Raw genomic sequence first — 288358 nt, 5'->3', positions numbered from 1 at the left:
GATACCATCCTCCTCTTCTTTAATAAAGTGGACAGTTACAAAATTGGTGAAATATTAGTTTTAATTAACATCAAATATTTACAATTGTAGATGAAATATTAGGATAAAGTAAAAGTCCCTTTATTACTCGTTACTTAATAGAACAGTATTATTCTTATCTTCGTGAAATGTTAATTAACAAAAGTTTCAGATTTCTGGTGTATCGTATAAATAAAAGTTAATAATAATAAAACTATTTCGTTTAGTGAACTCCTGTATACTGGATACAAATGTTAATTTCGACCTTACGGTATAAAATATTCAGTTTTTATTATTGGATTATTTAGTAAATAATCAAAAATGAAAAAGAAACAATCATACAGGGAAAAGAAAGATAACATGAAGAAATATATCTCAAAAAAACGACAAGAAGATGAATATGAAAATTTTAAAAACAAGGAAAGATTAATAATTAAGAGACGACGATAAATATAAAGAGTATGAAAACGTTAAGACCAATAAAAGATTAAAATGGTTTAAGGGATGAAGATGAATACAAAAAGAGAAAATTAAAAAACTAGAAAACGTGTACGCAAATTAAGATCAGAAGAATTATATCAAATCAAAGAGCGATTAAATTATTGGCAACAAAAAACAAATTAACGAATTTTTTTTGCAATTTATTGAAGAACGGGCATGTACATCAGTGTATATGTTCTTGTATGGGTATATTTTTCAATTACTCTGCAGTTAACTTTAATGTAGATAAAATTAAGCAGAAATTCCAAAATAATTAAATAAAATTAAACAGAAATTAAACTAAAAAATCCAAAAATAGTACGATTCTAAATTATAGTATTTTATTAATATTAAATAAACAGATGTTTCACCAAATCTATTACATATACACATATGTAATAATGCCTATTAAATTACATATACACATTTTTAAAAGTATATAAAATTTTATTTCACTAATAACTTTTGATTTTTTATTATTACTATTATTATTTTTGAATAATTATTATTTATTGTAAAAGTTTTTTACAATAACGGATTAATAATTATTAATAAATCAATATATTTAAATTACAAAAAAAGTTAAAAAAATACATGTATATGAAGTCGAATTCAAACCGATGTGCCTTCCTCTTGTAAGATCCAAATATTTCATAAATTAAAATTTTATTTGGCTATAACTCTGGAACCAATGAAAGAAAATAAGTATCACATGATATATCGTTAAAAGGCTCTTAATGAGGGGTTTTACTGCAATTAAGAAAAAATCCAAATTTTAGGGAATTTTGATCTTTTTTGGAGACGTCTGGTTCAGTCGATTGCAATCAAAAAGGGAGGTACAAAACTGCATGTTACAACAGTCCTAAATCCAAAATTTCCACATCCTACGGCTAATTGTTTTTGAGTTATGCGAGATACGTACGTACAGATGTCATACCGAAACTAGTCAAAATGGATTCAGGAATGATAAAAATATATATTTACGTTGAAATCTGAAAACCGAAATTTTTAGCGATCACAGTACTCCCTTTACTCCATACATGGAAGTAAAAATTTAATAGAATCTATTTACAAGAGGAAATTTTTAATTTGGGACACTTCTGATAATAAAGAGTTGCACTGAAGATAAATACTTAAAGGAAAGAATAAAATAAAATTATATTAAGGACGAAGAGATGGATGCAGCTAGTATATACTGTTAAAATTAATTATGAAAACAAAATAAAAATTATAAATGAACGATAAAAATAAATTAATTAAAAACGTGAAGAGGCAGAATACACAGAAATTTAATGAAACAGTATCGTTTTACTTGTGCAAATAATATTTGAGGTCATTACAATTCTGCAAATTAATTCGTAAATTTATATAACCAAACAAAATATCAATTTCAATGACTAGGACGTACGTAAAAAATTAATTGTGATATCTAATAAAGATAAAAATATTAAATTTATCTGATACTATGACAGTTAACAAATACTATACATATTATAAAAAGGAAAAAAGGGAGTGAGATGTTATAGGGTGAGTGTTTGATAAATAAGAAGGGTAAGTCCACTATCCACCCTCTTATCGTTCTCAATCTAACTCTCTCACTTTATCGCCTTCCTTTCTTTTTATCTTTATCTTTCTCTTCTCATCTCGCTCCCTCGCTTTTTACAATTCAGTCAGTCAATGATGGTTTACACAAGACTGAACCTTTTCACCGGTACTCACTATTATAGCCGACTTCAACAACCGTATCCCCGATATCATAGTGCGTACATACTCATATCTACCCTCTTTTACACTATTATAAACCCTATACACCAGAACATAGCTACCAACCCACCCCCTCATTGACTAGCATATGTTTTAATCCACCCCTAAATAATGTAATAGTAGTAACTCTAATGTTAATGCCCTGTACTCCCCCACCTATCGTTTTATATATTTTTGTAGAAATTATATTTTATCTTTAATAATTGTAATCATTCTTGTTTTTTTTTAATGTAATGATCTTTAAGATTTAAAACTTATACAAAAAATAATAATTTAATATATACACAAAAAACATCTTTAATATGGCTTGTATTTCATATTCGCTGCGGACATTCCGGCTCTGGATGATTGCATCGTCACCACGTTCGCCGATCACACTGCAATCCTGGCCGTTAACGAAGGCCTAGCCTTGCAGGACCTACAAATGGCGCTAGACCGTATCTACGCGTGGCAGAAAAAGTGGAGGATTAAGATTAATCAAGGTAAGTTGAGGCACGTCACATTTATTAACCAATATTTTTATATAATATTGGATAACCTATTCTATTCGCTTTGGATCAAAGGAGTTTAAATCTCTTCAATTTTTTTGTTAAATGAATGCTTCTTTAAAATCAATTATGATACGGAATGTGTTGGAATGCATTAAATTAGAAAAACCTTTGTCCAAACTTTTTCAGAAATTAAATGAAAACTTTTGCTCGTTTTTTACTGTCTGTTAGCATTTACAATCGGTTCTTGATTGGAAACCTTAAGTAAATTTGAATTATGAAAATCACGCGAAGAAAGGTCCTCAACAAAAGCCCTCATTAAAGCATACAAAGATTCATCACCTCGTATATAAGAAAAGCACTTGTACATGTGGTCCAAATAAAGTTCAATACTTAACATAGTACTAGAAATAAACTAAAAATAACTGGAAAAAAAATAAAAACAAAAACATCAACCACGATATATGAAAATAACGCTCTCGATAAAAAAAAATATTGGTCGTTAAATAGAAATAGCTGTAATTCCTAGATTATCAAAGTGATGTCCAAGTGAAAAATTAAATTACTTAATGCATATACTATGACGACCGTATGACAGTTTAGAAAGTCATTGGAATGTTATTCCGGTTGAAAAACCGTAACATTTATTTCGCAACATCTAAACAAAATTATAAATTATAATAAAACTCAGCAAAGAGGAATGATTTAAGAAATTGCGGTATACATTCTTGACCAAATATTATAATATATATTGAAACTAACTACTTTTTCACTGTAGGATGGATATCTGGATTTTAGTTACCAGCTAATATTTTTTTTTATTTCGATATTAAATATACATCAACGTTATTTATTTTTATATTATTTTTGTATGGAAAATCAAATGCGATTTGTGAATTGTAACAAAATAAAAAACAAGTTTCTTATCTATTTATTTATTTTTTATTAATTTTATACTTCATTAAATTAGATTAAAGTAATATTTACATTTAAGAAATTTCAATTATTCTTTTATTTAATAAAATAAATTCTCCGTTAGATGAATGAATATGCTCATTTATATCCTGAGGCTGAGGATAAATTTTGAAAAACATCATTTTTAAAATTGTAGATAGAGAAAATGTATCTATCTCTAAAAAAGTCGATTTAAAAAAATATATAACGTATTTATAATTTATAACATAAATCATGTATCTAAAGATTATAATAGTCTTTAATGACTTTCTAAAATACTCTAAGTAATAGTATTTTAGACACGAATATATTTCCTGATCTTTCATTTTGTTACCGGTAATAACAATTTTATTACTTTTCTATTCTAAAGATATAAAATAAGTTACAGGTAACTTGACTAAACGGAAAAAAGCCGGGAAGGGGGGAAACAATAAAACCGAGGAAAAGAGTATTACTCAGAACTATTTCACAACAGGTGGTATAATTTTTTCCCTCCCTAACTTTAACTCGTCTAGTGACCTCATCAAAATAGGCCACCTCCACCCTACTTATCTTACAACTCGATCTGACACATTTGTCATAACAATTCGTCACACTAGGTGGCAAAGGGCCGTGACCGATTACATCTAACTTAATTGAATATTACACTGATTATGACATATACAACATTATTTATTCCCTTCACCATTGTTACCCTTTTTAAACAACCCTTTTTATAAAGAATTAGATCCAATTAGGATATCAATTTTTTACCCTTTTCGTACTTACAATTCGTTCATTTTCCTCTTTTTACTGGAATTAAGTTATAAATTTTATTTTTTACCCTTGCATTCAATAAAAAAATATATTACATGTACATTTTTATGATTAATATCTCTTAATCAGTTCGTTACTAAAAGAAATAATATCTATGTATATATCTGTGTAGTCGAGTATACAATAGAATAAAAAAAAAACCTACTTACTTTGAAGCTGAATATACTTTGAAAAAAATTTAACAAATTGTTATTTTAAACGTTAAAATATCAATTTATTATTGTTTCATGAAATATAAAGGTAACTCACAGAAAAGATATTGTTTAAAATTTCAAAATTTACGCAAAATTTTGTAAGTCTTGATAATTTTTTAGCGTTGAAATAAATTGCGAGTAACGTTTTCATTCATAAAGTTTTTCTGAACACAATTAAAATTATTAAGGTACTAATTAAAAAGTAAAAAAAAAAAAAAAAAAAAAAAAATACATTAAGATTTATATTATTTTTGGAAGGATATGAAAACATGATATTCAATTTAAAAAATACATAAAATTCGCCTTAAATCCGCTTTAAATTTAAAATTTAAAGCTATAATTTTTTGCTAACTTACTTATTCATTCTATTTTTTTTTTTTATAGCTAAACGTAATAAACCAGTTTAGGAATAATAATTTTTATACGACCTTGATTTCTGATGGAAACTTGATATTCTGTGAGAAATGCATTAACTATATTTATACTTGACAAGGGAAGACTACGTCAAATTTTGATCCACTTTCATGTGTTTTGTAATATTAATAATTTCGAATTTAATAATAACTACGATTATTAGTCAACTTTACGTAAATATCTAAAAACTATAAGTAAATAAAGAGTATAAATAATATAAATAATGTGAAAAATATAAATAAGGTGATGGGAAATGGCAACCAATCATCCGTCTCTTAAAATATAATGCGTAACAGACCTAAGCTGATAAAAAATTTAAACTAAAACAAAAAATTAACATTTTCGCTATTTTTACAACGAAGATATTAAAAAAATTACATTCTACAAAAACTATTATGAATGTATACAAATTGCAATTTTAAAAACAAAATTACAGTATTTAAACTTTTTTTTGTTTATATCCATTTGACAATTTTCAACAGATAGACGTTGTATATCCATTAAATAATTTTTTTTTCACCACGTTCTAAAACATGAAGTCGCTTTTAAAAATATATAAATATATGGAGATTACATATATTTATTATATTATTAATTTATTTCTTATAGTAAGCACTCAATTTTTTTCGAGTTCAGTATTCGGTAGAGCAAATATGTAATCTATTTTGGGTATCTTTTCGTATTTAAATATTAATCCCTGGTGCTAACGTCGTAAATGAAAAAATATCATAATTAAGTTTAATTATATTTGTCTGCTAAAAGAACAAGTTTGTAACATTAATAATAACAGAGGCTATACACAATGCTTGTCGCATTAAGTTTTGCAACTGGCTAAACTTAGCTCGTAGTGTGTAAACGAGTTGTTAAAAGCTAAGGAGAATATGTTAAAAAAAAACCTTCTGTGAAAAACTCCGTGGTAATAAAGGATGATATACTAGGTATATCATCCTAGGTATATACTAGGTACTTCGATCAACATTCACATTTTAGTGGAGAAATTAAGGTGTAAAAGATGAAAGAAAGAGACTTTTGAAAACAAATATCAATATTGGAACTCTTGAAGATCGTTTTCCGCATAACAACTTGATTCCTAAGGGGTTGAAATAAAAAAAATGACAGCGGTTGTAGAGAACTAGTTAAAGATTTCTGTTCTGGTGTATGGCAGCGTAGCAGGCAGATTGATTTAAACCGTCTGGATAAAAACGAGACAGCGAGTCAGTTACTGCTCATTTTTCTATAGCCTGTGATACTGGCAGCATATCGAAAAATACAGACGGGCTGAAAACGACATATTTCAATGTTCGTCGGCATTTTTTCCTGAGGGGAAAGTTGCACTGCGAATACAAGTAAAAAGAATTGTGGTGAATAGAAAGATAAAGCATCGTGTAGAACACCTTTCGGTCGAAAACCGGCCTCCGTGGCGCGATTAATATCGTCTCGACCTTTCATCCGTAGGTCCCGTGTGTTATTTGACGCAGGGTTATTTGAATGAGATTATTTGAGTTATTTAATTTTTAAATGAAGGTTGGCAATCTTACCGAATTCTTACCTTTTTGTTACTCGTTAGCTCCGGTTGGTATCCCCGCCAAATGTTCACTTTTTTAATGAGGAACTTTAGATTCTTTTTAAAGAAATTTAAATTTTTAAAAAGTCCTTCAGACAGCCGTAATCGGTTCCGTACAACTTACACAGCTTCTGGCAACTCACTCGGCTCCGTACGGCTCACGCAGCTCCTGACAGTTTACTCGGCTTCATCCACCCTATAAAATCTTGCTCCGCACAAGAATAGTCTAGTCTAGTTCCATCATCCAAAGACTCAACTTGTGTTTATGAAAGTACAAGTAATTAATATAATAATGTTAAATATATAATATACAAGTTCAATATTACAATAACAACAATTTATATTATAAACGAAGTCAAGACTAATATTTATTTGTATGAAACAGAAAACGACAAATATTTAGAATAATTTAAACTCAAAGGAGGTATTAAACCAAGACGGCAAATTATTCGACACCAGGTTGAGTCCTGGTCAGGAATAGCATTTTCATACGCTTCAAAATTGATATTTCAACTCATCCTCTAAAGCAATACCTAACGGTGGTCCTGGAGGCTAAAAAAAGCTTCTGGTCGAAAGTCAGACGTACTCGTTGTCAGCAAATATGAATCTTAGACGCGGCAACGAAAACGCAGTTATTATTTTGAAGAAACATGCAACTTAGTTTCACTTCCCATAAAAACATTGTAAAGGAAGTTATTTCCCTTCTCTCCACGATAACTTTTCAGAAGTTGTTCACAACATTCCTTTAGTTTGTTTTTTTCTGCATGTAACTCACTGCGAACAGATTTTAAGGTAGCTCAATTATAACGCATCTTACTAATTTTTTTTGAAATGTCTGTTAGAAAATAGGCATTTCAAAAAAATGATTAAGACGCATTAGTTTTTTTAGATGGGTGGTTGTGTGATGAGACGGTCATTTTGAACCGATTCATCTTTCCCCTTTTGGTACTTTTCATCAGTCAAAGAAAGAAGTCGACTACTGTGAGATTTACCCTCCATATCCATATTTCCAATTTCTGATAAAATATTATTTTGTCTATTTGCTCGTAGCATTTCGATCAGTTTAATCACCATAAATAGCTTTTAGACGATATCATTAGCATTCATTTTTTCCCCTGTTAAAAATTTAATCAGCGCACGATATTTTAGATGCGTTAAAACAGAAGGCGTACTCGACTCCGCAACAATAACGACTGACCGATAACTAGAGGGCGTGGATCAAGTATTTGCATGTAGTAGTAGGAAATTGAAACTATAACATGGAAGGACCATCACTTTGTACAATAATTTTTCTTTCTTTAAGTACCAGTGCATTAAATTTCAGCCGCCCCTCGTACAATTCACTCAAGGCAGTACATATTTTAGTATTATATTGGTAATAGTTAGATTTTTGTAAATATCAATGTCTTGATAGCTTCATCGTTGTCCTTAAAACTTTGACGTCATTTGGAAGAATTGTGTCACATATTGACGGTAGTAAAGACATTACTTGAACCTTTATCACCAACTATTAATTTATAAGTGTTCTTCTGATGCGGAGTTAATTTGATCAGATATGAATTGTATTTTAATAGTACAATTCCAGTTCTGAACACCAAATTTTGTAGTAGTTTAGAGCAAAGATATGTGTATTATGAGAAGCATTTTTGATCAACTATTGTTTTATTATGTTTTTTACGGCTTTCAATTATTTTTTTTTTGTTTTATTAAAATAAAATAATGTAATCGCTAGTATTATTATTCAATTTTAAATGATAATAAAATATTTTACACCGATAATTATGTTTTTCAACCTTGAAAATCCCAGTTAATCTCATTTAATCGTAATGGTATTGTTATAATCCATTTGATTATTTAACGCTTTAAGAGCAGTTATTATTATCAAGCTGAAAGTTTTACGTTGCATCCTTTAACAAAAATATTATTTTCTAGGGTATTGTGCTAAATATATTATCGTGTCGGCTTGTTTCATTCATTCCGGCAAATAAATAGGATAAAAGACCTTAATTTAATTACCGTTCTAAAAATATGAAGATCCAAACCTTCAAAAATATGATTTTTCTATATACAATAACTCTGTTAAACTGTTACTCTATTTCCACAAACAGCTAAACAATTTTTTATTTCTACTGGTAAATTAACAAGCTTATTGATTTTATTGATTTACGTTTCTGTTATAACTTATTAAAAAATAAATTAGTACAACTTTTATTAAGATACAAATATTCTTAAGAAGTAAATAAAAACAAATAAGTAATATTAAATAGAACTTTTTATAATATTTAAAACAACCTTTGAAATACTGAAAAAGTAAATAAATTAAAAATTAAAGAAAAAATGAAAAGACAAAACGAATAACTTAGGCTGATAGAACCGGCATATTTTTCTAGTTACGAGTATATCTTTAAAAAAAACACACCAAAGTTAGATACATGTATTTGAATGAATAAATTGTTAGTGTAGAAGGAAACGAGATCGAGATGGTTAGATAAATGAAAAAGGAGAGAGTTTGATAAAGGGAGAGAAATCTATCGGTGCGTAATAATTTACTGCGGAAACATCGCATCAAAGAGGAAGTCAAGAGTGTGGGTGCTCGGGTTGAATCGAGCGGGTTTTGGTCGGTACAGTTAGAGTGGGTGGTTTAGTATAGAGCGTGTATTCAAGAGGGTTGAACAAGGGAGTAAGTCTCATTCAATTTGGTCAAGTTTTACTGATGAGGATGAGTGAACAGGAACAGTTATAATTGCCCTCTACATGTTGACCACATTTAAACCTCACTCACTCAGTCCTCCACCCCCTGTTCACCCCTCTTTCTCTTTCATTTAGTATCTCTACAAAAAAATCCCTTTTCTCGATGAAACTCAATGTTGTTGAGAGGATTTATTTGCCCTTAATTAATTTATTTTTCAAGTTTGTTTTACATAAAGTTATTTCGAAAATTTCTAAGAATTTTTAACTGCATTCATCGTAATTATATTATAAAAATAACTTAAGTTTATTACTGTATTACCAAGTTTAATTGTTTTAAAGTACCAGATTTTATTTGAATATACAAATACTGTTACGCAAATGATAAGTATAGATTATTGTACACTTATATCACGAGCTACTGTATATTTAGGACTGGATCGCATTCGTCTGTAAAACTTATGTAAATAAATTTTGTAAAAGGAAAAAATGGTAAGATAAAAACGACGTTACACAATTACGTGTTGGTACCTATGTTTTGTACGTTATCGAATAATTTTTCTAATCGATGGTAGTAATATTTTATGCAGATTATTTCAAACGTAGGTATTTTACTGTTACTAAAATTTTGAAAAAAATTGCCAATTAAAAGATATTGACCCGATTCAAAAGCTTCAACAAAAAATGTTATCGGAAAGTAGTTAGTCAACTTCTAAGATTTCAGGTTCAAGTCGCTGTCAGATGTGACATATTACACATGCTACAAATGTTTTGTTGAAAAATGAAGTACTTGTTAAAACTAGTAATTAGATATAATATTATTTAGTCGAATAGTAATAATTTTTAAACACTTTGATTCATAGTTAAAAGAAAAAAAGGCAAGATAATTTGATTATGTTTTTACAAGACTATAAGTGTTCGTTAAATGATACGTTTCATGGAGGATTGAATAAAAAATAAATAAACATAAAACAATGTACATATTTACTGTAGAAGTTGTACATACCTTAAAACAAGTAAAGAAAGAAGGCTGATGTACGTTTAAAGTAAAACAACATGAAATCTCTGAACGTAGAAAATAACTTATGTAGTGAAATATATTACAAAAGCTATTTAATATCATTTGTATGCAATGCAGGGTGAAAAGAATGGTGCAATAAACTATCAGTAAAAGAGGAATATATTGGAGGTGGAAAGTTGATATTTATTTACAGACATTGCGTTCAGTAGACATATGAAACAGAAAGGGTAATACGTACAAGATCGTTAATTAAAATATAAATGTGAGATTTTAGAGCAAGAAAATGAAAAGAGGAGTGGCAAGAATAAAACAGAGAACGAATTAAATATTATTTTTTTCAATTAATAAAAAAATTTTTTTCTTCTAATCCAAAAATACACAATATCTCTAGGTATTTTACTTTTTTTTTATCAGAGAATATTACGTCTATTTAAAAAAACAATAAAATGGTATTTCAATTCCCAGTTTTCAGCACCACTAAAAGATATACCAAAATATTTGTACATATTATAACATCATTTTTTTCCTCTCCCCAGACCGGATTCCACAACAAAGCACGACACAGCCCGGGGGTATCCATTTACTCCAACATACCTCCCCGTCGACCGGCAGTACGTCCGTCAGAACAAGTCGGCTCGCCGGTCAGATCCTACGTTATCGCCTACCTCTAACCCCAGGAGTAGTTATCAGGCCCGACTATGCTGTTCCTATTCCCCCACTCTAGAAGCCGGGACTCGGTCTTGATGCCTTCTTGCCTGTAACAGAAACACCCAAAAGGGAATCCTCGCCGGCACTACGGTATTTTCCATTCTCGCCGCAAGAGGAATGAGTTTCCGTGCCTCATAACTGCCATCCACCTGTGCAAGCACAAACGAATGACAGCTCAGCAGAGAGCTAACCCTCGTCCCCTCGTCGCTCCAGCAGCTCTCTCCTTCAGCCGAAGGATCCGAGAAGCAAGCAAGTAAAAAAACCCATTACCGGCTGTACAACTCTCCAGCGCGTGGACCTCCGAACCACAGACACCACACTTCCGCGAAGTAGGATTTTGAGTCCGCTGATGACCCTCCTGACCACACACAGTTGAAGCACAATTTGGTGCGGTCAGGATCCTCGCATCCAAACGATATATGCCCAAAGCTCCAGCAGCACCTAAATCACCGGTCCTCAGGGTCACGCATGCGTACCCTGGTCACAATGCACCCAGCCTACCTTCAGCCGCCGAGCAATCAACTGCTTGGCCACCCCAAACGTCGTAATGACAGTAGCGTTCTGCATGCTACCAAACGCCGAACTTAGTGAAAGCACGCGAAAATCGGCGTCGGGTCCAACCACCCGCATCACAGCCAACACCTCAGCTTCAGCCACCGTATCCTGAAGGTTGTCAATATGGACCAAAGCTCGCCGACCCTCCTTCGACTGCAGGTCCACCCGCAATTCCGCCGTATTACCATTAATAGCCGTCTTCAGTACCGCAGCCCTGTTGGCACCCCGCACTCGTATGCACAGTTCGCTCCCACCGTCCCGCCGCAAAGGCAGAATATTACCCACCTGCTGATTCCCCAGGGACTGTTTTAGCTGTTTTACGAGGTCAGCGTACGACCGGTCAGCAGACCGGACAACAACCGTACCATTCTCCTTCTTGGTTATCGTGGAAGGCCGTGGCGGGGGGGACCACAACTCTCTCTCCAGCAGCAGCTTGGTTCCCCACCATCTTGACGCCGGATCTCTCCTGGCGAAACAAATACAAGACCATCCGTTCGAGGCACTTCCCAAGCCGACCAGACGGAAGAAAGATCGGCTCAACCGACTCACAACCAATGCTCTTCAACGCATCCAAGATCGCCGGAAGAGTCATTATAATAATACAAATAATTATACAAACCACGCCCGATAAGAAAAAATCGGAAAACTCTGTGATAGTTAATAGAAAAGCGTCACTCTACTGGAGGGAATTTTTTATTCAAAATTTTCCTCCCATTAAATTTAACAGTCGGTAAACAAAACTAACAACGCCTGGCAACCGTAGCTTAGAATTAAAGTTTAATGAGCTTTTGAACTTTAATTATTGAAAAACGTCTAAGAACAATAAAACATGAAACAAAACGCCTAAAAAGGACATTTTGAAGCCTTATGCGTTCAACGAAACTAAAAATCGCTCAATCAAACTCGAACGTATGGTGACGTATAAAAACGGAATAAAAACACAAACCAGGAATAGAAATAACAAAAAACGAACTAATAACTAAATAAAAATAACACCATTGAATCAAACTAAAAAATAGCACATCTATCCACCTCAAGACCTCATAACCTCCTTCCAAATATTTATTATTTAAAAAAAAACTCATTTTGTTTGTAATTATCCCCACTGCAATATGTTTAAAGACGTATTTATGAATATACCCGCTCAAATTCAACAGCTACGTCAATAAATATTCAAAAATTAAATAATTAAGTTCAATCGAAAATAATTTTGAAACCGATACGAGCAATATTTTATAAAAAAAAGTAGACTTTCTTTTTTGCCATAACAATTACGTATCAATAATTAATTTTCATTCTTAATTACCATATTTTTTATATCAATATTTTTTTTATGTATTATCTGGTAGTAAGCAGTAGTGCGACTAGAATTGTTTTCTTTATTACGGTATTTAAAAGCTAATTGTAGTGATAAAACACTACCATAACTAAACACTTTGCTCAAAAGATCTTGATTCACGATTCGTCAACTTACCAATTAAAAATAAAAGATTAACGTTCCTCATCCATCTTATATATATTTGCTTACGCCATTCTTTGTTAAAAAAACAATCAATTACTCTTAAAAGAAAACAATATCCACCCCTCCTAAATCAGACAACGGAACTGTAAAACAACCACAATGCTTTAATACATTTTATGCTTCTTTTACCGATTTTAATAAATTATCGTTTGCAAATATTTTCACTAATTTACTTGAAATACGATTAAAAAGATTTTGTTTTACAGAAACAGTATACTTTCTCCAAAAGCAATCTAAGTTTTCTACTCGCCACTCAACAGGTAATTACAGTATATTGTTTAGATTTAATTTGCTAAATATTTGGCACCTTTGGTATTAATAAAATCGTATAAATTAAGTTTCCACTTACCAACAATTTAAAAATTATAAATCCCAGTACTTTTGAAGCTGTTACTCCATCTTCAGGGATTTTCTAAAAGATGTTAATTTAAATTCAAATCGATAATCGTTTTTAAATTAAACTGTTATGTTCATAATAGTCTAACCAACTATTTTAACTATTTTAAATTTAATAGTAAATGTTATTAACAAGAAAAGAGTCTAAGTATGGGATCTCCACTTTCAGCTATTTTAGCAGATATATTTATGAATGAACTAGAAAATGCCCTGATATCCAATACAATTAATAAACATAAATTATTTTATATAAAAGGTATGTGGATGACATCTTGATAATATACAACCAACAATTTAACAATGAAAAAATACAATAATTACAGAAATGAATTCTTTAAATAATAATATTAAATTCACTTTAAAGAGAGAAAATAATAACAGTATTAATTACCTGGACATAAAATTTAACAAAAATTTCATCCCTAATAAAATCGATATAGACATTTATAGAAAGCCAATAAAACAGAATACTATAATAGATTCTAAATCTTTTCATTAATTCATTAATTTATAGAACATTAAAATACTTAAAATATGATGACATAAAATTGAATAATGAAATTAATAATATTAGATATGTAGCTTTAAATAATGGATATAATACTCTAAATTTATAAATAAATTAGACACTAGAATAAAAAATAAAATAGAAGACAAAATAAAGCAAACGAACAATAATATAATAAATGAATGCGCTAAAATTGAATATAATATAAATTACAATAAAATATTTAAAATTTTAAATTAAAAGCAGCGTATACAACAAATAATAAAAACATAAATAATGAAGACTCTTCTATTACAATAAAACAAGATAATAATCATTTAGAAAAACAAGCAGTATATAGTCTTAGTTGCAAAAAATGTGATTTAAAATATACTGGAATGACAAATCGTTCATTCGCCATAAAAGTTAAATAAACATAGTTGTATTAATTAAAATAATAAAGAAAAATCTAATTTCGTTAAACACGTTTTAGAAACTGGATATAATTATAACCCCAACGAATATATTAAAATATTAGAATACAATAATAATTATTATAAAACCAGCATCTTAGAAAAAATTCACATATATTTAAATAATAATAAATTGATAAATGAACAGGTCCGATTGGATAATGATATCCTTTATAAACAAATTATAGATAATTAATTATTAGTAGGTCGGTAACATTTCATTTAATATTAAATCTATTTCATAATAGTCGCAAACATCTTACAATCACGATGTTACTGTCTTATTGACGTACGAATTAATTTTATTCTGGACGACCGACTATTATGAACATAACAATTAAATTTAAAAACGATTATCGATTTGAATTTAAATTAATATCTTTTGGAAAATCCCTGAAGATGAAGTAACAGCTTCGAAAGTACAGGGATTTACACTTTTTAATTTGTTGGTAAGTGGAAATTTAATTTATACAATTACAATATAAATTAGAAATTGATTTATATTAACAATCCTAATGAAAAAATTGTGGAATATCGTCAATAATGGTATCAACATTTAGAAAAGGGTTTATTTTAATAGATTGTCAAAAATTATTTTAGATTATTATCTACAGGATTGTTACAGAAATGACATACGTCCTATGAAATGGTGGGAACACGTCTGTTGAAGCCAGAACAGGTCGTGAGGCCTACTCCTTGAAGAATATTCTTCTTCTTCCATAGTAAATAGCATCTCTAAACAATCGTAAAACACTTTACTTAAAATTATAACGTTAAAAAGTAGCAAGATATTTAATTTTTAAACAACCTTCAGTAAGTTTTAGAGCGTGTAAAGTTAGCAAACGATTATACAATGTAATGTGTTATGTTAAGATGAGGTAAGTTTTCTGCATAAAGGCGGTGCTGGTGGTGACTTGGATACCGCCACTACAACAGCTGGTGGCGGCTCGTGCGCAAATTTATCAGGGAAGAATAATGCCAACACAACTGCTTACAGGGATTGGCAAGTCAGGTGGAATGCATCCACAAAAGGGAGGTGGACGCATCGTTTGATCGCGCACATTGAGCCGTGGGCCGAGAGTAAGTTTGGCGAACTGGGATTCTGACTGACACGATTCCTGACCGGCCATAGGGTCTTTCGTTCGTACCTGTGTGGACAAAGAAGAGCTGAAGACCCCTTCTGCCCCTATTGTCGGGTGTAAGACACGCTGGAACACATGATATTCCAGTGCCCGCGTTGGGATGAGGAACGCCACGATTGTACTGCCGTAACTGGGCATCTCGAAGTGGGGACCATCGTTGGAACGATGTTACGAAGTTCGGTGGACTTCGATACTGTGACGGGGTTAATGTCGGGAATACTGCAACTGAAATATTGGGAAGCGAGGTATTTAAAATACTAAAATATTTTAATAGTCAAAAATATTGAAATATATGAAATATAGTCAAAACTATTATACTATATTTAAAAAAATATATATATATATATAATCAAAATATATATTTTTTTAAATGGGTAGAGTATACATTAATTTAAAAACAAGAAATAAATATTAAAAATAAAAAAACACGTCTGACAAAAAAAACTATAGCTCTTTAATACAGAATAATTACTAATGTACGATAACTAAAGAGCGTGCGGTGACAATTTTGTATATAGTACAATTATTTTCAAATTTTAAAATTTATTTAAACATATACACACACACAGACATATTTATAAAGCCTATGATACCATTGGTAACGTAGGGATTCAAACGCGGGATCATACATTTAAATCGGTTTAGACGTGAGTTTCTGCGGTGGAATAAACATAAATACATACATACATTCACTCCCTTAGTACATTACACTCCTTTTTGGGTAGTCGTATAATAAGGTCCATTTCAGAGTACATCAGTTAATTTCTGTTCTGGTTTGGTTCCATCGTGATTTTATATTAGACTAAGAAATAAGTCTTTTTAATTTTGAAAATCGGAAGATTGGTTACTAAGATATAAGAAATTTCCAACTAAACATGGTCAGTTAGATCGAGATTGTACCTGATGCCTGTAAAAATTAGCCTTCAATCTACTAATAAATAAATGCATCATCATCATACATTGATGATACATTGAATTTTGAAAATCGGACGATTGTTTGTAGAGATATTATACGAACACCCCATTGCACATCCCAAAACAGCGAACGCCCCAGGGGCACCCCGTTTGTTACCAGTTAGTGGTGATGATTGGTCTCTAGCCTTGCACTTCGTACGCATCTCACCACCCGAGCCTCCAACGCAGTCCCTACGGGAAGCCCATTACTAAACAGAATTTGTTTTAAATTTATTAAATATTATTTTATTTTATTTAACGTAAATTTAATTCTATTATTTTTGTAATCAATTGTTTTGAATTATTCAGTTCAAACCCAGCTCACAAAGTAATACAGACCTACAATTCACAGTTCATTAATTCGATTCATTAACGTTTGTGTTTCAACCGGTAAATCTCCACTACTGTATATTATATATATATATATATGCACCCTATGACAATTCCGACGATCAATTCATTGCAACTTTTACAAAATTTTCCTCTAAAATCAAGAGAGTTAATTTTTCTCCAACTTGAATCTAATTTCTTTTTTCATAGACAGGCTGATTGAATTCCTTACAAATATATACGCATAGTTTATATAATTAAACCGAACAAATAAATTTAAAGTAGGATATTACATAATTTATTTGTATTATTTAAATATTTGATCTTCTCTAAGTTAACATGTTATAAAAGAGTTTACTTTTTATTTGTACCTTTTTGTAAGCCGATAGAGAACGGGTTAACCTTTTCAAATAAATGTACGTCTATTCTTTTGAGATATGCTAGGCGTTAGGAGTCGGTCGGTTGGTAGGAACTTTTATTGTCAATAGAGGCATGATAAAGGTATAAGCAATGAATCTAACAGAGATTTCTTGGACAAAAGCCTTAGGTGATGGATGAGGTTACGGGGCTACCGGATGATGTATGAGCTTTAAGAGTTGCAACATCACCGGGTAAGTATTAATCAGCGACTACAACGTAGGTATATAGTTGTGTATAATCTCACCTCAATGCAAATAGAGATATCAACCGAAAGTAATGAAGTCGGTCGAACAACCGGCAACGACCTACCATTTTACACTTTCACTCGTTTATTTCAAATCAACTTTTAGTATTCTATTCAGTGGGTTGTACTATAATCAGTAACTTATTTTCTTTTATTATTTAAATTTAGCATATAAATAATAATAATAATAAATAACTTCTTAGAAACCTTCCGATGAAATAGTACGCTATAATTCTGTTGCCGTTTAAAGACATTGACATTTAATAAAATATAATTATTATCCTCATGTACAAATTTATCTATTTAACAGACTACAATAAAACGAGGTTCTCAATTTAAACCGTACATATTTCCTTTACCTTTTACGTATGTCTATATTTAAAATTTTTCTGTCATCAAGTGAATGGACTTCAATGATTCCTTTTTATTTTGTACAGAAGTGTCTTCTGAAAGTCAGGTTGCAATCTTTTTTCATTGACCTAAACATCTGAAACCTCTTAAATATTATACGAATTTATTCAAAAAAATTAAATGTAAGACAAAGGGGATAACAAATACTGGAAAATTGAGAAAGAAGTGGTTGTTAAAAATATTTAATTCAGAAAAGGACGGAGAAGAACGATGATAAATAACTTACTGGTACTTTAACCTTTAAATTTCTTTACCATTTAGCCTGTTCACTTGTGCGATGACAAAAAAATAATTAACCTTAATAAATTTAATTTTTTTTTACCCTTTTATCTGGTTCTTTTTACAAAATAACTCGATCTGTTTTCTTTTCTAATTTACCTTTCATATAAATTTCTTATTTTATCGATTACTCGTATAATATGGATCAATCTGATATCACCGTTTGACAAAAAAAAAGCTTTTTATGTTTCTCTAAGTGTGATACCATTTCATGAATTGCTTTTTTGCGTACATTACAGATCTGTAAATACTATTTTTTTATCAACGTTAGTTTTAAAAAAATTACGCTTCAAAAAAGTTAAGGAAAACTATAATTAAAATCTGTAAAATATATAATTTTGCATGGCCATACCTTTGTTAGAATGATTTCGGTAATGCTTTTCTTTTATAAATAGCCTCAGGAACATCCCGAATTAATGTCCAACAGTAATCAACTAGCATGTTAGTATTCCATTTCCCTTTATAGCGGCCTTCCATCACCGAAATGTCTTGGTGGAATCGTTCACCGTGTTCCTCACTTACGTCTCCAAAGTTGTCCGGGAAAAAATCCAGATGTGAGTGGAGGAAATGTATTTTCAAAGACGTGTTACATCCTATAGCGCTGTATGAAGTAAGAAGTTGATTAACAATATGGATTTAATAGTCGGATTTTTTTTCGTCGAGAAAATGTTTGGAAACGTCTTTAAATGAAGCCCAAACTGCACCTTCTACGTTATTTAACATTGAGTTAATCATCTTGACCAACTCTCTTATTTGAGAAACGACAAATATTACTTCTTTTATTTTTCCTTCACTTACGTTCGGAAATTTCTGCCTGATGTACAAAAATCCGGGACTATCCTACTTCATTGCTTTTACAAAATTTTTCATTAGTGTTAGCATGATATGGTAAGGGGATAAAAACATTTTTTTGGGTTCAACTAAGGGCTCGTGAATAATATTTTTCCTGTTTGGAGTTAAGTTGCCTTGTTTCTTCCACTCTTTGATAACGTAATGTTTATCCCTAGCTTGGCTGTTCCATTCGCAAAGAAAACACATGTACTTAGTATAGCCAAACTACAAAATACCTATAACTTTCAAATTACCATATGTGTTCCACCTATGATTTTTATAATTTATTTTTTCAAGAACGCCTTTCATCACATCGTATGTCTCTTTCAAATTAATGACTGGTACCGAAGGATATTTGTTACCGTTGTGCAGTAGAACCACTTTTAAACTATACTTGGACGAATCTATGAAAAGGCGCCAGTCCTCAGATTTATGAACTAATTTCCATTAGTAAAGTACTGGGAAAGTTCTTTTTGTGGCTCCTTCGAAAGCCAGAAATTCTTGTATTTTTTGAGTTAATTTTCAACCTTGCAGTCTTGATCCTAACAGTTCAGCTTGATTTTTTTATAAATTTAAATCCCAAACCAAGTCATTTAATTTACCTTTTGATATCAGATGTGGCTTATTGGAAGATAATTCAAAATCAAAATCATTGTTGTCTTCTTCAGTATTGCCTGATTCTTCATCGCTGCTTCCGAAATATGCATTCACAGGTGGCTCAGGAACAGGAATAATTTCACTGTGAGGTACTGGTCTGATTGCAGATTGCAATGATGGATATTTTACGGTATGTTTTTTTTAGAAATTCCAGACACACTTGTTAGACAAAAGTAACAATCGGTTACATGATCCTTTGGTTCACGCCAAACCATAAAAACACCAAATGGCCTTCCGTGTACCTTTCAGCCAACCTCTTAAATATACAAAACAATTAGTGAATACTATATGAGGATCCCGCGTCTTATTCTGATCATCAATTTTACACTGAAAGTACAAATGATATACTTCTTTAATTAAAGGTATATGTTTTTCTATTTGATTTTACGGTAAACTCATCACATTCATAACAAAAGGCATCCATATCATTTTCACAATTTCAAGGCATTATGACACTGCACTGTTAACAAACTTAAGACAGCAATAAGGCTGAACAAAATCAATTCATTCTTAAATCCAGTGCTTAATATAATCAACACGCTTGTGTTTTCAGCTTCATATTTTTACCTGCACCATGATTAATCTTATTAATGAAGGCTCACTCTTCATTATTAGATATGATGTCATAATATGTCACATGATATGATTTAATCCTTTGTTTAGTATTGCTTATTTTGTTTAGTATTGCTTACAAATTATGTTAACAAAGTTAAACAATAAAAAATTAGCTAAAAAAATACAATATAGGAGCTTAAAATGCTAAATATACGTTGAAAAAAAATCCTTTAATTAAAATTTTTCGAAAATTTTGGGCGACAGAAAGATTGTAAGTTCATATTCGTTTTCAGCATCAAAAGCAGAATAACATCATGTATCGCATGTTAGGGAACAAATATTATGTTTATCAGTGTACTATTTTTAACGGTATACTACTTATAAAGTTCTTTTGTTTAAATCCTTGTGAAATTCTTTCGTTTAAATTTTTCCACCACAAAACGCTAAAAAGTATACAGATATATCTCTTAATATCAGAATTTAATTTTAATAATACAAGTTAATTTTTCTGCATGGAGGATTTCCTGAATTCTCTGTCTATTTCTCTCATTCATTATTAAATTTTATTGATCTAAAAATAACTAAGTCGAAAAACTTCCGATTTGTAATATTTTTTTTAATTTTCTCTTTCATTGTATAAATTAATGTTACAAATTAGAAATCATATAACACATTGACTGAGATCTAAACTTTGAATAACATGTAAAACCATGTATAAAACAGCGTATCATGTTTAGTATTACTACCTAGAGATTCCTTTATATAGTAGTACAGTACAGTACGGGTCAGGAGTTCCGTGACGGAGTGGTACCGTCTCGGCTTTTCATCCGGTGCCAAGTCCGGATGAAAAGTGCGTCGAATCCAGGTGAGGCATCGCGTTTATTTCGTATGTCATAAGATTATTTTTCCATATTCCCACGCTCGAAGCTTCAAAGCTTCTTGAATTAAATCATCAAAGAAAAAAAAAAAACACATGAAACCAACCGAAATCAGCTGATATTCTCCCTGATACTAATACTTTCATCTCTTTAATAATAAGACCTATCGGTTACGTGAACAACACTACTTTTAGAGAAAGCATATTTGACTAATACTACTAATACGGAAGATATTAGGCAACACAGCTGTAACAACCACTTCGACAGAGAGAAGAAAGTAAAAAGTTAACGTACCATGCCTAAGGGAAACAACGCATTATCTCCACTCCGCACAGCCACCAACCAGAAGCAGAATAAATGGCCTCAGCTTTTAAGTACTTATTGTAACACTATTAAAAAGTTATTTCTCATAAGATAATTTTAAAAATTACGTTATAAATGATAACATATTAAAAATGTTATTGGTCAAGTAAAATTTATCATAGCATAATTTTTTGTTATAAATAATAAATATTCCATTATTGTATTTAATGTAGTCGTTGAGTTGAAATTTTTTTTAAGAAGTATAATGTTTTTTAGTAGAATTACTAAGAAAATATATATATATATATATATATATATATATATTTCATATCGTTCATTGATTTTTTTTTCATTTTTTTCACTTTCCGTATATATAAAAAAAATATTTTCATAGTTTGTATTTTAAATTTAAATAAAAAATAAGGAATGGAAACGCACAATGGAATATTTATAGACTGGAATCCTAAGGCTAATATCGGGGTAAGCGTAATTTACTAATACAACTACCAAATTACACAAAATAATTTAAAAAAAAAAATTATTGTTCCCATAATCTTTTCACAGCCTAATACTCGTATTTCCTACTTTTTGAAACTTTTTATAATTTATCTTACTGTTGATTTTTATATAAGCTTTAGAATATCCGAAAAGTTTACTGAGAAAATAATTTTATCTTGAAAATAGGTTACAATATATATGCCTTCCATTTATTTGCAGCGCATCGTTTCCTGCATCAAACAAAGGTTTTCTTGCGTTAAAAAAAAATAAAAAATGGAGTAACAAATGAAAAGAGGGAGATGTAAATGAACGATTCAAAATGACTATTGATTGGTTAGTATTATTTCAAAAACATTACTCTAACAAAGGATAATTTTAAAACTTTTCAATTTGTCGATTGAAATTTATATCATATCATAATACTAGTGTCTTACATAAACAAAAATACAAAAAATAATATCTTTTATAATTCTATTTTCCTAATTTTGATTTTTTTATGAAAAATGACGTTACGTAAACATTTTAGGGAAAAGCCATTCATGGATAATAGGTTGAGATACATCGGTTCTAAAGTACCACGTTTTGTCACTTACATCAAAAATAAGGGTTTTTTGAAGAATTGGCATAGAAAAGAAAATTGAAATAAAGAGTGTAATCGCGATGTCTCTTTTCCTTTTTCCTGTTTAGCCTCCGGGAATTATCATTCAGATATTACTTCAGAGGATGAATGAGGACGATATGTATGAGTGTAAATTAAGGGTAGTCTTGTACAGTCTCAGTTCAACCATTCCTCAGATGTGTGGTTAATTGAAACCCAATCACCAAAGAACACCGGTATCTACGATCTATTATTCAAATCCGTATAAAAGTAATTGCCTTTAGAAGGACTTGAACGCTGGAACTCTCGACTTCCAAATCAACTGATTTAGGAGACGCGTTCACCACTAGACCAACCCGGTGGGTTATAAACGCGATATCTGTTTCAAGTTTCCGAACGCCTATTGTTTAGTTATTGTCATCGTATTTCACCACTTTATTTTTATAATGTGGGATACTATTATTGTTCAATTAAAATCTATCAAAGAATTTCATGTTTTAAAAATTGTTGGCATATATATCTCATATTTACATATAAACTGATAACACTGCTACGCGTACATTAATGGTGATTTGGAAGTTTGTACATCAAAATCTAGCTTTTTAAGTACTTTGTCTGAAAAAAATTACACCGTTTTATATATATATATATATATAATTCACAGTTTTGATGAATTCTATAATATTCCAACATATTTATGTTGATATCTAGCTTTTACATTGATTTGAAGTCAACATTAAAATGAAAAATAGAAATTAAAATCAAAGTACCTTGCTTCTTGATTACTAGCGGTTTTCTGATAACCGTAATCTTAGACCATTATTAAATTACACAGAACAAAGCCATAAAATGCTTTATTTCATTGATTATTATATGAGCCCGTTGTATTTTATAAATACAAAGCAATTTTATAAAACTTTTAAAATGGCTTGAGATACACAACTGTTTTAATAAACTGAGTGACCGATATTCGAGAAACGAATATTTTGATAAAACTTCAGTACCGAATTGAATAACGAAAAATTCCTCAAAACATGGATGAAAACATTTTCGTTTTAAGCACTAATTGTATGGTCCTATTTGTTGCTCATAAAATCAATTACTTCAGATAAATTAGAAATTGTGTTAAAAAATAAAAATAAAAAATATTAGGGTACCGAGGGTTTCAATTCTGAATCCTGTTTGTTTAATATAATCCTTCTAGATCGCAATAAAGAACAGTCATGTATTCAAATTCTATTAAACTATTCTAAATGCACAATTTAAATTTTCTATCGCGAATTATTTTTCAAACTTTTTTCTTAGATCGTGCGTTCTTTTTAAGTAATTACTAAACAAAAGTCAGCTTATTTAGCTACGAGATCAGTGTTTTGTATTTCCTTAACAAATTATTTTTTGATATTCATAGGATTTACTGAAATAATATTCCCAAAATACGTTATAAAGTTTTATAAATATAAGTTTTTGTAGAGACTTTTCAGTGAAAAAATAAAATTACGTAAGGTTTTCTAAATTGAGATACCTGTGGTCAGTATGACATCGCAAATAACCGATTAATGTTCTCACAGTACATCACGTTTGTGATCGTTGACTTGTTGAGTTTCTATTGGGCAAGTAAAATTTATTATAAAGAAATTTATGGAATAATTATTTAATTTTCGCAATATAAGTTAACGATATAATTCTTTTCAAAGTAATCGTGAATTTAGAATTTCGTTTAATTGAATTTAATATTTTACGATTTTTAACTAAATTACAATAAAGTAATTCAACATCTTCACTACGATACTTCTTTTCTCATCCAACCGTTTTCGTTGAAAAATATCGTTTTTATATTGATGTTAAATAAGAAGAAAATATAAAAACGAGAAATCTGCTGAACTCCATGATATCGTCTGGTTTTATCTGGAATGTCCTGAATTATAATCGCGATCATTTACTATACGTTAAATAATGTTCATTCCATACATTTATTCTTAAGCGTTGCGCTTATGTGGCGAATTAAGCATAAAAGTAGAAAAACGTCAAATCGGGATAACTAGTTACCCTATTCATAAGACAGGTTTGAGCGTAAACTGATGCTATGAATCAGTACTAAAGAATAATATTCTACGTTTCTACTGCTCGTAATTTTGATCATAGTCGTACAAATTCTATTAAATTTACGGGAAAAGATTATCCTATGAAATTAGTTGTATACATTGGTTGCATATCATATAAAGTGATCACCAATTTGTGAACGGCGAAACAAAATCTTTTATCGAATAAAATAACGTAACAGTTTCACATACGTTATTCCGTCTTTGGATTCTATCACCTTGTACATAAAATTATCTGTTTTAGGTTAAACTTTCAACAACAAAAAGAAGAAAATGGAAATTCATGCTGGGTATCTAGATCTTCGACTGTAGTTTTCTCGTCGTTATAACCTTGTAATATAACTTAGACAGAATAATTTTTGAAAATTATAATGTTTCATTAAATATTTTTGTAAATTATATTTACGTAAAAACTTTATTTAAAAAATGATTTTCTTGTTAAAGACTAATAAAGATTAATCGCTCAACCACACCATCAAATGTTTGTACTTATTATAAAAAGTTTCACATTGTTAACCGAATTTAGGGAAACATTTTAAATTCCTGCGTTGCGAGAAACAAAGCATCGAACAAGGATTACAACGTAAAATTTTTATTAATGAAAAAATGAATTAAAGAAGTGTAAATAACTCATCTTCTCATCTTGCTGCAATTTTTCGGCTGTTTAAGGGTATATCGTACAAAGTAACATTGTATGTGATAATTTGTTATGCTACTATTTGTTAAGTGAAATTTATCATAGCGCATCACCTTCCATAAATTAACTTAAATCCCACTACATAAACTTCAATATGTATTCAAGTCAAACGCCTTTCAGCAGATTGATCTCACAGATCAACTTTTTAAGTTAGTTTAATGAAATTTTACAAAGACAGAAAACGAGTAAATAAATACGACACAAAGATACACAATTTGAGACTCAATAATGTTATTAATCTTGTATTTTGGCATCAAATCTTTTTTACTGCTTTGGAGTTGTGTAGAACCTAGTGAAAGGAACAATTTTTTTTACAAAAATATAAGGTCCGAGAAACAGATCGGAATAAAGATTCTCCTACCTCATTATTCTAACATATAAAGTGATTATGGATTTTAGGATTAGCTATAAATTACAACAACTCAAATCTAACACATAGAATTACGCGTTACTTCAAAAATTCTTAAGAAAAAATTTTGAAATCTTTCCCGAAACAATTTTTTTTTTTAAGAAAGGTTAATTTTTCATATTGTGATGATTTTATAAAAACTTTTACTTTTAAATAAGGACGGCAAATTAAATCGGTATTTAAATAACGAAATATATTTTTACAGTATATTCCGCTAAAAAGGTATAATGAATGTTTAAAGATACATTATTTGAAAATAAAAATATACGTTTACCATAACAAAATATTACTTGTAGGTTATTTTTTTTAAAATGTAAAATAAAATAAAATTTTTCCAGTTGGCACTGTTGGTATATACCAACAGGTAGTTATATAAAAATAAAATGAAAATCAACCTTATCAACAATTTGTTTATATTTCGTACTTTCGGTCATTCGTCCATCTACTGGAGATAAGTTTTGTTTCAATTTAAGAACGTTTAAATTAAAATATGTGAATTAAAAAGTTATAAAATATTAAAATCATAACATCCGGTCGTCAATGTATAAAGGTAATTACGTCCGTTAGGTAAGTCGCAGTTGTTATGAATGTTAATGTTTGGAGGAAAATAATCAGGTTAAGTATCTTGTTAATTATTATTTGTTGAAATAAAATATCGTCTTTAAAATTGGTTTGTTAGTTGATTAATTTATTGTTATAATAATATATATTATAAAATTTTTCGAGAATGTTAATTTTATAAAAACGTTAGAAATATCTAATATTTTAATAAAATTGTCAGGATTGTAATTATGTGTATTTTGTAATATATGTTTACTTTAATTGAATTTGTCTAAATAGCCTTTTTTTATATAATTAATATGTTCCTTAGCTCTAATAGAAAAAGAACGGTTGGTCATATCTATATATTCTAGATGGCAGATTTCATAGACTCCTGTATCTAAGATATTTATATTGCTGGAATTTGTTATTTTAGTAGGATCGTTAGTTTATAAAATTTATTATTTTGTTGTTATTGATGTATGTTGTTTTCAGATTGTAAGTTTTATATATTTTATATAAATATCTATAAAATGGGTTAAATTCTATAAGATTTTGCTGAATCGTTATGTAATATTTTTATGTTGTCTTTTATATAAACTTTATTTTTGCATTTAAAATATAATTTATCGATGAGTTCTTCATTGTAGCCATACAATAATAATATATTCTTTACAATTGTTATTTCAGAGTTTAGTTTTAAATTGTTGTGTTTAAGATATTTAGCGACTGTAAATTAAAGAATTGAAAGCTACCATTTTTTAGTACCATGGATGAGATGATTTAGCATGTACTACAATGTTTTGTTAAGTCGGTTTTCTATATATTTCGATCTCTAAACTAATATTAAATTTTTTTCAATAGTCATGTCTAAATAGTTATTGCTATTATTATTAGTTTCATGATTTATCGTGGAATTAATGTTGCGATTTAGCGAGTTAATCTTATTAAAAATTATATTTGTGTCATTATCAATATTCTGATTATAAATAATTAAAATGTCATCAACCTTTAACCCTTTTACATAAAAGGGTTTGATAATTTTTAAGATATAAAATAAATGATTTTTATAATCGTAAAATTATAACTGATTTTTAAAAATAAAAGGATTTGGTGTACAATAAAACATTCGTAAATCAAAATTTAATGAATATAATTTTTAAAAATATATGTTTTTAACCGAATCGCATTTGAACAAATATAATTTCTAAGGAGTACAGAAAATAACTTGTTTTATTCTTCAGCTGGGAACATAATATATATCGTAATAGTAAGACTAATTGTGTTGGAAAATTTTATTGCGCGGTGTTTTAGTAAGTGTTAGTATCAAGGTTATATTGTAAGTGTCTGTTTATGGGTAGAGTAATATACCATATAGCCTGAGCAAAAGATAAAGTACATGATATACAACGCCATGAGACGAGTAACTCAATTTTCTATTATACTGGAGTTATACGGAGATATTTAATTATAGCTAACCTAACAGTTCTAGTTTTTTTTCTTAGCGCTACAGAATGTTACGTTTAAATTCTGAACAGTATTCTTCTGTCTTATGTAGTCTATATACTGATAGTTTTACTCGTAAAATAATCTTTAATTTCTTCTTTATGTAAATTAGAAAAAAAAATACATAGAACATATAAAACAAAAATCCATTGTATTGAAATAAAAATAACATATCTATAATATAACTAGTGTTTATTATGTGAATACGGCCAGTTTGTGCAACTGCTTTCACACGTTTCTGTACTTGAAAAGATTACATATATTATTGTAACTCTGGGAAATTTCGGAAGGGAGAGATCAGTAATGAAACACTATTAGATTATAAGAGGTATATTACAATTAACCGTTTTGAATGCTATTTAAAGAGCGAGTATGATATCATCAGGTTTTAATTAAGATTAAAAAAATTATAATTTTAATAAAATTAAAATAATAGCTGAGAAGAGTATTCGTTTGAAAAATGTTATTGATTTTAATTTTACAGATCCTGGCGGCTGTTGATATTTCTGGCTGAAAAGCAATCTAATTATCAGAACATTTCTTCAGCGATTTTTTTTTTATAAAAAAAAACCTTTGAGTTTTTTATCATTGATTTATACTCGTACTTAGATGAACTGTTTATATTTCAATCGGTAATTTTATTCATCACATGATTTTGAATTAGATCAAATGTCAAATTCACTTCTCCTATCCTGAGTAATATACTGAAATCTTCCAATAAATTATGGAAGGGAATGAATACTACTGCTTTAAAGGAATTCCTTTAAATTAGGTAGTTTTTCTCATTTCCCAATATTTCTTTGGTAAACTGTTCCTCTTAAATACCTATTCTTTCAACCGCTCTTCATTTTATTGTCATAAGTGATATTCTCATGATTTAGCTGTGCTAATGATGTAGGTAATTTACAATTAGTATTTTTATATACATTCTGAATCAGTGAGCAATTCTTCCCGTGAAACTAATCGTGGATGTACAGGCCGCTTCTTATCAATCAAACCGGCCTAATTTAATAGGCGTAAAAGGAAGGAATGTGGTGTTCCACATCAGATTTTTTTATTTTATGAAGATTACACAATTTAGAAAATTTGTTATTGACTATCTTACAACTTTTTGAATATACTGAAAGAAAAGACACTATAATAGATTAAGAAATCCAGAAACAAATGTGGTGAATTAATTTATTAACAGATGTTTGGAGAATCCTTAGTATAAATTATTAGAAAAAGGGTATTTAAAGTTTATTATACTGGCCAGACTTATAATAAATACTAGTAAATGAAACGCAATTACATCGGATACTTAAAAATGGTAATAAGGCTTTTTATATTTACTTTTTTTATTTATAAAGTTGGTGTCTTATTTATATTCATAAGACACTCAATTTTCTGAATTATATGTATTACTTAAGAAAGGAACTGATAATGGAGGTACTTCAAAAACGCGTTATTCATTTAAAAATAATGATTATAATAAATAAAAATTATCTTCCGTGTATTTTACTGTGTAAACTAGTCACGCTATATTTTACCGTTGAAATTAGAGCTCAACAACTTCTTTATAATAACGGTAAAAATTCAAATGCGATATTATTTTATATTACCCTAACCAATTTTCCGTTAACCTATCCCATTTCATTTGTTTCTTGCGTACAGATCTCCTAAGAAACATCAAATATTTTTTCTTTCAAATTTTTTTTCATTCTTTTCCTTAACTTTTCTCTCCATTCTCCATTCTTACTGTTTCTCTGGAAATTTAGATTCATCCATAAATTTTCACAAGGATTTTTTTTTTTTTTTTTTTTGTCTTCAGTCATTTGACTGGTTTGATGCAGCTCTCCAAGATTCCCTATCTAGTGCTAGTCGTTTCATTCACAAGGATTGTTTGTCAAAAATTATTTCATTGAAAATATTTAATAATTTTAGATCTTTTTCATTTTTTTAAACTATTTTATTTTGATTTTGACTTTTTTTACAAAGCAAAATATTTGTTTTGTTAATATACTTTCATCCAATCTACATAAGTGGCCATAACATTTCAGTGTTTTTTTTTCTTTATTGTACGATCTATATTTTTTCAAAATTTTAATAAATTTCTTTTGATTTTTCTACTTTATAATTTATCTTTGAATTCTGGGCCGTGAATTTTTCTAACCATCCAACTTTTTTATTAAATGTTTTCCTGAGAAATTCTGTAGGCCTTCCACACTTAAAACGCTTCCGGTAAAACTACTGTTTTATAGCGTTCTAACGTTCTTGGATCTTGGATTTTTTATTGTAAATTTTTATTGTAAGAGTAACCATTTTTAGTGTTCTGGCTTTTATTTCCTCTTTTTTTTTAAATATTCGGGGTATTACATTCACCTAAATGTTTACACTTTTCATCGTTTATCTTCTACATTTTATATTAGAAACACATTTTTTTTCGTATGACGTTTTTTCAACTATTCTTGTTTGTAGATTTTTCTAATTCTTCAATTTTTATTTTCATCTCTTTGATGTATTTTGCAAAAATTTCAGATTGTTAGAAAATACTTAAACGTTTACATTTTAAGAACATTTTCATTAATTTTTTTTTTTAATTTTTATTAAAAAACTGTTTAAAATAAAAGAAATGACTAATTGTTTGATTGCAATTTAGCTTGGCTTTACTTTAAATACAAAAAACAAGAGTGGAAAATGCACAAAAAAATCATTCCTGTCATTATTTTTGAGAACTAAAAATTTTTCATTCTATCAACCCAATTGGGTGAATTTAACCAATAATTTTCTGGTTATCAAAGAGTTTTTAAACAACATATATTTTTATCAGGATTCTTATATTTTAAAATCAAAATATATAGCTTCGGTTTCTTTTAATAAATTTAACAAATCGTTTCCAGTAATTAAAAAAAAACTGTTATTACCACAGGAATAAAATAGTATGTGAAGATTTTAAGTTTAAATGGTATTTGAAATCCAAAGTTTTTTACTAAAAAATGATAAAAGACGGTAACAATCGCGTAATGTATACCGCAATCTCAATCACTGCTTGAAACAAAATTGACCGGTTATCGCTACTTGCGTGTGGGTAGTACATCACATACTCACATCCTCAACATATTGTAATAAAATATTTATTTACTAAATAAAGTATATTCAAAATTTTATCAGACAAAATTCAATATAAATAAAAAAGGAGGAGAGAAATTTTTGAAAGAATTTCGTAAAGCGATCGAATGAATTAGTGAATTATTTGTTAGGACATTCAAATTTAGATAATCCGTTGTTGAGAACCGGTAAAAGGGAAAATTTATAAAAGAAAATAAATATTGGAATATATGAAACAGACAACTGAGTATGTAGAATTAAATAAATATGCTGAAGTTAAACGATTAACATTTTGACAGAAGAGAACGAAGTATAATATAAATCTGTTATCCGATCGATAACTCAGTAAAGAAAATGTAGTTGAAACAGGTGAATTCACGTTTTTATTTAAAAATTTTTTTAAATAATAAAGAATAGTACTTTTGACAAATAAATATTTAATCGTATCCAGTGATTAAGAAAATTCAATTAAATGTGTTGTTGTTAAAGCATTTTTGGACGTTCCGAGTAATACAAAAAGAAATTCTGACCTGTTTTGTAATTACTAAGAAATTCTTTAAATTAAAATTTCATCATTTTAGATTTTCATGAAGGGAAAACGAGTGAGCCCACATCAGTTTTCAATTATTTAATATCAAATACTGCTGCATTATTAGAAATTTACCAAACAATAATAATGTTTTACGTATAAAAAAGAAATCCATTCGGTTAAAAAATGTAATTTATTTATAATATTTTATTAAGCATTAATTTCTTAAGATCTTTGTATTTACTTATTACTGGCCTATTCTCCAATCGCTCGTTTTACAATATATATTTTGCAAAACTGAAAAAAAAACAACTCTCATATGCTAGTTAGTATTAAGTTGCCGGGTAATAAATGTGATATATATCACTCATTTTATGAACAAGTGAAAATAAATTCAACTAGTTAAGATGTTAGAAATCACATACCATCTGGGTGCAATGAAAAACGATACGCAATAAAGTTAGCTTGTTTTGTCGTGTTCTGATTTTTTTTATGAAGATTTAAAAACATCAAAGATACGCCTGGAAGAATTACAACGCAGACAGTTTCCTGTTTTATTTTGTTTTTTTCTTTGCAATATTTTTATTTTATATTTTTAATGTCTTGCTTGTAAAAGCGGAATAGTAAATTTTTATGCGGGCGGTTAGAAATAGCCTTACTTCATGATTCAGCGGTTCTTCATTCATCAAGAGCACTTCTGTTAAACAAAAACTTCTAGCCGGTTAACTGGTACAGCATATCGTATGGTAAAAGGTCGATTTTCGAAGCGCAGCTTTACAACGCGTCGGGTGAGGCGACAGTTCGCGGATTTACCGGCCTTTAGGCGCCCATCTCCACATAAATCAACTAGAAGCCTACATGCCAGACGGGGAGGTACAATCCATCGTCTGAAACGTTCTCCCTCTTGCTTTCTCGACTTATTTAAATGAAATCGCTGACTAAAAGTTAATAACAACTAAACTAGCTTTTAAAGTTTTACGTTCTACACAAGAAATCTTTAATAGTATGAAAAAAGTTATTAGATTCAGTTATAAAGAAATTTATGACTGCTTTTATTATTTTCTGGCGTCTTCATATCAATGTATACTAAGAATAATGAAAATAACAATTATTAGAATAACAGTTGTTATTTTTTATTATTATGCACCCGCACAAATTCAGGTGCATAGTATTTTTTATTAGAATAAAGTAATTTCTTTAAACTTCTTAATGTCAAGTTCTTATTTAGTTTATGATACCGAAGACTATATCTTATAACCCTCGAAGGTAAATTGCCCTAACATTAAAAAAAAAAAAATTGCCCGAACGTAAAAAGCACCTATTGGTGGCAATTAGAATTATTAATTTAAAGATATTTATTATTAAAGATAATTTTATAATTTATCTTTAAACCTATCTTTAGTTCTTACATATCCTTAATTATACTTTTTTCGTCATATACGGTGACAATCTGGTTCTTTTACTGAAGAATGAAAACGAATCAAATTATTGTTGTGCAAATTTAATAATAGTTTTTGAAAGATATGACTGAAGAGTTTCTGCTATTACATTAAAGACGATGAATTTTGCAATGAGAGATTTGTTAAAAAAAAATTAATCAGAAACAGAATTTTGAAGTCGTAGAACTCAATTTGGACTAAATTTTTTCTTATAAGATCGAAAAGAACATTAAAAATAAAATAAATAACTTCCATTACATATATAGAACTATAATTTATTTAAGAAATAACGTGTAGGTGCCTTCTGAATTAAATATTTTAGTAGCTGTTTCAATGTTACTATAGAACATTGAACAGTGAATAATGAATGTTAAAATAAATAATCAGATCCAGGTAGCAACAGAGATGCAGTTTTTAATAGTGTAAGGAATTATTAGAATGGATAAACTAAAAAGTGGAAATGAGAAATCAGTTGAATGCGGAATTTATCAGTAATAAGAAATCCGGTTATAAGAACGACTAGATGCAATAAATAAAAAGAATGAATGACACCACAGTGCCTAAGAGGGATCTGAATCATTCGCTCTCTAGAAATATTACCCTGAAATAGGTGGAATGCGTCGTTGGACTATTCCACATTATAATTATTCCATTAAGAATGAAAAAAAACTTAGTCTTTAAATATTTTAAAATCATAAAAACGGAATGTTTAGGTGATCTGCTGCTGTAGTACTGTTCGGAAATTTTTTTACGTGTTATAAGCTCGAGAAGCAGTTTTAATAGTTACCATTAATAAATTATGAAATAATTATCGGGTCAATTCATTTGAAGGATCCCAAGAAAACATAATAAGCTTAATAAGCTAGTTGCTTAACCAATTAAAAAAAAATTGAAACTTACCCTCTTGTTTCCTACATGTATCAGGACATTAAGACTATTTTTCTTAAATTTTTTATTAAGCAGCTTACCTATGGTGGCCACTTTTGTTACGGTGCGCACACCTATTTTTGTAATTGTAAGGGTTTACGGAAAAAATCATAACTAAAAAACTTTTAATCCTGGAAGGATGAAAAAAAAAACAGTTTAATAATATTTTCTCAAGGTAAAAGACTGGTTCAGTGGTTTATTTATCTATCTCTCCTTTTCCTATGAGAAAATTATCAATAAATTTAAACATGAAAAACGGTGAAATTTCACTTTAGGTAATTTTTTTCAAGAGGCAGGGATGGCATACACAGTTTGAATTATTTTTTTATATCTGGGTATATGTTAGTAGTTTTACCATAAATAATATTAATTGTGATATACTTACCCCTAAACTTTTATGAATTTTTGAAAAATAATTTTTTTTTAAATTAAAATTTTGGTTTCAAATAATTCTGATGGTACTGGTGATAAAATCCCAAATTTTAAACCTGCAATGTTTTTGTAAATTTTTATGGCAAATAAAAACGTTTCTTGTGTATTGTACTAATAAAAAAAAATGATAACCTCTCAAAGTTATGAAAAACCTGTAAAAAGCGACACCATTTTGACTCACTAAATAAGTGCTCCAAGGGAGTTTCTTGTCTTTTTGGCACTAATATTTTTATACTTATTACTACAGGTGAAACAGTTTGAAGCATTAAACTGCGTGTTCATGTTACAACAGGGGCTTGAAGGCATTTCCAGGGTTGAGGCATGTGTTGCCAGATAAAATAATGTACAAACGGTGGGTAACAGTTGATAGGCCAGAGCTGATTACTGTTCTTCAGATCAAAGATGTGTTTTTCGAATCGTTAGTGGAAAAATTGGAAAAGCTGAAAACTCACCATTTCGTATCAAAATCTCAAGTTCAGTTTTTCAAGAAGAAAAATCAGAATTCGGTGAAGAAGAATGTTTGGTGTTGGCAGACTTTACACATAACTTTTCATTTCTTGTTCAAGACGAAATACAAAGCTTCCATTGGGTCAACAGCCAAGCTACAGTTTGCTCTTTGGTGTTCTATTTCAAGGAAAATTATGCAAAAGTAAAAATTATTAAAAGTATCTGTTTTAACTTGAAACACGATACGGCAACATTTCATTGCTTTCAAAAACTTTTAACAGACCATAACAAGGAATTACGTCAGAAATATTAAAAATTTCATTTATTTTACTGATAGTGCTTCAACTCAGTATAGAGATAAAAAGAATTTTGCTAATATGTGCAGTCAAAAGAAAGGCTTAAACCTTGAAGCCGAATGGCATTTCTTTGGATCATCCCATAGGAAAAACGCCTGTGATGGTGTGGGAGGAACAACAAAACGAGTGGTGGCAAAGGCAAGCCTGCAAAGGCCATTGACACAGTAATTTTTTTTTCACTGGGAACACCAATAGAACTACACGCAAGAGGCAGTCACCAACACACAGGCAAGCAGATCATACAGACAAAACTCATTCAAACTTACAGCCAGAACTCACGATCAGTACCTAGCACACAGTATTTACCCACGGTAACCGTCCTCCGTAGCCACGAGAACGCCATCGGATACCAGGTGGTACGGAGTTCCCCACGGCTTCATCAGACCAAGGTGACCTCCAAATGCTCAGGAAGCCTCCTAGGCGCTCGGCCGCGAGCTTGTCCAACCCGGCACTCTCCGACGTCTCCTTCCCTTGCAAAACTACTCTATAGTATGTAGCCCTGTAGGTGCTCCGCTGGCGACAGGTGAAGGCGAAATTTGATATGTATATTACTGATGCAAATATCTGTCGAGGCATTTACATCGGTGACATCCCGACTGAGGCCTGGTTGATAAGTGTGAGATGTAGTCAGTTAGAAGGTCTAAAGACGACCTCTGATAAAGCCACTCAGGGCTCGGAATGGAGGGGTTGGTGTGGCGACCGGTAACGTCCAAGGTGTTCCCCCTCTGGGATTTGATGGCGACGAGTCCGCCGACCCCGAGCCCTCCCATTCCTTCAAGCTTCTTCCAAGGCTCGTAAATCCTCCATAACAGTCCTAGCAAATACTATATATACTGCCGCCCATTGCTCCTCTCCTTGCAACAATCTCCTCTACATCTACTCGAGAAAATAATAGAAAAAGTTTATAAAATCCATCTAGTTTAGAAAAGTATCCTAAAATCCTTCTTTTGCGAGTTACGGCAAGTGAAAAATTTCCTCGGATTTCAGGTACCACGGTGAAATGAGATCGTACTGAAATTTTTAAGAAGTTAATAAAAGGTCAAATGAATGATTTCTTACGTACTTTGACCTGTTAAAATGAAAAAATTGGGTCCCAGAACCACATTTGGAGTAGTTTTTGAAAAATTAAAGGTGAACACCAATAAATAGGGATAAAGTACCTTATTTTTTAAGTTTGACTACAATAATTTTGTTAAACGAGTAATAAACAAATAAAGCTTTTAAAGAATAGTTGTAGAAAATTTAATTTTTAACAAAATCGTGTAAGATAAGTTGAATAAAATAAAGAAAGTTAAAAAAAATTGAAAAGTTAGAAAAAAGTCGGATAAGTACTTATTCAATATAAACAAAAAACAAATTCCTTTTTGGTGATGTGAAAAATTTGTAATAACAAAATTTACTGTTAAAAATTGCTGTTAAAATATTAAAAAAAAACTGAAATCACACTACAGTAGAATTAAAATTACTTAGGTAATATTTTATTTATTAATAGAAGAAACACCATAAATTATTTAAAAAATGATTATTTCAAAGTCGGCAATAAAATAACGACAGCTGATCAATAATGCGTAATACTGTATTAGTGTTTAAATTATTCTGTAAGGTACATTAAGTATATCGGGTACCTGTGAACTTTGTTGTCGAGCGCAGGTTTTCTGTGAATTTTAGTTTGAACGTGAACGGTTTGTCATTGTTGTAATACCATACTTGTTTACAACAAAGGAATATGATGATGTGGTATTTATTTTGGGTGTGTGTAACATTAATGCTACCGCTGGCACAACAGAATATGAAATATATTTTTCCGAATCGCAGGATTCCAAATCCCAAAACAATTAGAGCGACTTTTCACAATCATCGGGGAAAAATTCACTACCGAGTATTCGTATCAGCTACCAATGATCCGTCCAACACGACGCTGTTGATGAAATTATTATCGAAGCAGTTCAGAATTAAATTCTCTACAAGTTTTGTTTAAAGGTTTTTCGAATCTATTACCCTTTAACAAAGTTATTGTACGACAAACTCGAAAAAAACACGGTTTTTTACCCCATTTATTGGATTTCATTCAGATTTCTCAAAATCTACTACAGATACGGGTTTCGGACATTTTTTCAATTTTTCAGGTCAACTCAATAAGAAATCACTAATTTTGACACTTACTTAACGTACTAAAAATTTCAGTTCGACTCATTTCACCGGGATAGCTGATATCCGAGCGAAATTATTCGCTAGCCGTAACTGCAAACGAAACATTTTAGGACATACGTTTATATGTAATTTTTCCATTTTTTCACGAGTAAAATAGATTATGAAAGTCCGGGGAGAACTTTAGGATACACCTAGTAACTATTGTCATGATGTGTGTGCCTGATATATATATATATATATATATATATATATATATATATATATATATCAGTTATCATGATATATTTATAGTATTTTTAATAAAAACTCAAAAAGAGTAATAAGAACTCTTACCCTTCACCTGTAAGACTTTTAAATCGTTCTTTTGAGATCGGCTTTGCTCAATGTAACCGGATATTAAATACAGACAATTTTTTGTGTAGTTAGGGAAAATCAAAAGAGCGAAGCCAGTTGATCAAAAAACTGATGTTGATCGGTAGACTACAACGAGTCCTACCGGGATACAAAATATTGGGGACTCATCTGATCTACTTCAATGATTAAGATCGAGGGATGCACCCTAGCGATATGATCTTGGTCCACGGAAGTGATAATAACTTTCTTGGATGGCTATCAGACGCTGCTGTATTTTAGACTACGAAGAAAGAATGGGTGACTTAATTTGAAGGCAAGTTTTTCAAACTGAATGCAATATTTTAGTGGTACTTGGTAACAACTGATATTATGAACAGACTAAAAATACTACATTAGAAAGTGAATCTAAGTCCACCATGTAACTTACTATGTCACGTACAGGTATTTTGAATTAAGTCATTTACTAGGTTGATTTACTTTTTGGCAAAACAGTTAATGTCCCTGGTAGTTGATGTCGACAGGCAAATAAAACTGTAAATAAATAAATAAAAAATAGCAAAAATGTAATTAACGATCTCAGTGGCACAGCGACAGCGTCTCTGCGTTTCATACGGAAGTTCAAATTTCCAGTTCCGGTCAAGGATTGCATTTTTTCACACGGTACAAAAAAATTCATTATCGTCAATCGCCAACTGTTATAGGATGCCTACTAAAATAAACGGAATATACGTAGATAAATTAATTTCTGTTGTGATTTCTCTCTTCAAGTTAGTTATGTAGACAAAATACATTTAACTTTTTGTTCCGAGAGAAAAAATTGTAGTTATATTAGTCAAAAAAAATAATTTTCATACATTTTTACGCTTGTAGCAGCCTTTTTATATCATTTCTCTGAATTATATTTCTTATTTTTACCAAGGTTTCCGGTCTTCTTTTTCTGGGGAACGGATTTTTTTATTACAAGCATGCTACATTTGAGTATTTAAATAAAAATAAATCCGACTTAAAAAGTACTTAAAATTAAAAAAAATAATAACTCTACTATTTTTCTTTAAATTTCAGTATTTTAAAATTAGTAATAAATTAACGGTAAATTACTAGTTTTTAAACTGGATGCTGACCTCTAACTGTAAGGAAATTTGAAGAAATATTACAAAAGTATTTTTATGTAATGTTTATTGGGGGGTCTTTAAAATAAGTCTTATTATTACATTTTTAAGCCAAATTTGTTATTGTTGCGTTATGTTTTAAGTAGAATTTATAAAGTAATTTAAATTAAATTAAAATATTTTTAATTAATTAATCACACGTAGCTAAAAATAATCTTTTATATCCATAAATAAAATGAATCGCTGAGAAAATTACGTATATGTTAATGCCTAAATGAGAAAAGTTTTATATTCGTTTAAATACAAAATATATCTGATCGTAACTACAATAAGAGCGATAAAGTCTGTAGAAAAATGCGTAATCTTTGCTTAATAACGATAAGAAAAGTAAAATAAAGAAGTCAATTAATTTAACGGTGACATAATAATTCGATACGGATTGTAAAACGTTCCTCAAATAACCAGACAACGGGATTAAGATAGAGAGGGGTGACCCTATTGCACTGTCACCCTCGTAGATCTGTCACTACCGATATTCACGGACCCTACCCTGTACTATTGCCGCCGCGTGTGTGGTGGTTTTGTCATTCGGCTAGCCTTGGTATTAGCCGAATGTGCTTCGAGGGATGATAATTTCTCCACCTCCTTCCTTTTACAACTCCACCTACTTCTCTTCTCTCCGGTAGAAGGAAACGGTGTTGTAAAAGTCTGGAAGTCATTACCAGCGGTATTAACGGAGTTGGTCTCCTCTCTTTCATATGATGAGGGTGGCGTAAAGTTAGTGGCGCCGACCCTGACGGGACATTTGCACCAGACCATGACGTCATCAATCAAGTCTCATAGCTTCCGCCGCCTGACCGATCTGTATCCTTTTCACCTTCCATTTTAGATTATTTAATTCTTAAATTTAAATTAGCAATAAAGATCCACTTCCGGTTAATGAATTTTATTATTCCAGTTACCGTTTGATTATACCGTTTCCAAAGAGTTTGTCTATTTTGCAAATTGCAATGATAATATAATTTCCCCTCTAATATAAAGAGTACATTAAATGATTAATAATAAAATAATTAAAAGACAAGTTTTTATTAATATAAAACTTTACATAAACACGCCGGTCTCTTAGATTTTTTCTTAAGTAAAATATTCATGCAATATTGTTCGTCCTATTTAACAATACACTTATATATGTTATTGTGTTTTAATTAATCTTTGGTTTTTTTTAGATTATTCTACAAATAAAACTTACATCTTATAAAAATCATTATTTCATTTAATTCTTAATTTTTAGTATTTCAGAACATAAAAAGTTACGATAGTTTTTCTTTAAAAATTTATCAGATATTTAAAAAAAAGTTTATTCATTAAATTAAATTATATCTATATGGAATTAATATTTTATGTAAAATTTTAATCTAAAACGAAATTAAGAAAACTGTTTTTAATTAAGCGAATTTTAGTCAAGATTACACTCAAGAAATACGACGATTTTGATCACTTTCTGGGAGTTATAAAAGGAAGAAAAACACTGAAAAAAACTGTTAATAAATGAATTTTAAGAAAACAACAAAAAGAATTGATCACGAATGTATAAAAAGCAAGACAAATACGGATCAAATCCGAAATAATATAATGAAAAATAAACATTTTAGGTGACTAAATAATTTAAGGATTATTACACGACTGCTCAATAAGGAATGTAATGTATTTAGGATGTATGTATGTGTTTGTTCTACCGTAGCAGCACAATGGCTGGACCGATTTAGATGTATGACCACGATGGAATCCTAACGTTTCCGGGAGTGTCATAGGCTATATAAATATGTATATATATATATATATATATATATATATATATATATATATATATATACCGGGTGTCCCATATAAAACGCAACCCAACCTTATATTGGTAGGTATTGAAATAATAAAAGGCATGTGTAAATGTAAATGTAATTTTTATTATTACCATCCATTACCTTACATTTAGAGTAAATGTTGGAAGTGGCCGCCATCTTCTTGAATACAAGCTTCATTTCTTTTTACAGCGTTTCTTACAACTTTTTTCAAAGTTTGTGGCCGGATATTTAATACAGCTTGTTCAATATTGACTTTCAATCGTTCAAGTGTTCGTGGTTTGTCGCTGTAGGCTTTTTCTTTGAGGTAACCCCGTAGAAAAAATCCGCCGCAGTCAAATCTGGAGATCTTGGTGGCCACAAGCCTCGACCGATAACACGATTACCAAAGAATTCCTCGACGAAATCAGAAGTTGAACCTGCGTAGTGCGATGTCGCACCGTCATGTTGTAGCCAGCAGTGTCTGCCTTCCTCTTCCAAGAGTGCGATGAACTGAAATAAAATATCCTGATATCGTTCTGCATTAATGGTGTACTCGAAAAAAATAGGACCGATTATTTTCTTCCGCGATATCGCGCACCACACGCCCAACTTCTGCGGGTGTAATTGTTTTTCGTGATAAACGTGGGGATTATCAGCGCTTCAAATTCTACTGTTTTGGCTGTTTACGTAGCCATCCAAATGAAACCGTGCTTCATCTGTGAAAAATAATGAATCCATAACGTTAATTCCCTCACGCAGAAATCGCCGGAATCATTGTAGCCGTTTTTCTTTGTCGGGCTCAAGAAGTCGATGAACCGTTTGAATGCGATAAGGTCTTAATTGTAATCGTTTGGTCGCCCGATGAACAGTTGATTTAGACAAATTAATTTCAGCAGACAAACGTCTGATCGATTTATTTGGCGAGGCGAGTAATCGGTCTTTGATTTCAGCGACTGTATCTGCATTCAACACTGACGCAGATCTTTTGTGTTCCTTGTTATTAACAGAACCGGTCTCTCTAAATTTTGCAACTAACCTTAATACTGATGTTTTGTTAGGAGCTGGTTTATCTGGGTACCAATGGCGAAACAAATCTTGCAACCGCTGATTTCGTACTGAAGTACGACTCAACAATGAAAACACGTACATCTAGCGAAAACACCATATTGTCTCTAGCAGTACACTGAACGTTATGATTGCATTGTTGTTACTATCGGTAGTGTTCTACTGCGTCGCCGTGATGTTCAGATGTTGAACGAGTCCATTTCAGTAACGAGTAGGGAAGTAAGCTTGACTTTTGAAATTTCATGGATGAGTGATTGATGGGTTGCGTTTTATATGGGACACCTGTATATAAACAATAAAAATATGTAAGTTGTGTACAACATACAGGTTTTTATTGTAACACCAATTTCCATTTTTCAATATAACTCCTTGGATCGATTTTGGTTACTATAGGCTACATAAATAACTTTACATGTTTGTATATATATATATATATATGTTTGTATTTTGACATTTTTTTGTTTAAATAATATTTATTTGTATGTATTTAACCAAGTAAACCAATAAATACGCTTAATTAAAACAATTATTGGTCAAATTTGTTAATACAAACTATAATTAAAATTAATACAATTTTGTTAAGTCAAATTGTAATGATGAAGTTTAACATTAATAATGTAATACGATGTAGTACTGATTCACTGCTAATGAAGAATTGTTAATTTTAAAATACAGTCAATAGTAATAAAAGAAAATGTAATTAATTTTTAAAAAACTATTAATTTTCAAACAATGTTTTGTATGTAATGTATCGCTTTGCAATAATAAAATATGAAAAGTAAAACTACAGGAAGAAAAAATATTAATTTAGATTTTATAATAAAATATAGAATCTAAAACAACTAGTAGTTGATAAAGTGAAAATATACAGTTATTGTCTGTACTGTAAATATAGAATTTGTTGGCGAAAAACATTGTCGACTAGATTTTATAGAATCCATAATTAATTATTTTGTACTTGAATGACTTTTAAAGGATTTTGTTTAAATTTTAACAGTAAGGTAAGAAGAAGATTATTATTGTAGATGAAACAGGATGCATATAAAATGTATTCAATGTGTCTAAAATTTAAAGAAGTCAGACTAGAAAGGACGTAGAATACGTTGATAACGATCAAGTAACTGATGGAAAAACATAAAAATAGTTAAATAAAGGATTTTTTAGCCGATAATAAAATTTAATCCGTTTTTGAAACATAAATCCATCGATCCCGGTTGGGATTTAATTCCAAATGAAGAGGTGAACAGAGGAAAATAAAACGGCAACTGACAACAAGCGAACGTAAACCGACTGAGAGGCTGATGATTGACTACGTAGATGAGGGAATTAAACCGACGATAGATTAACATTACCGACGCTGAGTGCTATCATCTAAAAGGGTCCTTCTGCTGTATAATCGTATTACTAGAGAACCGTCTTTAATTAGACGTACAAAAGTACTTCAAAAGTTGTAACACCCTTCTTATCACACAAAGGTAAATCCTTTTTATGTTATAATCCCGTACACAGTAGCCGACAAATAATATCACGTTTTAAATAGCAAAGATTATTTTCATAACTTTTATTTTTGTTTCATGAAATACGGATGAATTTTTTATAAATTTAGAGTACAAATTCAACGGGTGTTTATTATTATAGAATTTAATTTTTCAGGTGTTTTCTTTCTTTGAAGAGGGGCTTTGTTTCTTTGTAATTTAATTAAATTCGGGCTTTAAATCTACGATCAACAGTGTTTCTAATATTTCAAAGTACATAAAAAAGGAAAATCTCTGAATTTATAATTCGTTAAAAAACGTAATTTTATTTAATAATTTATTACCGAGCAGAAATTTTCTGGGGATGTAAGACTAACTTTATATGTAATTTTTGTTTCTTTATTATTTATTTTCACTGACAATTACAATCAATAACACAATTATATATTTTAATTTCAGTAATAATAATAATAAAAGAAAATTCAATAAAATAATTTCTGCAATATAACATAAAATGTGTAACTTGGAAGAAGATTTACTTAACCCCTATAGGTAAATCCATGTTGAGAATTACCGTCACAATAACATTATATAAAGTGAAACTGAAATTCTGAGATACATCGCCGCAACTTAAAATAGTAATAACAATTTATAAATATTGTAATTCTAAAATAGTAATTTCTTTTAACAGTTTCTTCAGTAATTATATTAGAATAATAATTTCTCAATTTCATGGATTTCTAGTAACCATACAAATAACAGATAATGTATCCTCTAAAATTTATTGATTTCTTTATATTATTAGGTAATAAATTTTACAACTTCGGAGCCACAAATAAATGAATAAAAACGTCTATGCAGTTCCAATTTTTTGTAAAGGTAACACAAATTTATCATTTCTACATAAATTATTCTTGACATATGTGTGCGTTACTCTATACATATTACATCTTTTATAAAAAAAATTAGGACTCTAAAAACATACAAATATCTTAAGGGCAGGATGCTAAGTTTTTAAAAAAGGAAACAATTCGCTTAATCTATTTTTATGGGAACTAATTCTTATTACAATTTTTTTGGGGCTACCAATAATGGTTTTATATTGGAAAAAAACATACTAAATACGTTGTACCGTATCTTAATTTCGATTCTATCAAGAAGTGATTCAGCATCTTTAGTAACTTTGATCTACAAAAATTCTTTAATAAATAAAATTGATATCTAGTTAATTCGATTTCTTTTTTTATCTTATTTATACGGGTATGTTTCTTCTAAGATAGAGTCAAATCTAAAATTACTCCTACATACTTAACCGTATTTACTTATGGCATAGTTCAATATGCACAATTTTATGTTTGTATTACAGTTTAAATTGCGATGTTTTATGCTGCATTATCATTTCTGGTAAAAATTTTAATTGTAAAATTATACATAATTCGTCAACATTACCCTTAAACTTAAGCCGTTTTTGATTAATTCTTATAAGATTTTCTTCAATATTTTTCCTTATTTCGTATGGATTTTCATCTTCAAATGCTTTGTCATCTGTAAATGTTGTCACGCTACAGTTAAATTCGCCACAACATAAATCGTTTATTTGTATAATAAATAAAATCATTCCAAGTACAGAATACTGTGGGATACCGTACCTTGAGAACTCATTTCTTTTCCTAATCTGACCTGTTGAATTCATCCCCTCAAAAACGTTTGAAACCATTTATTGTTACCTCTTGTTTCAGTTTTCCGTAGTTTTTCAGGCAAAATATTACGATCAGTAATATCAAAGGCTTTTTCAAAACCCAAAACAAACCCTCTTCTTGCCGACTTTTGTTTTTACCTTTTATTATGCTGGACAAAAAATTCAAACGGGCATCCTCAGAATTTTTTATTTTTGTTAATCAATTTATTAATTTTATGAATGATTAATTCGGTTGAATAATAACAGTGATCTAAATTAGTTTAGTGCTTGAACTCGTTTATACTGTAAATTTAAAAAATTAACTAGTTATGATGTATAAATTTCTCATTTCAAAACTCGGTTTAAATTTGAAAATACAGGTCTTTAACAAATTACCTCACATTTTTTATAAAAATTTTGAGACGTCGACAAATAGCTATTAATTACAGTTAGAAGTATTTCACTACTCTCATCAATAAATTTGGGGCATCCTCAGTGGTCAGACTAATAAACAATTATCACTAATTTAACAGGTTTACTACCACACTGAAAAGTGAAACATTTCTAAGGCATATTAATTTACAATACTATAATTAAAATAAATAAAAATAATTAATAATAATCGAATCAAATGTAAAGTGGAGAACATAAAAACAGTCACAAAATTACAACATCAATTTTCTGTCATAAGTCGGCTATTGTTAACCAATTTAAAAAAAATAAAATGTCATTTCAAAATAAAGTGCTTAATATTTTACCAAATAACATAAATTTTGATAAACTAATATTTACGGAGATATAACATATTGAGAAATAAACATGGCCGCCATTTTGTAATTAATTAAGGTATTTAATTTCTGATTTTTTGATAATTATAAAACGTTATTACCAAGACGCTTACCAAATATTAATGTAATTCCTCTGTCCGAACTTGAGATATAAATTTTTATATAAAAATAACAAAATGGCAGCGGGAGAACGAAGGAGAAATCGCCATTTTTCCTAAGCATATTTTTTGTTTAGTTATACAAGTAGAATCTGAAAAAGTATAGCCAGCCCGCCATTTTATAAACACTCTGTATAGACAGTTTTCGCGTGTAACTTGTCTTGCTTTTGTTGTTGCAATTTAGTACTAAATTCTTTATTATTATTAAAATTACCAACTCATCAAAAAAGACTGCATAAAGTTTGCAATGCAAATCTGATTATATGTATTTAATACATATGCTAAGCTTTTATCTTAACCGTATGAAGCTAAAACTGTTTTTACATGTGTATTATATTACCAGCCTCCGTGGCGCGAGTGGTAGTGTCTCGGCCTTTCATCCGGAGGTCCCGGGTTCGAATCCCGGCCAGGCATGACATTTTCACACACGCTACAAATCAATCATCTCATCCTCTCAAGCAACAACTAACGGTGGTTCGGGAGGTAAAGAAAAAAAAATATGCATAAAAGCTACAACTTAATTTAGTTCATTTAAATATAAATACATTTTACACAATTTTATCTACCAACCGTTGAAAATTTCCATACTAGCTTTAAATTTTACTAGAGGGTTAGCATTAGGAAGAACATCCGGTCGTAAAAATACTGATAAATCCGATTCTCTAGTACCAAAGAACTCAAAAAAGTAGACTTAAAAAGTTAAATAGATATAAAATTTATTATCTCGTGTTTAAACAAAATTATACATTAATAATAAAAGGTATACAGATTTTGCTTCAAAAATACGCACTAAATATTATTTAAAGAATAAAAAGAATAGTAATAATAAATAAATCCACACAACGATAACAAGTGAGATAGGTCGGTTTAAGTAAACGAGTAATCTTGAACATTTTGCGGCTCACAAAAATTTTATTGGAGTCACAGTTGTTAAGTTCATTCGTGGTTTACCAAAAGTAACGTATGGGTGCGCGTGTGGACGCGTGCGTGTATAAGCGAGATAAAAAGAGCGAGAGAAGAAAAGATCGAGGGAGTTAAAGAAAGAAAAGGTTTGTGGGTCCAGGCACCTATAAATCTAACAGGGGTGAAGGGGCATTCATCAGTAGACGAAAACCCGCCAGTTAGGTCCTTTGCTTCTAACCTCTCTACGGTTTATCGTTTTCTATAATGAAATCTCGAAACACGATTTAATAAACTTTCTTGTTTGCTCTTCTTTCTTTTGTTAATTCTGTTTTGTTTTTTTTTGTATTATTATTTTTATTTTTTTTTATTTTTAGAAGACAGTTTTAGCGATCCGAGAGAGATTCGAGTTCACATATGGAGAGTTAAAAGAAGTAGAAGTAAAAAGAAGGATCTGTAAGGATGGTAGTGTGGAAGAATATATTACATGGCTGTTTCAGCATGCAAATAGATAATAAATCTTTGTGATTTGTATGGTCATGCGCCCAATGACAGGTCCCCCCCTAAAAGAAGCGCCTCGCGTTTTGCTTCTCCCACTCCTATCTTTATTCCTTTATTCGTTCTATCTACCTATCCTTTATTTTCTCGCTACAAACAAAAACCACAACGACAAGACTCTCACGATTCCACGATAAGTACGATTTGGTTGTGGATTTTACCGTACCCGAACATACGAACAGAAAGGATGGCTGATTATGTTGTCCCCGGATTAGCTACCCCGACAATGCATACACATTCACTTGTTTATGTACTTTACTGGAAACGATACTATCTAACCACCTACCTACCACTCTATACCTCCCTCCTCTCGCCTCTTACCATTACCGATACGAAACCGACTTCTTGTAGCCTATCTTGTTAAACTATTTTGCGTACATAAACACAATATATTAAGTACATTTACTTTAGTTTATAGTTTTTTTTTTTTTTATATCTCCGTTCGACCTTTAACTACGTATTTCGTATTATCTTAAAAGAATTTAATTCTAAGTACACTAAATCTTTTTGCAGCTATAGTTATAAATTATTTTTATGTTACTGACATAACTTTTTTTTTATTATTACCTACAATAAATTATATATTTCATCTATAAAAAACTTTATGACTAGTTCATTTTATTTTGTAAATGAAATTTCGAAAAACCCCTATAAAAAGGAAAATTATTTTAAATTTACGTCATCTATATATATAAGCCATTACATCAGCGTTATAAAATTATTACAAATTTATAAAATTATTTGTTTTAAGTAAAGAAATTTATTGAAATTTTTTAGTAGATTTAACCACTTAAATTTACCTAAATAATTTCATGAGTACAGTTTAAATAAAAGCTTAACGTATTTTACAGCCCCATTATTTTTCAAGAAATATTTTGAGTCGCAAACAAAGAAGAATTTAAATAAATGTATTCCGAATTGAATTAAAAAAATACTGTTTTTATCTGGTTTTTTTTTTTTTTTTTTATTTTCATTAACTGTCAATAGGTTAAGATGTGATTTTTCTTAAAGAATAAAATTATTAAATTAAACTGTTCACATCTTACTTTTTTAACGTGTAGATATATCACATGCGATTTCCTCCGTGAAGGCACCCTCCAAAATCTACGGCCCGATCAGGTACATGACTACTAACCGAAAAACGCCTTCAGTAGACGGGTGGAAAGGATTCACGTTGGGAAAAGAATGCAAATATCTTGCTTATTCCCCAAGAAATAATTCAAACTAAACTAAAGCACGCAAAGAATGGAAACGCAATCTCAAATTCTGTCCATTTTAAAATTAACAAAAATGAATTATCGCCACTAAAAAGTAAATAACCGCCAGATAAGTAGAAAGACCCAGCAGCAAAATGACTGATGTCCAAACTCTGTGATGAATAGGGAGGTAAACCGTTGATATTCTTGCGCAATATTTCAGCATCAATACTTTTAAAATTTTATGATAAATAAAAATTGTATATATTACTTAGCAGAAATTACGGGATAAATTTATAAAAAAACTCTTTGTTGAACAGTAAATTCTGAATCATAAGGTTTTTGTATTTTACATTATTACATTTCTTTCTTTATTCTGTTAGAAATATTTCTAACAAATATTTATCAACTTCTGAAGGGAGAAGACAATACAGGCTTTTTTTACTTTTTCATGAATCAACCTCGATCAATTCATTCTGAAAAAAAACTGAATATAATGTATAATAATATTCATATTTATCAAGAATGAATAAGCGACACAGTTTTTCAAAGCCAGCCTTTATCTAAATTTGTTTTTTTTTTTAAATCTATTAATACTTTTAACATATAATGCGTGCATTTCATTCAAGATTAAGCTATTGTATTAATTTTTGGCTTTAGATTTTTTCGAAACAACACGGAAAATTGAGAAGTACAAAATTATTTTATTCCTATCATAGCGTAAAATGTATACTATTTTTTTGTTACAAGTAATTTTAAGATATTTTCTCAGTTTGTTTTTCAACGGGAGTTGTATTGATTTTCAGCAGAAATTAGAAATAAACAAATTATATATATATATTTAATATATATACATATATAAAATTATATATAGATTATATAAATAAGAATAAATTGCAATTGTAAAGATTTCTAACAAACATTTTTAGAGTTTAAAAAAATATAAATATATATCCTTATTCGAACTCCGAAAGTTTCAGGGTTAGAATGCCAGTCAGACTTGACATCATTTCATAAACAAAAAAATCTAATGTGGACACCGCATCATGCCTATTAAATTACATATACACATTTTTTTCTGCACTTCATTTAAAATTAATCAATTTGAAAGTGAGGTACGATCCTCTAGTTCTTTAATAAAGTGGACAGTAACATATTGCTAAAATATTAGTTTTTAACATTTAAAAAATTTATACAATTATTAATTTAACAATCTTACATGAAAAATTAGGATAGAGTGAAAGTCCCTTTATTACTCGTATTACTAGATCAGTATCATTCGTATCTTCGTGAGTTGCTGATTAACAAAGGCTTCAGATTTCTGGTATGTCGTATAAATAAATGTTAATAGTAATTAAACTATATCGTTTAGTGAACTCCTGTATTCTGGTTACAAATATTAATTTCAACCTTACGGTGTAAAATATCCAGTTTTTATTATTGCATTATTTGGTGAATGAACACGGTTTCGGGAGGTGCCTTTGCCTTTAGCTGCCAGGTGAGGGATACGCCAGGCCCGGCATGCCTTTACCGGCCTCCATCACCCAGCACACGGGATTCGGTTCTTTGTGTTTCGCCTCTAACGGGAACACCTTCGAAGGGACGGCCCCCGCCGAGACTCAGTCTTTTAAATCAGGGGCTCGGGAGGCCCCGCACTTCATTACCACCATTGAAAGACGAGGGAACGGCAGCTCCGTACGGAACTGTCCCTCAACCCCTCGCTTTCCGATATTTCATTTGAAGTATTCCCGACACAAAACCCGTCACAGTGTCGAAGTCCACCGGACTGCGTAACATCGTTCCAACGATGGCCCCTAGTTCGAGATGTCCAGTTACGGCAGAACACTCGCGGCGTTCATCGTTCCAGCGCGGGCACTAGAATATCACGTGCTCCGGCGTATCTATGTCCCGACAGCAGGAGCAGAAGGGGTCATCAGCTCTTCTTCGTCCACACAGGTATGAACGAAAGATCCCATGGCCGGTCAGGAATTGTGTCAACCAGAATCCCAGTTCGCCAAACTTCATCCCCACCCACCGCTCAATGTCCTTGGTCAAACGATGCGTCCCTCTCCCTTCCGTTGACGCATCCCACCTAGCTTGCCAATCCCTGTTGACAGTTGCGTTGGCATCGTCCTTAGACACCCTGATAACCTTTGCCTCCCGGTATTAAAAACACAAGATATTTCTGTTTTTGCGTAGTACTCGGTTACTGCAAAAAATTTAATATTGTCATAAACATTTTTTATACTAGAAGAGTTTTTGTTAATTTTTCCCTTATTATTCAATTTTGATTTTTTTGGTTCTATGTCCTTAATTTTAATATCGGAGTAGGGAGCCTTTTACACTCCCTATCGGAATTAGTTAAGTTTTATATAGTTTCCAGTTTCTATTATTTCAGCTTTTATATTTTAAAGACTCCGTCTGCGATATTACTTCTGAGTTTTATTTCACTTTTTTAACTTTTGTTTTAACTTAGTTTTAAATTTTTATTATATAATTTACATTAGTTTTACTATATTAGTGTTATTTTACCTTTTTATTAAAGAAAATTCCGGGCGATGATAACGCACAGGCGTTTTTAGCCCCCAAACAAAAAAAAAAGTAATAACACGGGAGCCGATGACTCTCTCCGATTATTCCGCAGAGACCGCAGAATAACCCTGAGCAAACCCTACTCCTCAGCCGCCGAATCGAAGTATAGGCAAAATGCCCGTCTCGGTGACTCGCCCTATCGCTATAGAATCCTCGACAACATCACCGGGCCGGATACCTGTCTGTAACAGCGACGGATCCTTGGAGGACCGTATACCCGACAAGTCAGTAAAATGGCAAGCCAATACAATTGACAGATCCGTTATGCGGCATACTTTGTTCATAACATCGGTCGGCCAGTTCACTGTCCCCGTCTCAACCAATTCATCCTATGTCAACTTCTGGCTTCAAGTCGTCGAGGCAGGCAGAGACGTCCACACAGACTTGGAGTAGAGGTCGCGACCTAAAATCGATATTTACAAGTAGTGCAGGGCGGCACGACTAATGCCACCCGTCCTCCTAAAATCTCTCGTGTGATTCCTAATCTCTCGTGTGATGTTTCGATTGCACGCCACCAGCGACTGTAACGTCGAAATCTGTGAAACCATAAGCTGGATCCAAAGTCCAAATCAGTCGCTAGTCCGGTACCGTCATCTCGGTGTATGGTGCCGTCAACATCGCTGATATCTGGTGTGTCCCCGTTTGAACCCTCTCTTAAAATCCGGGGATGCAAGCCACTCGTGCAGGATCTCTTCGTAGACTCCTGCTTCTGTGGTGATAAAGACTTCGGCCTCTTACGTTTGGGTCGATACGGTACTACCCTCCTTCTTCTATTTTAAAGTTTATTTATTTTTACTTTTTTTAAAAATAATTTATCTAAAATAGGTAACTAATTATGATTAATAATTTACGAAAAAATTATTATTAACATAATAAAGGGAAAATATTTGTAATTAATTTATTTTAACTCTGCAATACTAATAGTGTTCAAAATTAGAATTTGGTTTTAAGGTTTCAGCTTCAGGTAAATAATTAAGATTTTATTAATTTCTTTACTATTAAAACGATAAAGTTTTGTAAATTATAGATTTATAACTTAACTATCAGTTTATAAGATTAAGTTAAATCAACGCATCTTCTAAACCGTTTTTCTAGACGCCTTTTTTGTTTAAAATCTAGATTTCTAAAAAATAATTTCAGTGTTCTTTACGATCAACAGAAATGACTTTACTGTATGCTTTAACAGTTGTAAAACTGTACAGAAGTCATAAAATTCCATAGTGGAAGATGTAAGAAAAAATGCTTGTATTTCTAAAAAATAAAAAACTGATTTCTAACTTTACAAATAAAATTTGTGAGAATGGTAAAATTATGTTGTATTAACCATGTTAATACTTTTTACACGGCTGCCGAAGAAGGAGTGTAATAGATTTAGGATGTATGAGTGTATGATTATTCCACCATAGCGCAGCTACACTGCGGAACAATTAGATGTATGAATAGATGTATGATCCCGCGTTGGAATCCTATGTTACCGGGAGTGTCATTACATAAATAAATATATTTAAATAATTTAAACTATATTAAACTCCTATATTAAACAGCAATCATTTTTTTTTTCGGCAGTCCTGTTTTTAATTTTTACGTCTTGTTCTCCTTTTCTTTCTTTCTTTTTCCTGTTTAGCCTACGGTAACTACCGTTTAGATAATTCTTCAGAGGATGAATGAGGATGATATGTACGAGCGTAAATGAAGTTTAGTCTTGTACATTCTCAGTTCGACCATTCCTGAGATGTGTGGTTAATTGAAACCCAACCACCAAAGAACACCGGTATCCACGATCTAGTATTCAAATCCATGTAAAAATATCTGGCTTTACTAGGACTTGAACGCTGTAACTCTCGACTTCCAAATCAGCTGATTTGGGAAGACGCGTTAACCACTAGACCAACCCGGTGGGTTACGTCTTGTTCTCCTGTGTACTTAAAAATGTACGCAATAAGGTAAAACATTTAAAAAGTGTTTTTTTTAAATTCTTTATGATTTTTAAATGTATTTTTCTTTTATTATGGTCATATTAGTTGATCTTCATATAAGTATTTAATGTGCAACGTATGCTCTTTTATTCAGCTTTGATTGCAGATAGATACCTCCTTAATCGTTTGATGTGTGTGTCCGTAGTGTTTTACATCCATGAAAAATAAAAAAACTGCGAATTAAAACGTGAATTAAACGTATGTGCAAGTAAAACGTGAATTAAAAAGTTCAAACAATAATAAATAATTTATAAGAAAAATAAAATCACGTAAATTTAAAATATTTACAACAAAAAAAAAAATTACGATAAACTGTACATTATAAATAATACTGATTTATTAAAATGATCCACGGTTTCAGACATGTGTTTGTATGTGTTTATGAACGCGTATTATATGTTACATTGTAAACCATTAATGTTAAGACTGATATTAAATATGTAAATAAGCACACGAAGAATGGTAGATATATTTCAAACAAAGTTGTAAGTTATATATAAATAAGTTTTGGATTTAAGAGAGAATATATATATATATATATTAAAAGAAGTGAAGCGGAACTTTATTTCGGTTATAGACGATTGGTTTGGTCTGGCTGAACTGGACAACCCACTCCACTCCCTCGTCCAAATAGATTTATATAGTTTTTTCTTTTTTTCTTCTTTAACTTCATCTATTCTATTTGTTTGTTTAACAATATGTAAATTAGAAAGAATACCCTAAGGCGTGAAGCAGCACCCACTGGACCGGACGCTGTAAATAAAACATCGGGCACAAAGTTAAAATATATATGACTATACAATGCGTCGAACTGTATGAAACACGGCACGAATTTGCATTCATATCGCTTCTTATGATGACGACAGAGTTGTCGACTAGATAGTTGAATTATTTATCATTTTATATTTAATTATTATCCTAATGCAACACTGAAAGAAAAGTATTATTGGTTAAATTACCTTTTATTGAATATTATAATGCTTCAAAATTTTATTACGAAATGAAATAAACATTAAATAGTTTTGTTTTAATATACACAGAAAAAATATGGACGTTTTTTCTAAATTTTTCAATATAAGTAATGTCTATTAGATGCCACAATTGAATTGTGATATAAGTAGCTGACACAAGTTACTCCTTTAATGGTAAATTCATTTTCAAGAATAACGGATAATACTTAGGATTTTTTTAAAAAGAGACGAGTAAAACGATTTTTAGCTCGCAGATCACTTCTACCTAAAATTACTAAAATTCGTTCTTTCACTCTTCGTAAAAATTATTCACGTTAAACTTAGGAATAAAAATAATAAATAGAATAAATTTTAAAGCAGCGTGTTAATATACCCCTTTCAATTGTGAAACAATACAACCATTACATTATACGTACATTCTGCTCAATATAGGAATCCAAAAAATTTGTAATACCACTGGTAATTATATAAAAATGTAAAAATAACCTTATATTTGACTTTACTATTTCCAAGTATCGACAAGAATATAGAAACCAGTTTTAACAAAACTTCCTTGACGAGTCCTGGAAATCCTGGGTTTCTAATGTTGCAGTTCTTTTTAAAATGTTCACAGCCTATTCATACTTGTTCTGAATAAAAAAAAAGTATTAACTCGCTAAGGCTGAATTCTTCTAAAAATGTTCAGAGAAAAAAATAAAAAAATTCTTTAAAGATTTTCTTGGAAGTAATTTATAGTTAATTTTCAAACAAGCTTGTTTTATTTAAAAGAAGAAAAAGATTTCTTTCGACCAAAATGAAAGGAATTAACACATTAAATAACACTTTCCTTTTTTTCTGTTTGTATACTCGTACATTACAATCTGTTCAGTTTGTGAACAATAAGCAACCCCCATGCCCAATGAGATTTTTTCCACAATGTTTTATTTACTAAGATAAGTTCCACTGGGACCATAACTAAATTTGAATACAAAAAAAGTGACTTGCAGAGAGGGGCTTCCATTGAATTCTCTCAAAGAAATGTATGTGTATACATATCTAATAAAAAATATACAATAAACATTAATAAGTTTATACAAACTTGAGTCCAAAAAAATTGATAAAGTTCAGAACATAAAAAGCAAACAATAAACTAAAAAAATCGTCTTATTAATCAAAGAATAACTAATCAAACATAGAAACAGTGAAATAGTGAAATGAGCGTAACGAAATGAACAATTTTGACGATCCACAAACACTAGGGTAGCTGATTCACCTCAAATCTGGGAGAACTGACAGATCTAATATGTGCAGTAGCTTTCTGTGCTTTACGTCCTCGCTGTTATCTAGAAGGATAACCGCTAGCCAGTTTACATGTCTGTTCAGCCTCATTTTGTATCTTAGTTTTTGTTCGATTCACCATACCTCCTCTCGGAGCGGTTTTGCAATCCTAGATAATCGTGTAGTTATTAGTTTTTCGTAAATCATGGCGCTTCTGTAATACTTCTCAAGAGTTTGTTCTAGAATAACTAAAAGGCTTGAGATGTTACTCTCCAATACCCAATAGTCATACCCAATAGTCGGATCCCGTTGATTCATATTGGTTTCAGGACCGCTGAGTACGGCAACTGCTTGTTAGGTAATGATAGACGTGAACCTCTGCCTAAGAACCAGAACATTTCCCTGAACTTAATGTTAAGCTGCGATTTTTTCTCCTGACATGAATCCACGATGTCAGATGGCGATCCAGATGCAGTACTAGGGATGGCACGCTTTTTGCATGCGGGATGAAAATGCCATTAAGTTGAACTTGTTGTCAGTCACCCCTCCTCATCGCAAACGTAACATGTGTAAACTTAGCGTGATTAAACTTCATCTTTCATGTAGCTAGCCGTTCGTTAATTAAAACAATACTGTTTGCAGTTTAGCAGAAGCTAAGATAGGACAGCTAGGATCAGCGTATCACAGCTAGGATCACGTGGCTAGGATCAGCTAGGATCACAGCGTATCAGCGTATCACGATTCACAGCTAGGATCAGCGTATCATCCGCAACCGATGCAACTGTAATGTTCTCTGGGGTCGGTTGGTCCGCTATGAAGACTTTGTATAGAACTGAGCCCTGAGGAACACCCGATCCAGTATCAAAGAAATCAGACAAGTTTTGAATGCACCTCACTTTTCCAAGTGATGTGCAATTTAAAACTCGTCTGAATTCTTCCAGATAGCTACGCAGAATCAAGTAATATGGTTGAGGAAGGTTCCTGTTCAATCTATACAGTAGGCCAAGAAGCCAGTAGACCTTATCAAAGTACTGCTAGACATCCAAAAAAATAACCGTCATTCTCTTCTAGGCACATAACGTTTTCTATCTGTGTGTGTTTGTTCAATTGTTGAATGACAACGTCTGAACCCGAATTATGATCAGGAATAACATACCCTTCTTGCAAAATCGGCCATACCCTCAAAAGAAGTAATCTTTCAAATATCTTCGACAGAGTTAGTAACAGGCTTATCGGCCTGTATGAAGCTATACATGGACCGGCTTACTCTGTTTCGGGGCCATTAACATCTGCCATACCTTCCATTCCGACGGGAAGCTCGTATTATAAAGAATGCCATTAAAAAGATGTGTTATATATTAATTGGCCTTTAATGGAAGGTAAATAAAAAAAGGATTTTATTCGTTATCAAGTCGAACGTGGGAACTTTCTTGATTATTCGCAGAACATCTGCTGACGAATTTTCACAGGAAGACTGATAGGAATTGTATTATTCAGGAATTCGAGTATCCCAATCAAGATGATGATGATGATTTATATGACATACAGAGTGATTCACGAAGTATGTAACAAACATTCAGGACATATGCTATTGGTGAAATTAAAGAAGAAAATTTAAATAAATTTTGGCTCGAAAACGCTTCGTTAGTGAGTGCCGGGTGGCGAAAGACTTCGGCCTGATTTCTGCACCTTCGATGAGATTAAGCCAGATTGTAATCTTTGGGAAGCAAATTAAGAGGTAAATTTAGTAGTTGTATAAGAAATTTGACCTTAAAAAATTTAACAAAATGTTCCACAACTGTCTTTTAGTAGTTTTTGAGAAATCTGGGTTAAAAGACAAAGGATTGGAGTCGAAAACCCATTATATTTTGTCTGGCATAAAATAATTTTGTTAAATTGGCAATAAGCATATAAAAGTTATAATAAATCTAGTAGATAATTTAATAGAAGTAAAATGGCATGTATGAAATCTACAGAAACTAAAGATAACGTTACGAATTACGAAGTTTATTTAAAACGAAACATATCAAAACCAGTTACAAAACCTTTCTTTTCACTTTTTCATGTCAGATTTCATACAAGACTACAAACTTAATTTGAGTCCCAAGAATTTCGGTTAGGTCTAATTTTACCGAAGGTTTAAAGATGAGGGCAAAATTTTTCGCCGGCCGAAAACGTTTCCGAACGTTTATATAAAAATTTTCTTTATTTTCACCAATAGAACAACCATGTCCTGAAAGTTTGATACATTTTTCGTAAATCGCTCTCTATAAATAAGGAATATTCTTGAAGATATTTCGGGCGACCGATCCCGAAATGCGTGAACTGAACCTCAACCACCAAAGTACACCGGTATCTGCTCCCTAGTATTTATATATTTCCATTTAATTCACATTTGACTAAATAGATTAAGATCATAAATATGGTGGTAATAGGAGAAATTTTCTTTCATTAAGATATTTTAACATTCATGTCGGCAATTGATTGCATGTTAGGATGCAAATGGATGTATTGCTTGGCAGGTTAGTATATTCATTCATAATTGAAGTTTTTCTATAATCTTACACAAAAAACCGAGATCTCCTAAGAAATATTTTTATGGAATGAGCACCATCAACTTGCAGGAGCTTTGAATATCCTTGTGCGGTTTTAATTTTAGATGCCAGTTATAATTGATTTAATAACTTAATTTATTCTGATTTTTTTTTTAAATTTTATTTTATTTAACATTAGGAGTGGCCTATAAGAAACAGCGTGGTGATAAATGCGTAAAGTAATAACATAAAAATGTACGAAAATTAGATAAAAAGACTTTGTCACTTTTATTCACACTCGTTTAATAAATTACATATGTAGGATCAGTATTTGTATAGTTATCAACAATTACTTATAAGGAAAAGAAATACCTGATAAGATAAAAGTGTACCAATTTCTGATATTTTATTCTCCCATTCATAAGCAATTTCTTAAAAAAAAAAAAAAAAAAAAAAAAAAAAACATTCAAGAAAATTAATTAAGGATTTTTATTCACATCACCCGAAGAGTCAGAACTGATTACTCTAAAAATAATGTTTGCTACACAATTATTCAAGCTATTCAACACCGTGATTAGAGTAATCGTGTCACTTACAGGGCTTAATATTAATTCCATTTTGGTTGATTTTCAACGTTAAAATTTAACAGTAATTAAAATTAGCTCAGTAATAAATAACTGGGAATCATTTCATTCCTTACTTTCTGTAATAAGCCTGGTACTGGGAGATTTACTCTTGTTTGCGGTGGGGCCGTTTTAGGAAATGATTTATGACTCATGTTAAGTCATAAATAATTTTTACTATTTTTTTCTTAATAAACAAAAAAGTTGAAAATTAATCAAAACTTTAATCAAATGTGGAGTTTAATGAAATACAAACTATTTTTTTTTATTTATTTACTTTAGATACCGCTTAAATTTTTGGATTGAAAAACATAAAAATTATTTTAATTAGTCAGTCTATTCCTGACATACTTCTAAAATTTGAAAATCTTAAAGAAAATGTTTTTAGCGTGGATGAAAATTAAGAACGGGTGGTAATCTTTTCCTGAAAATAGATAGATACTTATAATTCATAATTTATGCATGCGTCTAAACGTCTTCAAAATTTATTTTTTAAATGAAATATTTATTTATTATAGCAAATTACCCTAACTATTCATGCTATTTAAATTTGTAAATTAATTTTCAGAGCTTCTTTTTTATTAATGATAATTTTATGAATCAATTTTTGAGTTTAATTTAGTTACGAAAATTCTTTATGAAAATAAAAAGAAAAATATGTCTTAATCGAATATTATTTTTCTGTTAGTTTTCTTTTTCTAATTTCTTTCCAATGAATTGTTATTCTGTTTGAATAAATAAATTATTTATTAATTTATTAAATTTATTATTAATTTACTAAATCAAACAGTTTATTTGTATTATACTAAATTTATTATCTTTTTAGGTTAGACGGTTAGATATTATTAACTTATTGGCAAATATTAAACGAATTTTTTAGTCTTATTATAATCTATATCTTTTATTTTTATTATTATTAATATTAAGAGATGATGATGATAATGATGATGAAGGGCAGTAAAATATCTTCAGTATAATTAAAGATCGTTTGCGGGCGTTGTTTACCATTTAAACTAAACGTATACCTTAACAACTCTTGGCTTTTAACTCTACTTACTTTTGTTTATGGACTGTAAAATCTGTGTTCATTTGGCGGTAAAAACGTTTAAAGCAAACAAAAATAAATACTAAAAGTTATAAAAGAAATTGACAAGAAAATCATCAGCAAGTTATAACGTAAGAGTAATTTACACGTTAATATTTTTTTTTTATTCTGTAAAAAGATTATAATGTTGTTGCTCTTATTAACGTGGACCATAATTATTCTTATATTTATGAAAAAAGGATAATTCTAAATATATTTTTAATATTAATTATAATTACTTAAAAGTATTTAAATTACGATGTTGAAATACAGGAAAGTGGAATTTAAATTTAACAAAAATCTAACGAAGTAAGACGTCTACGCGAAATTGGTTTTACTACATTATTTTTAAATAATGTAGTAAAAAAACTTTTACAATGTAGTAATTCAATAACAAAAAAAAAAAATGAAAATATATCAGAAGCTTTTAATGAAATAAAATTTTATGTACTTTTCATTTAAAAACAATGTTTTATATGTAATTTAATAGGCATAAAAGGAAGTCATGTGTTGTCTACATCAGATTTTTTGTAAAAGCTCTCAATGAGAGCTTATTATTTACTATATTTCAATGAGAACAGAACAAAAAGTTCAAAATCCAATATTTTTTTAAATTTGGGATTTTTTAAGCATTTTTGGTTTATTCGATTGCAATTAACAGGGGAGGTGCAAAAATATATATTACAACAATCCTAAATTAATAATTTTAACATTCTACAGCTAATCGTTTTTGAGTTATATGAGATACATACGTACGTACATACAGACTTCACGCCGAAACTAGTCAAAATGGATTCAGGGATGGTCAAAATGAATATTATCGTTGAAATCTAAAAACCGAAATTTTTCGTGATCACAGTACTTCCTTTACTTCGTAAAAATAAGTAAATATATAAATATATATATATATATATATATATATATATATATATATATATTAGTGGATCGTTTTTTACAATTATAATGAGATTAACTTTGAAAAAAGATTGAAACTAAATCAAATTATTTTATTAATATAAAGTTAAAAGGAAATTGTGAAACTGAACGTCCGTGAAACTGAACTCAACGTTAATCTTTTTCAAATTGAAGTATGTTGAACAATGTGTTATGTAATTAATAAAAATATAAGTTTCAAAAGTCGGAAGAATAAAATTACCTCATTATTCTTCCTCACAATCTGTAATGGCAGTAGCGTTGTTATCAACTCCATCATATAGTCAGGATACAGTGAAGACCATAAATGATGTACTCGGGTCTTGTAGTCCTTGTATTTTCTTTTGAAAAAGAACTCTGCGAGATGCCCGTGCAAGTGGTGCTTACAATTTCCTACCGAGGAACGTTTGAACGCACTTCTCGCCACGCACCCTCGATTGTCTGTGTATGATCTCCTGTGTCCGGTTGTATGAAATTATATTTGTGGTTCATCGCTAAATGTTGGTAGTCCTCGTGTTGCAAACAATTATATGTCTTCCAGCAATTGTTAACAATTATTGTACCGGGAAGAATATACTTTTGTATGATAGGCAATAAGGTGGCATGTGTGGTAGCTGGTGTAGCTAACTCTACAAGGAAATATTGTTAAAAGTAAAATTGTTAAAATTTATTTGGGGAAAAAAGATCTGAAACAATAATTTGGATTTACAGGGTGTACAAAAAAAAAAAAATATCGGTACTTATAGGTTATATAGGGGACCCCTACTGAAATCCAATTGTTTGGGTATATAAAAATGAAATCACCTATAAATATAACTTATTGTATATAATTTTTATTTTTAACGTTAATCAGACGAGGTTAACGAGCAAAGCGAGCTTAGTTTATGTTTGATTAGATTATGTTGATTCCATGTAATGACGTATCGCACACTGGATCAATATAACCTACGCTCGCTTCGCTCACTAACTTCGTTTAATTAACGTTAAATATACAAATTAAATAAATATTTTACCTATGTAGGTGGCCAGTAGAAAGCTTTCACTGTATCCTGGCGCTGCTGCCATTACAGATCCTCAGGAAGAATACTAAGGTAATTCCACTCTTCCGACTTTTCAAACTTTTTTTTTATTAATTATATAACATATCTTTCAACATACTTCAATTTAAAAAAGAATAAGGTTTAGGATGTTCAGGCTCATAATTACCAGTTAAAATAAATCCGTTAGATGCTTTCGTGATTTAAGTAAGGTAAAAATCTTTTTTTCTCATATTTAATCCTACCTTTTGATATTGTTCTTTGAATTTAAAAATTTTTAGATATCAGTAAAGATTTTTTTTTCATTTGTTACTTTCCATGATTGTCTGAAGAACTTTCAAAGTCACTCAAGACTGAGTGGCTTTGGAATTTGAATTTTTTAACGTTTCCAATACTTGGATACGGTATGTCCGAATCGGTTTGATTACTGATGTGCATGTTTTCTTTTTTAAGGGCTACTTAAGACTGTTCTGTCCAAGGAGCTAGCAAAATAGATTAAATTTTATGTCTGTATATTTACAATTTTTTTGAATTATTTATTTTTTTCTAGGTTAAAATCTGTCTAAATGTAATCCAACATGTTATAAGTGAATAAGCAGTACGTATAAGTGGAATTTTTATGTTAATAAAATCTATTAACTGATAAATTACTATGAAGTAATTTACATTACTTCAGTAATTTACTTAAATTACTTAATTTACTTAAATAGTAAATTTACTTAATTCTTTACCGAATCACCTCAATAATGTAAATATGATTTAAAAAAACTTCTCTCATTGAGTGGGCATTAACTATAACGTAATAGGTACTAACAGGATTCATGTTGGATTTATACTGGCAGTCCAGACAATTATAACATGATTATAGTTATTATTTTAATGTCGATAATTATTGTAAATCAATAAATAATGTATTGTTGAATGGTTAAAGCTTAGTTATTTATTTTCTTTATGTAATTGTTGCAACAAGATATTAATTGTGTAATACGTTGTTGTAATTAAGTATAGTTTTGTTTCTTGAATATAGTTTTAGTTACTAAATCTAATACGTTACAAATATTAAAGAAATAATTTGTTCATTAGTTTTTAAATATATAGTTTTTGTTAAGTTAATTTTTATAATTGTACTACTATTATAACTATTATAAAAACTAATAATATCTTTAGTTGTGACATAAAATTGGTTATTGCATTAACCACTTAATAATGTAATAATAATTCTTTAGTATATCTGTCGACAGACTTAGGTCTGACGGATGATCATGTAAGTTTTAAATTATAAATAAATATAAAATATGTACTTATTATTGTAATATGTAAAATATGTAATCTTATTTTATTCGTCACGTTACCTCTCCACCTTGAATAAGATTTAAATAGAAATGCAATAGATGAGAAGTAGTCGCAGGGTTCTTTTAATATAAAAGGATGGCGATATCGTCTGCTAAATTACAATGTTATAAGTTTAAGGAAGGTATTATTTTAAGAAGTTTTTATGATAAGTGAAATAACCAACACAAATCACAAGATATCCGTTAAATTGACATCCTTAACAATAATCAGCATTTAATCCCAAGCTTACTAATGAAAATAATGCGGTTTTATATTCCCTTATTCGCAAAACCAATTATTCTGTCGGATATCCGCATTCAAAATCCGAAGAAATTAAGGTAATTAATCAGCCTTTTTAGGAATACCATAGGGTCAACAGAACAATCAAAATCTGCTTAGTAAGCAGTATTACTCTCAAAGATAGAATCTCTAATATTAATATTAGATAAAATAAAAAAAACTTATTTATAAAATAAAAAATATTAAAAATCTGTATTACTAATTTTAAATTTACTTTTTAATTTTTTGTGTACATAGGTTTAGAAATTATAGAGAATCTTTTAAATCGACTGCAGTTTTTATTTTAACAAGGCGGTTATAAGATTTACCCGGATCTAAAAACAGACCTTTCTGAAATATACACTTTCAGTACCTTATAATTAAACCGGTGTTTGTGAATACAGTAAATAATATGATCTAAAGGGAATTTTTTTAAAGTTTATGTTGGTATATCTGCTCTACTGCTAATATCACTGACTGATGTGTCATATTACCAATCTGGCAAGGTGGCCGCTACTACAGTAGAGAAAGCTTTTTATGTGCTGGAATTAGCCAAAACAAATTCTGTTACTGTCGTGCACCGACGTTTTAGAACAAAATATGGTAATCACCACCATCAAGAAGTTCAATCTAGAACTGGAATAAATAGTTTCAAAACACAATATCTGTGTAAAAAGAAAAGTGCTGGAAGACTTCCTGTTTCAGAACAAATTGTTCGTGTTGGTAATGAGAAATCGACTAGATCAGCAAGTTTAGAGTTGCAAATTCCTCAACCGACTGTGTAGAAAATTCTGCGGAAACGTTTTAAAATGGCGCCTTGTAAATTATAGTTAGTACGTAGTTTAAATGTAGATGATAAACGTAAAAGTTTTTGTGTGGAGTAGCAGAAATGTATTGAAAATGATGATGGCTTTTTTCATCGCCTAATTTTCGATGATGAATGTACGTTTTACATTACCGGAAAAGATAATAGACATAATGTATGAATATGGGATACAGAAATCCGAAGAGAAAGTTTACAACATATACGCGATTCCCCTAAAGTGAACGTGTTTTTAGCTGTGTCTCGTGAAAGGGTGTACCGTTCTTTTTACACGAAGTGACAGTAACCGCAGTAATTTATCTGGTCATATTAAGCAAATGGCTAATGCCTCAACTCCAGGAAGATAGTGACAACTTCGTTTTTGTGTAAGGTGGAGCTCCGCCTCACTGGCCGTTACAGGTCGCAGATAATCTGGATGAACCTCAGACGATGGATTGACCGTGCAACTGAGGAAAACATGGGGTTTTTGGCCACTATGTAGTCCATAACACCTAGCGACTGCTTTTTATGAGGTTATGTAAAAGACAGAGTTTTTGTACCGCCCCTTCCTGTTAATATTAACGAATTAAAATAACGCTTCACAAATGATGTTGCTACTGTTAACCGGTGTTTATGACGAATTTGACTACCGCGTTGATATCTGTCGTGTTACAAACGTGAACATTTTTTTAATAAAAACTTAAAGAATTCTTCGATATAACCATGTAAGTAATCATCTCAACTCTTAAAAAATAAATTTTTAATAAGCTATCAAAAGTGTATATTTCATTTGTAATCGCCCTGCATTTTACATAAGTTTGGCTCGGCCTTAGAATGAAATATAAAGAGGTATTAAGTAGCATTACAGATTTAATCACTTTACTTAAGGATTACAGAACATGAAATCGTTTTAACGTTTGTTGTTTTAATTATGTTAACAAATTTTTGTTAACAATATGAGACTGTTGTCTTGTATTCTTTTTCAATATTTTTTAGAATTAAAACCGTACAGTTAATTTAAAAATTTAATTAATTTTAAATGAATTCCTTATATTAACATAATAGTATGTAATGACATAAAAGTTTTAAATAATATTTTTTAAATTTATTTTCATGATTCTTTACGATAAATTATACATTTTTTTTATTTATTTTCAATTGTGGAATTAATTGAAACTTGTCGTTTCAAATCAGTGCAAAAGCTGATCTTTGAAGTCGACAATTCTGAGGTTTAAATTTTAGTCAAATTTAACTGCTTTTTTGTACGGATTTGAATATTAGATTATGAATACCGGTGTACTTTGGTGGTTGGGGTTCAATTAACCACACGTCTCAGAAACGGACGGTCTAAGTCTGTACAAGACTACACCCCATTCTCACATCATCTTATCATCCTAATATCATTGGGCCGTGGGGGTGCTGCTTATTGTTCACTTGTTGAACAGAATGCAACGTACAAATAAGGAAAATAAATCGGGTGGAACTGTGTCGGTGCGCACGGCCGTTGGTTTAACGTGAAACGTTACAGACCTTGGATAAAGTTCCTCCAGGCTACAGACCGGCCAACTTATATGTAGAGTTAAATGGGGGAGCCACCATCGTATTTTTTTTTGAACAAAACTTAAGTCTCCAATGGAAAATTTTAGTTCCTTCATTTGGCCAACTCTACAGATAAATTGGTCGCTCTGTATGTCAGCGAGTAACTTTTAGTGTATTAGATTGAAATAAAAACGAGAAATTAACTGCTTACTAAATTTAATTTTAACATAAAACAGACACTAAATGGGTATATGATATTTATTTCGACTAATATTCGACGACAATTTTGTTTAACATCTATCTATGATATGAGAAGTAAGAGACATAAAGCGTAATAAACAGCGGTAGAGATGTTCGCGCCGTTGTCGTCGTTTACTGAGCGCGCTGTGCCAGGCTTTGCGACGCTCCCGAAATATTTTCGCTCGCTGGGTATCGGACATTGGGGTATCTGTGCGATAACCTCCATAACCTCCCCTTTCCAAAGATATGCGTAATTTATATTCCGGCTGGCTTTTGCGTGGGCTGAGGATGACATATTGAACTTTTGTAGTTTTTTACAAACTTTATTTTGTAACTTAACTTTGTTTACTTTAATTTATTGTCCAAAATACATTTATTATTACTTAAATCGATCTATCTTGACAAAGTCCAAACACAAACACACGAATCACCGCGCTATTAGGTCTATGTCTTGAACTACACTGCATGGAAAGGAGCGAGAGAGTTACTGATTTATAAAAATTTGTATGATTTTAATCACTTTTTTCTTAAAATTAATATATTTAAATATATATATATATTTTAAGCAAGTGGTAAAGTTATGGAAAACTTTTTCCGAGAGTCCATGATGTTGTATACCTACAATTAAACAGTATTTGTTAAAACTACATTAATTTTTCCCATATAAAAATTAATGTATTGATATTTGTTGATTGTTTTGTTAAAAAAAAAAATGTAGTTTCTATATTGATAATTTTTAGTTAATATAATAAATATATTATCTATTATTTAAATGTAATCTCTTCTTCTTTTTTCAATTAGTTACAAAGGTGCTACGAATAAACGAAAATTAATATAATTTACATTTTAAAAAATCAACAAATCTTAATCAAGTTTTATTATTATCGTAATAACTTTGTTTTGTTTTTGTTTTTTTGAAATTCTAAATCTTTAAAATTACTTTTGAAAAATTAGTCCATTTAGTCTGCGAAAATGCTTAAACGGTTACCTATCATTAGATGTATTTCGAATAATATCTTATACCTTCGAAATTGCTGTTTGTATTTTCTTCAAAATTATTTAAAAGCGATCAAATTAATTATTTATTTGCTGGATGATATTAATAAAAAATAAATAATAAATAGTAATAAATCATGTGTAAGCACTATACAACTATTATTCATAAATTAGCTACGCCTACTCAATCTACCGATGAATGAATTATTTCATTTGGCCTACACTAACAGTCAAGTAAAATGTTGTCCGATAATTTAGATGAAAATTTTACATACATAAGTATTGTCCTGATTAGGTAGTGTTGATAAAATCAATAACGCACTCTTTATAACACGAGTTAAATTATCGGTTTATTAATTACGTATTATTTAAAATAATTACGTAAAGATTTAACAGGTGGTAATTAACAGACAGCTACGGAATATTTAACGCTTTCTTATAGACGCTGGGTAAAAAAAAATGACAAGAGTATATTATATTGGTTGAACATCGACTATATAACATAAGAACTAGATAGCTACAAAAGGATTTTGATTTATACGTGGATTTTTTTTTAAGGCACGCCCCTGGGCGTGCAAGGCTGTTGTAATCAAGGCTTAAGACGGGAGTTGTTATCGAGTCTAACCCGTCATTAAACAGGAGTTACTAGTGATCTCTTCAATAAGAAAATGAAGATATTCTGCGCAACCCTAATTGATTGTTTCAGTAATTACACCGGAATGCCATTATCACCTTTATACTTTCAATTTATACCTAAACGTAATGAGAACGGAGGTTTTAACTCATTTTCTTTTATCGGATTTTTATTTATGTAGACTATACGTGTAGACAAACCTCTTATTTCAAGAACTCATTTCGTTCTTTAATTGCTTTCCAAACTAACGTTTTGTTTTTATTTTGATTTCATATTTATTATTTTTGTTTATAACTTGTAAAACAAACATGATTTATTTTCATTCCTTACAATATTACTTTATATTCTTCGAACCGAGTCGATTAGTAAACTATAATTGTTTTTCAATGCATAATAGGCGAACACAATTTTCTTATATACATATTTTTTCCGCAGTTAACATGTGGGTAATTATTATATATATCTAAGGAAGAAAGAAAGTGGTTTCTGCGATATAATTCCTGAATTGGTACGCTTCTCCAGCACCGCTGGAGAAGCGTACCTAAAAAGCGTTTCTAAAAATTTAGAAACTTGGTTTACGAAAAACTACATTTCGGTAAAATTATCCAATAATAAAATTAATAATATCTTTTATTATTTTTATATCAATAATAAGGCTGTACAGGGTAGATTATTTAAAATTATAATAGATATAATTAGGAATGTCAGGATTTAATGTGTAATACAAATTAATATATTTACAATTTATGAGACCAGAAAAATATAATTACATATCGAACAAACAATAGCAAGTAAACGTGAGAAGTGTAGCATTATCGATCTTATTTTCGGAAAATCTCTCCAACATAGTTTACAAATAAATATTAAAAATTAGAAAGAATAAAAACCAGCTCGGTTTCATTATGAAAAAAGAACTTGTGTTAATTTTACGGCTAAGAAAAACAAAGCTAACTTACTTGAGAGATGTCCGTAGGTTTTGGATAAAAATTAAATAACGCATTAATATATTTAAAATTTTATTGAAAACCGGGTTGAAATTTTAAGAAATATTCACGTAAAATACGTGTGGAGTACCACTAACTAAAGTCAGAAGATAAGAAAACACGGTATAATTAAAAAGGAATGAGAAAAGGATGTAGTTTATCCTTTTTGATTTATAACTTATAAACAGGAAAATTAATAAATAAAGATCTAAGAGAAGCTTCATATAACTAAGAAAAATATTAAAAATGTTGACTCTCAGAAGATATTTTTTTTAATGCAAACCAAAAATTAGTTAAAAAAAAATTAATTGTTTTTATTTTTGGAGATAAATTTTTATTGAAAATTTACAATATAAATATAAAATATTATATACTGGTTATTTACAATAATATTTATTAAAATATACTAGAAATATATGAGAAAAGATTTTCACCCTCGGTTATAAAATTAAAAACACACAAAGCACGGAAAACAAAAACAAAAAATAAGATTCACTCAAGCATTTTCTATAGAAAAAAAGTCTGAATATTAAATATGCTTAGGAATCGTTTCTTTAAAGATATTTCTGCCACATTTAACGCTCTAAAGTAGAAAAAAATTTAATGCAAAAGCTAAATACGCTTACTTATTAAATGCGTTATTAGTTAAATAGATAGTGACAGAAATAGTTGACTTGGCTTTCATGGTAGTTGACCTAGAATCTATATCAACCACTATCTTGACTCTGTACAATATTCGGAAAGGAAAAAATCCTTAAGACAGTGCACGGGTACATATGGGAACCGCTGTAAGCTCTAATAAAAGAGCGGATACCCTGCCGATTACCAGATGATGTAACCACGATCCACAAGTAAAACTGAGATGACTGACCTGATTTCCGTAAAACTAATGCAAGAAAAATGAAATGCAAAATAAGTACAATGGAACGTCTCACAGTAGTAGTGATAATCATGTCTGGAAAGAAATCCATGTAAACCAATTCATACAGTTGTATCAGTTTATTTTTGAGTCGACCGATCACATCAAATCTCTTTGAAAAATAGCTTGTTTGTATCAGCTTAAAGCCTTCTCTTCGATAAATAATCCTATCCGCGATTATTAATTCGGCTATTCCACTACATCTTTCTTTCTTTTTTCTTTCTTTTTCCTGTTTAGCCTCCGGTAACTACCGTTCAGATAATACTTCAGAGGATGAATGAGGATGATATGTATGAGTGTAAATGAAGTGTAAGTCTTGTACATTCTCAGTTCGACCATTCCTGAGATGTGTGGTTAATTGAAACCCAACCACCAAAGAACACCGGTATCCACGATCTAGTATTCAAATCCGTGTAAAAATAACTGTCTTTACTAGGACTTGAACGCTGGAACTCTCGACTTCCCAAATCAGATTTGGGAAGACGCGTTCACCACTAGACCAACCCAGTGGGTTATTCCACTACATCAGCACTTCAAAACATAACATTACTCGAATATGATTCGGAAGATTGATCATATTCGGTGAAATATTTTTAAATGTAAACCGATTGCAAAATGTTCTTTCGATTAAATAAAAAGTCACTAATTATTTAATTTTACTATTAATTTACACTTAAATATTATCAGCTACTACAAAATCCTACATATAACTGTTATATATAAATGTATATTACTCGGCAATAAATTGTCAGTTAAAAGGTAGCTTCGTTCCTTTCAGAATCATAAATTCTACCAACCGTTTATTATTTTTTTTAAATTCAAATACATCATATTTAAACAAAAAAAAAATAATTTTAATAGAGGTTCATGCCCAAAAAGAAACAGTGCAATTAAAAAAAATAATATTTAATTCAAAAACAAATTGAATAAAATTAAATTAATACAAAATAAATTATTTCAGTACTAAATAACTTTTTTTCTCTTTCTACACTTAGCATGTAAGATAAAAACTATAGTCTGATATATATTAACCTTTTTAACGACATAGATTATTGACATTATACTTTTCACTAAAAATATATAAAAAAAGAAGACGTTAATATAAAAGACATTTCCTATACGCATTCACAAATATACACATTAAAAAGAAGTGCATTAAGTAAACTGGATATTGTGTTTCCCTAATCTGATTTAGTAGCTAGTTTAATTGAAGAGGAATGTATCCTGTCGAAACGAACGATTATTAAAGGATGTTATACGGTCCAGTTATCCGGTAACACAAGAAGTTAGTAAAAATTGAAGAAGAAACTTGTTTCAGGGCTGAAATTCTTAATATATATATATAAGGAATAGGATATACACATTGGCGACTACAGCACACAGAAACAAACACACATAGGACCTCCCTTTTCCGGTAATATAAGACTTCTGATTAAAATGACCAGATTTCTTTTGACGAACCGAGCCTAACTAAGATTAACTACATTTCATTCGATCGTTGTCAGATTTGACATCTCGTAATACTATTAATAAATAGCAGTAAATGTAATGATATACGTAACACTTTTATTCGTATATATATATATATATATATATACAAACATAATATTAAAAATATTTTAAATAAATTTAAAAAAAGTAAGTCAATAAACAGATAAGAATGATTTTTAAAAAGAAGTCAGTGTATCATTTTTTAACATTAGTTAATTTTATCAGTATAAAATTAGTAAATAGTATCCGTGCCAGCGTTCATAGCACATTTAACTTGCTGGTTAAAATTAAAATTGACATTTATCACAAAAATACACGTACAATTAAAAAGTTAAATTACACGTAAATGTAAAATTACATGTTAAATTATAATGTAAAACTGTAGGAAGCAATTAAATTTTAAATAAAAATATTAATTGTAATTACGGAGACATCAGCAAATTTAAGAAGAAGAAAGCGTGCCCAATGATGCAGTTACATTAATAAAACGTTTATAAACGGTAAATAAATTTTTGAGTGAAGTTGGAAACGGACATACAAACAAATTCAGAGATGTATTTCATAAATATTAATAAAAAAATAAATTACATGTTTTGCTGAATGTGGGCATCGACAATCAGAAAAGGATAAAATCACCAGCAAAGTTGTCAGACGTAAAGGTGTATAAATCTTCAAATCTCTACGAATTCTTCCTGTATCAAAACTTTTCTTCCGATTCGTTTCCGGTGACACTGCTGGTTCTAAACGAGGGTGTTTACGTGAGCCCTGTGCCCAGATAAATTTTGCTATTTGCATGACGAATAATTAATCTCTTAAAAAATAGCAAGCCAGCCACCGGAAAGCAACCCCACTACAGGGCTACCGCCTCTGAAGGTCCGGTGAAACAGGCATAAAATATGTCCTGGCAGAGAGCGGATGCGCAATCTCTGCACTGACTCTGGGCTTCTATTCACCGAAGCTTTCATGGCTTCCATGCTCCGACATACAACGGCATCTTACTATGTTTGCATTCGCGAGAGGCATGCTGAACGGAATTTCCTCTCTTACACCTGCAATCATATCGATCCTGTCTGCGGCACATCGCGAGGTTCTCTGTCAATAGTCTCGAAAATTAAGTAACTAGAAGAGATTCTGGGAAACGGTTTGAAACAGAATCGTTTTCAACATGAAATTGCAACGGTACATGATGTGTAATTATCCTCCTTTCTACCGAAAATATTTATTTTGAATGTAGGCTGGGAGCCTAATAGTATACAAATCTTGAACGGATTTGAATACTAGATCGTGGATACCGATGTTCTTTGGCGGTTGGATTTCAATTAACCACATGTCCCAGGAACGGCTGAGACGAGACTGTACAAGACTACAGTTTATCTACCTTTGTTCGTATCATCCTCATTCATTCTGTGAATTAATACCTTACGGTGGTTCCGGAAGTTAACACAAAAAGAAAGAAAAGGTCGGGGATGGCCATTTTTACCCCGATCTGAACACTTTAATGATTACTATCTAAAACACGGATACGGGTTTTTCACTAAAGTTTTTCCCGTTCAAATCTATATTGAAATCATGTGAAATATCATGCCATCCGAAAAATTAAAGTTAAATTCAATATGTCTTATCTAAAATGGCTGACGTTCATTTCAAACAACTGAGAATAGTTTCTTCGATACAGTAATCAACTACACTTATTCTGCTAAAGTAGTCACTCTCGGTTTTCTATATTTAACCGTTTCCAGACTTTCCGAACACTGTATATTCAGTTGGTAAATTGATAAAAATTAGAAAATATTAAAAAATAAATATTTAATTTGATAAAATAACCTTGTTATAAAGCTAAATATAAACGAAAAGAACATTTCATTAAATAATATTTTTGAATAATTCAAAATCGAAAACAATTGTTTGTACTAATACTAACTAACATCGGCCAGATAGCATTTGCACGATAACCGAGCAGTTAAGTAATTTAACATAGTCTGGTTAAAAGGTAGATCAATAGTAGGATTGTACAAAGAAATGGCCATTACTAATTCTACTAGTTTTAAACAAATGAGCGTATGATGAAATGAAAAAAATTAAAAAATCAGCAGATGATAAGAAAGAAAATACAACAGATTTGTCACAAAAATTTAGTCAAATAATATATTTTATTACTGTTATTTTTATTCAGAATTTAAGCGGCTATGATTGTTATCTAATAATAAATGTCTAGAACTTTAAAAGTTTCTGCATGAAGCGTTTTTCTTTAAATCAGTTGGTCTACGGAAACTGGTTAATTTAACAAAAGGTTTATTTTTAATTCACAATTTTTTCCGCATTGCTACTTCCTGAACGAGTCCAGTTTTCTTAAAACCATTAGGTTTTTAAGCGCTTTCAATAAGATGCGATTGATATTGCTATTTGACAAGCAAATGTATGTTTGTTATTAAATGTATATACATATTTTTGTAGGAATCAAAATTTTCGGTTATTTTTCCACACATATTGCCAAGTTCTACAAATAAATAAAAATATATTGGAATGTTAAAATTCAACCAACAAACACACAAAATTAACTTAATACCTAAAATTAAAAATCGATAGTTTGCAATCACGTCAGAACAATAAATAATATTTTAATTATGTTAGCTCCTCGATATTGTAACCGAATAAAATTATACTGTTGAGTTCTAATTAACAAACTATACTTGTTTTGACGAACCAGTGATGAACCTGCGTACGAAGAACAGAATATGTAACTGTTTACGGTCTTGAGACACATCGCATGAGGTATCCGTAAACAACCGAAATCCGTTAAATAAAATATTCTACCTTAATTTATTTAGTTATTTAAGATAAAAAAAGACAAGAAAATAATTTAAAAAATCATATTATTGAATAAAAATAAAATTAAAAGTAATAAAATAGTTTTTTATATGCAGTTTAAAAAAAAAAAATTATATCTTATGATTATATAAGATAATCTTTATATGCATTTCATATAATTTATGGAGAGGAATAACTGAAATATTGATTATGCCATGACTAAGTGGTTTAGACAACCTCAAATAAGGAATTCACGAAGTAGTACAGCTGTTTAGAAAAATACACAGCTGTTTAGTACAACTGCAAGAATAATAAGCATCCCACGCGCCGGGCTTACTGGTGAGCATGCAGGTGTTTCCTATTGCCTCCTTCACTATTCGATAAACCTTTCTGTATCCGAATGCTAATACCGCTAAAAAAACAAACGGTATTCTTATTTTGTATATTCTCGAGTTTGGATATATAACTAACATCATTACCGTCAGAAAAAGCAACTACGATTAGAGCCGTTTATCAGATGGTTTATATATGTGTTACATCCATAAGAAATAGATAAGCTGTACATTGTCTTCATTTATAATGGAAATGTTTTGTTATAAAGGTACAATATTCTCATGTAATTATCATCCGTTCCTAAAAAAAATGTCTAACACATAATCATTATGCATATCACAAAAATATACGGAATAATTTAGTTTCTTTATATCCGAATACAAATGGTGTATAAATAATTTTAACTGTTGATTAAAAAAAAAACCAATTCAAATTTTTTATTTTAGTTTTGTAAAGCCATAAAATACCGGACGAAAACATTTCTCCTAAAACTTTATACATTCAAAAATTTCAAACCGTGATGTTCTTTCACAAACCAACAAAACTACAATGAAAAGAAAGAATTTCTCGGTTGATGACCTAAGAAAATTTGTATTTTAATGTTACGTTAATTTTTTTATATAAAAAACAAAAAAAAAACGAGCTTGTATAGTGTTAAGAATAAATTATATGGTATGTTAAATAAAAGTTAAGTACAATAAATTATGTCTCGAAATATTTTTTTTTTAATTACCTAAATTAATTTATTTTATGGTATTATAATACGATTTATTTATAAATTGTATAAAATAAAAAAACGCTTTATGTTAAGTTTGTTGTAAAAATGCTTGTTTGTCACAGTAATAATATTGAGTAACTTTTACCACATTTTATATGAGAAAAAAAATGAAACCTGTAAACATTTTTGAAAATTCTTTTCTATTTGTCACATATGAATATTTTTTTAAAAAAATTATCAAAAAAACTGTGTTCGCACCTGTATACTTGTTTAACTGTGATAATTACTAACTTGTATTCAGAATAACAGGAAAATCGTTAATTCAGTACAAAAGAATTTTAATTTACCTTAGACTTTTTACCGGAAGCACAGGTTTGGTTAGATTCTAAGGAAAAAATAATAAAATTTAAGTTGAAAGCAAAAATAAAATAAACATTTTATTTACTTTTAACGCATTCGTTCCTTGTATATTATTTCAGAAACCATTCCTTTTATTCGGTGTTAATTTTTTAACTTCAAAATATTACAAAATTTATTACTTCTTACTTCGTCGTCCATTAACTTTTGCAGATAATTTAATTTTTATTTAAAAATTTTTCAATTTTTTACTAATTTAATTAAAAACTTACTAAATAGAATCCTTAATATAAAGACAGCTCTGATGACCGATAATCAAAGAAATAAATTAATTAACTTTAGAGATATCTTAATTAATCTTTTTATTTTATTTTAAAAGACTGTGCCAAAGTCTCCTTGATTTGATTTAAAACTCTTCCTTTTGATTTATATTTTGAACCGGTTTGATTCAAAACAAAAATTTTATTAATCCTTGGTTTTTTTTAACATTAATAAAAAAATGGTAAAATTAAATTATAGATTTTAGATTTTAAGAAAAGTAAATTTCAGATATAGAGTATTTGTAGAAGAATCAGATTAATAAAAGAAGAAAATAAGGTAAGGCAAGTTAATTAAAAAAAAACAGTTGATGAATATAGCCTATTCCCTATCCTTAAATTAAATATGAAGGAAACAAAAAGAAAAGATTTATGTTAGCAAAACATGGACGTCAGAGAAGTCATAAAAATAGAGAAAAGAATATGACCGCGTATCATGACTTTCCCGGTTATTAATAACAAAAATTAAAACAGCTAGAGCCATAAATATATATATATATATATATATATATATATAAATTTTTAGAGGAGGAAAAAGAAAAGTTTTTCTAAAAATATTCATATGTAGGTTAAACTCCATGTACAGGAACCAAACAGCAACAGTAGCAATTGAAGAACATAAGAAAGAAGCCATAATAAGAAAGGGAGTCCGACAAGGATGTTCTCTATCTCCGTTACTTTTTAATCTTTACATGGAACTAGCAGTTAATGATGTTAAAGAACAATTTAGATTCGGAGTAACAGTACAAGGTGAAAAGATAAAGATGCTACGATTTGCTGATGATATAGTTATTCTAGCCGAGAGTAAAAAGGATTTAGAAGAAACAATGAACGGCATAGATGAAGTCCTACGCAAGAACTATCGCATGAAAATAAACAAGAACAAAACAAAAGTAATGAAATGTAGTAGAAATAACAAAGATGGACCGCTAAATGTGAAAATAGGAGGAGAAAAGATTATGGAGGTAGAAGAATTTTGTTATTTGGGAGGTAGAATTACTAAAGATGAACGAAGCAGGAGCGATATAAAATGCCGAATAGCACAAGCTAAACGAGCCTTCAGTAAGAAATATAAGTTGTTTACATCAAAAATTAATTTAAATGTCAGGAAAAGATTTTTGAAAATGTATGTTTGGAGTGTCGCTTTATATGGAAGTGAAACTTGGACAATCGGAGTATCTGAGAAGAAAAGGTTAGAAGCTTTTGAAATGTGGTGCTATAGGAGAATGTTAAAAATCAGATGGGGGGATAAAGTGACAAATGAGGAGGTATTGCGGCAAATAGATGAAGAAAGAAGCATTTGGAAAAATATAGTTAAAAGAAGAGACAGACTTATAGGCCACATACTAAGGCATCCTGGAATAGTCGCTTTCATTTTGGAAGGACAGGTAGAAGGGAAAAATTGTGTAGGCAGGCCACGTTTGGAATATGTAAAACAAATTGTTAGGGATGTAGGATGTAGAGGGTATACTGAAATGAAACGACTAGCACTAGACAGGGAATCTTGGAGAGCTGCATCAAACCAGTCAAATGACTGAAGACAAAAAAAAAAAGGTTAAACTCAGCAAATATGCTTAAGTAAAGTTTTCTCTAAATTTAACCCCCCTCCCCGTAAAATAAAGGCTAAAATAAAATTTTCAAAAAACCTTTTCTGTATTTTACGTCGGGGGGGGGGGCTATAATTTAATAGTAAACATTTTTTTATAGTTATATATGTATATACCGGGTGATCCATTTAAATTGATACACATTTATATCTCAAAAACTACACATTTTAGGAAAAAATATTTCCTATTAAAGTTTTTCCGTTTCAAGGGGGAAATACGTTCACAACCTATGATGTCCTTGATAAGATCAAATAAAGGTCATTTCATGGTCAACTTAATTTTTTCTTTAAACAAGAATCTATATTTTTTATTGAAGAATAGAATTTTTTGCGAAATAAAATTAAAAAAATTTCATTTCAGATTTTCCTTTCTAAAATTGATAGTTTTTTAGTTATTCATCTTCAAAAATGCAGTAGGCCTATAAACTGGTGCTTTTAGTTTCATTATTTCTGGGCCAGCTGTCGAGTTACATCCAACTGATGTTAAATTGTAAATTAAAGAAAATTAAATTTTAAACAAAAAAACAATCAATTAAAGGATTAACCTATATAAAATCCATTTCGTTTTAACGCATATTTTTAATCAAATAATACAAACCGGTGTGCTATACAGCACACCGGTTTGTAGGTATGTGTTGCATGCTTTGGTCAGTTAAGTTATGTCGCCTATGAAAATATTTGCTTTAATGAATTAATGATACTTAGAATTTTTGTTTAATATTATCTATCTAAAATATTTACAAAAACTTATTCTACATAAATTACAGAAATAAATGTTCAAAATGGTGTCCTACTTCTATGCATTTTTCGATACGTTTTAAAAACGACCCACGAACATTTAAAATAATTTTCCACCTGATATCTCTACAAAGGTTTGTTATACACTCATTCACGTTTTCCAGAATAGTTGGTACTTCTAGGTAAATCTTTCCTTTAAGGTAACCCCATAAAAAAAAGTCTACTGGAGTAATGACGAGGAACGAGCCGGCCAATGAACTGGACCAGCTCGACCAATCCAACGATTATTGTATTCGCGGTCCAAAATTACTCCGATAACAATTGAATAATGTGCAGGAGATTCATAATGATGAAACCATATCGTTCTTCTTTTCCCCAAGGATAGTTCATCAAGCAGTAAAGGCAAATGATTTTCTAAAAAATCTGCGTGTTTCTCTCCGATCAAAGTTCAATCAAAAAAATGCGGTGCGATTAATGTAGAGCTTATAATTCTGCACCAAACATTGATAGTCATTGGACATTGATGTTCTACTTCCCTTAGCCACCGTGGATTTTGCACTGCACAATAATGCATATCGTCTGTTTACTGCTCTATGATAAGTAAAACTTGATTCGTCGGAAAATAGAACAATAAGAAAAAAAAATTGAACAATTTGTACTTTTTTCCAGCGCCTATCGACAAAATACTACACAACAAAGTGAAATCTGCTACGGATGGAATTTCGTAGTTCGTTTTAATATTCTAAGAACACTGGTTTTTGATATCCCGGTGTCACACGAAATTCTTCTTGAACTAACATGAGGATCTACAATGACCACCACAGCCACCGCTATTTCATTGTTTCTGCCGTTACAGTATTTTGACGGTTCCTATTTTTTGGCTTCCGCACTTCTGGTATCACTAAACTGTTTTACAATTCTGTACACTGAAGAACAACTTGGAGTATTTCTACCGGGGAATCGTACAGCATACCATTTTGGTGACATTATCCGTAAAGCAAAATTACCTCAGTTTTTTCTCTAATTGTAAATCGTTCCATAATTTCCCATAAATAAAAACTAAATAATTTATTATTTATTAAGAGTTGACGAATAACAAAGTAGTAAAAAAATAAATTGAAGACACTGATAATACGTGCACTTTTACAAATGTCATTTGCAACTTGAACTTCACTTTTAGGCTATTTTAAAAAGTTCGCTGTAGTTTACATGCTTAACTTCTTTATCTTTATTTTTAATTATTGTTAGCATCATTATTGTTAACACTGATTTTTTTATTTATTTAAACCCTAATTTTTTTTTGTAATTACAAATCTAACATCAGCTGGATGTAACTCGTCAACTGGGCAAAACTTAATGAAACTAAAAACATCAATTTATTGGCCTACAACATTTTTAAAGATGAATAACTAAAAACTATCAATTTTAAAAAAAATTTAATTTCTTTTTTGCAAAGAATTCGAGTTTACAATAAAAAATATAGGTTCCAATTTAAAATAATTAAGTTGACGTTGAAATGACCTTTGTTTTACCTTATCAAGGATATCATAAGTTGTAAACATATTTCCCCCTTGAAATGGAAAAACTTTAATAGGGCACATTTTTTTCCTAAAATGTGTAGTTTTTGAGATATAGATGTGTCTCAATTTAAATGGACCACTCGGTATATATACAGTGTTTCTAAAATATTGGGCTGGCTATACGTTTTCGGACGGATTCTACTTGTAAAACTAAACAAAAAATATGCTTAGGAAAAAAAGCGATTTCTCCTTCGTTTTCCCGGAATTCAATTTGTTATTTTTATATAAAAATTTATATCTCAAGTTCAGATACGGGAATGATACTAATATTAGCTAAGCGTCTTAGTAATAAAGTTTTGAAATTAGCAAAAAATCAGGACTTAAGTACCTTTGCAAATTACAAAATAGTGGCCGTGTTTGTAAATATTAGTTTTATCAAAATTTATATTATAGGCTAAAATATTAAGCCTTGTATTTAGAATAAGATGACATTTTTCTTTTGAAAATCAGATAAAAATTAGCCGAGTTATGGCAGAAAATTGATGTTATTATGTGTTTGTTTTCATGTCCTCCAATTTACGTTCAGTTCGATTAAATATTAATTGTTTTTATTTATTGATAATTCTATTATTGTACATTAGTATCAAATTAAGTAATAATTTTTTCGCAATAATAGAACTAATAATTATGATAAAAAATTACATCCAATTTTCTCCCATAACTCGACTATTTATAAACCGATTTTCAAAAAAAAAAATCATTTTGTTCAAAATATTTTAGAAAATAACAAATTTTGATAAAATTGATTAATATGGCGATCAATGTGCCAAATATAGAAATATTTGAGCCAAATTTGAAGAAAATCAGTTTGGTCAATCCTGAGGTATAAGCCCAAAAGCAGTACGAAACACATACGCACATACATACACATATGTATGTTTTTTTTGGTCTAGATGAACTAGTTGAATTCTCAAACAAAGATTTGCCAAAAAAAAGTGCGATACCGTAATTTTGATACCATACCGTAATTAATAAAGTTGTACTGATGTAGCTTTAATAACACTGTAGCCTTGAAAGTAGTATTCGCCTTGAAAGCAAAAAGAATTTTGAGTTATAGTGTTAAATAAGAATTTCGGTATAGTAGGTTGATTTGATGTAGTAGAAATTGTAGTTAAAGCTTTGTTAAATAACAAGTTAAGTGAGCTTGGTTTTAAAAAGAGGTGAATAGGTAACAACAATAAAGGAAAACAGACATCAGAACATTTATGAAAATATTTAATGAGATACAATCAATGTTAAGCCCGGAATTTGTTACAGAGTAAATATAAAAACCACATAGAGAAGTGTGAATTAATCCAGTTAACTACTGATGAAAATACATCTTGTACTGACAAAAAATAATTGCTAATATTTTCATCCAATTGAATAAATTTAGTTGTGAGAATTTCACAAGTTATCCAAAATAGATAGATTTTTGATTTAAAATTTTTTTGTCAATTATTAATCTTTTAATATAATTTTTTTTTTCAATATAATAAATCACTTTATTTTTTCTTACATAAAGATAAATAACACTAAACAAAAATTGTTGTTGTCGGTAAATATCATCAGACAAAGTACATTATACCAATATGTGATGTGTAAATTTGACTGTGGAGATGGCACGTGACACGTCAAGAGATTTAATGCCTAGTGTTTCTTGTATAACATGGACCATGTCTCCTTCAGTTCCCGATAAAAGTACCGCTATGTAAATAAACAACCCTCTACTCAAAGCCATTGAGCGATACCCCAACTGGTATCGCCAGTATTCATCCCTCAAACAAAATATTTATTTATTGCACATGTGTAGGTTGCAGTTAAGGAATACCGTTTTAGAATTTCCGTTTTCAAGTACACAGGTAGTATACGAATATTCTTAACACAACAGGAAATAAGAATGAAATTGTTTTAAGTTTATTGTAAAAATTAAATTGTTATCTAATAAATAGTATTAAATAACATGTAAACAAAAACTCATTGTTTTTACATAACATAAATTTTCCCAAGTTTTTCCGACTTAAAAACGTCAGGACTACTAACTTAACAGAAGAGTTACAGAGTAACAAAATTAAAAATCAACCTAACTGTCGTTTGGAAATTCTCCTCAATCACGGGTTTTTTTGCCTCAGTGTTTAAATTGCAAACGGTTCTAACCTACTGGAACCAAAAGTAAACTTGAATAAAAAAAAAATGATATGCAGAAGATGGTTTAAGAAGGTTTCATTGAAAACCCTCAAATAACTGTTTGAATTACCCTAAATCACGGTTTGAATTTTTTAAAAAAATATCAAGGGATCATCCCAAAGTAGAATTACATTCATCGTAAGGGAAAAAACTGCATCTCTGTGGTTGCAAATATTTGCTTCGTATTGTTTCTTGAAATAACTATTACTTTACTAGTCGATTTATATTATTTTTCATAATCAATTTACGGTTGATTTCACACCAAAATTAATTGAAAATGGATAATCAGAGTTCCTTTCTGTAAGAGAAATGATATTATTAAACCACCAGTCCTTGTGGTTAACAGAAAAGGTGTCATTTGTAACTCTTACGGTACACTAGTAAATACACCAGTAAATTCGGCTCAGTGAAAAATTAACAGAAACTATTTTACTGTTTACTTCATCTAGTAAGCTTTCATGAAATGTTTGTTCTTGATAATTTCTATTCTGGTTTTTGAGCGGCTCTCGTGTTATGTTACCATTAATCATACATCCAAAACAAAGATAATTAAATTAATTCCTCTTAAACCTTTTGCCACAGATTCGATAACAAACGTAACAAAAAGTTATAAACTCAAATACTTTTCAGAATACTTTTCATTAATTCACTATTACATTAAGAAACTTCTTTTTCGGTTTTTCCCAATAATCGCGAAAACTACAGAACCGTATTACGAAATTATACCTTTTTTTACCCCCCGGAATGTTTCGATAGTTCAAATCTCACCAATTTCATCGCTATATAATAAAAAATAATAAAAAAAAAAACTTACCGATAAATAATCGAGAACTTCTTTTGCTAAATTAAATGTCTTTGCCTATTTCAATACCGATTTCTTTTTAAAATTATTATGTGTTTTACAAAATGTAATGTCATTGTCTAATTTGGGGACGTCCCGTGAGAACTCATCCTCACGCAGGCAATGTAATATTCCATAAAATATTTTGTACTGAACTAAGAAGTTTCATTAGAGTTAGCTATACATATAATTGTCGTAGATTCGACTTTAAAATTTGGTATTAATATTTTCAAAACGCCTAGATTGGCGAGTTTCCAAATACGAAAAACTCCTAGGAGCGTAGAATTTAAAATCGTATTCTACGTAAATCTACGCCAGCGCGTCCTCAAGACTTAAAGGGCAGCGAGTACGCTCGGCTCAAAATCGAGTTCAACGTTCGATAAATATGTTAGGTCTCTCTGCTTTTGATTATCAGCCTAAAATTCACTATCTGAATTTGAAAGATATTCAGATATAAATATGAAACTTCTGGAGTGCTGTTGTATGAATAAATTATTTCTTGAACAACTTCAATTCATTTCCTGTTTTCATTAAAAATTCATTTTTGGAACGTATCTTTTATCTAAATATTCGGTTTTATCCGGTAAGTTGTGAATAGCAATAACTGTGAGAACAACAGCTCGTACATAATTATTAAAAAACTATTTTATGTGGTATAATTAGACGGCTATAAATTTGAAAATTTACTGGCTATTCTGCACCGAATTTGTAGTTAAATAATAATTTTCATTAGTTTGGTTAATTATTAAAAATAAACGATGCGCTATTTTCAAAGATCTTGTCTCATGAAATAGTAAGGTTAATGCTTAAGAGGGAGAACACTTGACTTGTACAGAAAGGGTAGCAGAATCAATAAACAGTCATATCGATTATATACGCTGGAGACCCCGTTAGGGAAACGAAATGCTAGTTAGTCAGTTTACGAGGTGTTTTAGTAAGGGTTAAATCTGGGATCTAGGAAAAAGAAGATAAATTATATCAAAAGAAAAAAATATACTTCTGATATTCAATGGAGTTTTAAAGCCGTACGAGAATCAATTAATGAAAACCATACACCTTGTTATTTTTAAATTTTATAGAACATAAGAAATACAACTTTCAGCTTGTTTTGGATAAATAGAGGGAACAAGATCGTCTTTGAAAAGTTATATACGGTAGCTTATTAATCTGTGGCAGTAGGACAGTTTGATTCGATTGAACTGGCCTGTACTAACTGATAGTAATTACTACATAATGTACATAACTACATAAGGTAACAACAGAAATTTCCAGTGTAATTACAACGGACATAGTCCATTTATTAGAAAAAAGAATCTATAAATCGTGTTTAGATGGAAGAACAATAATCAAATAAGATTTTAGGCAAACAAACTACATAACTATAAAATTAGTTTACTTTGTCCGCAACAAACTACATAAATATAAATGATACACTTACTCAAACAGCCCCAATGTTCTCAATATAGAATACTGTCATTATATATTATGAACGTCTACGCAAAATCCACCGGATAAAATACTTTTTACTGGAAGACGTGGATCCAGCATAAAGGAAAAAGGACAACGATAACAGACAGACCACGAAACGAACGATCGGTACAAACAATCCCACTCAAAATAGCGGTAGACTTTCTCAAAATTTGTATTGTTAGCTAGAATGACAGTAGCAAATTATTGTATGATACACTATTGACCAAATCAAATATAAACTGCTAAAATGGATTTCCTCGAGATACTAAACAGAAAATTGAAATCAGAATTACGTTTTCTTAAGAAAAACCATAACCCATCACCAGAATTACGTATGTGCAACTCAATCATATTATTTAACATACTGATGTACCGGATATTTCTCAGCAAAGCTTGATCCTGAATCTTTAATAATTTCGAAATAACGTAACATAACATAACTTTAGCCTATATGTTAAATGTGCATAAGCTAATATATTTCTATTAGATTAAAAAATTATTTATTAATTAATTAATAATTAATTAGTTAGATTACTAATTAATTTCTATTAAATTAGATGAAAAATAAATTTCATTGTACTGCAGACCTCTATCAGAATTTTCCCAAACTCTCATAAATAAAATTAACAATCATCGCATCATTGAGCATATCGTGATTGATAGAGGCTGTAACCTAAACGGTTATAGGTGACCTGATATAGGAAATCGGCATAGGAATTCTAAAAAAAACAAGCATCTGATACCAATATTGTAAGGAAAATGGAGTAATTTTCCACTAAATTTTTTCGTCGATGCTGATGTATTGCTCTAAATTATCATACCCGATCCCCGAAATTAAAGTGGTATTCAATATCACAGAAGACATTTTTACTCTTTTAATAACAGAGCATGGCTGCATACTGAACATCATTACTTTCAGAGATAGTAAATTAGCTTTTGACTTAAAATTCAAATACTTTTCATACTTTTTAACTATTACAAAGGCTGGTATAAATATAGTAAAACAGTAAATTAATATTATTCTTTCAATAACGATCTGTTTCCGCTTAGTTAAAGGCTACCATAATTTAAAATATTAATTCATTCATAGATCTCATATTTGTTGTGTTGCATAATTTGAGATTGGTCGAAGCGCTTCATTATTATATGATAAATATATTGATTGAGTTTCTAAAAATTAATACCTAAAGCTACAAACATATAAAAACGTTTTCATAATACCATCTTCTTCTATAGGAAATGCACGGATGAATTTTTAATGTGGAATTTCCTGTAACTAAAATTTCAATATTATTTTTTAATTTCGGCGACGATATAAATAATAAATAAAAATATTACAACTATAAAGTACAAATTAACTGAGGTAAATATTTTAAAAATTAAATATTGAAACTGTGAAATATATTTAAGTTAAGATAAAAAATAAAATAATCTAAAAAGCATAAATCACAGTTTTAAAAAATGCGGCGCTGTATATTTTAAAATATATGAATTATCGATAGTATAAATAAAAAATAATAATAGCGCTACAGTCTGTATATAATTGTTATTTATTTAATGAATTATAAACTAAAAATATTAAAATTGGTATTTGACAGGAAATTTAATATTCTTTTAATGGAAAATACGGAGGGAATTTCTGTATACGTGTATATATATTTTTTAATTTATTTTTTTGAATGAGGGTTTTACTTTTTTATGTTTAAGATACCGGTATAAGTTAATGACCTAATCAACCCGCGGGAGAGTAAATTATTGCCTCATTCAAAAACCGCAGTTTTTTTTAGGGACTATCCTATATAAGAACCGAGTTCCACCGGCCGACACCCTTAAGAATGATGCCAAGGGCAAGGTCCACACCATGTATCACTTTGGCAACCAGACATCTAACCAGACTTCCTACGCCTACTAAACCAGTAACAAAGAACGTATGCTATTGATTTTTCTATTTTGTTTTTTACTAGCTTAAATGAAAATATATATATATATATATATATATATATACAATAATAATAAAGTAAAATTATAAGCACATATATTTTTTATTTATTTGTATTTGACTTTTGTATAAAATATATATCTATTAGGTGAATGAATGAATACGTTGAAACGTTTTTTTAAAACAAAAAAATTATTAATTTTTTACCAGTTATAAATAATAAAGTTAAAAATACTTTATTCATACTATTACAGTTTTACTTGTACTTTCTCTGCTGTAGCGATATATATACTGCTATAATTATAACGCGAAAGTATATAGATCGGTAAAAAAAATCTTAATTTTTTTAAAAGTTTTATGCCTTAGGAAACATTTTAAAAAAATTTACAAAAAATATATTTAACTAAACTGTAAACAATCTAAACATTTTTCTAAATGTAAACTGTATCAATCTAAACTGTAAACATTTTTAAAACATATTTTAAATTTAAATCGTTTTAAAAGTTACCCATTGTATATAAAAATATTAAAAATCTTAATTTCTTTTATAGTCCTTACTCTATTTCTTGAAAAACATTAGACAAAAATATTCAACCTCTTCCTACAAAATTACAGTTTTGTTTATTTAGAATTATCGTTTATCTTTTTATTTAAAAGATTTAAAAATTTTATTTTTTTATATTTATTATCAGGGTTTATTAAAAATTAATTTTTCAACGCTTAAGTATAGGAGCCCACAAAATGAAAAAAATATATATATACAAAATATTTGACGATGTGTTATGCAACTTGTTATGCTGTTACGCACCTGTGATACCTTCAATTCTTTGCGAACTTTTTTTCAGATATAAAAAAAATTCATCCGCTTGGATAGTTGGAAACTAATAGCGGTTGAATTTTTCATCAACCACTTTATTAGATATATAGCGTAGTCACGCAGTAACTAATCACGTATTCACGCGTCCTGCAGGCCATAATACGTGACTATTTGCCTAACTGTTCGGCTCTGTTTAAGGATGCGCACCTAGTTGTGGAAAAATCCGTCACAAAGGGAACCCTTGCTGTGGAATTTGGTATTCGACGGATTTCTGGGACTGACATTCTCAGAAGGGGTCATGGGCCAGGATTTTGCCGATGACTGTCTCCTGTTAGTTCGTTGTAATTCACGAACACAGCTAGAAGAACGGGCGCAGGCGGCTTTGTCAATCGCAGAAGGCTGCGATGGACATGCAAAATGTAAAGACTTCTGTGCCTAAGACGGAGTATATGCTTCTCAAGGGTGCAGACAAATTATCGTACAGTCGTAACCCCCATATTAAGTATAAAGGCTGTGTAATCAGCCGAGTTAGAGTTCATAAGTACCTAGGTGTTTTGTTTGATGAGAAGTTGCTATTTAGCAACCACATTAGGAAAGTAGTGGCGGACGCCGTCTCTGTGTTGCTTAGGAGGATTGTTCGGAAGGATTACGGGCTGTGGAGCCATCATTTGTACATGGTGTACCAAAGTGTCTTCGAAAGTATGACCTCTTTTATTGCGTCCGTTTGGATGTATAGGTTGAAAAGAAATCGAGCACTTATTCAAATAAGGGGCGCCCAGCGCAGAGCCTTAATCGTATGAACTGGTGTGTTAAAAGAAACTCCTACGAGGCTACCACCATATTGGGAAAGTCTCTCCCAATCGATTTAGTTGTGAAAGTTCGGGCAATTGCGAAGAGGTAGGGAGGCCGAAGTATTTGGGATGCGGTTTCGAGCCTGGCCTGTACCGGAGCGGAACGGCATCGAAATACACCGGTTCTAAATTTCGTACAGTTGCCCATCTCCCGCCAGCGGAAGAGACTTTACAGCCTCGCGATGGAAATATAGGAGCAAGAACGCCATGGCTAAGGGTAGGTCCTTGTATAGATTTATACAGGACTTGGAGGATGGTACGCCTCTAGTTCGTTTTTAAGGCGAACTGGAGCCCAAGTGCTCTCCAACCAAGTGAATTTGAACCAATGTTTGTTTCAGTTCCCTCTGACGGCTGATGAGCTGTGCGTCTGGGGGGAGGTCTAGACGAACGAACATATGATGTTCGACTGTCCAGCCTTTGGGTTGGGGGGGGGGGGGCAGACAAACCAATATTTAGATATAATGTACTATAAACCGCCTTTATATTTTCTTTGGATTAATATATTCTATGAAATCGAGGCAATATCTTCTATTTAAGATTTTCCATAGAATGGGGTATACTAATTAATTAAATATTTTCTTTGATTTTATTTATTCTAGTCTTTCTTTTGGCTGTAAAAGTAAATAAACAAGTACATTATAACATAACAAGTCCCTGAAGAGTACACAGTGAAGGCTGTTGGATCATCTGTACTTGTAAATACAGTTATATTTTTTTCGGGAAGAATTCAATCGATTGGCATCCAAGTACAATATAAACCTTAATGACCACGTAAACCATCTAGCTGTTTACCTCTTCGAAATCGTGAGAAGATTCAAGACGGTTAAGCGGCTACATGTAACAGACCAAGGATCTTAACAGTGATAATCAGGATGAGGTTTCTATTCTTGAGTTGTGCATCATCTATGTATTTATGTTAATGTTTATGTTTCTGCTGTTGTTTGTTCAAATGTAATTTTTTATTCCTCCTTGTAATTTTATTTTTATTACTAGACTTTCATGGATTCTAGTACCTACTTGTGTAGACTTAATCATTTCATACGTTATATTTGACTTAGTGTTGATTTTTATAGAATGTATTTAATTAAGGTGTTTCAAGGAAATTCCTTTGCACTAGGTTATTATGATAAAATGTATTTATGGTTTGTACCAATGAACTGATTTAAGATAATTTAAGACAAAAAAAAAAAAAATTTTACATATATATATAGTAGCATCCTCTCGGCGTCTTCATTCGCACTATTCGATTATTCTCGTTTCCTGTTGCGGTCAATTTATTTCAATTTTATGTTTTTTAGTCAAGTAACAGGAGGCAGGTGCAGGTAGTCGCATCGCACACAGTAACTGTAGTAGTGGTTACCTTGGTTGAGCGACCTTACCGTATACTGTCGCATCTCTTAAAAAATCGAAATTTATGAAACCCCGAAACAGTTTTTTAGATATTTATCTGAAAAGAATTAAAATTCTCTTCAAATGAATCTAGTGAATATCTCGTTTAACATAGTTGAAAATGGTGAAAATTTGCAATCATTATTCAAAATATTACCTTTCTTCACCCTTTTAAATTTCGAATTTCAAGAAATTTTGAAATTAGTTTTTAGATATTTACATGCTGATTACTCATACCAAAAATCAAGTATATAACTGAGAAATTAAGAAAATAATTGTAAATTTCATTGTTACCCCATTTTAATCCTGTAAACTCGGAATTTCAAAAAATCCTTTCTCAGTGAGAAGAACTTGAATACAAATTTTTATTCGATAAATCTTCAGTAGTTTTTTCTGGGTGTTGAGTATGAATCAGTGACGATAGTTTGATAGAAAGTTTGATTATGTATTTTTATTAAGAATGTACTTTCCTTTTTTTATGTATTATATAAATGTAAAAAATATTTTCAAGCGTATGAATAGATTAAATTTAATACACAACCGTGTTTACACGAAAAAACGGAAACAAAATACTGCTTATTTAAATTTATGCATAGTATTAAACACAGTTTAATTATTTAAATTTACATGTATTATTAATATATATAATGTAACGAAAATACTAACAAAAACTAAAACTTTTCTTATCAATATATGCGTGCTTTTTTATGTAGTTTTATAACTATAATTTTATTTTTACATCCTTTACTCTTACAGTTTAGGTTATTAAAAATTATACGTTTTACGAATTAATTACAGGTTACTTTAGGCGTCTTGTATATAAGTAGATACCTTAATATTTTCATAGAATATTATAACTTGTTATTAAAAATAGTAAAAAAAAAGACGAAAAAACTTTTATAAAGAGAAAAGACGTCCAGTAATTATTTTAAATTATAATAATTCATCGGCAATAACGATGAAAGTTAGTTGTAATTTAATCGGCTTCCGAATTATTCACCTGTTGTAATTTTAGGCTGTTTAATTCCACCAGAATTAATATATGCTATTATATTCCTTACATGTAGACTTGATATCAAAACAAATCTTGAACAATGTAATTATTACATTATAGTTTTTTTCTTTAATACTGTTTTATCATGCTTAAACAGAATGCATTTGCATTATATTATATCTTAAATAATTTTTTTTATCGAAATTACAAAAAAAATATGCCAAACTTTTTCGAAATGTTACATGTTTTATAAAAAATGTAGAGTTTTTTTAAGTCGCTAATTATCGATGACATCAAAATATGATAAAAATGTAATAATTTGGTCGTTGTAAAATTTCTTTTTACGGTTTAAGGTATTAATATTAGCTAAATGTAGGCTTCTGAGAGGGAAAGGAGCAAACTACTATTAAATTAACATTACGTTAAACTTTTCATTTAGTATTACATAAACTTTTTATAAAAACGAACGGTAACATTTAGCAAAAATTAAACTACTCTTCTTGCTGATAACAGTTATATATACATAAAGTTCCTCTACAAGCTACGTTTATGGAAGTATATAATTGTAACGAACTTGTTCGTTACATGATAAGTATCGTATAACGTTATCGTAGATACGTTATCTATAACGTAGTTGAATTAAATATTTTTAAGAAAATTCATGAAGCGCTTATTCGAAATGAAATAATAAAAGACATAATTATTATTGGATTGAAGCATACGTTTTTTTGAAAGTTGTGTCAATGTCAGAAACAATCTTAAATGATTAACCAAAATTCCACATAGTCATCACAATTAGTTCAACAGAAACATGAAAGTTAGTGCGTAGAACTCAGCACCCAGAAATTTATATTTCATTACTTTTGGAAGAGAAAAGTAATTAGTAACCGTTGTTTGCTGCTGATCTTAAAATTTCTTAACACGGAAATTATTTTCAGGAGGAAAATTTTACATTACATTAAAATCTTAGGGAATAATCATACCAGGAGTAATAAGTTTGTAGAGATTTTGGCCTTTCAGGTCACCAACCTGTCATTTTATAGAGACGATTGATTATTTGACAATGATCTCCATTTTGGTAAAATAACTAGTAAATATTCAATACTATACGGGGATAAACGTCTCGGGTAGACCCACTAATACTACGCAACAAAATTAGATAATCTGCGGACGATTTATATTTTCAATATTTGTTTCCGAGTGCTAATATTTCCCGGGCATAGGTTTCACGATTCGTTTTTTTATACTTTCAATTTTCTAAAAAAAAAAAAATTCCTTCAATACATATCGTTAAAAATAACCCGACTGAAATTAAAAGATAAACTGAGTGTATGGGAGACGTAAATTTTTCTGAATAGTTCTCTAAAAAAATTAAAATTCAAAAAATAAGTTATATGTTTTCCTAAAAATTTTATAAATCGACTAACTAAAATGCCGGTCTGAATGGTAGAGGGGTAGTGTCTCGAACTTTCACTCGGAGATCCCGGGTTCGAATCCTCATCAGGCATGGCATTTATCGTACGCTATAAATTTCCACAGCCCTACGTATAAGCTTCTTTGTAAGCTTCTGTGGTGAATTAATTCATCAGTAAAAAAAAAAAAAAAAAAATGGAAAAAATAGGCTTACTTATACTGATGAATTCAAACCGATAAAAATTAGGAAAACCTGTGTTTTTTTTTTTAAAAAATAAGAATGCATATCTTATAAAAAAAAGATATTAGAAGAAATTAAATGTGCACCAAACAAAATTAAATACACGAATACATTAGGTATCTAATTTTTATTTGATCGTATTCATAAACGAAAATATGCCCGTGTATTTGTATAATTTACGTGTGAGAATTATTAAATACGAGATGAATAGTGTTGAAAGCTTGCTTACCTTCTTCAACAGATCACAGGCAATGGACAACGGTTAAAGATGTAATATCGGTTATACGAGGGGGTGTAGGGGGAACCCCAATCTGGATGGTAATGAAGCGACTGTCTGTGTAATTTATTTATGGGCGTGGCTACCTAACATAAAGAAATTCATAACTTCTTTATATATTGGTTCACTAAATAAATAGTTGTTTTTTCGGTCGACATAAATATAAACATAATTTAAAAAAAAAAAAAAAACTTAAACATGAAAGATGCAAGAATGTGCTGTTTAAATTTTCCGACCATTTTATGTTCTCAATAAACTTAAATCGTAAAACAGACATAATTTCGCTTAAAATTACAAAAAGGTACTATTTATTATTATTTACTTTAATTAAAGATTTTGTTACCAGCATTTTATGTATTGTTTTATGTATTGTTACCACCATTTTAATTTTGTTTTCATATATTAATATCTAAAAAAAAAAAAATTGGTTTTCCAACCATATTTTGAAATGTTTCTTTTTATACTATATAAAAAAGTTATCGATTTGACAGTTATTTAAGTTAGGCAATGTCATCATTTTTAGCGTATTAATTAAAAATGCACTATAAAAGTAACTCCAATACTTAATGACTAAGTTGATTTTAAGTTTTTAAAATCAAATTCATGATTCCATCTCTTTAGAAGAAAAATTTAATATCTAAAAGACCATAATAATCGGGTTTTCAGAAAATTTTTTAATTATTTTTTTCTATATTTTCTAGTAAACCGTTAAAATAAAACAACATATTATTTATAACCTGTTCTTAGAGAACAATTAGTGTTATTATCGATCAGCTGTTATGACAGATTTTCTGTAATGTTTCAGGATATTAATTTCCGTTAAGTTACACCTGGTAGTAATCGTCAAGAAAGAAAATACTATCTTTGAAAAATTACACGTTAGATAATTTTTAATCGAAAAAAGGAGTTTCATTCCAGTTTCAAAACAAATTTATGATTTATCGAGTTTAAATTTAGTTATTCCTTTAAAGATTAACGACAAATTACGCAAAAATTTCTTTTACCAGATCTTTCAGCAGCACAATATCAATATTCTATAATTAAAAAAAAAATATATTATATTATTAAAAAAATATTTCAATATAGTGAATATTATTTAACATTACGTGAAGCGATTATACTCTTTTTAAAATAAGTTTTTCACGATTGATTTATTTCAGTATTGCTTTTTACTAAAATAAAAAGAATAGCTACACTGAGTATTAAAAAGACATAAACCAAGTGACGTATAAAATATTTTCTTAAATATATTTACCCATATTCTAAATTAAAAAAATATATATATTATATTAACGAAGGAATGGAACGGACCCCTAAAATTACACTATAAGAAAATCAGAAAAACGGGGTTATTTTTATGATATGTATCTAAATATATTCCTTCAAACAAATCGAAAATCTTAATAATAACGCAGGAAGTATTAATGTTTAATATGGAATAAATTTTCTATAATTTTCACTATCGGAAAATTTAAACAGCATCATTTTAAATAACACAATTATTTTTATGGACTCGTTAGTAAGATTTTGTTTCTTTAAAATAGAAAATTTATTTATTACCTTATTCTAAAGAACTTATACCTAAAGTGATATATAATAAATACTTAAAATTTTAAAATACCATATAAATTAGTGAAATTTATTATTACATTAATTGTGGTTTATAAAGATAAACAAAATATCTGTAAAACTACGACAAAATCACATAAAAGATTAAAATATAATGGATAGATTGTTTTACTAGTATTTCTGTTAACGTTACTTACATTGTAACGAGCTAAAGTTATCGTTGATTATAAACCATCAAGTAAGGTTTATTAAAATAAGAAATACATGTACAGTTATAGAAAAGATTGAAAAAATTATACCAGCTTTAACTGTATCAGACTTATTTCTTTATTGAGTTGCGCATTCGTTTTTTTTTTTTTTTTTTAATTTTACTTATTTGTTTTTTGTTTTTTTGTTACGTTTCTAGAAAATAATAAATTACATTTGAAAGGACACTAATATATCAACTTGAAAATTTAATTTACATGGGGGTTGAAAAGTAGGTAATCTAAACAAAAAGAAACGCCGCCAAAAAAAAGATCTAAGAGGGTGGTAAGTTAAGGGATAAGTTATTTTAAGGATCCATTGGTCAAAAAGAACCCGGCTGTATTATTAGTTTGTCGGTCACTTTGTTTATTATGTAATGGTAACAGTACACTTTGACCAAAGATGGCACGTGGTCAAAATATCCCCTAAAACAATTTACAGTTTATCTTGTAACTTCCTGTTTTAAATGTCATTAAATTTTGACGTATTTTAGATTTCTTTAAAGATTTATGTCAATTTTGCCCACAACATTTTTCTTTATTTTATTTCCCGGATTTTATACTTCAATTAATCTATTTTTATGTTATAAAGAATGGTAATTTAAACGCGATTTGAGTACAGACATTTCTAAATGTATTCTGCGCAGTTATAAGAAAAAACACGATAAAATTGTACGATTGGACGAATTAAAATAAAAACAGTTCGACTACAGAGATTTTCATAATATTGCCACTTCGATCAGTTTTGAAATTAAAAAAAAATTACTCTCTTAACAATACTGTTGACCTTTAGATAATATTAAGTAAGTAAGTATCCTTTCAAATCCCACCGAAAAAAAATTGTGATGAAGTTAGAATGTTTTCTAGAAATAAATAAGCGGTAGATATCTTTAGAAGTTTCTACGAATGTCGACAGAATTACAAAAATAATTTAAGCTACAATTTAAATCAGGGCACATCGTTTGTAGAAATCAATAATATAAATTTTATTAACCTGTTGTTCAGTCAGGATATTTATATACGGATTTTTTTATACGCGGGCTAAGGACTAAATTCTAAATTAAATAGCTTTATTTCTTCAACGAGTTTTTATTGCTTGCTGCATAACATTGAAGCTTGTCCATAGGATATGAAAGTGGAATTTTGCAGAGAATGAAAACTGCCATGCCTTATCGGGATATGAACCCGGGACCTCCACATGAAAGGAGTGCCAGTCCGCCACGGAGATCGACATTTCATAGCATACTTCAGTTTATGAAATTTTTTTTTTTATTAAGTTACGTAAGGAAAAACATAAAAGAATGAATCTATTTATCCAGATGATTCTATTTTCTTTTTAAATAAGTATAAAAATAGTTGCATACAAAGAACGGTTTGCTATTTTTTTATTTCAATATTTTTTTTTTTCTGAAAATAATGATATTCACCACGCAACCAATACGGTAAAGAGAGTTACTTCTCACAAATCTTAGTTTTAGGGATTACTATCACCTGATTTTCTTTGAAATGCTTGTAAGTTCAGTTCCATGTAAAATGCTACGGAAAACTACTGCATTTATTAGTTTGTTTATCTTGGGACGTTTGTCGCTTTTACTCAATGTTATTATATTTTTATAACTTCTTACATAACTTGTCCCTTAGATTTAGAAGAAACAATGAACGGCATAGATGAAGTCCTACGCAAAAACTATCGCATGAAAATAAACAAGAACAAAACAAAAGTAATGAAATGTAGTAGAAATAACAAAGATGGACCACTGAATGTGAAAATAGGAGGAGAAAAGATTATGGAGGTAGAAGAATTTTGTTATTTGGGAAGTAAAATTACTAAACATGGACGAAGCAGGAGCGATATAAAATGCCGAATAGCACAAGCGAAACGAGCCTTCAGTAAGAAATATAATTTGTTTACATCAAAAATTAATTTAAATGTCAGGAAAAGATTTTTGAAAGTATATGTTTGGAGTGTCGCTTTATATGGAAGTGAAACTTGGACGATCGGAGTATCTGAGAAGAAAAGATTAGAAGCTTTTGAAATGCGGTGCTATAGGAGAATGTTAAAAATCAGATGGGTGGATAAAGTGACAAATGAAGAGGTATTGCGGCAAATAGATGAAGAAAGTAGCATTTGGAAAAATATAGTTAAAAGAAGAGACAGACTTATAGGCCACATACTAAGGCATCCTGGAATAGTCGCTTTAATATTGGAAGGACAGGTAGAAGGGAAAAATTGTGTAGGCAGGCCACGTTTGGAGTATGTAAAACAAATTGTTGGGGATGTAGGATGTAGAGGGTATACTGAAATGAAACGACTAGCACTAGATAGGGAATCTTGGAGAGCTGCATCAAACCAGTCAAATGACTGAAGACAAAAAAAAAAAAACATAACTTGTGACTTCTAATTCATTAACTTACGACCTCTAATTCACAACTTATAGCAAGTTATGATCAACCTGTTGAGAATTTAGAAAATAAAAAGAACAACTAAAATTTACACCCCAAAACTCAATCTAGTCATCTACGTTTATAAAATGTATTTTTACTTAGAAGATAGATAAGCTCTTAAATGGAAGGAAATAATTACATTAAGCATGTTAGAATAGAAATTTCTTTACCGTAATAAGATAAATTTCTATTAATTTGCCCAATTTACAATTTAAAGCTAATGGTTTATGTAAATAACTTTTTTACGAACGATAGAAAGCAAAATAAGATATTATAGTAAGTAGAAGTTAAAAAAAAAGATACTAAAATAAAAGAACTAATTGAAAGAAAAAGAAAGTATATGTAAGAAATATAAAAAAGAGTCACATAGGTAATGCACAATACTCTCATCCGCGATAACTGTAAACACATTAAGATAATGTAGGGACGCTTAGGTCTAGAATGTCCAATCGGTTTCAACTTCTGTCATGCCCATTGCCTGGTAGGTTTATTGCCAAGTGATCTGTATGGTAGTTAAGCGAACCTTTGAGCTGAAAGGTTGTATCTTCTCCCGGACGACCGTATTCCAAAATAATTCTTGATCTCATTGTACCTTGTAAACTAAGGTGTCCTGTTGTAGAACTCAATAGCTTATTCTGAAACCTATGTAAGATGTCGACATTGCTTCTACTAACGGTACCCCGTAGTTCGATCCCACAGGTTCAGTTAGGTTTTAGAATTGTTGAATATAACAGCTGCTTCTTAGATAAGGACAAACGAGAACGACTATCCAATAACCAGAACATTTTCTTGAACTTTATCTTAAGTTGCCTTTTCTTCTCTGTTATATGAACTTTCCACGTTAGTCGATGTTCGAGGTGTAGACGACCTAGGTACCTCATATTTTCAGTTTGCAGAATTACAACGCCATGAAGCTTGACCCACGGGCAGTCACCTCATCGTGAAAATCACATGGTTCGATTTTGCTTGGTTAATGCGTACTTTCTTGTATTTTTAACGTGTCATTTTTATAGTTTGGCTGGAATCAACAGTGAGAACAGCCGTGTCATCCGTAAAGGAAGTGACAGTAACCTCATCTGAAGTCGAAAGGTCTGTAGAAAAGATGGAGCACAACAGGAGCCCCAAGATAGAGTCTGAGGAACACCCGATTTAATTTTAAAGAACGTGGACATCTGGTTATACTTCACTTGAAAGAAACGTCCTTCTAGGTAATGTTTTTATTTAACAACAGTTAAAAAAATGTCATTTCCCTTGGTCAAAGATTTTTAAGGTGCCAAAAATAAGTACAATCCTAGATTGCGGAATTTATCACATCTGCTGACAAAATTATTTCTGAAACGATGTAAGGAAATTATAACTGATAATTTCTTGATTTTTATGCAATCACCAGTTTTTCTGTAGAAATTATTATTCAATTATTGTACAGGTTCATAGGATAGTCAACGTAACAACAAAATACATAAAAAGAAAGAATGTTGCTCCGCGACGATAGGTCTTTTTAGGTACGTAACAGATATTGAACAAACTCAGTTGTGATGGCCCTCTGAAGAAACTAAAAATGTTTCCTCTTCCATTCTACTTTTATTTAAGTTTTATTTAAAAGTACATTTTTTCAGATTAAACTTTACGAGTACTTGTTAAAATTTTATTATATTCTCTGAAGTTCCTCAAGGTTCGGCCAAGGGCCCGAACATAACGCACTGAACTGCCATTCGTTCTGACATTACCAAAAATCTTATTGCTTAATGAAAACCAAATAATTATTCACAACATTTACAAAGGGACTTTATTAATATTGAGGAACGGTTTCATAAAAGTAAAATAAAATTAACCATTGGCTTATCTAAACATGCTACGTTTACCAGAAGTAAAAAGGATTCTATAAACTAAATTTGAATTATATGGCTCCCTATTTAAAAAAAGGAAAAATATATTTAATTTATCAGTACATTTATAATAATATTTACGTTATAAGGCAACTTAAGTGGGAAAAATCATATCAAGTCTAAACATAACTATTTGAACTTAAAATTTAGTAAACTGTCTTAAAATGTAGCTAAAAAAAAACCCTGTCTTACCTTGAAAAACAAGTCTGATATTGTCTGCTTCTATGTGGAGAGTATTTTTTAGATATTTTGAAATATTCAGAAAATCTTAAAATATTTTATATAGAATAACTAATCCGTAATTGATCTCAAAAAATTTTCATTTCAACCAGTATTTTAACATTTTTACGGTTATTTAAGAAATTTGATGAAATATTTACAAATTTTATTTTTCTGGCATGACTTTTTCCGATATCGAACGAATTGTTTAGCTCATCATTTTTTAAAACAAAAGCAATAAAACACTATCCTTGAGAAGTGTTGCATTAATTATGACATAAAAACTACAAACAAATAAAACCTTGAAATTGTTCGTAGTGTATATTGTTTTTTTTTTTTTATTTTTACTGATAAATATCTTATCACATGTTATTTATTTTAATTAATTAATTAATGCATTGTTTTGATTGTTTATAAATGAGAAATCACGATAAAATAAAATTAATAATATTAATTGTAAACTTATACAGAATAAATATTTACAATAAAAACTTCAGATAAATAATGCAAGAAATGAACGGAAATCATGATGTCTGCACGTATTTATAAGTTTTTTTTCTGTAGCTGTAAAATTATCTTATAGAAAGAATCACGTATAAAAAACCTACTTTCGCCTAGATTCTAATGTCGATGTGAAAGAAGAATAAAAAAACAGTTTCCATTTCTGACGACTGTACACTACCAAAGACAAAAGCAAAGGTTACATGTTGGCCAGTCCTACCAACCTTCTGAAGATAGAAATGGATCCCAGATTTCTATTGCGACTACCGTATTTGGTATATTAATCCCGATAAGGTTGACCAATTAATATTAATAATCACGTACATCACGTGGATACACGAGTAGCGACTCGATTTCTTATTGGTCGACTTTGTGAATTTACCTTTTAGGCGTACATATCCTACCGACCTTATCTTAACATGTACAAACAAAACTGTGCTTTATTTGTATTTTGTATAACAAGTTCGCGTCTGCTTTGCGTAACATTAATCTGCAACTATTCCATTTATCCTTATCTCGTCTTAGTAATCTAATACACATTATCTATATAAGAAATAACTACAAAATACCAACGTAATATATCGTATGAATAAATATAATTTATTTTAATTATTAGAAAAAAGATTGCATTTAATCATCATAATTTCCTTATATTTTTCCATTAACCGGGTTGCAACCTACATCTACAATCATTTTCTTCAGATTGTATTCTAATTTTTACTTGTTATAGCTTGTTCTAATACAAAATTAACTAGTCCTGAAAATCTTAAAGATATATATATGCCGGGTAATTAACTATTGTACTGCCAGACTCAAGTTATTAAAAAAAAATAGCCTTCCAAAGAAGACAATAAATCTAGTGCCAGGTTTTGAAGGTAAAGTGAGAATGAAGTTGTTTTCTCTAAATTCTTTAAAAAATCTCACATTTTTACTTATCAGCATACCAATCTCTTAAAAATATACCTAATATTCAACCGATAGTAGCGATACCTTCTCATCAAATGAAGTGGTCCAATAATGAACGTCATTAATCTCAAAGAAAGCACAATGACTACTGTCATTTATTCCCAAGGTGCTTTACGTGGTACATAGCGGTAAGAAAGAATGAAGTATTCTGCAAAATAACAGCTCTTTTGTGAAAAACAGAAAATTATATATAATTTCACCAATCTTTAGGGGGAGACCGTAGGTCTTACATATGATTCACTGAAATGTTTTCTTGAAATGTGAAGTCACCGTAAACTTTGCATCTTTTTTCACTCAAGTTAAATCTTTTTTTTTTAAATTTAAACTTCATAAACGCATATTTATTTTTCATCCTTTTCTTAAAGTATAATTTAGAAAACCTTAAAAAACCGCAGTAACTCAAAAAAATTCTAACAAGTGTATACAGATGTATCATCTGAACGAGATCTAAAAAAACAACTGGAAAGAAATCAAGGACGCGAGGAAGGATAAAAAGAGACCAAGATTGATAAAACAAAGAAAATATTTACGCAAATCGGGAAAAGAAATAAACTCACACACTCGAACGAATAATTTATGGTTTTCCCTCCCGCAAACCTTCTGAATATGTTTAACCAGGATATAAACAGCGCATCACTGATCACCTTATTTACTTACCATTATTTACTAAAGAAGTGTCCGAGATTAAACTTCCTTAAGAAAATCCTTGCTCCATACCCAGAACTTTGCAGCGTGAGAAAATATCAAACTACAAACCGATCGGTCGGATTTACAGCGGAAAATATTCTTGATCGATTCATAGTAATTAGTAATTTTCTTTAAAACAGCAAAAATCGGTATATATTGATTTCTATATTCTTGATTTTTGTGTCCTCTTTATACATCTAAACGTACATACATATAAACTATAGTGTGGTGATACCCCATCTTGTTAGAAATAAACTTCGGATTGCCGATGATCAATTTGTGGAAGTGCATACTCCTGTTGCATTTGTAGATAACTGATGCTTAGTAACCGTTAGTTCGGCGAAGAACAATGATCCGATCACTTCGTAAAAAATCGACTCACACGAAATGTTAATTTTCGTGCTATCAAGTTGTGCTTGTCGAACGGCATGAAAGTTCTCGCTTCTCCAAATCCCACAAATATGAATCTGTTAATGCGGTCAGAATCATGGAAGGTAACTTTGCCAGAAAAATTTTTTTTTTCTAAAAACGCATTTTCATACGGTTTATCAAGAACGTCAACGGCAAAATTGTAACGGCGTGGTTTATCGTCTTTTTCGTTTGCATGCACCGACTGAATTTTGTACACGTGAAACTTTAGGCGCTTGTGGAGAACCTTCATAATTGTCGATCGCGATACTCCAACTTCTAAACTCGAACGACGAATCGATTTACTCGGACTTCTCTGAAAGGTTTCTCTTATTTGATCCACAACGTCCTCGTAGAAGGGAGGTGTGCCGGCACCTTTTTTGTGTAGTACACTTTCTTCCTTAAACTGCTGATACCAACATTAATAGAGTCGATATTACGTGGATCACGGCCGTACTGTAAACGAATTCGTCTATGAACAGTAATAACAGATCCACATTCATGAAACCGTAGTACGCACATTGCTTTCTCCTGCACGGTAGCATCGTTTACCTGATGATCCCCCTGTCTTTACATCGTGCAGGGGTGTTCATTTTAGGTTATCGGTAACTCTCGCGCCTACACCGATGTTTCAAACGAATCAACGTGCGTTACATCGCTTTGTTAATTTTTTTCGAACTCTAAATTGCTCTGAATAATTTATGTTCACCATTTATTTATTTCGTATTTGTTCATTATAAATATCTGCCAACTTACAATACTTCACTTTCTCAATAAGTTTAATTTTAAATTAATTAATTCCAAAATAAAAGGCTGTGCATTGTTCAGTATTTCCTCTAAATTTTGTCCGATTTAAAATTACGATATTTTTATTAGATTCACTTCTGAGAACATTATTTTTTTGCTTTCCACTAAGTTTTCCAATTCTTCTAATTTTGGTGCAGCACACAAGAAGAACACCAGCAGGAGTCGCTTTCTCTAATGTTATGATTTCTATAGCTATGCAGCTGGTCTTTATACCACAAAGAGATTGAACGTGTACGTGATGTCATATGAATTTCCATCGTGTTTCTAAGCTGATGTGCTGGTTTATTATGTACAAGTGTGCACAAGACCCGACTTAGAATACTTGCTAATCTTAAGAACAGCTACTCTGTTTTAACGTGTAACTTGAGACTTATATCAGCTGTACAATTTTGTACAAGTGAATTATTTAGCTGGTCAATCTTTTAAGCACGTAGCTTTAATTACTAATTCTATCTTGGATTACAGTTCCAAGCTAAAATTTACCTCCACCTTATCACCTTTACATTCTAATCAATTTGATTGGTCTACAGAGGTCACAAGAAAAATTTTTCTTAATTTTATATATAATTTACTTAAGCGTAAATATTCTGTCTTTTTACGTTATAACATTTCTAATTCAAATAATGGTTAATAACGGAAGGATCCTTCAAAACTTTCGCGGGAAGTAAATAGTAAAGGTATCGGATTATTAGAGGAAGCTTAATTTTAAAATTTATTTTATTTAGATAAATACAACCACGTTACAAAAATACGCTTTTTAATTTCCTTTTACAACATTATATTTAAGATTTTCAAATAACATTGATCCCTTTTGGAAGAAGTAGATAATATGACTATATTTCAAGCTACTTTCAAATTAGTTATTGCCCAGCTGTAGCGCGTGCACACACACACACACATAAACACACAAATAAACACGTTTCTTCTAAATATATTTACTGATTATATAGACCCATAAATCAATCAGAAAATCGACATGTTAAATTTAAATTTAACAATTTAAATATTTTATACTAATTTAGGGGGCAAGTAAAAATAGAAAGGTAAAACTGGTTTGTAAAACAAGTTTCATTCGGGGCTATGCTGTACATATAATTCCTGAAATTTATTTATATCGGTAAAGGTTTAGTTTCATCGGTAAAACCTGGGGTACACTTTCAAAAATATTTTTATAATTTACTTATTTGTTCTAATTTAAGCGGCTTGAGGGAGAAAAAAACAATAGCAAATAACTTATAGAATTGTAATTAGCAGAGTAAAGTTTCACAAATTTTCAAAAGAAATAAAAAATCGCCTATGTCGATTAGTTTCAATAGGTTGCAATATTTTTTCTATAAGAACACTGTACTAATTAAAAATAGCGACTATCAACAATTTTGTTTGTCTACATGTAAAATAACACAGGTTTAACTATACTCTTTCAACAATAATAGTTTTTCGTGGCAGGATTTTCTTAATATCACGTGACTAGATATGTAATTTATCTTCAAATAACAACTTTTCAAGTAATCTCATTCACATAAAATCATTATAAGAAAATATTTATAAAAAAGCCTCACAAAAAATTTAATTATAAGAATCTCTAAATTTAAGATTATCTATCTAAGATTTTTATTAAAAATTGACGTATATTTATTATAAATTGTATTTTTTTATATATATTTGGGCACAAACGCCTGGCTAAAAATAAAAAACAGAAATGTATATTAGGAAAAATTGTTGAAAAAAGGGAACCGACTTCAAAAAGAAAAAAAATCACTGAAAAGGAAAAAAATAATTTAATCCACTAACAATCTTTAAAACTTATTTTTTGAAGCTGGAGCAAACTTTAAAATGAATTACGATTAAAAGAACGGATTACGAAATTTATTTGAACTATTTAATCTATCACAAACATATTACTATAATCATTTAATTTTTTTTTCACTGCGATGTTTTTTCATTTTTTTAAATTTAATAGTCGGTTTAATCTTTTTCAAAAAAAAATTTTATTTTTTATTTTTATAACTTCCTCAAAACTAAAATACGGCCAGGCCTACAAAAGAGATTGTTTGTATGAGTAATAAACGTACTCTTGAAATCAAACAGGCTGGTTTATAACGATTTAGTTATATTAATTATTATGATTAAGTTAATGGAAAAGATGCATGGGATGGAGTAAAGAGTCTGATATCGTACGTAAGCAGACATTTAAAATGCAATACTTGAAACATAAGCTGTCGAAAAAATGCAATCCCAAAGAGAAATGATTTTATCCACAAACCCCTTTCAGATAAAGAGTCAAGAATAAAATCACACCGATTTTAGTTGATTTATATACGTATTAGCAACTCCATCACGGCTTCGCCGGCGCAATACGCATATAGAACTCCAAAACTGGAAATACGTTTTTAGTAATTGTGTTGGCTGTTGTTTTCAAAAGTTATCACTATTTACAATTTATCGAATAAAATGAAATGTTAATGTAAAAGATGTAATCCCAAAGTCAAAGTCTTAATGAAATCAGGATGATATTGAACAGATTTCTCGAAAGTTGAGCTCAATTTTGATCCGGGCGTATATGTTGCTGTTTAAGCCTTTGAAAACGGTCTGGCGTTGATTCACATGATCTACGATCATAAATTCTAGTAACCCAAGAAGTTCTTTTTCCTACAATGACGTTAAAGTTAGTAAAACATATAAAAATCTTCTGAAGAAGTCGATATTGACATAGGCAACGATCAATATAGACGATATCTTATGATTTAAACAAAATACATAAAATTTACGAAAAGAAGTTCTAGGTTATTTATTTATACTTTTTTTTAACTATGATTTATATAGTTGTGAGATCGGTGTGGTAGGAACTGCGATAAACAATTCGGAGGTAAAGAATGCTATAATTGAAATGATCGGTTCATTAGCTTTCGCGGTTATTGGTATCAAATAAAAGAAACTTGTCTCTTCATATATTAGTGATATACTAATAGTAAAATTAATCTTTTTAGTACTCCTGTTACATCACAAATGAGAAAATGACGTAAAACTATACTGAAAAATTATTAAGAAAAAATATAATTCTTTACCTTATCACATAGTTAAAAGACAAAAGAAAAGAATCTTCCTTTTCACAAGATTTTAAAGAAAAGAATGTAATTAATTAAATTTTTCTACATTAAATAAAATAATCTCAAAAATATTCATCCCTCCAATAATTCTTACGAAATTTTATTCTTGGTAACCGATAAGTCTTCAAAAAACGTATTTATTTAAGTACAACTTTCTTCAGATTTTATTATATAAAAAGACAATCTTTTTAAATATAAAAATAGAGATATATTAAAACATATTTTACCGTTCGTATAATAAAAAAAAGAAAAATTTATTTGTTTGAAAAGTTCTGGAATTTCCAAATTACGATATATTCATTTAAAAAAAAATTAAATCTTAATAAACCAGTAAAATTGGATAGGTAACTACTGTAATCTGGAGAAAATGATTAATTAAGGAAAATATGTTTACCTAATACCTAAATTTGGTGAAATAGAAAAAGGAGTAAGTAACTGATAAATTAAAAAATCAGATGTAAACACCATATGACTTCCTTGTACGCCTATTAAATTACATATACACACTTATACTTTCTTGTAAAAAGTACAAGGAAGTATTGTAATCGCGAAAAATTTCGTTTTTCAGATTTCAACGGAAATATCATTTTGACCATCCCTGAATTCATTTTGACTAGTTTCGGCATGACGTCTGTACGTACCTACGTATGTATGTATCTCGCATAACTGAAAAACGATTAGTCGTAGGATGTTGAAATTTTTGATTTAGGACTGTTATAACATCTAGTTGTGCAGCACCCCCTCTTTTGATTGCAATCGACTGAACCAAAAGTGTCCAAAAACGCCTAAAATCAAAAACAAAATTGATTTTGGACCTTTTTCAACCGCAGTAATAAGCCCTCATTGAGAGCTTTCCAACGACATATCATAAGTGGTACTTATTTTCATTGGTTCCAGAGTTATAGGAAAATAAACGTTTAATGAATGAAATAACTGGTGCTTAGGGGAAGGCACATCGGTTCGAATCAGACTTCATATTTTTTTAACTTTTTTTTTTTAATTTAAATATATTCATTTATTAATAATTATTACCTTTGATTGTAAAAAAAAAATTTACGATGAATTATAATTCAATAGCAAAAAGAAAAAAAAATATCTAAGTTATTAATGAAATAATAATGTATGTACGTTTCATTTTAAGAAATGTGTATATGTAATTTAATAGACGTAGAACGAAGTCATGTGGTGTACACATCATGTTTTTTTAAATGAGAAATTTTTTATTTTAACGTCATAGCAACTTTACAATCTGTTCAGTAAGATAATTGAACAATAAGCGAATAAGATCTACTTGAGCCAACATTAAGTAGCCACAGACCCAGTGGTTTGTTACTTAATAACATAACAAAAGATCCAAATCTAGTTTCACATCATACAACCGGTTAGCATTCTAGATTGCTAGTCTGAAAATTGTTCATTTTCCTCAAGATGACTCAGGAAAAGTCCTACTCAGGAAATATCTCAGGAAATGGTCTACGATATGCATGAGCCCATGGAAATTCTAGTTATCAGTAGTTTGCTGACCATAGGAACCACTCATCTTAACTCGTTCAGCGTAGGTAGGACCGGAAGTATTCAGCCTACTTTTATATTCATTATCATTGTTATCAGAGGGTTCACACATTGTAACTTTCTCAGCGTAGGTAGGACCAGAAATATCCAGCCTATTAACAAAGTCAGTATTATTGTTATCATTAATATTATTACTATTTCAAACATGAGAATCATTGTCACTAGAGACAGTTACCTCCTCCTTTGGCACGCGTAGTTTGACAGTAGCATTAGTATTATTGCAATTAGAATTGCTAGTAGTGGTAACTCTGGAATTTAGGGCGGGTTTGGATGGATAAACCTTAGTCTTGTGTTGATAAATTTTACACCCTCTGTAACTCGCTGGTGTTGGTCGCCGCAATTAACGCAGGAAGCTGGAACCTGTGATGACCTAGAACAGTTTATAGTCGCATGATCTGCACCATATTTTACACAACGGTGTGGGCGATTGCATTGATTTTTGGTATGTAAGCGTTGGAAACGTTTTCATCGGACCACTTCCCTTTTGACATAAGGAGCCTCAAAGCGTAAAATTGTATAATTCAGAGATTTCACGTAAAAGATGTTCTTATTGTTAAAATTCGGCTCTAAATCTACGAAATAAAGGGGCAGGGTTTCCTTCGTTTGACGATGGAGAACGTTAGTAACATTTCTAACCTCGTGGCCTAATTTATTCAATTCATCAATGGTTACCGTTTTGTCTTCCGAGTGATGTACGCCACGCATGACCACTCTGTATGCCCTTTCGTATCTAAGCTTGTATGTATAAAGACTGACATTGTCCTCAAGCATTTTTGACATTATTTTTTATGTTTCAATGTCCACCGGTAGAACATTTACCGTGTGGCCCGACCTCATTGTTGTCAAAGTGTATTTCTTAACATCATTATTAAGAGATAAGCGTGCTAAGAAACCCTTCAATTCAGTTATGGAGTTAACGCCTGTTACAAAAATAGGCTCTGGCTTCAATTTTGTTGCTTGATAACTTTCATTTTCTACAATGGTTTCAAGAAGACTAAAGATTTTAGATGCAGGAACTGGAAAACTAGATTGATCGGCTGATTGAACGCGAGTAGTAGATCTTGTATAATGTATTGGTTGGCGTTTTTTCACCACTAGAAAATCGGTTCACCAACTGACCATTTCGGTTTGCATGCGAGGTATTGCGCGGCTGCCTCACTAAAGCCTGTAGTGCTACCTTCACTTTCTGTTCCTGATGCGTCACTCATGTTGTCGAGAATGAAATCTTTAATCAACTTACGCCGCGCCGGTTTTCTAGGGTCCGTGTCCAAACATTTCAGTCCGCGTATTCCGTTGCTTGATAGTATAGGTATCACATGAAGTAATATGTTGTTGCCTACATTCGATGGTTCGCCGTTGTTATGAGCAACAGCTTGCGGCTGGTCTATAGCAACGCGCTACTGAAATAAATGAAATTATTCTAAATGAAATACTTTTTTTTTTGTTTTAACCTCCGGTTCCACCGTCAGTTATTGCTTCAAAGGATGAGATGAATGATTTGTAGCGTGTGTAAAAATGCCATGCCTGACCGGGATTCAAACCCAGGAACCTCCGGATGAAAGGCCGAGATGCTACCACTCGCGCCATGAAGACCGGAAAAAATGAAATACTTAATAAACTATAAAGAAACTAAAAAAGAACACGAAATCTAAAACACAAAAAACGAAAACTTATTAAGAGCCAGAAGAAAAACACGTTTGCACTGTTACATAATAGCTGGCTGTTTTTAAAAAAATAAAAATAAGTTGGCATTTTTAAAAAAATGCCAGCTACTTTTGATTTAGACATTTTTAGAATTAAAATGAAAAGTACATAAAATTTTATTTCTCAGCTTCTGATATTTTTTCATATATATTTTTTTATTATTGAATTATTATTTATCGTAAATTTTTTTTTTATAGTCAACGATTAATAATTATTCATATATCAATATATTTAAATTTAAAAAAAAATGAGGTGAAGTCTGATTTGAACCGATGTGCTTTGTAAGATTCCAAATAGTTGATTTATTAACGTTTTTATTTAACTATAGCACTGAATCATTGAAAATAAGTACAAATTATGATATAACGTTGAAAATCATTCAATGAGGGCTTTTAGTCTTGTTAAGAAAAAGTAAAAATCCCCAAAAAGTTGGACTTTGGACATTTTATTGAACATTAGTCAAGTTGATTGCAATCAAAAGGGGAGGTGTACAACTAGATGTTACAACAGTCCTAAATCCAAAATTTCCACATCCTACGGCTAATCGCTTTTAAGTTATGCGAGATACACACGTACGTACATACCTCACGCCGAAACTAGTCAGAATGGATTCAGGGATGGTCAAAATGGATATTTCCATTGAAATCTGAAAACCGAAATATTTCGCGATCAGAATAGTTCCTTTACTTCGTAATAAAAATAGTTTTAAAAGACGCCAACGAAACCACAAGTAAATCGTATTACACAAAGCACATGATGAGGGGTTTCAACGAATACCCTCAATAAAACATATACATATATATATATATATATATATATATATACAAAATATTTTTTATATACAAAAAAATGATATCATTATGTACATATATAAAGTTCATGTATATAAACTTACTCGTACTGAATAAGACCATGTCATTACAAGAATTCACAAAGTTATAATGAAAAAACAAACAAAGAAAATTTATAACATCATTAAACAATAAGCAAACAGTAATATAACAAGCTCCACGGATATAAACTGAAAGAAACTAGGCTCATCATCAAGACGTAGAAAGATGCTCAGCACATATCTATCTGATATTGAACTAGATTAAGAGTCGCTCAGATTCCTCCAATTCCAGCACATGTAGGCGTTTCTGTCACCGAACATCCTCGCTGTTGTCTAGATTAACCGCTTCACATGATTGTCTAACCCCTCTCTATATTCTGAACCTAACCGTTTGACCTCTTCGCGAACACAAGATACTTTAAGATAGTCGTTTGTTTCTTCGTTCCTGCAAACGACCGTTTCATCCGCGATAGATCTCGCCAACTTATTCTGGAAACGTTTTTTAATCTCAAGGCTACTTTTGCTTGTCGTGTCAGCTTCTATATTAAAAATTTGATTGATAGCGACAAGTGAATCACTCAGCCTTCGTTTGAGTGTAACATTTTTTGCTACTTAGTAAGGGGTGCACTTAACTTTTTCTTTTTAAACGGGTGAAAAGATTTTACTCATTTTTCTTTAGAAGAAAACGTTCCTGTAATTTTCCGTAAAAGGATATATTTTAAACAAAAATATAAACGGTAGAAAATATACTTTGAATCTTAAGTAACATTTATTGAAAATTATTTTACATCTCAATCGCAGGTCATCCGTATTCTGCCAAATATGTTTTTTTTATGACTTATTATTAATAGAAAGAGAGTTAGTTATATTTTTAATTGATTAAAACAAAAACTTTTATTCTTTAAGAAGTTTGAATTGTTTGTGATAAAAATTAGTTATAAAAATATTTTATAGTCGTTATAAAATATTTTATAATGCAAACAGAAATGAATATTCTTAATATTAAGCGTGATTTATTAATTTTACCTAAGATAAAAATTACTTGGAACGTTTTTAATTCGTTTCAAATTATACTTTTCTTTGAATTAAGATACATCGCCTTTTAAATCGGTAAGACATTTTGTCTTACCGATTTATTGTGCAATTTGTCGGCAAAAGGTAAAATAAACCAAAACGAACAATCTACATTTAATTGGCAATTTAACTTCACGAATTTGGAATCGTCAACGTAGAATAAATTGTACATCCTATATTGTTTTACAAAAATAAATTATTAAACGTAGGTTATAGTGCGTTTATTTATTACTATTATAAATTTTGTCGGTTATTCAGTTTTATTTCAATACATATTTTTCAATAAAACAAAGGTAACTTTTTCTTTTTACCGTAGTCGTTGGTAAAAATTACTATATTTTTCTCCTTTAGCATTGTTTATACTTGTACAGTTTTTCAGGAATTACACCAATTTAAGTTAAAATAAAAAAAAATTGATTGTATACAGATAATTTGCATTACTATATAAATCAACGACTCCTGACAGAGTAGCAAGCTGATCAGTATGTAGGGACTGTACGACTCCCTCTTTGTGTCCAATCGATAAATCTTTACATTACAAACATTCTGAAATTCTAGTTCTTTATACCGATATAGAGTGAAAGCTGGTCCGGACCGCCATTTCATACATACGAGAGAGAACTGTGTACATTCATTTATGTGTATAAATAAAAAAAAAAAAAAATATATATATATATATAATGATACATCAGTACCTAATTCCTTTTATGAGAATAGATTTTAAAGAATTTTAATGTTGAAAATCTATTTTAAAAAATCCGATGTAGACACTACACGACTTCCTTGTACGCCAATTAAATTACATATACACATTTGTTTACAATCAAAGGTTAGTAATTTTTAATAAATCATTATATTTAAATTTAAAAAAAGTTTTAAAAAATTAGTTAAAAAAATTTTTTTACAATCAGAAGTTAATAATTACTAATAAGTCTGTATTTAAATTAAAAAAAGGTAAAAAAAAAGAAGGAAATTGAGTCGTTCTCGAACCGATGTGTCTTCCAAATATTTCATTAATTAAAATTTTATTTGGCTATAACTCTGGAAACAATCAAAATCAGTACCACTTATAATAAATTGTTTAAAAGCACTCGATGAGGGTTGATTACTGCAGTTAAGAAAAAACCCAAAATCCAAAAAAAAATTGGATTTTGGGCTTTTTTGGATACTTTTGGTCCAGTCGATTGCAGTCAAAAGGGTAGGCGCACAACTAGATGTTACAGCAGTCCTAACTCCAAAATTTCAACATTCTAGCGGTTATTGTTTTTTTAGTTATGCGACATACATACGTACGTACAGACGTCACGTCGAAACTAGCCAAAATGGATTCAGGGATGGTCAAAACGGATATTTCTGTTGAAATCTGAATACCGAAATTTTTCACGATCATAATACTTACTTTACTATGTACAAGGAAATAAAAATAATAATAAAAAAATAATGTGAATAACGTTTTTGAAGTTTTTACCTACTTGCACAGTGATAAAATTATATTTAGTTGAGCTTTCTAAAGACGAAAATGATTTTCTTCATTTTTTCCATTTATTGATTTACATAAGAGATCTTGGTATAAAATCAACTCGTGCCACACGTAAATTATAATTGCAAAAAAATATAATTTTTTATGTTGATTTTGCTTTTAGTTAAAAGAGTAAATTAACTTTTTCTTAGACAGCTGATCTCCTTTATACATTATTCCAATAAAATTTATATTTATTATTGTTTTAAAGTGATGAAAAAATACACATAATATAAATTTTATTTAAATAGAATGCATATTATCAAGCTAATTCATAACAAATAAATTATGGCCTTAAAAGTTTTTTTTTTTTTTAATTAGATATTAGTAAATCACAATATATTAAGGTTTATTTTAGGTTAGCAAGTTTGCGTTAAGGAGGGGTGACTATCCTTGGGTCCACCTAGTTGCCGTTTTCAACCCGCTCTCTGACCGTGAACGATATCTCCTGTTCCAACTTCATCGTCAATGACACGGAAGAACCACGTGAAAGAGAAGAGAAAACATCACGTTTAAAGAGCTTTATTGGCTACTAAGCAGGAATTAACATTTGTGGCTATCCAATCAACTTTTATTATACAAGGTCATTCTGATACCCATTTGAAGGTATGGTAACAGGTATTGGATACGACGAGCAGCAGCAACATTGAGGTAATACATCGTTCCCAGAATAAGTTAGCGAGAACCATTACAGACGCACCTTCGTTTGCTTGGAACGAAAAAATTCATAAATATCTGGAATTGCGTTATGACCGCGAAGAAATCAAACGGTTCGGTTCACATTACAAAAAACGGCTAGGTAACGATGTTAACTATCTAGCGCTGAGTATTCTAGATGACAGTGAGGATGTGCGGCGTCTTAAACGCTTTCACGTGCTGAACCTGAGGATGTCTGACTGACTTTTGGGCTGAGACGACATCCCTTAAATGGTGAGCATCTCTATGTGTTAATGAAGAATTTACTTTCTCAAGCTAATTATGTTACTCCTTCCTCTTGTAATATTGGTTGATTTTTTTTTTTTTTTTGTTAGTTTTACGGAATTTTGTGCTTTTTATGAAGTGAATCTGTCCAGTTGCATTAATACGTATTAGCAATTTTCTTGGTAGTATATGTTTTATTGAGGGGAATCATTGACCCTTCACCAAGTTCTTATTGTAATTCTATTTATTTATAGTTCCTTCTTGCAACTAATTGTTAATAAACGAAATATATAAAAAAAAGAAAATAATACTAAAAAAATAGATTGCAATGTGAACGTATTTGACAATCGGAATATCACATTTACTAAAGAGAAATTTATATTACTATTTTTGGTAAAGAAAAAACTATGCTTTTAGTTCAATTTATTTGATAATACAACAGTTAAAAAATTCATTTAGTTTTTTTTTTTAAATTTAAATGGATAACCGTCAAATTATACTATAAATAGGCGGTATATTTATATATCAGATGTTATAAATTAACGGTTATTAGTGGTCAAAAAAAGTCATTAGCGAAAGTACAGATATTTCAAAGAACAAATAAAATAACACAAGCAAACTTATTACGAAAAATGAAGATAAAGTGACTCCCCAATACGCTAAACCTCCAAAAATGAAAGATAAATTCATCTACGTCATAAGCAGAATTTTCATAATCTTCTCTCCAGGAACTAGATTTATATTTAACACAGATACTTTCAGAGAAAATTGATCAATTAATGATGCTAGTAGATGAGATATTTTACACATATTACAGCCATAATAAAGATTTTGAGGTAGCGTAAAGCAAAAATTGTATATTCTGGACTTTTGTCATATTACAATATGTTCCCTGTTTCAACTAAATAGAGAGAAAATCAAATTTTTTTTGTTTCAATAGAGGGAACCAATAATCAGCGACCTAAAGAATAACAGTATTTGCAAAAATTTAACTGTAAAATACGGTAAGTTGTCAATGTAATCTGTACGATTACCGCTTATTTAATTATGTTATTGTTATAAACATAAATTTACTCGTAATTTTCTCTCAAAATTCAGTAAATGTAGTCGCTTAGATTCATACAGATTGTCTAGGTTGTTTTGAGTTTTAAGTCTGTATACATACAAACTACAGATGAACATTCACATGTATTAATTTGCCTTTTGACAGTAAAGTTTTATTCAGTTTTTCCAACAAAAAATCATACTGCACAGTAAATTTTATTAAATTATACTAAAATACGTATTAAAAGATTCGATCAATTAACGATCTTTGTAATTTAAATAAATTTATATGTAAATTAAAATTAAAACGCTGAGTAAAGACAACACTAAACGTGGAAGAAAGTTGAAAAATTTAGAGAGTTCATTACTACTAAATTTTTGTTAAACAATACTCATTTATTATGAAAAAAAGACCATTGCATCAAACCACAAAACATACTCGTATCTCGTATTTTCGTGTTTCACAGCATAAAAATAATTTGGCCGACAAAAGACCTTATTATACTTCATTTTAAACATTTATAATTTTTTAATGATTTAAAAGATTTATCAACCAATTTACTAAAAAGTAAATTTAAATATTACCTTTTACAGAAAATATATTTTTTATACTGATCAGTTGTTAAGTAGGATTAATTAGATAACCTGAATTTAATGATACTGATTTTGCGTATATTTAAATACTCACTCAAATGTTTAACAATTAACGGATACAAAACTGCTAGTAGATTGTACGACCGTTTGATTTACAATCCGCACATAATTTCCATTAATATTACTTTCTTCAATAATTATTTATTATTTTTATGTATTAATATAATTACAACAGCTTATTATTTTTCTTTGTATTCTTTGATTTTTTTTCTTTTTAATGCAGCATTAAGGCCTTTACTCCGGTTTCCGAGAATGCTGCTCCGTTACGCTGTAGCAATTATTATTTTATCTTAAGAACAATTTTCTTATCGATCCTACCCCAATAATTTATTTATTTTTTTTCATTGAAACGTCATACTTCAGTTCAAGGTTTAATGCAGAAATATATAACCTATTATCACTATTTAATTTACACCTCTTTATTTATGAGATATTTACTATTTATGGTTTATACTACTTTTTGTATTATTTCGCGAGTCAAGAGTATAACGAATAAATAGGAAATATTACTGAAAAGGTTACATCATTTATTTAAAATTGTATCGATACTGTTAAAAACACATGGGAAATTCATGAAAATTTAAACTAATAATAATTTTAGCCATATTATTATAAGGTAAGGCAATTCCTAAATCTTATATAAATGAAGTTTTGAGTTAAGTTACTGTCTGGAATTACAAGAGAATAATTCGTTCTTTATTCCCCTACGGTATACGTAAACTAAGATGGATTCAGGAGGAAGGGGTATCCTAGTATATCGCACATAATGATAGAATAAAGGGCGTGACCAGCATCCCCTGGACCTAGCGCAAGCGCATTATTGAATAAATTCCACCCCCGAGCCGCCTCCGGGTATACGTCCGATTCTCACAAAACGTAAAGTTCGTTCTTCTCACACCAGGCCGCAGTCTGATACGAAACGTTTTTCATTATAGAAATATTTATACGTCGATCTAATATTACACATTAAATTAATTTTCGATTTAAAAAAAAACATACGTATTCATATAAGTTTTATATACATATATATTTACAATAATAACGTATGTTTGTATAGAAAAAATAATTTGTATATAGAAATTAATTATTAAATCTATGTAAATATATCAAATTATCGAAAAGTGTAATAAGTGCTATAGTGATAATATGTTACGAATAATAGTTATTGATAAGAATCAATATTTACTAGTTCGGTTAATTGTTTTACGTTTAAGTGAAATATTACTGAAACATTATAAAAATGTATTGTAAAACAATTACTACGAGTAAATTTATAAATAATCAAGATATAAAATTACAATCCAGCTGAATAGTTTTACACTTGATTGAAAATTTTGTTCTTGAAGGATTACAAAATTATTAGGTAAGAAATAACAAATTTTTTACTAATTTTTTTTTAATATGTTTAAAAAAAAATGTTTAAGTGCACCGAAGTGAAATTAATTAATTATTATAAAAAAATAATAACTAGTTTTCTCATATAGCAAAATCTCATTATTTTCCCGTAGTTTTCATTTAATATAATATATTGGTAATTTGACATCAGCAGAATTTGTTTTGCCATTTTTAATAAACGATTTAATATGTTAAAAGAACACCCAAATAATTACATTATTTACCAATCAACATTACTCTTTTTTATAAATTATTGAGTGATTACAATTAAAAAAAAAAACGTTAATTTTCTTTATCATCGTTGACGTATATATTAAATATATATACGAGCGGAAATTATCTTTCATTATCCCTTCATACTTAAACATTTTTATATACTTTAATATAAAATCATATAAAATTAAACGTTTTTTGGAATTAATACCGAATTGATATACTTTAAGCTATTTTTTTTTTTTTTTTTTTTTTAAACAAACTAAGTATTTCCTTCATATTTGCTGAGAGAATTACTTTTATTATCTTTCTAATAGTACACATAATCGTTCCTGATTATAATATATATAATATATAATTATTTACGTATTTGAATAGATTTATAATTTGTGATTTCCCGATAGATAATAACAATAGTTGTTATTAATTATATTATGAATATTAAAAAAATCTTGATGTGTATACACACACGATTTCCTTGTACGCCTATTAAATTACATTTTCACATTTTTTTAAATGAAAAGTATATAAAATTTTATTTCATGAAAAACTTTGTTATTTATTCATTTTTTTGTTGTTATTATTGAATTATTATTCATCGTAAAAATTTATTTACAATGAGAGGTTAATAATCATTAATAAATCAATATATTTAAATTAAAAAAAAAAGTTAAAATTATAAAAAGAAGATGAAGTTCTGATTCGCATCGATGTGCCTTCCCCTGAAATCCAGATATTTCATTAATTAAAATTTTATTTGGATAATTTTATTTGGCTTACCGATGAAAATAAGTACCACTTACGATATATCATTGAAAAGATCTCAATGAGGGTTTATTATTGCAGTTAAGAAAAAGTTCAAAATCCAAATTTTTGGGGGATTTTTGGACACGTTTAGTTCAGTCAATTGCAGTCAGAAGGGAAGGTGCACAACCTTTCCTTCTGACTGGATAGATTCGGACTGTCATAGATGTTATAACATCCAAATTTCAACATCCTACGGGTAATCGTTTAGATTTATGCGAGATACATATGTACATACATACATACATACATACGTACGTACAGACTTCACGCCGAAGCTAGTCAAAATGGATTCAGGGATGATCAAAATGGATATTTCCTTTGAAATCTGAAAACCGAAATTTTTCGCGATCACAGTACTCTCTTCAATTTGTTCAAGGAGGTAAAAATATATATAATATTATCCTAAAAACGTAAACGGAATTCTTTTATCGAAATCTTTATACTTATATAAACAAAATAACCGTATATTTATTTGTTTGTAACGTTGTTAAATTAAACCTAAGAAATAAGTGGTTAGTATATACGAATTTTTTTATTAATTAAAATATTGTTTTAACTTTGCAGAAGGTTTTCAGACACAATTGTTTTAGATAATTTCATCGTTGCATGAGCAATAAGGTTTAAGCCAAAGAAAACTATCCGTGATACAGCTAAACATTAAAACACTGTACTTTTTTATTATTTTATTTAGGAAATCAAACATTTTTGTAAATTTTCACTTTTTCTTGCATTTCATAAAAACTGACAAAAATATAGCATTCTTCATAAAAAAAAAAAAAAAAATAGCATATTTATGAAATTATTTTTTCAGATGGACTAATATCCTATAAGTGATAGTTCTATAAATCCTGAAAACGAAATTAAAAAAATGAATTAAATTTTAATCCGGTATTTAAATTATAAAAATCCAAGTTATTTAAGAAAACATTTTACTGTGCAAACGGTAATGTAAATTTTCATAACGATTTTATCGCAATTAGTTGTTAATAGAAATTGTAATATTTATAACGGAAACATTTTTAAGTACTATGTAAAATAATTTTTTTTAAGATTACTTTGAAAAACGATTTAGCCGTAATATTTTCAAGAAAACTTATTAACCTATTAAACTGTTTAGTTTATTTTATTGCGTCATTTATTTTAATTTTTTTATAGTGATATATTTAGCCGCCGGTTATATTACGTACTACGAGAATAACAGTTAAATCTGGGTGTAGTTTTTTTTTTAATTATAAATTATTATTACATTATTCACAAAAGTAAAACAAATTTAAATAGCGTGGATTTTCTTTTATTTTTTAATTTACAGTAATCTATTCTCTTGGTATCGGAGAATAAATAGAAAATTATATTTTCTTAAACTAGTATAGATAAGGAAATAAGGAATAACCATAAAATAAAATTAAAAAAATTGCTTGTAAATTACTAAGAATTCGTTTTACTTTCACGTTATCTTGCATTTCGTTCTAACCTGACACAACCCATTATATCGATTTGTTCCTTTTTTTGTCTGTACGAAGATACAGATGAACGATGAGATGTATGTTTTGTTAAAACTTAGAAAATGAATGTATTTCAACCAGACATATTTTAATTCACATGCCTGCAATATTCTGTGTATACTGGAAATATTTAACACATACTAATTTGTATACCGCAGAGTAGACCACCGTGTATCACAGTATACATCAGGAATTAACCGAGTAGATCCCTCTCACTCAACGAAATTTTTTTGTTGCATTTATTCTATAAGGAAGCTGCACAAGAAAAAAAATTAAAACAGTTTCCTTTCTGAGGAAAGTTTTTTTTATGCATATCAAGGTAATCTGTTCTCTTGGTATTAAGTAGATTAAAGAGAAAATTATATTTTCTTAAACTATTTTAGATACGGAAATAAGGAATCATCGTAAAATAAAATAAAAAAAATTGTCTGTTACAAATTAATAAGCAAAAGATTAACGGGATAAAAAAAATATAATTTGAATCGCTTCCTTACGCAGATGTATGACATTATACAGTATAAAGTTTTTAAACATTTTTTTCTTTAAAAAAAAAAATTTTTTGATACGAATCAGAAGTCTTTAATGATTATCGTTTAAACAAAGTTGAAAATTTCTTGAAAATATTTTTGGATAATTCTAAAATAACTTTAATAGGGTAATTTAAAAAGGATTGATGTGTGTGTCTGTATGTGTGTCGAATGTTACATAATCAATTGTACAGAATTTCTTTTAGATCGATTTTAATGAATGTTTTTAGGAACTCAAACAAATATTAATTAAACTCAAACATCCTTTTTGCAATTGCATTTTGATACTACAAGTTGCATAATTACAAAATTAATCAAAATAATAATAATACTAAATTATGAGACATCTTATTATTGCAAAATTTATTCTTTTTACCAGATTTCACTGAATTATAGTTTTCAAGTTATTTTGTAAAATTTACTTGCATAATCTAAAAATACGCGCATGAAATTGTCGTATAATTTTTTTTTTAAATCGCAGATTATTTACCACTAGACCACTAGAACCATTTTAGAAAAGGTTCGAACATATTTTCAACCGAGTTGTGTCTACGATCCAAATATATATGTAGTTTTTAAATTAGATTTAGAATTTTTTTAATGAAAAATATTTTTACGCGGTTTCGTAACAATACCAATACAATATTGGATTAAGTAGTTTTAATTACGTCGGTATAAAAAATGGTTTATGTTATTATTACTTTTTTTCGAAAAGGTATTAATTACATACTTTGTTAAAAAATTCTACTATTAATTGTATTATGTTGATTTTCAGAATTTCTTATTTCTTTATTAAAAACTGTAGGTTAAATTAATTAGGCTTAAAAGTTACTACGTTGTTCGCATGTTTTCCGGGTAGTGGATTTTATCATCCTGTAACTTCATAAAGAAATTATGAAGAAAAAATCGTGTTTAAGTATATTAAACTGTATCTACAGTCTAAGCATGTCTTATCGTCTTATCTATCGTTTTAAGCGTGTTTTGGATGGTCGGTTTAAACACGTTAGTCATTAAATGCAATCGCTTTACTTCACAACAGTTGAACAAACAATACAAAGTTTAGTAATTATTTTATGGAATGTTTTCATAAATAACTTCCTAATATACATCACTAAAGGACAAAAAAGAAAATATTTCCTTAACGCTGCAATAACTAGTAAAATTTAAGATAGTAACGTAATACACATAATAATTAATGTAAAAGTAATAAAAAATGTATTATAATGTAAAAATAACTACCTTTTGTTTTGTTTTTTTTTTTTTTAATTAACAACATTGTTTCAATATTTATTTTTTAATTAAACCAATAACGGAGACGTAAAGTTAAACGTAAACAAAGATTGGACATTTATTGAGATATTCGGATGTGGAGAAATTTTTATCTTCCGTATTTTTTTTGGCAGTTAAATATATTTTCATTAATAGCCCTTAGAAATTTTTGTTCATAAAAATAATAATAAGGCGATATAAATGTCTCTTTTTAATCTGCAAAACGACCTTAAAAGTAGTAATGTTATGAAGGAACGATTTAAAAATTAATTTAAATAAGAATTTTCCTTTCTTTTAAAACTACAAGTTCACTATGCAAGTTTAAGGATTGTGTGTGGGAATATAATACGAAATTTTTATAGAATATCAAATTTTGCAAAAAATAATCTGCATTATTTTAAATATCTGCAAGCTGTTTTGACAACGATATTAAAAAGTATTAATTTTTGTATGCATTTTTTTGATGCTAAATTACGCTAATTTTTCAAAAAAAAAAGTTCAACTGATTTACATAAAATTTTAACTTATTTAATACTACGTGAATAGTAACATTTTCACGTATTTTATTAAATGCTGGCAATTTTTAAAATTAACTTATAAAACAGAAATATTTATCTTATAGACTTCATATTAACACAAATTCAAATCGATTAACATCGGAGATGATAAAGAAAAACGGCTAAAAAACACACTTACTAAGGTATCTTACAAACAAAATCAATAAAGAGATTTTGTTTTAATTGACAGTTTACGAATATTCCTTTTTTGGAAATTCAAGGATTTGAATTTCCTTTTCCTTTCACTCCTTTTACTTACAAATAATGATCGTTTCTAAAATTACATTTATTAATGATCAATATATCTATAAACAACATAGTAAGAAAATATTTAAGAAAGATATAAATTGATGTTACACGTAAAAAAAGATTAAAAAATTAAACTTACATATTAAATTTAGTACGATCGAGGTCAATTATTTATACGTTGCACAAATGTAAATATTTTAATTCGACAACAATTATAATTACAGCTATTAATTTGTTTACTATTACTTAAATTTAATTCAAAAATAAATATATTATTCGGATCAGTGATAAATAATTACATAATATGATAACGTCAGACACGGGTAGGTGTACTATCCCACAGTTAAAAAAAGAATTTTCTCCCCCTTTTCCTGAAAGTATTATAAGTAACCGGGAAAAAATCTTAACCAAAACAGCACCAAAAAAAAAAAAATAGATAAAATATAAATTTGTTTACAGTTCATATATTTTTGTTACAAGATAGTGATATAAAGTCGGGAGATAATAAATAAATAAAATCGGTATGTAATAAAATAAAAATATTTTCAACCCGTTAATTGTCAAAATAATGTTAAATATACGTCTAAAGAAATATGTAAAATATTACATTTCAATTTATTAATGTTTAATAACTCATTAATAGAATCTAGGGGCATCGCTAGCGCCCCTCCTGACAAGTATGACAATTTGACAGAGAAGCGGCGACACTACCTCTATAATCTTTAAAATAGAGTTTTTCTAACCTTCCAGACATTCAAATTCATTTTATTAAATAAATAAGAACGATTTGTTTATAAATGTTTGCCTTTAAGAATCCCGAATAAAAATGTAATGTTACGCTCAAAACAGTTTTTCTATTAGCATTCTTGTTTTTTTTATTGGAGCGCAACAAAATCCCACCGTAATTACTCTAAAAACAGACTTCACAAGATATATAATAAAACAACTTTACATGTCCCAGCAGCCCAACTATTTCTAAATAAGAGTATAACTTACTCTGAATTCTCTTTCCACGGACCGGTCAATTATGGTCAAAGTATTGTGTATTTCTGATTGAAAATAAATCGAGTAACAATGTGGGTTACTCGGTCGATTCCATTTTTTCTACAGGGATCCTACTTTAATAAGAGACATATTATTTTAATCGTACAACGAATTCTACACGGTGAATTCAGTAAGATACGAAACACTATTAAGTTACTATTTAAAAATAAGTTGTGATCGGTTTTGTTCATCACATCTTTCGTTGAAATTTAGTATATAAATGTTTCGCAAAAACCATTTTAGTTCAACATAAATATGTTTAGGCGTAGAGTTGTATGTAGAAAAAATGTCTTATTTTGAAATATAAAAGAAGCTTCAGATAGTAGGAAAATGATCGAATGAAAGTTTACGCTTGACAGAATGTATTTTGATTTCATTTTTTGTTTATAGTTAAAGATAGGATTGTCCATTGAGTTCCACGTAGATGAAGTCTTAATTACTCCTAAAAAATCCTTTTTTGTAAAAAAAATGATCACTTATTTTGAAAATAAATTCTGAGACAAATTTTTGTTTTGAAAAAGCGTGGCTGTTACATTGTTTTAATAAAAGTTAATCGTTTAATTTAATTAAAAATAACTTTGAAAATGTTTTAACAGATCATTAGATAATTTGATAATATATTAACAGATGAACCCATTTTAATACTCTTTTCTCGTATCCAAAAGTATTATGCAATTTAACGTGAAATGGTTGTTTTCTAATTTGATGTATTTTCGATGATATTTTATGCGTATAAATATCAACTAAATACGATGAAATTTTTATTTATTTTATACACTGATATTATTTTAGAGTATAAGTGATTCAGTCGCTGCTGTTTATAAATTATAAATTAGTATTATTCTCAGAAATAATACAGACATATCTCAGATACATATTACTACAGTATAGCACTTTTCTTTATAAACTAAGGAAAAAGATGTTATTTAATACTTAAATGAACAGGAACAGGTGTCTTATAACAATTTTTTTACACGTTTACATTCTACATTCATTTACAAATAATATTCGAGAAAACTGAGATCAAATTACTGGAAATTTAGATTTGTCTAATCATCCTACGAAATTAAATTAATATTTTTAAGGAGTTATGTAATATTATAAGCGTAAACCGATCTCAAATAATTTCTACTTCCTTCAGATTAACACTTTCAAATATTAAATATTTAAAGCTGATTTTATAAAAGGATTTTTACATAATTCTGAAGAAATTTTAATACGAATACATTTCATATAAAACAAAAATTTTATATAAACTTTTTAAACCGGCAAGCTATTTTGTCAATGGTATTAAAAATATTAATTTTTGTCCGTACATATTTTTTTAGATTCTAAATTTCAAACGTTAATTTCTCAAAGAAAAAAACAGTCCAATTGATTTAAATAAAATTTTAACTATTTAATACTATGCGAGTAGTAACATTTTCATGTATTCTTATTAAATTCTGGCAATTTTAAAAATAATTTATAAAAGAGAAATACCGACTATTATTTTAGAAATACTTATCGTATACACTTCATAATAACACAAATTCAAATCAAAAAGTATATTTTAACGGTACTCTTCCGTCGTTTATCATGAATTTCTGCATTTAGTTGAACGCGTTACAAATAAAAATGGCGCCGTTTGTATTTTCATGAACATTGCATTCTACACAATCTGCGTAAAATGATTTTAAGAACGGGTAGGTGGGACCTTTTTTTTCTTTTTCCTGTTTAGCCTCCGGTAACTACCGTGTAGATAATACTTCAGAGGATGAATGAGGATGATATGTATGAGTGTAAATGAAGTGTAGTCTTGTACATTCTCAGTTCGACCATACCTGAGATGTGTGGTTAATTAAAAACCCAACCACCAAAGAACACCGGTATCCACGATCTAGTATTCAAGTCCGTGTAAAAATAGCTGACTATACCAGGACTTGAACGCTGGAACTCTCGACTTCCAAATCAGCTGATTTGGGAAGACGCGTTCACCACTAGACCAACCCGGTGGGTGGGTAGGCGGGACCTGGACATGCTCTAACGAAGGGTGAACAGGATTTAAACGATTACTCCAAAATACATCTCTGACCAGTCCAAATTTAAATTTCGGAAAAAAATTGTTTTACATTTACGCTTGAGTAAGATGGCTTTGCATCACTCAAGTTTTTTAAACACGAGTTAAAAATCACTACAAAACTTTTGTGGACTCACGATATCATTGAAGATCCGGTGGTAATCGGTGGACCTGATGTGACAGTTGAAATCGACTAGCGTTTGTTCACGAGACGAAAACACAATGTTGCTCGTATACTGCCTCAGTAGCGGTTCTACCGTAGTTATTGCTGAAAAAGTAAGTAATGTTTTTTGGTCACAATGCCAGATAGAAACGCGCAATCTTCTTCTTTGATAACAAACTATATAAAAGCGGGATCGAACATTATTTCGGACGAATGACAGGCATATCGGAAAACTCCAACTTACCGGAAAACTGTTATTCGTTCGCAAAATTTTCTAGACCCACAAACACGAGCCCGTACAAACTATAGAAAATATATGGAAATTAGCGAACCACCGTAACAAATGCGGTGTGGTACAGATAGAGAAATGATAGATTCGTATCTTGCAGTATTCAAGTGGTGTAACCCTCATAAAGATTGAGATTTATTTCAGAAAAACCTTGCTGATCCGCCTCCTTAATAAAAGGTAAAACAGTATTTAAAACTATACAGTTATTAAAAAAAGGAATCAGCCAAAACAAAACATAATTTAAAATATCTTAACACGTAACATGGTTTTAAATTAAAAAAAAATTTAATTCAAAAAATTCTTCAATTACATGCAGAACATTATTCTACGGGCTGTGATTTAGTGTAAACCAGTTGAGAACTGACTTTATTGTTTTTTGACAATAACGGAAGAGTGCCAAATTTGAAATTTTCCAATAAAAAATTCATAAAAATATCAGTTGATCGATTATTTTAAAGTCATAACTTATGTCTACTGCCACTTTATTTCTTCTGTAATTTTTTTAAAACCTCTCCATTTCAGTATTCATCTCTAACATCGCGTTTAAAAATGTCATATTTTTTACATTTTATATCTTTCCCACCGCTCACTTTTTTTGTTAGTATATACTATTAACATGACACGAATGTTAACTTTTTAAAAACAAATTCAAAAATAGATTTTTTTTAGCAAATCAAACAGATTTAGATATTAATTTTTTTTTAAATTTATTTATTAAATTTTTATTTACTTCTAATTTAGCATAAAACAGATGGGACAACCGTAACAACAATTTATAGTAATTGGAAAACCGGGTAAAAAATATCGAGTAATTTAAAATTATATATTTTACGCTTAATTACATTTTGGTGGTTGGATCTTTTCCATCAAGACTGATTATTTTTGAGACGGTGCAATTAATTTAATCCAAACAGTCAGATTAAATATATAACATCGGCACTGAATTCCAATTAAGAATTATAAATTTAATTGGATTTTAAACCGGGATCCTTCAGTATCAAAGAACTACAGATCAGAGTATTAATAATCGCTAACCTAAAACCGGTGGATATTTGTTATTACTAATTGCGCGATTAACTTATTAAAATTAATCTTTTAAATTAAATTTATTTCACGTTAAAAATTATTTAAAACTTTTAATAAAACTATTTTTGTTATATGAAGAAAAATATGCTTGTTTAGGAAAAAAAATTATACTGTAAATTATAAAATAGATTTTTCAAAGGATGGTGCATTCTTTAAAATTATTGGCTAATTATAACAAATAATTTAAAAAATTTACTATTATAGTAAACCTCCAGCGGAAAATAATATGTTAACGTAAACCAATTTCATTATTTTACTACTTAAAATTGGATTTAATTTTTTAGTTCGTTCTATGGCCATAATAATAATAATAATAATAATAATTCTACGTAACTAATTACAATTTATTCGCCTTTTTTTAAGAATAACTGGTTTGTTAGCAGTGTGAGATAAATTTATAATTGTTATTTATTTGTTGTAATTATATTTCATTCAAACATATAATTTTAACGTAATAAATAATTAATCGGTAAAAAAATTTGTAAGTAAAACAGATGAATGGATGTAATTAAAGCTACCCGCCCAATAATGAAAGAAAATTAGTAATACAACGTTTAACAATCGGTGGTGACATTTGTAATTTAATTAAGTGTTTAATTAATTACATAATCCATTAATTAAATAATAATTGATACTCGAAAACAAATGTAATATTGTCTTTATTACACTAGAAAGTTTACTCTAATCGCTTTATAATTAGTTAAGAGGATAATTTATTTTCAAAACAACTACATTCACATTTTTTTTTTTAGCTGAAGATAGGCGCACACAATACACACACATTCCGTTAACATCTCTTTTTTTCTCTTTGTCTTTCTTTCACCCTCTCTCACCAGTATATATATATATATATATATTAAACACAGTTCACCATATTTATCCAGTGGCGTGAGTGGTAGCGTCTCGGCCTTTCATTTGGCAGTCGGATTCGAATCCCGGTTAGACATGGCATCTCGCACGCTAAATAACCGCCATTTCATCTTATTCCCTGAAGAAATACCTAACGGTAGTCCCAGAGGTTAAAAAAATGGATTAGAAGTTACTGAAATCTTTTTTACATATAATTATTATTATTTTACGCTTACAATTTTCTTTGATATATTATTTTATTTCTTATGCGAAAAAAATCCGTAAAAAACGTTTTTTAAAGCATCTTTAAAACCATTAAATTTTCAATCGTAGTCAGAATTTAAAAATATTCTCACTAAGATAACACTTCAATATTAAAAAATGTTGTCAGTATTAGCCGAAAGATTGTTACACAAGTTGATTTTTTTTTTATGAAATATTTTACAAATATTCGCGATGATATGTTGTATAACCAACAATCACATTTAAGTAAAGTTTTTATCAAGTATTTGAAGTGCAGGATCGCTGAACATTATCCATGTTCTTCAATTTTTCATTCCTTTTTCTGAAAATTCGTAACAAATTAGTTTGTGTGACATGCGTAAACTACCACACTAAATTTAACAAAATTTTAGTTTAAATCGATATTTAAATATAAAAGGAAACAAGCCAAAACATTTACAAACCTTTAGTACAAGGTACAAAATTAGACTGAACCGACATTTGAAGCTCTCGGTTAACCTCCTGGATAATAGCGAGGATATTAACCGCCTAAAACGACTGCATACATTATATCTGTAAGTTCTCCTAGAGTGAGGTGAATCAGCTATCCTAGGGAGTTGCACATCTTCATAATTCTTCATTTCGTTTCCCAACTTACTTTTGTCAGTTTTTTTATTTGTACCACTGTTTCTTTGTTTGATAAATTATTCTTTGTGTGATTAATAAGACTATTTTTTGATGTTTTCTTTGTATTTTATGTTCTGAAATTAACTATATCAATGTTCCTTGGACTCATCTTTGTATCTACTTATTTATGTTTATTATATTAATTTATTCTGTATAAAATATATATATTCATATAGAATTCTTTAAGTGATTTCAATGGAAACTTCTTTTTCCATGTCATTTTTTTTTGTATACAAATTTCCTTATGTTCCGATAAAAAATTGGAACAGATTGTAGACTAAACACGGAGACAAAAAAAAACGAAAAAATAAACTTTTTTAGGTGTAATTTATTTCACAGCACAAAAAAGAATAGCATATTACATATTATTTTTTTTTTTTTCAGCTTATGTTTCACGTTCAATTTTTCTTTAGTGTCTAGAGAATTTCTTAGTCAATAAATAAAAATGTAAACAATTTGTAAAAAAATTGAAAATCTTTCAATAAATTATCAAGATAATCATTGTCATTCAGGATACGAATTGTAAAAACAAAAGTAGAAATGAAGGTACAGACAGCCTAATAACAAAATCATCCAGGAAATAATTGAGGTAGATTTTCAAAATAAATTGATCGCTTCCAATCCGTTTATTAATGTAAGACAAATTAACAAATTCGGTTAATAGGTTTACGGATGGAACAAAATACTTACCGACTGATTAAAAGGATTTTAAAAACATATAAATGAAAACGATGAGAAAATCAGAAACGAAAGTTAATTCGCAATATTTTTGCAGTTTGGTTAGGATATATAGTTAATAATTCATAAATTATGAAAATTTTATTGACCAAATTAATATAAACATTTAATTTACCGATGAAAATGATATTAAAATAGATTTTATTGGTTTCAGATTTAAAATTAATTCTTAGAAAAAATAAACTTTTTTTTTTCTATAAATGAAAAAACCATCTATTCACACTAATAGGTGTATCAAGAATAATTCTTTTCATTCAATGACGTAATATTACTTCCCTTTTAACACAATAATTTTTGGGAAAACCGTTTACCAATTTATCTAGAATCTTTCACAAAGAAATAAATTTTATGTAAGACAATTTTATTTTAATGGTTTTGTCAGCATACACAAAAAATTTGACAAAATAATAATTATTATATTTTTATTGTTTGATAAAAATAAAATTTACTATGAAATAATAGACCAGATAAAACATGGAAAAATACCGTACTGCCCTTCGTAAAAATTAATTGAATAAAAATAACTTTGACATTAACGTGGCAAGTCAAGAAAACGTGGTCTCTGCCCTTTTAATTATTACATATAAAGTGAGACCTGAACAAAGAGCGGATATCTATAAATTAAAATTTAAAGAAGACATCGATAATGTCGAATAACTTACATCAGGAAAATTGAGAATAACAACTGAAATTATAACAAATAGAAATTTACTGTAGTAGCTACAGAAGTGAGAGTGGAGTACTAGTATAACAAACAATTTACTGCTTTCCAAAACTTTTGCTTGAAATTTTAAAAGAAAAATTTGTCGGTTGTGATAAAATAATGTTAATAGAATTCAAAAATATTTTTTCAGCAATTTATTTTTACAATCGTTTGTAGAAACCATAGCGACCAAAGTAAAACTTTTGGCTATGAGTAACGCGTCGGAAGACCATCCGAAAATAGCCCACCTCAAATACAATTTTAATAATACGTGTATCACTTCTCGTGACGTAAACGAAGCGATTAGTTAACAAAAACAAAGATAACAGATAACAAATAGTAAAGTCAGATAAATAATAATAATAAAGTAACGTTAAAGTCATCCAAGTAAAGTCAAAAATATTGACGTCAAACAAAGGAAGATAAAAACAAGCGTCACAAATCATTCAAGAGCCGAATTATCAGCAGAGAATCAGACTGCCGAAAATGAAGAAAATTTATTTTTCTTCTTTATTCCGTAAAAATATAACGATTATAATGTTTAACAACTAACTCTATCGACCAAATTAAACTAATCGCTTGGATGCACATTGTCAGACGTTAATGGCTGTAGCCTTTGTTAAACCATTCATGATAATTTAACAACCAGTACAACCCAAATTGATGTATATATCGGTTCAATAATAACCTACTAATTAAGTTAAGGTGTAAGCTACCTAAGAATATTTAAAAAAAAATTAATATAGTTAAGTTTGTTAGGCAAATTCTTTGCTGTGAAAGAAGATTTATTTCAAAACGACGAATGATTATAAATAATTATTTTTATTTTATTTATTTCTTTCTGCAAGAGGACATGAAGGTTGTACGGCTTGTTACTTCAGACTAATTTTTTTAAATGTTTTTTTAAGATTTAACAAGATGATTACAACGAGCGGAAGTTTCACATGAGATACACAGTGTAATATATTAAAAAATATATATCGAAGAAAAAATTTGCTAGGGTTAAATTAAATATTTTTTTAACTTGTTTCATCGGAATGTCTTTTTTTAAAAAAAAGGACACCGAGAATATAAATTCCGTATTTATAAAGAAATAGAGAAAAAACAAATTTGGAAGGAAGGAATTAAAACGGAACACTGAATCGAAAGAAAGAAATAAAATAAGAAAAACTTGAATTAAGCAATTTACAAATATGGAAACAGGGATTTTGAAGATGTCAACAGTTAAAAAAACAAGTCCATAAATAAATAAATATATATATATATATATAGATTAATAAATATTTAATTAAACAAGTATAACATAATGCGTATGAAATTATTTTTTATTTAAAGGAACAACTAAAACATATTAAAATCAATTTATAAATTTAAGTTAAAATATGGAAGCCGTAATTTTTAAAACAATAAATTATTCCAGATTTAAAATGTATTTATATTCTAAAAGATGGAATTTCAATGTTATGAAATAAAGAATATTAAAATATAGCAATCAAGCTTTTATTTCCTACATATTTCCTTTTACATAAACAACTTTCATACGTTGTTAAAATTCTTAAACATATTTCATTAAAAAGAAACTTATAAAGAACCTATACAAAGTCTTCAAGATAACTGAATTCGTATAGTAACCAAGCCGATAACATACCAAAGGTCCTTGATCGGGCTTGACTCATTTAATCAATCTCTAGTCATCTACAAAATTCATTCGTAACATAAAGTATACGTATAAATTATTAAATCAAAATGAAAACCAAATAGTCAAATTATTTTTGAACAATTGATTTACGGGCAGATATTTAAAAACTAAAATATAATTAATAAATAGTAATAAAAAAAAAAATATTTTCTTCAATTCATCGATCTATGATATAATTTTATACGAGCGAAATTTTTGTGTTCGACAACCAGTATATTCACAATCAACTTCGTAAGTGGAACTATAAGTAAATCGTTTGATAAGAAGCACATGAATAAAGGGTTCTTAAGGAACTCCCATAATAAGTAATTCATAATAATGTTTATTAGTAAGCAGTAATCATAAAGTCCATTAGTAGAAGATATTTATTCCAACACTTCATAGTCCATAAAACCAAAAATCTTAATAAATAAAAAAAAACAAAAAAAAATAAATAGTCAAACTAAAGAAAAATAAAGAAATAAAGTGCACAAGAATAATATCACTAAATCTGGCGTTGTCATTTATCAAACTGTCACTCAGTAGCCCCTAAATCAAGCACGTGGAGACGTTTCAACCTTAAGACGTCCCTGCTGTTATCAATAAGATCAAGTCTCGCTCCCGCGAGGCTAAGCCCGGGTCTTTGTTAACGGCAAGGATAGCAGTGTCATCGGCAAATGTGGCGACGATGCAATCCTCCACCGCTGGAAGGTCTACTGTGAATATGGAATACAACATAGAATCTAGTACAGAGCCCTGAGGGATACTTGACCTAAAATCACAGAATTTCGATAACTATCATTACATCTTACTTGAGAGAAATGTCCCTCAAGATGCAGAATTTTCTTTCCTCCAGAGATCCGTTGATGACCTTGACGACCCTATGGGATTGTTCGATGGTGGAGTGGTCGTACCTGAAACCAAACTGGTGGTCCGGAAACTGGTGGTGAGGCCTAGCTGGCCTCAGCCTGCGAAGTAACAGATTTTCAAATAATTTAGATGCGGCCGGTAAGAGGCTAATAGGATTGTAAGAAGAGTAACCTCCAGTGCAGGCTTCCCTGGTTTCAAGATCATTACCATCTGTGATACTTCTTTTCGGTGGAAGAAAGATGTCCGCTGTACAGCGTTAAAGATATCCTTAAAATATGTGATGTCTTTAAGGGATAGATGACAAGCATTTTGTGCGTCATTAAGTCAAAATCCGGGGGCTTTCATTAGTCTCCTTCCCTGATCGATAAATTTCAGTAACTCCCTTGTTATGATCGGCCTAATCGGAAAGCTGACTGACGTTGGGTTCTCTAAGAAGTCATTAATATCGTTATCACTAGGACACTCTTTATCGTGGGGTTGGAATGTTTCGCCTAAGTGTGAAGCAAATTCTTTTCTTTGTCATTCTTCACCCATGATCCAGAACGTCCCTGTAGGGCAGGAAGCGTACTTGTGGATCGTTGCAGCCCCTTCGTAGCCTTCCATAAGGTGTATTCGTCTCTAATCAGGTTAGAAAGATTTCCGATGTATTCCTTGAATGTTCATTTCTGTTAGCCTTCGACAACCTCCTAAGCCTCCGTGCATCTCTGTTAAGAAGTGTTCTATCTTCTGGCCTCCTAAATCGTTGCAAATTTCGTTTGAGACGCCAATTAGATCTTTCAGTTTTCTCGGGTAGTTATTGTCCCTGGTCGAATGTAGATCTTCAGGTGTAGATCGCCATGTCGTTTCCAACGATATGGCGATTGTATAGTCAACATCCTCAGGGGTAGCGAGCGGAAGTTGGTCAATCAGTTTCTCTTCAATCCAGTCCTGATAAGATACCCAATCTGTTTGTTTCATATGCAAAATAGGCCTCCTTTTCTTTTTCAATACCGTCGTGCTCACTGTATGAGCATAAATTATATAAGCGAAATTGAGTTAAAAAGTTAAATCAGATATTTAGCTAAATGCTAAATACATTCTTTATAATTCATTTAATTAGTTGACTTTTCTTGAGTCATTTAATTACGACCAAGCCATCCTATTATGTAGGAATAGAACGTAGAACATATATACTCGTGTATATATATACATATATATATATATATATATATATGTAATGTGTGTGTGTGAAGGGTTCAGGGAAAAAGGGATTTAGTCAATTTTTTGTTTTTATTTTAATGTATCATGAGAATCTTAAAGCTGTTCATTTATTGTAATGAAAAATGAGCTAGTTTATAATTTTTTTCATACAAATAATCAATGGAATCATTCTGAAATTAGAAGGGGATAGAAAAGTAAGTCATCCAATCAAATTTCCCTCTTAATAGAATACTTTTAATATCAGTTCTGACTGATTCCTGGTAATGTATTTGGTGAAGGGAAATACGTCTTTTTTTTTTTTGAGTAGGAGCACCATGACAATTTTTGAGAATCATTACATTATTTAATGCGATTCAATGAGCAATCAAAGGATAGTTTTATGTGTTCTATTTCTTTGCTGAATTATGATTCGATTCTTTTAGATGTTGTTTTAAGAAACAGGGACAGGAATGTTATCGTGTACTCCTGGTCATTTGCGTAACTAAATGAAAGGACAGTCAGAAAAAATAATAAATGTTATACAAAATGTTAGCATTTTTTTTTCACTTTCAGTGATTAGAAAATTCACTGGACAGGTGAAATCTGATTCATAACAGACTTCTGCGCAATCAAGTATAAGTGAAAATAAACACGTATTCCTATAGGTGGAAATAAATTAAATATGGACCTGTTGTGATAACATTGATTTTATTTTCCGAATACTGTTGTGTTTATTTTTTGATTTTTGTATTTAACGCATTAAATGATGAAAATGGATTTTTCTCGTTCTACTTTCTTGTTATTTAAATTAATACGAGATCTTACGAATAATTCGTTTTTTTTTACCTAAATAATAAAATAAATTTTAGTCAAACGCAATTAACATTAATCTAAATATTTACCGTAAAATATAAAACAGAAAACGAAAAGATTTTAATTCAAATTATGATAAAATATAAAATGTGGATTTCAAACGTACTGATACATTTCTTATTTTTGTAATTTATTAATTATATTTGTTTAAAATAAAAATAAAAAAAAATAATGAGTTTAAAGAAAATAATTTATAGGAAATTAAAATGAATAATAATCTCTGGCTAAAGATATATTAACCTTTACATCTTATATAAATTATGTATATATATATATATATATATATATACTTGAACATAGTTGCTTCTGGATTCTTAACTGGAATTCTTCAGTTCTAAGAAAAATGGTTTGATATTTATTGGAATAAATAACGTATAGAGTGAAAGATTGAATGAATTAAGCTTGTGAAGGAATCTGAGATCTTGTGTTGAATGATATAAGTTGTAGATAGCGTTAGTGTGCAACGACTAATTAAATCTCCGATTAATCACACACAAGTTCTCAGGTGATTTGTGACATTACGGCTAGCAGCTAAATGTTCTATTTAACCATCCTTGTCCTTTCTATAGTTTCCTCTTTTTCATCCGTTTAACGCCATCTATTTTCTGACTTCCTTTTATTTCTAATTCGTATATTAAAAAAAAATAAATAAATAAAAAACAGATTAATTCTATTTTATTTATTATTTTCTAACTAGTGTAACATATAACTTTGTTGATCTTTATTTATGTTTTCCTTATTTGTATCTCAAATTAGTATGGAAAATTTGTTTTATATTGTTAACAGGTAGAACAAATAAAAAAATATATATATATTAGAATCTAATTCAATCAAATTTTTAAATAAACAGTTTTTTCACAATTAACCTCAAAATTAATATATATGTATACTTTATTCATTTAGTAATTTTATCACTAAGTCATTACTTATTCGGTAATTTTATTCACTACTTTTATCGAACTAAACTCAAATGTTAAAGAAAAAAATCAATAAATGGAATCGTTCACCTATCACATTACATTTTAAATTTAACTTATATTTTTCACTTAGAATGCATAAATTATTTCTATCTATCTCTAATTCAAACGAGAGAAATTTATTTTATTAGTAATACTTATAGAAATACTTAAAAATCCTACTTTTTAAACAGCCAAAGAAATATTTCCTTACAATTTTCTTCAAATAACTTTAAAATTTCTCCGTATTATTTTCCATAATAAAAATAAACCGAATAAAACTAATTCGTTCATTATGCATGATATTTTTAAATGTTCTTTTGAAGCTTTTGAAGAAGAAAACATCAACTGAAAACTTTTTTTTAACCACATATTACAAGGTGTACTCAAACAAGTTCAATAAAATTTTCTTATATTTGTCGTTACGGCTTATTATTGAATTGTTGTAATATGACATTTAACTTGATTTTATTATTATATTTAAATAATTATAGCTAAAAAAAAAAAGATAACTGGAAAACTTAATGTAAGAAAATAATAAATATTTTCACATTTCAAGGTATTCTGAGAAAAGCTAAGACATAATAAATTCGATATCAGTCTATTTTCGTTGTTTCTCTGAATTTTATTTATAAGAACACCACCCTGGATTCTCGCCCATTCGTATTTTTCAAACGGATTGTTTTCATATGGGAGGAAACATTTTGGTGTACCGATCAACATTTTTCACAAAAATAAAAACATGTAAAATAAATATTGATAAAATAAATGAATAATATTTTAAACATATCGCAAAAAACAAGCCTAGTTTTTTGTTCTTCTTTGAGATTAAATTTTTTACTAAATTCAGGATTCTCATTTTTTGCATGTCGTTGGATGTTAATATAATGCTGGCACATAAAAAATTCAAAATTTTAGGAAAAGTAGCACCGATTTTAATTTTTTTAATTCATTTTTCCTTCAAATCTTTTTTAATGATTTTTATTTTATATATTGACATATTTATATCCATTAAAAAAAAAAGAATAAACTTTTATAAAAATAGAAATAAGTAATAATTTCTTATTTATCTAATTACATGATAAAATGTAAGCTGTAATTATTCCTTTTTTACGTAATTATCAGTATCGATAACTCAAATGATGACAATTGAAGATATATATATAGTTCTTGATTTTTATAGAAAAATAAACAAAATATCAAAAATTGAATTTATTTTTTAGACATCAATTCGCTTTTTTATATAACAACCGGGGAATAAATAAAATGTGGGGAGTGTAAAAATTTAAATTTGCTAAATCATATTTTTTAAATTATTTAAGTTAAAAGAATTCGTGTCATGAAAACAATCATTTTTTATTCCTATAATTTTCATAACTTGTTAAAAATTATTTTTTTAAAAATAAAATTAAAAATAGCTACAATTCAAATATTTATACTTCTTATTCGTTTTAAGTTTATTTCAAAATTCAACAGTGGTAGTGGTCTATATTTTATCAAACAAAACGAACTAAAAGATATTTTTCAGATTGAAAGATAGATTTCAGAAAAATACTAAGAATAATCCTTTTTTCCTTTAAAGAAATATTGAATTTTTTAAACTTATTTTTTAGAAAAAAACTATGTCTCAAACTCTTTTAGGATTTTTATGCGTATAAATAACTTGAAATACGATTGTCGCTCTCTTTGAAAGTAATGATATTTTCTATACGTTAATCCTAGTTGAACAGAACTGAAGTGTCTCTTACAGTTCTATATTTATATTTATCATTGTTTTGACTGATATGTAATACCATATTCTTACGAGGGAAGATAACGGAAAACCATTGCACCGCTCCTTTTTTCTCGTAAGTACAATTATTTGTGAATGCATGTTATTTTTTTTAAGAGAGAGGCTTACGTTAAGCTGTCTACAACCCTTGGGGTTACGGCTCCGAGTAGATTAAGTACTTATTAAAGAAGAAGATTCGTTCACAAAATTTAAATTGGTCATTAAAAAGTTTTAAACTGAAAATTTAATAAATATTTTTCAGAATGAATACCAATTATATTTTTAATAGATTATATTAATCAACCTAAGTAAAAACACGAAAATTAAGCAATATTATACAGGCCTATTTATGTAGACTGAAATGATTTATAACCGACTATTTTGAAAGGATATAAAAAAAGAAGAATTCCATTTGGTTTTTCATTAAAAGGTAGTTTTATACCGACACGTATAACTATGACCGAAGTATTTAATCAAAATTACAAACCGAAAACTAATTATTATTCGTATCGTGATAAATGTTTAGCCTAAAAGGAATATGTCATTCATTGTTATATCTGTTTATTTAATTCCGGTTATTTTATTTTTTAATTTAATTTTTTCTTTATTCGCCGTATAAATCATATTAAGTGGCGAACTGATGACAGCCACTTAATCTTCTTTACCATTAATTTACAGTACATTCTGCCGGTGAATAAAATAACAATTTGTCCACCAAAAAGCTACGTATTTATTTTTAAAGAGATAATCACTTCCGGTTATTTTTTTTTGTAATAATAAAAATCTGATCGATAACAATTCAATTTAAAGGGCGGGGAGTTATTGTTTAGTATACGCGAAAAAAAAACTAATGCAACCTGCGTTTAGTAAAATATTAATGAACACAATAAAAAAAAAATCATAATCGTTATAGTTTAAAAATTATAATTTATCTAATTTATTTTTCGAGTGCGTAAACATTTTTAGCTTTTTTGTAGGCTTTTTCCCTGTCGAGGAATCAGTCCTGAACTACTTACCTAGATTCAAAGAAATTAACTTACCTAGAAATTTACTCAACTAGATTCAAAGAATTAATTGGTTTTTGGTCCTGGTTAGACGTACTCAAAGATTAACGTTAGTGCCGTAACTGTAATGTTGTAAACGAACAGAGTCACACTACTATTTTCAAAAATAAGGACATCGCATGCCTGGCTTAAAAAAATTTGTATCGAGTACGGGAAAAGTATCGGGTGTAGTTTCCCTTTGCCGTCTTCTCTAAACCGAATATATCAGTTAGCCTAGCACTCCAAAATTTAAATTTCGGAGATGCTTAAGATAAATCAGTATCTTAAGTAATCCTTTTACACGATTGACTGTACAGTGACATCATTACTTTCAGAAAAATAATGCTGAGTGGTTCCTCATGAACCTCGTGTACGTTACATGTTTACTGCGGTAAAATAAAAAAAATGGTTTGTGGAAAACGATGTAATATATATAAAGCAAAAATTAATTTAACTCTTATTTGAGAAATAATATATATTAATTGCACTCCATTTGATAAGAAAAAGTGTATCTAACATAAAAATTCATACGTTAATAATTTTTGGTTTTCTTATAGCATTAATATTATTTCAGTAAAAATATTAAAAAAAACTTCTTTTTTTTTGAGATTCCGAACATCAACTTATTATTAGTCCAATGGAAATTTTTAGCGTATGAAAAATACGCTATTCGAAAATTAACCAGGATTCGAAATCCGGGACCCGCGGTTGAACGGTAGCGACGCTATCCCTCCGGCACGGAGATCGGCATCGGAGAAAAATATTTCTCTCCATAAATTTTTAAATATTTGGGTCCAAGAAGTTTTTTTGGTATTTAAAAATTTATTCAGGTTATTATTATTCTACTTATATCAAAACAAAACGCTTGTAATCGCAGCATTCTTATTACCACATAACAAATTTTTATTAAAAAAATGTATTTCTTTTTTTTTAAGTTAATTATGTTAATAAACCATTCATTACTTTTTAAAATTAAATTAACTGTGAAATACACAAATTACTTTTAAAGGAGGTAGTTTCAAGCACCGCGCTATAACTTCAACAAAAAGTATGAAATATTTCATAATAGTTAATAAAATTCTATAACAAGTTGATAAAACAAAGAAAATAAACGCTTAGATGCGGTCACACTAAATTATCTTTAAAAAAAATTTAATTGTAATAACACAACATTAAAATATATTAAACGATTCATTAAATTACGGACAAAGATTAATATCTTGGAAGGTGACGAGTAAATTTAAGCGGCCGCCAATCTGTTTCCCGCCGCTGAAGATGGCTGGCTGATGGGTGGGCTTGACAACACTCAAAAGGCCGAGTTGTTCGCTGAGCACTTAGGGAACGTGTTTAGGCTTCATCAGATCCGCGTTGGTATCGAGGAGGAAGTTAGCGAGTTCTTAACTAGCCCGATTTTTTTGTGTCTCCCTTTTAAGTCATCTCGAAGGTGGAGGTAGAACAAGAGGTAAAGAGGATGGGGTGCGTATGGAAGGCTACAGGATTTGACTGCATAAAATACTATCCAAGATCTTTAAGAAGCTGTTCCTGCGTAGATTGTGGTCAATGTTAGAAATTGAAGGAGTGATACCCGACCATCAATTTGACTTTAGGGGTGTTCACTCGACTGTGGAACAAGACAATAGAATTACAAATGTCATCGTCAGATGTGTGGAAAAAAATATATTATTCGGCGGCCTTTTTGGACATAGAGCAAGCGTTTGACAAACTTTGGATACCGGGTTTTCTTTTCAAATTAAAATCGTGCCTACCACAACCGTTCATTTTAATTCCGCAGCTATCTACACGGTCGCTTCTCGCACGTTTATTACAATCAAGAGATGTTTGTGTTTATCGATAACAACTCGGGGGTTTTGCAGGGCTCAGCTCTGGGGCTGGTTCTGTTTCTGATCTACACTTCTGATCTGCCTTCTCCAGTCAATTTCACGGGTTGCGTCGAATGCGGATGACATGGCGATCTTGGCGGTTGATGATAGCCCTGATACTGCCTGGTGCCTACTGCCTATTTGACTATTTTTTCTACTTCCCTGCCTATTGCTTTATTGGGGAATTTCTCTGCCCCCAAAGAAATTACAATCTACAATGGATGCTTACATGGAAGGTAAAGGGTTAACAACGTTCACGATGAGAAGGGAAGATTGCCCTGCGTTTCGTTTAAACGATGTCAGGATATCTCAAGTCAGTACAATACGGTATCTGGGCTTTAACCTTGATCGCCGTTTGACGTGAAGGGATCATGTTTGGAAGAAGAAGAGGTTGCTTGACATTAAGGGTAAGAAGATGTGCTGGGTGCTGGTTAAGAGATCTCAACTTTCTTTGTCCGATAAGGTTCTGCTTTCTTGAAACCGATATGGACGTACGGGATTGAACTCTGGGGAACGGCCAGTATTAACAACATGGAGATCATTCAACGGTTTCAAAACACACTTCTACGCCGTGGTTCACGAGGAATGCTGACATCCACGATTACGTAGGCATTCCATACATTCGAGTGGAAGTTGATCGTCTACTTTCAAGGTATGTGTTCAGGTTGGATAAGCATATTAATCATCTCTATTTGAATCTGCTAGACAACACTGAGGATGTTAGAAGGCTAAAAAGGATCCATGTGCTTGACCTTGTTGATGGCCCGTTATGAGGATCCGGTTTAGCGACTTGGTGTTCACGTTTATTGTTTCTTGGCTGTTTCAAAGTTATCGTTTCATTTACTGTTCTACTTAAAGTTATTTATTTTGCTGCTTTAATATTAATGTTGGCTAGACATTCAAAGGGACTTTCAAGTGTTATATTATTTCTGTTAGACTACTGTTATTGTATTACTTGAGGATTATCATTGGGTGGTCCTCTTTCAAGGGATGATCAGTCATACGACTTGCTTATAGCTTCATTGTAGAAGGTTTCAGAATTTCGTGTTTCTTCAAAATAAAATATAAATATATTTAAGTTATATCGCTATGTTGAAAACTATAAAAATGAAATTAAAAAAAATATTAGTTTTTGGTATCGATTTTACAAAAAAAAATTAAATTATGATTTTTTTTTTAAAGTTCTTAATTTTACAGTGATTTCTGTAGTAAGAGAGAAAATAAAATAAAATAGGAAAAATTTAGACCGTAAATTAGAAGAAATGACACAAAAGAGAACAATGTTTATGTGTCAATATTATTAGTTTCTTTGTTTGATGACGAAAAATAACAGCACAATTATCTAATATAAACTGGCTGTTACCGGATATAGCTGTTATGTTTTCGCCTGCTGATTCGTGACATATATAATGACATATATTACATACTTTCAAGTACAAATGCATATATTTATTTATCGTTTTATATTAATTATCCCGGTTTTCCTTAAAATTGTAATGGATATAAAACATCCGAGGTAATATTAACACCAATCAGACTTCTGGTATTGATTTTCATTATTGGTTTGCATATGTAAAATTTAATAATTGCCCTTATTCTTTATTGCATTGGAATAATTTTTGAATTGTCTTTATTTTTTTAATAACTTGATTACCTAGCGTTATACTGCTCTAAGTACTAAACCAGACCGGTCTAATAATTTTAATCAAATTACCTTTTTTTAACCTTATCTTAATATAACGCAGATATGCAAACTAATTTGTTTATATCTCTAAATTTTGGTCCTCAAGGTTTTGCTATCTGAATGAGGTGGCTGTTAAAATAATATTGAAAATTTTTCTCAATCGGTTAATCGTAAGTACATATTCTTCTGGTATTTTACAAGGAATTTATCTTCAGCGTTTTTTCTGAGTCTGAGATTCCTGAAGATTCTAATATTTACCCACCTTTATTCAATATAATAATAAAACACACGTACGATCGATTTATTAGTGCATATGCTGATGATATCACGATTTTAAAAACGATTGAAAATAATTGCATCTCGACCTTTCATCCGATAGATCCGGATTCAAATCACGGTCAGGCGGGGTTTTTTTTTCATACGCTACAAAATTTTCATTCCGTATTCCCACGGAAAAGTTTCCAGCTCATATAGTGTGTTATTCATTAAGCAAAAAGAAAAAACCTTTGTTTTAGTAATATTTGAATATGGTAACGTAATACAGTATTGAAAATAAACTTAGTTTTAATACTGAAAATGGTTTTATTATGAGGTATTCAATAAATACTTTTCAAATTACATTTGACTCTTTCTCTCTGTGTGCGCCCGCGTGCGCGTGAGTTCGCACGCGTGTGTAGAGCTTGAAATATTGATTTTTAAAAAAATCTTTTGCAGTTATTAAACTGTACCTATGAGAAACGTTTTTGTAAATTATTACACACATTCTGAACTCCGTAATTTATTTTTGTTTTTGTATTCGAATAGCGGTTTTCTTTTATAATGTAATTTTTACGATGTTTATAAATATAAATTTTGTTATCTTTCATTTGTTTTCATTGCTATAATTATTTGTAAGAATTCAGTTTTGTCTTTGTTGCACGGCAATTGGGCGTGTGCTAGAAATGTTGCGTGTAAATAAACGATTCAATTATTTAGCTCTCGCTGGGGAGATAAGAGTGAAAGTGAGGTTTGTCACCTTTTTGTGCATCATTTCCATTTTGGTATGCTGATATAAAAATCTATGCTCTATTCTTCGAAAAAGGCAACGGAACATGATTTTACACCTAATCTTTCTCAATAAATGTGGTGTGAGATTTTTATTGTTTTTGTGAATGACCTTGCAATTTTGAGAGGAACTCGAGTCTTGTATTAGGTCATCGATACTAGTAAATACAGTTGTTTTGACCGAAACGTTTACCGAATTAGTAATCGAGTCGATACTCATTTAAATTTTCTTCAATACAACGAAATAGTTGGTGTCAAAATACATACAAGGTGAGAACCATGTAGCGGTTTTGTAACCGACTCGGTAGATAGAGAAGATGACTCCCGAATCGGCTACCAGCACTTAAAGTGATTCGTGGTTGTATTGTTTAAGGTTTTATCTGTCAGAACTATCAAAAATAGCAGTTTTTTTTTTTTTTTTGGTATATTTTTTACATTTTATTATTTTTCGTTAAATCTTTTATGTAAATTTTTTAACTGAAGTGGATGTATTTTTTTATATTCTTTGTTTTCTACAAGGACCTCATCATTTCTTGTCCGGTCTGAAATTCCTGAAGATTCTAATTTTTGCCCGTTTCCATTTAATCTAACGGTAGGTACTCGTGTATATGCTGATGATATCACAATTTTAAGAAAGTTGAAACTAATTGCGACTGAGACTTTCATCCGGAAATTTCGGGTTCAAATTCCGGTCACGCGAAGTATTTTGTATACACTATAAATTTTCATTTCGCAATCCCACACAAAAGATTTGAGTTCATATTTTGAATTATTAAACAAGCAAAAAAAAAAATACCTTTGATTTAAGAATATTTGAATATAATAGTGGAATACAGTATTGATAGATAATAAACTTAGTTTTAATAGTTAAAAGTGTTTTATTATGAGGTATTCAATAACCTATGTAAATTTCAGTAGCTAAATCGCATGCGGTTGTGTGTGTGTGCGCGTGTCTTTTATTAATAAACAGTAAATAAAATCATTAGAAGAATGTATAAAACTAATAATAGTGGTTTCAGAAGTATTTTTCTACTGTTTAGTCATGCATTTTTATATTTTTCTCAAACTTCAAGACGTTTCCTTCCTTCACCTCCAGACCAGTATTGTAACGCGACACGTTAAATTTAATTACACACGATAAATGTTTATCACCGAACGATTACATAAACGGTTCGATGAAAGTAGCTTGTATGACTACGGCCTTAGATCACCTAAAAGAGTTGCGTTATGACATTCAATATTAAAAAAAATTGTCACTTATTTAGATAAAAAGTTAAAAAATTTTCGAGGTATAATTAAGCCCACATTTATTTGTAACTTTATACGTATATCATTTAATGTGAAGTTCAGTATATTTTTGAGTAAAACGCACCACTTATTCGTGTTTTTCAATTAATTGATTAATTTAATGAAATTTATCGATCCACTCAGCTTTTCCCGCGTACTGATTTTCCGAGAACTAAACTGTGCAGCATATCTTTGATACGATATGATGTTATCTGATATAGCAATGTACCATATAGTACCATATAAAAAATAATAAATTATATTCTGGAATAATTGATAAATCATCATGAATCCTCTGGCCTACGGTGTATAAATCCCTCAGCAGAACCGGTATTCGCAGCAACAGAGTTAAGAATTAAAAGATATTAGATATTATTATTTTTACTATAATTTACTAATTTTTGTAGAAGGAATAACTGTGAAACGCGCGAAAAGTGACTATTTCTTAATGGAGTTACAACAGAGTTTCAATGAAATAATCACCGTTATTCTATTAAATTACGAAATAAAATTTTTAATATCACGGTTGTGTGCGTAAGTGTATGTTTATTAAGTGTTGGATCATTACCATTATAGCAGATTTGTTTCTAATGAATCCCATTGAGAATTTCAAACAGGCGTAATCATTATCGCTTTTAACCAATAAAACAGAAGCTAACTATCTATTAAAGAAAATAATATCCTATATAATTTTATAGACAACTAATTAGAAAAACAACTTATTTATTATAGATCTATTAGAGTAATAAAATTTGATTACTTTTAATATGTACACTACACTAATATATATACTTTACTAAAAATAAAAAATAATAATAATAATGTATACATAATTCATAAGTATTCTTATGTTTATGAAAATTTTATGTAAATATTTTATATATTTGTAAATAAAATTTTAAAATAAAACAGAAGTGTAATTTAGAAATAGTTAAATACACATATACATATAATTAAGCCTTTGCGCAGAGGTAATAACAGTATAAATAAAACTACACTATAAAATGGTTTTACGTATTTTTTTATATTTACTGTTTTTGTAAATAATTTTTTTCATATAACTAAAAAGCTTATTATAATGAAGCTCCTCCCAACAAACCTGTTTGCATTCAATCCAAAAGTCATACATATTACAAAAAATCACTTCATTTTAAAAAATCCTGTAATAATTTATATTCTTTTATATATATATATATATAAAATAAGAAAAAGCGAATTTTATACACAATTAGTTCTACTATGAAGAAATTCAAGTAGTATAAATACGTATTTCTTTGTAAAGAAATGAAATCAGGAAGTTCTTTTAATCCTGTTTTGAGCGTTCTTTTATTATTTAATGAGAATTAAAAAAAAAACGTGTTGGTCAATCCTAAACGGGGATCGATTGTAATATTTATTAAAAACGTAATGTTTATCGGTTAAAAAAACTCAATCAGATTTTATTTCTTAACCGACATTTATCGATAGCACGGTAAGTAAATGTGTTAAAACCGGTACAGTATTTACCAGTATTTTAGCAGCAGATATTTGAATTTTAGCAAAAACAAAAATGAAAATTAGATCCTTCAATTCAAAATGAACGTCCAGCAAGTATTCCATTAAAATTTGACAAATCTTTTAGCATTATGAGTACATTTGTTCACGCTTGTTGTGATGTACATATAACAATCTATTACTCATACAGAAGTGTGTAGAAGTGAAATAGACGTACTTTTAACACAGTCTACTAGTTACTACATTTTTTTTTGTAAGATACTGTACTTGGTTGGCATGCGTACTATTGGCCATCACAATATGCCGGTCATATTCAAGTTGAGCTATCTTAACTAATTTATTTTAAATTTTATTATAATTCTTAAAGTTTTAACCTATATCATTATCTAGGTGCTTTGTAAAGCCTAATTAGCAGTAGAGAGGTGTTTTCAGATTTCAATTAGCAGAATTATTACCTAAGTCTAAGTCTTTTTCTATTCCAAATGCAAATTAATTTTTGTTTTATTAACCGCATAAAAGTAATATAGTTTTACAATTTAATTCTATTAATCCGAATACAAAGACGATTTGGATTACTGAATAATTAAAATTAGTGAATATTACATTTTAAATAACTTTGTAATAAAAAAGAATTTAATAACATTAAATTAACAAATAAATTGTCTTTTCTTCATAGAAATAAGAATCTGTGGTTTCTTTGTAAAGTTTTTTCTTTCTTTTATAAAAATGCAGTTTTATAACTTGTTTTCGTAATTACTATTGTAGCAAAACCTTATAATGCGCTCTTTTTGTGTTTTGTTAATTTTTTTTTTACTTATATGCTCAATTATAAGATAATATTGTTTAAATAAAAACAATAAACTCCTAATACAAGTCAGCTAGATTTCTATGGAAGTATAATGGAACAGATTAAAGTGGATTAAATTAAGAACAATAATGAACGAGCGGAAAAAAGCATACGATACCGTCGACAGAGAAACATAACTACAAACAATGAAAGAATACGAGGTAGATAACAAAACAACCAAACTCACACGGCCAACCCTCACAAACACATTAAAAATTAAATTCAGACGACGTCTAAGCGTCCCCTTTGAAATTAAAATAGGATTAAAATGAGGAGGCGGACTGTCTCCCCTGCTTTTGAACCTCATCCTGGATAAAAGGACCTTCTGAGAAAAAATATTAAAGGTATAAGGAAGGATACGGACAAAAAACAGGAGAACTCAAGTCAGACATCTCGCTTTTTCGGATCACCTGGCTTGGCCAGGAAGAAGCGATTAAACAGACGGAGGATCTAAGCCGAGACAGCAAGCCTACAGATACCCTTTGATATCTGTCATCAAAAACTTCTCAAAAAAGAAAATTAGCACAGGATTTGGAAATCTTAAAGCGGTGTCTAGTTTCAAATTTCTAGGCGAAACGATAAAAAAAAACAGTACGGGTAGAGCAGAAGTAGAAGAGAGAAAAATACAAATCTGAAAAATTAAGTTTCCTGACCAAATATATCTACAGTGAAAGGAAGGGGTCTCTCAAAATCGATTAAACTCGAACATTACGTCACAGTGATGGGCCAGCGGTAATGGACGGAAGTGAAACGTCACATCTTACCGACCTGAACCGTTAAAGAGAATAGAGAGAACTATGAGAAAAACCCTATGCCCCAAGAAAACGATAGAATGATACAGATTGAAATCTAACCGAGTACTGTATGAAGAAATAGACAGTTTCGAAAAAACAACAGGAAGAAGACTGAGATCCTGGGCCATGTGTACACAGAATGGACGAATAGAGACTAAATAAAAATATGTTCAATAAACTTTGGGAACAAAAGAGCAGCTTCGGATACCTACAACAAACAAAGAAACAATTTCAAAACCTAGAAATCCAAAAAAAAGAAAATGAAAAACCGAAAGCCATTCGTTCAAAAAACACGCAAAGTTTTGAAACTCTGAGCAAGGAAAAAAAATCACACCGAAATAAAATGAGGAAAAGAGAGAAAGAGCAATCACACGAAAAGAATGAAAGAATATTGGAAGAAAAGAAACAAAAATAAATTCTATTTACGTGGTCCATAGTTACATGGTCCTAACCGCAAAAAAGTCGAGCGGAAAAAACACTCTCTAAAGATACTAAAAAAAAAAAACCAAGAAATAGAAACGAAAGAAAATATAATACTACAACCGCTTCAGCGGGAGTGACAAAGAAGACAACTATCTCAATACTGTTTTACCTTGAGTAAACTGGATCAAATTCGCGATAACATGATAAGAAGTTTCCAGCGATAATTCCCAAAACTTACTCACTAATATTACAATAGTACGTAGCGTAGTGGAAAGTAGTACATATACTAAGTAATTATAAAGAAACTTTAACACCTAATAGTAGAAAAAAAAGCGAAAATGAAATAAGTCAAAAATAGCAACAAAAAAAAACACGATGAAACAATGAGAAGAAAAGAAGAAAAGAAAATATTATGCAATAAATTTGAAAATAAAAATCGAAGAGATAATACGCAGAACTCACTCAAAATGTAAGTTGAGTTACATTTTAAACAATCAGTCACTAAGGTTCAGAACGTGTAGCCGTTCTTCTTACGTCATTCTCGTTGTCTAGGAGGTTCAAGTCTTAGTGTTGTCCTGGTTTTTAAGTCGCAGTTCGTACTTTGAACTGAAATGATGTATTTTCTTCCGGTCGTATCGTAAACCTGAATATTCATGTATTTTTTTTATAAATTGCACATTTTCTGCTCCTATTCTGATTAATGAAAGAATCAGATTATTAGAGGTTCATATTAACGAAGAAATTGCGCTGTACTTCTACGCGTTGTATTATCCACGTTTATAGTCGGAAGAATTTAATTTATTATTATTATTATTGTTATTATTATTACTGATGTGTTTTCCCATTTCAACATTGGCCATCCTTTGCTACAGTGTCTTTCAAATGTTTATTATAATTTTAAGTGTAGACTTATTGACATACATTACTGTTCCCATTTTCTGACCTTTCTTTTCTGAACATATTTCTAAAGAAAAAATTTCCGATTGTTTTATTTGTAATACTATCTAAGGAGAAAAAAACCATGCATATCTTTTAGATTTCCTTTTTATAAAATATAAATTATCAAGTATGTAAATTTAAAATAAAAATTGAAATAAAATTTTTATATATTTGTATTCTATTATCGTTTTATGATTTGTATTTTTTTTATGCAGAATGCTGAAAGAACATCAAGACGATTCTAGAAGTCCTGGCCCAACGCCTGGTGCAGGTATCGGTATAGGAGGTGTTCACGTAGTATGCGCTGCTTGCCATCAGAAAATTACAGATCGTTTTTACTTATTAGCGGTTGACAGACAATGGCATCTTGGTTGTTTGCAATGCTGCGAGTGCAAATTGCCGTTAGATACTGAATTGACTTGTTTTGCCCGACACGGTAACATTTATTGCAAGGAAGATTATTACAGGTATGTCGATATTTATTTTTAATTAAATTATAAATTCGTTCGTTCGTGCTTAAATTTTTCATTAATTTATTCAATCGTGATTAAAACTTCGTAATTAAATTTCATTAATTTATAATTATTTATATGCAATTCATCATACGCATTATGGTATGCTATTCCGCATTGTCGTATATTACGGCAAGTTGGTAAAAATATTAATGAAAAATAACTAATTGGTCGAACCGAGAAAAAATACTTTTTGATCGATACTGACCCATTAAAGTTAGAATCAGAATTGTTTAGAATGGTTAAAATATAAAATTATTTTTTTAAATTATATCTTTTTTATCTGCATAATTAAAATATTTACATAATATTTTTAATTTGTAAAAATGCTAATGCACTTTAAGATTTGTACAATTACTTTAAGAAGTACATCCTTTAAGGAAAATTGAGCCTATAACTTGTTATGTTCTCCTTTAATACCTACCAAGTTATAGGCTCAATCTTCCTTAAAGGATATCCTCACCGTTAAAACAATTGAAATGTCAATGATTCAAGCAAAATTTTGAAGGTTTCTTTCTCTAAAATATCATAAAACCTTCGCTAAACAACATGAAATGATAACATTTAAAAAATATTAATCGTGTTGTAATAGTAATTTAAAAAAATATTTATTTAAAATTCACTTTAAAAATTGCGTTAGAAATTTTAATTTTTTAATGATTTTTAGAAGCAAATTACGCTCGTAAATAATCTTATAGTCGTTAGAAGACCTTTACTTATCCCAACGAAGTGAATGTGATCGTCAGTTTGTATTTTTGTGAGGAATGTATGAATACACACGTTTTCTGATTTTTATAAAATTTCACAGTAAAATTTCTTATTAGTACGTGGAACGATAGATGTAAATAAATTTCACAATAAATAAATAGTCTAGCAGTAATGTAATATAAGATCAATAAAATTATATGGTACTGAAACGCTACACCTAACCGTCAAGAAAAATTACTTAAGATCGAAAGAACGTAACTTATGAAAATCCATTGTCCAAAGGTAACAGACTGAAATCTAACAAAATCAGGAAGACCTAGAAACAGCGATAAAGAAAAGAAGATTTAATAATTACTTGAAGCATATGATTTGAATGGACCAGGTCAGATTAAATAAATCTTCGACGAGCTGTGGAATGTGAAAATTCAATAAAATTACCCGAAACTGATAGAAGAGGACCCCCAAAGGATAGGTTTGAAAGATAACTTCCGAAGAATATTTACAATTTAAAAATTCTTGCGGCAGAAAAAGAAAGAACAGGAAGAAAATGGACAGATTAGCAAAAAAGCAGGTATGCCGAAATAAAATGAGAAACACGGAATAATAGAAAAGAAACTAAAAAGAAGTCATGTTTGCGGGGTCCTAATATGGTGTTTTCATATAAAAAAAAATTACTAGCTGATTAAATCCTAGAAGGAAAATACAGTTATTTATAAAAATTATGTTTTTCATTTACTGCTGTTATTCACCACTAATATTTTTCCAGCATCAATTAGAAAATATTTTGTGGTTGTTAGATTTTAAATAAAATTTAAAGATAGAATTAAAATTACAGAGGGTTTTTTTTACCCTCTCATTCGCTGATTTGACCGTTGACTGAGATGGTAATATCATAAAGAATGTTTTAAATTCATATTTTTAAAAACTAAGAATAAATATAATAATAATTAAATAAATATTTATAAATTCTAAATAAATAAAATAATAAAATAACACGACACAAAACATTTTGACACGAAAACCTATAGATTTATTATTTAGTATTATATTTTTTTTTTTTATTTTAAAACTCATCTGCTCAGAAAATTTCGATTTTAAATAAATTGGAGAAGAATTTTTAAATAGGTCGGTAATTATTAAAAACGGCAGTGGAAGCACACTAAACCTCTTTTCTTACTTCAAAGTATTGAGTAACATAAGAACAACTGTAATTTAGATTTCTACAGGAGGAATTAAAATTTTTAAGTGACTTTTTTAAAATAAAAAGTCACTTAATATTTGGCTAATAGCTTTGTTTTTACGTTAAGTTAAATCCTATTTTAAAGTTACGTTGAATTAAATGTAGAGGACAAGCGAGTTGGCAATGTGTTAAAAAGAAGCAAACATTTACTGCTTGACATATAGATCTAAATCACATTTGAATCAAAAATTAATTTTTTGAAGTTCTTTATTCCGCAATATTAGAAAGAAAGTCTTAATCAGTCACGTCAAATTAATTTTATTCCATAAAAAAAAATTCTTAAAAAGAAGTTGTAAAAAATTTGTAAAAAATACATACTTATACTTTTTATAACAGCATTACAATTAAACGAAAATACCTTGCCAAATAAAACAAAACAAAGCTACAACCTACGTGAAATTTTAAGCACGTTATCTTTCAGTTAAACTTTAAAGGATAGAAAATTTGGGATGATTGCCAGTTAAGATATATTTAGTATACTTTTCGGTTACAAAATACTTTACACGGGTGGACAACTTTAAACAATGCTATTTGTTTAACTTTAGAAGATTAACGATCGTGAACGGTACATACCGTGGATCGATGCACTGAAACGGATAAGATTACTCGTGACTACTCTTTTTTCCAGATACAACAACATATGAACAACATATTATTTGTCAAATAAAATTAATCGTTTCGTCCTCTTAAAATAAATATGCGTACACATACATAAATTTACAGGTACACAACGATACAAACAAAAAAACAAAGTCAATCTTTGTTACCAAAATCAACGAATGCCGTGAGTGTTAAGTTTTAACCTTTTCACAAAAAAAAAAAAAATGTATAAGTGACTTGTTTCCTAAGAAATATTATTTTTATCTAAAACAAATATAAATTTGTATTCATCGTACACAATTCTTTACCGCGTAGGATCTATTCGACTTTCTTTAAGTAGATTTTCTTACAAAAATATTGAACATTAATTTAATTATTTAAGCCTAAAATAGTACCCTAATTTTTGTTTTAATTTTTTTCAAAATATCATTATTAACGTAAAAATATTATAAATATATAGTTAATAGTCTTTGTTTTTTATTTTTATTTCTTATTAGGTCTTAGGGATACAAATAAACTGAAAAAAAAATGTTTAGAAGGGCATTCATTTACGATGGGATAGTAAAGTTTAAAAAAATATAAAAGTATTTAAAACTAAATAAATAATGAAAACAGTAATAATAAAATTTGCAATAGGAAACAAAAATTTGAACCTTTTCAGTTTAATTCTCCAACACGTAATTAACTTAAAGAGACGATCAGATACTGTACTTAAATATTTATGTAAGAAGGCAAAATGAGAAATGAATAACTTGAATTGTTGAAACGCAAATATACATTGCCTCGTTATAAAAAAACAGCTGAATTACTACTATAAATTTATAATACATTTTTTAAATTTCACAATCTATTATATTAAATAATTAAGGAACGAAAAGAGTGACTTCCGTATCCACCGTTAGGCGTTCTTCAGAGGATGAGATTAATGATTTGTAGCGTGTGTGAAAATGCCATGCCTGACCGGGAAATTAAATATTGTAATAATTAAAGTAAACGTTATAAGCTGACTTAACAGTTTAATTTTTATTAGGGTTGCAAATTATTATTAGTTATTGTGTATTATTATTATTATTATTATAATACTTATTAATAGTTATTTATTATTGTGAAAACTGTTATTGAACGATTAATAACAACACTAAGCGTTTAAAGATTGTTATTGGATGTAATTCCGAAGGCAATACGAAACAAAAAAAGTTAACCCCAGGGCATTGCTGCTATCACCAACGGGAGTGACTTCTATTGAGTTCAGGCTGTAAATTTCCTTACACTCCATTACCAGAGGGTTACACTTGGTCATTTTATCTGCTTCAGCCTAATTAATATTGTGATAAGACAAGCGAGTGACTTAAATGAGAAGAGCAGTATTTTCTCTAATGCTCTTGAGAACCATGTCTGGCCTACTCGCAGCAATAAACCCGTAGCATATACGGGGAGATCACAATTCAGTCTATAATGCTTATTTTCCAACACAGATCTGGCCTTATATTCACAATAAGGACACTGCTTCCTGTGATCTACGAGTTTTAATTTCAACGCCAACAATTTTCACTGATGAATAATTTTCACTGTAAGATCGTGACGATGCAGATATTCCGTGTTAGCCACACTGGAGCACCCAGATTTCAAATGATCAATTGTCTCTGACGATTGGTGGCACATCCTGCACTCATCATTGATGTCCAGATTTTCTATGAATTTCTTGTAATTCGTCGCAACGACCTGGTCGTGGATGGCATGGATAAACCCTTCAGTTTCTCCAAATAGAAACCCACCCCTCAGCCAACGCGTAGATGCGTCCTTATCAGCATTTTCGAGAAAATTGGGAACTCTACCGTGGAGTGCACTAGACTTCCATGCTTGGATCCTATCACTGGTTTTAATGACACTTGGGTAGTAATTGTCATCATTCAGCTTTAGAGGTGAGTAACCCTTGTCAGATTCAACTATTGCTTTGTGCAACGATGATGTTTCAGATCGGAGAAAAAATATCTCTTCACTAAAGCAATTTATCTGTTACAAAGTTACTTCAGGTCGAGGAGGCCTCTATCACCTTTTTTCCGAGAGATGAACCAACGTTCCACTGCGGATTTAGAGCGATGCATTTTGTATTTTGTCAATGTTGTGCGTACCAAGATGTTCAGGTCTTCAAAATTTGTTTGGTAACAACGAAAAACTCTAAACGAGTATGTGAGAACTGGCACACACCAATAGTTAATGGTTTGAATTTGTTTTTTTTTTGTTGAATTCTGTCTCCAAGTTTCTGCGGAGTCTGAATCATGGTTTCAAATTCCACAGAATCCTGAAGATTATTATTTTTTAATAATAATATTATCATTATTACACGTTATAACATTTCGTCTGCTCAGCAGTTAATACAAACTCGGGTAAAACTTGCATGTCAAGATTATATTTTCCAAAGAGCAAGTTATTTTATTACTGAAAAATTTATGATTACTTTTTGACGATAAAATGTATTTAAAATCCTCATTTAAATCAAAGAAAACCCATAAATTCGCGAACTGTTTTGCACTGCATATGTTTACTATTATACGCATCTGCATAGATTTCTTTAGCGCTCTTCCGGTAATTCCAGGATCATTAATCCTTCCAAAAGGTCTTTAGGTATGAATTTTGTGCTGTACATCAGTAGCGCTACATTCACGGATGACGTATTCCGTAAGCGTTATTATTATTATTATTATTATTATTATTATTATTATTATTATTCAATTAGTATTGGTTTTTGTACAATATATTAAGGTTTAAACTCTTCTGTGCACTTTCTCCCTGTTTAGATCATCCCAGCTTTCTAGAATTTTACTTTCAGTGATTGGTTATAAATACCTGTTAGAGAAGATTTTTTATGGCCTCTAAATAAAAACTTATTATTATTATTAGAGGCCGTAAAAAATTATTATTATATAATTATCGGAGAAATGATCCCAACCTGTTCTAGCAAATAACTGCAAACGAAAGTTTTACTTCGTGATTTGGTTCCGATTAGCACAAGTTGAAATCTATATTATTTTTTTCAGAACCATATTTTTTATTAATGCATAAAAAAATAATAGTAACTTCGAATCTTCTGAACTACTTAAAAATTCTAAACAGAATTTTTTTTTATCAAGTACAATCAGTTATAACGCTTTTATGACGCAATCTTGAAGCCTTATAAATACTTCCGTAATGGTAACAATATTATAAATATCTTTTAGTGAATATCATTTGACTTCATATTAATGATATGATATTATACCGTGTTAATGATTTTACCACCTAATATGGCAAATGATATTAATTATAACATTTGAGTACAAATGAATACGAATATATCATTTGTATCGACGAAAGCACGGTAAACTTAAAATAAATTTTTCTTTTTTTTGCAGTTACAGTTGGGTTGAGCTACCATTCAAATGTTTTTATGATCTATTGAAATACTGCCTTCTGTTAAAAGAAAAAATATTTTCAAAACAAAAAAGTCAATAAAAATATAAACGAATGAAAAAACAAAGATTTTCTTCCAATCTGTCATTAAAATAACAAACAGTTAGGTTTGTATACGGTATTTCTGCGTAACATAAGCTACATATGTATATAAACGCATAGGATTTACACGTTGTGTTCTTTTCGTAAAATATAAAACAAATATGCACCTGGGAGCGAATAATGTTTTTCAGTAAATGTTGTTTACTATTGTTGTCGAGGTATTATTATTTCAAAGGGGTGTCGAAGGAACGTAAAGAACGGCGGTAAAGGGAAAAAGAGGTACACAAAATGAATGTTTTATTATGTTTGTTGTGGGTTGTTCATTTAGTTACAGAGAGTGTGTACATATAATAATAACGTTAACGGTTTCGAACTAACCCGTGTTTGTTTGTTTCATATCATCCACTCTATAACAAATATTTACATTCGGTTTGGTCGCTACTGTACGTTTACTAAGGATATATACGGTTAGGGAAGAGAGAGACGAAGAGAAGGATAGGTAAACCGCTATGTATAACATAGTTCATGGATTTACCACCAAATAAAGGCTCCCTTTATAATAATCGACATCCATCTCTTCATAAACCGCACAGGTTAAATAAATAAATCAACAAACACTGTTACCTGCAAATTCGTACAATATATTTTAATGATTTCTTTTAATGAAATCGGTCGGCATATTCATATAACATTACGCTGTTGGATTACAAGGGTTACATATATATTTACGCCGATAAAAATCCGTAGGATGTTAAAATTAAATGTACTACAACAATTAATATAAGCTACATGTTATGTACATCGTGTTCGAAGTACGTTTTAAAATACAACTAAAAACACGTTTGATAATATGTAAATACAGGCTAAAATAAACCGGCTCCTATCCTTTATATTTTTATTAATTCGAACAAATTGCCAAACGTTTTATTTATTTTAAACGTTCTAATTATTTATTTATTTTTTTATAAATTTATATTTACGAATAAAATTATTTGAAATATTAAAGGTCTGTACGATTCGATTTTAAACATCTCCCGTAATTTTTTGTTGTAAAATCAGTATCCGCATAAGTTAATATAGATACACCTAAAACTTGAATTAAATAGCCTAAAACATATGAAACAATTTTCCTTGTAATAAGATTTTAATCTACGTAAAGAGACAAAAAATTAAAAAAACAGAAAAAATAAAAGTTATCTTTTATTTGTAAACACACTTGTAAAATTTTATAAATATAAAATGTAATAAAATAAAAATAATAATAAATACCTTATTTATCATTCCATTTTACATTTATATTTTGTAGTGTAGAAAGGGATGAGAGTCCTAATTTTACTTGATAAGGACTGTAAACCGTTAGGTTCACTATTCAGTTACTGAACAAGAAATGCAAGTCATTTAAAGTCTTTACATGAAACCCTCTCCTAACTACTAATTCCCTTTAAGCTCCCTTCTTCTCTATATAGATTAATTGGGAATAGATTACTGAATTACTGGATAGATTAACCGAAGAATAAAAAATTGGGAAGAAGAGAATAAGATTAATGAAAAAGAGTAGTCTTCTGTTTGAGTATCGCATTAGATTCAGCACAATACTAAAAAAATGATTTGAATTGACTAGCTTAAATGTATGTCACGATAGATATTGAATTTTTTTCAGAGACTAAGGGGCTTCCCAAAAAATTGAAGAAGTATTCTTTTAGACCTCGCCCGTCCCCTGAACTGTATGGCATGTGAAAGTAATCTATTAAATTAAAATCAGTCTACTTAACCCCCCTTTTAGGTACATTTTTTAAGGAGAAATTAAATTCTTGGTTTTACGAGTCAAAGGTTGACTTTAAGACAGACCTAAGTCTAAATTTAATTTGTAAAGATTAAGATAGATTTTTGATACCGAGACAACAGTTTGAAATTTAAACGATTCTAGCTCGTTATTTTATACGTTTGTCTTTAAATAATAAATAATCCTGTTCTATGAATCTTAGAGAAACACTGCTACTTAACTTTATCACTTCACGGACAAGAAATGCATGTAGTTATAGAATCAGATTAAATAAATTTATATCAAGCATCTAAATTATTTGCATATTATCCTACGACTTTTCCACATTTGTTTTATTCGGGATTTATTTAGAGAAGAATTCGAACCGCAATAATACAAAAAGTCATGCTGAGACATATAAAATAAAAACTGAAAAGTGCTGAATAATTTCATACCGTTATTAAAGAACTAAAATATGTACATCCAATTGTACAATTGTACCAATTTCCAATAAAATATAGTATCCGTTTAAAACATGTTTGAAGAATTTCAATTCTCTAAATTATTTTAGAATTCAAAAAAACAAAAATTTGGATGATAAATTTCGTAGAATTGTATACAAATACGTAAATTTATAAATGTATATTCCACCATACATTTGGGTAAGTAAAACAGAAGCAAAGTTTATTCTACAAAAACAGGCATCTTTCCGACTTATATAAAAAAAAGGAAATGAAAGGATTGCGGTAATAACAATAATCTAGCAATCGGTTATTATTTTTAATAAAAGTTAAAATATCGAATATTATTAAAACTATAAATATTGAAATTTAATAATATACTAGCTATTATATAATATACTAGTCTAGTAATTTCATACTCGATTTCACTTTCCATCCGATGCATCGTACATTAGCTAAATATTCTACTATTAAAGGTACGACCCACCAATCATCATTTAATATCAACAACAATAAAAAATTTCGGTAAAAAATTTTACTTTTGACCTTCCTTTATTTTACAGTCGATCGTAAACAGAAGTATAATCGGTTGCAAACTATTAGAACCGGTCATAAAACAGATTCCTTTTTATTATTTAACAGTGTAAAATAGAAAAAAATCGTAAGTTCACTAACAAGCAATAATTAACAGAGATATACATAAATAATTTCATATATAGTAATTCCCGGTATGATTTTCCGAAATTACTTTTACGTTGTTTCTAAAGAAACAAAAGATAAATTACAGCAACGACGAACAATCATTTAATAATCTCTAAATTTGTTCGTTTTTTGTTTTTTTTATTTAGAATATTTCCTTATTGGAATTTATTCGTTTATCTCTGAACGGGTTAAAAAGATTTAAATTAAAAAAAGGAAAGTGCATTTTTAATATTAACTGTTTATTTTTTACAATTATTTATTTATAGATAAACAAACAAATTAACTATAACTTTTAATCTTTTTATTATCTAGAACGAGAATTTTGAAATTGATGGTAGACGGACTTAACTATCGTTAACACTCATTAAGTACAGTCCAATTAGTTGAAATTATACAGCTCTACTTGCATTCTTTAGATACCCTAACGTAGGGTAACGTCTTTAGGTCGACGATAATTTTTCAAACAATATCGAAGTAATTCATATAACACTTGGGCTACCATTTTGTTCCAATTACACTTCATTATTATAATCGTTACTTCAAATTACAATATTTTATTGTAACGACTATTTTATTGTTACAGCCCTCTCTCATAAGTAACATGTTAAATAATGGTAGGAGGGGAGGTTTTTTAGCGTGTGAGAGCCCCGTACTGCCATCAGTGCGGGCCTGACGGCGGCTGGCATGGCAGAGCTTTTTCCTCTCCCTACGGAAAGAAAAAAAAACATGCTAAATAACAATATTATTAGTATTTTGATTAGGTATAATAAAAAAAAGTTTAATTATAGTGGGGTGCCGCCCCACTCTTTAGGCCATTCATCACGCATATGAAAAGATTTTGCAAAAACATCAAATTTCTAATTTGAAACTATGACTTTCACATATTCTTACATATAACCAACAAAGCTTGTTATCAAATCCATTCTGAAATGCCGACCTGAAATTATTTTTTACCTTTTAGTGCGTTTAATTTAACAGCGGTGTTTAACATTTTTTTTCATATACTTTTTATTTTCTAATTTTTAGTGCATTTAATATAAGAGTGGTTTTTAATTTTTTTTATATGTGTTTTATTCTACACTTTTTAGTCTTCTTAAGTTTATACAGCTGCGCTAGCTCACAGGTTTGAGCGTATTTAGCGAAAGATCGGATCGGTACGTTTTACGGTGGGTGAGTGCAATCAAAACATAACGCTGAACGATTTACTTCTAGGATAACCAAGATCCAGTCGATCTATAGTGTACCCGATGCGCTAAACAGTTAGCGCTCGACCTGCTGATACATACGCCGTTTATATCGTGAAAATCGGACGAGCGGTTCCCGAGATAACACGATAACACCACATCGTCCCCCTCCCCAATTTCCGAATGGTGCCTGAGGGCACTTGAAAATATTATCAACCGACGAGTACCAGTGTGAGCGGATGAAGTAGGGGGGGTTGAAAAAATGTTTCACAGTCCTAGGACCGATCGTTTTCGAAATATTTGCTTTGCGATTTTCGTCTGTTATTTTGTCGATTTTGTTGTTATTTTCGTCTGAAAATTCGAATCTGAAGTCTGAAATTTGTTAAAAAGTACTAAATTTTTCCAAACTAATATATACGGTACATCGGTGTATAATAATATAACAAGTATATACCTGACCACCACCAGACTGTATTAACGAATCGGGATTTTCCGCTAGTAATCGGCACATTTCGATTCTAAGCTAAGGGGGAGCAACACAGACATATACAAAACGTCTTTAAGTAGGGTAGTATTTTATACGCTTTTATCAAAAAAGACGAAATGAAAAAAGAGCAAGATGTAAAAAAAAGACAGGCTATGACATATAATGTCATTAAGTAAATGAATTTTATTTAGTTTTAATATGATTTTTATAAATGCTTTACGATTATTAGTTTTTGCACGATATTGTTAGCATACAAAAGTAAACTATATTTTCCTAGCGTTATTCCTTGACTAGGCCTTTCTGTAGCTAAGGGTGATATGGCTTAATTAAAGGGATATGTGTAGAGAGATATATCATTTTATTGAGTAAAAAATATTACCATCATGATAGACTGTTACTTTAATTTTCTTTCAGTGGCAATAATTCTGAATACAATAATATAGACTTAGATAAAATAATATACAAAATTTTTTCGAATCTCCTTTAAGTACTCTGGTTAATTCTCCACCGTAGTTTTCTTCTTTATATACACAAGGTACTCTTCCGCTTTTCCCCTCAAAATTTTTATATTTCTTTTAACGATATATGACGAATCGTACATATATAAACATAAGCCCGCTTCTCTCGCTAACCTCGTCTAATTAACGTTACAAATACAAATTATATTCATCGATGATGCAATATTTAACGATGAATAATAGAGTTTGTTGGATTCTTATTTATGTTAATTTCTACGGCGTCACCGACACAGTGATGAGGATGAGGATTTGTTCAGATTGATACTTCAACATATTACTGAGTGTCGTCCTGTTGTATAATTATCGTTTACTAAAATAAGTATTGTATTGTGTTTATAAAAGTAATTGTAATTATGATTTATAATAAATGTTATATTTAGAAATATAATTGATGAATGTTTAATTATACTCTCGTTTCTCCAAAATAATTTGATCTAATCGTTAAAATATATACATTTTTAATAAATTAGGATGTTGTACGATATTGCAAGTATATATCGTTAAAAAAAAAATCTGATGTGGACACCACATGACTTCCTTGTAACATGTAACCTGTTAACTTCTGATATTTTTTCATATATATACTTTATTTATTATTGAATTATTATTCGCGGTAAAACCTTTCTTACCGTGTATATACCATATATTAAATTAAAAAGGTTTGATTCGAACTATGTGCATTAACCCTTGTAAGATTCAAATATTTCATTAATTAAAATGCTATTTGGCTATAACTCTGGAACCGATGAAAATAAGTACCGCTTATGACATATCTTGAAAATCTTTCAATGAGGCCTTATTACTGCAGTTAAGAGAAATCTAAAATTCAAAATAAATTGGATTTTGGGCTTTTTTGGACACTTTTGGTTCAGTCGATTGCAATCAAAAGGGGAGGCGCACAACTAGATGTTACAACAGTTCTAAATCCAAAATATCGTACGGCTAATCGTTTTTGAGTTATGCTAGATACATACGTACATACTTCACGCCGAAACTAGTCAAAATAGAATCAGGGATGGTGAAAATGAATTATGTTGGATTTGGATTTATGGATATTTCCGTTGAAATCTGTAAACCGAAATTTTTCGCGATCACAATACTTCCTTTCACTTTTTAATTCCTTGTACTTCATGCAAGGAAGTGAAAAAGTGTTTAATAAAATAAACGATTAGCTTCTGCCTGTTTCACGAAGTAAAATGTTAATATAAACATAAAGAAACCTTTGCTAAAAAGATTAGTCATTTTTTCTAAAAAAAATAACAGTATTTACCTCTATTAAACGAGATAACTTTTCTTACAACTTAATAATTTTCTTCGGCTTACGAGTAAGGGTCTTATAATGCTTCCGTTGCAATCTTTTAATAAATTACTGAACCATTTATTAGAAAATCTTCTCTGAAATTTATTTAAAATAAAAGTAATTTTTAATTTTACACAAACAATATTACTATGTCAATTAATTTTTAAATAATATAAATTAATAAATTTTTTAAAAATTCTAAACTTCTGCATCACTTTCAATGTATGCGCGCGCGCGGGTTTGTCTGCCTCTCTCTCACACTCTCACTCTCTCTATCACTCTCTCTCTCTCACTCTCTCTCTGTGTGCGCGCGCGCGCATAAATGTTTCCCCAAATAATTTTTGTATTCCAATAATTCTTAATGAATTGTGAATAATTTTTTAAATTCATCACTTTCATGAATTTAAGGATTTTTCTATTTTTAAAACTTAAGCAATTTATTAATATGAAATAGAATAACATTTATAATTTTTTTATCCTATTAAATTAATTTTGTATTTTGTGATGCTACTTCGGTTTTACCGGATGTTTTACCACTGTTTACTGTGATCCATCCAGATGAATGAAGAAGCAGTTTCTTTTTTTATTCATGAAGTAATGTTCCTAAACATTCCTGACGCAATTTATATAATTTATTATTATTGTATGCCGATCAGAATAAAAGATTTGTTTTATTTATAAAGATGTTATTCTCGTTTAACCGTCATATTCGTTCATTTGTTAAGTTTCTGATACGAGTTGTACGACTATGCAATCGATCCTTATCTCTGGTTTAGCATTTTAATATACCGTGCGAATAAGTTGTCAGGATTTATGTAGAGTTAGTTTCTTTTTATAGTAATTATGGTATTTGTGTTAAGCTATAATCATTTTAGTGCGAAGCAAAAACTCTCCTTCGCAGTAACGTAAACTTAATTTAAATAAGACGTAAGGGAATTTAATAGGTCCAGAACTGATGTGGGATTATCCAGCTAAACGAGCTAAAATGTTGACACGGTTTATTACTGGTACTTGTATTTTTTCATTCACATCAATAACATTCTTGATTTGTGTGGCTCATGCAACTACTTTTACATGATTTTGCTATATAACACAATTAGTTATTATCTTCATATTATCGGAATTCATGTATTTCAAGAGTTTTTACCTATCTAAAATCTGCATATATTAATGCTGTTAATGTATAGGTAGGACTACAATATTGTAGCAGTTAAGAGAGAGTTTCACTTCATTTCAACAAAGATATCAAATTTATTGACAAAACAACTTAAAAAGTCCAAAGTACTGATATATCAAAATGCCGTTTATCTACATAATTTGAAAGTTTTTAAGTGGCTTCGATTGTAGTGTTTTTAATAAGGCCTCCTGCTTATATTCGTATGTTGAAATAAGTTAACTTTAGGACAATTCTGCGTGATCTTACTTTTAAAAAGTACGACCTCATTCTACCAAAAAAAAAATTAATGGATTGATTCGCGTTTCCAGAAGTTCTTTAATTTTTCAATCTAAAATAAAATTTATTAATTTTCAACGAGAAATCTAATCTAAATTGTTAAAGATAGTTTGTTTTTAAAACCCATTTCAAAATACTTTCAACAGTCTTTTTAACTATTTTTTGTACTTGGTGCTGCTTTAGATAACGTTACGTCAATTGATTTCTGATAATTTTTGTTAAATTATTAAAATAGTGTAATGCGTATGATCATAAGAAAACTATTGTTTTTTAAATTATAATATATTAAGATCTTTTTTATAATGTTTTAGTCTATTTTGTTACATATGTACAGAATAACTAGGTTATATTTTATTTTGGTAGATTTTTATTTTTATTTAAAAGATAATTGTCAAATATTTATTCTACATTGCTAAGTAGAAACTTAAAATATTCGCTGTACATTAATTTGAGTTTGTGTCCCGTATATCTAATATTAAAATCAAATTAACGGACTGGTTTAGTTTATACATTCCAGAGGTTGTTGAAATATGAAATGACGTTCTTTTGTTAGTACATCTTGTACCTAAATTTAAAAAAAAAATGTGAGCTTTATTCTCCGTGTTTTTGTTTGTACACTATAGGCTTATATAGAGTGATTCACGAAGAATGTAAAAAACTTTCAGGTTATGTTCTGCTGATGAAAATAATGATAAAAGATCATACAAACATAGATTCGGATACCCTTCGTTAGCTAGTGTCGGCCGGCAAAGGATTCCACCATGATTTCAGCGCCTTTGATAAAATTAAACCAGACTTTAATTCAAGTGAGTTTATGTGTACGTATCCGATATTGTCACGTTTCTTACTTTTTGATAATATAATTCTGTTGGGTTTTTTTTTTTTTTTTTTTTTTTGTTAATGAGGTAGATAATATAATAGTTTATTTTATTCGTATTTAGAAGTAAAATTTAACCGGAGTTGCGTTTTATTTACTTGTTATTAATACTGATTAATAATTATTTACTAGTTCACACAATTTTTTCATATCTCTTTAAAGATACTAAAATCCACGTACTATTAGTTATTTTTCGTACTTTTTTGTGGTTTGTTAATATACAGAGTGAGCCTAAAGTTACGCAACCCTAAACATATTACGGAGGGAAATTTAGGTTTTCGCCGGTGAGAATGTGTGTATTGGTACTGTATGGCATTCTGACTGAAGAAAACCCGAAAGCCAATCAATTTCCCTCCTTTTTGCTGACAGTGGTGAGTAGTAAGCTGCAAGCGGAGAATTATGCGTTTCTCCCAGGCTCAGCGTGGTTCATCGTTGAAAGTTACTTTAAATCGCAGTAATTTTCAAAATATCAGGAAGATTTTCGTGTAGCTTTTCCTGAATCGCGAATATCTAATAAATCAACGCTTTCGCGTAGCCGATTGTTTCAGAGAAACCGGTAATGTGGATGAATGTAAACGTGTCAGGCTGACCTACGGTTTTAAGTATTGCGTCCTTGGAAAATATCCGCGTATCCTTGCAACGTCCAAAAAAAAAATCGATACAAAAACTGCGTCAATAAACCGGAATAACTTACGGAAGTGTTCGCAGAATCACAAAGAAGCTAAGACTCCCTACCCGTATCGCATTCACGGTGTGCAGAAGCTTCGAGAACCTGACAAGGGAAAAGAACTGCATTACTGTCAAATGTTTTTGCGTTTTATTCGCGGCAGTGTTCGGGTGTTAGATTGTATTCTATCGATAAAGCATGGTTTCACCCGAGTGGCTAGGTAAACTGCCAAAACAACAGATACTGAAGTTTAGAAAACCCCGATACGTTCACAGAAAGTTGAAATTTGATTTGCGATTTCGCGGAAGAGAATTGTTCGTACAATCTTTTTCACGGAAACGTGAATGCTTGTAACAGCTGAACGTCCTGAACCAGAACATCATCGTGCGATTCGTGACAGTGTTAAAGGCTGATGAACGAGATTGCTGGCAGCATCAAGGTGGACAACGGCGCTCACAGCGAATAGCACACTGATTTGCTCGAGTTCTTTGGGGAACACATCATTTCTCGTGGACTGTGGCCGCCTAGATCACCAGATTTAATTCGCCCGACTTTTTTCTTTGGGGACATCTGAACGATAATATCTATAAGAACAACCCTCACTCAATCGACCGACTCAAGCACAACATCGAAGACGATATATTCCGCATAATTTCAGCGACCACCCGAAAAGTGCAACTACATAAAGATGTATGTATAGCAGCAGATGGAGGATATTTCCAGAAACTATTTTGAGAAAAGTAAATTAATATAAATATATTTTTTATTCACCTACAAAATACAGTAGTAGTAAAGATTTAAAAAAAAAAATATTACTAATTGGGTTGCCTATCTTTTGGCTCATTCTATATATATTTGTTTCATAATGCTAAAATAACGTTTGTCAGAATGCTCGAAATAACGAGCCCTTACAAATAATTTTTAGACGTAAACTATTTTTTTGGAATAATTTTTAAAACGATTACAAGAAATGATATTCTACTGCTCTGTTTTGTTTGATATCGTTTATATCAACTAGAAACAATTTTTACAGTTTTACACCGGAAACAATTATACATTTTTTAAAAGATATGATAAGGGTTGTTTAGAGTTATTTTTTATCTTGTTAATGAGTTCTGCGCAAATTTTTATAATCAAATAAACCATATTATAACACCAAAACCAGTAACTAAAGCAGAAATAAATGAAAGTATTATTATGTCAGGGTAAATTTTTATTTTGTGTTCAGTTACTAATTTTATTGCTATAATTTGTTTGTGGATCGGCAAACAATTTTTATGTACTAATCCGCAAATATTAATTACTGAGAATGTAATAATTTATGTAAAATTTATTAACGCTTTCTATTCAGCTTGGATTGTTTATCCCAAAAGATTTTAATTTTTTTATACGAATGAATACTTTAATCTACAAAAAGATTAATATAAACATTAAATTTTGAAGGGATATTTAAGCATAAAAAAATTTTTATAGCTTTCAAACAATGATATTTATGCAGTACTTATAAAATAACAAAATCAATAATATACAAAATGAAAATGTTAAACGGTGGTCGAATAAAAATTGTTAGCATATTAAAAACGGATAACAGGATGAGGGAGTTTTACAGGTAAGAATGGCACTAGTGGAGATCGGCGGCAGGTGATAGGTTATTGTATACCGGGCGTATTGGATTAGGAAAGAAATGCACGTGTCTAGGACACGTGGCTTGTGATCTGATGCCTGCTGTCATTATACTAACGAGACTTGTATGTAACCTGGGGCTTTTTGATCCTGTTATCCGACGAGGATGCAGTCAGACATTCGCTTTCTAGCTGGTTTGATAACGACCCCTTCACCCCCTACTTCGCCCCTCACCATCAACACTGTACCCCCGACTACAAAACGTACCGTACATCCTTTCATCCCTTCCAGTATCTACTACACCCCCATCCAATAATAATCCAACAACCCCTTTCCATCAACCTCCTAGCTTTTCCCGGCTCTTCCCTCTTCCCCTACCACTATACATACCTCGTCTATCCTACGAAATAAAGCTCCCTCAAACCGACTAACATCACCAGTCACCAACAATTGATCGGTTCTGTATGTTTTCCCGAGGTAATGATTTCCAGTAAAGGCCTAACGGGAAAACACAACAAATAAAAGAGATAAAAAAATTTCATAAAATTCAGCGAAACAACAAATTATATTTTTTTTCTGGAAAATTAAAAAACAACCTCTAACCCTATAAAAATGTAGTTTGCATTCAGTTTGTAATTCCAGTTATTAACCGATATGTAAGTTTGTAAAAAAAAACTGTTTTGGAAAAATCATTATTACAAAGCAAACCTTTTTTTATCTGCTCCTCTTATTTTTTTAAAAATTATCGCACGCGCACGCGCGCGCAAAACACACACACATATATATTGATTTATTTAAATTAATTTTTATTTAATTTCTTGACAAGAGAAAAGAATTCAATAATTTATTACTTTACTTTATCTGTCTCAGTCTTCATCAGATTTGTGACTCATATAAAGCCGCTGAAATTTAATAGAAACCGTCCAAAATTACTTTCTCTGGGAGTAATGATGTTTATTATTTAGCTATTGCCTACGGTGAACAAAGTGAACGGACCGCTTGTAAGATTGAATATGAACAGCATTTGATTAACAGTGGATCCATCTACGTGAAGAAGGCGATGTAAAACCACTTCACTTATTACTTTTCTTAGTAAGTCTAGAATTTTATTCTTAACAATGGATAAACCATTTTCAGAAGTAATTTGCAATTCATGTCGGTTTATTTGTATTTCAACAATTAAGATTCTAACAAAATAATTATTAAAATAGTTTGTGTACGCTATAACAGGGTGGTATTTATTTATGTAATTTTGAATTTTATGAAATAAAAACAGTAAGTTTTATTAAAAAAAAAAAAAAATACTAATTAAATACTATTTTACATTATGAAATATTTTACATAAAATTTTATTTTCCTAAATTATATGGCTGTATAACAGATTACAATCCCAAATAAAGTTTGGAAGTTTGTCAGTTTTGCGGTTGACATAGCGGTCTGGAGACTGTGCAGTTAATCAAACCCGACGATGAAAAAACAACCACAGTACTTATACTTAGATTGAATAAAAAATAAATATAACTTAAGGTAAATTTAAATCAAGATTTTATTGTAGAATTACAGCCAAATAAGAGGTAAAATCGTATGTTATTTTTCGTTTGAACTAGCCTGTTACAAATTTCTGTATTATATTCAGTACAATGTTCCCAACAGTATATTTAGTACAGGTACTATAGTTTATTTACGATTAAAAATTCTTATCTTTTCTTTGGAAGGACAGTTGTATATTATTTTAGATTTATAAAGTCGCATAACGGTTATGCTTGTAATAAGGCATGATAGTAAGTTTTTCTAAAAACGGTTTAAGCATTTTCAAGAAAAATAAGTATCTTATAATAGGTTATACGGAGAAAGCGGAACGCGCGATTTGATGTATGACATACGCTAAATGTGAAAATAGGAGGAGAAAAGATTATGGAGGTAGAAGAATTTTGTTATTTGGGAGGTAGAATTACTAAAGATGAACGAAGCAGGAGCGATATAAAATGCCGAATAGCACAAGCGAAACGAGCCTTCAGTAAGAAATATAATTTGTTTACATCAAAAATTAATTTAAATGTCAGGAAAAGATTTTTGAAAGTGTATGTTTGGAGTGTCGCTTTATATGGAAGTGAAACTTGGACGATCGGAATATCTGAGAAGAAAAGATTAGAAGCTTTTGAAATGCGGTGCTATAGGAGAATGTTAAAAATCAGATGGGTGGATAAAGTGACAAATGAAGAGGTATTGCGGCAAATAGATGAAGAAAGAAGCGTTTGGAAAAATATAGTTAAAAGAAGAGACAGAATTATAGGCCACATACTAAGGCATCCAGCAAAAAGTAAACTGTGAAAATTGTATTATTATTATTTTTTTAAGAGGTAGCTTAGAAAATTTTTCTGTGGATTTCTCAATTTTTAGAACTGATTCCAAGGTGCGTAGTTTCCATATAACTGATGAATACTCTACTTTTTACCTTTGTCAAATATAATTATTTAAAACCAATAAATTGATTATAGCCGTGTACAAGTAATATCAAAGATCTGGAAAAATTAATTATTACGTTAATATACAGTTTGTGCAGTAGGCTAAGCTTTAAAATGATGCGGTGCATTCTGTTATTTTGTCGTTAGACTGGTTGACTCGTGGATTTGTTGAGCATTGCCCAGTATAAAACTATGATGTAGACTGTTAAGTTGTGATTAAGCGTGCTTCGTTTCGTTTATGGGAATCAATAATTCCGAGAAACGTAATAGTTCTTTCGGTAGAGAAACGCATTCCTCACGTATTTTGTGAAGCTGACTAGTATATTGATATAGTAAAGTACAAATCTTCTGAAATTTTTCAAATAATTCTGTTCCTCACCGAAATTCAGTTAGAACTCTTATCGAAAAATGTTGAGCAAAACACTCTGTTGAAGAGGCTGATTGAAGTGGAACACCGCCTAAACTAAACTAACTTCAGAAGCTGATTGATATTTCATATGCTATGGCCGAAAGTTCATCAAAGTCAGACTTGCTATTGCACATAAAGCTGTAAGAAAAGGAACTTATAATTTTCCCCCGCCAATTTTATTCATTAAAAAAAAAACTAAATTATCGTCAACAATTAAAATTTTTTATCGACAAAAGTTTCTTAGGTATCCTCGACATTACGTTTTATATACATGAAGGGTGGTTTCATAAGGGAGGGTATATTAATTTACAAAATACACGACTATGGTCGACAGCTAACAATGAAATACACGAACAATGATTTCACGGTGTGAGTAATCTTTACACGGTTGGATTGTGGGTCCAATCTTTTTTGAAAATACAGTTAATAGTGATCGTTATTGTGCTGTTTTAAATTTCGCAGAGAGTATGGTAGGGAGCCTCCTAATAGGCATAAAACTTACTCTTGCTGCCAAACCTTCGAGACAGGTTGTTCTATTAAACAAGGTACTCTAAATACCTCTAAAGGAGTAGTTGTGTGCAGATATTTGCTTAACTGCATCGAAAATGAAATTGTTGATGAACTTTACAGACAGGGAGTAATTACATGCAGACTGCTAAACACTCGATAAAACGGAGAAGACTTACCCTTTGCGTCACACGTGTTAACATTTAACAGACCTAAATGTACGGAGAAAATAAAGGGCAGGTTTTCATAGGCTTGATGTGCGTCCGTTCATGCCAACACCATTGTGGTGTTTCGGATGTCAAAAATTCGGACACACGGCTGGGAGATGCACGAGGAAACAGATTTGCATGTGTGGCACCCGTTGCACCCGGATAATCCGTGCAGGGACCTGCCGATATGTGTAAACTGTAATGGACAACACACCGCAAGATCAAGGAATTGTCCAAAATATAAGGAAGAAATTTCGATTCAGGAAGTAAAGACCGTTCAGAAGGTCAGTTATTTTGAAGCCACGAAAATTGTGCGTAGAAAAACGCCAAAGGCCACGACTTATGCACAGGTTTCATCTGCTCCTGCAGTCACCGTCAAACCTAAGGACGTGGTAACAGAATTTGCGCCAATTTTAACAACATTGGTAGAAAGAATAATTGATCAGAAATTAAAAAAACCTAACATTTAGCGACAGCAGCCCAAAGTCGTCTAAAACAAAAGCTGACCTGCCAAAACAACAGTGTCTTACTTCACTGAAAAATGAGCCTACGACTAATTCAAAGGCTACGCAAATTCAAACAAAAATTAAGAAACCTGAAACTAACGTTCACATTGAACAAATCCCAAACAAAATCCAAACCCCGGGACCCGCGAAACCAGGTATACCATTTTAGAAAAGGAAGATTTAAGGAAAATTACAATGGAGCCTCCGAAATCACAGAGGCCTTTAGCTGAAAGGGCGAGACACTCGGCAGTGAGTACATCCAGTCTCGACTGTGATGTACTTCAGGCTGCGCCAATGCAACCGGTGTCATCCAATACCGACAGCGGGAGTTCCTTCGCGTTTTCCACCGGAGAAACTGAAGGATGAACTTCGGATATCAGACACCGCAGAATTTGATATCGAGGCCTTCAGGAAAATGGAGAAGAACAAGGAAAAAGATGGCCTAAAAGGAAACCAAGGCGATAGATTTAAGCAAGAGGAAGATCAAATATGTCAATCAAGAATTTTGTAATTAAATTATTTTTTTAATTCTTTATTGATATAGATTTTTGAGGCTTTAATACAGGTGTTTTGTGTGTGATGTTACACGGCAAGGGCCCTTTACACTCTTATCTTTCTTCGTTTAATAGATTCTTAAATGTGTGTTTTAAGTTTTCATAGACAAGTTTTATTTTTGAGAGTTTTGACAAAATTTCGTAAGAAATGGCTAGAAATACTTTAAAATGACTGGAGCCTTTACACCCTTGTTATGTGTTTCTGTGGTTTTCAATAACCATTGACAAGTCTTTTTAGATGCACTTTTTGACAAGACTAGTCCTTGACTATGTCACCTGTGTTTTGTTTTCTGGTGAGGTAAAGATATTTTGTCTATTAACAATGTCGCTAGCATTTTTTACCGGGAGAGAAAAACTAGTTTTTTTTTATGTTTTGTTGTGGAAGGGGCTAATGACCATAGCAGTCGATACCCCTAAAGCTTTAAAAAAAATATTTAAAAAATAAAATAATAATAATAATTAAACGAAATTTAACTATAAAATAATTACCTTGTATAATCAGCAATTACAAAAACTGATTTTTTAAATTACCACTAATAACTAATAATATAAAATAAAATTATAATTTTCACGAATGCAGTATGATTACGAAATAAAATAGAAATAGTTATCACACTTTTCTGTGATTTCCTAACTGTCAAATTAACTGCCCGATAAATTAGACTTTTAAAGTTTCTTAAGACAATATTATTTTAAAATTAAGGATTCTCAACCGTCTGTACGTAACAAAAGCATTACACGCATCTGACAGTGTATATTTAATAAAATAATTATATAATAAGCAGGGTAAATATTTTGATAATTAGGATCCAAATAAATAATTATTATTGGATTCAATCTACAATAAAATTTAACAAATTGCAGAGCATAAGCAAATTTAAATATCTTAATGAAAATTAGGATGGAGGTATGCATCAGATGTAGGACTAATTTCCCAGAAATACGTAAAAACTAAATAAAAATGTATAACCGTGTACTGTTTTCAGAGTAAGCTACTATTTTTCGATGAACAGTAATCACAACTGCACCTGAAATAAAGCAATCGTGCGTCATGGAATAATGGATTACTTACAACGATATTAATCGATATAATCAAATAAATCAATTCGATTTCTTCAATATCCTGCATTTCCGCACTCGAAATTCCTGATATCAACCTCACTTTCTATATGCGACTTTAAACAAACAAAATCTCATGTTTGTAACAGTATATTTTGCTGTTAGCACATTTACAGACATCTGAAAATATTTTATTTTTCTTAAATTACAGTAAATACTCGATGACTTCCTTAAAATATTGACCGATTTAACTATTAAAGTTTATATACATATATATATATTACTAGTTAATTAATGAATAGATTAATAAAAAATAAACATAGCGGAATAGTTACAGAAAAAAGCCATTGTATTCAACAGACGCAATCAACGATAGGCTAAACGCAATTATCTCAGTCAAACACGTACCATATGAACGTATGAAAACAAGTTTTTTATTACTGCATTACACATGCAAGAATTAACATACAATTACGGTCTCTTTTTTCATAATGAACACAAACATAATTCGGTAAGTTTATAAAAAGGATAAATTGAAAAGAAAAAGGGATGTGGTCAACGAAGCGTAGAAATAAAAATATTTTTTCATTAGTATTAAATGAGAATTTTCAAAAATAAAATAATAAAATTAATTACCTTTCAGAAAATTTGGTACTTACGTATTAACGCCACTGCAGCTACAGCTTTATTTAAAAACAAAGTAGTCAATCGGATTTCGGTGGAAAATGGGCCGAAAAAGATTCGATGGGCCGATAACAGAATATAAATGGTTATTTATATTTATTTATTTTATAGATATAATTTAACCAAACTTAACTTACGCTCGCTTCGCTAGCTAACCTTGACTAATTAACACCGTAATTTTTTGAGTATTTATTTAATAAATTCAGTAATTATTGCAATTTGATTATTTAAATAATAAATAATTGTAATTACTTTAATAAACTTCCTTCCTTTAATTTTTAAAACATTGAAAATATAAAAAATTAGGATTGAAAATAAAAACATTGAAATAAATAAAACAGGATTGGCAAATTCGTTGACAATTTTTAAAACTTAATTATTTCTCGATTAATAAAGCTTCAAATAACAATTTTCTTTACGAATAATTCAGAAAATTACTTTTAAGAATAATATATTTCACAAGAAAAAATCCGAGATAGCGTCCATGGCTGAGATAGCGTCTCGGCATTTTGTGTGGAAGTACCCGGTTCGAATCCCTAGGGTGGCATTTTTTCATACGCTACCAATCTCCACCGGCTGTTGATGCCTGTTATTTCATTAAATTTAATTCAATGTTAATATATTACGTTCATTCAGGCTAAAATTTCATGAAACGTAGTCGAAAACACACTAAATAAAATAATCAGAACTTTATAATAATAATAATAATAATTTTTTTTTTTTTTTGCGGAGGAAGTGGAAATGCATTTACGCACGGACTGTGGGACTCCCGCTGATGGCATTATCCAATCACTATCAGCAGACTACAGACTAAAACCACTCCCCTTTCTGCCAGGACTCGACCCGGAATCGTTTAACGTATTACTTCCGGTCGAGTCCTCCTATACTAGCCTGATTAGGTGCTACCTACTTTTCAGGGCTATCCAGGTCGACCTTTGCGGTCCTGAGAATGTTGCCGACGAATCGGGCTACACTTTCACAGCTGCTGCTGCAGGTAACGTAGCATCATCGCAACCACGTTGTGGGGCTCAGTGCTGTTCGATCTGCCTGTAGTGTTCCTCGATCTGCCGCCCACCGAGCACATTTGAAAAAGGTGTGCTCAGCGTCGTCTCGTACACCGGAGCAATAGAGGCAGTCGGGGGACGGCGCTTTCCCCATGACATGGAAGTAAGCGTGGAAGTACCCGTGACCCGTTAAAAACTGGGTCATGTAGTACTCCACCTCTCCATGCCGTCGCTCCGTCCACTGTTTGACCAAAGGGATAAGCCTTGCGGTCCATCGTCCTCTGGTCTCGTGGTCCCAGGTTTCTTGCTATGCGAGGAACGTGCGAGTGCGTTCCTCGTTGGTCTCCCGGGCTTCGCCTGCCCGTCGCCTCCTGTAGATCACCTGGCGCTCCCTTGCCAAAATAGCAATAGATATGACGCCGGCGACCACCAGTACTGCAGGCTCGAATAATAATAATAATAATAATAATGTACTTATCACCTGTTATAAAAGTTGAAATAAAAAGAATATTTCCACACTACTGACACCTAATGTTATTTCCACATAAATAACGTTATGAATAATTAGTAGAAAAAAAACAATATTATAAAATAAGCAGAAAATTAAATAAGTAAAATTAGACCTAGCATATAATGGAAAAAATTATATTCGATGATTTTTAATTCTCCTCAGTTTGGTAAGGTTTAATAACTGTCCCCTAATTTTTGATAAAATCTCGTTAGATAAAATTACTTTTTTTAATTTCAACCACATATGCTTTTAACTGTAAAAAAATAAATAAATAGGAGTTTAAAAAATGACAGTTATTAAATAGGTAAGATTAGTTTAATCTTCGAACTTTTGTTAATTTTGATTTTTCTTTTTAAAAAAAATCATAATTACATTACAGGTTAAGGTTGAAAAAATAAAAAGTTTATGAAAAAGATTCGGGCTTAACTTTAGAGATGCCCCTCCAATTTTAAACCTATATATATAAAATAAATAAATCTAAACGTATAAATGTAATCAAATTTCACGTGAGCTCGCTTCGCTCACTAGTCAAGGTTAGCGAACGTAGGTTAAGTTTGGTTAGATTACATATATATGAAACTGGAGGGGCAGCTCTAAAATTAAGCCAAAATTCAAATGTTTTTTTATTTTTATGAAAATTATTTCAAACATTGTCGATGGCGTTTATTGATTAAATTTTTTTTTAAAGTAAAATAACTAAATTAAATTTTTAAAAGTTCAACCCTCTCCCAACACATAGCAGCAGATCTGTTCTAGCACTCTTAATTGACAAGATATTGCAACAAAATTTCATGTTTTACTACAGACAAATACCTTGGCAGTAAACCTACCAGACAATGGGATAACATTAGAAAGTTGAATGCTCTTTACCTAAGTGTCTCTACAGGGCCTTATGCGTCTACAGTAAACTGATGCGTGTATTGTTCATTTTCTTCAATTCGACTGTTAATTTGAAATTTGTTACATACAGATCATGCCATCATGCTTTACAGCAATTTCATAGAAATTTTATTGACTTTTAGCCGGATACAACTTTTGAATAAATAGATGAGCGATGGAATAATCTTCGATTCAAACGTGGGTTTTTTTCAAAATTTCCACCTCTTCTGGAGGATCCTACGATGGTTCGGTACTTACGTATTAACGCCACCGCAGCTACAGATTTATTTAAAAACAAAGTAGTCGATCGGATTTCGGTGGAAAATGGGCCGATATAGAGTTTAACATAGATTCAAAACAGTCTCTTTATTAATTTTAATAAATGGTTATTTATATTTATTTATTTTATAAGTATAATGTAACCAAACTTAACCTTCGCTCGCTAACCTTGACTGGGACTAATTAACAGGAGCGTTTTGATTATTTAAATAATAAATAATTGCAATAATTACTGAATTTATTAAATAAATACTCAAAAAATTACGGTGTTAGTCAAGGTTAGCGAGCGAAGCGAGCGAAGGTTAAGTTTGATTACATTATACTTATAAAATAAATAACCATTTATTAAAATTAATAAAGAGACTGGTTATTTTCCACCAAAATTCGATTGACTACTTTGTTTTTAAATGAAGCTGTAGCTGCGGTGGCGTTAATACATAAGTACCGATGTTTTAATCGAAATTTCTCGAAATATATTCCCCCTAATTTTTTATGGAGAACGCGAATCAGGTCTCACAACCCGGAGGGCAAATAGTCTGGATCGATCGAACTGAATCGGTTGATTACTCGTCATTGAATTATATAAGAGTGATGACTGAATAACCGAGTTTTCAAATATCACCTTAAAGAAAAAAATAAATGCGGTCGTTCAACCTAGTTGGCCGCATGATGTTCCTACGTATATTAAGAAATAACTTAGAGGGAAAGTTCCACAAAATTGCCTTAAAAATAAATAATATTGCTTGTAACTTAATGTTTTTGAAAAAAAACTTTACATAAAAAGTGGATTTAAGAATGAGAAAAATATGTAAAATTACGAAAAGTTCTTTTGTAATAGTGTTTATCTTGTGTTTATAACATTATGATTTTGCAATCTTTATTAAAAATACTAGTCACTTATTCTTAGAAAATAATTACAGCCGGCCAATTCTTTATCAAACCGGACAAAAGAACTGTTTTCATGTAACTTGACACAATATTCAGTCTAAATTTTCATTTCTGACAAAAAAAAAGTGCGCTTTCACCATGATATGAGCCTGCACACTTCTAGGGTTGCTGGTGCAAAACTCTATGACCTACTCTTCCAAGTGCGAAAGGATTTAACTTCCAGCGATTAAATTTTCTTCTCAAATCTGAAAAAATAACTCGCTGGACAAAGATTCATTTCAAACGATAAGCTTAAAGTTAAGACTACCGCTTAATTTTCGGAATGGTCAATAAACACTACATTGAAGGTATTGAAAAACTGGAAAGTCGGTATAAATCTATTTGCAAGTTGACTAAGTTGAAAAATAAAGAAATAAAAAATTCAGTAAAATCTTGTTATAAGAATATTAATTTTTTGTCGTTTATATTTTAAATTACTAATTATATTATTTAAAAAAAAATTATTTCATTTTATTTTTTTATTATTATTTATATAATCGTTATAATGGTTTTAATAGTTTTAACCAATTTTTAATTTTATAATTGATTTATAAATTTATTAATTTACATTTTCTGTAGGTTAACAAATACGCTATGATGTTTTAACTAAAAATTCTACAATGAATACAAACCATATTGAATCGTATACAATAATGACAAATTGCTCGCTTAATGGCATTAATGATTAGAACATAAGAACAATCTACCTTTAGAACAATCAGAATATAAGAACAATCTACCGTCAATTTCAAGCAAGAGTCACTATCATTACATAAACTATTGAAGTGAAAATCACAATTTACTTCTTATTGTGATGATAGAAGTAAAGATTACGTTGAAATGTTCCCAATTCGCAATACGTAAACAACATAACCCTCATATAACTCCAAAAGTAATAAAACCACGCAAGTATGTTTAACACAACCGTGGGGTTGAGTGTGGTTTGATATAAAATTGCACGTTAATTTTTGTACAATAACGTAATGTGTAGTAAATATCAACACACACACACACACACACACACACACACACACACACACACACACACACACACACACACACACACACACACAAACAGACAAACAAACACTAAACAAAAAAAGTAAGGTATTTTGTACAGATACTAAAGCTGTTAATCGAAATGCGATATTACTTATCGCAAATAACTTAACCTATGTCTTATAAATCAATTATGCACATATAATTAATACATACGGTAAAATACTACGTAAATTAGATCAATAAGGAACTCTTGTGCGTTATAAGGTTAATTTGAATATAATTTGTTGCATTTCACGTACATTCGACTGCCTCAACACGCTATTGTATAAAGTCGTGAACAACTACGTTGTAAAAAAAAGATTTGTCTTTAGTTAACAATCATGATATACTAATATTAAAAAAAAAATTAAATTGTATGTAAATTACATCACAAAATTAGCAAAATAAATACCTGTAATTCTGTCTTAATAAATACTTCAAGTTCATAACGATTTAAACTCCCAAATAATAGCAAAACTCTCAATACATAACACAACACGTTACCGATTGACCGTCATATCGCAACTAACTGTACTTCGGCACCCCTCGTCCATCTTCGTAATTAATCGCTGTATTCATTCTGCTCGCAGTAGGTGCTCTATTTACTCCTTATAGGGAATAATCACAATCTATTTTTAGCTACTAATGTGCATGTTTAAACATGCCTGTTGTTTCCTACCTATCGTTAGCAATTCAATACATCTGTAATATAATATGAATTACTGAATACTTTTTTTTAAATTTACATAATATTTTTCTTCATTCGGTTTTAAAAATTGTAATTATTTTTTAGCAAATATATTAACAATCACCAAATTACAATTAACTATTAAATATTAATTTTTTAATGTATGAAAAATATCAAACCTGACAAAGATTTGAACCCGGAAACTTTCGGATAAAAGACACAGTTCATAGTCTTCAATTTAAAAACTGCTCCATTTTTAGTAATCTATTATTGTTACTATTTTATGAATACTTATTGTTATATTTTATTGTTAGATTCTTTTGCGTTTTTATTCACCCAAATACTTAAAATATTCTATAATAAAAAATAAAATTTAATTTTAATCAGATAATTTTTATCTTAAGCTTTTAACCAACAAATAAAATTCATAATCGGAAACCACAGAAAAGTAAATGGAAATTTTCAATAATTTTAAGGTTTATATATTATTTTTTTATTTTATTTTATTTTTTTTTTTTTGAGATGACGGGATCGACTGCTTTGGCCATTTGCCCTATGAGAGAAGGGAAATTTGTAGCCTATGAAATAAATGCCATGCCTGACAAGGATTCGAATTCGGAACTTCACCAAGAAATGCTGAGACATTACCGCGCCGCCAAGGAGATCGGTTTTAAGATTTCGAAATTTCGAAAATACATATATAAATAAATTAATAATGTTTTTTTTGGAAAAAAAAATAATTTCCAATTTTTGGAAATGGCAATTTGTGGCGTACGAAAATGACATTTTTGACAGGAATTCGAACCCGGGACCTCCTGATGCATGCTACCACTCGCGCCACGGAGGCCGGCTTGCAGGTCTCTCTTATCATTCTACAAATTATATTATTTAATAATTAGAAGATTAATAAAAAAAATTATTTAAATTTAAGTTAAAATCATGAATTTACTGATAGAGCTCTTTACATTTGTAATCAATATTACAAATATAAAGAGCTCTATAAATAAAGTACTAAGTCGCCTTTTCTTTATATTTTTTGGAAAAAAATGATTCAAGGTATTTTAATTTTCAGAACATTAAACACTTTTAGAATCATTATTACCGTTATTTTTAACTGGAAAGGATTTGAAGGTAAAATTGAATAAAAAAAAAAAAATTAAATAAAAGTTAAATAATTTTAATTACATTACAAAAGTTTTTTAAGCTACCAGAATGCCAGAGAATAATAATAATAATAATAATATTGATATATCATATATATATATATATATATACATATATATATATATATATATATTTATATAAAATATATATTTCTTTTTCAGTTAAAATACATTTCTCATCCGTTAGTGCATTCCGTTAGTTTGTTCGTTTTTTTTTTTTTTATTCCTTTCATTTTGTGTTGTAGAAAGCCTACATAGCATTAGAGAGGTATATTTCATAAATTTCTACGGTAAATAAGCCTTTTCTCATTATTTCTCCTCAGAAGCCTTCATTACTAATCCGCTCTCCTGTTTCTCCATCTACCTACAACACTTTTTAGTGATAATATATACTAATATACGAAGAACAGGAAGAGATATTTTGGAGAGATATTTTCTTCCAAATATTTTCAGTTAAAGAGCGATAGCTTTTTCTCGTTAGTGATTGAAGTATAAGCCTTCTTTAGTACTTTATAAAACATATCGACCCATAATTAAAAAAAAAGATCCAAAACCAATTTTTTTGTATATTCTAGAGGTGTGTAGAAGACGCAAACATACTGATTATAATTACAACTAGATTAATATAATTATTTATTGAGTAATTTTCATCATGAGAGGTTTTGTTTATACAGATTATTCAGTAAATTTAATTAAATTTCTGCAAATAATCTTTTATAAAATCAAACTAATCTTATAATTTTGTGAATTTAAATCCAACGAATATAAATCAGTACTATCGATATTTTACTTCAATTATGCATAATCTATATTTTCAATTAGAATTGTACTGGGTTCGTGCCGCATTACATAAAACTAATAAATTGTAATTTTTTAATATCGATGATCTTAACTACTTTTCCTACCCCCAGAAAATATTGGATGGTGACGGATAAATGGTTGAAAAGAATTTTGTAAAAAAATAAAAAATAATCGTTTGTTAGTTTTTATGATCGCATGGACGTTTTACTTTCCTGGCATTATAGCTCTAGAGCTGAGCTGCAAGAAGAAAAGTTTGGCGATCCATTAAAAAATGAGTTACGCGTTTTTTTTCATTTCTTGATGTTTCATGACCCAATACAAATAGCGGGGGGGGCTAATATTCGTAATAATGTACGTGTGTTGGCGTGTTTGAAACTTAATAATTTTTGAGCGGATATATCGATAATGATGAAATTTTGTACAGAGATCCGTGAATATGTTGAAATAGTAATATTTTTGGATCAATGGTTATGGAGAGGGAGCAGATAGGTTTTGGGATCAATTTTCTCAAAATTTTGGAAACAACTCCATTTTATATTAAGTTCAGCATGCTATGTTAGCGTTTTATGCTATGTTATGTTTGCTTTTTTTTTAATTTTGCGTCCAAATTCTCCGCCTTTTCCAAAAATAAAAAAGGCTATCTTTTTACTTATTGCATATTATTTAACAGAGTTTTTTTACGTCTTCCTAGGGATAGTCTTAGTGGAAGTGACACAAAAAAATTTTTGGGAGTAATAATAATTGGGGTGAGGGAGCCGATGAAAGTTTAAAAATATCGATTTTTTTATTTCTTTTTTTGATTTATTTTCACGTATTATTATATTTCTACCATTTAAGAATAAATAATCAATGCTAGGAAAGTATCAGCTTTGTTGACAGGATTTTTTCCTTCAACTACTGATTCGTTTATGTTTTAATTATGAACCTAACTTAATATTTCTAGAAATCTTAAAATCTAAGCGATTTGAAAAAAAATTTTTTCATAAATTCTTATAATTTAAAATAGGAAATTCTTAATTAAAGTCGTCTAAAGGAGAAAAGTATTTTCCAAATGACATTTATAAAAATATCCAGCACATTTTTCCACTCATCATCGATTACTTTACTTAATTAAGTATTACCATATAGTAACACAAAACTCTAGTTGTGATTTATGAATGTATTTAGAAAATTTAGGAGGCGGATATTTTACATAATAACCGTCTCAAACACAAGTTGAGTTTTCTTATACAGCAACCAGATAGGAAAAGCAATCGCCAGAATATTGATCGGTACGTTCCCACATTTCATATTTAAATCATTCGAATAATAACGACACAGTCCCTTCTTTTAGATCCAGATCCATTCTTTTAGAATGGATCCAATGGTCATTTAACTAAACTGCATTATACCACTGAAAATTAATGAAACAAGGATAAAGAAAAGGATAGTTAATATAAAAAATGATTTATCCTTAAAGGAATCATTAAAAAAAAAAAAAAAAAAACAAACAGCCTCACTGAAAAAATTTGGGAACTTTCTGATTAAACGAAGGCCACCTGTTTTCAGAAGGAATGTTTTTAAAAAAGACTCAGAAATTTGGTTAGATCATATTTATAATTATATTTATTTATTACATAAAAAACTCAAACATGTACACACAGTACGGGCCTTTATTTATATCCTCAACCTAACAGTCGTGTTAGAATAGCCTCCGTTTAATCAGAAAGTACCAAAAGTTGTTTCAAGAATTTTTCAGGAGCAAAATCCGATCACAGATTTTTGGGGGATTAAGTTACCTTTATCAAGGATGGAACGAGCTCATTATAACGTTTTCCAATGACCACTTAAATAAATGCCGTAAAAAATTTATTTTTATTAGATATCAAAAAGGGCCACTGATAAAACAGAATCAGGTTTTTTTCTTAAAAAAATTTCCAAGAACAGAATTTTAAGGCGTGTTAAATATATTCAAATTAATCAAATCAAATAAACTTACAGGTAAATGAATATATTTTACTCACGCTGAAATATAAATATATAATTGAAAGTTATGTTTTAAAACAATAATTCTAACGGTACTTGGTTACAGGTATAAATTATTACATCAAAAGGCAGGTTCAATTTTTATGTAGAATCAAAGAAATACTGTTAAAGTTACAGACGTAAATAACTGGTTATTTTCGCACTAGTGATTTTGCCTCAGAACATGGAACTGTTACGTGTACTTTATAACGTTATGGCAGATGGATATGTTTAAAATAATATATATTCAGAAATGAGAATATATAGGTAAATTCATAAATCCGTAATAAAAGTGGATACATATCTAAATATAATTGTTCTAATTTTGTGGATTTGCAATCACCTTATTACTGTGTACACAATTGAATTAATATTCGTTCACTTTTCACTGCCTACTATCAATTTGACAGTTTCATATTCCGAAGTAATGTTGATTTAACTGTTTGTACTGCAATTTATTATATTTGCTGTAGTGAACTGAGGAAGCTTTACAATTGTATTCCCAGAAATATTAAACACTGAAGCTTAGCTTTTTCAATTAGTAATGATGAATATTGTAAACTAAATCATTTTTGTAAAGAGTAAGAAATCTTTTTCCTTGCTTCATATTTCAGGCATCTTCATGACATTATTCTTTGTAACTGTTCTTCATTCAATTAAGTATCTAAGCGAAATTCCTGCAACTAAAAAAAAAAATCGTTAATTACTTTAATGTTAATCAAATTCTAAAATTAATTTAATTTATATTATTAATATTTTTTTTTTTTTCAAAAAAAAAGAGACAGGTGCTGTGTAGGTTAATTTATTAAATTCAATTAATAATTACGATACTATTTAAAAACCTATACATTAAACAATTATAATTGTAATTAGCAATTATAAACAACAAACAATATTTTGAACCATTTTTATAAAAAAAAAGCTAAAATAGAACATAAAAATTAAAAAATTCTTTTTCTTGGAAATCTATTATAAATCTGAAACAAGATTTTATTTTCCACTCTTTGTAGAAAAAAAATAAATTTTTTTGTGACTTATTCTACCATGATAAATTTTGTAAAAACCTTTTTTAAAAACCAAAGAAAATTAAATTTTAAAGTAATTTTCGTGGAAAATTTTTTCATTTGAATTTAGTAAAGAGAAATCCTTTTCTAAATAATACACGTTAACTGTTCCTAATTAGGTCTTTTCATCGGTCATATTCTCCATTTCATTCTGTTGTGTTTTAATCATTTCAACACATTATACTTACTACATTCTTCATCTTCAATTATATGTTTCATGTATTCCAATTTTCGTTCTTCTTATAGTTTTTATCTTCCACACATCTATCGCAAAATTAACAAAACCTGGCTGTCTTAATGCACGGCTCATCAACTGTTTTTCAAGTTTTTGCTTTAAATATCAATTCTCTCTTATTTGTGTTAATTTTTTTTTATTTAAAATTTTATAAACCAAACTAAATTTCAACATTCTGTAACATAACACTTCAAGCACTTCTATTCTCTTCGTTTTGTTTTTCTTTTTGTTCATATTTCATGACTTTAGTGATATTACGTTACACAAACAAAAAGTTTCAAAAATTTCTTTCCGTTTCTTAATATTTCACGCTAGCATAATTCCTTTTAAAAATCTAACGCTACTTTTATATTTTTTTTCTTTTATCTTAATATCTAATTCCTCATTATTTTTCTTTTTTATTACATTTAATTTCCTTTACTTTTATTCATTTGCAGAGAGAAATTCTCTTTTTCTCAATAAATTCATGTAATTTAATATTTCTTCTAATTCATCTATCCTTTCTACCAAAAAACCAACGACATCCGAGAAATCACAATTTTTTTTTTTTTTAGATAATGACTTCACTATCAAGTTTTTCCTTTACTGCCTATATTGTTTCTGCTAAGAACAAATTAATAAGCAACGAAAACAAAATACATCATTGTCTCTTCTATTAAGTCAAATTTTGTCTTTTTTTATCTTCTGTCCTTATAAATGCTACCTAATTTTTGTGAATGATCTTAAATCTTATATTAAAAGCTTAGGTTTATTCATAATATAAATGATTCTATACCTGTTGTACGATAATATGTATATTGTAAATAACGGCTATGACAGTTTCATAAGTGACTTATGTCCGATGTCAATCATCTATAAGACCATTAAAGTAATATCACTTAACGTAAATAACCTTTAGATTATAACTCTAAGAATAATTTATCCTATTCGGTGTATTCTTTTTAATTTTTAAATTTTAAATTATTTCAACGACAATACTATATTTTTGTCATGCAATTATCCTAATACTCTACTGCATTTACTTATTTTGTTTTCAACAGCAAAATAAAAAAAAATTAAAAATGTGTAACACATGTCAATAATCATTTTATACCGGGTTTATAATAACTTATATTCTGTAAAAAATAATAAGGTATCATATATGTATACATATATCTCAAAAGCTAAATAGAACTTTCGTAAGTCTGTCTCATATTTATATGTTTTCAAAATATAATGCAACTTTATTCTTCAGTTCCATTTTCTTTTAATAACATAAATGTGACAGACATAACAAAAGTTTTATTAGTGTATTGCGCATACATTAATCAGCATTAATAATAATAATAACAATAATAACAATAATAATAATGATAATAGAACCTTAATGATTATACATCCGCTAATGAAAGTTAGTGTTACCAAAGTAAGAAAAAAAACTAGGAATTTATCATTATAGAAACTAATATCTAACTTTATAATTACTTATTTTTTATTTTTTAGATTTATATCCAATTCATTGAACAAATAAAATTGACTGTATATGAAAAGCATTTTGAACGATAAACTCTCAAAATCTCTATAAAAATATGGAAAATTATTGTTAAATATGAAAAAAACAACTGAGATACTGTAACCCCTTATCAACATGTAAAACTATTGAAGTAACATTACCTCTCTAAAAAATAGCACTGATCTGAAGTTGGGTGGCACTTACATGTGCCGCGCAGTAGTAACAGGTGAATAAATTGAAAGTTGAAAATTCGTTATTATATTATAATAATTTATCGGTTCATATAACATTAGTAACGCAGGAGTAATAGCAGGTGATCGTAAAGTCGCGCAACCCAAATGACAACAAATTGTTTTTAAGAAAGCCTTTTTATTACTTTAAAAAATAATATTAACATTTACAAAATTATTACTTAAAGTTTACAATACGTGCTGGAAATATCCACCATGATATTCATTGCACGCACCAATGGGTTATCTTACATTGTATGGGACCTTTTTCAGTGAAGCAGCAGTGATATTTGATATAGAGTCCTCAGTACTTTATTTAAGTTCATTAAGTGTATGCGGGTTGTTATAGGGTTGCGTGTACACATCACCTTTTAAAAAACGCTACAAATAAATACCGGTAGGACTGAGGACCGGTGAACGAGGAGGCCATACACCACGAGAAATTATCCGGTCATCGAAGAAATCGCGAAGAAATAGTATACTACTTCTGTTCGCCATGCGTTCAGCTGCTCCATCTTGTAGCCAGCAATTACGTTCATCATCATATAGCAAAGCTTTAAATTGCATGATTATTTGTTGATAGCATTCAGTTGTGATGGTCTCCGAAAAAAAGATACGCCCGACAATTCTCCGACGAGATATACACCACTCCACACCCCAAATTTTTGCGAATGTAATGGCTGTTCATCGAACACATCTGGGTTCTCTGAAGACCATATTCTGTAATTTTGATTGTTAACATATGTTAAAACAAACTTATTGTTAAAAATATATAGTTAAAACAAACTTCATCGCTGAAAAAAAAACTTTGTCTAAAACAGTTATGTCATATCGAATGAAATTTCTAAACCACCGACAATACTGCATTTGTTTCTCCTAATCTGGTTCTTGGAGCCGATGGCTTACGTTAATCAGGTACGGATGTAATTTTAGAACTTTAGTAGCCTTATAAACACTTCCGTAAGGTAACCCGATCCGGTTAGAAAGCTTTTGAAGAGATTTTTTAGAAAACGAAGAAGCGTTTCATTTATCGTCTGCAGACTGTCGACAGTTAAAACACTTGGACGGCCGGTACGCTTACGATCATGCACACTACCTGTATCCCGAAAATGATTAAATAAACGACATATAAGGGATTATTTTTATTATCATCTTAAAAAACATTTAAAAAATCTTCTTGACACTTCGCGTACGATTTCGATTCGAAGTAACTCTTTATTGTTAAGACGCGTTGCTATTGCGTAAAAGACATTACTGTTCGGTCTAAAAAAACTGCTTGGTGCCACGCCCACTTTTGCCCGGAGGCGTGATTTAGTAGTGCTTTTCTTTCTTTTCCTGTTTAGCCTCCGGTAACTACCGTTTAGATAATACTTCAGAGGATGATATGTATGTGAATGAAGTGTAGTCTTGTACATTCTCAGTTCGACCGTTCCTGAGATGTGTGGTTAATTGAAACCCAACCGCCAAAGAACACCGGTATCCACGATCTAGTATTCAAATCCGTGTAAAAATAACTAACTGACTTTACTAGGACTTGAACGCTGGAACTCTCGCCTTCCAAATCAGCTGATTTGGAAAGACGCGTTCACCACTGGACCAACCCGGTGGGTAATTTAGTAGTGCTACCATACACTATTCTGTCACACAAAAAATTATCCTATTTAAAATACCTTCTACAAATTTAACTGTTACTCCTACAAAGCAAAAAAATTTAGTTGCGCGACTTTACGATTACCTGTATCTCAGGGTAGAAATTTTAATTAAATTCATTTAAACTGTTACATGAATAAAATATATATATTAATTCCAGTAATATTATTTTTTTTTTTTAGGTTATTTGCTGTAAAGAGATGTGGAAGATGTGGTACCGGAATTTCAGCGAGCGAATTAGTAATGAGAGCAAGAGATGCTGTATATCACCTTCACTGTTTTTCTTGCGCTTCTTGCGGCGTTCTTTTAACAAAAGGCGATCACTTTGGTATGAGAGACGGTTTGGTTTACTGTCGACCGCATTATGAAGTATTAAGGCATCGCGATTACTGCGGTCCTGTTGAACTCGAAGCTCTTTCACCTGCGCATTGGACGGCAGCAGCTGTACAGAAAGGAAGACCTCGTAAAAGGAAACTTTTAACATCTCCTACGGAATCGTTAACATCAGATCTACCTGTGAACATGAGAATACCAGCTGGAACACTCGGTAAAATATAAATGTTAATAAACTAACGTATATATTAAATAAATTATAATTAAGATGAACTTAATGTTGTACGAATATTACAATTTTTTGTTGCATTTTGTAAACTCAATATCTACAAAAATCTTTCATATAACTCAAATAAATAATTATTTTTAAAACTATTTGTAAAACTTCAAATTTTTTAGGCTTTAGTAAATTCGAGTTATACGTGCATAATTAAATGATTCCAGTAATTTTTTTATACCATTTATCCACCAATCTCCCTTGTTAAAATGCGCGTGTACTTATTAGAAAAAGTTTCAAGTTTAAAAAAAATAAATAAAATGTGGATGTATATCTCGTTTTAAAAATATACAAAAAAAAACTTGTTTCATTCGAAATACATAGGCTATGAATATTTCATTTTTTACAAAACCTTTTTTAAAAAGCATTTTGGATGAAAGATTTCATTCGCGACATATAAACGCTTTACATTGCTGAGCCACAAGCCTAAATATGAATCAAATGATATGCTCGTGGTTAAAAAACCGTAAAATATACAATTGTAAGTGGGTATTACAATTCAACGTTGAAATAAACACAGTCTGATATAAGTATCATACACATTTACAATCGTACATTATTTATTATATAAAAGATGTAGTCTAGTCATAAATGTAAACAGAAAACCCAAATAAAAAAACGATAACCACTCGGAAACGATGTTTTCTCTTGTCAATCAGCCCTACGCAGGACTCCCCATTTTTCTTCTTCTTTTTTGTTTCCCTCTACACTTCTCATTATTTTTTTTTTCTAATTTGCAGCTGAATTGATCGAATATTGTTCAGCAGTATTCATTATTTATACTATTCTACTTTGCAGATGTTTACGTTTCCACGATATAACTGACATATACAAGTGCTGTCAATATCAAAACCCACCCACCCGTGTTTATAACTTTATAGTTCCTAGTAAAAATAAAAATGTATATTCTAAGTAATTTAAAATTACTTTAACATGCAAAACATTAAAATATTCTTTGAATAGTGGACATATAGGCAGGACATATGGAGCTTAGAATGACTCATTAGATGAAATTTTATTCAATAAATAATTATATAAAGAGTTTATTTCCAAGCAGCCTACAGGAATCTCGCCAATATCATTTTATTTTTTCCTTTTTTATATTCTTCGTTTTATCGGGGTGCACCTGTTTTTCTTCCTCTGTTTTTCTTATGGTGTTTTTTCTTCATCCACAAGAACCTTTAGATTATAAATTACAACTCTAAATTTCATTCTGCTAATACGGATAATACGTTTAATCTTTTCTTTCTAAATGCGGTTTCCAAATTTTCTTGTGGCTTATAAATTTCCTTATTTGATTTTAGTCTGTGCCCTTCTTTCTGTTCTTCTGGAACGTAAATTCTGGTCATGAATTTCCTTTCGATTTGAGAAATGTTCTTCACCAGTCAGATATATTGTTTCAACTGCGCATAAAATCACTGATCTGACTGTAGACCAGTAATGTCTCAATGTTTTGTCCGTAGAAGGATTGTTTTAATTGTTGCAAATTTCTTTGGTAAGGAAATCTAATTTTTCTAACTCGGATTTTCAGATTCTAAATTATTTTCTCTGGCCGGTTTTTATTGATTATTTCTCTTAAATATTTAAATCGGGTTGTAAAATTCATTTTTACTCTGTCTTTGTTGGTTTTTGGGATAATCTTGAATTTTATCATATTTCTGTTTACGAGAAGGAAATCTGCAAGCCTGCGTTTTCTGCTGTTTCTTTTATGTTTTTAATTTGATAAACTGCGTCTTATCTGATTTTGTAAGAAGCGATAGATCATCTGCGAAAGCAAAAATTTAGCAACTTGTATGCATTAAAATACCCATTTAACGTAAAAATAATTAATCTCAATTCAACGATTCGTAATGTATAACTTTTCAAAGACAAACTGTTTCTTTCGTGCGCAAGCTGTAAATCCAGATTTTGGTAGTTAAATAAAGATCGTTACCAGATATTTAGGATCTAATAACATAAAAATAAATACAATACAATCAGAAAAATAATTTAAAAATCGATCGGTTTAGTCGTTTCTTCGTATCTATCGTTAATTTGTTAACTAATTGTACTAAATCTTCGTTTCTCTTACAAGTTTCCACCGGCATATATAAAGATATCCATTTTTAAAGATTCAGGATAACCTTTACAGTCTTCAGAAAGTATTTTATATACCGATCGATTTCACGTAAAAATATTTATTTTGGACAGCATAAAAATTATAAAAAAAGATAAATAAATGAAATACTACACGATAATTTTTTTATTGAATACAAAATAAATTCTAACCGTATAAAATAGAATTCATGAAAATGCAATTCTGAAAATAACTTACTACACGGATTAAAAACATCGCTGGATTTGTATGTTTACTACAGTTTTTCGTAGAAATATTATTAATCCTGTAATATGTGAACTCGCATTTAATTAAGTCCTGAATAAAGGATTTAAATAAAGTGATTAAATAAGATTTTCTAATCCTGGGAATTTTGCAAGGAAATTAAATGAAAATCATCAGCTCATTATCTTATAGAATTTTTTTTTGACTATTTAGAATTTTTATTCTATTTTCAAAAATCAAGATATTATTCATAAGCAACAAAAAAAAAAGAGTTGATAGATTATGTTAAGCCCAGCGAGTTGGTCTATTAACTTATAATATATGCCATATAACTTATGGCAAATTAGTTGTTTAACAGCTGATTTTCAAAGTCGAAGTTTCTGAAATTAAAATCCCACAAAAAGTTAATTTCTTTATACGAATTTGAATGCTAGACAGCGGATACCGCTGTACTTTGGTGGTCGGGGTTCAATTAACCATACATCTCAGGAATGGTCGGTCTGAGTCTGTATAAGACTATACATCATTTACATGTTTACGTATCATCCTCACCTCATTGGGCTAAGGAAGTGGTGCTTATTGTTCAATAGTTGAACAGATTGCTACGTACGCATTAGAGAAAAAACAAAAATGATGTTAACTTATGATTTATGTTAACTTATAAAATTATTTCTTTTTGGCATATTGCTATATATTTCAGGCAATCGGTCGGTAAATAAATTAACTAATTCCCTTTGACGACGGAAACCTTTTCGTGTTAATAATCTATGTTATTTAATTTATTTACAATACCGTACTATATATCCCAGATGTTTTAATAAAATATATTGTTTCAGCATGGAAATTAAAAATTCATGACCTTATTTTATTTTATAGACTAATAAAATAATTTAATATTATTTTATTCCGTAATTAGTCTATTTACTTAGATATGTGTTAGCTGGAATAAGACATCTAAATCACCTGCAGTGTATGATAAAAAAGAAAAATAATTAAAAAAAAAAATATTACCAATAGAACCAAGATGGAATCTAAAACCTAGACAGTTGAATGAGAAGCCGGAAATAAATACAATAGAGTTATGGAATTCAATGAAATTTTATTGTGAAAAAAGAAACCGTTTCTTTATTCGGTATAAAAGCTTATATTTTATCCAATATCTTATATCTATACTTGTATATAAATTTTTTACGTATTATACATTTTCGTTTTGTTTTTAAAGTTAAAATAATTTCTATAACCGTAAATACGTGACGATAATTTATTTCAATATTTCATAAATAAGCGATAATAAAATGGAAAAAATAAAAAGTTTATTTTTGCGCAAAGAAAATTTTTACGACTAAAATTTTATTTAGGTTTTATTAATATATACGTTCGTATAAGGTCAGGTTTTAGTTCGATAAATTTTAATAAGGAAGATTTCTTATAGCGCTGTAGTTATTGTTCTTTATTGATAATACAACTTTGTTCTGAATTAATTCCCATTAAAGAACGGGACAAGCTCCAGTAGCATTGGTCGGTCAGGATCGCAGAGAACGGCTCTACAGGACAACAGCAGCAGCTGCCAGACGCCTCTTACTTGTTTCTTCGCCTTACCATGCCTTTCCTCGATTTGCCGTGCTGCTGTTGTAATAATATATGTATGCTGCAGAGTAGCAGTACTCGCCGGCCATGTAACCGACCGACCGTGGCTACGACGTTTGACCAGAATCTTGTTTTTCCTTGCGACTTAAATCATTTATTTTTCTAAAATCGTATCCGGCTATTGTATTGTATAGCAGTAGCTATTGATGAATCGATTCTTCTTGAATGACATCACGTGATCTGAATCTACAATTCAGTTCGGTTGTTGTTTTCATTCGAAACGTTTCGCTCGTTTAAAATACAACTACCTCGGTGACCGGCGTTGTTTTCTCATACAACCGGATAAATATTGTATGAAAGAATAGAAAGCGGATTTATAGGCTTAACTTATTACTGTTATTATTATTAAAACTGAGAACTTATCAAACGATTAAAATCTTTTACAATTTAACATTTGATGTAGGGTTATATGTTCGCACAAATTAAAAGAGCAATTTTATCAGTTATCAATATTATATCGCATTAATTAAAGAATCTAATATTAAAAAAAAATTAAACAAAAAATATGTCTTCATCTTAGCTACAAAAAAATACGATAACTGGTTTGGATAATAATACGTCTATTGCTCCTGTAACTCCACAACGGCTGCACTTGTTTTCACGAAATATATATCGAGTGATTTGTCTCAATTTTGTTCGTAAACCTAAGTGAACGTTAAAATTCTAAGAAAAAATGTCAAATGATATAGCTCATTTTTTCTCGGTTGAAAAATAAAAATTAATTAAAATAAACAATGAGTGATATGAACAAAACCGGCTAAAAAGTGGATTTAAAGCATACGAGCTAAGCGATTCCTTTATCAAGCCGTAAAAAAATAGTTGTAAAATTAAAAGAAATATATTTATAAAAACCAAATTACAAATCGTTTAAGTTATTAGATTATTTAATAGAATATGGAAAAATTCAATATGTTCTATAATAGTAGTAGAACGGTGTCAAGAAACAAAACGTGAGCCTAAAAGCGGAGTAAATGCGAATGAGAAAAGTATCTTATGTGAAACAGCTGAGAGATTGACTGGAAACGGTAGGTGACGTCAAGAATAGGTCATGTTCGGAAAGAAGGGTAAGCAACGAGTGTTTTAACAGTGGTGGCTTAGCAATGGAAACCAAACCTAAACCGTACCGCTTCATTAAACCTACCTAATAAAGAATGCGAGTCGTACTTTGGGAAGGAGAGAATTTATGAAAAGTTTTTACAAATATATTTTTCCGTTTATAGAAATAAATTTTACTATAAAATTTCATAATCAGCAAATTCATATGGCCGTAACTGTGTCACAAAATAATTGCCAGAAGGTCGATAGTTAGAACATAAGGTTGCTTTGCTTAACCGGTTCATAGATGAGTTATTTTAAAATGAATTTATATGAATCAATGGACATTCATTATAGGTTAATTCGATATTCGTACTCCAAAAAACAAATACAGGTAAAATATAGATGACATTTTCAAACTTTATAATTTTAATAATATTTTTAATAACATCATGGTCTTAATGTTACACTAAATACATAGAAAATTTGAAAAAGATATCCTTTTTTTATGGATACATATTCATATTCGTGCCTTATAAAGCCATTTTGTCACTCTTAGGTGACGGAATATTCCATCCACGTCAGAAGACGTGACTTTCTTTTTTCTCTTCAATTATACTAAAAGTAATTTATTAACCGTTTCATTAGATGTATGAAAATATTTCAGTAAAGATAACTACAATAATTAACTGTAGATTTTTTAGTCGAGTTACAGTTATAATTGTTTACAACCTTGTTTGTTTTAAATACTTTTCTGAAAAACAGCTTTCTATTTTTACTGTACCTCTATCAATCTTTCATATTAAAAACCAAAAGTAATTATCAGGGAGAATTTCAAACGCCTTCAAATTTAAATATTGAAACGGAAACTCTGCTACGATGTAGAAAATGTAAAAAAAATGATTTAAAAGATTCTTTTTTTTCTTAAAAATTAATTTTCACTTCAAGAAGTAAAGGATTTTTTCACTGCAGTAAATAATAAATGCAAAGTTCCTTGATGGTATAGGTAATAGCGTGCTAAATTGCTACATGAAAGGTCTCTGGTTCATTTCCCGGCAGAACATTTAATAAGAGTTAAATAAAACTGTCTCACCTTTGTTAATTGAAAATACTTAAAAATAAACAGTAGGTTACACTTTCTCTATTTTTTTATTTTTTTTATTTTTTGGACAATAAAAAACCAAACCAAAAACATTGTCAATTTCTATAAATTTTAACAAAACGAATGATAAAAGGATAAGAAAAACCTAATAATAACGATTAATATATAATGACAAGCTTCTAGATGAGGAAGGAATAACCAGTTACTAATGATTTATGGTGCAAGAGTCGAGATTTTATGTAAAACCTACATTTCTCCTTTGAACGTGAAAAAAAAAACACCTCGTCAATACTACAAACAATGAATTTCAGCATATTTCATGCGTAAAAAATTTTTAAATGGGCATATTTCAATTTTTTGGGATAATTAAGGTGTTACGAGTATTTTTTGACTCTTATTACTAACATGTATATGTAATAACGTCAATTTGTTTTATATTAGTTTTGTTTTGTTATGATAATAAAGTAAACAATTGCCAACAGTAACATTAATTATTAACAAAACGGATAAAAAAGAAGGAGTTTCAAGCAAAAAGTAATAGCTTTCTACAAAATATAAAAAAATGTGTATAGGCATAAATATGTGTGGAACAATATGTATCAGAAGAGTATCGAGCGATGTTAGCTAAACTTATGTGAATAAATCAGGATATAAAAATAAACAAAAACATTCAAGCGGACAAACGCCTACTTCGCTTCACGTTCCTTCCTCATTTTGTGTTTTTAAACAAACATTTATATCTTATTTTAATAAATTTTATTTCCATGTACCCAGTAACATAATTTGAAAAATTTTTAAATGGAAGTCATGTAGACCGTTTGATCAATAAGAGCTCCGTGAATATTACCTTTATCGAATAATCTTTTAATAATAAAATATTAGACCTATTATTGCGAACAAAATGATACCTTAAACGTTCAACTCGGTCGATAAATATCTGAGGAACGTCTGAGTTTAAGTAGATTGAAAAAATTTATAGTCTGAAAATTTTGTTCCTGTTATCACTTCATTAATTGAATTAAAAATAATCAACATTAATTTATATTATTAGTAATGATATAATAGACTTAAAATTTTATAAACAATAAAAAAAAATTAAAAATTTTATCTAAAAAACATAATTCAATAAAGCTATAATTTTCAGAGATAAATCTGATCAAACAAATTCAACAGCCGCCATTTAGGAATTTTCAGAGGTAAAATTTTCAAACTTACTTATTCTGTAGAAGATGTTCTTCGATAGATGCAAACCAAATTTCATTAAAACATCTTATTGTTTACTTATGACACATTTTTATTGTAAAACACGAAAGAAAATGAAACGAGGTAGGCCATATGATTTTTTCGTTTTTTATTTTTGTCCTGAATCGGTCTTTTAATCTTGGCGAATAGATCCCCCAAACGTCAAGAATCCCCTGCATCTATATATATATATATATATCATATATTCTACGTATATATATATATATATATATATATATGTATATACGTAGAATATATGATATAAATTATTTATTTTTAAATTACTTCACGAATTATAAATATATTATTTACTTTTTTTTATTTTTTTTTTTATGTCGATGAATACAAAAACTTTTCAAGATAAAGTTTACCCTCTTGATAAATTCTTTTTTAAATATTCAACAACAGAAGTTAAGTTTCATTTTTTAAATTATTTATTTTAGGGGGCTAAATATGTTTTCGATTAAAACTTCAAAAAAATAAACGACTTACATATCTTTCTAAGGTTCGAAGATACAACATAAAATTAAAAAAAAAGAAAACGTTTCTCAATTATTTGAAATTAAATTTTTGAATTTTAAATTAAATGCACTTAAAATATTATATCATACAAATTGTTAATTTATTTATTTTTAAATTCTGTGAGTAGTAGCCATATATCACAGTATATTCGAAAAGCGTTTAATTCAGTTTATTTTGTTATATTTTGAGTAATATTTATAAGAATATATAAATAAGCACAATCTTCTTGTGCTGATAATTAAAGAGTTATATGGTTAATTGATAAATTTTCCTTATTTTCTTTTTGTCGTGCAGTTTCAATTACTAATTTCTATGTATATGTTTTTTAAACTGCTGCTAATTTAAATTGTTTTATGGTTATTCATATCAGAATAATAATGTTTATTTATTTTTACAAAATATTATATTATTAAAATGTAAATTAATAATATTTTGTATTTAGTAATGATTTAAAATTACTAAAATTAATAAAATTTAACGATTATTTTTAATATTGATGTTAATTTTACACTATTATTTACAAATCTGTTTAATACATTTAAAGTAATTAGTTTTTATTTGTAATAAAGTGCGTTTTACAACGCAAGAAACACAACCTCCAAGAAAATCCAAACTGGAATGAAATAATAAATAAACTCATCGAAGCCACAATAAAAACACAAAACATCTATAACAAAAAATGTATGTCCATAAACACAAAAATAAGACATTATAACTCAGTTATCCGACCGGAAATACTTTACGGATGCAAAACCGTATTTGGACCGTACCAGACAAGGTTTACCGACAAACTGGAAAAGATTGAAAGACAGATTCTACGACGATGCATCGGGAAAAATCACTAAAAAAGACGGGATTTGGAGAATTATTCCAAACTAAGATATTTACAAAACGATCATCCCGATAACTAATAAATTTAGAAAGAAGAGAATTTCCTTTCTAGGACATATTTTCAGAACGGAAGAGACCAGACTTATCAGACGAATAATTGAACTTTTCTGGAACGAGAAAAGCAGACCAAAGTGGTTATACGAAGTACAGAAAGACATGGAGGAATTAGACATAGCCCGTGGAAACCTAAAAACGAAAACCGGAAACTATGAGAAATTAAAAAATAAAGAAACAAGATTCCTATCAAAACCCAAGAAAACAATAAGTCGGATGTACTCTGAACAAGAAAGCGCAAGAAGATCTGAAACCCTTAGAAATTACTGGTAAAAAAATAAAAGCTGAAAAACAACAAATCAGCAGGAAAAGAAAGAACTTGCCAAAAAAATGAACTAAAGTAATCTATTACGGTCTTAAAAGTAAAAAAAAAGAAAAAGAAAAAAGTGCGTTTTACTTATCGTTTTTGTAATTAAACAAAGGGTTTAATTAATAGAATATTTTATTAGCAATAATTAAATTATTTATTTCTAGATATCATAAATTATATTAAGATATGAAAGAATAAATAAAAAACTATTCATATCTATTTTTCACGTATTTACATGAAATGTTCTAATGTATTTCTATTTAATATTCATTTAGACGTGATTACGGTTCATTATGTTACGAACTATTAAGTTTTATAATTTATTTTTCTTTGTATTTAAATAAACGTTTTAATTTTTTTTTAAATGGTTTTAATACGTTTTTGAATTTGTTGAGCTATTCCTTATTTGGTTTAAAAAAAGGATTGATTGAATAGAGAGATAAATTACTATAACCGTTATTCGGCAAGGTAGCACTGACTTATAACAGAAAAGCATACAAGATCGGTTCCCGTAAATCCAGTTTTATTCCCTGAATCCGGTCTCTTTTTAAATGAAATAAGGAAAAAAATAAAAATAAAATAAAAAAAACGACCCGAGATTCGATTTCAAGTTCCGATGTTTATTTATCGAGTAGCTTCTTTAAAAGTCGGTGGGTGGGCCCTACCGCCCAATTAAAGAAAAGAGACCAAAAAATCAAGAAGGAAGAAGAACAAACGCATAATACAATAAATCGGTATGGAAGGACATAGTAAGAGACTACTGTGGTCGCGGTGACAGTTCTTTGTTGGCTCCCATTGGACACATAGTAAGAAGAATGCAGTCGGAAACATGGCTGACCGGTTTAGTTTTAATTTTCAACTCTTTCTTCACCACGCATACACACACGGTCGACTCCTAACACCGATAACCTCTTCAGCCTCTGTGCGGTACGGCAGGTGCTCCTCGGACCACAACATTGCGCGGAGCTGCTTGTTCGGATAAATATCTGGAAATAAATTAGTCCTTCCAACAGGTTGTCTCATCCTCGTCGTAGCTATAAAACTATTTCTATCTCGCTCGCTCTTTTAACTTTATACCGATAATATAGCCCATTCAGAACACCACACAAACTTATACGAAGGTTAGAATTAAATAACGCTTGTCGTCGCTTTTAATTTCACTCGGTCACATCATGTTTAAAGAGAAATATAAAAAACCCTACGCGAGAAATAAAATAATTTAATTTTACGATTTCATTCACGGCTGTACTGTAAAAACCATCAAAATAAATATTTAATAGTGTAAAATGATAATTAGCATAAATTTTTGTAAAATTACTTTGGAATAAAGATAAAAACAAATTAATTAATTAAATATTATAAACAAAATTATATCTGATAAATAAAACACACACATCACAATTTTTTTCGGAACTTAAATCGACGGAGGGTCTGAATTGCCACGGTAAACCATTTATTTTGGCACCTTTTATAAGAATAAAAAGGCCCCAGGATAGATGAAAAAATTCATTATTTAGTTGAAATAAATATCTCAACTTTGATAATGTCTCTTCATTATATCCAAATATCATTGTAGATTATAGATAATTTTTTATACTTAATTTAAAATCTAAACTTTTTTACTTAAAACTGCATTTTTATTGATAATTGTTTCATATTTAATAATCATTCAATTAATTTATACCGTAAACTGTGATTTGATTATTTTAAATAATTTGATTATTAATTTAAAATAATTGATTATTTTAGTATAATAAAATTGTAGTATAGTTTTGTGTTTTTTTTTAAAGTTAATTTTAAAATCTTTTTCAGGTTTATTTATATTTGAAACAGTTTTGGAGTATAATTTTATTATGTTGATTTTTTCTTATAAATTATTATACAAATTTAACTTTTTCAGACGAAGATCTTCCATCAGTATTTGTCCAGCTGAATTCTTTGTACTATTTCTGAATTTATTTTATCATTCAATAAAGAGGTTTACTGTTATTATTATTTTTGGTTATTATTATTATTAAACCAGAAATCTAAAACATGATCATGATTTATAATACCAGATTAACTTACATATTTTAGATGAAATGATTTTTTTTTTCGTTTACTACCAACAAACGAACCGATGGAAAGGATGTACAATTCTGATAAAATACTTAATTTTTTACGCTCCTTATAAATGTAACAGTATTCCACAATTTTTAATATATTATCATCTGAATGATTAGTAATTCAACCGCTAAACGTTATACATTATATTTATTTCGAGGCATACATTTTGGAAACGGAAATGTCTGCTGTAATATAAATTCTTTATTAGACTGCGCAGTCAAAATCTAGTTAAGATTCTTCCTTAAATGGGACATATTATTAAGAAATTGATCGAGGAATCATTTAAATTTTACGAATAATGCTTTAGATTTCCTCTACTGAGGGCAAATAGTGTACATAATCACTTTTCCCCGCAAAAAGCATTATATTCATTTGTTGCTTTCAAATACCTAACTCACTCTTTCTTGTGGCTGTGTCACATATCAATCACAACCACAGCCGAACATACAGTACTAGTTAAATCGGTTTCTCTGAGAACGTCATTATTTAGTCGCTCTCTACGGTGAACAGAATGATGTATCGATGAATAACGCAAACAATTCGGTGGGCTTGACATGTTGATACTCAACTGTATGTTTATCTTAGCAAAAAAAAAAAAATGAGAAACCACTTCGCTCCTAAATTTCTCTAGTACGATAAGCTTGCTTGTTATTCTTAATAACGGTGCTGTGACTCTTAGAAATGACCTGCATCTCATGTCAGGTAGTTTCAGTAGTAGGATTATGTACCTAGCTAAGAGTATCAGTTATAAAGATTCCTACTTAAAATTATCATAATATACAGAAAATTATAGAAACAACGGTAACAGGCGTAATAGTGGTTGTAGTTCTAAGTAACAAGACTAATATTACAATTATTAGAAAATTTAAACAAATATTTCCAGTGAGTGGTTATTATTTTATGTTGTTAGCTTAACTTTCAGATGACAACCATACCAGAAGGATTTTTTTCTATTTTATTTTCATCTAATATTGTCGAATGTGTGTGTGTGTGTGTGTGTGTGTGTGTGTGTGTGTGTATGTGTATAAAATAACAGTTTAAGTAGGGTATCGAAAGAAATGTTCATGAAAAAAAGGAAGTTTTTCTTGTGTTATTAAACCGATTTAATAAAGGAACCTACTCGGAAATGCGAAAAAACTAAAGAAGTGTTCAATACCTAGGTTTTGCATTTTACTTTCCTGGCATCATAGCTCTAGAGCTATGCTCTAAGTATGAAAGTATGGTAATCAGTCAAAAAATGGGGGATGTATTTTTAATTTTTTGATGTTTCAAGACCCAGGGTCGTCAAAAACAAAAAAGGGCATACGTAAATTCGTATATATGTACTTATGTCGCGTGTTTGAAGCTTATTTCTTTTGAAGCTTATTATTTTTAAGATAAATTCGATATCCACAAGGTGCGATCACGTTATCTAAACCTAATAAAATTATAAATGAAAATTAATGTTGTTTTAAATTTATAAGAATTTAATTATATTTTTTATCATAATTTTTAATCGATTATATTTTCGTATTTGTTTTCTTTAAGAAATACTACATTCTGGTGAACTTTCCTCATCCATGGAATCGCTATCGTACGATTCGGCAGTAACATCACCGGGTGTACAATCAAATCAACAAAGAACAAAACGTATGCGCACGTCTTTTAAACATCACCAATTACGAACGATGAAATCTTATTTTAATATCAATCAAAATCCTGATGCAAAAGATCTTAAACAATTGGCACAAAAAACTGGACTTTCAAAAAGAGTTTTACAGGTAATAAAAAAATTAGTTGATCATTTTTAAATTAGGCTTCCTAGAATTAAATATTTTTTTTTAATAATATCAGAAATTTTTACTTAAGATATCGATTTGGCAAAACTTAGAAAAGGAATTATTTGATAGTTTGCGTTATTAGCAATAATTATTTAAATCTGAGGAAAATGTAAGCTAAAATAAAAGAAAAAATTAAAGAGGTTTTCAAAAATTAATATATTTAGAGTTTATAACGTGTGAAAGTTGTTGCATTTTATGTATATTTATATATAAATCAGAATTTGGTGGAGTGTGTGTGTTTTATTTACGCTGATATTCGCTTAAAATAAATCAAGAATCGCTAGACCGATGCGAATGATTCTTTTACTATTAAATTTATTGAACTTTGAATATTTTTTTAGATTTAAATGCAAGCATATTATTTTTCGTACGGAAATAATATTTTTAATCGCTGAATAAAATACGTTCTGGAAAGAATAGCTTTGTCTTGTTTGCAAATAAATTAATAAAATGACTGTACTTTGATATTATATTTATCATAAATTATTTAGAAGAAAATTATACTTTTTTATTCGTATACCAAAAATGTAATTAAAATTATATCCGTAAATTATTAACATGCTATTTTCATGTTATTGCGTTTCATACAAAATTAAAGTAAAAGTCCAAACTTCAATTTCTACCCGTTATTATTTGAGCCAATTATGTTTCTCCTTTTTTTTATGTATAGAATTGTTTTCCTCAACTGTGAGGAAAACAAAAGCAACTTTAATGAAATTTTTAAATAGACTTATTTTAACCACATACATCGATTTACTTACTAATTCCATTCAAATCTTTGCTTGAAATATTTTCTGTTAGGCTACATGATAAATATATTTTTACTTTTAATCACTGAAGACGACGTTGATTTTTTTTAATGAAGAAACACAATCCTCATAATATAAATTTTTTAATTTATATGCCAGGATACATTAAAAAATAAAAATAAAAAACATTTAAAATTTTAAATTGAAACTAATTTTATTGCAAGACTTTTTTGTTCACTTCAAATAAGAATTGGGGATCTATTCTCATTTTAAACTAACTGGTTTTCTCCAGTTTACTAGCTGAAAATTTCAAATTTGAAAAGCATTTTAGTGATAAATTTCATATTATATAAATTAAAATAGATAGAATTTTAAACTACTTTCATTAAAACCTTAAAATTTCAAACGAAGTTTCTTTCCCTATTTGCAACGATTACTATTTTTAACTTACTCACTGGTTATGTAATGTAGAGGAAACGTTTAATCGGACAAAAAAAATTAATTACTATATTGCGAGTTCTTTACTAATATTAAATAACTTCCTCTACCTGAATAAACAAAGAATAATTCACCTTGTAAAAATAATTAAAAACAGAACCGTTCCAGTACCAGACAAAAAACTAAGAAAAATGCTACACATATCTTGGTACATAAGCAATAGCTTCATGTATAATGATCTTAATTTGCTAAACGTTCGGCAGGAAATCTCTCTGGTCAGCCTACGTTATCAAAATCGTTTGGCTCGACAACCAAATTATATGGCAATCAATTTATTAGATAACACGATCAGTGATTTTTCTAGATTTCTGAGGAACAGTATTCTTGATTTGCCTTATCGTTTGAATTAGGTGACTTTATAGTCTGGCTGTACGGAGTGCTTTTCTATTTTGTTTTTTTCGTTTCGTTGTTATTCTTAAGTAATCAGTCGCCGGATCAGTGACTACTTAGTGTTAGTTCAAATAGATGTTATTTACTTATTATTCAATTATCTTGCTGAACAGATTGTAAAGTTGCCGTGTAATTATAATAAAAACATAACCATTCTTTACGAAAAAATCATTATCAACCTTTAAAAATAAAAGATTAAAGAGTTTTGTAATCGCAATAAATAAAATATAGAATTATCATGGTATGATATTAAATATCCCATATGATATATATATATGATAATATATATCATATATCATATGATATGATATAATATTATATTAAATATCATATAAAAAAAATATAAACTTCAAAATTATAATTTAAAAGATAACATATTAACACCCAAGTAACTAAAATCATAAATTAAATTCCTGCATAAAATCAATGGAAAACAATCCCAAATTTATATATAAAAATTTAAAAGAATATTATATAAATTTCCAGTTGTTGATAAGGTTCCATTACCTAACATTTTTCCTTCATTGAACTAATGAAGCTATATTTTTTTTATTTTGCGTAATATTTTATACAGATAAAATAAATCCTGTCTGTAAAAACCTCGCGCCTAAACTGTTTTTAATAAAACTTATCGGTTGTTTCGGTGTTTGCCGTCATTAGTCTTAGACTATATAATACCAAGTTATGCATGGGACCATATCATCCCATTTTATATATAAAAAAAACACACGATTTCCTACTTTTCTTACGTTATTTATTAAAAAATTGATAAGAACAAAATTTAATCTGAAATTTTTAACAACTTTTGTTAATCCGTTTTTATAATTCAACATTTTTTGTTTGTTTATCAAAATAATTTTAAAAGGGTCTACCAGCCAAACACATTCCGCCACAAAATGGTTTCCCACTACATTATCCCCTGACTCTTATTCCAATAATTTTGTGTACATTTCTGTTTGTTGCCGCTAAATTATCGGTATCACATTTCTAAACTAATTTACATTAACATGTTTATTTCATTAATAGATTAGTAGCATAAACATTATTTTTTCCATAATATTATTAAAATTTCATTTATTACATCTCTTATTATTTATATATTTATTATTCACTGAAAGAGTAATTAAAAAAATTAAAAAAGCGGGGAAATAGCCCCGATTTAAAAAATGTTTAAATATTCGTCGATGATATTGATAATTTAGCTGAAAAAGAAGTAATACACGTATGTATTCATTGCTAAAAGGGGAATCCAATTTGAAAATAAATAACAATGAATCAAAGGCAATGACATGCAAAAAATGAACGGATAATTAAAAATTAAGAAGAGAATGAAATCACTCAAATTACGTAAGTTTATTGTTTAAATAGTAAAAATTCCAAAGAATAGACGAAGTAAAGATGATATTAAAAGAAGACTTACATAAGGAAGGTGAACATAGATTTAAGAAATAAATCTGCCGGTATAATACATAAATTTAGGAACTGCTTAGAAAATTTTTAATTATCTGTATGGACTATAGCAGTTTCTGACAGAAAAAATGATCATTCGAGAATCTAGAAGAAAAAAATTGAGATTTCATACGAATTAAAACACATTCGTGGAATTTTCATCCTGAAAAAATCATTTTTATAAGATAGGATTTTTTTTTTAGCAATGTATTTTTACAATAGGTCGCCAAAAGAATTGCAACCGTAAGTAAAATCTTTGGCTAAGATTAACGCGTCAAGAGATCATCAAAAGCAAAAGTAACCCCATCTCAAATACAATAAACGAAGCGTTTAGTTAACAAAAATAAAAGCTGATTTCCCAAGCCGAAGGTTCTGAGTTTCAAATCCTAGTTAAGGTCGGTTGCTTTTGTACGGACGTGAATACTAGACCGCGGATACCGATGTCTTTGATGGTTGAGGTTCATTTAACCAAACGTCTCAGGAATGGTCAGCCTGTATCTATACAAGACTACGCTTAATTTACATGTCAAATATATCATCCTCATCTCAATGGGCCGTGAAGGGAGATTGCTTATTGTTCACTAATTGAACAGATTGCAATGTACTTTTAATCAAAACTTGTTGGGAATTAAAATGGCGTAAGATAAGTTGAATAAAACAAAGTTAACTGCCACAATTTTATTCGCATATTATGAAAAAAAAATAAGTTTAGTGTTTATAATCAATTAATTAATTTTTTTTTAACGATCTAAACTTTTAAAATTTCACATTATTTATTTATTATTATACAACAGGGTACCAAAAACATCCTGATATTTTTCATTCAAAGTAAATTTTATTTTATTTATTTATTTTTGTTATTTTCAAAACGATATCGTAATTTAAATTATCATAGAATGACCAAAAAATGAAAAAGACACCATTACGTAATCTTACCCCTTAATAACCTAATACGGTGTTATTGTAAACAATATTCCGAGTCAAAGAAAGAATAATACCTCTGTCAAAATTTTTTAATTGATTTTTCTCACCCGATTTCAAACCAGTGATATATCAAAATCAGTTAATAAATTCTGTTAGTATTTTACTAACAGAATTAGATGTAATTAATTACTAACAGAGTTAGATGTTTATTGGAGATGCAAAAAGGAGAGGAGAATAGACTGAAAAGATACACAAATAGGAAAAAACTAATATTTCTCTAAATATTATTTCGATTATATGTGCAGTCGATATGGGTTGCAAAGTGGATATATCTTAGATTTAAACGCGACAAATTAAGTTTAAATATATTTGATAATGACTGGAAATATAGAATATGCTGAAATATTAGTAAATAAATGATTATTTTGTTTCCTCAGTCTTTTGACCGGGTTCTTTACCCTATTCCTTTCTATTTTGTCTTAATTTCTTAATTACACTTTACTCGAATCATTTATATACTACACGCTTAATTATATTTTCTATACGTTCATATTGCTTTTCCTTTTTTACTTTCTATTTATTTTTGTTGCTTTAATTCAATAAATCTGGTGCCTTAATTTATACCATTTCGTCTTTTTTACGGGATTCTTATGCAAATTTCTTTGTTTTACAATTCGTTATAAAATCTTTTTATCTCGTACTCTATCAAACCATCTATTTTTTTTTTCAATTCTTTTGTAATATTACTCCTAATTATGTTTCAAAAATCTTTTTTTTCTTATAATTTTTTATATTGTTTTTAATCTTTATTATTTAGCTTCCCTATTGTCCACATGTATTTCTGTATTACATTCAATTCAAATAAATTTAGGAATTTCTTTCATAATTTTAAAACTATGTTTCATACCCGTTTCATAATATTTTTCTCTAAATTTCATCTTGATATCATCTTTTCCTCGTTTAGCCTTTGTAATCTAATTTAACTAAGCCTTTTTTAATATCGAACACTTAATTATCATCATTTCTGTCTAATTTCGTTTTTATTCCTTTACTCTTTTTTACTTTAAAAATAAATCGTTTCCTAAAATTGAATCTATACTATCACTAATTAATTATTTTCATTCATTTTAACCAAATGAAAGAATGTCAAGAAGTAACCTTTAGATTTATGTTACCCCTATACTGTTATTTTCTTTTGGATTTTCTTTTATGTATTTCCATTTAAAATTAAAGCGGAAACGGAACAGATTAGATCTTTCTTTCGCTTTTCTATGTATGGAAACTTGTCTATTGTATTTTTGTTTCACGGGGACGTGGATCTTTTAAAATTTAACATTTCTTCTCTCTGTATATTTAAGTTCGTTATTGTTTTAAATCTTAAAAAATAGAATTCGATTCTATCTTATTTTTATTTTCTTTACGTGTAAGTTTTATATGTGTATTACCTATTTAACGAACATACTGAACGTCAAGCATAAAAAACAGAGTATTTTACGTCAATTTATTGGTTTTCATGTCAGATTTATCAAAAACTACTGCATAATCGGTTTTGGGACCTACTTTATTCGATTATTCAGGTCAGTACCTATAAGAAATTACCAATTTAAACCCTTGATTAACGTCCTAAAAATTTCAGTACGACCTCATTTCAACGGGATAGATAAAATCCGAGCGAAATCTTTTACTAGCCGTAACTCGCAAACATAGCATTTTAGAACATATGTTTATGTAGGCTTTTCCCATTATTTTCACGAGTAGAATAGATTTTTAAAGTCCCAGGAGAACTTCGTGAAACATTCTGCATAATAATACTGTCTTATCAAAAGCATTATAAGAAATTTATAACGGGAAGGAATAAGCATTATATGATCTTATCATATTAATATTTTTCTAGCAAGAAAAAATTGATCTTAATTATAAATTAAAAATTAATAACGAAAAAATCTCAAGGAAAATAATAAAATTTAAACAAATACATAAAGAAAAAATGTTGTGATATAACTATGGAATAATTCTTTGACGACACGTTTCGTACTTACGTTTTTATAAGTGTACGAGCATTGTGGTAACAACTTGTATAGGTATGAAAACATTTTACCGATTTAAAGGTTATTACTTTATTTCTATAAAGCACAGCAGTTACGCAATTACTCATCTTTCGATTTTCTTTACCGTTCTAATTTTAATCGTGTAATAAATTCACGATACAATTATGATATTTTATCAATTAAAAATTACCTTTCCAAGGGTCATCTTTTCTTTAAACAGATAATTATCCATATTAAATGATACAATCATTTTTTTCTCTTTATAAATTGTTATCCTATATTTCTTCATTAAAAATCTGAAAAAAAAACAAATAGAAACATATTATAATTCATTCAAATTTGCACAAAAATTGTTGCTGTATATTATCATCAAAAAATATAAAAGCTACAGCCAAAATTAAAAATAATAAACATGAATTATATTAAAATATTAGATGTACTTGTTACGATAAATGATGTAAAAGCTAATTGTGAATTTTTTTCGGGTGTATTTAATCTCAAAACATCCATACCTTGTCAAATTTTCATAAAAATTAAATAGTACCAATATATATATATATATAATATAATTTTGTGTTATAATGTTCATTATCAATTTATAGTACCATACATATAAAAAACACTATCTCTAATTTCACTTGCCACCAACACATACATATCCTTACATACAAAATTGCACCCTACTTATTTTTTTCTATTTTTTACTCACGTAGCTTCAAAAAATGAAAAAATTCACTTTCCTTTTATGACTATAATACATCACACAGCCAGGAATACACAAATTCGCCCTTAAAGTTTTAAAGGAACTGAAAAATAATCTTTTTGATGATTAATGATTTAAACCGAATAAAAATAAGTAATGTTTCGTCGATCTTCATCGCGAAGTAATGGAGATCGACGAAACGATCTCTACCGAGACAAAAAGATCGACGAAAAGAGGTAGCTTCTCTAACTTTTATTCAGAGCATCTAGGTTTGAGTTCCTGCCGGCACGGCGTTTTTCACAATCAAATAAGAAATTAATGTCATTATCATCCTCAAGTATCCGTAACAGGATGCCAGCCAGAATGAAATAGAATATAGAGGAGGTAATTGCAGTTGGGTTTTTTCTTAAGTCCAAGTCAATTATAAACATTTAACGCACCTTCTCATTATTCCGAGAAAACAGTTTGTAGATATAATCTGTTTCAAAAAAAATAATGTTTAAGTATATGTGATTTACCATGTATAAAAATTAAAAAGCTGTCTTTCAATCCGTTGCAAGATGAAAATTATAAAAATGCCATCTGATTGGAAGTTAGATTTTGGAATAAATCAAGCTCAGAGACTTCAAAAAAACTTCATAATAAGAGTTTTAAAAGGCTTAATTTAAAGCGAAAGTTGTTTGAATAAGGCATTTTTTTTTTTTAATTTTCGGCATAACATAACAGTGTATTGTCGAATTAAGAAAAAAGAGGATTTAATGAAAAATTTGTACGATTCATTACGGTAAAAATTGCCTCAGATTACTTATTTATTGTAATGATCGTAATTATACGAGTTCAGCTCTTCCTATACAACGAACCACAAAGCATACATTTTAATTTTAGCTAAAATACTACTTATTATTCTATTCTTTTTTGTAATTAAATCATTTAAATATTTTACCCAAATTTTAATTTTATTTTCCCACAGCATGGCTATTTTAATAGCGGATTTCATCTTTTTTGTGTTTTATTCGATCTCAAATAAAACATACGGTAGAGTTGCTTATTTTATCTATCTCAAAATTCAAACAATAAAGTAACACTATTTGACAAAAAAAAATCTTTTAATGTTTCTGTAAGTCTGATACCATTTTATATTTTTTTGGGTTCAATTAAGGGCTCGTGAATAATATTTTTCCCATTTCGAATTAATTTGTCTCGTTTCTTTCACTGTTAACATAATGTTAACATAATGTTTATCCCTAGCTCGGCTGTCCCATTCGCAAAGAAAACATATGTACTTAAAACAGCCTATCTGTATGCCTAAAAAAACATCTATAAGTTTCAAATCACCACATATGTTCCGGCTATTTTTTTATAATTTATTTTTTCAAGAACGTCGTATCTCACTTTCAAATTAATATCATAAGCGATCGGTATCGAGGGATATTTGTTACTGTTGTGTAGTAGAACCAAACCACTTTTAAACTATACTTCGACGAATCTATGAAAAGACGCCAGTTCTCAGATTTATGAACTTGTCCTAACTGCAACATAAGCTCATCAATATTTGTGCAATAAACCAAATTATTTTCATCGACAAAATAATGAAAAAGATTTATTTGTCGGCTTCGAAAGCCCGAAATTTTTGTATTTGTTTGAAATAAATTCCAACCTTGCAGTCTTGATCCTAACAGTTCAGCTTGACTTTTTGATAAATTTAAATCCCTAACCGAGTCATTTAATTCACCTTGTGATCTAAAATGTGGCGTATTGGAAGATAATTCAAAATTAAAATCATTGTTGTCTTCTTCAATACTGCCTGATTCTTCATAATTGCTTTCGAAACATACATTTACAGGTGGCTCAGGAACTGGAATAATTTCACTGTGATGTACAGACCTGATGATTGCAGATTGCAATGAAGGATATTTTACGGTATTTTTAGATTTTTTAGAAATTCCAGACACACTTGTTAAACAAAAGTAACAATCGGTTACATGATCCTTTGGTTTACGCCAAGCCATAGGTATACAAAATGGCAAAGCCTTCCGTGTACCTTTCAGCTATCCTCTTAAATATACAGAACCGTTAGTGCATACTATATGAGAAGCCCACGTCTTATCCTTATCACAAATTTTATACTGAAAGTACAAATAATATGCCTTTTTAATTAAAGGTGTAATGTTTTTACTATTTGATTTTACGGTAAACTCACCACATACATAACCAAAGGCATCCACATCGTTTACACAATTTTGAGGCTTTATAAACACTGCACTGTTAACAAATTTAAGACAGCAATAAAAATGAACAAATTAATTCATTCCTAAATCCAGTGATTAATACAAACAACACAGCTGTTTTTTTTTTTTTAGCTACTTACTTTGATCTGCACAGACATGATTAATCTTGTCCATGAATGCTCACACTTCAGTATTAGATATGATATCATATGTAACTATGATATGATTTAATTCTTTGTCTAGTATTATTTATTTGTAACTTACAAATTATGTTATCAAATTTAAACAATAAAAAACGAGCTAACGAAATAGAATACAAGAGCTTAAAACGCTAACTATACGTTGAAAAATGATAAAAAATCCTTTAATTAATATTTAAAAATTTTTCAAAAACGTTGGGTGATAAAAAGATTCTGAGTTTGTATTCAACATTATTAACAACATTTTTTTTTTTCAAAACTGAAAAAAAATGAATTCTTTTTTTCGAAAAAAAAGATACATGATTTTGCGATAAAATCATTTACAAAATCATTTACATGATTTCTGCGATACATGATTTTAATCTGTGTTTCAAAAAAAACAGATCATTGAAACAAAAATTATGTTTATCAGTGTAACATGAGCCAACTTTATTGATGATATCCGTAAATATTTACTACAGTTCGAAAAAGAATGTAATTAATTTCGTACGCTTGACACAAGGGTAGACAAGGAAAAATATTTTTGTGTAAAAATATTTTATACACAAAACAAAATAAAAAAAAAATGTAAAAAAAAATTTTTTTAAATAAAATTAAATAAAATAAATTAATAAAATAAAATTTTATACTTGTATCGTCGGGTTAGATTTCCGGCTTGGAATAAGCATTCTTTAAATACAGTCTAGATTTCATCTCGTTACTTGTAACAATACAGATTACGTTCAAATTATTCAATGAGAATAAGAAAAAAGAAATTTCACCAGCTGAAATGATAATGATTTCCTTTTTATATAATGCACATCAATTCATTATAGATATTCCATTTCCAGGAGCTCATTAAACATTTTTCTATTTGATTTCTTATTTGAATATTTGAAGTTAAAATAATGTTAATCTTAAATTGAACCGTTTAGATTAAAACATAATTTTCCCGCCCTCAGTAATTTTTCCCGTTTGAGCGTTAATAAATCAGTACGATTTTTACTATTTCCCGGCAACGTCTATTATTGGACAACATTATTTTACTTCTTGGAGTAGTTTTTACCGATTTTTAATACCGATTAACTAATTGTCGTAAAATTTATTACTAATGTTATATATATTAGTGTGTTATATATTAGTAATCAATTTTACGACAATTATGTCCTTTTTTCAATAGCCATTGTTGATAAATGAGATCTGTAACAGATAAAAAATATAATTTTAGGCAGATTTTTGTCATGAAGATCGGCATTACCTGTTCGTATGACAGCTTTATTTAGTAAAGCATTTTTTACAAAACTAGTGAGAATTTGTTTTTCCCCTTCTATATACTTTGTAAAAACATTTAATAAAATTTTATCGATTTTTTTTTTGTAGTTTTTTCGTGTATTTAAAAAAATATTTATATTTATTTTTTAATCGTGCACTCATCCCAGCAAAATTGTGATACGGTCGTTTTGGAAAATTAAAATTGAAGTATATTTTTATTTTATTTTTTTAGTACAGTCTCTTTTATTAATTTATTTTGAAAAAGTAATATTACACTTACTTTAATTAATGAAATTTTATGAACACGATTAAATAATTTTAAACAAATATGGCATTTGAAAATATTGTTGAAAAACTGTCCTAATATAATTGCTCCAGAAGCAAAAGTACGTAACATAAAAGTAAACTAAAATAAGAATTACAAAATTACAATTACCATTTCCCGAAAAGTTTTCTATTTATTTTGATTTACTAGATAATGGGTTTAAAGTAAAATTAATTTTTTAATGAGATTTATTATTGATGACTTTCAAAGATGTTAAAAATATTTTCCCGGTTTGGAAAATTTTTAAGGACATAAAACATTTTGAAGAGGCACAAACGTTATAAGTTTTTATAATTTAGTTGTTTAATTTTTTTTTCTTAATAAGACCAACTAATTTGATTCAATTTCTACACTCATTTACATTCTATCCTAATTATTTTAGCTCAGAGTAAATTACTGCGATATTAAATTAATTGTTCTACGTATCGTTTAATCCAAACAGTTTTTAATTCATAAACGTTCATTTGGAATTGATTTCTATAAAATTTAAAAAAATATAATTTTTTTTTTTAATATAGCGACCATATCAGCTGTTCTTTGAAATAGTCGTATGTTTGTGTTCTCTACCTAGAATTTATTTTTATGTTATATTGAGTTGTGTTCGTTCTGTTTTATAATTGTGGTTGTGTTTTGGAAGTTAATTATCATTAGGTGTAAGTTTTATTATTTTTTTTCTTTCCTAAAATCTTGGAGGATCATTCGTTCTGCCGCTCCGTTGCTAAGGAGTGTTCATTGTTTGTTTACTGTTTTGTTTACTTTTTGCTTATTTTTTTGGTTACTTTTTATGGTTTCTAGTTTCGTTTATGCTTATGTACGCTTAGTTCTTGGACCACATGGATCAGCTGCCTTAGGCAGATATGGTAGGCGAGGGGTCATCTGATATTATACATTATCTTGTACTGCACAGGAAACGTGGTCCGCTACCGTCGTTGGTTAGGGACCCGAGGAGGGCTGCGCGCAGGAGGCTTATTAGAGGCGACTTGGCGAGCAATATTTCTGCGTCGAGAGGGTAACCGTGAACTCCCAGCCTACTACTAATCAGTGGAGGACGATACCTGTGCCAAGGAAGAAAACAGTGAATCGTAGTCCTAGCGGTGGCGACTTATCACTATCGAATTAGTTTAATGGCCTTCCACTAGAGGATACGGAAGTTGTGAACCAACCTGAGCCAGTCAAGCCTCCTCCGATTGTGCTTTACGGAATAAACGACATGCTGAAGTTGTTCGAGCTGCTGGAAGCGGCCGTATGCAAGAGTGATTACAGTATTCGACTGGTTGGAGGTAAGTAGCTGAGAATAGTCTCTAGGGACATCGAGGCGTACAAGAAGATTATACATGTTGTTCGAGAGCACGGTCGATAGGTCATACTTTCACAAGGAAGGATCAACGAGCCTTTCGTGTTGTAATCAGAAACCTGGACCACTCTATTCCACTGGAGATGATAAAGGACGAAATCGAAGGCCATGGACATCGGGTGAAGGACTTGATAAATCCACGCCACAGGATAACTAAGGAGCCCACATCGACTTTCTTCGTGAACCTGGAGCCACAGAAGAACACTAAGATGATTTTTGAATTGGAGTACATTACCGATTGCAGGGTGTCATTCGAGACGCCACGGAAGCCTACAGGCCTCGTGCAATGCATGAGGTGTCAGCAATATGGGCACACTAAGAACAATTGTATGAGGCCTTTCCGCTGCGTGAAATGTGGGGAGGACCATCGGACAGCTGACTGTCCCAGAAAAGACAGGCGCACTCCTGCAACCTGCATCTTGTGTCAGTCCGACCATCCGGCAAATTACCGAGGAAGCGTAGGCGAAAGGCGAATTGGAACTCGCAGCTTGCTCCAAGAATAGAACCCGCTAGCCGCAAGGTGACCGGCCCAGCGCTTGATGATAAGAACTTCCCTTCGTTGGGTCCTGGGGTGCTGAGGACAGTCAACGCGGGGACTGAATTTCTCCATAAAACGTATGCTGCGGCAGCTGGGCGTGCTAGTGACGGCAGTGTGGACAAGCTGAACAGTCTTTAATCAAATATAGACTTTCTGGTTCCAACAGATTGGGAGTCTGATAGCCTTGCTCACCCAGGTGCTCTCCAAAATCTGTTGATGTCCAGATTTTTACGAATCGCTGCATGGAACATTAACGGCCTACTTTCTAGGCGTGAGGAGCTAGGAGTTATGGGAATTTCAAATTCCCTGGACGGAACTACCTCAGGCTTCACGGTTATTCTGTGTATATGACGAGTCACCTAGATGGCAGGGCCCATGGAGGAACCGCGATTCTGATTCGGAGTTCTCTGTGGCATCATCAACTTCCGGGCTTCTGTACTGACCAGATTCAGGCAACCACGGTTGAAGTTACAGACTGGTTGGGGCCTATTAGACTGTCCGCTGTGTACTGCCCTCCACAGCATACTGTAACTGATGAGTTGTTTTCTGGTTTCTTTGCGACTCTGGGTTCTAGATTTATTACCGGAGGAGACTGGAACCCGAAAAACCCATTGTGGGGTTCCCGGTTGACTACCTGCAGGAGTAGGTCGCTGAAGAGATGTGTTCAAAATCTGCACCTGGACGTGGTATCGGGATTCCAGCCGACATACTGGCCTACGGACCTGACGAAGATCCCGGATTTGCTTGACTTTATTCTTACCTCGGGTATATCATCTGCATACACTTTGGTGGAGAACAACTATGATTCATCGTCGGACCACTCGCCCGTTCTACTTACACCGAGCACAACGGTGCTAAGGGGGAAAGAGAGGCCTATTCTTCATACGAGACGAACGGATTGGGTTTCTTACCAAGATTGGATCGAAGAGAAACTGACTGACCCGTTTCCACTCGATACCCCTGGGGATATTGATTACGCGACGTACTTTTTGACGTTGGTCATACAGGAGGTAGCATGGCGGTCTACACCTGATGATTTGCACTTAGCCAGAGACAATACCTATCCGAGGGAAGTGACAGAACTAATTGTCTCTTCAGCGGAATTGGCAGCGTTTCAGAAGGCCAGAAGATCGGACTCTTCTTAATAGGACGGCGCGGAGGCTGAAGAGGTTGTTGAGGACTATCAGGGACGAGACATTCAAGGAGTACATAGGAAATCTTTCTCACCTGAACGGGGATGAATGCTCCCTATGGAAGGCTACAAAAGGACTGCAACGATCATCAGGAACGCTCCTCGCCCTACAGAGGCGTACTGGATCGTGGGCGAGGAATGACAGAGAAAAGCCAGATCTGTTTGCTTCACACCTAGAGGTAACGTTGTGATCCCACGATGAAGAGGGCCCCGGTGATGTGGATGTTAACGACTTTCTTGAGAGCCCGATGCCAATCAGCTTCCCGATTAAACCGATCTTTGTAAGGCAGATACTGAAATTAGTCAACCAAGGAAGACGATTAACGAAGGCCCCTGGCTTTGACTTACATGACGCACAAAATGCTTGTCATGCTACCTCTTATAGGCATCAAGTATATCAGGAATTTGTTTGACGCTGTTCTGCGGACATTTTACTTCCGGAAATGGAAGGTGTCACAGGTAGCGATGATTTTGAAGCCAGGGAAGCCTGCACAGAAAGTTTCTTCTTACAGACCAATTAGCCTGTTACCGGTCTTTTCTAAATTGTTTGAGAAGCTGCTACTGCACAGGCTTAGGTCAGTGTTGGAGAGTAAGGGGATAATTCCAGACCATCAGTTTGGGTTCAGGTGTGGCCATTCCACAACCGAACAATCCCATAGAGCATCAGAATCATCAGCGGGTGTCTGGAGGAGCAGAAATTCTGCTCGGCGACGTTCTTAGACATCCAACAAGCCTTTGATAAGGTATGGATACCTGGCTTAATCTACAAGTTAAAGCTACAACTTCCTCAACCCTACTTCCTAGTCTTGCGGAATTATCTTGAGGGGCGTTTTGCTAACCTGAAATGTAATGACGAGTTTTTAAGGTTCTTTGAGATTAGATTGGATGTCCCTCAGGGCTCTGTGCTGGGCCCTGTGTTGTAATACATATTCGCTGCGGACAATCCCGTCCTGAATGATTGCATCGTCGCCACGTTCGCTGATGACACTGCTATCCTGGCCGTTAACGAAAACCCTGGCCTAGCCTTTTAGGGCAGACCTTAGAAATGACGCTGGATCGTGTGTGCGTGTGGCAGAAAAAGCGGAGAATTAGGTTAATCAGGGTAAGTCGAGGCATGCGGAAAGGGGTCAATGTCCTTCGATGCGGAAAGGGGGTGTGTACTTCGATGGTCTTTTGATCCCGCAAACGGGGGCTGTGCGATATCTGGGACTTCACCTGGATCGGCATTTTACCTGGACGTGTCACATGATGATGAAGAGTAAACAGCTAAACGCAAGGTACAGGGAACTTCATTGGCTGCTACAAAGGCCTCACGTTATCCAACATGATCTTAATTTATAAGACTATCCTGCGCTCAATCTGGACGTACGGTGTAGAATTGTGGGGAACGGCTAGTACTAGTAATATGGAAATTATACAACGATTTCAGAAAAAAAGTAGCGCGGGTTATTGCCGAAGCTCCGTGGTTCACGCGGAATGATGAGATTCAGGATTATCTGGAGCTCCCATCGTTTCGTGAGATTGCACAACAGCGCAATGTCAAATACCTGCAGAGGCTTGATAATCATGTAAACCACTTTGCAACTAATCTACTTGATGACAGCAGAGACGTCCGACGGTTGAAACGAGCCCATGTACTCGACTTAGGGTCTGCGTAACAGTTTGGAATCTAACACAGTCAAGTTTAGTGGTGTCATATCTATTTCTTGATACTTCACTTTCTTTTTCTTTTTTATTTGTTATTAATTAATGTTTGTTTTGCGGATTATATGGTGCTGAAATTAATGGTTTATTATTTATGACTGAGCTTAAAATTTCATATTTGACTTTAAGTTTGCTTGCAACTCTTTATTGTGTATTATTTATTTTGGGAGTTCTGTAAGGAACTTCTTATCACGTGCTTTTGTCAGGAAACTTACTTATGGCTCCGCAGGAGAGCCGATTGTAATTATAATTGTTATTGAGCAAAAAAAAAAAAATATAGTGACCAACCTCTATTCTATAATTAATCTTACAACCTATTCAATTAAATTTTTATCGTATTTTATAATTTTTCATAGTTTTCTTGCAACAATAAATTTCAATGTTTTTAAAAATCTTTTGTCATGGTTGCTAAACGGTAAAAAAATCTAACCAATTCGATTATACACTTGTACTTATATAATTCTTTCCTATAAGAAAATTCTTGTTGTACTAGACCCCTTTAAAATTGTCTTAACTTTCTTTATCTTTTATAATATTACTGCTTCAATAACAAAAAATATATTAAATTTACAGTTAATTAATTTTATTGCCAATCGGTTGATTGGTTTGGTGTTTTTGTCCATTCCATTCTCTTCTGTCTTAATATTATAATGTTAACAATTTACCATACCCCACATCCTTAATTATGTACTCTATTATTTGTTTTCCTGTTAATATTTTATATTTTAGACGTTTCCATTTTGCAACCAAAGTAACAGAACTCGGATATCTTACTATGTCCAAATATCTTTTTAGCCTACAATCTTTTCATCTACTTACAAGTTTCTGTATAATACATTTATCTTTTCTCCTATATGCCCTACAGATATCTTCATTTTAAATCTTATTGAGCAGTGTGATTTTCAATATCCTCCAAATTTTAACGCCAAATTTCAAACTCCTCCATTATTTTTCTTATGTTTTTTCTACTGATAATATTCCCTATCGTTCAAAACATTTTACATGAATGTCATCAAAACTTTCTTTTTTACTTTTTTAATCGATATTTGATACTACGGGATTTCTTTCTTTTTTTGTGTGAAATCTTTTCTTGCTTGTATTAATTTTCTTTATTATCTGCAGTAATTTATCCTTACTTTAAAATTTATTAAGATTAAATCATTATTTTTACTATTATTGAGTTTACACGTAATTAAACTCGATTAATTATAAATATTATTTTACGTATTAACAGGTATGGTTTCAAAATGCACGAGCTAAATGGAGGCGTAATTTAATGAGGCAAGAAGGCGGTCAAAATTCAGGTGTACCAAGTCAAGGAGCAAGTGCAAATAGTGGAGGACCACCGTCAGTCGGAGCAGCATCAGTAATTCTTGGAGACAGTAGCAGTATGGACGATATACATATGCATCACCACCACGTTCAAACATCGACGTCGCTCGGTTTTAGTGATTTATATTAGGTTTATATTTGTTGTTTTTTTACCCTTATTTTGTATTATATAGAAATATTTTTTACAGTTGATAATTGTTTTGAACGACTATGACATCTAGAAGAGTAGTTGCCAATTTGTGTACGTAGAGATAGAGGAAATGCGATGACGCATTGTTCTACAAGTAATTTCGTTATGTTGTTTACCGTGATAAAAATTAAAATAAACTTAACGTTATTAAAGCAAAATCACTATTATCATTAGAAATTTTCGACACATTACTATGTAATAATGGTATCTTATTTATTGCGTTCTTGAAACAATATATTCCAATTAAAAATTTTTAAATAATCTTTTACAAATTACTTATATAATGTTTATAAAAAGACCGCTAAGTGTTTATGTTTAACAATACGAAAAGTACTCGTAAGTACGAAAGTAATGAATCTAGTAGATTTTTCTTATATAACGCTGGCAATGCCAGCGTTATATAAGAAAACGTACTTAACTTTAAAACTTAACTGACTTTTAAAATCTATAATAAAATAATATTATGTTTATAATTTACTTCGAATAATAAAAATTCAACTCGAAGTAAGACAATGAAAAATATCCATGTACTAATCTATAATAAGCAAGAGAGATATACTTACTGATATTTATGGGAATATTTTACAAAACAATTAGTCGGTTGACAGTTGACATAAATTAATTGATCACACACCACCACCTGTCAGAGTCGTTCTTAAAGATTCTCAGCTATATAATATACTAACGTGAAAAATAACCTTAAGAATAATTTAACGTACTTTATTTATCCAGAGTTGAGACGGACGAAAGAATTTTCTTTTTGGATGTTGCTGATATTCCGATCAGGAACCATATTAAAGCAACCAATTATATAATTCTATCTTTAAAATAAACTCAGATTGTTATATATACGTATAATAAAATCTAAAAAATAAATATCGGAAATGCGTTAATGTATGTATATTTTATACTTAAAACTTCATGAAAAACCCCTATATAGAACTTGTTAAACCATCCTGGTATTTTTATAAAAGGGAATTTTAATTCTTACTAAGCGATTATTTACAGTAAAGTCCGTTAATACTTTTACGAGCTTACTTATTTTCTTAATTAAAAAATGATTATAAAGAACAGCCTAGAATTTTTATTTTAATCGTAAACTCAATTTTAAAAATTTGTTTTTTAATTATTTATTTTATTTATTTAATTGCACTGTAGCTACAGAAAAAACACCGTGCTGAAAAAATCAGTCGGCCACAGTCAATTCCTTTTTATGATTAACATTTTCTATATAGATATATATTCATACTTTTCTCGGTCTTTATAGTTTTCTATGTCCACTCGAAATTCATGTTCGAAATTTCCACGTAATTCTACCATAAAATGTTCACAAGTGACCACATCATACAGACTGATGTTGTTGAATCCAGTCTTACTATTAACTTCGTTAATCCGACTTTACTTTGAAAGATATTTTTAACGCGGTCCAGAGTTCAAAGGTAAATGCATTCTCCTCCGTAAAATCATATCCAAAGTTTTAATTTTTATTATTTTTATTTTAGATAATAAAGTGTATATTTTTTAAACGTACGGGACACTTAATGGACATATCCAAAAATAAATCATTCGTTTCCAAACGCAGATAAAGTTACTTGCCGCAAAACAAAGGGCAACGTTTTGGTAATCGTTTTCTGTCAAAATTTTATCGATTCCTTTATAAGTTAAGATAAAAACAACACGTATTTGTATTACTTGGTAAATCTTATTATTAACTAACTTCATAATATGTCACGTTCATCGTCTGGTACAAATACCACCCATTTTTTTTCTATATGGTGTACCTTACTTAACTGATCAGCAAGTCGTTTTAATTTGTAATAAAACTTATTTAAAAATACCTCAAAATTACCTCAAAAAAAGCCAACTTAATATTTCCACAATAGCTCTACATAATTTTTTTTTTAATTATACGTAACAAAATAAATTTCTCAAATACACACAAGCTACTGCATCAAATTTAACAAGATTACATAATTCAAATTAAATTAAATATCGCACATACTTGTACATACACCAAGAGAAAATGGAAACAAATTTGATCAATTTTGAACTTAACGAATTTTAAAAGTAAAAAATTCTAATTATTTTTTACCATCTTTCCCTTTACTTTTATCCTTTTCTGTATATTACAAAACAGGAAAAGTAGAATTATTAAGGGAAAGACATAGATCTCAACTCTTAATTAATAAAATATTAACATTCCGTGGTGTTTTAGTTATTATCGCATATAAAATTGGGTTTTTATCTAGTTTTAAAATAATTGTTAGAAATGCTAACAAATAAATGTACAGAAAACTACCGGTAATCAAAACACCATTTAATTTAAATTTCTCACTAATTTAGGAACGATTTTATCGACTTTTAGTTCATAAAAATCCTAAATTTAATTATTTTATCGTCGATTTGTTTTGTTAATAATAATAATACTATATAAAAAAACGTTCAAAAAACATTAAACTGATCGAAACAAAAACAAAAATCTTGAAAAAAATTATTATGGATGTATTTTTTAATTTAATAATCTACGTAATAAAATAATTTTAAAAAATTCACAAAATATACATTATTATTCATTATAATAGATAAATCTGTTTTATTGATCTATATGAACAAAAAAGCAAGGAGAAAAATATAAGTCATCAGAAAAAAGACGTGTAAAAAAAGAAAAGTTTCCAAATTCAACAATAATTAAAATTTTAATATGCATTAAATTATTTTAAAATTTAAGTTTAATAAATTAATGTTTATATATTTACGTATTAAATTTTCTTTTATAAAGGTAGAATTTTTTTTTTGATATATTTTTCCTTCAGGTTATCATCGTTTGTTATCTTAAAATGAATAAACGTAGTAGTCGTAACAATTTTAGTAAAACTACAAAATTTTGCTTGATTTCTCGTTTCAAGAATAAAATTTACCAGTAATCAAGATTTTTTTACTAATCCTCCGAATTAATGATTAATTAGTTTTGATGACCGGCAATCTGCTTATGTATATACATATATATATATATATATATATATATATATATATATATATATATCGCAACAATTTTAAATGAAAATTGTTATTGTGTGTATCATTGTTATGTGGATGATTAAATCATGATTATTATTAAAGAAAAATCTTCGTTTTGTTCTTAATTTTTTTAATGTAAATAAACAGTAAAACAATTTTTTTTATTTTTTAATAATAAAAACGTGTACATTTCAGTTTATAAAAATATTTATCGCTACATTTTATTTTCAATTTTTTTTTTTTTTGTTTTAAATATAAAATAAAATATTAATTTTATTTATCTATAGCTAACAAGTAGTAAAACTGGTATTCATGTAATATTTAACATAATCATCCAATTAAAAAGAATTTGTAGTAAATAGTTTTGCAACTGCATTCATATCATACCGCTAGTAAATTTTTTAGTGTTACCTGATTGTTTTACAATGATCTCAGTTATTTTTCTTTTAATACGTTCGTAAATAGAAATTTTAAAACTATTGAATTGCTTTTGGCATTTTTCGGTAACTGTATAGATCAAAGCTAAAATATATGTATACTATAATCTTTTATTCAAATTAAAATAATAACGAAGTCATAAAAATTAATACATGTAGAATGTTTAGACTTACAATTTTTATATATTTTTTTATTTTATTAAAAAACATCACTTTTGAAATAATATATAAAAATAGGAAACTTAAATTATTTTATACATCAAAAAAAATGTTCTATTAATTTTATTTTTTATTTATTTTTTTTTTTAGTTTTAAAAATTAATTTATTTCACGTGTATTCAAAAATACGCGTTTGTATAGGCTTAAATATTCAGTAACTGCCTGAAAATTTTTAACTTAAAAGTTATTAATGAAAATACTTTGTATTAATTACAATGATTATTTTTATAAATACAAAAAAAAGAACAAACCCCTTATAATAATTATTAAGACAGCGACTAATTTATGATGTAATAACGTTTTCATAAATTTAGTCCGTATTTATCTTAATTTTTATTTATTAATTAAAATAATTATTATTTATGGTGATTTAATTTACACGCCTAATAAAACGTTATTTAAAAAAATGATCAGTACGTAATTATTGCAGGAAAACAAATAGTTTTATTTTTCAACGAACGAACAGATCGTTATTGAATTTCTGGCTTTTCTATCTCGGATTTTGGTTTTAATTTCGGATTCGAATTAGGCGTCGTTAGAGGGTTACAAAAATACACGAATGGCCGCACTCGACCGTCCGGTTCACCTCAAAATGGCCGCCAAAATAAAAATTTTGTAATAATCATTATGCAATAACGGCGTAAGCAATCGAGTTAGTTCAAACGCACTAATCTAAGGCTTACTATAACGGATAAAATATATAAATATCAATTCTTTAAAACGAATGTAAAATCCCAAAATGATAGAAAAATTAACTTTTTATTTAATAATTGAAAAAAATATATGCCTCAAAACAGCCACATAAGATACGAGTAAATAAATTGTATTAACTTACCGCGTGTAGCATAAGTAGAAGTTAGAGATGATAACTTTATTAGAAATTAATTAATAATTGGGAGACCAGTAATAATAATAATGTTCGTTCGGGAAGTGTTTACTAGACTTTTTGTTGATAAATTAACGAAATTTAATATTTTTAGTTTTTTTACACTTAGTGGTGCATAGTAATAACAAACGCTTTATTACAAATTAATACAAAAATATTTACTGAATTTCATAATGGCACATATTTTATCAAAATACTAGAAAAATTTCCCACTTATGAAATTATAAGAATATATCTATATATTCTATTTATTTTCTTTCTTAAGCAACTGTAAGTCTAACTCCAAATATAGCCAGCCGCTGATGAGAAATCAATTTTTGAAAAGTTTGAAAAATACAAAAAGGTTACTGGGATTCAAGAATCCAAGAATTATTTAATGAAAGAGCAGAAATTATACAACTTCCTTATGTAGGAAAGCGGTTTTATATTTAAGAATAATCGAAGAAAATTTTTGCATAAAATACATATTATTGCGTAAAAAGACAGAAACGTTTCAAATGTAATATGTTTTTAAATATAATTTTAAGTAGTTTATGTGTATCGTTAATGAAAATAAATGTGTAAAATAATCATAGATTTATATATGTTTCCAAAAGTTAAAAGTGGGAAATATGTAAATACTTTTAATGCAAAAGTATATGAAAATCAACCAATAAATCGGTTATGAAAAAAATAGAACTTTTAAGTTGTACATGCTATACTGTCAGCTTTCTCTGGTTCCTTATAATTAAATAACTGTGTTAATAAATAAAAAATTACACTGAATTGATAATCAAACCAAAACAAGGAAAATGGACAACAACAAAAATAAAATGCTAATTAAAACCCAGTAAATCTGTGAAAAAAATAGTTCTCGCAGTTGCGAGAACTATTCTCTACTCTCTATTTGATTCTGACAAAAAAATATTGATAATAACATTGAGAGAACTAATTCTTTCGGTAGAGGTACACATTTTTCTTGTCGAACACCTTCGTGAAGGTGAAAAGTATACTGATTTAGTAAAACACTAGTTTTCTGAAAAGTTTCCAAATACTTCTGTTCCTAACTGCAGTGAAGTTGAAATTCTTATCGAAAAATTTCGGGCTCTGTTGAAGGCACTGATCGACGTGGAAGACCGCCTAAACTAAACGAACAGATGCTGCTTGATATTTCGGATGCTCGGCCGAAAGTCCATCAAAGTCATCGTATAAGTTAGCGCACTGCAAGTTATCTGATTTGCTACCGCACATAAAACTGTAAGAAAAGAACTGAAACTTGACCCCTACAAAATAATGTGTGTTCAAGAACTGAAAATTACACATCACGCCAAAAGATTAAATTGTTGTCCATTGTTTAAATGTTTTATTGTTCCGTAGGTGTCCCCGACGTTATGTGTTTTACAGGTGAAGCGTAGTTTTATACGGGACGGTATTGTAATTTACAAAATACACACTACTGTGGTCCACAACTAACCCGCATGAATTACATGAAAAATCTTTACACGAAGCGAAAATTGGAGTCTCTTGATCGGTGTGAGTAGAACTTGCAACTTGGATCCAATACTTTTTTAAAAATACACTTAATAGAGATCTTTGTGGTACTGTTTTAACAAACTTCAGCAATCAGTTAACAGAAATGAAAATCAATCGCGGATTTTCCAGCAAGATGGCGCCAAAGCATACACAGCTAAAAGCTTAGCGACTCTTTTACGAAATGTCTTTGGGGAACGAATCATTTCGAACGTTTTGTGATCTTTACGATCTCCCGATCTGACTCCCCCAGATTACTTTCTAAGGGGAGCAGCGAAACAAGCAGTGTATCGCATTGGTCCACGCAAACCGTAATGGAACTAAAAACCGTAATAACAACATACGTACAAGAAATTCCAGTATATCAGTTGATTAACGTGTTTAAAAATAAACCGAAATATATACAGAGTTGATTGATGTTGGAGGAGGTCATTTTCAACACCTTTTATCAACTACTTCAGTTATTATAATATCCGTTTCTATAAAATAATTGAATAAAATCAAAGAAATTATTAAGAAAATTTCGTCATTACATCTCCATATTCCAGTGCACAGCAACTTTACGAACGCACTGTATCATTCTTTCATTTTTGTTGAATATTTTGTATAAAATTCAGAACCAACAACTTTTTCTAGAATTACACATAGCTAAACATGAACATTTCTAATCATTCATTGATGGAAGACTTACGTGTTTGATACGTATTAACGTAGCAAAACCTTTGGTTTTATACTTACACAGTTATTCGATTCTCTAAGAACGATAAAAATTCAAATAGTTATTATTTAATCTTGTATTACTAATTTGCCTAACAAATAATTATCTCAAAATTTACACGATCGATTTGATTATTTAGAGGTACTACCTTAGCTTATTGATATGCATATATTTTTTTAATAAAATTTTCATTAAAAAATAAATTAAAAAAATTATAAAAATAAACGTTCGATCAATATTCAAGTAATTTATAAAAAGTATGTTGTTACCATTTACCATTTATGATAGTATTTATTTTTATCTTGTAAATATTTTAAGTTACCTAATTTATTTTTTTAGATAAAATCTAAAAGTAATTTTTGCTTAGATTTTCTTTTTTTAATGAATGAACTCAAGATCTCATTATTCTAGTCTGTAGTGTTAAGTAGAATTTTTTTTTATAATATAAAAACAAATATATTAAGTTATGATGAATTACTGTAAAAAACTTCTCCTATTAAAAAATAATTGTAATTATCATTTTAAAAAAAAACACCACTGTAATTAGGTGTACATAATCTAAAGTACTATTTTAATGTAATTAGAATATTTTTTTATTAAAATGAAAAGGATTAAATCAAAGACAGAATAATAAAACATGTTTGTGTGTGTCTATGTATATATATATATATATATATATATATTTGTCTGACAGTATGATAATGATTTATTATCATACTGTCAGACAATGTATATATATACAAAAAAGAATATCAGGGTTTTAATTTTTTATATCTCTTGGATGAGGCCTCATGAGTTGATTTCAGACCGGAATCAAAATGCAAAATGGGCACTTTAGTTGCGTGCATAGTCTTAAAATGATTTCTTATCTTTCCGCATAAGAGTTCCAGAAACAAATATGGCGACTATGAACAGAAAGCTTTAGGTTTTGCAGTTTCATAAATGTGAATAGTAATTCAACGCGCGTTACGTAGGAAGTTTAATCGTGATCCTCCGAGTGACAGTAACATTCGTCGATGACATAATCGGTTTGAACGAGCAAATATCTGCATGAAGGAAGAAGTACGGAACAACCGAGGAGGTTTGGAAAATATTGAATGTATAAGAGACTCCTGCAAGTCATAAAAAAGGATGTTAGGCCGGCCGCAAACTGGCGATGCCGACGTGGAATGTTTGAAGGAGACGTTTACATATGTGTAAACGTCTCGCTGTAATCGGTACGACCTATAGTTCATACCGTTTACAGCTGTTAGAAGCTTTGGAGCCTACCGACGACTACGGTGTGCGTGCTGACTTCGCCATCAAATTTTTGCTGGATGAAGACGATAACTTACTGATCGTTTCGTGTTTAGTGACGAGTCAAAATTTCATCTTTGTAGAAAAGTTAACACTTAAATTACCTTTTCTGGGGATCAGAAAATTTCCGCGGACTCTTACAATACGAATGAGACTTTACAAAATTAAATATTTTGTGTGCAATGTACCAATTGCAAATTTACAGGCCGCTTTTTTTGTTGAAAAAGTGTTCATTATTCGGATATGCCGTGTACACGGCTCTTTCCTCGACTGCAAAATGGACCTGCGAATCCGATTGGGCAACAAGGCGGTGCGCTTCGTCGCTGAGATAACTGTATGGAATTGATTGTTTGACGTTTACCCCGGCCGCCGGGCTGGTTAGCACGGTCCTATTGATAGAATTAGAGCTTGTTTCAGAGGCCTTCGATGTTAACCTTAAAAAATGTTTTCTACTAGGTTTTATGAAGAATCTTGTGTACGTATAATTCAGCTGTCGCTTTCATTTCTCCAGACTTTGGTTAAAGTATGAGACGAGCTCTTAATGGGTGGATTTTGCCGCGTGATAAAATACGAAAAACTAAGGAAAAACTCTGGGAATTACTCTTTCATTTTATTTTGATTCTGTTATTTATTAATGCAAGTCAAAGATATTAAATAGTTTTAAAATCCCTATATTCTTTTTTTTACACTCTATATATATATATATATATAAAGTATGTAATCATATTTACATTAAAAAATATTTTGGAAACTTTAAAATGAATATAACCTATAATTTTACAATAAAAAATAGGTTACAGTAAAAAAAATTACCTCATAAAAACATGAGCCTTGAAAGATGATTTTAAAATTATTTGTATTTTATTATTTTTTTATTATATCATTAATATTTCACATTAATTTAAGATGCATACAAGAAGAAGATCATGATTTTAAAAGAGGTGGGTAAAGAACTTAATTTAATTGTATTTTATTATAAGCCTTTATTAAATAAATGTTAATCATTAGAAAAACAATGACTACAATTTTAATCGTAAAATTTATTAGCAAATGAAGAACCGATTAAATTTTTAAAATATCATTATTTTATTATATATTTTTTTTTAAAACGATAAAAATTTACATTTGTTTTAAAGCAATATCAGTTTAGAAAATAAAATAAAAAGTTTTTATTTAAAAGAAATAAACGTAGAAACTAATAAATACGATATACTATATTATTATATTTGTAATTACTTATTAGAAAAATTAAGTACATTTTTAAACTAAAAAGTATGATTGTAATGTCATCGTAGCTATAAATAAATATGACTTGAATTTATGTAAAGAATAAAGTTATATAAAAGAATAAAATAATGAGTAATTTTTTGTTTTGTTTTTAAGAAGAATTGCGAAGAAAAATAGAATATCATTCAGTAAAATGTGGCTGCAATGAAGATTAAAACAAGAATTTAACTTAAAAAAAAGAAAAAAAAGAGATTAATGATACTTAATTATTTATTTGATAATTACGTACTTTTATTAATTAGAAATAAATAAAAATAACTGTTTTAATTTAAAAAAAGTAGCTAGTACAGGTTACTTTTGCCATATTTTTTATTAATTTGTTTGCATAATTGTTGATAAATAATTTATAACTGGAATTAAAAAAAAGGCTTCCCGGAAATTTGAAAAAGTTTATCATTTACGTTACCATGGTAACCACAGCATAAATTAGTTTAAACCAGACTGTAAAATTATTCAATTATGTTGAGTAAAAGGAGTTTATATAATTATACTATCTGCCTAAACCTTTCATGGGGTATATGATAAATGCAAAGAGCTTAAACTAAAATACGCCTTACTTACAGTTGCTTTTACCGACAGTAATGACGTATACTATTCAGCCAGACCCTGTGGTGAAGAAAGTGGACGTATTGAACGGCTGAATATCATCATTTACATTTAAATTGATTTGACGTGCGAGTAAATTTCCAAACATACACTCGTTTAAGGAAAGAAGGGATCAGAAAAAGTTTTACATTCTTTTGTAATTATAAACAGAAAGTATTTGTTTTTATTATGGTTCTGCCATTTTCAAAAGTTTTTAACGTATTACATCAAACCTGTAAAAATCATTTTAAATTCGTCAGCTGACAAACGCATATAAATCTAAAAAACGGAAAAAATTAATTTAAATACTTAATAATAAATTTAATTGTTAAAATAAATATTATTTTATCATATTTATTATGGGTTTTGGTTTCTAACAAATCTTTATTAACAAATCACGGGGAAAAAGTCAAAATTCTATATACAAACAAGATCTGTTTAAATATTGATTTACTGTATAAATTAAAAAAAAACGTTTTTTCTCACCGGTCATATACGACTGATATCTACATTCATTTACTTTTAGCAATTTAAAATAATCTTAAAAAATATCACATCTATCTATACCTTCAATCTTCTGCTTTATCATATTACGATAACTGTATTTTCTCTTTATCTTACTTCTACCATTAAAGTGACTAAACCTTGATATAATAAGTAAACATCTAATTGATGTAATAAGTAAACATTTAATTTCTCTCTTTAAAATACGACTATAAAACAATTAATTTTAAACTTTATTAACCCTTAACCATTTAAAATTCTTTATTTGCAAAACGAATTTCTAAATTCATTATTGTGTATTACTAAAACTTATACGGTAAGAGTTTTCTGTATTGTAATTATAGTTTAATTATTTTTTTATCGATTACAGTAAATGATATATATTTTGGATTTTCAGAAATTTCCTTGCCCAAAATATTTTAAGTATTATGACTTTTCATTCTAACTATCGTGTGTCTTGAATATTGTATCGGATTTAAATTTTAAACAAGTGTTAAAAAAAAAGTAATGATTCTAAATATTTACGTTTTAAAATTAAAAATACAAGTCCAGGTATTAGTAGATTGGGCCAGATCAAATTGATCTGATAATACATGAGGAAGTTTACGTTTTAAGATTCACTTAAAAACCTATCTACGGGTGCGTTATCACTTTATTCATTTATCAATGACGGCACACTAAAAATCAAACTGTTTTATAAAAAGATAGCGAAAATTTGTAAAAGCACTAAGGTCTATTCTAAATACACATAAACTTATAAGTTTGTGTGTGTGTGTGTGTGTATGTGTGTGTGTGTGTGTGTGTGTGTGTGTGTGTGTGTGTGTGTGTGTGTGTGTGTGTGTGTGTGTGTGTGTGTGTGTGTGTGTGTGTGTGTGTGTGTGTGTGTGTGTGTGTGTGTGTGTGTGTGTGGTGGGTGTACATATAAAATATTATTCCCGAATGTTGGGGATTAAATATAATTTCTGAATGTAATGCTGCTATTTTTAATATGAAAGAAATTTACTTTTATGTCAAACTGGAAACCTTCCGGATGAAAGTTTGAGAAGGTCGGTATTTTATTTTTATATCAACTTCCATTTGAAAAAGTTTAATCGTTGTATAAATATAAAATTTAAGTATTGAAAGACTATAAACATAAGCGATTGAAATACAATCAAAATAGAAAAAAAATGATATAAATTCACGTTAATTTATTCGTAAAGAATAACAATTTAGTTTACTGTACCGTTAGACTAGCTAAATAAAGTCCTTCTTCATATAAAGTTTCAGAATTGTAACGAGCCGACTGAACCAACTCCACTACTTTGTTGTCGCTGTGGAATCGATTGACCTCAAGTGCCTCTTTTAATGAACCCAACAAAAAAATGGCGGACGTATAAATCTGGAGTGTACGGAGGATGTTCTAAAGTTTACCAGTAAGTTTTATATGGTTTAAACCGGCTGCTAACAGCTGTGTGAGGCCTGACGTTGAAGTAAAGTAGAATCATATCTCTAATCGGCTTTGCTTCCTGAGTGGCTTTCACTTTGCCCAATAGTAGCTGGTAGTAGTATGCAACTTTTGCAGTGCGATGTTCTTGTAGGAAATCGACAAACAATACGCCATTTTGATCCCAAACGTTAAGGTCAGCTTTTTCAGCTGACCTTAACAGGTTTTCGCTTTTACGATCAAGGCTTTCTATCGCAAAGCTACTCCATATTCTCCGATTTCAACTGGGAAATGTAGTGGTGAACCCGTGTTTTATCACATGCAACCCGTTTATTAGATGCAAAAAGATTATTCCCTCTCGTGGAAATCGTTTGAGAAGCCTTTAGAAAGTTTTCTATCGCCTATTTCTGATTTTGAGTCGATAGTAGAACCCAAGATGCTTTGTAATGTAATAAATGGGCACTTCCATGACCATAAGTCAAAGCTACTTAATCGAACGTAAGGAGCCGATAGTTTTGAATGAGTCACACACCGGGCTGGTTTAGTGGCAAACACCGCGTCTTCACAAATCAGCTGATTTGGAAGTCGAGAGTTCCAGCGTTCAAGTCCTAGTAAAGTCAGATATTTTTACACGGATTTGAATATTACATCGTGGATACCGGTGTTCTTTGGTGGTCGGTTTCAATTAATCAAACATTCAATCACCCAGAAATGGTCGACCTGAGACTGTACAAGACTACACTTCACTTACACTCATACATATCATCCTCGTTCATCCTCTGAAGTAATACCTGATGGTAATTCCCAGAGGCTAAACTGGAAAAAGGAAGTTTTGAATTAGTCACGCCTTGAAAGCCAATTACAACTCATTATCTATAGCTTCACGCCCCCGTTTTAGACTCGCGAAACATCATATTCTCTAAACTCGCACGCAACGTAGTCAAAATTTGAAGGATTTGACGCCCTCATTCTTTAGAAACCTCACTATGTTAACACGTCAGTCACTATTCATATCGGTTGTGCAACTCGCATGTTGCGCAACCGACGATGGAAATTCTCACACTAATATAACCTACTGAACAGAGGAACGCGAATGCTGAGGCGGTTGGAGCGTCTATATTCTCCCAATATCTCCTAAACCATTAGCCCTTCAAGCCAGCCCAATCATGTTAATTCGTGAGCCGCAAAAGAAAAAAATCCGGCTTATATTTGACTGACCATCGTATTTTTGAATCATTCTGTATGAATTTTGAAACATTCTTAATTCTAGTATGTTACATACGATGTAAATAATTATTTAATAAATATAATTATTATGAAAAAAGAGTTAATAATAACAATACAAATAATAATAGATTATCAAAGTTTAAGAGGAAAGAAAATTGTTTTTCTAACAACATATTTTATTGGTTTACATCCAATTCAATCTAGTTAATTTTTTTTTTTTAAATATTGACTAATATTTTAAATACTTTATTTTATTAGTACATTAATATGGTTTTATTGCACTGCAATAGAATTTATGAAATAGGGAATTATTATAATTATTGCTGCTACTATTACTATTACTACTATTATTATTTCTTCACTGTCATCATCACCATTGTGGATACAATTTGAAATTATTTAAATTATAGTACAATTATTGAAAATGATTACCAAGTACAAATAAGTATACTGCAACTACAATTTAATAGTAGTCAATAATAATCATTGACAAGTCATCAAAAGCAATGAGTCTAACAGCTCTGTGTGTGTGTGTGTGTGTGTGTGTGTGTGTATATATATATATATATATATATATATATATATATATATATATATATATGTGTGTGTGTATGTGTGCGCGTGGAGAGAGAGAGAGATAGTGAGCGAGAGACTTGATCATCGTATAACTGTAATCATTTCTATAATATGTAGGTAGGCCTCAGGACTATAACAACTTCAAAAGGGTAGCCTACCAGCCTACCAACTATATCTTTGGTATTTCAAACAATTTTTTTTTTCTTTGTCAGGTACCACACATAACATACCTTACATAGTCTATCAGACAACTGTTGTCAATGACTGAATTGGTAAACAATAAAGAATCGTATTACGAAATAACCTTATTGAACTTCAGATCTCGTTTGACCGACTGGCATTTTAGAATTTATTTATTTAATAATTTATTTATTTTTTCTTTATTAAATTATTCCACTGATTTTTTATGCAGCAACATATAACTTACAGAACTACTCCGGGTATTTTTTTTCTATTACGTAATTAACAATATTACAGTTATTATTAAGAAATAAATTATAGTTATATAGAAAAAAAATATTTTATGTTGTTATATAGAAAAAGAAAATAGTTATAAGTAATCTCGTTCTTGAACTTTACATCAACAACCATAAATTGGAGAAATTTTAAACGTTTATTTACAGTGTTCTTCGAGTTAATTGCAAATATTTTTTATCGTAGTTGAACTGATTATTTGCCACAATTCTTGTCTATATACATATATATATACAATTATACTTTTTGACTGATCGACTTTTCTCTGTTGCATAAGGTTGCTCCGTCTGATTATTTAATACTATTTGCAGGCGTACCACAAGGCTCAATTCACCCACCCACCCTGTTCGACATATCACTTTATATGTTGACAGATAATCCTTTCTGTTTTGTGACAACTATAGTCTTCTTATACAGATGATACGATTAAACTATTTTCTTTGGATCACCCGCATAATGTCACCTTAAAATTAAAAAATCGTCTTATTAATCTTGAAGTCTGGTATACCAATTCGTATATAAAAATTTGTATAACAAAACCGTGTATACGATTTTTACTTTACCTCGTCAAAGTTATCAAACTGCACCTGTTTTCTTATATAGTACGTCCTTCTTTCAAACTAGTGAAGTATTTTAGATTCTGCATTGAAAAGTACTTAATTGAAATCAACATCTTACCGCAATAAATAAAACATTAAGCACTATGTATAAGCTGATAATTAATTTGCAAGTCCTCATAATCTCTACTTTATTTGGATCTCTACTTTTTTTTAAATTTATTGTTTAAAATCATATTTCACATTTAAAATAGGAATTTTTTAATCACAACTATTAAGGTAAGTAACTAAAGAAACTTGCATAAAAAAAAATGCAAATCTGTCAGCGATGAATTCTACATATTTACGTTTTAAGGGGAAAATACCAGTGTGACCAAATAATTATTGGTGTAGATTCAACAGCTCTATCGATTAACATAAACGAAAACTTCAAAGACAGTGGAGTTATATATATATATATATATATTATATATATATATATATATATATATATATATATATATGTAATAAATTCTATCTAGTAATTAAAACAGTCCTTCATTTATGTTAATTAATTAACCTTTAATCCTCGTTGGAGTCAGGATTCTGGGAGGAGACTTCCTCAAAATGTTATAATAAAGTCATATTAACTGTAATTCAGATAACAAATTCATTTTTTTTTTTTAATAGTTTTAGAAAATAATATTAGTTGCAATGATTGTGTGCGGTAAAAATTCAATCTTTACAAAATAATGATATCAGACAAGAAAAAATGGAAGTAATTAATAAATTTTACAAGTTTTTGTTTTTGTAAAAAGGATGGTATATGCTTAAAGGAACTTTCCTACAAATAATGAAGAAAAATTAAATAAATCAAATCACCGTAGTGTTATTTTATCACATTTGTATTAATAAAATACAAAATAATTTTATGGAGTATCACATTATGTTAAGCACAATAAAACCTATTTATTTTTTTATTTATACGATTTTTTTTAATAAATTCCTTTCTTTTGTTAATATATCTATACCGAATATTAAAAAAAAGAAAATCACGGTTGATTTTTCATGTAACTAGATTTTTAATAGTAACTTTTTTAAGTAATTTCAATGTCGTAAACATTAATTCAACAAGAATTATCTATTCCGTATTATCATAATCCTATTAAATTAAGTCGGCGTTGTTTTTATTATGTATTAATACTGTAATGAAAATACTCTGCCGAGAAAATAATCTATAGTTGAGCGAATTGACAGCTTTAATTACTTATAAACCCACAAATTAACCAAGCAAATCTTGTCAAAACTACTCATTATTAATAACGGTATAAAAACTGATTTTTTATTAACTTATTATTAAAAAGTATAAATTTAAATGTATATAATTATCGTAACAATATTTTAGACAAAATATTTGTCTTAGGTTTTATGAAAGATGGTTCAAATTTATGTAATTTTTTTTAATACTTTGTTAAATATTACTTTTCTTCTCGATTCATTATTAGTTCTGTTTTTATTAAATTAATAGAAAACCTACTTTAAAATAGATTCTTAAGTTACACCTTCACAGTATACATTTTATAAAAGTATGTATAGATCGGTCAAAAAACATTTTTTTAAAGTAATCTTTCTTAAGTTTTGTGTCTTAAGGAGTAATTTAAACACATTTTTGAACGAAAAAGAAAAAACAAAAAAATAAGCAACCTACATTTGATATGAGAAGTAAAGTAAGTGATAGCTTAATTTTCTCTTGTTAACATATATCTATTTTGTAAATTATCAATCCCAAAAATCATATTAAATAACATTTAAAAAGTCGTAAATCAATAAAAATTATACGAGTGTCCCATAAATTACAACGGGGTTTAAAAATATAATAACTTGTTTTGTTACGAAATTTTCTTTTTTTCCAGAAATTGTAGTCCCTAGCAATGAGATTTACGGTGGAGAAATTTAGAAATAATACAGAACCAAAATAATTGAATTGTACTTTAAAAACCGTCACTTAACATTTGACATACAACGTGCACACCGTCGTCATTTCAGAACAAGAAAGATGCTTTGGAAATAATGATTTGCCATCTTATCCTGTTTTCGACAGTAAAATCCTGTAAGGGATCTATTACTGGCTTTAAATGACGTTCAGCCAGATCAAATGGAATCATTATACAGTGTAAGGAAGAGCTGAGGAGGCACTGACAACGTCGACTCGAAGACTATCCGCTCAGCTCGGTTTTGTTCGCATTTCATTGCACTGCATTTTACACTGCATCTTTCTTCATTTAAAATTCAACCGGTACAGGGACTAAATGCTGCCGATTAACAGTAAAGATTAGAATATGTAATCCGACTTCAACAACCACTTAGGGAAGAACAAAAATTTGTTCACAATGTGATCCTGTCTGATAAAGCACATCTTCATTTGAAGGATAATCAACTGACAGAATTGAAGAATTTCAAGAATCGAGACACCACCAGCTCTATATCGTCGTGAATTATATTTTGTTGCGTACACGATTTACTGCGGCGTTACCTCAGCAGAAATTATTAGACCTTTTCTGCGAAGATCTAAACAGTGTTACAATCACGATCACTGGTACACGATAAAGGGAAATTCTGGAAAATGTTTTACGCCCTTTTGTGAAAAATAAACCTGAAATGTGATTTCAGCGAGACGGAACTACACTCCATATTCCTGAAACCGTAATTCGACTTCTAAGAGAAATTTTTAGACAGCGATTAATTTCGAGATCTGCAAATAACTGGCCGTCATGCTCCACTGATTTCACAGCTCCTGACTTCAGGGGATTTCTCAAAGAGAAGGTATATGTAAACAAACCGCAGGCTATTCAACAGTTTAAAAAAAATAATCATAAAGAAATTAGAACACTATAACCAACGACACTTACTGTTGTTAAGGAAAATTCAGTGAAAGAGCTCGTTTTGTTAGATTAGTTTTAATTTTTTTTAAATTTAATTTAAAGGATGTGATTTTCTATACAATAGAAACAAATTTCCCAACACTCAGTTTCATTAAAAACCAAAAATAAAAAATAAATAATGGACAAACAAAAATCTTTAGTTTATTTAGACCCGTCGTGACTTATACAGCACACTTTCACTATAAATAATTTACTACTGATACAAAAAATATGGTTTCTTCTAATTTCTTTTTTTGTTAACAAAATATGAAACTGTAATGTTATTGAACTTGAAACAGCATTTGATGAAATGTGATTCAGGACTTATCAAGCATCCACACTCTATCATAATAATTTACTTATAATTTGTACTGATTTTATTAAATAGATTTCATAAGAAAGCCACTTACTGTAACGGGTACCATGATTCGACTTCTGGAAAATTTCTATATGAGTACGCGTTTAACATCCCCCAGACACCAAAACCACCGACAGTTCAAAATTTTATATATGCATTTATGTACATATTTACATATATATTTCACTTTCTTGTGGACACGATAACTGCCGTAATTTTGCGCCAATCACTTTCAAATTGATACATAAAATATAACGACCCAAAATCTCGGTCGGTTTTGTTAATGAGCAAAATCAGATGATTGGGTGCAAATGGGTGGGGGAACTTTTTCGAAAAAAATTAAATGTAGCTATTACTTTATTATTAAGTAAAATTTCGAATTTGTTTAAAGTTCCTACTATTCTTTGGATAAGAGCCTAAAACTTATCTAAGTGAAGTTTTTTGATATCAACAACCTTTGGCCAAGAGGGTGGAAAAAATGGGATTAAAGTGGTCGTTAGTCCTGTAAACATTACCTAAGAATTTTTCCGAAACATTTTTGATATGATCAACCCTTACGGCAAGGTATGACCAAAATATTGCTGGAATTCTAAGAAGATCGGGTTTGTCGTATGCTAAATAAGTGAAACATTTTTCACATGCAATCATTGTCGTATTGAATAAATTTGAAGTTTAAGGTATAAATCTTTTTTACCCCCTACTTAGCGCTGGTGAAATCTACCTCCACCTTCCGGCGTGCCAAAAGGGATTTTTTTAAATTATTTTTTTATGAAAAAATTAATTTAATCACAAAGCTTTTAGAGTATATCGATGTGTATATTTTAAATCATTTCTAGTTTAATTTAGAATTATTTTACTGAATACAGCTGGTAAAATTATAATTTAAACGACAGTGGCCAATACAATAATTTTAACATTTGACGACTTCAACCGTTAACATCATTTAATCTTCCCGACTAACAGATGTAGAAAATGGTCGGTTTTGTCTGAGGTCGTAATAATCCAATTATTAAAAAAAAATATATTTTATTAAACAATTTAAAAAAATAATAATAGTACTGAAGACGCGAATAATAAATTAGGTTTTAAAAACACGTCTAATGTTTGTTTTGAGAAGTTTAGTAGAATTTAAAAGGTGCTTAAAAAATACAAGTAAAGCGTTTAATCTAATAAACATTTTACTAAGTTGTTTAATTTCAACGACAATGAAATTTCCCAGGTATAAAAGTCGCAGTAAATTATTAAACAGTTTTACTCAAACAAAGCAAAAGTGTTCTTTTCTTATAAAAGATTAAGAGTGAAACATTTTTCTTCGAATCAAGGAATCATCATTAAAAAATCTTTTTGTTTAATTTTCTCAGAACTGATTTTTATTGGCTAGTATTTTATAAATGTATATATTGTTACTAAATTAATTGCCAATAGATAAAATCTTATCATAGATTTTGTTATAAACTCTTTCTCAGTTTAATTTACAACCCTATTATATGCAAAATAGTTTAATGCTAATTTCCAACGCTGTAAAAAGTAATTTTTCTTAACTATCTGCATTATTTTGTGAACTGGATTTCTTTTATTCTTGGGAACAGAAAAAAATAATTTTTTTTTTAATAACATGAAAAATGTTTTAAATGGTTTTAAATGTTTAAACAGAAAATAGATCCAGTTAATATTAGTTGCAGTATTATATATAATACGTAGTTCATAGATGCGTAGTTAATAGATTGACCACAGTAAAAACAAATTTAACTTGGAACTCGCCGATCCCGACTGGCAGTTTAAATAATTCTGTAAATTAGCTGAAGTTATCAGCAGTTCACTCAGGTTAAATTGAAGATCTATATTCCTCAAAATATTACCTTTTTTCCTATTTTTTACTTAACTCTGTTCCATTAATGGATGAAAATGCTCTAAAAAAAATTCTGAGGTACAAGACGTAATATACTGAGTTAGTTTCTCTTAGCATAATGATGTTTATTACACAGAAAAGTGTTTTTTTTCATTTCCTTCATTACCGATTTAAAATTTAATTAAAAATAATTTGAATTAATATTAGTAATGAGAGAACAAGCAGCTCACTGGATCGGTCTAGTGGTAAACTCGTCATCGTAAATCAGCTGCTTTCGAAGTCGAAGTTCTAAGGTTCAAATCCTAATAAGGTAGTTAGTTATTTTTATTCGGATCTAAAAACTAGATCGTGGATATCGGTGTTCTTTGGTGGTTGGGTTTCAATTAACAACACGTCTCAGGAGTAGTCGACCTGAGTTTGTTCAAGGCTACAAATTTTACAGTGATTTTACAAATTTTACGGTACAGTACATTACAGTGATAAATCGTTGAAGTCTTTAATTCTTGATGCGACTATAAATAAAAGTACTTAAAAAAAAGAAGAAAAAAGAGAACAAGCAGAAAACGTTCGGAATTCCTAATTTTTTGTAATCCCTTTAATATGTTAGCTATTCCTCAGCTGTTTATCTACCAATTTGAACAATTGCGGTATTAATTTGTTTACAATAAAAGGCTTAAAATTTTATTTAATATAAGATTTAATTCGATGAAACTAATATTTACGAAGCTATTAATGATTTAAAAACGGTTAATAGCCACCATCTTGGAATTTTCACAGATAAAATTTTCAAACTTATTAATTTTGTAGAAGATGCTGTTGGTTACTTGCTCACCGAATTTCATTAAAAATGTCAATTCATTCTTAAGATATAGACTTTTGTAAAAAAATCACAAAATGACGGTCGGTGGGAAAATGAAATGAGGCAGGGTATTTACCCACTTTATTTTTTTATTTTGTGTCTGAATCAGTCCTTTAAATTTAGCCAACACCTCCACAAAAACGGAATATCATATAATATTTAAACAATATAATAATCTGCGTGAAGACGAAAATGAGAAAATCACTTCATTTCTAAATTTTCCTAGTAGGTACGGTAAGGAATTTCTATTTTTCTTCAGTAGGAATGAAGAATGAGGTCGCGAACAAGTTACTCATGAAAATGAGTAACCTGATAATTCGTTTTCAAGTCATCTAAAACCGTTTAATTATAACACCCGATGAAAATCTCGATCGGCGACCTCCGTGACAGAGTGGTAGCATCTCGCTTTTCATCCGGGGTCCCGGTTTCGAATCCCAGTGAGACATAGCATTTTTCTTACGCTAAAAAATTTCATTTCCATATTGCCATGTACAAGCTTCTCTGTAAGCTTTTGCGGTAAATTAATTCATCAAGCAAAGAAAAAAAAACAATTAAAGAAAATTAGTAATAATTACATTTCATATATTTTATCTATATTATTTTACTTCAATTTAAAATATTTTTTTTCTACTCGTAAATATGTTTTTAGTCTAATAATAATTATTAAAACAATAATAATTGTCTAACAACAGAATAGTTCAACTTCTTAGAGAATTATTTATGTGAAATACTTTATATCATTAACACCTGTAACATAGCCAATAGCCATTCCATCAATTTCCGCGGCAAAACGGTAGCTTCTTTTCTTTTAACTTGGACATTCCAGGTTCAAATTCCGATCAGCCGTAGTTTTATTACACACGTAAGAATTTATTATAATCTATCAGCTAACTGTTATTGGTCGGAAGCCTGTGTTGTTGAATAAGTAACTAATAATAAACTATTATGAAATCCACAGGTACTTACACTGTATCTTTTAATAGCTTTCAAACACCTCTATTATAAAATTCTCTTTACTGAAAAAATGTATTACCCACAAAAAAAATGCATTACGTATATATATATATATATATATATATATATATATATATATATATATGGAAAGCAATATATTCTCATAGCCACCTGACACGACATCAAGTCATAAAGAAAGTTTATTACCCGTTTGTAAAAATAAAAACATGATTCCAGAAAAACCTTTAATTTCAGACTCGCTAAGGAATTTGAGAATAAAGTGGTATTTTACAAAGAGACAATGAAAAAATGCCTGATTACCTTATATATCAGAATGTTAAGGGCTTCAATATACAAATAAAATTCAGCCCAACAAGGGAAAACTTCACTCTGTTTATCATAGTTACCAGTTGTGTAATATTTCTCTCACAGAAAAGAACTCTCTCAAGTACGGTTTTACTTCAGTTTTGTAGCGATATTATAAAGACTGAAACAGATAGATTAAATGCAAAACAAATTAATGCACCACTTTGTGTGAAAGAAATGAATTATATACTAATGTCTGCATATTAGTAACCTCAAACAAAAAAGTACTATTCTGAGGATTTTTAAAAATATTTTTTTCTACTTAAGTAATATTTTTCCAAGTGTAACAGATAATATTTAATAATAAGAGAAGTAATACATGCAAAAAATAAATTAAAAAAATAAGTGTACTGAGGTATTCGAAGCAAAAGTAAGCAGAAATATTAAACTTTAAGATTGCTAAGAGGAAAAAATATCCCAATATATACGTATTAATTAATATTGCTGGTTGTTTCTAATCAGTGGTCTTCAGATTAATTCTTAGTGTATTTTTCCACTCAGTAGGAAAACTGTTTAAAATTTTAAAAAATTTGATTATAAAAGAAATTCATGATTAATAAGAATTGGCCCTTTTTTTATTATTTTTTTGACAGGATTAAGGTGAAATATTTATTCTTTCTCTTCAGTATAATATTGGAAAGTATTGGAAAGAGAAAGTGTAGAAATCACTTTCTACAGTAAGATTCTACAGAAATCTCAGATTCTACAGTAAGATTGATCACATTAATCAAATTAAAATAAAAAACTACCCTTTAAAGCCATCCAAAAATTGATTATGATTACATTGGGTCATGATATTTCTAGCGTTTAGTTTACATGATAAGAAATTAACATCAACCGTTTATAAAATTATTACTAAATATTTATCTGTGCGGCCATTTTCGGCCATATTATACATAAGAAACTCGTTTAACGGGATTCTTGAAACGACACACTTCCCTCTGGAATGATAAATCTCACAAGCGACAATGATCCTTAAGCCAGGTAAACCCTCACAGGAGGTTTCTTCTTACAGGCCGATTAGCCTCCAGTCGACTATAACTAGGATCTTCGAGAGGCTTTTTCTTCGAAGGCTAGGGCCTATTTTGGAGCGTGAGGATGAAATATCCGACCATCAATTTGATTTTAGACGTGGCCATTCAACCATAGAACAAACCAATAGAATGTATAATGTTATTACCGGGTACCTCATGAGAAAAAAGCGCTCCTCTGCGGTGTTTTTAGACGTACAACAGGTCTTTGACAAAGTCTGGTTAGCTGGTATGTTCTTCAAATTAAAATCTTGCCTTCCCCAACCATATTATTTGATTCTGCGAAGTTAATTAGATGGTCGCTTCTCGCAGGTTATGTATAATCAAGAGCTATCTAACGTCTTCGAAAATGCTTCGGAAGTGCCACAGGGCTCTGTACCGGAACCGGTTTTATTCCTAATGTATACTACTGACCTTCCTTGTCCAGGATCTGTTGCAATTGCATCGTATGCCGATCATACAGCGATGTGAGAAGTTGACTGTGACCGAATTTCAGTCTACTTGGATAACGTTGAAATTCTTCATAAAACTAGCGTGAGATATCTTGGCTTACACCTTGATGGACGTATGATGTAGGTCTGTTTATAATTTATCATTCGTTCGTCTATCCACCAGAGATCATATGTGCATGAGGTTCTTTTATTTGATATAAAAATATTGTCTACGAACTGAGTATGTTGTACACACGTGGTTATTACAGCGGGCAGGTTCTAGAACCCATTGATGATAGTGCTTACGAAATAATTAGTGTTTACTGAATGTTAATTGTTACTATAATTATATTTATTAACACTAACGTTTACTGTTTGTTTCAGTCGGGTGGAGGGGGGGGGGTCATAATTGAATGGCCCCTCTCATGATATTTTAACATATTATTTACTAACGGTTTCGTCAGGAGAAACCGATATTAAATCCAGATTACTAGAATGTTACTTTTATTACATGTTCTACTGCAGAATAATCTGGTGTTAATTAAATATGTACGTGTAAGATAAGATAACAAAACTTTGAACTTTATAAAATTCACAAAAACATAACTAATTTTTTTTTTTATATATAAAAACTACAAACTATATTATAATAGAATTTTGCTATTAAATTATAGCCACTTTAGATATAATTAACACAGAGATAATTTATATAAATATAGGTATATAGATATGTTTTTTTTTATTTTAAACAAATAAATGGGTAAAAAATAAAATTTTCTAACCGCTTATCTGTAATACAATAAATTATTCAAATATTTAAAAAAAACAAGCAGTCAGTATTTTTTGTAATCTATTTTATTGACTTCGTTGTTTTTTTTATTTTTATTTGTGAACTTGTATCGTTCGAAACACAACAGTAAATTCCTCGATTCGATAAAAGAGCCAAAATTTTTTACATAAAAAGAATGTATATATTATCGTGGAATTTGATAACAGATAGAACAAAATTTACAATTTACAAATTATCAAGAAGACTTTGACTTTAATAGAATGAATAACTTAAATCTTGCGGACCAGACAATCCATGTGACGACCTTTGTCTTATACTCTTCTTTAACTTGGATCGCATTCGCCGGACAACAAAATGTATACAAAAAAAAACTAAGAGAAACAAGGAATAAAGATAGAGCGAATAAGAAAACGAAGGAAGGTTTTTTTCTTATTTCCCTGTTCATATACTTTATCTGAATACAATGCTACCTTATAATGCTAGGATTGGTCCACAATGGTAGCTGCATAAGAATAAATAAATAAAAAAAGAACAAGACAAAACAAACCTTTTAAAGTAGCACGACTTTCAAAATGGCTGTATTATATACAAAACAGAATCCCTTTTGTTCTCTCCTTATTTGATATATTTATACATAAAATTAACATAAAAATTTATATATTTTATTATTTATATTTATGCTAAACTAGATATCTTCACAAACATTTGTTACTCGTAGAATTTTTTTTTATAGAATAATAAATAAAAAAGAAGTAAATGTATTAAGTTTTGCAAATACGTAAGTATCTTTAATGTATTCGGCAGTTTTTCTTTAATATTTACCCGTCCGAAAAAGGTAATTCTTGTTGTTATAGAAATGTTTAGTTTTCTGAATAAATGTTTTTAATTAAAAACGGTTTAAAATCCGAAAGTTTCTTGAGATTTTTAATTGGAAATCGTTATAGATTTTGGATTTAAAAAATTTATTACTTTTATACTACATAAGCAATATATGTTTCTTTATCAAACATGCAGTAATTATTTGTAACGTGATGCTTTAAAAAAATAAATAACAATAATAAACTATATATTGCAATCTAATTACACAGCTTTATTTACTAAAATCGTAATGTTTCGTAACTTTATAATCAAAATGTAGCGCTATAACTTGACGTTGACTCGTATATACAGATAATTCACGAAGAATCTAACAAACATTCACGATGTTTTCTAATAGAGAAAATAAAAAGAAAATAATCTTAAACTAGGTTCAGAGACGCTTTGTTAGCAAGAGAGAATGTTTTGAACGGAGAGATTATTGCTCTGATTTTTTGCCCGAAGGCAAAAAATCAGAGCAATAATCTCTAAAGTAAAGTTAACGTAGTCTTTAATTCTTGGGAACTAAATTAACAGGTAAATTTAGTGGTTTCATGTGAAATCTCTCCTGAAAGATTATAAAAAAATAAATAAGTCTTAGAACTCTTTTTAATATTTTTTGAGAAATTTGAGGTAAAAGACAAAAGATATGTGTCGAAAACACATTGTTTTATGTTCAGGGTAAAATAATTTTGTAAAATAGGAAATAAATACGTAAAAGTTTTAAACCACATCTACATCGTACATTGTTATCTACATCTTGTACATCTACATCAATTGTACATCTACATCGTACCCTACTAAAGGGTATTTGTATGTGTGTGTGTCTCTCTCTCTCTCACACACACACACACACACACACACACTCACTCACTCACTCACTCACTCACTCACTCTCTCTCTCTCTCTTTCTCTCTCTCTCTCTCTCTCTCTCTCTCTGTGTGTGTGTGTGTGTGTGTGTGTGTGTGTGTGTGCATCCTCTTTAGCTTAACAGTGGAATGTAACGATTACTACCGGAAAATCCCAATTCGTTAGTACATGTCTGGTGGGGTAAGGTGTAACCTTATATTATTATATATCGATATATATGCGAAATATATATATATATCGAGGTTTAGAGAAAATTTAGTACTTTTTAACCGGATCCGAATTTTTAGACGATTGCAAATATCTCGAAAACAGTGATCCTAGGCTCTGAAAATGTTTTTCGACCTCCGTTGACGAAATTCTATCCCCTCCTAGTCCGATGATAATATTTTCAAATGTCGGCAACCGCTCGTCCGATTTTCATGATTCAAACGGCGTATAGCAGGTCGAGCGAAAACTTATTAACGCATCGGGTACACGCTTGATAGACCGGATATCGGTTATCCGGAAACTAAATCGTTTAACCCTGTATTTTGATTGCATTCACCCACCGTAAAAAGAATCGATTCGATCTTTCGCTAAATACGTTCAAAGCTGTGCGATAGCGCAGCTGCAAAGTATAAACTTATGAAAACTAAAAAGCAGAAAATTAAAAAAAAATGTAAAATATTTTTTTATTATTTATTTATGTGATTATTTTTCTTCGTAAAATAATGAACTATAATCAAAAAGTAGGCATCGGAATGGACCGATGACTAACGGAGAAATCCGATTCGTTAGTATTAATTTTTAGAGTTAAATTTCTAATTTAACTTCCGTTATATCAATTTTCATCATTCAAAAAAGAATACTTTTACACGAGATAATCAATTTTGGATACATAATACCATTCCGTTTGGTTGGTATTTATAGTGCTACAAATATTCGTACTTTCAAAAGAGTTTACCAAATTATCCCTCCCGGTCAAAATTGGATAAAAAGCTTGTTACTCCGTCAAGAAGTAACACTACATTCAATTCAAAAATTAAGAAAACTTCCTGCTGCAATGAGTCAGATATTTTGATAAAATGGATCTATACCCTAGACATCAAAATTTAAAAGAAGGTTTCGTCGTTCGAAGGTTTGTTTTGTTATTACTTTTTTTTTAAGACGTAGAACGAATAAATGTAAAAAAAAATATTTATCATCAAATTTGAAAATATTTCAAATGAAGACATAACAGAAATAGAAGAATGACTGCTTTAGCTACGATCGTGTTAATTAATCTGTTATTGTATAACTTCCACCAATAGAAAAAAAACCAACGACACTTTTGTCGAGACCGATATCTCCAGAGGAGTTTATCTGATTTTAATAAATGAATATGAAAATACAAATTGGTTTCTTTTATTAATTTCATTCCGGGGAATCATCCACCTCTTTAACATAGAACGTGACTTTGTAACACAAATGACACAAACATACATACAAAACAAACAAATATCCTAATTTTTTTTGTTTTAAGATTCCAAAATATTTATTAGTTAGTCTAGTAAATCAAATACAACAGAATGTAATTATTTATAAAATTAAATTTTCAATTGAGTCATTGCAATAGTAATTGTTTCCCACAAGAATACAATTGTTTACAGAATTTAATTCTTTTAAATCATTGGATTCTTCTAGCGCATCCATTTATTTAATTAATACATATCAATAGGTATAAACTTCCTATTTGGTTGAATTTTAAAAGAAATGCAAATCTATTTCAAAAAAATATCAATTGACTAGAATAAAAGATGCTATCTATTTAAGTTTTTTTTAATTACAACATTTATTTTCTTTTTACCAGAAAAACCTCGGTACAGCATTTCTGGTAATTAAAATTAGATCGATTGATATTAATCGATTGTAAATAGACAACAACTTTTGTGTTTAATTTTTTAAGAAAAGATGACAAAAATAATATTTTTTTTTTTAAATATCTCTATATAGTCGCATCAAGAATTAAGGTCATTAGCAACTGATCAATATCTGTGTGAATGCACCGGTAAACGTGTCCAGTCTTGAACAGATTCAGGTCCAACATTCCTGAGGGGTGTGGTTAATTGAAACTCAATCACCAAAGAACACCGGTATCCACGATCTAGTATTCAAATCCAATTACGAGTAAAAGCAACTACCTTTATTAGGATTTGAATCTTAGAACTCTCGACTTCGAAATCAGCTGATTTTCGATGACGACTTTTTACAACTAAACCGACCCGGTGGGTTTGTTTTTTTTTCTCTTTTTTCATCAATCAAATAAAGCTGATCATAAGTTTTTCAAATTAAAGAAAACAAATAGGATTTCTGTTTTAAAAAAAAAAATTAATACATATAAATCTTTCTTATACTAAAAAACAATTAAATCCGATCAAGTAGAGTACCAAAAATAGGCTACAAAAAGAATTAATTGGTTAACGTTACAATTCAACTGAGATCGAGAAATAACAGGATATAAATAAATCTAAATTTTAAAGTCCATAAACTCTTCAGAATGACACCGTTTCTGCCTCACATTTTCTAAGATCGTTAACATATTTTCAACCGAAAAAATAAAATATTTAACAGTTTAATCCTAAAATATTTATAAAATCTAATAGATTACGGATGGTCATCGGCTCATAAAATTGGCGTATTAAATATAACCAACCATATCAGAGAATTTACAATGCTTAGATAGCACTTGCGAGGCGTACTTGACCAAGAGTATTAAAAAAGGTTAGAATAGAATAATGCCTGCGTAAATGGAATAAAACAGCCGGTAAAATATTATCGATACTTATATACTGTTAATAAAAAAATAAAAAATAAAAAAAACAAAAACCCAATATTAATTGCTAAGGAATCGTTTACTGTGAAGAAACGCTTATTATAAAATAAGATATAGGGAGACTTGAAGAATTATTCTCAAAAAATAACAAACACCCCGTTCAAGTAAAAGAAATGAGTTAGTAAAATTATTACGTAATAATAAATAATCAGTTATTATGATTAATTATTATTAATCATAATAACTGATTATTAATTATTATTAATCATAACTTATTGATTAATTATTATTAATCATAATAACTGATTATTTATTATTAATAAATTAAAATTAATAAAATAAAATTAATAAAATTAATGATTGATTTATATTTAAATCAATCAGTTATTAATCAATATAGAATTTTTGGGAAGTGTTATCTATGAAGAGTGGTGAACTGCTCCTTGATTTTGAAGTCGCTGATTCATACTTACGATTAAGAAATAATTCATTGAATATTTGATTTATATTTAACACCTACGTAAATACGTATAATTTACTATATGTACATATTTACTTTACGAATGCTAAATTTTGACTGAACTTAAACAATATAAGAGATTAATAATAAGTAAAAAAAAAATGTCAACCGGTGACTGAATTGTAACATCATATATTAAGGAGTAAGAAGAAGGCAGTTCATTTAATTATTAAAGAAAAATGATTTGAATCTAAACAAAATGTATCCGTGAACAAAAAGAAAATGAATAACTGATAGAAATCTTTAATGAGAGTATGGAGAGAATTAAATGGACAGAGTGAAAAATGAAAAATGAAGGAGGAGAATTAAAGAGAATAAAATTTAAATCAAAATATTTACGAATAGAAAACTATATCATAAGAGAAGACGAGTTTTTTTTATTAAAATAGCGCTTGAAGTAGCAATTTTTGAATGGTCAAATAAAAAATAAGTTAAAGTTATTAAACGCCAGAAAAGATTCAATTATAGAGGATGTAAAAGGAAATAGAAACTTTGAAGAATTCATAGTAAGACTTAAAAAGTGGATAAAAATAGATAACGTCTGTGTACATGATTTTTTTCATCATCATGTCTATCGAGCCTTTCTGATTCCATTATTTATCGATATGTAAAAAGTAGATCTCTCCCAAAATTTGAAGTAGAAAAGTTCTGTTTTTATTGAAGCCTAGGTGGTCGGTTGTGTTGTCATAAAAACGAAGGTCGTACAATAATTAAATAAGCAAATGACTGTAGAAAAATTATTATTTACCAAATGACAATGAAACGAAAGCTAATTTTCGAAATAATTCCCGGTTCCATATTTCTTAAGAGAGATTTCTTAAGTTCTTTTAGTAGTAAAGAACTGTTCCTCGGCGTCTGAGCCGTTCTTGTACCGCGTTCTTTACTCGCGCATTGTATCCGGATTCGGTGCCACGCAACAACTCGTTAAGAGAACAAACGACTAACTGGTAGAGCGAGATCAGAACCGTAAAGGTGATGAGGGCAACAGTTCACGACCTGACTGGATTCCTATGAATTGGGAGCGGTATGAGGACGGGCGTAATCATGGAGAAGAAATACGCCTTTTGATACAGGACCAAGAAATTTCCTCCTTATTGTATACTTCATTTTATTTTCTAATATATCAACCCGCTGTTAATATATGTTGTTCTTCAAAATAATCGAACTAAAGTGAACCTTTCAGTTGCAAATGATCGTTAGCTTAACTTTACCGGCTGACGCGAAGGTTTTCAGTTTTCCCTGGCAGGTGAATTTGAATGTTTCCATTCTATACCCTGACGTTTGGTTTCGGCTCAAAATAATGAACATAAGTTATACGGTCGAAAAAGTATTAAATTTTGGCTATGACCTGTAGTTTACGTTTCATACAAATGTGAATTCGACCGATTGTCTTCGTGAATTTCAGTTAGCTGTCTAGGAACCTACCTCGAACAAGCTTTGCGATAACTTATCTTACCTTGGATAATAGAATAAACTATGTCAATAGTCACACGCGTACGTATTTTAGCAATTTCCCAAACCTTTACGCGGCTGTCCTAGCAAATAAGATAATTAATGGAATCTTTCAACACGTTAGTCGAAACTTCCATCGTCATTCCGCTACGATGAAATCGGTGATACTTGTTCTGCCCGATTTAGAGTGTTCGATCCATTTATCAAAATTTCCGCAGTTTATATACTTTTTTCCATATTTTTTTAACAACCACGAATGAATTTCGACCGGTTTTCCACCTTCAGAAAATAAAAATGTTATCGCAGCACGCTGTTAGAAATTCTTTTCTAACAGCTGATATTTTCTACCAGGGGGTGATAACTTGAACTTCAGTTTCAAGTTATCTGATCGAACGGTCTACAATTTCAGTTTATTCTGTTAAATAGATTTTCCGCTGTGTTTTATTGCCATTTGTCTCTTTCATTTTTTAAAGACCCTCGTATAAAACATACGTGATTACGCTAATAAAGCATATATATAATCAATTTTAATTAAATATTATTAATTTTTCATCGAACCGGTAAAGGTATTAGCCGACAGTTTAAAACTTAACGTTATTTTTACGATAGATGATCACAGAAAACCCGGTTATAAACCGAATTTCCCGCACATGTTTTTATTAAATTTTTATTATTATTGTCACTATTATTATTAATCCATCACAAAATACTATTTGTCTCTAGTCTTTTTACACGCAAAGATATTTCAGTTTCATTAAACAACTATCGACATTTATTACAACATCGCCTGAAATAAAACACGACTGTTCTTGTATAAAAGGTAAAAAAAAAATAAAAAATCGTTTTAGAGTTCAAAATAAGATCGGTACTGTAATATGTCCATTGAAGATACAAATATATAAAGAGCATTTTGTCGCGATAAAACTTATTTCTCTGTACGTCCCAGAATGACATAGTAGCAGACATAATGCACAACTATAATCGAGTATATACAGATAGAATTTTCATAATAAACAAGAATTTTACAATCGACATCAAACAACAAGAACAGCAAAGTACAGGCTAGCATAAATAAGAATAAGATTGCATTGTAATATTGTAATGTATGTTAAAGCGTAGGTTAGTCGATCGTGTCGAAGAAAACGATAAAGCAAAAGGCCCATAAAGAACGACAAGTTCAGAATTGAGAAAGAGTAAGTTTTACGGTCAGATAGGATCTTTTAAAAGGAAGCTGCTATAGTAGAACTTTCTGACTTCTGCTGTAGGATACATAAATACTGCGCAAACCTCTTATAGGCCAAATATATAGACTGTACATTTTGTACGTACAAGCTCAGAAATCGTACTTTATACTGTTGCTATATAATAACTAAACAAAAGATGGTGAACCGATCGAAATATTTTTAATTTTCTATCGTTCGTTTTATAGTTACACGCAATGTAAATATTGACACAAACATCGTAAAGTCGCTTAGGCTGTGCGGAACAAATACTTTGTACGGAATACATAAAATACCTTATGCGTTTCAACACGAAATGTTTGATACTCCAATTTTTACTATGAAAGATAAGTATAATAATTTTATAAAAACGTAAAATTCTTCATTACAACTTCATTAATAAATAGTACGATAAATATCTTATTAAAAAACTAGTTCATTCCTAAATTTATCCGTTTAAAAATACGATTTATATGAAATCATTTGTAAATTTTAAGCAATTAAAAAATAAATACTCAGATTTTTAATCAATTTTTTTGTATTCAACCTATTTTTAAATAACAAAGATAAATTCCAACACTAAAACTTACCGTTCAGAAAAAAAAAATATTCGACGTAATTTTTAGTATTTCAGTAAAGAAACAACCTTCAAATGCAAGCAGAACTGTATTTTCAAAGGCTTAAAAAAATCACTAGTTCCGGGTTAACAAGAAGACTGTTACAGAAAAAGTAGAATCACTGTTACCGTTATCAGTAAAATAAAATTGAAAGATTGTTATTTTAATAACACGAATCTTTCATAATTAAAAAAGGGGATATATTTAGAAAAACACTGAGGAAAAATAGAAAAGATTATGTACTTTTTTTGAGTGGATGTAAGATAATGAATCGATGTAAGATAATGGAGTAGCTAGATCATTACACTTAAATCATCAATCGTTCCGTAAACACCGAAACGCATAAAATAAATTTATAATATACATTTTTAATGGTAAAAATGATATTTTATTAATACTAATTAATAAATTAATTACTATTTTTACTATTATTATTATTAATGTTTTTTTTTTTGTTTTCGTAACAAAAAATTATAATCACAATTAGATAAAATATTTTCGTTAAATTATTCATTCTTTCTAATGTTACAATATTGAAATCGTAATTTTATTTTAATACAATTACTAAAACAAAAAATTACATTTTAAAACGAATCGTATAAGATAAATCCTAATTCTTTAATTACACTTTTTTACCAAAGATCTCCATTTATGCGCAGGTTTTATGAAAATTAATTTTCTTTGGCTCACTATGACTGTTTGATTTATGTGTATTTTTTAATTTTTCAAACTTCATCGGGTTATTTATTCTTTCACGTAAACCGAATTCATTAAGATTTAAAAATATATGTACGAAGAATATTATTTTACTTTTATTGACCGAGCTAAGCGGAGGATCCAGTTTTAATTTAAGTTTTAACACTTTCTCTTTATGAAATAGTTGACGCCAAACAAGTTTTCCTAAATGTATGAAATTTTGGACTAAAATTTCTTGTTATTATGAGGGACAACGTAGAGTAACCGTTTTCATAAAATTTCCTGTTTCAAAACGCCAGTTGTTAGCTTTCTTAAGATGGTTGATAAGAGTGGTATGTTGGAAGGGGAAGTTATCCTCAGTAAGCCGTCGATTTTAACTGATACACACTATCTTCCCTAACAATATTGACAAGACCTACTTTTAATATCAAATTCGCTACGAATTTTTCCTTTCATGATTTACTCCATTTTTAATCTATGGTTTTCCCCTCGGATAATTAGAAATTTTGTGAAACATACAAACAAAATAAATTAAATGCATCGACAAAACAAATTTGAAGATTTAGTGAAAATATCTTCTTATTAGTCATCAGTCAGTGTTGTCTGATATCCTTAAAAACAATACGATATTGTTAAACAGCATAATTAATTATTTTTAGCACTACCAAATGCTTCCACAGTTAATTACTGCCGACAACTCCATTTATTTTAATTTTCACTATACTAATTAAATTCCATTGTAGAGCTCGTTTTGAAGACAGAGATCTTCCATCCATGAAATTACTAGCGTTCAAAGAAATTCCAAAGAAAAAATTAATAAAATTCTTTGGGAGTCCGTTAATCTAAGTATAGCATATCATTTATTTTATTTTAAACCTCCGAGACCACCAAAAATCCCGGTCAGGCATGGCATTTTCCCACGTAACGGGTGAAAATGCCATGCCTGACCGGGATTCGAACCCGGAACCTCCGGATGAAAAGCCGAGACACTACCACTGGGCCTTTTATCTGCAGGTCCCGGGTTCGAACTCCAGTCAAGCATGACATTTTCACACACGCTACAAATCGTTCATTTCATCCTGTGAAGCAATACCTAACGGTGGTTACAAAAGTAGTAATTTATCTATAAAGTATCGCGTATGCGCCATTCAAACTTGCAGGTAAACAGTAAAAGTATTTCAAGAATCGATAGAACATTTGTTTTTACTTTCCTGTTTATTTTACTCGATTACGATAGAACTTTCCCAGCGCAAAAGTTTTTTTATTTTTTTCTACTTCATCATCATCTGCGTTCTGCTGGTCGTTGGTTTCTTACGCTACCGCTGGCTTTATCCGTATTTGTCTCTAGCCTTAATTCTTCTTTTTCGTTGTAATTTCAAGTTATCACCTCATCTATTAATTTCATCCTTCTATCGAACCTTTTAATACGATTGTCAAAATACTACTAGCTTTAACTGTACATCATAATCGGTTCGTTTTCTTTTTTGTACTTGCCGAATAACCGCACATTTTTCTTTAATCTTGTCATTTCTCACTTTACCGTCTATCTTACATTTTCTATGCTTCTCTATATCCAAATCTAATAAGACTCAATCCGGTCTCTCTTTCTTATCGTCCACGGTTCAAAATTGCATCTGCTACACGGTTTCAGGACCGTATAGCTGGTAATACAATGACTTTTCAAAGGCTTACTCCAAAACCGAGTTAAAAATTTTGTACTTTCTTTATTAATAATAGTAAAATTTTCTTAAAATAATAGATTAAAACACTATTTTTTTTTAAATTTCTGTAAACATAAAAACAAAAAACCGGTAAAATTATTTAATCTTTCGTTTAAAAAGAATGAATTAAATTTTTTAAATATAAAGTTTTAAAAATGTATTTCATAAACTTCCAATTCATTATCCGACTATTTTCAGTCTCATTTTAATTTTAATTATAATTATTTTAGACGATTTTCTTGAAGTAGAAGAAAAGTTAGATTTTATCAATTTTATTACATTTTTTAATGAAAAAATAAAATCAGCTGAAGTCGATTAATAAATATCATACCGATAACTGAATGCGGCTGTAAAACCAACTGAAGTCATTTCGAGATTGTATTTAATAAACTTAGTTTAAGCTTGTTAAAAAATTAATAATTTTACTTAATTGACATGCATTTATTGAAATTGACTTAACCTGAATACAAAACTTATTAATTCTGCATGGTATTTACGATATAAATTATTTCAAAGATACTTTTTTTCAAACAATTAGTACACTTTTACTGAAATTTTAACAAGTTTATGTTTGAAGTATAATATATTCACATTATATGTACATTAGCACCTGCAAGTAATTATTGCAAAATTATAATAAAGAAAAAAATATTTATTTGTAGGCTATTCCTTAAAATTACTACTTTTAAAAAACAAATTAAATTACAGCTTGAAATAATTTATAGCATCTTATACCTCAGGTGATTCACTTACGTCACAATCATAGCAAGTCAGTATAAAAACCTTTAATTTATGTAGAAAATATGCAAACTTAATAGCCTGTAGCCTTCTCTTGTTGTGTAATCTAATATTTAAGTAAAATACAGAATAAAAAATAAAAACGGTTTTTTTCTTGAATATATAAATTTTTAGCGAAGCGGAATACCTACCGGTCGAGACTATAAATGTCATTTGAAAAGTTAAGCGACTAAGTAAACCTTCCGTAACAATGCTATTTTTATCGATTAAAGCAGTTTAGACATCGCTGAATCCATTTTAATTGAGTTTCAATAGAAAAAAATGTCTTACTATATTTATATTATACATCTTTGTGTACATATGTGTTTGTATTTGTTGAACCATTCATGTCGATTCATTTATTTTAGTCAGGAAGTGAGAATACGTATGTTAGATTCGATATAATTGGTGGATTGTTATTGATGGCTGCTTTAGTTGTATTCAGCATTAAGAAACATCAATAGAATTGACAGTAGCTGTTATTATGTGAGATGGCGCCCACTTTAAGCCGATTGCTGTAGCAAAACCGTTGACTGAATCTCAAATAGATTCCGCCATCTTGTTAATAATAATCATCACCATCATCGTCATCATCTTTTCTTTAATCAACCGGATGTGTATAAGGTTTGCTTTTATTTTTTAGTTTTTTTTTTCAAACGTCTAATACCAAATAATAATTTATATGCCCAAATACAGCATTTTCCTCTTTTTTTTTTGGTGAAATGAAGTAAGAAATCAGTGATTTTTTTTAATCTTGTTTCTATTAATTTATGATAAAGTTATATATTCAATCATCTGATTCAAAAAAACGATCTGTATTTTATAGTTATTATCTCTGTCGTATTTATCTATTTATTATGATAGTTTATTAACTTGTTCCATGAAAAGAGAAAAAATAAATTATTTCATTTCACTTTTCTTTTTTTTTCTTTCTTTATTATTTTTTTTTTTTTTTTTGTGAACTTGTACAGTTTTATTTTCATTACTGGTATTTTTCTTTAAAAACAAAAAAAAACAACTGAAAATGAGTTTATTTGACTACGACACGTTTTGATACAACGAATTTACGCATATTTAAAATCCCCTTTCGTCCTAAAAAAAAATATATATATATATATATATATTTAAATTTTGCATAATAGTTAAACTTTTCTTCAAACTAAATTCGGTTGTTTTTTGTTTTTTTTTTTTACAAACAAGTTTTCAGTTTTCTACCATTTTGTTCAAGGAATACTTTTTCAACGAGGAATGGTTATTTTTTGTTTAAACGTATAAAACTGGTATTTTAATTTCGAAAAGTTAATTACAAAAATAAGCATAGTAATGAAAAATTATTATTAGTAGCCACGATTAGAAATGAAAAGTATTGAGGAAGCTATTAAATTGACCGGTTAAAACATGGCTTTCTCCTGGTAATATTCGTGTATATTTACGGTATTCGGTAACAATTCGTAACAACAGAGATTCTTCTTTCTTTTTCCTGTTTAGCCTCCGGTAATTACCTTTCAGATAATACTTCATAGGACGAAGGAGGACCCACCGGGTTGGTCTAGTGGTGAACGCGTCTTCCCAAATCAGCTGATTTGGAAGTCGAGAGTTCCAGCGTTCAAGTCCTAGTAAAGCCAGCTATTTTCACACGGACTTGAATACTAGATCGTGGATACCGGTGTTCTTTGGTGGTTGGTTTTAATTAACCACACATCTCAGGTATGGTCGAACTGAGACTGTACAAGAGTACACTTCATTCACACTCATACATATCATCCTCATTCATCCTCTGAAGTATTATCTAAACGGTAGTTACCGGAGGGTAAACAGGAAAAAGAAAGAAAGAAAGGACGAAGGAGGATGATATGTATGAGTGTAAATGAAGTGTACTCTTGTACATTCTCAATTCGACCATTCCTGAGATGTGTGGTTAATTGAAACCCAACCACCAAATAACACCGATAACCACGATCTAGTATTCAAATCCGTGTAAAAATAACTGACTTTACTGGGACTTGAACGCTGGAACTCTCGACTTCCGAATCAGCTGATTTTAGAGTGACGCGTTCACCACTAAACCAACCCGGTGGGTTAAGATTCTTTTTTGTAGAACATTTAATTATGACGGAGCGCGGAACGAGCAAATAGTGCGCTTATATGATTAAAGAATTCCAACACAATAGTAATATTTTTACGGATGCAGAACAGGAGATTATTTCGAAGCCCACTTCAATATCCATCGAAATGATGCGGATCCGTTATTTAATGCCATTGAAATCTGGGTATAGAATTTTTGAAAAACTGGTCGATAGTTCAACACAAATTTTCCTGCTAAATCGAAAGAATGGGAGTTCCTTCAAAAACTAAAATATTATAATTTCTCAATTCTGCACAAACCCCTAAACACTTTACTTGCGATTATTCAGTTTTATTTGGCTTGTAAAACACCGGTATTTGAAGGACCTTTTCCGAGGATTTATACACGCGTTCGAAAAAAATTCAGAGAGTATGGACATTAAAATACAAACGAACGAGTTAGCCATTTTAAATTTTGAATTTTATGAACTGTAATGAAGTTTGCAATATTGTAATGTGCTAATGAATGATGAATCCCATTTTCACAAATGAAGGTGAATAAATAAAAAGGACTGCCGGTATTTTTTAAAGAATAACCCTAACAAAAAGCATTAAAAATCATTGCACTCCACTAAATTCATTATATGATGACCAACCCCTAGAATAATCGGTCTGTATTATCCATCTGCACATCATTTTTATCGGTCACATTACTATCGATCTTTTTCAATTACATCACATTAATATCTCCAAATAACTGAGTGATTTTTAACTCCTTAAATTGGAGAGAAATCTGAAATCAATCCAGAACCTTGTTTCAACAGGATGTGAGAAAAGTCGTACATCTAGACAATCAATAAATACGATTAAATGATTGTGTTCAAATCAGGTTACCTCCAGACACACCAATAATCCTTAGGCAGTGAGATTGGAGGATTTCAAAGTATGTAATTCTTTTTTGCGGGGCTACTTAAAAAGTAATATATTCAGTAATTAACTTCCACGGAACGGTGAAGAATCCAAAGGATAAAAATTTTACAACAAAGTTACCGCAATTCCTACGGTAGGTTCCGTCGTGCGATGAAAAACATAAACTGAGGTTCAAATGTAGTGTTGAGTATTTAAAATATTTTAAGGTTCAATTAAATGTTATTAAACAAACTATCGGTATGTAGAAAAACTTCTTTTTAAAACGCATAGATATACAAATTAGTAAATTTTTATATCATCTCTTGTGTTTGTTAACACGTAATTTTTAAATTAAAATACTCGATTTAATATTTTATTCTAATACGGGTGATCTATGTTTACACCAACTTTCTCTAAAAAACATTTATCTAAAATTTTAGTTCACAATAGTAGTTACGTAGTCTAAATTACCTACACGTAATCCACGTTGCCTCTACATTTCCTCTCTACAATATTGACTAATGCAGAAAGAAAAATTGTCTATCACCCGCATAGAACTGCTTGATCATAGTGACACCAAAGAACATACAATTTAAAGATATGGTATTTTAAATATATACGTAAATATATATAGACATATATTGTAAAAATTAGGATAATGGAAGTAAGTATTAAAAAAAAACTAAGTTGTAGATGATGAAATTTGAGAAGGAATAAACAAGTTTTATAAATGTGTTATGAAAAATACAGTTATCTTTATCCAACCCAAAAATTCTTCAATTAAATAATTGTACGTGGGACAAACAGCAGAAATGAAAATATGTAAGAATATGACTGACTGGGTGGTCTAGGTCGAGATGTTTGGTAAGGATGCTGCATCTCACCGACGTTTTTTAAAATTTACATTGAAGATACGATAAGGAATATATTAGAAGGAAAACAATAAGGAATAAGTATAGGAGAATGAAAAATAAGATTCATAAGGTTTCCTGATGATATGGTAATTCTACTTGATGGGAAAAACGCGCTTCAAACATTGATAACAGTCCTAGATTAAGAATATGGAATGATAATAAATATAAAAAAATGGGAGTAAGCAAGAAAGAGAATTTAGTGATAAAGAATTGCATTGAAACTATCTACATAGGGCTGAATGTTATCATCGGGCTTGAACACACTGGTCTACGGATCTCACAAAAGTCCCGACATGCTGAATTTTTTTATCAGTTCAGGCATTTAATCGTTTTATACCGATGTTCAGAATGATTGTGACTCTACGTCTGACCACTCTCCAATAATTCTTACCTTTAGCACAATGATTGTATGTGTAATACAAACTTCCCTACCTTGCACAACAAAAAACCGATTGGGTTGTTTACCGTGAGTGAATAGAAGCAGAATTTCCTTTAGATATTCCACTGAAATATGCAGATGATATTGCTGAAGCTGATAGTTAAGCTCAACAATGCGGAAGGCTACTTGGCGCACGCCTAGTGGGAAGCGTGCTGATCTAGCAGACAAACACCACCCGAGGGATGGGTTGGACCTGATTTCTGACCAGAGAAATATCAGGAGGATATGGCAGCGCTATAGGAGACAGGAAGACAGTGCTGCACAGAGGTTAAGGAGATTTCTGAGGAAAATCAAGAACTAGTCATTCAGGGATGTATTTGAAAATCCCTTCCAACTCAAGAGAGATGATTATGGAAAGTTACGAAGAAATTCGGTCGGCCACCCCACTCGTTTCCACCATTACGGATTCCCGGTGGATGGACTTGTGGTTATGTCGAGAAGGTCGAGCTGTTTGCTAGACATCTTGGTACGGTGTTCCGACCCCCAAGATGAGCAAAAAGCAGATAGGGAGAAAGTGTTGACTTTTGGAATAGCGCTACCCCTCTGAGTCTTCTCATAAGACCATTTTCATAGGAAGAGATAACTATTGAAGTCAAGGAGATAGAGAAAATAATAAAGTCTCCAGGGTTCGACTCTATATCCCAAAATAAATAATTTATGCTGCCGTTTTTGGCTATATTATGCATAAGAAGCTTATTTGATGGAATTCTTTGAACGACACGATTCCCTCTGAAATGGGAAGTTTCTACGGTAATCCTAAAGCCAGGTAAACCCTTACAGGAAGTTTCTCCTTATACGCCGATTAGCATCCTGCCAATTTTATCTAGGATCTTATTAAGTTATTACCAGGTGTCTTGAGAGAAAGAAGTACTGCTCTGCAGCGTTTTTATATGAACAATAGGCCTTGGACATGGTTTGGTTAACTGGCCTGCTCTTCAAATTGAAATCTTGCCTTCCACAACCTTATTATTGACTTTGCGAAGTTAATTAAACGGTCGCTTTTCGCAGTTTAGGTATAATCGAGATCTATTTAACTTCTCTGAAAATGTCTCGGGATTGTCAGTTGACGATGTCCGGATTGTTGCTTCGGAGAAGCTACAGACGGCGTTGGATGCAATCAGTAGCTGCACAAGCGGAAGATTAAATTCAATCCGGCGAAATCTACCCAGGTTACCTTTACGACTAAGAGAGGAGACTGGTCTCCAGTTTACTTTGATAACATTGAAATTACTCATACAACTAGTGTGAGATATCTTAGCTTACACCTAGATCGACATATGTAAGGGAGAAGAAGAACAGATTCGCCAAAAATTCAAGTACCTATTGGCTAATGGGTACGAGTTATCAGTTGTCTCTCTCTTAACAGGATCCTTCTATATAAGATTTTCTTGAAACCGATATGAATGTATCGGATTCATCTCTGCGGGACGACTAGTATCAGAATTATTAAAGTGAGCCAAAGGTCACAAAACAAGATATTGAGGAAAGCGACCCAACCGCTTAAGTTGGTCAGAAATTCTGAAATCCATGAATACTTGGGGATTCCGTGTAATCTTAATGAGATTGTCTGATTCAGTCCAAAATACATGGTTACACTAAATAGACATGTAAATATTCTTCCTTTGGACTACCTAAACGAGAGTGATGAGATTAGACGATTGAAAAGGATTCATGTGCTGGACCTTAGTGGTGATCACACAAGATATATTATTTTCATGTATTTTTTCATGTGTATTATTTCTTCTTACTATTGTTTTTTTTAACGAATTTCTGTTTATTATTGTTTATTTATTACTGCAACACTTTTTGTCATTCGTTCATTATCTATCTGTTTGTCTTTTATTTGATAAAGACATGTGGTCCGTAGATTGGACAAGTTGTAGAATCCAGAAATAATAGTGGATCTTACTTTTGACTACAAGTATGCTTATTAACTTAGAGTTAAGGAAAGTATTAACAGAATGTTAGGTACGCGGAGGATCCTGTCATATGAACAACAAAGAAAAGAAAAAGAACTAAATTGAGGCTTTTGAGATATGGATATGCAAGATCGACGAATAAAATGAGGAATGAGGAAATAATAAACAACATTAAAGAAGAAAGAGCACTTACGTAGGAAGTAAACAAAAGAAAAGGAAACCGGTTTGGACATATTGCTAGAAGTGGAATTTTGACAACGGTAGAAGAAGAATGGAATTGAGGAAGAAGAACGATAAAGTTAATAGATAAAGTGAAGCTTGGAATCCCAAGGGAAGGCTTGGGATAAATGAAGATGGAGATAGCGGTGGCGTAAGGTACCTGCCGACAGGCAGAACACCAGATAATCATGGTGTTGATCACCAAAAAATTCGTGCTAATTTTAAAGAAATATTTCAAAAAAGCACAGCGATAAAATGTAGTATGATCTTTTCTATGTTAAAATACAATAATACTTATAAATATATATATATATATATATACTTTTATTATTAAAAGAAATGGGAAGCGATCTGTTTCAGATAAAGGAAAAGTTTACAGTTTAAGTATTTTCCAAACTATTATTTATTAAGACTAATGAATATGACTATTTCCCGTTCACCATTACAGTTTTTGGTTTTAATTAACAACACAACAAAGTAAGCGATCCAGAAATATAACAATATAAATCCGCTACGGGCTTAAAAATAAAATTCCTGTAATTGAAATCTTGAAACTGAAATATTAATCAATTACTTAATTTCACTTTAAACGAAAGTTAATGTGTACGTTGAAGTAAAGTCCAACTTAAACCTAAATAACATAGAATAGAAAGTCATCCCGACGTTAATTTTTTGAATAGAACTAAGAAAAGTAATGGAAAAGGGACGTTTGTATTTGGGAAGTATACCGGCTTGGATTTAATAGACTCATTGTACAAATACACATGGTTTCAAAGAATACGAAAGAAAAACATGAAATCTTTATTTCATTTCATTACTAACGAAATGAAAATTAATGAAATATTTATTTTTATTCTTTTTCGAATAATCGATAAGAATTTTATCAAATAATTTTTAATTAACAAAAAATGGCTTGATATGTTTAAATTAATTTTTTTTAACATAAAAAACACTAAGCAGCTTATAATCACTTAAATATAAAAATAAAACTTACAGTAATTTTCTTATAATAGCAGCAAGTTTTTGCAATTGTTATAAATAAATAATACTTTTGAAATATGAGAAGAAAAATGTTAATAATCGTAATATAAATTTTTACAGTCCGCATTTTCTTATCTTTATTTATATAGTTTAAATTCCTACTCAATTGGTTTAATTCTAGAATTAATTGTTTGTAAAGCGATGAAATATCATTTGTTACTCGCTGACGGTTTTCTGTCGACCGGTAACTTGATTGTCATCCATGATTGCTACTAACCTGACTTGTTTCTCTTTACCTTTTTTTCTCTTTTTAATCGATTGTTTATTTTTTTTTTCTTTAAATATAAATTTCTAAAGTTTCTCCCTTGAAAATTACCCGTTTTCTATAATATTTACTTATTATTTTAGTCTTAATAAACCATAATTTCTTCAGAATTTTAACTTAAAAAAAAAGAAAATCTAAGTAAAATAATTGGTCTTAACTTTACTTCGTTAAAAAATAGATAAATATTGTATCAGAAGAAAACAGATCTTATTTAAAAGGTTTTTGAAATAACTAAGCGTAAATGTTATTATTTTTATATCAAGTATAATAAAACAATAATGAAATAATAAAAAAAATTAAAAAAATGAATAAATAATTTTACTAATTAATTTTATAATTAATATTAATTTTTTATAAATATTAATAAAACCATACGGTTGTATTTTTTTTTCTAATACACATAATGAATAACATCGAATGAAATTGTGATTAAATTTAATTGGAAATCACAAAGAACTTGAATTGATTTAAATAAAAATAAAATGACAAAATATCTGAAAAAAAAATTATCAAAACTAAAAAAAATATATATATTTTTTTTTTAAATTTGTGTAATCAGATGATCTCTTACATACGAAAAAAAAAATTAATTTTAATAAATGTATTAATATTTTAATATATTACCTGGTTTTCTGAATATAAAATAAAAGAGAATTGGTAAAAAAATATGTGAAAATTTAGTTATGTCAATCTTCTTTTAATAAAACAGAAAATGAGCTAGAAGAATATATTATTTCCTTTATAAAAGCTTTTTTAAACAAAAAAATGCACCGAAATACGCAAAAATAAACTGAAAAGAAATGAAATGAAATAATGCAAGATAAGGCAGAAATTTTATAATGTTAGAAATAAAATTACTAATATTTGTTACAAAAAGAGACATATTACAAGTAAACCGACATAAGATAAAAAAGATAAAAGAATTTTCACGTAGAAGTGATGTCTACCAACATGGGAAAAAATAATGAATAAAAATATTTGTACAATAGAAAAAAGCATTTATTATTACTTTTCTTCGATAGAGAAAAACGGAAGATTGTGAAAAACGAAAAGAATAGAAACTTTTGGAATGTTACGTAATAGAAAAATTGAATAGTCGGTTGATCAAATTTTAAATGAAAAATGTTAGACGAACTAGAGAAAAGAGAACTTGTAACAGTATTAAAAAAGAAAAAAATAATTTGGGAATAGAGGTATGGAAAAAAAGACACAGAATCGCATCGAACCAATAAGATATTAAACATATAATAATAGAAAAATAAATTACGCAAAAAAATAAAAACAAGAGAATGAAAAAGAGTATTCAGAATTTAAACTTTTGACCGATCTGCAACAAATTTCACAGAGTTAATTCTATAGAATTATGCAGAGAATATAGGCCATAATGCAACCTTGAAAACATACCCTTTCTCTGATTTCAGTTAGTCAATTAATAACAATGGAGTTTATACGTTAACTTCGGATTCGAATGGTTATACCGATAATGAGTAGCGGAAGAGATAAGGTGCAATCATGAAGGGTTCTATTGTAGAGGAGTTTGCGAAGTAAAACCTGCGACTGGACTCAATATTAAGTACGCGTTTGTAAAAATAAAAAACTCAGAAGTGAAAAAGAATGTTTGTAGAAGATCTAATCAAGGTACGGTATGAATCCAAGAAAGTCGTATTCCATCAATTTCACAGGAATCAGTAATTGACTATTATTTTTGGATGTATAAAAGAAACAAATAAATAAACAATTAAAAAAAAATGAATCTTTAAATCTGAACGATATAGATCACGTCAAAATGGATATCCTACAACATGGGTAAAAAAGTAACCCTCCAACATTTTCCTGAATGAATCAATGGAAATTTTGATCAGAGTAGCATAAAAAATACACAATTATAATTTTAAAAAATAGATGTAATCAGAATACATATTAATTATTTAAAACATAAATTTATGATATAACATTAAGATAAATATGTAAATGACTACAAAATAAATCATAACTTAAAAGCCGTTAATGAAAATTATTTGAGCACATATTTATGCAATGTGAAGTTTAGATGCGTAAAATTTAGGGTTTTCTTAAAAATTTTTAATTAGTATTCTTTAACAATTTATTACGGAAAAGAAAACCTTTTCAGTGTATTTTAAATAAAGATCTATCTGGATATTAGAAACTGAACGAAAACAAACAACAAATTTTGAAAAAATAAACATAAAAACTGCAAAATATCTGCGAAAATTGGGGAAGGTGTTACAATCGGTGTTGTGGTGGATATTGGATGGTCGGTTCTAGATAAGTACAGGGTGTCCCAAATAAAACGCAACCCATCAATCAATCACTCATCCATGAAATTTCAAAAGTCAAGCTTACTCCCCTACTCGTTACTGAAATGGACTAGTCCAACATCTGAACATCGCGGCGACGCAGTAGAACACTACCGATAGTAACAACAATGCAATCATAAGGTTCAGTGTATTGCTAGAGACAAGATGGTGTTTTCGCTAGATGAACGTGTTTTCACTGTTGAGTCGTACTTCAGTACGAAATCAGTAGATGCAGTGCAAGATTTGTTTCGCCATAAGTACCCAGATAAACCAGCTCCTAACAAAACATCAGTATTAATAAGGTTATTTGCAAAATTTAGAGAGACCGTTTCTGTTAATAACAAGGAACACAAAAGAACTGCGTCAGTGTTGAATACAGATGCAGTCACTGAAATGAAAGACCGATTACTCGCCTCACCAAATAAATCGATCAGTCGTTTGTTTGCTGAAATTAATTTGTCTAAATCGACTGTCCATCGGGCGACCAAATGATTACAATTACGAACTTATCGCATTCAAACGGTTCATCGACTTCTTGAGCCCGACAAACAAAAACGGCTACAATATTGTGAAAGGTTCCGTCAATTTCTGCGTGAGGGAATTAATGTTATGGATTCGTTATTTTTCATAGATGAAGCACGATTTCATATGGATGGTTACGTAAACAGCCAAAACAGTAGAATTTGGAGCGCTGAAAATCCCCACGTTTATCACGAAAAACAATTACACCCGCAGAAGTTGGGCGTGTGGTGCGCATTATCGCGGAAGAAAATAATCGGTCCTATTTTTTTCGAGTACACCATTAATGCAGAACGATATCAGGATATTTTATTTCAGTTCATTGCACTCTTGGAAGAGGAAGACAGACACTGCCGGCTACAACATAACGGTGCGACATCGCACTACTTAGGTTCAACTTCTGATTTCGTCGAGGAATTCTTTGGTAATCGTGTTATCGGTCGAGGCGTGTGGCCACCAAGATCTCCAGATTTGACTGCGGCGGATTTTTTCCTACGGAGTTACCTCAAAGAAAAAGCCTACAGCGACAAAACACGAACACTGGAACAATTGAAAGTCAATATTGAACAAGCTGTATTAAATATCCAGCCACAAACTTTGAAAAAAGTTGCAAAAAACGCTGTAAAAAGAATTGAAGCTTGTATTCAAGAAGATGGCGGCCACTTCCAACATTTACTCTAAATGTAAGGTAATGGACGGTAATAATAAAAATTACATTTACATTTACACGTGCCTTTTTATTATTTCAATATCTACCAATATAAGGTTGGGTTGCGTTTTATATGGGACACCCTGTACAAACCAAGGAATAGGTTGGTTCGCACTTATAAAAACATAAAAGTAAGACTATAAAAATATTTCAAACTTAAAAGTGTATTTAATAATATACAAAACCTTTGCCAAATAAAATTATATTAATTCTTTTCAAAACTCCTTTTGACAAAAAATATCAATCTACCATTATGATTTTTGCACCATAACGATATATTGTTATACTGAAATATATTTAATGAATTTTAAAACGTATTTTCAATCATAAATATGTACGTAAAATAATAAAATACGCGACAATTTCAATAATAGCAACGAAATGTTTTCTTTATTGACATTAATTTTTCGTTTGTGTAGCAGAAGTAATAAAAGTGTAACTTTGATTACATAAAATTATTTGCAAAACCTCCTGTTTTTTTATTAACAATAATTTGTAAAGATATGGATAGAAAAATAATTATACTATAAAGCTTTCATATCTGAATAAAATGTTTATAAACAATCTGTTTTCAGAAAAAATTATTTATTTATTTTTTTTTTATAAGTCAGTCGATCGTTTTGATTAAGATTTTACGTGATAATGTCAGTGTACGAAAAATATATTTTGATTTTTTGTACTCGTCTCTGTACTTCTAACTGCAGAACGACTGAAGCTATCGATTTTCATAAAATAAGTATCGAATGATTTATCTCAAGTATAGAAGTGCGTAAAATAATTTTATGAAAACAAAATATCGAATAGCAGATGCCATTTTTCCAATCTCATCCCGACCGTCTAGCCAGGGGGCTCCGCCCTTTGGACCCACGTCGCGTTCGTTAACCTTATGATTGTGAGAAAATTGTGCGTTTACATACTCGTTCAACCTCTTCTGATCTCTTTCTTCTTTGGTTTCTTGTTCTCGTGAAAACCGGCTACGTTTAACCAACTTGATGATCGTCTTAGATTCGATCTCTTATTAGAGCGCATAATGAAAAGATTGAAAAAATAACACGGAAGAAAAAAGAAGAAAAATGAATAATCTAAGCGGATGATATGTACAAAAAAAACCCGGAAGAAGAAGCGACGAAGACAGAAGTATACAGATTTACAAATGCATGATAAATAAAAACTAAATTACAAAAGAGAGAAAATTAATAACTATAGTAGTGTGAATAAATAATAAATAAAATAAAATTCCATTCTAAAATTTTGCAAGAAATTTACAAATAATTTATAAAATAATACAAACAAGTTAAAAATAAAATAAAAATATACATTTATTAATTTAAAAATAATTTAATAAATAAATAATCTAAAAAAATCAATAAAACAGGAAATTAAAATAAATTTTAATTGAATCACTGGAAATTCTATAGACAAGTATTTAAAATTTTTAAGAAATAAAGGAATTACTTTGTCGTTATCGAAAGCGAAACATGTGTTAAGCTTACCATACGTCCGGGATTAGCCAGGACAGTACTGATTTTTTAGTGCTGTCCGGGGTTGCAAAAATGTCCGGGGTTTGAGAATTTTATGACCGGTGAAGATCTTTTTTTTAATTTTGGACCTGTATGTTCAACATCGCGTTCTTAAACATTCTCTTACGGCCGTGCATCTCTCAGCCGACCTTGGACCAAGCGCTGACGTCGATTTTGACGGAGGCGTGGCTACCGGTCTCGCCACAACTTTTTACTTAGTCGTTTGTCAACACAACAGAGCCAATGTGTTTATGTTGTTTTCGTGTATGAAGTAACTCGTCTACACGTTTTTGATCGTTTTATTTCTATCGTTTTTTGTCTCATCGTTTAGCGATGGGTAAACGAAAATATTTGTTTAATGATAACATGCAACACGAAAACAAATTTTTGAAATTGTGTAATGACACAAGTAATAAAGTGTAATGACAACTGTAAAGAAATAGTAACATTGAAGACCACATGAAAACAGGTAAACATAGGAGTCCTATTAATGCTACTGTTTAGCAAACATAACAGATTTTTTTTAAAGCCAAAGATGGGAATAACAGTAACAGTGATCTGGAGGGTGCTGTTATTGTTATTGTTCGTGTAGCTACATGAACTCAATTTCAAAACATCAGACTGCACATCTAAACCGGTTAAAAAGTTATACGACCTAAAAGTTTCATCTGCTAGAACCAAAACCAGGCAATTATTGTTAAAGTTATTTCGCCGTTTATATTTGATAATGTGTTGCGTTCTTTGGAAAACATTAATTATGTAACAGTAACGATGGATAGCTCAAAGAGAAGTGAACTAACACTTGTTCCGATTGTGTAAGATACTTCAATCAGGAGGAGGGAATTAAAGTTAAACTATTAAATTTCGATGAAATGTCAGGTGAAACTGCTCAAATTTTGACTCGGTATCTTTTGCAGCGTGTAAAAAAACACAAACTTGAAGAAAATTTGGCTTCATTTGTTATACTACTAACACTAACAGTAATTCTGGTGGTCCGAAGAGAAAGGGGAATGAAAATGTGATCAGAAACGTTCAAAGTGATTTAGATAGACGTATTTTAAGAATTGGTTGTTCAGCCCACATTTTACACAATTCAGTACAAACAGCATGAGATTCTCTATTCCTGGACGTAGAAGTTATCGATACAAAAATTTATAAATATTTTCACATATATACAGTAAGAGTAACGAAACTTAAAGAGTTCTGTGAATTTGTAGAAACAGATTACAAAAAAAGTATTATCTCATAGCAGCACAAGGTTCCTTAGTTTGTTACCTGCAATAGAAAAATTATTTCCATTTTTGATGGCCTAAACTCATACTTCTTATTTTCTAAAAAATGCTCAAAATTATTATTTAATAAAATTTAGAAAGCGAACCGGTTTTGAAATTTTTGTATGGTGCTCTACATTTATTTAATAATGTAGTTCTTCATAAATTTGAAGCTAATTCTATTACAGCAACAGAACCATTTCAGACGTATTCTGAATTAATTTATCAACTTCAGGAAAGAAAAACCCACAAATTTATGCCATTCTCTGCCAAAGAATTGCTATGCACTCCAAAAGAAAATAACGATGTTCAGGAACAAAAATTCTTCTCATGCGTAGACAATTTTTACAATTCTAATATCTACTACTTAAAGTTGTGGAGAACCAGTTTTAATAATGTTAGTAATAACTTTCAGTGGATAAATTTACAACTGAAATTGGCCGGTCTGGTTTTGAAGAGAGTGCACAAGTTGTTAATGAAATTATAAAAGATTGCATAAATATTGATGACCTATATGATGAACCTACATTGTTGAACCAGGTAATTCAAAACCAAAGGGTAGGTTGTGGTTCAAGTTCTGAAAAAGTACTGATTACGATTGAAGAGAAGCGGAAAGAAATTTTGAAGGTGTTTCAAAAGACTGATATTTCACGTTGCAATATTTCTAAAACGGTTAAGTTTGCGATGTCTTTGCCTGGAACATCTGCTCCAATTGAGAGACTTCTTTTTCAATTACGGGAAATATTTGATCTGCAGAAAGGGGTAGATTCTCAGTAACTAAATTTTAAAATTAATTCGGAACTTTCTTTTTGTGAATTTTATGATGCGATTAAAACAAACAAACCATTTCTGAAAAAAGTGATGTCTAGTGAAAAATACAACTAAATAAAGTTTAATGTTTCAGTAAATTGTGAAGTCTTTTAAGTAATTTCAAAAATATGTCCTGGGATGGACCCAAAAAAATATGGTAAGCCTAGTTATAAATTACTTAATAAATGTGGACTTGAGCCGTTGAGGAAATCGAATATTGATAGAATACTATTAAAGTTCATCGCGCAAAGGTTTGCACAAGATCACTATCCCGGGCCAGAATTGCCCCGTATTTATACCGACGGTTCTTCGGAGGATGGGGGTTGGAGTTGATATGTATGATTCTCTTTTCAGTTTTTATTTCTCTATAGGATGACACGAGAATTATTTCAATGGAGAGCTGGAGGCAATTAACACTGCTTTAAAACAGCTGTTGGCCAGATCTGAAATTCCTAAAAAATCAGTATTGTTTCACGATTCTAAATCTGCCCTCCATGAGATCTTGTCGTTTCGCCTCCCGATAATGTCAAGATTATCTGAGACTGGGCAGCCTGTTGGTAGATGGACGACATTAAAGTTTCAGTTATCTTTCAGCGGATACCAACCTACAACGGAATCGCAGGAATTATAACGCTGACTCGCTGGCGAAGCAAGAAATCAGAATTATGATGACTAAAACAGTTGTCTTCCCGCTCCATTAAAAATGTTATAAATCGAAGATTTAAATAAAAGTTTTTGAATGCAACTAAGGAAGGTAAAAGGCGAGAATATAATTCCTGGCAATTCTCGAAGGGAATCTGTGGCAGTCATCTGGATTGGAAAATCAGTTGTTTGTTGCTGTAAGGACTTGCAGAACATCTTTTCAGCATTAAAATCCTCCCATTTCCTGTGTGTTTCTGTTGAAGTGAAGGTTCTGTTATAAATTGAAAACATTTAAAAATATCAAAGAATATCACAGATTGTAGAAATATGTGTGATGGAACATTGCACTGGAAGGGGAGAAATTTAATGAAGATTGATTAATTAATTAATAAATTGTATAAATAAATAACCGCCGAAGAAATGAAGTATTTCCTTCTTTATTCTTCATTAATTTCAATTTCTGAGTAACTTCATATTATTTACGAATAAAATGTTTACGACAAAGTTGTAATACGAAAGTTCAGTTCAAATTAAGTACTCGATTAACTTTATTAAATTTTAAATATCGTTGTTCATTCTACACTGCAGTCAATCATCTAATTTTAATCAATGAAGTTTCATAGAAAATAAAAATAGTAAATCATAGTTCAGTAATATAGTTTAATTACAATACAACATAAGAACGATGTTGAATGAATTAAAAATTACTTACACAATTTGGGCATAAATGCTAACAGGGATTTTCAGAATAAAAACTATACTATTACTGTTTGTATGATCCAGAACGTATATTACTGAGTGACCGTAAAATTTTCTTATATAAATAGTAAAAAATACATCGATAATAATATACGATGAAAGTATTCGACAATATTTAAATTATCCATAAACACAAAGGAAATTATAATAAATTTATCAGATAGGGGTTTAACCGATCATATGAACCGACTGATTTACAATTAGACTTTACATTATATTATAAGATAACCGTTGAATTGAATAAGATTTTTGTGGTACTGAAATAAGATCGGTTGAAGTTTGTTTTTCTAGAATAAAATCGAAGAAAAGTGGATTGACGTCGGATAGAAACAATGGAGTTTAAAGTCACTGGCCGATTCCTGTTAGTTGTTTCGACATAAGTTGCCGATCTGTCCGCGTTGCGACCTCTCTACCTGATTGATGTTAATATTGTCCTGCGATTGAGTTAGAGCGAAATAAGGAAGGGTTTAAGAAAGATGGAATGAGTAAGTGTGTACGTACTTTGAACTACTACCGCCTTTACTTTTCTTTCGACTCGTTTATTTACTTTACTTTTCCCCACTTGTATTTTTTTCCAGTCTTTTTCTAGACTAGAAGAGTGAATATTTTATACAGTCGTCCAGTAGACGGCAACGATTGTTCCCTCAAGTTGAACACTCGACAAAGCTACAATATACAACAGGGAGAAAGATAAAGAGTACGAAGGGAGAGGCGATAGAGAAAAAGAGAAAGAGACGGAAAGAATGAAACGCGATGTCGTATTGAATAATTCTATGCAAGCTTCTATGCTACTTATTCTATCGACATGATGTATATAATATCTAAACTAAAAACATTGATCTTATTTAACATTAAAAGGGGAAAAACATTGATTTAACTGATTTTGCATCTTTTTTATATCTCTACCGAAAATAAATTTGCATCTGAGAAACTTTAATGTACATTACTGCAAAAAACATTTTGAATATATGAAAAAAGGTTTTACAGTTATTTTAAATAAGTCCTAATAGCAAATATCTGACGAACGAATAGTTCAAGCGGTTTCCTTTTTTTTTGTTTGTTTAACCTCCGGGACCACCGTTGTATTGCTTCAGAGGATAAGATGAATGATTTGTAGCGTGTGTGAAAATGCCATGCCTGACCGGGATTCGAACACGGGACCTTCGGAAAATGGATTACTTGCAAAATATTATCTCCACAATGACAAACTATCAAAAGTAATATAATTATTTTGTTCAAATTCTAAAATAATCAGAGTAATTTTAATATTAAAAAAATAGTAAAAACAATGAACGAAAAAGTTTCACTTAAAACAAAAATGTTATGTTTCAATTAAAAAAAACAATTAGGTTAAAAATCAGCTTATTTAAAAATTAAAACTCAACTTCTAATAATTTTTTAAATTTTCCTTTTTATTAGATAAAAACAGAATATTGCTGATAATAATATTGTTTTTTAATTTTTAGATGAAAAATTATAATAAAGATTTATCAAATTTATTTTATATTTTTTTAGATCACAAACAATAACCCACCTGATTGGTCTAGTGGTGAACGCGTCTTCCCAAATCAGCTGATTTGGGAGTCAAGAGTTCCAGCGTTCAAGTCGTAGTAAAGTTAGTTATTTTTATACGGATTTGAATACTAGATCGTGGATACCGGTGTTCTTTGGTGTTTGGGTTTCAATTAACCACACATCTCAGGAATGGTCGAACTGAGACTGAACCAGACTACACTTCATTTACACTAATACATATCATCCTCTGAACATTCTTATTTGCAGTGACTCGTACAGTGCTCTCCAGGCGTTGAAAAACCTTTATTCCGGACATCCTGTCCCGAGCTACTACGTTTGATTTTATTAATCATATTAAACAATCACTGCGAGCAAGGTGGCAAAGTGGCTGGACGGCTGTCGTCAATAGTAAACTTCGGCGGATTAAAGACTCAGTGTTGCCGTGGGCTCTTCTTGCAGGAACTCTCGTCGTGTGGAAGTGGTCCTCTGCCGGTTACGGTTGGGGCATACAAGGATCACACACGAATATCTAATGTCGGAAGGAGACCCACCCCTGTGCACACGATGCAACTGCCGCATGACTGTGCACCACATTCTCGTGGACTGCGTATATTATGCGGCATTGCGTCGTCAATTTAATATTCCCAGCAGCATTCGTGATGTCTTGGGTAATGATGCCAGGGTTTTGGAGCGAATGTTTCTCTTTTTGCATAGTACTGGGTTACTGCAAAGGATTTAATGTACTTATGTATTTTTCTGTAAGGAGAGTTTTTTTAATAATTTTAACCTTTATTTTCGATTTGATTTTTTAGTTTAATTTTACTATCCGGGGTGGGGATTTTTGCCCCACCCATCAGAGTTAGGTATGTTTTTATACTACTTTCTTTATTCTATTATTTTATCTTTAATGTTTTTTAACTTTGTCTGTGATATCAGTTTTGGGTTTTATTTTGCTTTAGTAAATTTTTATTATACGATTAATATTACATTTGCACCTTGTATAGCTTTTTATTTCGGAGTAATATTATCCTTTTAATAATACCTACCGGGCGATGATAACGCCCAAGCGTTTTTCGCCCACAAACAACCAAAAAAAAAAAAGAAAAGAAAAACATTCTCTGAAGATATTATCCGAAAGTTAATTACTGGATGTTGCTAAACAGGAAAAATAAAGGTCACAAAGAAAATTTAATTTTTCTCTCCTACTAAGTTAATACAGCCTGATTAGTGATTTTTTTTTTCAAAATAAATTACACATAACACGGGGTTAATTAATAATTTGATGATTTTACACTCGTTGATGTTCCAATCGTAGTTATGATTTAAATACATTTAAAAATACCACAAATACAATCAGAATTTATTTGTCAGAGAATAGTAATTGTACAGCCAGTTATTATACAAAACGGAATAAAGAGCTGAACATTAACAGAATTCAACCAGCTTGGCATAGTTCTGTAATAAACTATATTCGGCACTAACAAATCGGAAAATCACTTCACTCCTCACTTAGTTCAGTAAGTCTAGAACGGGATGATTATAACTTCCGAGAATGATTAATCCAATTTCTGGAATAATTAATACCTCATGAAAGGACACCTATATTTTTACTTTCCTGGGATGATAGCTCTACAGCTATCCTGCAAGAAGGAAAGTTGATAATAATCAGTCAAAAAGTGGGTTATAATTTTTTTTTGCAATTCTCGACGTTTCATGCCCCAGGGACCCCAAAAAAATAAAAACCTGGAGGTTGATTGTTCATACGTAGGTACATCGCACACTAACTTTTGAATGTTGCGAACATTAACTTTTGAATGGATTAACCAATTTTGATGAAATTTGGCACGGAGGCTCATATTTATGGGGCAATTTATCGGTAAAGGTTTGAGATGGAATTTTTTTTATCTCTTCCTAAGAATAATAGTAGTGCAAGTGGTAAAAAAAAATAGTTCGAGAGAAACATTGGTGATGGAGGAGCTGATCAAAGTTTAAAAATGTCAATTTTAGAATTTTTTCACGTCATATTTTTTCACTTTTTTTTTAAAAAAACAATTGTGTCATACATAAATTAATACATCAAATAAATTAATTTTTGTTCGGTAATTGTGAGTCTCATGTATTTATGATAAGTGATAATTTTTTTTAAATGATAAAAAAATTTGTTAGTTAAATATTCCCAGACTGGTAAATCTTTTATTTTACAAATATTTAAATTGCTTATGAATACTGAACATACCGAAAAGAAGAACTTTTGTAAAAAAACGTTTTATCTAAAAATAAATAACTGTAAAATAAATGCAATACAATATGTGTTTTAAAGGAAAGCCATGATAAATAAAACGTAAAGGTACCAGAAAATTATCTAACAAAAGTAGAAGTTTGTTGTTTAGTCAGTATACTTATATTAAGATGGAAAGATAAATACAATTAATGTCAGAACTTTGTTAAAATCAAACGTACTTTAGAAGTTGCAACAGAATTTTTTTTATGAACGGTAGATATTTAACAACGGTACAAGAACAATTGAAATGGAAGCTGATGAAAATGTGAACGGAACTGTTGAAGTTTTTTTTTAATAAATAGAATAATGGCTTAAATTTTAATCCTTAACAACTTAAATACTAATCTAAAAATTTGCAGCTCTCCTAGTGAATATATACAATCATTGAAAACCCACATCGCTGTACATCTTATTCCGAGTGGAAAATCTCAACGATCCAAACCCTAGTTAGTTACATAATATCATTTAAACTTTTTTTACTTTTGAATAATGATAACCGCTTTGACAAAATGAAAAGTAGTTCTACATACATGTAGAGTAAAACTTCTACTTCCAAACACTCTGATACACAGACAACTCCCCTAGACGAACAATTTTCATTGAATCAAGAAATATTTCAAATTTTATCTTGTATTTTTTTCTATTCTAAATTTTATTATTCTATTCCTTGGAAAATGACACTAAAAAATGAGATTTTACAACATTACTCTCCCCTGTTCGGACAATAAAACGCTAACTCGTTGAATTACTATTAATATTAAAGTTTCAGCCTTACAGAAATAATTAAAAATTTATTTACAGTATAATAACTGTACCCTTTTGGCAGCAATAAATCGACAACATATTTCTATTTTTTTTTAATTAGGTTTTAAATAATAAATACAGTGCAACATGTACATATATATTATAAATAATATCTTGGTCGCATATCTGACGGCTTAAAACTGTGGTATTTTTAAATGTTATTAATATTATTTTTATTCTTAAAGTAATCAACCGAATACATAAAAATAAAACACATTGTTATTAAATATCGAACAATTTTTTTTTGCAAAACTTCTAACCTTCATCGAGTGCAAACAATTTATACAATAATCTTCGCGCTAAAATTATTATCATTTAACTGCAACAGTCAAAATTCTGTTTGAGGAATATTTGAATAAGATATTTATTATGGTTGTAACGCGTTCAATTTTAAGCGTTCATTTTAAATGAAAGAAACTTTATGTTAACATGACACGAATGCGTTACACTTAATAAAATCAAACATTTTAAATGAATGATTGTGTAATTTGAAAATTATTTTACTACATTACTTGGTTTACGGTGTTTAGTTATTTTGTTACTTTAAGAATAAATAAAAGGTATCTGAAAATATTGTAATTCTGAAATAACCGTTGAAAAAAAACGGTTATCGTTTCTACTTAACATTGATTTATAGTCTAAATCTTTTACTTTCCTGACATTCATAGCTCGGGTTTTAACTTCTTATAAATATTATCGCTTAATTATAACTTCAAAACATTTTTCAAAAATATCTTAATTGTGGAGAAAAAGTTCTATTTAAATCTTCTAAACGATTTGAAAATCAACATCTAACAGGAAAAATTCTAAGTAATTTCATTTTTCGTAAAGTTTCAATAAACACATATTGTGTACGCTTTAATGTAGTACTTATGATAATTGTAATTAATAATAAATTGTACATCTATAATTGACTAAAATCAAAACGTATAATTTCAATGGAAGAATTAGGATATTCTATTAGTAAATCCAATATTTTTACCGTTATGAGTTAAATTTTATACTTTTTAAAAGACTTCATGTCAAATATCTTTGACTTATAATGTGCAATTTTCGTAAAAGATTTTAACTTTACGTAACTAGTGGATGACGAATTTCTATAATGGATTTTTTGAGAATACGAATAAATTAGTGTGTAATTACTAGTGAAAGTTTAAAAAAATAAGTTGAGCACAGAGTGGGGATGGATTACTGTACCGGAAACTGGCTTCTTGCTACTTCCAATGTCCTATCTCGGTACATTATTCTATTAGCTTGCTAATAATATTTCAGATAACCTAGGTAGAATTACTGCGCATCTATGTTTTAAACCGTATTTTTTTTTTTTGTAAGAGATTTTTTGTGAAACGTTTTATTTTGTTAGTCGTATTTTTAAACTGTAGTTAAACATACTCTTTTATTATCAAAATGACGTACTAATCAAATATTTTAAACTATTAATTTTTAATTTAATTTACATATTTTATTATTTTCAAAGTTATATTTAACCTTTTAATTTATTATTATATTTGGTTTGCTAATTAAGTGGTTTTCATTAAAACATAAATAATATCAAAATACAAATGCATTATGGTATTATTTATTGTGACATAGTTATATTGACAAAACCTTTTTATAAAAATAAAGTTATTTCCTTTGCATTCACAAATATAATTATAGAATTAAATGTTGTATTAACTACAGATTTGACATAGAGTACATATTTTTGTTAAAGCTATATTAAATTATTTATTTCATGGTGTATTAATTTCAGTGTTTGTCAAAAATATTTGTTATTTTATATTTGTTTTTTCATTAAAATTAAATGTTAATTATGGTTTTTTTATTATTCTACAGTTTTTAGAAATTATAATTTTACTTGATTTTTCTTTTTAATGTTTTGATTTTAGCAATTTATTTATTTTTTTTAAATCAATATTTAGAGAATAACATTTTATATATATATATATATATATATATATATAAAATTGATGTATAACATGATTATTCTGATATTCAGGAATATAAGATGTTTGAACTATTTTTAACATTTGAACTAATTTTTTACTGTAATGTTTTAATAATTTGTTAGTGTTATTTGTATGAATACTAATAATATTATGTCCTATGTAGGTACAAGCTAGTTAAATATTTTTTACTGATGAAAATAATATAGGTGCATGGTATATATGATGTAATCCCTATTATATACGATATATAATATAATAGGGTGTTAACAAAATATAACAAACCTTAAATAACATTTCAACATGCTCATATAAAAAATAAATTTAGCAAATGCTCCAACCTCAAATCGAGATCTATTTTTTATGAGACGACAACTACACCCCCAGGAGGCTCCTATGGGGGAAGAGGAGCAAGTAAAAAGTTTTTAATAATAAGGGTACGGTTGAATAACTCATTATTTTAAAGTGCATGGAAATCGAAAAATTTTATGGTAAAAAATTTCGGTTTTTGTTTTTGTTTTAATAATCTATTTTTTCAATATTCTCAAGTAACAAACTATACAAAATTTTAGCAGTCAAATTACTCGTTGAAAACAAAACCGAAATATGGGAAGTGCTTCTAAACACTATGAGCTGTTTTGATTTTAAAATCAGTAACTGAATGTTAATTTATATTATCCATAATAATTCAATATTTTCTGAATTACAAAAAGGAATAATATTCATTATTCAACGACTTAGTCAGTCCTTGTTTATATTCTGATTTCTTTGAAGGTAAATTTCTTTTTAATTTTTTAACGGGATAAATTTTTTACATATAGATATTCAAGGAATTTAATTATAATAAGTAAGTAAATTAAATAAAATGGAAACCTTTTCAATAAATAAAAAGAAAAACAATAAAAAAATTATTATTCTCGACTGATAATTTTATTTTACCTAAGACTAAATATTTTATCGTATGGCAATTCAGTAAATAGATTAAACGGAAAAAAACTGATGTGGACACAAATGACTTCCTTGTACGCTTTATAAATAACATGTACAATTTTTTTTTAAAATGAAAAGTACTTAAAATCTTATTTCACTAAAACTTATGATTATTTTTCATTATTATTATTATTATTTTTTTTTTTTATTGTTAATATTGAATTATTATTTATTGTACAATTTTATTTACAATCGGAGGTTAATAACTGTTAATAAATCAATACATTTAAATTAAAAAATGAAAAAAGTAAAAGAAAAAAGGAAATGAACTCGGATTTGAACCGATGTGCCTTCCCCGTGTAAGATCCAAATGTTTCATTAATTAAAATTTGATTTGGCTATAAAGACGAAACCGATGATAATAAGCACCACTTATGATATATCGTTGTAAAACTCTCAATAAGGGCTTATTAATGCAGTTAAGAAAAATCCAAAATCAAAATGTTTTGGATTTTGAGCTTTTTTGGACACTTTTGGTTCAGTCGATTGCAATCAAAAGTGGAGGTGCACAACTAAATGTTATTACAACAGTCTTAAATCCAAAATTTCAACATTCTACGGCTAATTGTTTTTTGGTTATGCGAGATACATACGTACGTACGTACGTACGTACAGACATCACGCCGAAACTAGACAAAATGGATTCAGGATGGTCAAAATGGATATTTCCGTTGAAATCTGAAAACCGAAATTTTCGCGATCACAATACTTCCTTTACTTCGTACAAGGAAGAAATAAAATTTTGTAATGTTGTGACTGGCAATGATTATTGACGATTAGGTAAAACCTAAAACGGTTATTTTTTTAATTCTGAAAGTTAAAGTTTAGCTTTGAGAACAATTCGGGAAAAGAGTATGTTGTATTAAAAAGTAGTCGATTCTCTCACGTTGAATACCGCTTCAAAAAGAAGCACATAATTTGAAAACATAATGAAAGCTTGAAAAACAGGGAATGAGATGTAAAAATCCTTTTTAATAATTATATCAAATTAAAAGAAAAATGTTACTTCCATCATTGTTAAATTTTGATTAAATTTAACGATGAAATTAAAATATAAAAAAACCGTTAAAAGATTTAATTTAATTTATTGGATTCAGTTTAGATTATTATCAAGCGTTGAAAACGTGAAAAAAAAAGATATTGACGAAGAAGACGAAGAACGAAATATAGAGGAGATAAAAGTTGAAATATTCTTCGGTCTATAGTTAGTGGGACAATACTAACAACTAAAGTGGCGTTCGGTAGATCACTGATTAAATCCGTCTGAGATTAGAGATAAACATAAATATAACTGTAGCCTGTATAAAAAGAAAAGAACAGAACGTCAAGTAAAGGCGTGTCAATACAACAAACAACTGCTTTCACATGACAATGTTTATCATCGTAATTCTTACAATCACAACTCTTTCAACACGTATTTATTTATTTTTTATTTTTTTTTACTTAAAATAAGCGGGTTATAAAAATATAAAGATTCAATCTATTAAGAACTTTTGTGATCGGTTTTTCATAATAGACATAAGAGGTGTAGATACAATGTAGAAAAAAAATGGATTTAATTATAAAAGAATATAAACTTACTGATTAAAATTCAGGGGAAGATTAATATTTGAGAAATTACTTTTGTTTTTTACTTTTTTGTTATTTTATTTTGAAAATTAATTAATGGAGAAATTAAACTTAAAAATTAAATTCAGAATAAAACGAGCGCATTAGTCAACCAAAGGAATATAATAAATAAATTTATATAATATATTATTTGCCCCAGCCTTAATTCCGGTAGTGAAACATGTAAACCGATTATTGTAGAATAGCCACCGATCAGTGTTGAAAGTTTTCTTTTTGGAAAACAACCATGTCAAACAATTTTTAATTTAAAAAAATAGTATTGTCTAAAACTGTTTACGGTAATACGTATACAATTATTGAAAAAATCAATTTCTTTTTTCGTAGGTCAAAAATATTGAGTTTGCAAGAAAGTAATTTCGTTTTTCCCAAATAGATAGCTTTTTGTTTTAGAAGAACTTCTGTTAATGTTAAGATTTTTTTTCTTTTGACATTTGACGGTTGTCACTTTTAGCGTACTTTAGAAGCAAGTTTTGCGTAATTTTGTTTGAACCTATTAGTTTATTTCATATTTTAAGAAGTGAAGAAGCTGCTGAGGCTCAGAAAGAGATATGTGAAGTTTATGAATTGATCGCCTAAAAGTATACACGTATCTGAATCGGTTTAAAAAATTCCGTTCTGAAGATTTTTCATTCAAAGATGACAAATATTGGTCGACCTACTAAATTTGATGAAGGTCAGATCAAATCCGTAATTGCCATCATAGAACTGTCCGACATACTGCAGAGAGGTTAAATGTATAACAGAACTATTGAAAATCACATCAAACGTCCTGGACTCGTTAAGAAGCTCGATATTTGGATTCTACATGAATCTCTTTCGATTCGCTTAACATAACGAATCAATATTTGCTATACGCATCTCAAACGCAATGAAGTCGATCTTTTTTTGAAAGTGAAAAGTGAATCGTCTACATAACATCAATCGAAAACGATCACGGTCCAATTTTGATGAACCGGCACAAGACACATCGAAAGTTGAATTGCATCAAAAAAATATCATACTGTCTGGATCTGGTGGGACTACAAAGGTGTTTTGTATTTTGAGCTTCTTCCAAGGATCCAAACGATCGATTCAGATGTTTATTGTCAACGACTATTGAAAATGGAGAAAGTAATCAGAGAAAAACGGCCGGAATTGGCAAATCGCAAAAGGATTGTGTTCCACAAAGACAAAGCAAGGCCTCAGTCATCTTCAGTAACTCGTGGAAAATTACAGGAACTCAATTAGGAAGTGACGACTTATTTCCTACATAGCCCTGATCTTTACCCATCAGATAACTGTTTATTTCCAAGTTGCAAAACTCGTTGAATGATAAAACATTCACTAATGATAGTGACCTGAAATCGTTCTCGGTTCAGTTTTTTGCTGATACGGACCAGAAGTTCTCTGAGCGCGGAATCATGAAGTTTACAGAAAGATAGAAAAAGGTTATTAGATAAAATAGAAAAAATATAATTAATTAAATTTCATTCTTCGAATAAGAAAATTGAGTTTTATCCAAGCTATAAACCGAAATTACTTCTTGCCAACCCAATATTATAGTTTTGTAAAACCAACAAATATGAACCAAAATTTTATAAAATATATTCAAAATCATTGCATTAGTTATTTCTTCTCAAATTTTTTTGCAGACTATTTTTATTTTATTCTGTTTAATTAGTACCAATATATTCACTTTATTAACTTCGTTCGTCCTTCCAACAGCCAAAACTACAAAATTAAATACATTAAAGCAATCGTATTTTATACTGAATTGTTCTTAAAAATTATGTTTGTGTATTTTGATGTCAAGTACAATTATTTTATTATAATAATAACTACATTATATTATATAACTACGATAAAATTATTTAAAAAAACAAAATATATGTTAAAAGCATGGAAGTAGTACAATAGTTTTTTCTAGTCATTTTCGCCCAAAAAAGTAATCGATGTCAAACTGAAAACTTTGATTTTGAGACTATCATATCATTTTTTTTTTTTATCACTGCATTAAATAATTAGATATATTACCCAGTTTTACAATAATTACTATTATTTTGAATTAAGAAAGCTTTCTTTATTTCTCCAACAAACTATTTTTTTTAAATTGGTTTTCTTTTTTTTTTTAAATGCCCTTCAGTTGCTTTCTAGGAAATAAATAACACTCACCATAATGCCAGTCTATTATAACAACGATGAGGTACCTTATAGGGCTAAATACATTCTATAATTTGGTGGACTATGCACGCTGATGTAAAACAGAACATTTAGTTGAGTAATGAAGATAACAAGATACCGTTTGAAAGGATGAACCAAGCGGAAAATGTCATACTATTCTTGAGAAAACCCATGTTTTCGGTAATCAAAATCGGTTTTTGTCGGGTCGCCCATAAATCTTACACTTATAGTACTTAATATAAAAGAAAAGAAGTCAAAACTGAAGTAAATTATAAAAATAAACTGTATTTATGCTTTAAAATGAAGGCATAATGTTGTTTTAAAAATTTAGTTCTTAGAACAGAGATTATTTAGTAATTAAAATACGAAGTATTCTTAGTGGTTTCCTAGAAAGTAGATTACAGAACGGAAATATTCTAAGGTGAGTTTCTCAATTTTTTAAATTTAAAAAAATTTCTTTTCATTTATTTAAATTTATCTAATCACTAATGTGTAATAGATATATGTTTATAAATATTCGTTCACAAAATAATAGTGATAATATTCAACATAGTAAACAAAATAAATGAAGATTTAAATATTAACTAAAAATATCTTTTACAAATTTAAAAAATAAAAATTAATATTTAATTCTAACATACAGTAGCCCAGCATAAAAAAATTTGGTTTAGTGTACTGGTTCTAAATAAAATTGGAATTTTTCTAAATTTTCTTTGTTTTATTCAATTTATCTTACACCATTTTGTTCAAAATTAAATTTTCTACAAGGCTTGTTTAAACGTTTTATGTGTTTATTACCCATTTAACAACATTACTGTGCGTCAAACATAAAAAAGACTGCAATTTGTTGGTTTTCACCCCAAATATCTCAAAAACTACAGCACATACGGTACTGAGATCTATTCTATTTCACTTTTGAGGTCAAAAACCATAAGTATCACTAATTCTGCCTCTTTATTAACATCCTAAAAATTTCAGTACGACCTCATTTCACCGGGGTAGCTGAAATCCGAGCGAAATCTTTCACTAGCCGTAACTTGCAAACGAAGCATTTTATGTTTATATGAATCCATTAATTTCACGAGTTGAATAAGTTTTGAAAGTACCGGGAGAAGTTAGCGATACACTGTGCACATTACAAATGTAATAACATATTACATTTATCGTGCAAGATAATATTTTATACTCGTATATTATAAATTAATATAACAATATTCTTGATTTATTCTCGTAGATAATTTTATAGATTCCAAAAAACCTGTTACGTTTTATTTAGAATGTTTTCACCGATGAAGTTGTAAATAAATACATAAAGTAATTGATTCAAGTTCTTAATACGAAATGTGTTACGTATCTACGTAAAATCCTGTTTTATCAAACCAGGATGTGCGGTATGATAATGATAATAATAATTTTGAATAACTAATTACTGGGAGATAAAAAGAAGTAACTTATAATACTAAATTTTAATCGATACGGTTTGGCTACGATCAATCAACCTTCTATATAATGAAAGGCAGACGATTTGTCTACTCTACTTTCATCACACCTTCTATGATTATATTTTAAAACCGCAGTTTAATAATTTATCTTCTCCCAATTATCAATCTCAGGAGATAATCTACCTTAGAGAATATAAATCTCATGTTATTGAACTTCAGTTTAACAACATTAGTAAGCCTTAGCTAAAACTATTATAATTTATTATAGTCTTTAAGACTATAATAGTCCAGCACTATTATTTATATAATCCAAACGAGAGTATTATTCAAGTAATATGGAAAAAGATACAACAAAAATGTTTTCCCAATTACAGTACAAAATTTATAATTTTATTATATATAAAATATTTTCTTTCGGTAATCGGTATAATATTAATAATTAAAATAATTTTTTTTTAAATTATTGGTTTTTTAAAATAATTAAAAATTCAATTAATAAAGAAATATTCACAGCCTGTTGTTGTCAAACGTTCAACAGGAACAAGAAAAAGCAGTACATAGAACGGTAACAGCATAAACGCTGCCCTACCAGGCCACTTGCATTTCTGTCTAAATAATATAGTTTATAACAACTTAAAACATCCTATAAGAAATATTTTTAGAAGTAGTTAAGTCTGCTAAAGAATGCTTAAATAGTTTCAATATAGTTATTTCTTATTTGGCAGAAAATCATTTTATTCTGTAAGCGATTTTAAAAAGATTTGTCACCAAAATTATATCAATGTAAATTTTTTTTGTTTTTTAAATTAAAAAAAATATTTATCTAATACGTCGATTATGTAAATATTTCCTTAAAAAGTTAACAGTAATAATAATAATATATGTATGAAGGCTTAAAATTACGTAAAAACTAAATTCCTTAGTTCGTTCTCATACTAATAGTTTTTAAGTTTAAACTGATATTCATAGAGATGAACAGTAATAATTTTCTAAATATTTTAGCGCGGATGAAATCCTTTGTGATTTACATTTACAATTATACAAGTTAAATTCTATAATGTAAAATGATAATCTACTCATGTCTGCTGGCCTTCTTTTTTAAATAACAATAATTATAATAGGCTTTTATAAATATTTCTTCTGTTTATTACTACACGATAGTAAGGTCTTTGCCTTTAATATGGAAACTCTACATTATTAAATCCTTTTCCATCAGGTTTGGCATTTTTTACACGTTTAAATATTTCTCATCTTTCTTTCTTTCCTGTTTAGCCTCCGGTAACTACCGTTCAGATAATACTTCAGAGGATGAATGAGGATGATATGTATGAGTGTAAATGAAGTGTATTCTTGTACATTCTCAGTTCGACCATTCCTGAGATGTGTGGTTAATTGAAACCCAACCACCAAAGAACACCGGTATCCACGATCTAGTATTCAAATCCGTGTATAACTGGCTTTACTAGGACTTGAACGCTGGAACTCTCGGCTTCCAAATCAGCTGATTTGGAAATATTTCTCATCACAGAAATGTACGATAACTGTAAATAAGGTCAATCTATACTTACATCAATGTAGTGTGCAAGTATATAAATCAAATTTTATTATAATTTATTGATTTTTTATACCAATGGAAGTATAGGCTGACCTCATTTACAGTCATCGTACTTTTTTCTGATGAGATATTTTGGAACGAGTAAAAAGTGCCAAACCTCATAGAAGAAGATTAAATAATGTAAAGTTTTCCATATTAAAGGCAAAGACCTTACTATCGTGTAGTAATAAACAGAAGAAATATTATAAAATACCATAACGATTATAGACGATCTAACGTGAGCCATAAGTAACTGCCAATTCATTTTTTTTAAATTATTTGTATTCTAAGCCAGGTTTACTGAGGAACATGAAGAGTGATTTCCCCTTCCTTCTTCACTAAACCAAATATACTGCTGCGTATCAGCTCGACAAAATCACCCAAACTAGAGGGTAATATTCAGCCTTGAAAGTCATAACTGCAATCTGTTTTAATTACAGATATTGATTTAATAGCTATCATCAGCATTCTCAGAGAAATTAACTTAAACTGGTACCTATTGTACTTCGGGTAGTAAATATACGTTATAACTGCGTAAAAGACCGGTATAGATATTGTAAAGCAACAAATTTTTGAACCGATTTTTTATTATGAACAATGCGTTGTATAAACTGTTTCGATTGAACATTAAGTGTTGTAGATGAGAAGTGTAAATAAAATGGATCGATAAAGTAAGAAACGGGAAATATTTTAAGACAAAGAGAATAAGGAAGTTTGTGACGGAATCTAACAAGATTGGAGAGCTGCATATTAAAGCAACAACGATTAGTATATTTTAGTGAACAATGAAGCGATTAAGATGGAAAAAATTGCAAACATAGAAATTTAAATAAAGTTTATAAATATATATGTATTTATTGAGAATGCATATGTTAAGGTTAAGATATTAGCACGGAATAGAATATAATGTGGAAGTTTATAAAATCAGGAATCACATAAATATAAAATTCTGATATGGACACCACATGACTTTCTTGTACGTCTATTAAATTACATATACAGATTTTTTGCTGCACTTCATTTAAAATTATTTCATTTGAAAGTGAGTTACGATCCTCCAATTCTTTATTAAAGTGGACAGTTACACAATTCCATTGTTGTGAACACCACATTACATCACTTTTTTAAGGAGTCCGTATCACCATTTTATATTAGATTATATATTAATTTTTTTTCACGTCACTCAAGTAGATATGTGGTGTAAGTGAGAACGTGTCGGATCCGTAATCGTACACACATCGGTTCGAATCCGACTGACTTCATATACATATATTTATTTTAAAATTATTTTTATTTAAATATAATGATTTATTAACCCCTGTAAAAGTTTTTGAATTAAAATGAAAAGTACAAAAATTTTATTTCACTAATAACTTCTGATTTTTTTTTTTGTTGTTATTATTGAATTATTATTTATTGTAAAACCTTTTTTTACAATTAGAGGTTAAAAATTATTAAAAAATCAATACATTTAAATTTAAAAAAAAAAATTAAAAGAGAGAAATTAAGTCGGATTCAAACCGATGTGCCTTCCCCTTGTAAGATCTAAATAATTCATTAATAAAAATCTTATTTTGCTATAACTCTGGAACCGATGAAAATAAGTACCACTTATGATACATCGTTGAAAAGCTCTAAATCAGTCTTGATTACTGCAGTTAAGCAAAAATCCAAAATCCAATTTTTTTTTTAATTTTGGGCTTTTTTGGACACTTTTGGTCCAGGTGATTGCAATCAAAAGGAGAGGTGTATAACTAGGTCCAGAGTTCAAAATTTCAACATTCTACGGCTAAATTCAAAATTTCAGCATTCCTCAGCTAATCCTTTTTGAGTTATGCGAGATACATACGTACAAAAGTCACGCCTAAACTAGTCAAAATGGATTCAGGGATGGTTAAAATGGATATTTCCATTGAAATCTGAAAACCGAAATTTTTCGCGATCACAATACTTTCTTTACTTCGTACGAGGAAGTAAAAAATAAGCAAAAAAAATTTAAAGAATCAAACGTTAAAAAATTTAGAGAATCAAATTTTTTGAAAGAAAGGGAGTTACTTAATGACTTTAATTTTTCAGTCGGTGATGTTTTCACTGATATTTCTGACGATGTTATTTTTAGATAACATAATAAAACAACTTCATTAAGTTGTTTTATTCATTACCATTCCAGACGAGTAGCTCTTTGATATCTCCCCACTCTTTTATCTTATCTTTACAATAATTTAAAATAACTAATTTTCATAATATAAAAGCTGTTAATCCAAATTTAATGATTTTATTTAAAATATATAAAGCTAAATAACGGGCGCACGTGTGCACTCACTTGCACAAATGTGCATTAATATAATATCCATAAATAAACACAAAATGTTTAACCTAGATTGTAGTATTTTAGGAAATAGAAACCTTAAAATAGTGAGCATATAAACTATCTGGTGCGGCCATTCCACCCATCATAACCTTATATTATATTTGCATATATAATAACAACCGAATAAATAAAATTTATCGTCAGTTATTGATAAATTTATGTTTAATTAATATACTAAATATATTTTGTAATTTTAATAACTTTAAAACATTTTTTTTTTATACTTATATCTTTATTTAAAGAATTTGAGTAACATTTATAAATAACCACGAAAAAGATTAACCTAAAAACATAAGCGATAATAACAGATGTCAACATTCAAAATAACTTTTACATTTTGAATTCATCGAAATTATTCTAATTAATAATATGTAGATATTTAAACAAGTATTTAAAAAATTAAACTATTAAAATGTAATTTATAAACTGGCTAATTACTTAAGCGCTGATGTCCCGTTAATTAAACTGGTTTTCATTTTATCACCGGTTAAATGATGCTCAGGAACATGTACATATTTTATTAATTTTATTATTTGATGCGCTTATTATAAAAATAATTTAATATAAAATTAAAATGCAAATCTGTTTTGCATTTTAATTATTAGTATAAATTAATTAATAACGTATAAAATAATATTCATTAATTTAGTATGTTATTGCTTAAAATGTGTTCACTCAAACTACACGATGAACGTTTCTTTAGAAATATCTTTACGAGATTACACTCACCGGTTTCAAGGTACTCGTCGAAGATGTTGAATTGGAGTCAGTAGAATCGATTGGAATTGTCCAGCTGTAAGATGCTAGTTAAAGTGTTGGAATCGCTAACCTGTATGCGCTTAGCGGTCGAGACGGAGAACGACTAACCACCGATACCGCTTATGGCATGGCTAACGAGTGTTCTGTCTAATTAGTGACCGAATCTGTTCAAAACAAGTTTATACTTTTTATTCGATTTGTATTCGATATCTCATTATTTCCACTCGTTCCAACCCTTCGTTTATTAAAGAAGGTAAGGAGTTTTTCCGCTTTAAAAATGATGCATTAAAAAAACCGGAGCAAGAACTACAGCGTCTCGTACCTACTTGTAATAATAATTCGTGGAAAAAGTTTTCTAATGAGGCTAAGGCGCTCCGTTTAGACGGAATTGCATTTTGTACTATACGAACTAAAAACATACTTCTATAATTTTTACAACGCGTAACACATTATTAAGATTCTACATGGAGATACTTTATTATCGAATTTCTTATAAAATCTTGTTAGACTTTATTAGCATCGATATTAAATTTTTAAAACAGATGTTTTTCAGTAATTTATGCTTTTATATATATGTATACCGTTCAATAATATGTTGATATTAATCGTTTTAGTTTTCTTTGAAACAAAACAAAAATAATTTTTTACACAAATGCACTCGTTATAGACAATTTATTATTTAAATTATTAACGAAATTGTACTCGATGAAAAAATATGACTATTAAGCGTTAAGTCTTCGATGAAAAATGTATTTTTTTTAATAAAAATGAAAATGCACGATTAATTGAACAAAATAAAATGAAAATTCATTGACTTTTTAATATTAACTGGCAAAATGTTTAAATTTTGCTAAGCCAAAATTTGTTAGTATTATTTAGTTATTTGCAAACGTCTCTAAAATCTGTAATTCATAAGATTGCAGTTCAGTGTATCCTTGAACGGTTACCATAGTGACAACAATATTTTTGTGACGGGTTGCTATGGAAACCATTCAAGGTCTAACTTTAGACAAGATTAACAATAGATATTTAATCCCAATAGGTGATTAATACTGAAGTGGTGAATGAAAAAACAAACTTTTTTTAGTGCGTACAAAATATTATTTTGTTACGAAAATTTATTATTTTTCTTATTAATTAAAATAATATGTTTAAAAAAAATTTCCGTCGTAGCTTAATAATTCGACTTTCTTTTAATTACTTTTTAATATTTAAGATATTTCCAATATGAATCATTATAAATATCAAATTTTAAAATGGTAGATTCTACAAAACAGCAACCGCATTTGTTAATTCTTTGGTAAATAGGGAATAGTCCAACAAAAAATCCCAAAATAATACTTAGCCATCTAAAAATGAGAAATATACGTTTTATAAATAATTCTTTTAGCATTACATATCGATGTATTGGACAGAATTTTTATTTTTATTTTAAATTTGTTTTTATTTTATAAATAAAAGGTTAACTCCAAATCTGGAGGTTGTAGTGAACCCAAAATTATCACTTTGAGCCTAATTGGAGAAAATCATACTTAAGCGGTTACAAAACTTGCAGCCTTCAGAGAAGGAATGTAATAAAAACTACACTTAATTGTGAAATAAAGAGTAAGGTAGGGCTAAATGGTAAGTGCTAAGTACTTTTAATCCTTTAGAAGTAGACCGTAAAATTTTATCAACCCCTCATCTTTTTGCCAATTCCAAATAAAAACAAGGTAGGCCAAAATTTAAAGATGTTTTCATCCTCTCCAGAAGTTAAAAAAAAACTGTCACTAGTTGTTATAGATAGTAGTATAGTTCTGGGCAAGAAGACGAGCTTTTCGATTCCGACCCACTTACTATTCCGCAATCAGAAATGTAGAACATACGTTCGATTAACGAGTAGACCCTACACATCAAGGTTAAACTCGCTCACCACTGTCACTAACACCATATGAAAAATTCACCAGTTCAAAGCCAAAATAAATCTCAAACTGAGTTTATGCTTTCTGTTAACGATTTTAAATCGAGCGTATGTCAAAAACGACTAAATCAATCTTCATAAAAGTTTCATACGCACAACTACAGATAGACCACTACAACATATCTAAATTTCAATGTAATTGATTCAGTAGTTTTGTTGATTTTCGAGGCACAAAAATTTATAAATTGGTTGTCTATATATATAAAAGGAACGGTTTTTTTTTTTAATTTCATTACTTACTTTTTATCTCACCTTTTTATTTAAAAAAATATTCAAAGATAAGAAACCTACATCTTTATAAAAATAAGAGTATGAGAGTAACGATGTAAAGAGACTGTTGCAAAAGTGTGCTATGATTCACTGGAATGCACACATTTTATATCCTAGATTTTTCAAATTTTTACATGAATTTTCGTCAAAAATATTTTGAATAACTTGAACATCTACAAAAAATCGATACAAAACATTGATGATATTCAAATTATTTATACAAGAGAAATTTAATTTTTCATTCATAAAATCTTTTACTACGTCAATACGCTTTCATAACCATCAGAGAAACACGTCTTGTACGAAATAAAAAAAAGAATCAATGAAATCGGAATATTATGTGAAGAAAGGGGTAAACATACGTAAAAAATTTATATATAGGTAAAATTAAGATCCAACTTCTTCGTTTAAGTCGGCTAAAAATAAAAATTATATAACTTCATATGTTTTTATTCGTAAGAGTAATACTGGTTAATACTAATAATATGTATATTCTGTTTTAAACTAATACACACGTAAATTAATATTCTAGGGAGAAAATAAGAAAAGAAAATTACGGTAGAATTTATTTGACAGCGTATAAAAACAAAATTTATATACTGGAATAACCGATCGGCTGAAAAATAACGTATTAAATCTTTTTTTGTATGAATGGAGATGCGCAGCTATAAATGCGCAAAAGAACAGTACGGCCGGAAATGTCAATGACTAACTGTGTTGCTGAATACGATTGCATACGTTAAAAGATTATAATGCCATTCGTATTATCGTAGAGACGACTATAATAGTGACAGAGACACTCCCTGGTGCGGACCGGAATAAACTGTTTGAAGACAAACAAATAAGAATAGGTTATGTTCACACCCCGGTGTTCCCATGCTGATGAATGGAGGCGGGGGCGACGTCCCGCGGTCTGCTGGCGCTGGGGCCCCCCGTAGGGCACACCAGGGAAGCTTTAATCCCTCTGTAATTCTCTTCCTTCACTATATATCATATCTTCTGAACAGTTTTTAATCGATTCTGCGGTTTTACAACGTGTAACAACTGGTAAATTGATACAAAGAACGCCGATATTTAACAACTAAGACAACACTACAAAGTAGTACATTTATTTATACTCATAT

General features: G+C 29.7%; 1 protein-coding gene across 1 annotated transcript; it reads left to right on the top strand.

The window, feature by feature from the left end:
- The first annotated feature begins 62815 nt into the window (after positions 1-62815).
- On the top strand, positions 62816-215359 carry LOC142329519 (LIM/homeobox protein Lhx9-like). Its single transcript, XM_075374193.1, has 6 exons — positions 62816-62861; positions 63437-63779; positions 146954-147205; positions 184868-185232; positions 198052-198284; positions 215132-215359. Exons 1-6 carry the CDS (start codon positions 62816-62818, stop codon positions 215357-215359), a joined length of 1467 nt encoding a protein of 488 aa, XP_075230308.1.
- The last annotated feature ends 72999 nt before the right edge of the window (positions 215360-288358 follow it).

Source organism: Lycorma delicatula, chromosome 8 (assembly GCF_047948215.1).
Source record: "Lycorma delicatula isolate Av1 chromosome 8, ASM4794821v1, whole genome shotgun sequence".
Lineage (NCBI taxonomy): Eukaryota > Metazoa > Arthropoda > Insecta > Hemiptera > Fulgoridae > Lycorma > Lycorma delicatula.
The sequence above is the reverse complement of the archived record's forward strand: the minus strand, read 5'-3'. Positions and strand labels throughout refer to the sequence as shown.

Coding starts and splice junctions, on each gene's coding strand:
- LOC142329519 (XM_075374193.1), top strand. CDS start 62,816: ATGGCGATATCGTCTGCTAAATTACAATGTTATAAGTTTAAGGAAG. Junction 62,862..63,436: donor ATGTTATAAGTTTAAGGAAG/GTATTATTTTAA, acceptor ATTTTTTTAAAG/TTTATGTTGGTATATCTGCT. Junction 63,780..146,953: donor CAAATTCCTCAACCGACTGT/GTAGAAAATTCT, acceptor TTTTTTATGCAG/AATGCTGAAAGAACATCAAG.